Raw genomic sequence first — 288,358 nt, 5'->3', positions numbered from 1 at the left:
CTTAACAACTGACAGCAAAGAGATAAATCTTATGGTGCTCAAGCTTAGCATGCCCGGGAGAGTTCTGTCTTGTAATTACATGCTGTAATGTGTTCCGAGGTTGTATTTCTTTGGCTGTTGAGATGTGCTATAGATGGAGTGAACTTCACCTGGGTTTCACCATCCCACTGGGATCACGTGGCAGCAGTTCTCTAATCTGTAACACTAATGAAGACAGTACTTCCTCCCGGGGGCCCAAACCGGCTTTTGATTCATGTGTTTTTAGGAACTTTGCTGGTGACCATACTTCTAAATAATTTCAGTGTACTATAATTGATGATATTAGATGATAAAATTATTCCCTGTTTAAATCAATCAGCAGTAGACACTAAAACCTTTCAGTTTTTATGGTTTTGTGTATAGAGGGTGAGTTAGAAGTGAATAGAAAATATTATAACATTTCATACATACTAGAAATATTAGTTAAGGACAGTTACTGTGACTTGAGAAAATCAGTGCTGGAGGAACAATAGATGCTATGCATATGCAGGGGTGGGGCAGCTGTGACAGTGGGTAATGGCTGCAATGAAGGCTCCAATCACCTCAAAGAAAGAATGGACTATTCCATGAGGTGTTTTTAAAGAGAGTTTTATTGAGGTATGCTTTATATGGAATAAATTACATATTTAAAGTGTGCAATTTGATTAATTTTGATGAATGTATACATCTGTAAAACCATCACCATGTTCATGAAAATGAACATATCCATTCGCAAAGTTTCCTCACACTCCTTTGTAGTCCTTTCCTCCTGCTTTTTCCAAATTTATGCATGTAGAGTTGCTCATAGTATTCTCTTGATACTCTTTTACTGTCTGTGGACTGTGTGATGATATCCTTTCTTGAGTCCTGACATTGGTAATTTGAGTCTTCTCCCACGACCTTTGTCAGTCTTTCTAGAGGCTTATTAATTTTGTTGATCTTTTCCAAGAAACATCACTGACTTTTTCTATTTTCAGTTTTGGTGATTTCCTCTCTGATCGTGGTTTTCTTCCTTCTGTTTGTGTTAGGTTTGTTTTTTTTTTCTTTTCTTTAGTTGCCTGAAGTGAAAACTTAGATTATTGATTTGAGATCTCTTTCCTTTCTAATACTAAGCAGTTGATGGTACAAATTTCCCTTTAATCAAATTTTGATATGTTGTGTTTTCATCTTCATTTGTGGGTTTGAGGTGTAGCTTCGTGATAAAGCACTTGCCTAGCATGCAGGAAGCCCTGGTTCAATCTCCAATACCACAAACAAAACAAAACAACTCCAAACAACAACAAACAAACACAAAATAATTTATAATTTGAGACTTCTTTTTTGAGCTATGAATGACTTAGAGTGTAATGTTTAATTTCCAAGCATTTGGCCATTTTCCTATCTTTCTCTTAAATGAGTTCTACTTTAATTTCATTATATACGGAGACCATACCTTATATGATTTCAATTATTTCAAGTTTGTTGCTACTTGTTTTATAATTCATATGGTCTTCTTTTTTTTTAAATCAAATTTATTTTTAACTGTTTCAGGTATGTGCTCTTTCTCAGTTTTTTAAAAATTTTTTCTTTATTTTTTTTCAGTTGTAGATGGACACAGTAACTTTATTTTTATGTGGTGCTGAGGATTAAACCCAGGGCCTAACACATGCTAGGCAAGCACTCTACCCCAGCCCCTCATATGGTCTTCTTAGTGAATATTATATATGTATTTGAAAAGAATAATATTCTGTTATTGTTGCTTGAAGTGCTCTATAAATATCAATTAGGTTGGTTGATAGTGGTGCTCAGTGTTTTTGTCAGCTCTGTATCACTGCGACAAAAATACCTGAGATAAACAGTTTTTAAGGGGAAAAGATTTATTTTGGCTCATGGTTTTAGACTTTCAGTCCATGGTCACTGGCCCTGTTGCCCTGGACCTGAGCTGACATGGTATATCAAGGCTGGTGCACAAGGTGAAGAAAGCCTTCACTTTATTGTGGCCTGGAAGGAGAAAGAGAGAGAGAGAGAGAGAGAGAGAGAGAGAGAGAGAGAGAGAGAGAGAGAGAGAGAGAGAGAGAGAGAGGCAGAGACAGAGACAGAGACAGCGAGACAGACACGGAGGGAGGGAAAGAGACAGACAGAGGCAAGAAGGAGCCAGGATCCCAAATCCTCTTCACTAAAGGTTTCATCACCTCCCAATGGTATCATCAGCTGAGGACCAAGATTTTGATACATGGGCCTTTGGAGGACATTTAAAATTCAAAGCATAACACTCAGTCCTACATCCTTGATAATGTGCAGTCTACTATTATATTACAGAGAAAGGAGTGCCCAAATCTTCAACTACTAGTGTGGATTTATCTTTCTTTGAGTTCTGTCAGTTTTTGCTTCATGTATATATAGCAGTTCTGTTGTTAGGTGCATACACATTTAAGATTACTATGTCTTTTTGGTGAATTGATACTTCTATTATTATGTAATGCTTTTCTTTATCCCAGAAAATTGTCTTTGTTCTGCAGTCCACTACAATTTTAATATAGCCATTCCAGCTTTCTTTTATTAATGTTTTATGGTATATCTTTGACTTTTATCCCACTTGTAGCATTGTTGAACTGAGTTTCTTGCAGACAATGTGTAATTATTGCATTTTTCAATCAATTCTGATATCTATATCTCTAAATGGGTGTTTTTACACCATTTGCATTTATTTAACTTATGAATATGTTTGGACTTTAGATCTACTATCTTGTTTTCTGTTTGTTCCTCCTCTACCTCTATCCTGGTTTCTTTGGGATTATTTTAATATTTTCTACTATTCCATATGAATTTATTATTTATTTTGACCATATTTATGTATCATTTTATTTCTTCTTCTTTTTTAATGGAAGCTCCAGGAATTACAACTCACTTAACTTTTAGATTCACCAAGACCAGCATCTTACCATTTTGACAGGAATGTAGAAACCTACTACTACCATATATGTCTTTTGCTCTCCTCCTTCTGTTATAGTTATTTAATATATTACATATGTACATCAAAAACCTCATCAGATGATGTAATAAGTTTTGATTTCACCTGCCAAATATCTAAGAGGAGGAGAGGATTCTATTATATTTGCCATTTCTATAGCTGTTCCTTCAGTCTAGATATTTCAAATTTTCTTTTGGTATCACTTGCGGAATGATATAAATATGATACACACACAGACACAGAGTAATGTGGCTTTCAGGCAGATTTACTTTTTCATTATTTTTTAATCTTTACCTTTTCCTTATTTACCTTATTTCAGTAATTATTTCTACAGGTCAGGTTTGGTCTTGAATGAAATCTTGTTGATTTTACTTTAAATTCATGAAAAGGCATTATCATCCAGATTTGAGTCAACACAACAGCTATCAGAGTACCATTAAAAAGTCCCCACTTTTCAAGGAAATTGTACATACTTATGTAGATATGTATGAGTGTGGTGGTGCGTACCTATAATCCTAGCTACTCAGGTGGCAGAGGCAAGAGGGTTGCAAATGTAAGGCCAACCTGGACAACCTAGTAAAATCCTGTTTCAAATAAAAACTAAAAAGGGCTGGGGATGTAGCTCGGTGGTAATATGTCTCTGGCTTTAATCCCAGTAATGTTTTTTTAAAAAAAAGTGTGGTGGTGGAAATAGATAATTTGTACACTTTAACAACTGTCAATAAGAAGGCAGAATAATGAGCTTAATTTTTTATGGGTAGCTGCTGAAGACACCTTTATGTCTGTTAGTAACTTTATGAGACAAAGGGGGTCATACTCTCCTTTGTCTTCTTTCAGACCATGTGTAAAGCAGAGAGATATTTAAGGCTGTCCTTTTTTCTTTCCATCAAACAGGGTGATCTCTTAACCACAATTTCTTTAGCAGTAAAAAATTTTGGAAGCAATCGGAGTAATTTCCTTTTATTCAGAATTCAAGAAGGTGTTTTCTATTTAAATCTTAGAAAGATTTACTCTTAACAAACTCTCAAGTTAGACTCCCTTTAAAGAATCAAAGCACTCAGGATTATAAAAATGTATTCTATTATATGTTTTGTTCAAATAGGAGTGCTGGGTGCTTAAAAAAAAAAAAAAAAAAAGAGAGAGAAAAGAAAAAAGAAAAGCCCTAAAATAATTTTGAGGATTTCTTATTACTCTAGTCCAATAATTAAAATTATTTTAATGATCTTTGTTACACATGGACACATTTAATTTTTAGAATAAACATTTTGAATTAATTGACATACAATAAGATGCACCGATATAAAGTATCACCAAACTCAATATATAGAACGTGTCCATCCCCCCAAAAGCTCAGGCATCATTTCATTCTCATCCCTGGACCCCAAAACACGGTTTAACGAATAAGGTAAATGTAGTAATTTGAATATTTCTTTTTTTTCTTTTTGTTCCATCAGTCTAGCAATTTTGCTGATCAGTTTAAAAAACCGAACTTTTAATCTCATTAATTTTCTGTTTTTTAAATTCCCTATTTATTTCAGCTCTAACCTTTATTATTATAAGATAAGTAATCTTTATTATTTCCTTCCTTCTACTGTTTTAGATTTAGTTTGCCTTTTATCTGCAGTGTCTTTGGGTGCAATATTAGGTTTTTGGTTTGAGATGTTCTTTTTTAATTTTGTGTTTACACTTATAACTTTCCTTTAAGCACTGATTTAGATACTTCTTAAGAATTTTGGTAAGCTGTGTTTTCATTTTCATTAATAACAAAGCATTTTTAAATTTTTTCTTGTAATAAGTTTTTCTTCGACCCATTAGTTGAGAATGTGATGTTTTGCACATATATGTGAGAGTCCCTAATTTTTTTGCCATTGATTTCTAATTTCACTCCATCGTGGCTGTATAATATACATATATATTATAATGTATGATTTCAATTATTTTAAAATATTGGTGCTTGTTTTATAATTTAGGCAAGGTCTATCCTGGTCAATGTCCTCTGTGTACTTGATGAGAATTTCTATTCTGCTATTGTTGAGCAGAGTGTTCTGTACTGGTCTGTTGATTATACTTCATTTATAGTGTCATTGACATCTCTGTTTCCTTGTCAATATTCTGTCTAGTTAATTCAATTATTGAAAATGCAGTAGTTGGGTTTTCAACTATCATTGTTGAATTACCAGGTTCTCCTTTCAACTCTGTAAGTTTTTACTTCATGTATTTTGGGGCTCTGTTGTTGGGTATATATAATTGTTGTATCTTCCTGGTAGATGGACCCTTGTATCATTATAAAATGTTTGTGATTTTATTGGTAAATATGTTACATTTCTAAATGTTATAAGCCGAACTGTATTTTATATATGCATTGTTTATGTAATTGCTTTTAAACTAATGAAAGATAGAAAGTGTAGAAATATGTATCTATACAGCCTTTTAAAATTACATAAAAGCATGGGCTGGGGGAATAGCGCAAAGGTAGAGTATTTGCCTAGTATGTGCAAGGTCCTGGGTTTGTTATCCAGTACTGCAAAAAGAAAAAGAAGTAAAAAATAATATAATTACATAGATACATTTTCTGTTATTCATTGTTTGTTTTTATATGGATTTGAATTACTGCCTACCTCCTGGACTCAGCCTGGAAGAAGTTTCCTTAGTATTTATGGCAAGGCAGGCCTGCCAGCAATCTTTGTTGTTGTTTTGTTTTTAAATCTGGATATGTCTTTATTTGACCTTCATTCTGAAAGATAGTTTTACTGGACAGAAGGTTCATGGTTGCAATTGGTTTTCTTTCAACACTTTATAAATAGCGTATTCCACTGCCCTCTGGTCTCATTATTTCTTTTGAGATTCAGTTATTCATCTTATTGGGGCTCCCATGTAAGTGACATGCGATTTTTCTCTTGCTGTCTCCAGAGTTTGCTCCTTGTCTTGGCTATCAGCATTTTTAAAAAAATATTTTTAAAGGCTGATAGACATTTATTTTATTCATTTATTTATATGCAGTGCTGAGAGTCAAACCCAGTACCTCACACATGCTAGGCAAATGCTCTACCACTGAGCCACCACCCCAGCCCAGCATTTTTTACTACAGTGTTTTCAAATGTGAATCTCTGAATCCTTTGAGTTTCTTGGATGTGTAGATTAATGCTCTTTAAAAACATAAAGTGTGGTATGTTTTCAAGCCACCATATCATCCAATATTTTTTCTTTCCTTTTATCTTTTCCTCTACGGTGCTTCCATTACATGTATCTCATTACATGTTACCCCACATCTCTGCTAGGGTCTATCCACTATTCTTTCTTCTATTTTCTCTTTTCCTTAAATTTCATAATTTACCTGTGATGTTCACTGATTCTTTCTACAACTATCTCAAACATACTATTGAGTCTCTCTAGTGACTTATCTTCAATTTGGTGATTATAACTTTTCACACTGAATTTCCTTTTGTTCCTTTTTTAAAAAAAATAATTTCTATACCTTTATTAATATGGCATTGCCATTCACAGTTTCCTTTTCTTCTTTTTTCTGGTAGCCAACCTTATTTCTTTCATTGTGATAAAATATATATAGTGTAAGAATGACCATTTAACCATTTTTATGTGTACGATCCAGTAGCATTAAGTACATTCACAATGTTGTATGACCATCAATGCTATCCATATCCCAAACCCGTCACCATCACAAACAGAAACTCTACCTATTAATCAATAATTCTCCATTTTACCCTGTCACCCCAGCCCCTGGTAACCTCTAATTTACTTCATGTCTTTATGCATTTGCCTATTCTAGATACCTCATATAAGTAGAATTATACAGTATTTGTTCCTTTGCATTTGACATCTTTCATTTAGGTTCATCCATGTTGTAGCATATATCATAATTTCATTCCTTTTCAAGGATGAATAATATTCCATTGTAGGAATACATCACATTTTGTTTATCCATCTGTCTGTTGACAAATATTTGGGTCTTTTCCACCTCTTGGCTATTGTGAGTAATGCTACTATAATATTGTCTTTTACTTCTATAATTGTGGTTTCCTTTAGCTGCTGCTTCTTCCTTTTTTTTTTTTTTTTTTTGGTCCTGGGGATTAAACCCAGGGGTGTTTTACCGCTGAACTACATCCCCTATTTATTTTTTATTTTGAAATAGGGCCTTGCTAAGTTGCTGAGGCTAGCCTTGAACTTGTGATCCTCCTGCCTCAGCTTCTCAGGTTGCTGGGATTATAGGCTTGCACCACTGTGCCTGGCTTCTTTTAGCTTCTTAAACATATTTATAATTGCTACTTTGAATATTTGTCTGTTAAATCTAATATTAAGGTCCCTCATCAGCATTTTACATTGCCTACTTTTATTTCTCTTGTATTGGTCACACTTTCCTGTTTATCTGCATGCCTCGTTTGCTATTGAAAAGCAGACATTTTGGTCCATATTCTCGCAACTCTGGACACTGATTGCCCTGCCTTCCATGGCGCTCACTCCTGTTGTTTGTGTGTTAGTTTGGCTGGGGTCTTGACTAAAGCATTTCAGTCAAGTCCACTCCTCCCATTTGGTATCATTCTGTCTCATTTGGCAGAATTTCTTAGGCTGTCACCAATTGTTGGCCGACTGTCCTATATTTTTGTGTGTAATGCTCCAGGGTATAAATTACCCTATAGTCTGATCTAATTAAATTTGGGCAGAGGTGGTTTTGAGGCTGATCTTTGAAGTTTGTCCCGGCCTCGAAGGGCTCCTCTGGTCGGTGAGCTGGCTGGCCTTTAGCTTGTTGTAATCGTGGAGTCAGCAGCCTCCTCCTAATTGCTTACCACCAGGGGTCCATTGTTTCTGAGCATGTCCTGAGCTTGAATCTCTCCAATACTCTGTTTCAAATAAGGTACATTTTCCAATAAAGCTGTTCCGGGGAGCTCAGAGCTCTGTTTGTGTGAACGGCCTGTCAGTCTGGGCGCTATCTTGGAGTCACTGCCCCAGGCACTGGAGGTAGACTCGCCACTGGTCTTCTGGGTGTGTCTCCTACACAGAGCCTTTCCCCTACAGGCAAGCTGGGGTGAAGGAGACGGAGGTCCTACCACTCTTGTATTGTGTGTCACAGGTAAAGCATCTACCCTTAGAGTGGGGGGCTGAGTGGACAAAGATATCTGCCACGCTTTTGGCTATTCTCACCAGGAATTTAGCCTCTGTAACTCAGACTTGGAGGGGATGAGAAAGGCTGGTGGCTTACTGCTCCTACAGAAATGCTGCATCGCTTGACTGGGGATAGGGACCCCATGTTATTGCCCATATTCCTGGACGGTGCTTCCATCATGCTGAGTTGACTGGGGGTGGGGAAAGAAGGGAGGAGGCTGTGGTTCAAATGCCACAGAGTCTCCTTGTTCTTATGGAGGTACAGTAGATTTTTTTGGACAAATGTTTCTTCATTCACTGTATTTCCTTAGACAATGTCTAGAGTTATGGTTTTTGGTAGAGGTCCTCATACCATCATTCCACAAGTATTACTTGATTTATTTATTCTACTGAAGGAATACCTTTAATTACACAACATAAAAACACATGCATCTAAATAGATCCAGATGCAAATATATAAAACAGTAATGGTAATGACCACTGGATATAGAATTATGAGTGGTTTATTATTACATTTTTTCATTTTTGCTATGCTGGGGATTGAATCTAGGACCTTGCACATGCTAGGCAAGTGGTGTACCACTGAGCTACTTCCCCAGTCCTTTGGTGGTTTATATTTATTTTGGGGGGGATGGGGTCTCACTATGTTGACAAGGCTGGTCTTAAACTCACAGGCTCAAGTGATCCTCCACCCAAAGTGCTAGGATTATAGGAGTATGCCACTGTGGCAGGCTATGAGTGATCTATTTTGTTTAAAATTTATTTAGGTATAATTACTCAACATTGAATAAGCACACTCATTTCAGGTGCACATTTCAATGATTTTTGGCAAATATAAACCACACCACATTCAAGATAGAGAACATTTTCCCTCATCTCCCTTTGCCACAATACTACTCCCAGCTCTTAACAACAGGAATTACTGATTTAATTTGTGTCACTATGGATTATTTGTACATTTTTTCTAGAATTTTTAGAAATAGAATCATACCAATATACTCTCTTATGTCTGGCTTCTTTTAGCATGTCTTAGAGATTTATTGATGTTGTATGTATTAGTAAGCTTTCCTTTTTATTGCTGCGTACTATTCCATTTTTTCCTTACACTATAATTTGTTTATCCAGCTATCTGTTGGTGAACATTTGTGTTGGTTGTTTCCAGTTCTTGAAAATTAAGAAGAAAATGATAAGAACATTTATATGTAAAACTTGTATGGACATATGTTTTCATTTTCCTTATGTAACTACTGAGTGGAATTTTTTAGTTTATAAAAAACCCTGACAACTATTTTCAAAATGACCATAATATTTCACATTCCTACCGTCAATATTTCAGTTATTGATTTCCATTTAAGTTGCACTTTGTCAGACAAACTCCTGATGTGATTTCAATCCTGTTTAATTTATTGACACTAGTTCCAGGCTCAGTGTATGATGAATGTTGCAATTACTCTGAAAGTCCTCTATAATCTGCCACTACTCAGGGGAGTGTTCTGTAAAATTCCACAGAACAACTGTAGATCCAGTTAGTTAAGAGTGTTGTTTAAGTCTTCCGTGTATGTAATGATTTTCTATCTACTATTTCTATCAATTATGGAGAGAGGCAGGATGAAATATCCAACTCTAATCTGGATTTTTTCTCCATTATATTCTGTCAGGTTGCTTACTTTTGTTATGGTTTTTGAAATGCTGAGAGTTGAACATGGGGCTTTACACATGCTAGGCAAGCACTCTGCCATTCTGCACCTCCCAACCCTGTTCTACCAGTTTCTGCTTCAAGAATTCTGAAGCTCTGCGATAAGGTAGATTCACATTTAGGATTTTTATTTCTTTTTAATGATGATATTTTATCATTAAAAATGATAAATGTCCCTCTTTATCTCTGATAATAATCCTTTCTTCATGTGTACTTTATCTTTAATAAATAGTCCAACCACTTTCTTATGTCTTGTGTCTATATGGTATATATTTTTTCATCCTTTTGCTTTTATCCTTCCTTTATATGTAAGTTAGATTTAAAAAAATTTTTTTAAATTGTAGTTGGACACAATGCCTTATTTTAGTTATTTATTTTTATGTGATTGAACCCAGTGCCTCACATGTGCTAGGCAAATGCTCTACCACTGAGCTATAACTCTAGCTCCTAAGTTAGATTTCTTGTAGGCAATATACAGTTAGACCAATTGGACAATCTGAGTTTTAATTAGAATTTTTAGTCCATACTTTATTTCATTTCATCTCCTTCATTATCAGCTAGTAAAGTTGCTTTTTTTTTTTGATAGTCACTGTAAGATTTATGGTATGCATCTTCCATTTATCAGTGTGCCTCCAAATAGTATTGTGCCACTTCTCCAATAATGTAATACTTTCACAACAGTATACTTCCACGGTCTTTCTGCTCTATCTGGTTGCAACTTGAACATCCCACAGATCTCTGTACTGGATGGTGATTGCTCACTTCACAGCTCCCTTGTACATGTTCTTTGCCTGGCCTCAGGGAGTTTTCACTTGGTGGACTGCCCAGGATGCACGACAGCTCTTGTGCAGGGTTCTGACTCTTGCTTTGTCTAGCTTACTCACCTCTTGTGCCTGCCCTGCAAATTCCCACTGCCTGGGCCTCCCTCACTCTGCCCTCCTTTTCCTCATCTCAGCCAAGATTGTCACGCTTTGCTTGAGTTCCCCTCTCCCTACATCACAGTTTATACAGCAGCTCCTGGAAGAAAAAAGGGACCATCATGGGCCTCGCCTTGTTGACGTCACTGCTCTCAGGGTTTACAGTTCTGCTTTGTCTATTGTTCAATGTTAGCAAATGATTGATTCATATACCTTCCCTGGGATCCTGTTCTTCATTGCAGTAGGTCAAGTCTAGTATCAGGTATTGCTTCACTGCCAGAATTAGGGGCCTCTTTACTTTTATTTATGTTTCTTATGACTTTATTTTTGAATTTGCTTATACAATCTATTTTTCATTTATCATTACCATGTGGTTCACTGAAATCTATGTTTTTTTTTTCTACTTGATGATTACTTCTCTCAGTGAGTCAAATGTTTGCAGACATGCTGCTTATAGCATTTTTAAAGTAAACATGAAGTTTTCTTAGACTTGTATTGTAAGATCTGTTTATTCAAGCTAGTATCTTAGTATTTACCACATTAAAAATTTTTTTAGTTGTTGATGGACCTTTATTTTTTATATATTTATATGCGGTGCTGAGAATCAAACCCAGTGCCTCATACATACTAGGCAAGCACTCAACCACTGAGCTACAACCCCAGCCCCCCCCCCATTAACCACATTTTTATTATTAATTAGCAGTGCATGTAATTGTCAGTCATAAATAAATAAGAATATGACTTAAAAGAATAGAAAAAGCAGGCTGGTGTTATAGCTCAGTGGTAGAGTGCTTACCTAGCATGTGTGAGGCACTGGATTTGATCCTCGGCACCACGTAAAAATAAATAAAACAAAATTATTGTGTCTATCTACAACTAAAAACAAACAAACAAACAAACAAACAGAATAGAAAAAGCATACTCTCAGAGTGACTTGGGTATCGGAGAGAAGTTTTCCAGCCTAGATTCCTGTCATGGGAAAGAATCAGACTCATGCTATCTTTACAGTACCAGTGAGCTAAGTCTTTCTTAGGAATTTATAATAATAAAAATTATTTAGGGTGGTGCATGCCTAGAATCCCAGTTACTCAGGAGTCTGAGGCAGGAGGATCCCAAATTCAAGGCTAGCCTGAGCAACTTAGAGAGATCCCGACTCAAAATATAAAATAAAATTTAAAAAAGAGTGTAGAAGCTATTTGAGTGATAGAATACTTGTTAAGCATGTGCGAGGCTCTGGGTTCAGTTCCTAACAGGCACCCCTCCCAGGGAAAAAGAAAGAAAAAAAAGGAGCATACTTCATTGTTCTCTTCATAACCAGGAAATTCCAATATACATATCTAGCCTAAACTTGTTCCCTTGCAATTCAAGTTTATGTTTTCTTTTCCTGTCATTACTAGAAACGAAGACTAAATGGACTTGGGCATGCCAAGGTTTCAAATCATTAGTAAAGCAATGAATGGTATTTATCATACACACCAGAGAACAATGAATACCTATTTGAGGTCTAAATATTGTTTTTGTTTGCCTCATTTATTTGTTTTCAGTACTGAGGACTGAATCCGAGAGCATTCTACTACTGAGCTACATCCTCAGCCATTTTTTAATTTTTATTTTGATACAGGGTCTCACTAAGTTGCCTAGGTTGGCCTTGAACTTGCCATCCTCCTGCCTCAAACTCCTGAGTTGCTGGGATTACAGGGGTGCAAGACTGGGTCTGGTGTGCTTAATATTTTAAAAATCTTTCTCAGGTACTGCTGGGAGGAATAAGACACTATTCTTGTTGATAAAGACCAGTTATAATTCTGGGTAGTTGACTCTCAGTAGCTCCACCTTGTCTTTTGTTGCATTTGTAGCCTCAGTGAATCCCCTTATCTATGAAATTAGAAATAATTACCATTTTGCTAAGAAGTGCTAAGAGACTGCTATAACTAAATACCAAAATCTGTTATAAAGCCACTGCAATTAAAAGCAGTGTGATACTGAGGCAGGAGCTCACTGACTGATAGACTGACAGATACATTAATGGAAGACAAAAAGGCTATTGACTCTTTTATATATGGGTATTTAGCATATGAAAAAATTAGCATTTCAAATCAGTGAGGAAAGGAAGGAATTATTTAATAATTGGTATTAAGATGATTGTAGTGCCATTTAGGGGGAGAATTACAATCTTTTTAAATATTTATTTTTAAAAGATGGTGTCTCACTGTTACTCTGACTGGACCTAAACTCCTTGGCTCAAGTGATCCTTCTGTCTCAGCCTCCTTAGCAGATGGGACTACAGGTGTGTACCACTGTGCCTGGCTGAGAATTTACATTCTTATTTCATAATACATACAAATATAAAGGCCATGTATATTAGACAGTTAAGCATAAAACTAAATTCTTAAGATGAATGTGTTCAAAATTTTGAAGGAGAGAAAACCAAGGCCTGAAACCTCAAAGAAAAAGATTAGCTTGCATATATATGTGTGTGTAAATGAGCATGTGTATGTAAAGATCTATACCAAGCTCTAAATAGTGTTCATTTTTAAGGTGTAGGGTTAGAGGGGACTTTTTTTCCTTTCTTCTTTATTCATGTCCTTTTATGATGATGTTGTTCTTTACAGTTACTATAACAAATATAATGTAACAAATATAGTTAGGAAGGTTTTTCATTTTGAAAGAAAGTAGATGATACAAATGGATATAGTTCATGTATAACATAATAAAATGACCATAGCTAATGTTTGCTGAATATTGATCACATACCAATCCAATCTGAGTTTTATACAGATTAACATAGAGCTCAGCATAACCCTATGACAGGTCCCATTATTATCCCTATTTAAGTAGGAGGAAATGGTTTAGAAGTCACATAGCTAGTAAATGGCAGGAACAGGACAGACTCAGACAAGCTGGCATCAGAGCTGAGATCTTAACCATGACACTATAGTAGTTTTCAAGACAGTTGTTAGGGGAATACAGGCTTAGTGTTCTGTTTAACAGATACACAGCCATTGTGCTGAGACATGTGTTTCATGGTGAATTGTCATCATTTTGCAAATATTCTTGGCTGCACAGAGCTTTTATCCATAGAACTTCTCATTCCTTGACCACATGGGATATTTGAGGCTGACACATAAACAGTCTTCTCTTCTTTTGACCAGAAAAAAAAAAAAAGTCTTCATTGCTATCTTTCTATCAAAACAGCAAGTCAATACTTCAACATGTTAATATTTAAAAACCAAGAACAAAACTACCAACCGAAGAAAAACAATTTACAGAACCCAAGGGTATCTGGGGATGAATAACTTATGGTTGACAAATTCAATCTATATCATAGCCATTGATAATAATATTAATTTCTCAATTATCAGCAAGAGCAGAGATCATGTATGTGAAAAGACCATCAAGGCTAGGAAGAAAATTGCATTTTGATAAATGCCAATATAAAGTCTTCTTGTAAATACTGCATCCTCAGTATTCAGCATAACAAAAGGACTATTAGGAATTATAATGACAAGGAAACATGAAGAGAAAAGCCATGCAGTTTATATTGTACTCTCCATACAACAAATGCACACTGGATTTACACATGTTGTTTTCTTTCTTCCTGGGATTTTGAATCTGACCAATTGATGTTTAGTGACATAGATTTGAATACATTGATCTAAATTCCTAAGGTGTTGGTTGATTTGCACTGTTCCTCCTTTAGTCCTTGTTAGCTGTCCTACAATTCCAGGAGCAGACTCTAAGTTGAGCATGCTGAAAAAGCTCAGCATGCAGTCATCCTTCTGAGAAATATGTGTTCATTGATTGATGAATAGTTTTTCTTTGCAAATGACAAGAGTATGGTTTATATGGGGAATCATAGGAGGCAAGATTCCATTGCTTTTTTTCACCACACTGGGGCTCATCAGAATCAGAATTAGAGCTAATTAGGGAGGGAAAGACCATTCCTGAAACCTACTGGGTGACAGTCACAGTCTCATTTTCTCTGTATCCTGCATCAGTAAGTGAGCTTCTGGAGGACACTGACTTCTTGTAGTTTGTGTGTGTGTGGTACTGGGGATTGAACCTAAGACCTCATGCCTGCAAGGCAAGCACTGTACCTCTGAGCTACAGACCTTTTCATTTTTTATTTTGAGGCAGGGTAGCCCTAAATTTCCCAGACTGGCTTCATACTTGTGATTCTCCTGCCTCAGCCTGAGTCCTTGGGATTACAGGTGTGTGCCACTGCTCCTGGCTCTCTTACTCTTTTAGTATCTTTGCAGCTCTAGCACATGACGAGAATTCACCATATGTTTATTCAGTTAAAGTGCAAGGGAGCTTAGAAATAGATTGGGGAGGGTGGTGAAAGTAAAGCTCAGCAGATTGCTATTTATAATCTAGTAAATAAGGAGCCAATAAAGATACTTAAAAAGGTATTCTTTTCTTTTAATTAAAAGTAGTTTGGCTAAGTTGTTCCAGCATTTCTCAACCTTGGTACTATCAGTTTTGGTACTTGATATTTCATTGGGTGGGGTGAGAGGCAGGAGTAAGAAGGCTGTCCTGTCCATTTTGAGATGTTTAGCAAAATCCCTGACCTCACACCTATTAGATACCAGTAGCATCTGGCTAGAGGCTGTGGAGATTATTCTCCAGATCAGAAAAAAGAACCCACCCCCAAAAAAAGGTAGATGGAGGAGACATTATTTCAAACATAATTTGATCTCAGGATAGTGACTCTTATTACTGTTGTATTAAAATTACGTGCAGTATTTTAGAGCCCAACATAGAAGTGTTGTGTGGTATTGAGTTAAAAATTCAAATGACAATTCATGAGGTATTACTGTTTGTCTCCTCCTCTAGAAAAATACAGAACCTGACTGCTTGGAGAAAACTACAGTCCAAAACTTGTTAGGAAAAGGTTATGGTCAGTTACCTGAATATATTTATCCTTTATGTAACTGGAAAGACCAAAAGCAACATGCACCTTTTAATGAAAATAGTCATCTCATGTTTACGAAGGTATTGGTTTAAGGTACATCCATTTTCCTGTGTTAATGCTCAAATGCTCTCCTGCTAAGGAATGTATTGTAAAAATCCACCCTTTGAAATGTGTAGCAATGTTCCTTAATGTCTAGAGGACATTGCATCAGGTCAGTTTTCAGACAGGCTTGGGGGAACAGGTCTATGAAATATTTAACAGATGCAAAAATTTGGTTTTAGAAAAATATGCACATTTGTTGTTTATTCCAATGGCATGAGCTAATAGTGAGTTCACTGTAACCCACTGATGTTGCAGCAGCATCTGGTGGCATATAACTGCTTTTTGCCTAGTTAAATAAGGAAATGATTAGGCAAGGTTTGGACTGCCTGTGGTTTGTTGTCATGGCTTCACTTTTCTAATCCTCCTTATTATTATTTTTTTCTGCCCCTGCAAGAAATAAAGAACAGTCATACTGTCTACCTATCTTTGAATATTGATGATTGGAATTTGTGCATACTTCTAGATATCTATTTGTAGATGTTCACTTAGTACCTTTCATGCTAATGACAATATGAAAAATTCCCTGACTGGGATCTGGCTCTTTTTTTTTTTTTTTTTTTTTTTTTTAAGTTTTTGTAGTTGTAGATGGATAGAAAGCCTTTATTTTATTTGTTTCTTTTTATGTGGTGCTAAGCCCATGCTAGGCAAGGGCTATACCACTGAGCTACAACCCCAGCCCCAAAGGATATGGCTCTTGATACACAGTCAGTCCCTTGGAGGTAAGGGTAAGGTATCCTGAAACCACAGTGCCAGTCTGGCCCTTTATAACATTTCACAAATATGTCTGATATCATTTAGTCTGTGTTTTATTTCTCATTAAAATGGTTGATACACAGTGCAGGGAATCCACTCATATTTTTCAAAGTTAGTTTCTAGCATAAAATATCCTGGGTAGTTTTGCACTTCAACGTTTTATACACCATCTTGAATTTGTCATCTGGCACAGCGTAAAAGTCAGCAGAAAGTATCTTGCTTCCTTGTGCGATCTTTCAATCTTGCAGGATTGTTCCAGTTTAGGAGCGGCCTCCTTGATGGATGTTAGTTTCACTGGCCTCTGTCTTGGGTTTCCACCAGCATCTTCCCTAGCCTTCAATCCATTCCAGTGTCTCAAATCAAAACTCCACCCGTACATAGAGCACCAAGAGGAGCAAGTGCAAACTGACATGTAAATGAAGGCTCTTGGTTATTTGGAACAAGGTGCCCATCACCATGGAGGCTGTTTGAGAAGACCTGGCCCCCTGGTGTTTCCTTTTCTTTTTTTTTTTATTCTGTACATTATCCTGATTACTTCTCCCACATGCCCCTTCTCTCTCCCTTTTTCCTTTTCTTTTGTCCTTCACTTTCTACATGATAAAACAACCTTTAGTACCAAAAGCATTTGCTTAGTAGTAATCCTCAGTAGTAATCTGGTTCTTTTTTAAATGCTCTTTAAAGGAAGTTTAGTTTTCAGTGTACCAGGAGGACTACAATAGTGCTCTCTGAAATAGCCTTAACATATCTGGGAGAGCATGCTTCTGCTACAAGAGGACTTGTAGCTTTGAGAAGAAGGTCGTACCAGATAGTAAGTCAAGGAATGAGTGCCCTCATACCTACCTGAGCGTGTGCGACCCCGTGCCCTGGGAAGCAGCCAACTGTTGTACACCCAGCTGTTGAGCCAGCCTGCTAGGTCTCAGCTCTAATGCTCACTAATCTTGTGCCCTTGGGTACTAGCATCCTGGGTCTCTGTGCACCAGGATAACAATGGCAAGCACATTCATTAAGTTATTGTGAAGGTTAAATGAGTTTATACATGTAAAATGCTGTTCCATAGTCCAAACACCAAATGATGGCTACAGGAATATCATTATCCTTATCCTTAAGGTCTTTGCAAACTAGAGATGGCTCGACACACGTGAAAGAATCACAAAAAAGAGTATTGTGGAATTCAAGAAGTATGAAGTTTTTCAGTGTGTGAGTAGTCAGGCAATGTAAATAGAGGAGGGAAATGATGTTAGAAAGTATAGGTTATTAAATCAACATATATTAAACATTTATTACCCCTGTTACTCACCCAATTTTGTGTTTATCTATGACATTCATTCTCCTGGTCATGTTTTGCTAATACTAAGAGGAGTTACAATTGTGGTAGGCACTTGGGGTGTGGCATACACTGTACCATTTAGTTCTTTCAATGATCCTGTAATTAGGTGTTAAAATTTCCATTTTGTATGAGAAGAAATTGAGGTTTAGAGTGGGTAGTTTGTTTAAGGTCAATGCACTAACAAATGGAAGCTGAGAAGGGAGCACAGGCTATCAAATGGCAGAGCAGACAAAAGGAGTACATAGGGTGTTAAAGTCTGAGCAGAGAGGGAGACCCAAGGGGTGGAGAGCAGGGACTAAATGAAGCCAATATGCTAATCAGAACACAGCATTTATTGGGAGTCAGGGATAAACTGGGATTGCTATGGAGATGGGGGGTTCAGCTTAGTAAGGATGTCGGGAGGGGGGGTTCAGCTTAGTAAGGATGTCACAAGCCAAGTTAAGGTGTTTGGATTTAATCCGGTGACAATAGGAAGCTGGTACTAACTCCTGAACCTAGGAATACATAACATGATGAAACAAACTCTTACCAAATTTAGTCTGGTTGGAGGCTACTGGGGTAGTGGCAGATTGGAAGGGCAAATTTCAGCATGAAGGAACACAGCCAGGCAAAAGGAAGTAGGAGAGGGGTAGATACAGGAGAGGGGTAGATATAGGTGGATAAAGGCCCCAAATGGGGTGACAGAGAACAAAGAGAGGAAGCCATGAAATATATAGGGCTCCTTAAAGAAAATATTGACAGGTCTCTGTGACAACTTGAATGAGGACAATAAATGAGAGAGGGTCAATGAACATGATCTGATTTCAGATGAATAGCAATGTCTCTGATAGAGCATGGAAATTTCAGGAGACAAGTGGGGAAGGATTCATTTTGTTTAACATATACTGAGTTTGTGGCAACATGGATAAATTCTGTAAACATCTGGCCAAACAGAGATTGGAGTATTTGTGAGAGATCAAGGCTGCGGAAAAAGTTTTGAGAATCAACCACGCAGAGAGAAAGGATACATCTCCACAGTGATGGTAATACTCATGCTTGGGGTCCAAAATAACAGAAAGTAGGCACGAAGACAATAGGAGTGACTGGTTTGGATGGTTATAAGAAAATTGGAAACATAAGTATTTCAAGAAATAGTGTCCTTGTGACCCAGGCATGGTGGCATGTGCCTGTAATCCCAGTGATTAAGGAAGCTGAGGTAAGAGGATCACAAATTTGAGGCCAGTTTCAGTAACTTACAAAACTCCTGTTTCAAAATAAAAAATAAAAAGGGCTGGGGATGTAGCTCAGTAGTAGAGCATCCCTGGGTTCAATCTCCAGTATGGCAAAAGAAAAAAAGAATGAGAGAGAGAGAGGGAGAAGAAATGGTGGTTCTCTTGGATTAGGTCAGGAGGCTATCACTTGGGCCCTTTGAGGAAGTAGACTCAGAGATCAGTAGACCATGAGGGTGGAGGTCAGTATGAAGTAGGTGGGGAGGGATGGAGGTGATAAAGAATCTATCTGTGAGGCTTGGGGATGATAGGGGAGGAAAGGAGCTGAAGAGTCAAGTCAAAGGAGGGTTATCTTTGTTTATTTTTGGAATTAAATGAAGTGGACACATTTGAAGGGGTAATGGAATTATCTATGGAGGAGCAGAATTTCACAAATTTAAGGTTATAAAGCAATAAGTCTAACACAGGGAAAAGAAAACTTTGGGGGAAGAAATCTTTTGCAGCTTTCTATAATGTCAGTGGACAGTTCAGAACATGTCCTGCCCCAAAGAGCAATGGAAGATTTTTCATTGTAGAAGTGGTCTCCAAACATCTTTTGATTGAGTATCCCTTGTAGTATAGTATTTTTTTTGGAATGCTCAGCTTCAATAAATATTTATTTTTGTTCCATTTGTTTTGTTTGGTTGGTTTTGGTATTGGGGATTGAACCCAGGGGCACTTAACCACTGAGCAACATTCCCAATCCTTTTTTAAATTTTATTTAGAGACAGGATCTCACCAAGTTGCTAAGGGCCTTGCTAAGTTGCTGGGGTTGGCTTTGAACTCGCCATCCTCCTGCCTCAGCCTCCAGAGCCACTGGGATTACAGGCATGCACCACCATGCCCAGCTATAAAATATATATTTAGTTTTAATTTATATGGCTGTATTACTATGATTAGCTAATATCTCAAGATATACTATTTACAAGGAGGTTCACTGTTATAGAGGACATAATTATATATATATATCAAATTTTCTTATAATTTAGGATTATTTTTGGTGACTTCTTGCTAGAATTGACATAATTAGAGGATATAATTATGTATTTCAAATGTTCTTAATAATTTAGAATTATTTTTGGTGACTTCTTGTTAGAATTGATTGTACTGTCATTATGTATTGTACTTTGTGAAGGGTTTTAGTAATCCACATTAACAAGGTATTTGGAAACCCCTGTCTGCAAACTACTGCATGTGGGCCCACACCCTCTTTCTGTGGAGAGCCCAGGCCCCCAGTGCATCACATACACCATTCCTGACCCATGGCTGTATGACAGGACTGCACAAGGATACAGTGCCAGTTTACACATTAAATATTCAAAAAACCTTCTTCTACCCTTCTTGCTTTGCTACAAAATGAGCACCCACAAAAGAATTTCTGTTACCTCTTAGTAAATCATCTCATCTTGGGTATTGTGCCCCTGATCTTGGAAAATACAACTTCAGAGAATATTGAGAAAAGGAGAGTCAATGCTTAACATTATCCCAGTATAGTATTTCTATCTCCTTCAGTATCTCTCTTAATGCTTTTTCCTATAACTTCTTGACACATTTCTTTCTAGGCACTGTAGGTCACTAAAATTTCATTCAGTTAGTAATCAGGAGACTTGGTCTTAATTTTTTCTTTGCTGCCAACTTGTGTTCAGTAGTCCCTCCTTACCCTGTCTTTGGTTTTTCCTATGTATACCTACCTAAGATAAGTCTAATTTATAAACTTGGCAAGTTAAGATATTAACAACCACTAATAATGGGATAATTAAAAGTATATACTGTTCTGTGTATATAGTTTTTCAAAATATACTGTATTCATCCTTCCTCTTCTTATGATGGAGTGACAAGAGAGTTAACACAATGGATTCTCTTGGCATATCCAAATTGCCAGCCTCACTATTCTTGGACTTTGAGGCCATTACTATGTAAATAGGGTTACTTGCACTCTGATATCATGATAGTCCAGCTGATAACTGAGCGGCCTACCATGTGACTAAGGGGCAGGGACTGTATACTGCACAGATAAGTTGGAGAAAGGAATGGCACATATCGTGGGCTGGATAAGATTTCATCATGCTATTTTGAATGATGGCAATTTAAAACTTAGGAATTATTTCTGGAATTTTCCATTTAATTATTTTTGGACTGTAGTTGAGCATGGGTAACAAACTGTAGAAAGCAAAATGAAGACAAGGTGGAAGAACACTGTGTTACACCGGAGGGGAGCTCCTTTACCATCACCGTGTGACAATCTGGGGATAATAACAACTCTCATGCCTTCCTGAAATGGTTTCAGTAGGTTTGCATGGACTGTATAAAAGTGTTATTAAGAACAAGACAATGCCAAAGGCACACTTCATGATAACTAGTTTCCCGATCTCATTTCTAGGAATATACAGGTTCTCATAGTACACAAATATCTTTACATCGTAGCTAAGTCTTTGATCCTTAAGGACTTATTTTCATTATTCTAGGTCACTGAAGTATGCTCTATGCAAGTAGAGCAATGTCTTCTTAGCTGGCAATTCTTATAGATTCCTTTCTGGTCTCTGCCCACACAACTATCAGGTCCCTTCTGTTTCTGGTCTCCTGGAATGAGCACATTTTTTACAACAAAATCGATGCCTGCACTTACTGCCACTTTTGGAGACAATACCTCTAGAATTATTCACTGTACTGGAGACAGGAAGGTAGAAAGATATCACACAATTGGTTTTGCTTTAATTACTGGGATTAATCCAGGTATCTGGTGCATGCCTATAATCCCAGCAATTTGGGAGGCTGAGGCAGGAGTATAGCAAGTTCCAGTTCAGCATCAGTGACTCAGCAAAGCCTGAAGCAATTTAGCGAGATCCTGTGTCCAAAGGAAGAATAAAAAGGGCTAGGGATATAGCTTAGTGGTAAAAGCACCTTGGGTCCAATCCCCAGTACCCCTCCCTGCAAATACAGAGATTAAACTAAAATTTGGGGATTTGTGGAGAGCCTGGAATAATTTTTAAGTAATTTTTTTCCGATAATGAAACATTCATCATAGAAATTAGAAAGATAAACAGAAAAAGGAAACAAAATGGTCTGTAAACCCAATTTTTAAAATTGTTTGTTCTATTTAGTTATACATGTCAGCAGAATGCATTTTGATTCATTGTTCACAAATGGAGTACAACTTTTCATTTCTCTGGTTGTGCATGATGTAGTTACACAATTTGTGTAATCACACATGCACATAGGGTAATGATGTTTGTCTCATTCCACCATCTTTTCTTCTCCTTGGCCCCTCCCCTTCCCTCCCCACATTTCCCTCTACACAACCCAACATTCCTCCATTCTTCCCTTACCTTCCCCCTTACCCCCATTATGTATCAGCATCCACTTATCAGAGAAAACATTTGGCCTTTGGTTTTTGGAGATTGGCTTATTTCACTTAGCATGGTATTCTCCAACTCCATCCATTTACCTACAAAGGCCATAATTTTATTCTTCTTTATGGCTGAGTAATATTCCATTGTGTATATATGCCACAGTTATATGTACCAGTTTCTTTATGCCTTCATGTGTTGAAGGGCATCTAGGTTGATTCCACAACCTAGCTATTGTGAACTGAGTGGCTATAAATATTGATGTGGCTGTATCACTGTAGTATGTAGATGTTAAGTCCTTTGGGTATAAACTAAGGAGTGGAATAGCTGGGTCAAATGATGGGTCCATTCCAAGTTTTCTGAGGCATCTCCATACTGCTTTCCAGAGTGGCTGCACCAATTTGCAATCCCATCAGCAATGTATGAGTGTACCTTTTCCTCCACATCCTCACCAACACTTATTGTTGTTTGCATTCTTGATAATAGCAATTCTCAATGGAGTGAGAAGCAATCTTAGGGTACTTTTGATTTGCATTTCTCTAATTACTAGAGATGTTGAACATTTTTTCATATATTTGTTGATTGATCATATATCTTCTTCTGTGAAGTGTCTACTCAGTTCCTTAGCCCATTTATTGACTGGGTTATTTATATTTTTGGTATTAAGTTTTTTGAGTTCTTCATAAATTCTGGAGGTTAGTGCTCTATCTGAAGTATGAGTGGCAAAGATTTTCTCCCACTCTGTAGGCTCTCTCTTCACATTATTGATTGCTTCCTTTGCTGAGAAGAAGCTTTATAATTTGAGTCCATCCCATTTATTGATTCTTTATTTTATTTCTTCTGCTTTGGGAGTCTTGTTAAGGAAGTCAGGTCCTAAGCCGACATGATGAAGATTTGGGCCTACTTTTTCTTCTATTTGGTATAGGGTCTCTGGTCTCATTCCTAGATCCTTGCTCCATTTTGAGTTGAGTTTTGTGCAGGGTGAAAGATAGGGTAAACCCAATTTTTTTAAACATTATGGTATAAATGGTTTCTACTTCCTTCTGTGTTAATAGGAATAATTCACAGTGTTTAGTAACATCATTTATTTTTAAAAATATTATTTTTATCCTGGTAAAATACACATAACAAAATTTACCATATATACTTTTTTTTTTTTTAATTTTGAGGTACTGGGGATTGAATCCAAGGGTACTTTTACCATTGAGCTATATCCACAGTCTTTTTAAATTGTTTCTTTAGAGACAGGGTTTTGTTAAGTTATTGGACTAACCTCGAACTTGCAATCCTCCTGCCTCAGGTCTCTGGAGTGGCTGGGATTACAGATTTATACCACCACACCCAGTTACAATGTAATTTTCAATGGTGCATTACTTCCATTATGTGGATCACAATTCATTTAACAATCAGTTATTGTTGAAAAGTTTGGCCATATATTGTCTGCATAGCAATGAAACTGAGAAACAGAACTGGCTAGGGGTTTGGGGTCAGAAGACAGAGATATAGAGAAGTCTCTTGCTTGATGTATTTAGATGAATCTCTTCCTTTTCTTTCTTTTTTTTTTTTTTTTTTTGTACTGAGGACTGAACCTGGGGTGCTACAGTACTGAGCTATATCCTCAGCCCTTTTTATTTTTTTAAATTTTGTAATAGGGTCTCGCTAACTTGCCCAGACTTGGTCTCAAATTTGTAATCCTCTTGCCTCAACCTCCTGAGTTGCTCAGATTACAGGCATGTGCCACCACACCCAGTTCTTCCCCATGTTTTTACTCCTCTTATTGATGACAGAACTTGGCCACATGTCTACCATTGCAGTGTATAAAGCTATATTTTTGTAACCATATCCATAATTCTTTGAACTCATAGAAATATGGAATTAATAGTCTTATCACATTCTGAGGCTTTTGATGAGTGTTATAAAGTTATCATTCAGAAAGTTTGAACCAACTCACATTTCCATGAGCATTGTAAAAGAATGATTATTTTCTAGGTGCTATGACCAGCACTGTGTAAAACATATTTTAAAACATATTTTTGAGTTGGAAAATTTTAAGGTTTTTTGTTTATTGAAGTAATTTGTACCACAGATATCTTGTCCAAAAAGGTTTACTACTTCTGAGCTTCTTTTGGATGGTTGTGAAGTTATGTTAGTTTTTTGTTTGTTTTTAAGGCAATTGTGAAAGCAACAAGGCATGAAAGCAGAAAAGTAGCAAGACGGAGTACTACAATCACAACTGAATACTAGAATGTGTTAATAAAGCATTTTTTATAGGCAAGAATTTTAGATTATAAAGTGCAAGAATCAACTAGATATAGCAGTGCTGCTTGTAGTTCCAGACACTCCACAGAATGAAGAAGAATTGCTTGAGCTCAGAAGTTGGAGACGAGCCTGGGTAACATCATGAGACCATCTCAAAAAACAAAACAAAACAAACCAAAAAAACCAGACCAGGATCAACATTTAGAAGTAAGAATTTATTAAATACAAATAAAGAAAACTTGTGCTTTTAAACCTAGCCTCATTTTTGAAAATAGGGCCAATTACCTAATCCTTCTGTAAGAGATTATGGGTGAATCCTAGGTTTTAGGGAAATGGCATCTTGATATTTCAATAGGATTTAATTGCTATGTCACCTCTCTCTCCAACTATGATACTGGCTGCTAATAAAATTTGATTAACATCACAGGTCTAGCTTGCCAAGTTACTCTAGTGTTTTAAAACCTGGTAACAACTGGAACAAGGTAGGGATGCCCTCTTTCACCACTTCTATTCAACATCATCCTTGAAACTAGCCACAGCAATTAGACAGACCAAAGAAATTAGGGGGATATGAATAGAAAAAGAAGTACTCAGGCTCTCCATATTTGCCGATGACATCATTGTATGTTTAGCGGAGCCAGAAAATTCAACCAGAAAACGTCTAGAATTAATAAATGAATTCAGTAAAGTAGCAGGATACAAAATCAATGCTCATAAATCGAATGCATTTTTATTCATAAGTGATGAATCCTCAGAAAGAGAATTTAGGAAAACTACTCCATTCACAATAGCTTTAAACAAAATACTTGGGAATCAATCTAACAAGAGGTGAAAGACCTCTACAACGAGAACTACAGAACACTAAAGAAAGAAATTAAAGAAAACCTTAGAAGATGGAAAGATCTCCCATGTTCTTGGATAGGCAGAACTAATATTGTCAAAATGGCCATATTACCAAAAGTGCTACACAGATTGAATGCAATTCCAATTAAAATGCCAATGATGAGAAAGAGATAAAAAGCCTATTGGAAGAGCCGCCTCTGTGTGACTCCTCATTAGTATAGTGGTTTGGGGTATTTTCTGATATTATTTCATTGAAAAGATGTGCGATTACACATGGCTGCCACCATTTTGAGACAACAGCCAGGCCCTGGAGGACCCGCGGCCAAACTGACTGCGCCCCGTCTCCAGGATCCCTCAGCCAGACTGATCACTCCCTGCCTCTGGGGCCCTCACATCGACTTACTGCTCCCTGCTGCCAGGACCCCCAGACCTACTGACTGCGCCCTATAACTGGGACCGCAGAATGATTGCGCCCGGCCTCCAGGATCCCACAACTACACCAAACACACCTGACCTCCAGGACCCTTGCCTGACCAACCACACCTCGCCTCCAGGACCTCCAGCCAACCATGTCCACACCCCAAGCTGCAGCTCCCCATTGGTCAACACATTTGGAAGCCAGAGCGGCCATCTTGGATAATCCTGGAAGCCATAGCTCCGATCTTTAAGTGGGGCAAATCCCATCCTGAGATGCCAGCTGGAGACTTGAAGCGCATTGTCAGGGGTTATTTGGTCTAGGATTGCATAGTGTCTGAATTGGGCACTGCTAATATTGATCTCCCCTTAAAGAAAAGGTTTTGGGAACCTATAGGGCCACTATAAGCCTATAGGGGAAATCTGCAATACCCCAGATCTGCATTGCTAGAGGGGAAGATACATGAAAAACATGAAAAAACAAGGGAAGAAAATGATCCAAACAAATCTAGATTCTATATTAATAGAATCCAATGACAGTATGGTAGGAGAAATGTCAGAAAAGGACTTCAGATTATACATGATTAAGATGATTCGTGAAGCAAAGGATGAGATAAGAGAGCAAATGCGGGCAATGAATGATAATACCAATAAGCTGAAAGAGCAACTGCAGGAAGCAAAAGATCATTTCAACAAAGAGGTAGAGATTCTCAAAAAAACCAAACAAAGCCTTGAAATGAAGGAAACAATAAACCAAATAAAAAAATGGAAAGCATCACCAAAAGACTAGACCACTTGGAAGACAGAACCTCAGACAATGAAGACAAAATATGTAATCTTGAAAATAAAGTTGCCCAAACAGAGAAGATGGTAAGAAATCATAAACAGAATCTCCAAGAACTATGGGACATCATGAAAAGACCAAATTTAAGAATTATTGGGATTGAGGAAGGCACAGAGATACACACCAAGGAATGAACAACTTATTCAATGAAATAATATCAGAAAATTTCCCAAACCTGAAGAATGAAATGGAAAATCAAATACAAGAGGCTTACAGAACACCAAATGCACAAAATCACAACAGATTCACACCAAGGCACATTATAATGAAAATGCCTAACATTCAAAATAAAGATTGCATTTTGAAGGCTGTGAGAGAAAAGTATCAGATTACATATAGAGGGAAACCAATACGGATAGCAGCCGACTTCTCAACCCAGACTCTAAAAGCTAGAAGGGCCTGGAACAACATATTTCAAGCTCTGAAAGAACATGGATGCCAACCAAGAATCCTATACCCAGCAAAACTAACCTTCAGATTTGAAGATGAAATAAAATCCTTCCATGATAAACAAAAGTTAAAAGAATTTACAAATAGAAAGCCTGCATTATAGAATGTTCTCAACAAAATATTCCATTAGAAGGAAATGAAAAACAACAATGGAGGTCAGCAAAGGGAGGAACTACCTTAGAGAAAAAGCACTCAAAGGAGAAACCAAGCCAAATTAAAAACCAAAAATAAGCCCAAATGACTGGGAATACAAATCATATCTCAATAATAACCCTGAACGTTAATGGCCTAAACTCCTCAATCAAAAGACATAGACTGGCAGAATGGATTAAAAAGAAAGACCCAACAATATGCTGCCTGCAAGAGACTCATCTCAGAAAAAGACATCCACAGACTAAAGGTGAAAGGATGGGAAAAAACCTACCACGCACATGGACTCAGTAAAATAGCAGGGGTTTCCATCCTTATATCAGATAAAGTGGACTTCAAGCCAAAGTTAGAAGGGATAAAGAAGGAAATTTCAACTGCTTAAGGGAACCATAAATCAGGAAGACATAACATAACATAATGTAAGATAGTAAATATTTATGCCCCAAACAATGGTGCATCCCTGTACATCAAACAAATCCTTCTCAATTTCAGGAATCACATAGACCACAACACAATAATTCTGGGTGACTTTAATGCACCGCTGTCACCATTAGATAGATCTTCCAAACAAAAACTGAACAAAGAAACCATAGAACTCACTAACACAATCAATAACCTAGACTTAATAGACATATATAGAATATTCCATCCATCAACGAGCGGATTCACTTTCTTCTCAACAGCACATGGAACCTTCTCGAAAATAGACCATATGTTATGCCACAAAGCAGCCCTTAGGAAATGCAAAAATATAGAGATACTGCCTTGTGTCCTATCAGATCATAATGGACTGAGAGTAGAAATCAATGACAAAATAAAAAACAGAAATTACTCCAACACCTGGGGACTAAATAATATGCTATTGAATGAAACATGTATAACAGAAAACATCAGGGAGGAGATAAAAAAATTCTTAGCGGTCAATGAGAACAACGATACAACATATCAAAATTTCTGGGACACTATGAAAATGGTACTAGAGGGAAATTCATTGCATGGAGTGCATTCCAGAAAAGAATGAAAAGTCAACAACTAAATGACCTAACATTATAGCTCAAAGCCCTAGAAAAAGAAGAACAGAATAACAGCAAAAGTAGTAGAAGACAGGAAATAATTAAAATCAGAGCTGAAATCAATGAAATTGAAACAAAAGAAACAATTCAAAAAATTGACAAAACAAAAAGCTGGTTCTTTGAAAATAGACAAACCCTTAGCCACACTAACAAAGAGAAGGAGAAAGAAAACAAATTACTAAAATCCGTGATGAAAAAGGAAATATCACGACAGACACCACTGAGATACATAACATAATGAGAAGCTACTTCGACAATCTGTATTCCAACAAAATAGAAACTACCGAAGACATTGACTAATTTCTAGAGACATATGCTCCTCCCAAACTGAAGCAGGAGGACATACAAAATTTAAACAGATCAATATCAAGCAATGAAATAGAAGAAGCCATTAAAAACCTACCATCCAAGAAAAGCCCAGGACCAGACGGATTCTCAGCCGAGTTCTACAAGCCCTTCAAAGGAGAACTCATTCCCATACTTCTCAAAGTATTCTAGGAAATAGAAAAGGAGGGTATCCTACCAAACTTATTCTATGAAGCTAAAATCACCCTCATACCCAAACCAGGAAAAGACACATCAAGGAAAGAAAATTTTAGACCAATATCCTTGATGAATATAGATGCAAAGATCCTTAACAAAATATTGGCAAACCGTATCCAAAAACATATTAAGAAAATATGCACCATGATCGTGTACCATGATCAAGTGGGGTTCATCCCTGGAATGCAAGGATGGTTTAACATCCGTAAATCAATAAACGTACGTAATCCATCATGTCAATAGACTTAAGGATAAGAATCATATAGTTATTTCAATTGATGCAGAAAAAGCGTTCGACAAAATACAACACCCCTTCATGCTCAAAACACTAGAAAAAATAGGGATAGTAGGAACATACCTGAACATTGTAAAGGCTATTTATGCTAAGCCCATAGCCAACATCATTCTTAATGGAGAAAAACTGAAACCATTCCCTTTAAAAAAGGGAACAAGACAGGGATGTCCTCTTTCACCACTTCTATTCAATATTGTCCTTGAAACTCTAGCCAGAGCAATTAGACTAAAGATATTAAAGGGATACGAACAGGAAAAGAGGAACTTAAGCTGTCACTATTTGCTGATGGCATGATTCTATATTTAGAGGATCCAAAAAACTCCTCCAGAAAACTTCTAGACCTCATCACTGAATTCAGCAAAATAGCAGGCTACAAAATCAACATGCATAAATCTAAAGCATTTTTATATGCAAGTGATGAAACATCTGAAAGGGAAATGAGGAAAATTTCCTCATTTGCAATAGCCACAAAAAAATGAAATACTTGGGAATCAATCTAACCAAAGAGGTAAAAGATCTCTACAATGAAAACTACAAAACATTGAAGAAAGAAATTGAGGAAGACCTTAGAAGATGGAAAGATCTCCCATGTTCTTGGATAAGCAGAATTAATATTGTCAAAATGGCTATACTACCAAAAGTGCTATACAGATTCAATGCAATCCCAATGACGTACCTTACAGAAATAGAGCAAGCACTCATGAAATTCATCTGGAAGAATAAGAAATCCAGAATAGCTAAAGCAATCCTTAGCAAGAAGAATGAAACAGGGGGTATCGCAATACCAGAACTTCAACTATACTACAAAGCAATAGTAACAAAAACGGCATGGTATTGGCACCAAAATAGACAGGTAGATCAATGGTACAGAATAGAGGACATGGACACAACCCAAATAAATACAATTTTCTCATACTAGACAAATGTGCCAAAAGTATGCAATGGAGAAAAGATAGCCTCTTCAACAAATGGTGCTGGGAAAACTGGAAATCCACATGCAACAGAATGAAACTAAACCCCTGTCTCTCACCCTGCACAAAAATCAACTCACAATGGATCAAGGGCCTTGAAATCAGACCAGAGACCCTGCAGCTTTTAGAAGAAAAAGTAGGTCCAAATCTTCACCTTGTTGGCTTAGGATCAGACTTCCTTAACAGGACTCCAATAGCTCAAGAAATAAAAGCAATAATCAATAACTGGAACAGATTCAAACTAAATAGCTTTCCTCAGCAAAGGAAACTATCAGCAATGCAAAGAGAGAGCCTACAGAGTGGGAGAAAATCTTTGCCACTCATACTTCAGATAGAGCACTAATTTCCAGAATATATAAGGAACTCAAAAACTCTACACCAAGAATACAAATAACCCAATCAACAAATGGGCTAAGGATATGAACAGACACTTCACAGAAGAAAATCTACAAGCAATCAACAAACATATGAAAAAAATGTTCAACATCTTTAAGAGAAATGCAAATCAAAACCACCCTAAGATTCCATCTCACCCCAATTAGAATGGTGATTATCAAGAATACAAGCAACAATAGGTGTTGGAGAGGATGTGGGGAAAAAGGTACACTCACACATTGCTGGTGGGGCTGCAAATTAGTGCAGCCACTCTAGAAAGCAGTGTGGAGATTCCTTATAAAACTTGGAATGGACCCACCATTTGACCCAGCTACCCCACTCCTTGGCCTAAACCCAAAGGACTTAAAATCAGCATACTACAGAGATACAGCCACAACAATGTTCATAGCTGCTCAATTCACAACAGCCAGATTGTGTAACCAACCTAAATACCCTTCGATAGATGAATGGATAAAGAAACTGTGGTATATATACACATTTGAATATTATTCAGCCATAAAGAATAATAAAATCATGGCATTTGCAGGCAAATGGATGAAGTTGGAGAATATCATGCTAAGCGAGATAAGCCAATCCCAAAAAACCAAAGGATGAATGATGTCTTTGATAAGCAGATGATGATGCATAATGCAGGGGGAGGGAGGCAAGAATGGAGGAAGGATGGATTATATAGGGGAAAAAGAGGAGTGGGGGGAGGAAAAATAACAGAATGAGACAAACATCATTACTCTATGTAAATGTATGATTACACAAATGGTATGACTCTACTTCATGTACAACCAGAGAAACAAGTTGTACCCCATTTGTTTACAATGAATCAAAATAAAAAAATTTAAAAAATAAATGTGCCATTGCAACATCAAAAAAAGAAAAGTCAGTTGGGATTTTGTTTGGGATTGCATTTAGTTTGTAGATCAAATTTGGGATATCGTTTATAGCTAAACAATTAAATCTTCTGATTCATTGAAAAAAACAAACCTGGTAACATTAGCAAACACATATTTTATGTATAGTAGTATAATCTTTTCTCTATTGTCACATTATGGGATGAATTATACCCCCCTATTCATATGTTGAGTTTATGAGAAAATGACTGTATTAGGAAACAGGACCTTTAATGAGGCAATTAATGTTAAATAAGGTAATATTGGTAGGCCTAATCCAGTATGACTGCTGTCCTAATAAGAACAGATTAGGACACTGACAGACATAAAGGGAAGATCATGTGAAGATATCAGAAGATGATGGCCAGTCTGAAGCCAAAGAAAGGCCCTCAGAAGAAGCCAGCCCTGGTGACCTTGACCTTGAACATCTAGGTTCCAAAACTGTGAAGAAATCAATTTCTGTGGCATAAGCTACCCGGTCTTCTAGTCTTCGTTATAGCAGCACCAGCAAACTGATGTACCATATTTTGTTAATAATCTGATTCTACCCCAGAAAGCATTCTATTAATATAGCTTTTGCCCTCCTATTATGAAAGTACTTTCTTATTTTTTTTTACATATATATTTTTAGTTGCAGATGGACATAATACCTTTATTTATTTTCATGCAGTGCTGAGGATCGAACCCAGTGCCTCACAGGTACGAGGCAAGTGCTCTACCACTGAGCCACAACCCCAGCCCTGAAAGTACTTTCTATATAAGTAATTTCCTCCTTGTTTCATGAATACTTCAAATGGAATTGCTAGCTGGTATAACTGTACCTTTCTAACATGATTTGAGAGATCAATATCAATAAAGTTATGAAAAGTTTCTAAAGTCCTCAAATGATGTTTGATACTGTTATTTGTGTAATACACAGGAAGAATGTAAAATGGAATGCAGCATAAATAAAACAAAGGCTATTGGGTTATAAAAATTCAAAGAGGTGCTTGCTCAGCAGCACATATACTATAATTGGAATGATAGAGAGTCTAGCATGGCCCACTGTGCAGGGATGACCCTCAAATTTGTGAAGCCTTCCATATCTTAATGTGTGTGGAGAAGTTCTGTATGTGAGGAGGAATAAAGAAAATAAAAGTGGATATGAAAGTGAAAAAAAAAAATTCAGAGTATGAGACATCATTCTATTCAGTCAACAAACATTTTCTGTTCACATGCCATGCCCTAGGTCCAATTTCGGGAGTTGGGGACAGGGCTGCAAACTCTGCCTGAAGATGTCTAGCTTTCTGGATAAAGAAGGCAATAGCTATTTCTTTTTATTCCAGTCAACTTGTATTACCAAGCACCATGTGTTTAATCTGATTTCCTGTGGAATCTGTTGGATTTACACCTTGAATTAGACCAAGTTTTGAGTTAGGATCCAGAGAACTGTGAGCTGGTTTCTTGTGTTTGTTGAGTAGAGTCACTTTCTGTCTTCAAGTGTCCCAGACAGTGGACAGTTGAGCACTGTTTGGAGGCAGCTGCAACTCCATTGGGGCAAGACACATCTAGGGAGATTTTCTCCTTGGAAGGATGGATGACTGGATGAATATAAGGGGATTTGGCGGATGGAAATGTTTTAAATATTGATTGTGGTGATGAGGTTACATAGGGGTATTAATTTCACTAAACATAAAAATATATAGTTAAATGGATGCATTTTATTTTATGTAAAATGTGTCTCATTAAAGTTGAATTTTTAAAATAGGAGGGGAAAACAATCAAGAGTGGAAGAGAACATGTGCAGAATGGGAGAAAAATCTTTGCCACCTGTACCTCAGACAGGGTGTTTAATTTCCAGTATATTCAAAGAATGCAAAAAACTTAACAAAACAAAAAAGAAAAACACAAATAACTCAACCAATGGGCAAAGGAACTGAATAGACATTTCTCAAAATAAGAAATACTAATGGTCAACAAATACATGAAAAGATGTTCAACATCTCTAGCAATTAGAGAAATGCAAATTAAAACTACACTGAGATTTCATCTCACTCCAGTCAGAATGGCAATTACTGAGAATAGAAATAGCAATGAATGCTGGTGAGAATGTGGAGAAAATGATACACTCATACATTGTTGGTGGGACTGCAAATTGATGCCACCACTCTGGAAAGCAGTATGGAGATTCTGCAAAAAACTAGGAATGAAAGCACTGTTTGACCCAGCTATCCCACTCCTCGGTATATATCCCAAGAATTTAGAATTAGCATACTACAGCAAAGCAGACACATCAGTGTTTATAGCAACTCAATTCAAAATAGCTAAGCTATGTAGCCAACCTAGGTGCCCTTGAACAGATGAATGGATAAACAAAATGAGGTCTGTATACACAATGGAATATTACTCAGCCATAAAGAAGAATGACTTTATGAGTTTTGCTGGTAAATGAATGGAAATGGAGACTACTATCATGCTAAGTGAAATAAGTCAATCTCCAAAAAACAAAGGTTGAATGTTTTCTTGATATGTAGAAGCTTACCCACGATAGGGCTGGGGAAGAGAAGAACAGAAATTCAGTAGATTAGTCAAAGGGAAATGAAGGGAAGAGGGAGCGGGGATAGGAAAAATAGTGGAATGATTCTGACATGATTTTCCTGTGTACATATATGAATATACTACAGTGAATCCCACCATCATGTACATCCATAATAATGGGGTCCTAATTAGAATAAGATATATTCCATGCTTGTATAATTAGTTCCAAATGGATTCTACTGTCATATATAACTAAAAAGAACCAACAAAAAAGAAAGAAAAAAGAAAGAAAAAAGAAAAAGGGAAAAGAGGCATTACCAATTTAATCAAGTATAAATTTTTAGTTCAAATTAAAATTTGGTTCTGCTTCTCTGAGGCTGTGTGGTCATTCTAATGGAATTGGGATTGCCAAAAAATGTCAAATCTCCAAATAAAATTTTTGTAAACAATTTATATTATTTACAAAGCTAGTGAATTCTTTACATTTTATAGTATGCTTACATTTAGTATTCCAGTCTTCTGGGGCTGGGTATGTAGCTCAGTGGCAGACATATGCCTGGCACGTGCTAGGCCCTGGGACCAATCCCTGGAACTAAAAAAACTAAAAAAGAATTGATCTCTTTCAGTGGTATGTGAGTGGAACCCGGGTGATGTGGATATGCTCAATGGAGACTTCAGAATGCTGACTATATACAAGTGTGTGCATATGGCATTATTCAAAGAATTAGAATCATCACAAAATATTCTTTATGAAGACCACTGTTAAATATATATATATATATATATATTTATTCTGATTCACCTCACAACCTTATAGAGAAACACTTTAGGCACAAAGTCAGCATATTATAATTAACACAAAATTCCTTACTGATGTTTTGGATTTTTGTTTCTAAGTAAGCATGAATTTCCCATTTAGCCTCTTTAGACTGCTGAAGCCCAAAGTGATGCTTTCTTTTCCTGACACTTGGAGAAATTATCAGGTGTGCTACTTCTTTGGCAATGTAACTCTTCCATGCTCACAAACTCTTCAATGGGGTCTTCAGTTCCTTCAGACCACAGTGGATACCTAAGTATCTGTTGGTGTTATTTCTGTTGTATTGATTTATTGAATTCAAGGAATTTATTCAAATAGTTTGTTTACAGGCCTTTCACTGTTAATTAAAATAAGCTTTTATTTTTGGTAATTCCATAGAAATATTGTAGGTATTCAGATTAGTATTGCTTATTCATGGCATTTAATTTACAGAGCTCAGCTGCTGTAATTTTGTCAAGAGTGGATGATGTTGAGAAGGCATTAGCTGAGCAGCCAGACACCTGGATTCCAGAGTGAGCAATAACAGGACTGAATCTGGTTTTACAAAGCAGGTACTGTAAGACTCTCATCACCTCATTTAGGACAAGGCTCTGAGCTATATGTGCCAGGGTTCTTTAAGTGGAGGTTTCTTAAAGGAATTGTTCCTAGTTTGCTGGGTTTGAGATTATTCTTTTTCAACCTCCATTTGTACACCCAAAACTTAATTTTTGTTTACTTTCAAGTTTAGAGCTTTGGAAAATATTTTTCAATGGAAAACATTGTTTGCTTAGAGATGTTACCTTTTAAAATATTTTAGTAATTAAAAGGTACATACAGTTCCTTTACTTTCAACTCAAGAGAACGACTCTGGGGAGGAGGAGATGGGAAAAGGACAGTGAAGTTGGCATCACCCTCTAAAGGACAGAATCTAAGAGATGGGACAGAAGGTAGCTTAGCTTAATTGGTAGCATAGCTAATATAATTTTATGGTAAGCTAAATAAAATAGAAGATAACATGATCAGTGCACAAGGGCAAGAACTTGTACCAGTTGATGCTTTTTTTAGTGTAAGATTTAGGAATCTGCACAGAATGCCAAAATCTAGGTTGTACTTTTCCTGCATCAGAATTGTTGCTTTCATTTGTCTCTTGGTCTATAACCGTGGATGAGGTGTCCTCCAGCTTGAATTCTATTCTATCACCAGTATGGATTTTACTCTACAATCCTTTGTTTTAGCGAATTACAATTGTTTAGATGATAAAAATGGAAGCACTTAAAATAAAAGGATTTAGCTAGGCTTTTCTTTTTGGAGGGAGGAAATGCACTGTTGCTTGAGGAGAGAATACAGATTTAAAGTAAAAAAAAAATAAAAGGAAAAAAGGACAAAGGAAAACAAAATCAATTATGGATTTTGAAGATAATCATTGTCAATAGTCTATTTGGGAATATCCCTAATATCATCTGTAGTGTGTGTGTGTGTGTGTGTGTGATGGAACCCAGGGGCACTCTATTTTTGAGACAGGGTCTAGCTAAATTGCCCAGGCTGGTCTTGGACTTGCAAACCTCTTGGTTTAGCCTCCCATGTAGCTCAGATTACAGTTGTGTGCCAACTGTGTCTGGTTGCACATGCATTATTATGGAGATAGCTTTTAACAAACAGATCAAATATTGCATTCAGTTTTGTAATCTGTTTTGACTCTCAATATTTCATGGTTTTCTTTATAACAAATATGATGTACATCCTATTTTTATGACTTGAATACCATTGTATGTGGCAGAATTTACTTGACTAGTCATCATCTGTGATGATTTAGATTGCTTCAGTTTTTCATTAAAAATTGACAATTTTAAGATGCTTTGCCTATCTAATTTAACATCTATGCATATGAATATTTTTTCAAGTTTATTTTTTCCTTTAAATTAGTAATACACATTTGCGAGTGAGAACACTATTAGTAAAAGTGGAAATATTTTTACTTCATGAGAAGGCTTTTCCCTTTTCTACTCCCATTCATGGTACACATTTTAGGGTGACCCAAGTACCATTCCTCTTTTGTTTGGTACTTTATACACAGAAGCTAAGGCGTTAACTATATATTAGGCATGAGTGGTACGTTTGTTCTATGTGGATTTTACTGTTCTTACCCTGTTCCAAGGATACTTGATTGCCCCTATGTTCTCCTCAGAGTTCCCTAAACCCTCCATAGTGGCTCCTGGCATGACTCCCCTCCCAGATAGGTCTTTTGTCTCATTAGTCCTTTCTCTAGTTCCTCAAATGTTATTAGGTGAGGGAGTCAGGCTTAAAGATGCTGCCCTGTGTTCTTCCATTCCTTTAGTGCCTTGCAAGGTGAACCATCTGGCTAACCATACACTTACTGGTCCTGCATTACTACATAACTGTGACAAGTAAATGTATGCATACTCCCAGTATCACTTGTCAAACACAAGATGAGATTTTAAAGCTAGTCATATTGGCATATGTCTGTAATCTCAGCTACTCAGGAGGTTGGAGCAGTAGGATCTCAAGTTCAAGGTCAACCTGGGAAACTGAGAAAGACACTGTCTCAAAATAAAAAATAAAAAGAGCTAGGGATGTAGTTCAGTAACATAGCACCCCTGGGTTCAATCCTTAGTACCGCCAAAACAAAACAAGAATGAAATGTTAAGGCCTTAAGTCTTCTAAAGATGGTCAACTGGGAATCTGGGGCACATTGTTAGGGAGTGAGGTTGTCACCAGGCAAAAAGGGGGTCTTTGCATCCTCATGTCACACTAAGTGAGGTCTTCCTACTTAGACCAACTTCCTTCCAGTCCCAGTACCAAGCAAGAAGAGCTATTCAAATGCTAGGAACTGATCTCACTTTTAAAGGACCCCAAAGCCCTGGGGCTTATGCAAAAAGGCATAAAAGTACAGCTGGGATGAAGGTAGAAGACAGGGATCCTCAATTCTTTCTTTGTATCATCCATCATTTTTTCTGGGTGTTTATAAATGTCCAGAATGTTGACTAATCAACATTTATTAAAAGTCAGCCTTATGTACTTTGCCAAGGTAAAGTCCTTAGGAAATGGAGAAGTTTGATAAGTAAGCAATAGGAAGAAGTCCCTATGAGGTATGTAACATTGACATATCAGGCTCTAAGTGACCTGGGGTGATACTGTATCATGGTGGATATTCAGGTTATTATCAACTATAAACTCACCTAATGGATTAAACAAAAAATAGTAATGTTCGTCTGGGGATGTAGCTCAGTGATGAAGTACCTGTGTTCAGTTCCCAATAATGGGGTGGGGTGGTGGGGTAGGGAAGGAATGTTAATAGGATACTTTGAAGCAATTTGGTGCTACATGCTGAAGAATTGTGAGGATTGGCTTTAGATTAATACAGGTATCCAGCTGTATGAGGCTTCCCTGTTAGGTGTACAAAATTATCTTTAGTCCACCATAGGGAAACAGATTGAGATAATTACTGCTCCTGGAGATTGATCTGCAAAGTGCTCGATGCTGGTTACCATTGTGCTTGATGAGTGTTGCAACTGTTAGTAATGAGAAACTTCTACTTTCTATCTCACAATTTACTTAGAGAAATGCAAAAAAAATAATACATATTAATAAATGCTGTGATGCAGGCCACATAAAAATGCTGCTTAGGAACAATGTAAACTCATCCAATTACAGATGATAGGATGGTCAAAAGTTCTAAGTTTGAAATTCAATAAGAAAACAATTATTCATGTAAACAAGTATAAACATATTATGTGGCAGTAGTTATCAAGAGATTTTAAAATGTTCCTTCTGATCAGAATGACCTAGAAATTCAATTCTAGTAATTCCTTTTATGGAAATAAGATAAAGATCAGCTATAAAAATATATACCCGATATATTTTTATATAAATAGAAAATGTATTTTTTAAGATATAAAAATGCTCATCTTTCAATTTTTTTATTTTGATGAAAAAACAAGTACAAGTTCATTAATTGGGGAATGGTAAATAAATTATGGTAGATCAATATGGTATTTTTTAATCTATAGTTTTTAAAAAATGTTAATTGGCATGGAAAAATATTTATGATGCTATAGAAAAAAATGGAGGTTACCAAATGTTATACATGATGCCATTATTGTGGAAAAATATGGAAAATGATCAAATGATCAACAGAAATCTCCCTTGTCTCATAATAAAGGAAAAACAGGGTAGAGGGTGTAACTCAGTGCTAAAGCACTTGCCTAGCTAGTATGGGTGAGGCCTTGGATTCTATCCCCAGTAACACAAGCAGGGGAAAAAGGGAAAAAAAAAAAAAAAAAAAAAAAAAAAAATGCTAGCTAAATACTGAATAATGCAAAGGAAATATTATCTGACCCTAAATAGAATAAATCCAGTGTTTTCTATGCTTGCACATGATCTCAACGATATTCTTAAACTTTCTTGACTTCTAAGCTCTTAATGGATTTGTTCTCATTTAATTTAAGGAAAAAAATTCTGTTATAGGCGAGCTTATCTAAGCTAGGCAGATTTCCAGGCTCACATCCATATTTCTAGAGTGATTTCAAAACAACTGGAGCCAGAATGACTGTTTAAAAAGCTCTTCTGTAGGAAGTTAAGAAGTGTTTTGAAATTAGCAATCTTTGTTTTTTCTTTGGAAAACAAGTATTTTTCCCTTTAAACTGTTTTCGCGGGAAGCTAAATGAGAGAATGAATTCTTTGTAGAATGTAGTTTTTTTCTTTTGGGTACTATAAAAAGTATTAGAATGTGTGTTCTGATGGAAAGAATGAATGGTATATTTGAAGTGAATAACTGCCAAATTTAGTTGATCAGGGTAAATAACTCAATTTTTGCACTATCATCTTTTGGGTTGTATAGTTCTTTGTGGTACGGGTTGCCCTGTCCATTGTAGAAGGTTTCACAGCATTGCTGGCTCCTACTCACTAGATGAAAGTAGCATCCCCTCCCCAGTGGTGACATAAAAATCTTCAGACATGGGCAAATTGTCCCAGAATTGAGAACCAATGATTTAGACAAATTGAAAAAAACTGTTGAATGAATGCTGTGGCTTATTAGAATGTATGTACAGTGAAATCTTCTGGAGGATTTGTGTGCTTTCCAGTTTAATAAAACAGTTGAGGCTGTGGAATTGTGATTTCTCCTTTTAAGAAAGACAACTTGGTGAATTATACTTTTATTCTAGTGTTTTTATTCCTAACAGAAGTCAGGACCAAACTCTGAGAAGTACACCACCATTTCACCAGGACTATATCCCTGGTTAATTAAAGAGAAATCATAAAAGGCAATGAATGTATTGCTAACAGGTAACTATGAATCTCAAAAGCATCACAGTGCAAATGATTGAAAATATTTTCTCAAACATTTCATCAATAGTAAAAGGGGACTAATTACCAGAGAAAAATCTAGCTTTCTACAGCAACTAGCAACTGGCCCTTCTCTGTCCCTAATTCATCACTTGTCCTTCCTCTGCTGAGAAAAAATGAAGGAAAGAAAAGTACCAAAAGCATGGACACTGAAAGGATATAGAAAAAAAGAGCATGTCTAGGTATTTCTCTAACCTCTTATTCACTTTTTAATCCCGGGTACCTCCTAGATGCCAGAGGGACTGGAGGAGTATGTGTTCCCTTTAGAAGCTTATGGTAAGATAAAGCAATTCAATACAAACAAACAACAAAAGAAAGAAGAAAGTAACTTTTGAGAGCATCCAGTAAAGTCCATGTGAAATGGATCAAACCCAGGACCTTATGTGTTAGGAAAGTACTCTGAGCTATACCTCAAGCTCCATGAAAGTTTATGATCTTCAGTATGAGGGACAGAGAAAGAGCATTGCTAGTGTTAGACCTTGCAGATCAGGCAGAATTAAAAACATAAGCAGGTGGGGCAGGGGAGGAGGAATGACTTCAAGGGGATGGGGTTGCCTGAGTGAAGAGAGGCCAGAATGTCAGGAACAAAAGTGAGTTGTGAGCAGTTCTGATTGGCTAGAAAGTGGACTTGAGTGCCCAGTGGGCTAAAACTCTAATTCTAAAAACAATGAGAAGTTATTGACAGATTCTAAGCAGGGGAGTGATTGTACTGCCAGTCTCTAGGATCTACTTGGCTGCTCATGGAGGCCCCAAAGCTATTTTAATGTCAAATAATAGTGGCAATATATTTTGAGTTCCTTGGAGGTTCCTTGAGTTCCTCGGAGGCGAGAGAGGGGCATTAAATTAGCACGTCATCAACTATTCTTGTTTTACTTTTGAATGCTATAAGGTTTTATAGTGTTGGGAACCAGGGTCAATTAATTTAAGATATGTGGAAGTGCCTGTTGCATAGGTGGCAGGTTCTTTAAAAACAAAACAAAACAAAGCAGGTGGAGCCTCCACTTCTGGGAATATTGAAGAAGTGCGGTATTAAAGTACAGGCTGAGTATCCCTTATCTGAAATTCTTGGGACCAAAAGTGTTTCGGATTTGACTTTTAAAAAAAAAAAAAACTTTGGAATATGTGTGTAGACTATACCTGTTGAGCCTCCCTAATCTGGAAATGCAAAATCCAAAACTTTTGGGGCTCAAAATTTCAGGTTTTAGTTTAGGGATGTTCAACATTTTTTTTTTTTTTGGTACCAGGCATTGAACTCAGGGGCACTTGACCACTGAGCCATACACTGAGCCATCCCTATTCTGTATTTTATTTAGAGACAGGGTCTCACTGTGTGGCTTAGTGCCTCACTTTTGCTGAGGCTGGCTTTGAACTAGTGATCCTCTTGCCTCTGGAGTTGCTTGGGAGCAACTTCTAATAACCCAATTCTTTGTATTTCCTTGGGGATTAATCTGCCTTTTGGACAAACAACTTCTTTTGTCACCAAAATCCTACTTTAGCACCACAGCTTGCTATTGCCTGCTCCAATCCCATGCTGGACTCTGCTGTGGGGGCCAACTACATATGACTATCCCAGGTTCTTGTGAAAACTGTCAATGTGAATATATAAAACTTTTTTTTTTTCTTGGTACCTGGGATTGATCCAGGGGCACTTATCTGTTGAGTCACATCCCCAGTCCTTTTTGTGTTTTATTTAGAGACAGTCTCACTGAGTTACTTAAGGCCTCACTAAGTTGCTGAGGCTTTCAACTCACTTCAGCTTCCTGAGTTGCTGAGATTATAGATATGTGCTGACACACCCAGCTTTGAGTATATAAAACACTTACCAAAGAATAAGATGAAATCCTAGCCAGATCAGGATAAGGTTTAGCATATAACTTGGGAATTCAAAATAACAGGGTTTATACAACATTGTGTTTCTTTTCTTTTTTTTGTGGCGCTAGGGATTGAACTCGGGCCTTGTGATATGAGGCAAGCACTCTACCAACTGAGCTATATCCCTAGTCCCATAGTTTGTTTCTTATGTAAAAGCTTATAGGGACAGGTGCTGGGGTTGTGGCTCAGTGGTAAAGTGCTTGTCTAGCATGTGTGAGGCACTGGGTTTGATTCTCAGCACTGCTTATACATAAATGAGTAAAAATAAAGGTCTATCAACATCTAAAAAAATATTAAGAAAAGAAAAGCTTATAGGAACAGTATGTTAGTTAATGGCTTCACCTTCAAGGTCACCTGGTATTCCAAAGTGGATGCCAGAATTCCAGCCATTGTATTCACATTCCAAAAAGCAGAAAAGAGGAAGCCTTTTCAGAGTTTTCCTGGAACTTCCATTCACATCTCATTGGCTAGATCACACTTAAACACAGGGTTTGTAACTAAGGGAGAGGGGAGAATGAACACTAGATGGGCATGCAATAACCTCTTCCACCCTGATCTATGCCTGACCCTACCAGTGAGATGCTGGACTTCACCTTATCAAAAGTATACTAGTAGGCTAGAGTTGTAGCTCAGCAGTGGACCACTTGCCTAGTACATGTGAGGCACTGGGTTCAATCCTTAGCACCACATAAAAATAAGTAAATAAAATAAAGGTATTGTGTCCATCTACAACTAAACATATTTTTAAAAAGGATACTAGCTCTTAGGGAGCACATACTCACCATTTCCAATCTTGATGAAAACAGAAGGATGAAGGTAGATTCTGGCAAGAGAGAAACGGCCTCTTAAGGTCATTTAGCCTGGCGATAGATGGTGAATTCTCAATGGTGAGGTAGATTAACCAGTTTCAAAGTGGGCCTTCTCCCAGATATCCAGTGGTGACTTCCCTCTGCTTCATCATATATTCCATGGATAAAAAACACGTGACTTAAGTGCCATCTTCCCCACCTCCTTCATTCCTGGCAACACTCTTCCCTAGTGAGCTGGAACCACCTCAGACTTTTCAACACAATGTTCCTGTTCCTGGCAGTTACTCTGGTTCAAAAGACTTGGCACTAATACTTAAATCTATCACCCATCCTTACTGTTTTGGTGGGAATTTTCATTCTGATAGGGAATCTTAGATATTTTGTTACTTCATGGAAATAAACCACCTCATAGTGGAATTTTGGATATACCCACATGTGATAAATGTAGATATTTATAAGTAGCAGGCTGGCATTTTTCAGATTTTACCATTAACTAGTTGTTAGCACCCTCACTGCAGGATACTTTCTAACCTTGTTCCTGTGATTATTTACCTTATTGTACTGTGAGTTTCTCAAGGGCAGGGACTATATCTTATCTACTTCTATCTCCAAGGTGCCTGGCTCAGTATATGAATCGCCTTGCACTGGTCAAGGTCAAGTAGCTATCAAAGTAAATACTTCCTCTATAGCTGTTTCTCATCAAATACCAAAAGGAGTCCTCATGAGAAGAGGAGGTCACTGGAAAGTAAGAGTTACAGGAGAGCAGCAACAGTTGTACTACAAACAAAGGGTCTTAGTTATTCTACAACTGCCTTAGTAATGTTTCAGTAATTGATACAGGAAACTGGCTACAAGGTGATAAGAACAGGGCAGCTATACCTTTAGAAGTTTTTTTTTTTCCTTCCTGACTGCATTTTCCTTCTTTGTTTTCTGTGTTCTAGGGATGGCTGGAATGTCACAGAGAAAGAAGGGGATCAGTGGGACAGAAAAATCCCTGAATATCAATGGATCATCCTTTGGTAAGGGCATGTGGCTCCCCTGACCCCCAGTTACGTCTTCCCTACTTCCTGATGCCCTTCTCAGTTAATACTGCCCAACAGGGAAGCATGCAGACAGCTATGCTGGCTCTTGAGTCCCATTCTCTCCTGAAGGTCTTTAAAGTTAACATTATTACAAATATAAATTTTATGATCAAATGCACATTACTTAGTATGCCTGAATAGGTATACACTTTACACATACAGGTCAACGCTGGGCTGCTATTCTCACACCATGCCCCTGATTACAAAGTAGCACAGACAATAAAAAAACCCCTCTCCCGATTTTCAGCCATCTTACCCACCACACATTACAGTCCTGAAAATGGGAATATACATTCCCTGGGAAGCAAGTTCGGGACAGGTAAAAGTAAACATGTTATTTTGTCTTGCTGCCATCTGCACCTCTTTGGAGGGCTGCAATACTTTAGAACGTCCCTTTTACATTTGTGCTCTTATCACTACTTCAGTCATTTCTTTCTCAAGGGCATCTGCCGCTTATCCCAACAAATGGCAATACCACAGTTCAGAGAATGTGCTTTTTTTTTTTTCTTTAAATAAAGGATGAATAAATTTATAAACATTCCTGTGTGTTGGAGGTACAGGCAGATTTTTAAAAAAGAATTTTTAAAAGAGAATTAAAAAAGTCTGTAAAGTCTGACGACTTTTATTGATATACCTCGCAATTGGCCTCAGTTCAGTCCCTGTTTCCAGTGTGACAAAAACCGACCTCATTTAAAAAGTGAAACAAGGGTGAGTTGTATTAACTTGTCTACGTCTTATGAACCTCTAGGAACTCAAACATCTTGTACCTAATTCGCCATTAAAATAGCTCTTAAGTCTCCAAGATTTATTTTGGGTCTTAAAACAAGATCACTATCATGACCTCGGAAAAAGTTCTAAACAGAAGAACCTAACTTCCATTAAGGCCTAATTTCTTCAGACGCTTTTAATAATACTGGTAATAGTAAAAGCTTCCGCGGTCCCCCAGAGGCCGGGGCGGGCCCTGCGTTCCCCGGGCCGCGCCAGTGTCCCCCACGCCGACCGGTGTCCCTCTGCTGCACTCTCGCGGATTCTGACTTCTCCGCTTACTCCCCGGGGTCCGGGAACCCGCCGGCGTGGGGCCGCCAGACACACCTCTTAAACCGGCGGCCCAGGGAGGTTGAGGGAGCGAGACCAGTAGAGGAAGGATCTCCAGGGGCCGAGTCCCCCTCGCAGTAGCTGACGGCCGGGCGCCGCGTGGAGTCGGCCCGGCCCGCGGGGCGACCCCGCACCTCCCTCAGCCCCGGATCTGCTTCCAGGGCAGAGGGAAGAGGCGGCGACGGGGCGGGGCAGGGGCTGCGGCGGGGGCGGGCGCGCCGGCGGGGGCGGGCGCGAGCATCCTCCCGCCGCACCGCACAGTACCTCGCCGCGCCAGCCGAGGGCCGCGCCCACGCCCTCCCGGCTGCCCGGCGCGCACCCGCGTGTCCCCGGCCTGAACCGGAACCGCTTGCGGAGGCCGCCGCTGCCTTGGGGCACCCGGTGCCGACAGCGAAGCGCGGGGGGAGGCGGCCTGCGCGGCGCCGCCCGCCATGGCCGCGGCGGGGTGAGCTCCGCACGGCGGCCGCAGTCGCCCGGAACCGAGCGCTCCTCCGCCCCGGACAGGCCCGCCGGGCTCGGGCGGGCGCGCACGGAGCCCGAGGGGAGCTGGTGCCGCCGCCCGCTCGTTGCCACCGCCGCCCGCTCGTCGCCGCCGCCCATGGCGAGGCCCCGCCGCCGCCGCCGCTGCTGACCCGGCGGCCGGCCGCGGCTTCCGCCCCCTCCCGCGGCGGCGGCGGGCGGGCCTCCCTCCACGCCCCCGCGCCCCGCACGGGGGACCGGGAAGAAGGCTAGAGCAGCAGGAATCGGGGGGCAGCCGAAGATGGGGAACACTACCTCGTGCTGCGTGTCGTCCAGCCCCAAGCTCCGGAGGAATGCCCACTCCCGGCTGGAGTCCTACCGGCCCGACACGGACCTGAGTCGTGAGGACACGGGCTGCAACCTGCAGCACATCAGCGACCGGGAGAACATCGACGGTGAGCGCGGGCGGCGGCCCCGCAGAGCCCCCTTCCGCAGCCCCGCACCCCGCCCGCTGCGCCTGGGCGCTCAGCTGCACACCCCGCGTCGGCGCGGCCGTGCTGCTTCTGCTCTCAGCCACTTTCTGTCACCCGTGCTTATCTGGCTCTTGGTCCGCGCCACTGGGCGCCCGGTTCCCGCATCTTCTGAGCTGCCCCCAAGGTTTCCCCACAAATGAGCCGGGAAACTTTGCCAGCCGTGGCTCGGAAGCCTCGCGGGGCTGATCGTGGGGAATGGTTGTGTGCAGATCGCGAGGTGACATGAACTGGGTCCTTGTACAGACCTGAGCGGTCAGTGCGGCGACTGAGAGTCTGGGGGTTCCAGGCACTGACCGAATGTAGCCTGAGGCCAAGTTAGGCGCGACGAGGGAAAGCGTGTTTGTCCGTTCAAAAGGGAAGGAAAATAAAAAAAGTTGTGCCTTGGCATAACTGAGAAGTGAATTTCCATTTTGAAATTATGGACCTTAGTTGCCCTGAGTCGGTTTCCCGGACACTTTAAAGTTGACTCCACTGGTCTGTCCCCTACCCTTGTTGCAGTTAAAAATGAAAACATCGCAAGGAAAAAAAAAAAAAAAAAAACCAAAAAACTGTGTCTGTGTGTGTGTGTGTGTACACACACATGTATATTCTTATATCTATATTCAGGGGAAAAAATGTGACAGGAGGATGGTTGTAAGATAGGAGTCAAATACCTTTACCTGAAATGCTTTTAAGAAGATTGTCACACAGCTTTGGGTTAAGTCACCTAGTTTTTGCGTGGATTTGAGTTATAGTCCTATGAATTTGGTTCATCTGGGTAACTTTTGGTTTGGCCTAGAGTTTGTGTAAAAGAAAAAACAAAGGACTCATTACTGAACCTGGTAATATTTATCTTTTGGCTGTGCAATATCCTTGTTTTATCAGCTCTCTGGCCTATGAATAGCTACATAAAATACAGTTTACATAATTTTCAACTTTAAAAAATTTGAAATTAGAAATTTATTTTTATGAAAACTTGATTTTTCTTTTTCTTTAACACTCAAATCCTCTTACCGTTAAAATCTAATTGAATTAATATGAAAAATATTCTTGTGTGACTGAATTGACAAAACTCTCTTAATTCATTCTTGTTGAGTTTAGGATGGGGCATTCCCTTTAATATAGAAAGCCATATTTAATCGCTGAAAGAATTTTCTCATTGTTTGGCTTCTGTTAATTTTTTCAAAAGGGTAATTTCCTCTTAAGATGACAACTTTATTAAATAAGTACCATACATAGACTAATACAACATTTGGTTTATAATAGGTGCTTAGTAAATTCTAGGTCCTTATGTCTTTTCTGTTGTTGTTACTTTAGCTGTCCATTATCTTAGCCTGTTCTTTGCATGTCTTTAAACTACATTCCATTCTTTATTTTGGCATTTATATATGTTAAAGCATCTAGAAGGATATCAAGGCCAGAACTGCTATAGCCCCAAGCTTTTAATAAATGTTTGGCATTTAGTAAAGTTTTAGTATTATATTTTAAAGGAAGCAGTCAATGAATGAGTTTATTATAGGAAGCTGTTAACTAGTCCTACACAATGTGGACAGGCAACAACATTTGGAAATTTTTTTTCTTTATGTTGTATACTCATATTTGGTAGATGCTTTATGTTTTAAACAATAGATAATTTAAAAAAAGGAAAAAAAGTTTTCGCATTTCTAAGTGCCAAGCTGCATAGTATTTTTATGGATTTTAGCAATGAAGAGGCATATATATGTGTGGTGTGTGTGTGTGTGTGTGTGTGTGTGTGTGTGTGTAGTATGTAATTGTGACCAGCTATTTGGCACTAAGGCTTAGAAGGATTTTGCCAGTGGACAATGCAGTAGTATGGTGTGTTATTTCATTTGAAAGAAATCTAAGTTTCAGTGATCCAGTATTTTTGAGAGAATTTTTGGAAGATCACGACTTCTTTTTTGGTGGGGTTGCTGGGTACTGGGGATTGAAACCAGGGTGCTTTACCCCTGAGATACATCCCCAGCCCTTTTTATTTTTTATTTTGAGGGTCTCACTAAGTTGGTTAGTTGCTGAGGCTGACCTTGAATTTGGTTTCCTCATACCTTCGCCTCCTGGGATTACATATGTGTGCTACCACACCTGGTCATCAACTCTTCTTTTACAGATTTGGGATGGTTTTGAGAATGCAAAGGGCAAGTAAGATAGTTTCTAATCTCGGTTGTAGTATAATTTCACCCTGTGAGCTAATAGTATTTCATATAATGTTGCTAGTTTAAACTCAGAAATTATAAGTTACCATTTAAACACTGTTCTGTCTCTCAAAATCAGTTATTATTACTTCTAGGATTTATCTGCCTGGCAGTTCTCAGCATTGATTTCATTACTTTTTTTTTTTTTTTCAGCATTGGTTTTTAGTTTGACGGAAATTCATATGTCTTTCCTGTTCCTGGACTTTAGTATTAATGTTTATTTAAGGTTCTCCAAGAAATTCTAAGATGCAGCTGGGCTTGAAAATCATTGATTGAAAATGTTACCTGCTGTTCAGTTAATTTTAGTAGCAGTTCTTGTGATATCAGAGACTTGGAGAAGAGAACAGATTTGTTCAGTTTAAGAAATTCATATATGTATGTATACACATACATGTACACACACTGTATGTCTACATATACCTATATTTGTCTATTTGTATTGGAGATTCTGAGTTCTGTATTATTAGGTTGCATAACTGTGGATTCATCCAACTGCAGATAAAAAAAATTCTAAAAATTGTGTCTGCAGATAAAAAAAAATTCCAAAAAATTTTGTCTTTATGAATACATACAAACTTTTTTCATTATTCCCTGAACATACAGAATTACAGCTATTTGCATAGTATTTATATTCAGTATTATAGGGATGATTTGAAGTAAATGGGGGAATGTGTGTAGGTTATATGCAAATATTAAGCCATTTTATATAAGGGACTTGAGCATCTGTGAATTTTGTTTCCTGCTGGGGTCCTGGAACTAGTGTTCTGCAAATATAGAGGGATGACTGTATATTGACTGTTAGATTATGAGAACATTTTAAAACTACATCTCAAGAATTCTCCATTCCAGTATAATCAAAAACTGAAGTGGGACTAGGGATATCAATCAGGAGTGGAACAATTGCCTAGCATGCGTAATGACCTGGGTTTAATCCCCAGTAACTACAACAACAACAACAACCCCTGACCCACCCCCCACTTCCAGAAAACAAAAAAAAAAAAACCCCAAAACGCTGAAGTGCTCAAGTGTCTTATATTTTGAAAAACATCTCAGGCAACTACCAGTGTTGAAAGTTTCAGTGTTCTTGGATCTTCTATGATAGCTTAGTTTCTTTAAATCACAGAGATACAACATGTATCTGTTTTCTCCACCTCACTCCCAGACACACAAAGGGGTGATATTTGTCCCATAGAATTTAGTGACTGAGATAGGGTAGGTAGACTTCTGTGATATCTCTGGCAACTTGCTGTATCTTTGTACTCAGTATAAGTTAGTGTTAGGTTATTTGTTTTTTAAATTGTATTAGACTCATCTGTTCTCCAACTATTTCTCCAGTCATTCAGAGTTTTAAGCAAGAAGATCATTTAATGGAGATAGTAGTAACTGGAACATGCATGTATTTCTTACTCTGTCCTGAATGCTGCTCTAAGTACATGGCTTCTGTTCAAGAGTTCACAATAATCCTATGGGTACTAATATTATTGTAAGACAAAGAAATGAGGCATAGAGAGGAGAAATGACTTGCCCAAAGTCACACAGCTGAGAAATGGCAAATCTTGTTTGACCAGCTGTTACACATTGTCTAGCCTGGGGTTGCCTTTTGGGATAGGATGTTTCCTGTCATTGTATTATACCCATAATTTCTCTTTCTTTCTACCTCCCTCCCTCCCTCCCTTCCTTCCTTCCTTCTTTCCTCCCTTTTTCTTTCTTTCTTTTCTTTTCTTTTTTTCCTTTTGGTTCCAGGGATTGAACCCAGGGCTACTTTCCTGGTCCTTTTTCATTTTTATTTAGAGACAGCATCTCAGTGAGTGGCTTAGGCCTTACTAAATTGCTGAGGCTGGCTTTTAATTTGCAGTCCCACTACCCCAGCCTCCTCAGCTGCTGGGATTTGTAATCCCACCACACCTGATTTACCTATGGGTTCTTAAAGAATAAATTTTATATGTCTACAACATTTAGTCTAGACTTCCATGATTAGATGGGAGTAGATGAGGGATGAACTAAAGAGACTTTAAAATGTGATGAGGTCAAATAAATCAGAATTACTGGAACATCTGTACTGTAGTATCTTTTTGGGGTTTTGCTTCAAAGTGATTGATGGCAACTGTATCCTTTTATAACTTGCCTGCCATCCATGACAACTCAGTGCTTGCTTGCCTCATCCCAGATCCAATCTGCTAGGAAAGCATGACTCTCTGCCTTCAGAATATATCTAGAATCTGATTGCTTCTTAAAAACCTTTTCGTTGCTCTTCAGACCTAGGTTGTGGTGTGTTCTGCCAACCTCCCTAATCTCCCTGTTTCCACCCTTGCAGCCTTTGAGGTTGAGATCTAATTGAAACTCAAACATGTCACTTCTCTGTACAAAAAATTGCAGCGACTTTGTAGCTCAGTGGTTTAGCACTTGCCTTGCACGTGTGAGGGACTGGGTTTGATCCTCAGCACCATGACTCCTCATTATATATACCAAGGGTATGCCCTTTGTGATCTACTAGGCCTCTTTTCTTACCCACTTGCTGGCTCAATCCACCCACACTAGCCTCCTTTGCATGTTTTTTTTTTTTTTTTTTTTTTTTTTTTTTTTGCGTACCGGGGATTGAACCCAGAAGTGCTTAACCACTGAGGAGCCACATCCCAGCCCTTTTCATACTTTAGAGACATTGTCTCGCCTCCCAAAGTTGTTGAGGCTGGCTTTCAATTTGTGATCATCCTGCCTCAGCCTCCTGAGCCAGTAGGATTACAGTCGTTTGCCACCATGCCTGGCTCAACTATTTCTGCACTGTTCTTGAACATACCAGACACACTGCCACCCCTGGGCCTTTGCACTATTCTGACTGGAATGTTCTCCGTGTACTCTAAGCTAAAGCCCTGACTGCCTTTAGTCTTGGTTCAAGTCTTACTTTTTAACAAGGCCATCTAACATCCCTCCTGCCACTTCACAGCAATCCTAGTATGCATTTTCCATACTACTGTTTTCTGATACTGAATCAGCTTATGATATACTGTTAAGTATATGCATATATAATAACACCTATTAGAATGGAAGTTCCAATAGTACTTTAGTTGTTGTTCATTGCTGTAACCCAAATGACTACAAAATGCCTGATTACTTGAAAATACTCTAAGTGTTGAATCAACAAGTGACTTTGGAATCAGCATACCATCATATGCATTTATGAGGTGAGGGAGAAATGGGGGGTGGGAAGGTGGTAATGAACAGGACTTTAATAATGAAAGTAGGGTTGTTTCCATTTTAACCTGAGAGGTAGCAGAGAGGGTAAAGCCCTGAAAATGAAACTTTAGAAAGATTTTAATGACTTCTCCCCACCCCCAAACCAAAACTAAAACCCCAACTGAATGGAAAACATGGCTAGTGGGAATATGTTTAACAATGTGAAATGTTGGGTTTTTTTTTCCTTATCTCTTCCAGTGAATGACTTTAGCTATGGTATTTTATCTTGTAGGATCAAAATGAGACTCAAATTCTAAACCAAAAAACACCAGATGAACGTGAAATTATGAACATAGCCCCTCATGTTGATTTTCTAATATTTAATGTTGCAGAATATATAGCAAAATGGTACTTGATCTTTCAGAGAGAAACTGGAAGCCTAAGGGACTCATTCTAAGAACTGGAAAGACAGCTGGAAAAAGTACATTTGCTTTTATAAGTATAGAGCATTCAAGGAGCAATTTTAAGTATCTCTTATAGTATTAGCTTAAACATTATTCTTGGTTTCTTTGAGTATTTGCATTATCCTCATTCTTCAATGTTATTTTTGTTGAGTCTTATCTTAAAACTAGTCTTGGTGGGTAAAACCATACCTATGGACTTTAATTGGAGGCTATTTTTATTAGTCTCACTGCATGCAGGATGTGAGAGGAGACAGACTAAGCATGACTGATTGCGTACTAGCAGCATATAGAAATATGTTTTAAAAGTTTTCCTAGGGAGCTGTTCTTCGCAGAATTGGTTTCCATTTACTTATCTTATTTTTCTCTTTAATTTAGAATCAGAGGGAGTCATTTGTTCCCACACCCTTGTTCAGATAATGAAACTGAGTCTCAGAGACATGTAGTCTCTTGCTTAGGTTACACAGATCATGGGTAGTGGTAGTTGAATTTGCAGTGTGTTAATTCTGGGTCAAGAACTGTGCTAATTACTTGACCTATATTATCTTTTTTTACTCTTCACACTATTCTCCCCATTCTACAGAAGAAATGGAGCCTTAGAGATTAAGAAATTTGTTCATTGTTCTACAACTTGTTGGTAGCAGTTAATCTACCATGTTGTGTGAAAGCTCCATGCCTCAGCTGACCTGTGACAGCTAACTAGGGATGGGTCGGTGTTTAGAATTCAAACCTCCTGTTGTGTGGTCCACTCTCGCTTTAAGATGTTCCCAGTTATGACCTATTTGCTTTTGACTAGCAGTATTTTGTGGTTAGAATTTTAACTTTTCTCCCTGCTTTTTGAGAGGAGTGGTGGTTCCATAATTTTGTGGATTGGCAGATTTTCTTATCCTCTTCTACAAAACTGTCTCTATCATCTTAAATAGATGGATGCCTTTACATTTCTGGCTAGATGAAACTAACACAAAGATTAAATTCATTCCTGCCCAGGAAGGAGCAAAACCAAAAGGAAAGAATAATGAGGGGCAGGTCATGTGAGTGACTTTGGTATTCTGTTTTAGTCTCTTAGGGTCAGAGATTTAGCTCCAAGTGTGTCATGGTGGGGATACTTTAAGGAAACAGTGATGTCTTAAGAGGGCTGTTGACAATATTGTACTTGTCATACTTCAAAGTATGGATCCTTTCATTTTTCAACATTTAGGCAAGAGGGATCAGTCCACAGCATTAATAGTTGATGTAAGTCCCCCTTATACTTTCAGCATTATTCCATTATTTCAGCATGTAGCTGAAAGAAAGGGAGAGTTCACTTTCCCTGCAGCATTTCTCATTATCCTGAAATGTTGAGGATTTTGTTGCTAGGAATCTTGTTGAGGAGACCATTTCTTCTCCATGTTCTGAGACCCAACATTATTCTATTCTGTCTTTCCTGAAGAGCAAAGAAAAGACTCAAGGAGGGTAAATTCAGAGAGAACTTTCTTCAGGGGGATCATAGTGCATGCTTGCAGCTCTATAAAGTGTGGCGGCAGGCAAAGAGCAATAACCTAATAATTGGAAGACCCACATTCCAGATGTGGCTCCACTGTTAATTGTACTGAGCGTTGTCCTCCTCTTCTGCTTAAAAAAAGTGCTTAAAAATACTGCCTTACCTTACATCCTGAAGTAAGAATCAAAATGAGGCCAAAATGCTCAATAAACCAAAAACATTAGATGAATATATGTTATCATGAACATGGCACCTATACTGACTTTCTTGTATTTTGTGAAGTGTGCGCCAAGATGTACAGTTTGAACTGTTCACAGCCAGAGAAACTAGGAGCCCAAGGGACCCATCTTAACAAAGACACCAGTGTGACATTGAAGACATTATAGAAGCATATAACTCATTAGAGCTGGGAAGGGTGAGGTTATATAGAGCTTATGACCTTTGAATGAGAATCTTACTGGCTGTAGAATTTGGAATAAAAATACTTTGCTTTCTACTACTTATTCCTCAGAATTCTAAGTTGTATCTTTCCAAAGTCACATGTGATACCATGCAGTGATGAGTATGTGAAAAAACTTTTTCCTGGCTCTTGAGGATGAGGAAGCTTACCCAGGCAGTTTACTGTCATAAGAGCCACATTCCTAGGAATGTCAGCATGCACCCTTAGATGGAAGGTGAAGCTAGGGCTTGCTTTTTTTCCCTTTATTTCCCAGTGCTGGGAGTTGAACCCAGGGCCTTTTGCATGCTAGGCAAGCACTCCACCACTGAGACACATCCCCAGTCCTGGGACTTTTTTTTTAAAGAAAATTCTTCAAAGAATGAGATTTGGAGCTGTGCATAAATGTACTTTATGTGTGTAATATTTAATTATGTACACATAATAATATAATAGTAATAAGATATCACACAATAATCATAATATTGTACATGATTTTTAATGTGTAATATTTTGTTAAACTATTATTTTCAGCCATTCACGGTGATACACACCTGTAATCCCAGTGGCTCAGAAGGCTGAGGCAGGAGGATCATGGATTCAAAGCCAGCTTCAGCAAAAGCGAGGCGTTAAGCAACTCAGCGAGACCCTGTCTCTAAATAAAATACAAAAAATAGGACTGGGGATGTGGATCAGTGGTCTAGTGCCCTGAGTTCAATCCCCAATGCCCCTCATAAAAAATTAAAATATTACTTTCAATAAAGGGGAACTGATGAACTAAAGAAAAATAAGCTCAACCGTGAGCAGGTTATGAGGGCTGTCTGTGTTAATTTCTTTTAGGAAACAGTCTTTTTGTCTTAGATACACAGTTGAAGAGACCTCAGAAGACATCTAACTCTTCTTTCCCTTTCTCAGCTACTTAAGCCATTTGTAGCTGTCGCTGTGGTTCTCTTACTTTTTCTAGGGACTTCTTTTGCTGTCTGCTGTCTTGGAGAAAGAGGGTCTGCTAAACTAAAATTGAGTATTGTCAGTCTGACAGTGCTCAGATTGGTAGAACCCTGCATTCAGCAAGATTGTGCCTGGAAAGTCTTAGCCACTGACAAGACAGGTCATTTCAGGGCTTGAACAACTCCAAGCTGTTATACTCTTGACAGCTCTGTTGCCTTGCCAGGAAGGTTGCTTTTTAAATACAAAAATGGAAAACCTTGAAATCTTTTTTTTTTTTAACTTCACTTTTCACAGAGTATTGACATGCTATACATTTGTTTTGACTTTGTAAAGAATTACAGTTTTTTTAAAAAGATGGTTAAAAATTGGGCTGAAAGACAATTCTATAAAGGGAGTTCTAAAATGTTTGGACAATGTTAACATCTCTAGGCTAAGTGTCTGGTCTTCCAATAATATACTACTGTGGTTAAAAATGTTTTTTGCTAGCTGCACATGGTGGCACATGCCTGTAAATCCCAGCAGCTTGGGAGGCTGAGGTAGAAGGATTTTGAGTTTGGGGCCAGCCTCAGCAATTTAGTGAGGCCCTGAGCAACTCATTGAGACTTTGTCTTTAAATAAAATACAAAAAAGGACTGGGTATGTGACTCAGTGGTTAAATGCCTCTGGGTTCAAGCCTCGGTACCAAAAAAAAAAAAAAAAAAAAAGATTTTTGCTCTGATGATGTAGTTCAGAGGTAGAACACTTGACTAATGTGTGAGCTTCTGGCTTTGATTCCCATCCCTGAGAAGAAAAATATTTCAACCTGGATTTCATTGTTTTTAGACATGTTACCTAGAATATGTAATTTTAATTCCTGGGTAATTATTTTGTGATCTTTGTCCCTTTGTCAGGATGTGTAGTGGGACTTCATTGGGTGTGATAGATGTGAGTGTCCTGCTCAGCAGAGATGTACCAGCATCTGTAGACATGACAGCTGGCTCCTGGTACTGAGAGAAATACAGCTGGGGTACACTAAAGATAATTGTTAGCAACTACAATTACATCTGTGCCAGTTTGCTTTGTGAGCCTTGTAGCAGTCTTAATTGGGTGGTGAAATGCAAGTCACTTCTATTTTAGACATCTGATTATAGACCTTCTGACTCTGAAGGATGAATAGAAATACTCTGCATGGGAGTTCATGTGTGTTATAGACATAAGTTGCAAAACTGTGACTGTAGTTCTTAAAACATTTAAAAGCAAGTTTTTTACTCTGGATGAATGGTTCTGTTCTTGGTATGCAAAAAGGGAAAAGAAAAGTCATTAAAAATATTTGTTGATATTTGTTTAACTCCTTTACAAATTCAACACTAATCTAGAATCAGTGCATGATTGGGTAGGGTAAGAGATCTGTTTTTTGCCTCTCAAGAAAAGATTACACTCCAAATTTAGAATTCTGCCCATTAATCATTATAGGATTTCAGGATTTTAATTGACTTTTAGGATTATGCTATTTCAGTAAGCATAATCACAGTTATCCTTTAAATTATCTGTGGTAGTGGTTATCATTGTTTTTTCTTTTTTCTTTTTCTTTCTTTCCCTTATGTTACTGGGGATTGAACCTAGGAGCATTCTGCCTCAAAGCTACATCTGCAGTCCTTTTTAAATTTTATTTTGAGATAGGATCTCACTAAATTGCCCAACCTGGCTCGAAACTTGCCATTCTCCTGCTTTAGCTTTGCAAGTTGCTGGGATTACAGGAGTGTGCCACTATGCCTGACTATGGTTCTTATAATAGGTTTTTAGATGTGAATATAGACTTTGTGTGATTCTTAAAGATGCAGGTTTTTTTGTTGCCAGTCTGTGTACCTTGCCAGAGTTCAGGATGAGAAAGAAGTTATGATGCTGTCTGTGGTTTAATACAGTTTCAAAAACTTTAAATTCACAAATCCATCAAGAATTATACTTTCATTTACATTACTTTTGTCAATTTATATTTGTGGGAAAATCTTATTTTTTCACAGCAGTTTTTTTCTCTCAAGGCATGTAAAGGATAACCATTTTTTAAATGTGTAGTCCTTGTTGCTCTTTTATTTGAGGAGTGTTGGTAAATGATTTTTGTAATATCAGAGTTTGCCTTGAGTGTTCTGAAAGCCAGTTTTATTATCAAAGAGATACAAGTTGCTTACTCACTTTAATTTTAGCATATGTTTGACTCTTTCATTTTTCTGTGAGATTAGTCTGATATCTGATTTTCCATTTTTTTGTGGGAGGAAGTCTAGAGGAAGCCTTCCGCTCATTTCCCTCTACACAATCCAGAGTTCCTCCATTCTTCCCTTACCCACACCCCTGCCCTGTGCTTTTATTCTTGGTGATGTTTGTTTGCCAAGAATGACTTGAGCTGCCCAGCAAGCATGATGACTGTTTTCAGAGTCAGTTGGATGGTCTTGCAGAGAAAAGTTCCTGAGAACCTCTGACATGAAATGACAAAATGGGATATTGAAACAAAATTTTCTTATCTTTACTAAATTTTCTGAGAGGAACGTTTGTTGGAGTGTGAACTGTTTTGAGAATGAAACTTATTCTTGTGTCCAGGATACTGTAGGACAGCATAATGACAGGAATAAAAGAAAAGAATGGAGGGACTTGCAAAAAGGAGAGATGGCCAAAATAAGAATCAGAGAAAAGAGTATGTGTAGGTGAATAAGGTTGGAAAGTAGCTTCTAGAAGACAGTCTTTGGTCTGTTTATTGTTGCAGATGGCTTGATGCAACCTTATTCTTCCACCCAGTCTTCTGTGTCTTCGTACTGTATCTGTGTCTTCACTTTGGACATGGAAGGTTGACAGTCAAGGCACTGAATACGTGCTTTGCCCCATGCCATTTATTTCTGGCTTTAACTTTAATTTTAGTGTGTTTGTAATGTATTAAACTGCAATATGGATGTCCACTGGAGAAGGACACTCTGTAAATTGACTATACACATTTTTGTGTTCTATTCCTGAAACTAATTTTTGTAAACTGATTTCTGTCTTGATTAGTCATATTCACATGAGAAAGTGTATTTGCTGAGTCTAGTTTCTTTATGTGAAATTTAGGATCACTTTCAGTAAAGCAGGAGTAAGATGAAGCTATAGCAGTTTCTCAACCTCAGCTCTACTGATATATATACATGTTATTTTTTTTTTTTTTTTTTGGTGAGTTCTTTGTTTTGTTGTTTGGGGCTGTCTTGTCCACTAGAGGATATTTAGCAACATCCCACTTACAGCCCCCAACTCCAGTCATGACAATAAAAAATTTCCCTGGAGGGGACAACTCCTCTAATCCCTTTGAGAATGAGTGAGTGATAGACTCTAGATTCAAGGTGAAAGAAACTCAGTAGAGTGACTTCTGAATGGTTCTTCTTTGTGTTTGTCATATTCAAGGTCTCAGGGAGGACTTCACAGACTCTGGGTTGCACTTCTCCAAGGCACGAGTAACTTCTGATTTTGATGGGAATGATGCCCTACTCCAGTTCTATAAAGAACCAACACCATATTCAAAGAGGGTGCTCCTAGCTATGATTGACAGAAAAGACAGTGCCTGTAGTTCTGACAGTGAATAATGGGATAGCATTCTTTGTGCATGTGAATTATGAATTTCTTTACTCAGATTCACAATTTACTTAAGTTCTTCCCTTATACCTTCTTTCCCCCCACTTTCGTTGCAGTGTATCATATTGAAAGTATGGTACATTTTTCTTCTTTAAGCCTGCAGTTTTACTATTCATTTCAGTTTTAAAATCAGTCTTTTTTTTTTTTTTTTTTTTGTATTTTAGTACTTGGCAGTGGATTTTTTTTTTTTTTTATGATAATTTTTCTGATGAGGAACATAGAAAAAGAATGACTGAGGAGTCTGTGAAGCTCTGATCTAACTAAATTTTCTGTTAGTAGCTTTGGCTTGATTCAAGGGCTCAGGGTAATTTTACATTTTTGTGGACCTTTCAAAGTCTACAGTGTTGTGACCTGGCCTCCTGAGACTGGTGGTGAATAGAACGGATGTTTGATTCAGAGATCTGGTATTTAAGGACATCCTTAGTAGAAAACTTTGTAGGAGGGGCTGGACAATTCTTGTGTTGTTTTCTGTCGCATCATTGCATTCTTAAGGAAAAAAATAGAGATGAGTCTAAACAATTTCATTTCAAGAGTCATTTTCTTTAAGTACACTACTGCTGGGTTGAGGAAATGTAAATGTGGATTTCTTGAGATTGAGACATAGAATTCAAGTCTGGATTTGCAGCTTGCCTAGGTAAGGGAAACTCCAAAGAATGTGGTGGTATAGTATTCCTGACAGTTATGCACAAGAATATTCAAACCAAAAATGTCAGTTCCTTAAAAGTAAATGTTTTATAAATTATACAACTGGAAATGATTTTTGAAGTTGGAGATGTTTTCCAAAAGCCTGAGTTTTGAAAGTGTGTCATCAATTCATGCTTTGTCTATGTAGCACATAACATTTGTTAGGGAAGTTATCATTCTGGAAGCGCACCTAGTCATTAAAGAGGAGATTTTCAACACGACTTTACTGAACACAGAGGGAACTGGGTGGCCTGGCCATTAAGCACCTGGAATAAAAACACACGTGGAAGAAAGAGGGGATAACCAGGTAATTGGAACTGTGACTGCTGGGGCTGTCTTTCTGTGTGTGTAAAACTAGTTAGTAGCTTTATTTGGAGTCATGAGAATGAACATCTTCTTGTTCATATGGAACAACTGTAAGTGACATGGAAGATGAACTCTTCAGAGGGAGTTACTCATGCAGAAGCAGCCATACCTTGGTTATTTTGTCTTCTTTTTGTATTCCAAAGTGACCTGGAATGTTGTTTTTAGAGTGGATCTGATGTTTAAATAAACTCAGTACAAGCCTGATTCCATGAAATATGAGCTCTCTTAGGGCAGGTCTTTCAAGTTTAAAAATGTTTTTTAGTTCTTTGAACTATTTTTTCAAATGCAAAAAATCTGGAAAGTGCACAAAATGGAAATACAGCAGAACATTATATAGTACTAAAACAGTGAGTGCTTAGCAGTTTGTGGGGGGACCAGAGCTATTATCCTGAAAACAGGGAAAATTATGATTATGGAACATTGAAAAAATTGCAAGTTGTATAAAGCCATTGGAACACCATTAACAATAGTTGAACAGATAACTAGCTATTCATTAGGTTATTATGTATAAGGGAGTATGAAATCATATTTTCTTAGTAAAGGTCAGTGCTCCTCTTGAATGTCTTCAACCTAATTATCTAATTCTTGTATACCATGTGATGATTCTCTTTATCCATTGTATGCAGAGAGTAATCACTGAGATCTAAGTTAGCCAAGTTGTTTTGTTTATTTTTGAGTGTATTTTCAGGTATATTTTAAGATGATTGACGTATGATGTTTTGGCCTTCAGTTCACTTGTTTTAGTCCATTTAAATCTTTGTCCAGCCTACATGTCTCTTGTTACTCTTTTTTTTTTTTAATTTGAAAATGAGGTTAATGTTCATGTTGAGATCTTTGTGTGGGCTGGCTCTGATTGAAAAACTCATTGCAAAGCTGTATTTAAAATTTTTTTTATCAGTTCAAAACAGTGATAGTTCTTTAGTTTGAATGTCTTCTATAAAGAAGTTACATAAGCAGAATGTTTTTGTTTTGCAATCAATTATTATTTAATGATATAACCATTAAGAATATTTGTTGGAGAGGTGATTTCATGATGATAGGTGCATGTTGCATTTTCTTTTAATTTCTCATATATTCTGGATTCTGGAAAATGATCAAAGTTGTAGTGTGGAACATAGAATTGATATCTTTAGAATTGTAAAAAATGTTATTTTTGTGAGTATAAGAAGAGAGTTTTCTTAAAATCATAGAATGGTCATACCTCAAGGAACATAGAAATCCTCATTTTACAGTTAAGACAACTGAGCTGCTAACGAGTTGCTCTTCAGCATCACCCAGCTAATTCATAGCAGCTCTAATCTGAGAACAAGTCTCCTGACATTGGGGTCAGAGCTCTTTACTGCTATATGCTATGCCTCTTTTTAAGCTGGTTTCCACAGCATGGTTAACTATCTTCAAGAAGAAATTGGCTCATCTTAATGTTATATGTGATGTTAATCAAGTAAGAATTGTGTCTTAGAGAATTACATTAGTTATAGGCTGTGTAACAGATCACCCCAACATTTAGTAGCCTAAAACAATGTTTATTATTATTCATTTCTGTGTGTCAGGACTCCAGGCATAGCTTAACTGGGAGCCTCTGGCTGAGGGTATCTCTTGAGAATGCAGTTAGTTGTCACCTGGGGCTGTAGTTATAAGACTCAACCAGGGTAGATTCTGCTTACTTTCAAGCTTACTTAAATGGCTGTTGTAGATATCAGGTGCTCAGTGACTGTTGATTGGAGACATCAGTTTTTTTTCCCCCCTCATTGGGCTTTCCTAGAGCAGCAAACAACAAGGCTTCAGCCAGGCCATGTGATTCAAGGAAGAACAAGACACCCACCTCCCTGCCGCAGTCGTGGAAGTTATATATAGTTTTATAACATAAACTCAGAATTGATATTCCATCACTGCTCTTTGTTAGAATCAAGTCACTTAAGGTACAGGCCACACTCAAGGGGATGGTATTATATAGAGAGTGTGAATACCAGGAGATATCTTGGAGGCCATCTTGGAGACTTTATATGACAAGCACTAATTAAGAGTCTGTTGGTCAAATCTGACTTGAGCATACAGGTGGGGAGTAGGAAGAGAAGAGTTGTTATATATGAGAAATTTCTATGGAGATCAAAAGCAAGAAGCTTGAATCTCATAAGAATTTGGAGAAGGGAGTCGGACAGCCTGTAGAAACTGAAGCATGTCTCCTTTAGTATCTTAATTTTAAACTCTCTTATCAGTTTTAGTTGGTCTTATCTTTCTCTGTGTCTCAATTTTACCTTTTTGTAATTCTTTATCAAGTAGTTTTCTTTCTTTGTCTATACATGGTGGAAAATGGGCTCCCAACATAGTTGGTTTTAGGACCTCAAAAATTGACTGGAATCCCTGTGACCCTGTAGAGAGAATTGAGTTGATGGCCTAGTTAATGGGATGGCTCCTCTATGAAAGTTGTCCAGTGGATGTGAACAGGGTCCAAGTTGAAGTTAGGGGTGTACCTATGATTATAGGAATTTTACTTTTGTTTGCTGTGGAGTATGGATAGAGGGGAGGAGTGAATTATCCGTAGGAGCAAATTTCAGAGAAGAGCATTGCAAATAATTTTCTCATGTATATATTTTTTTAAATCCATATTTTATTTCTTCTAAGGAATTAATTGCAAAGTATAGTAGAGATAAGATGAATTAATTTGGGTAAAATTAAAGTGGAGAATGGGTTAATGCTTTTAAAAAAGAAAAAACCTTAGTGGAAAAGCAAGGTTATCTGTATTAAGAAATTAAGAAAAAAAAAAAATGTCTGTGAGGGATGGGGATGTAGCTTAGTGCTCGAGTGCTTTCCTACATGCATGAATGAGGTCCTGGATTCAATCCCCAGTATAGGGGCGGATGAAGGGGAATCTCTGAGACTTTTGTTAACTTGAAAGCTGGAAATTATATTTTTTATTAAAGTTACTGTTTTCCTCTCAAGTTGTCCTGTATAAATACCATCTTTATTCACATTTAAAAAATGTTTTTTATGTTGTGAACATCTGTCAGCTTTCCCATCTTAGAATTTTTTTAAGCAGCTTATGTAACTTGAAATAAAATAAGCGTTTCTGTTCTAAAACTGCCCATTTTGTGTCTTCATGGAGTTTCCTTTTGGTTTTGTTTTCAATACATTTATTAATTTTTAATTTAATTTAATTTTATTTCTTATTGATTGTTCTGTTTAGTTATACATGACAGCAGAATGCATTTTGATTCATTGTTCACAAATGGAATATAACTTTTCATTTCTCTGGTTGTATATGCTGTAGAGAAACACCATTCATGTACATAGGGTAATGATGTTTGTTTCATTCCACCGTCTTTCCTACCCCTCTGCCCCTCCCCTTTTCCCTCTACACAATCCAATCATGATACCATTACCACCCCCCCCCCCCCCCCTTATGTATCATCATCCACTTATCAGAGAAAACATTTGGTTTTTGGTTTTGGGGGATTGGCTTATCTTGCTTAGCATATTCTCCAACTCCATCCATTTACCTGCAAATGCCATATTTTTATTCTTTATGACTGAGTAATATTCCACTGTATATGAATATTCCACAGTTTCTTTATCTGTTCATCTTTTGAAGGTCATCTAGGTTGGTTCCACAATCTAGCTATTGTGAATTGAGCTATTATGAACATTGATGTGGCTGTGTATCACTGTAGTATACAGATTTTAAGTCCCCTGGGCCAAATGGTGGGTCCATTTCAAGTTTTCTGAGGAATCTCCATACTGTTTTACAGAGTGGCTGCACCAATTGATAATCCCACCAGCAACGTATGAGTGTACCTTTTCCCCACATCCTTGCCAACACCTATTATTGCTTGTGTTCTTGGTAATAGCAATTCTAATTGGGGTGAGAAGAAATCTTAGAGTAGTTTTGATTTGCATTTCTCTAATTACTAGAGATGTTGAACATTTTTCATATATCTGTTGATTGTATATCTTCTGTGAAGTATCTGCTCAGTTCCTTAACCCATTTATTGATTGGGTTATTTGTATTTTTGGTACTAAGTTTTTTGAGTTCTAGAGATAAGTGCTCTATATGAAGTGCATATGGTAAAGATTTTCTCCCACTCTGTAGGCTTTTTCTTCACATTGTTGTTTCCTTTGCTGAGAAAAAGCTTTTGAGTTTGAATCCATTTCATTTATTGATTTTTGATTTTATTTCTTGTGCTCTGGGAAACACAAGGAAGTCTAGTCCTACACTGATAAGATGAGGATTTGGGCCTATTTTTTCTTCTATTTGGTGCAGGGTTTCTGGTCTCATTCCTAGGTCCTTGATCCATTTTGAGTTGAGTTTTGTGCAGAGTGAGAGATGGTGGTTTAATTTAATTTTGCTGCATATGGATTTCCAGTTTTTCCAGCACCTTTTGTTTGAAGAGGCTATCTTTTCTCTATTGTATGTTTTTGTCACTTTTGTCTGGTAGGAGATAACTGTTATGTGGGTTTGTCTCTGAGTCTTCTATTTTGTACCATTGGTTTACCTGTCTGTTTTGGTGTCAGTACCATGTTGTTTTTGTTACTTTTGTTCTGTAATATAGTTTAAGGTCTGGTATTGTGATACCTCCTGCTTCACTCTTCCTGCTAAGGATTGCTTTGGCTCTTCTGGGCCTCTTATTTTTCAAAATGAATTTCATGATTGCTTTCTCTATTTCTATGAGGTACATCATTGGGATTTTAATTGGAATTGCTTTGAATGTGTATAGTGCTTTTGGTAGTGTGGCCATTTTTTTATTTTTTTATATTTATTTTAGGTTTTTTTTTTCCATTTTTTTATTAAAAATCATAAATTTACATAGGGCAATGTTGTTTGATTCATTCTGTTGTTTTTTTCCCTTCCCCCAACCCCAGTGTGGCCATTTTGACAATATTAATTCCGTCTATCCAAGAACATGGGAGATCTTTCCAGCTTCTAAGGTTTTCTTTAATTTCTTTCTTTAGTGTCTGTAGTTTTCATTGTAGAGGTCTTTCACCTCTTTTGTTAGATTGATTCCCAAGGTTTTTTTTTTTTTTTTGAAGGTATTGTGAATGGGGTAGTTTTCCTAATTTCTCTTTCAGTGGATTCATCACTTATGAATAGAAATGCATTAGATTTTATATCCTGCTACTTTGCTGAATTAATTTATTAGTTCTAGAAGTTTTCTGGTGGAATTTTTTGAATCCTCTAAATGTAGAATCATGTCATCAGCAAATAGCGATAGTTTGAGTTCTTCATTTCCTATTCATGTTCCTTTAATTTCTTTGGTCTGTCTAATTGCTGTGGCTAGAGTTTCAAGGACATTGTTGAGTGGAAGTGGTGAAAGAGGGCGTTCCTGTCTTGTTGCGGCTTTTAGAGGGAATGCTTTCGGTTTTTCTCCATTTAGAATGATGTTGGCCTTGGGCTTAACATAGATAACCTTTACAGTGTTGAGGTATGTTCCTACTATGCCCAGTTTTTGTAGTGTTTTGAGCAGGAAGGGGTGCTGTATTTTGTCAAATGCTTTTTTTTCTCCATCCGTTGAGATGATCATATGATTCTCATCTTTAAGTCTATTGATGTGATGAATTACATTCATTGATTTCCAGATATTGAACCAACCTTGCATCCCTGGAATGAACCTCCCTGGATCATGGTGTGCTGTCTCTTTAATATGTTTTTGTATACTGTTGGTCAGAATTTTATTGAGAATTTTGCATCTATGTTCATCAGGGATATTGGTCTGAAGTTTTCTTTCCTTGATGTTTCTTTGTCTGGTTTTGGTATCAGGGTGATAATAGCCTCGTAGAATGATTTTGGAAGGGTTCCCTCCTTTTCTATTTCATGGGATAATTTGAGGAGTATTGGTGTTAATTCTTCTTTGATGGTCATGAAGAACTTGGCTGAGAATCCATTTAGTTCTGGGCTTTTCTTGGTTGGTAGACTTTTGATGGTGTCTTCTATTTCATTTCTAGAAACTGATCTGTTTAAATTGTGTATGTCCTCTTGATTCAGTTTGGGTAGATCGTATGTCTCTAGAAATTTGTTGATATCTCCGAGGTCTTCAGTTTTGTTGGAATATAGATTTTTAAATAGCTTCTAATTATGTTTTGTATTTCAATATAGTGTCCATTGTGATAATTCTTTTTTCATCATGGATCTTAGTAATTTGAGTTTTCTCTCTCCTTGTGTCCATTAGTGTGGCTAAGGGGTTGTCAATTTTGTTAATTTTTTCAAAGAACTAATTTTCTGTTTTATCAGTTTTTTGAATTGTTTTTTTTTCTTTCAGTTTCATTGATTTTAGCCCTGATTTTAGTTATTTCCTGTTTTCTCCTACTTTTGATGTTGATCTGTTCTTTTTCTAGGGCTTTGAATATGGAATGTTAGTTAATTTATTTGTTGACTTTCTATTCTTTTATTGAATGAGCTCAATGCAATGAACTTTCCTCTTAGTACTACTTTCACAGTGTCCCAGAGATTTTGATATGTTATGGTATTCTCCTTTATCTCTAAGAATTTTTTTTTATCTCCTCCTTCTGTTATCCATGCATCATTCAGTAGTGCATTATTTAGTCTCCAGGTGTTTGAGTAGTTTGTTTTTTATTTTATTGATTTCTAATTTCCATTATGATCTGATAGAATACAAGGTAATATCTCTTTTTGTTTATTTGCTAAGAGTTGCTTTGTGGCATAACATGTGGTCTATTTTAGAGTAGGATCCATGTGCTGCAGAGAAGAAAGTGTGTTCTCTCATTATGAATGGAGTGTTCTACATATGTCTGTTAAGTCTAAGTTATTGATTGTATTCTTGAGTTTTGTGGTTTCTTAGTACAGTTTTTGTTTGGAAGATCTATCCAGTGGTGATGGAGATGTGTTAAAATTACCCAATATTATTGTGGTCTATTTGACTTCTGAAATTGAGAAGTGTTTGTTTGATGTGTATAGATGCTCCATTGTTTGGGGCATAACTTTTATGATTATCATCTCTTATTGCAGTATGAAATGTCCTTCCTTATCCCTTCTGAATAATTTGACAGTGAAGTCCTCTTTATTTGATAGGAGGATAGAAATCTCTGTTTTTTAATGAAGTTCGTGTGTGTGTGGTATGTTTTTTCCTATTCTTTTGCCTTTAGTCTCTGTATGTCTTTTCCTAAGGGAGTAGTCTCTTCAAGGCAGCATAGTTTTGGCTTTTTTTTTTTTTAATCCAATCTGGCAGTCTGTGTCTTTTGATCAATGAGTTTAGGCCATTAACATTCAGGGTTGTTATTATTATTTTTTTTTCATTCAGGGTTATTATTGAGATATGAATTGAATTGCCATTTTGGCTTGTTTTGGTTATTAACCTGACTTGGTTTCTTCTTTGACTTTTCCTTTAGTGTAGTTCCTGCCTTTGCTAATTTCCTTGTTTTTTTTTTTTTTTTTCCCCATTTCCTCCTCATTAAATATTTTGCTGAGAGTGTTCTGTAGTACAGGCTTTTTATTTGTAAATCTTTTAACTTTTGTTTATCTTGGAGGATCTTATTTTGTCAACAAATCTGAAGGTTAGTTTTGCTGGATATAAGATTCTTGGTTGGCATCCATTTTCTTCAGATCTTGGTATATATTGTTCTAGGACTTCCTAGCTTTTAGAGTCTGGGTTGAGAAATCTGCTGATATCTGTATTGGTTTCCTCCTATATATAATCTGATACTTTTCTCTTATGGCCTTTCAGATTCTATCTTTATTTTGTATGCTGGACATTTTCATTATAATGTGCCTTTGTGTAGATCTGTTGTAATTTTGTACATTTGGTATCCTGTAAGCCTCTTGTATTTGATTTTCCATTTCATTCTTCATGTTTGGGAAATTTTCTGATATTATTTCATTGAATAGATTGTTCATTCCTTTGGTTTGTAACTCTGTGCCTTCCTCAATCCCAGTAATTCTTAAATTTGGTTTTTTTCATGTTGTCTCATAATTCTTAGAGATTCTGTTCATGATTTCTTACCATCTTGTCATTGTGGTCAACTTTATTTTCAAAATTAAGTATTTTGTCTTCATTGTCTGAAGTTCTGTCATCTAAGTGATCTAGTCTATTGGTGATACTTTCTATTGCGTTTTTAATTTGGTTTATTGTCTCCTTCATTTCAAGGATTTCTGTCCCCCCCCCAACCCCCGCCCCCCCGGAATCTGTTTATTGAAGTAATCTTTTGCAAACCTCCCAGTCTTCACTAGCCTGATGCATGAAAGGCACTTGATTTTTAAAGATGATGAGGATGTGAGAGCAGGAAATGAGAAAAGAAAAAAAATATATGGGGAAAACAAAAGCATCTTGAAGGAAAATTGAACATTTGTTTCTGTTGGAGTTCAGTATCTTCTCTGCTTCCCTTCTCTTCTGATAGGTGGGGTTGTCTGGAGTTTGCTGGTAACTCCACCCTCAGAATGATGAAAGTTACTAAGATGAGAGGATTAGACTTGGCGGCAGGACTCCTGGAGGCAGGGTATAGCAATTGCCAGTCACTCTGAAAGACTGTACCCCAAGTCTCTTCTTTGGGTTCCACTCGTGTGACACGGGAGCCTGGTCTTAGCCCCTTTCCTCACTTGTGGACCCCACAATTCCTGGTCTATAATTTAGTCTCTAAATTGTATCTCTCCTGCCCCTGCCCTTTGACTTCCAATCAGGGACCTGAGGACTTGAGTGCTGGAACCTGTGTGCCTGTCTTGGAAAGCTGGCCTATACTGTGCAAATAAAGACTAGGTGTTGAAAATTGTGGGCCACGTAGCTTCAGACACTGGGCTGGTTTTGGTGTGTAGGGGATGATTTTGAGTTTGAGGGTTGAGGAGTTGGAGGGTGCTGTTGATTGCCAACCTGGCAGGACCAGCCGATGGGTGGACCAGGCTGACGTTGGGTCTCAGCAAGTGCTGAGTTGTCTCTGGGATTCTGGTGGGTACTGGGCTGGTTGGCTTGATATGCGAGGATCAAAATGCCCTCACACCCTTTTCCCACTTACTGACCCCTTGCAAGGCTATTTTCTGCCTTTGCAGCAAAATGGTGGCTCTTAGCACACCTAGCATGGATACCTCAGATGCAACCAAACTTGTATAGGGCCCTTTGTGATGATCTTTCAGGACCTGGCTGTTATCCCTGGATGTAAGTGGCCAAGTCCCAAGTTGGTATTGGCAGCAGCCACTAACCTACAGGTACCTTGATAATAAGCTTCTAGACCCTGCTGGTATCCCACAATGACTGCTCCAACTAAAAATGGCTGTGACAGTGAATGGGGATAATCCAAGATGGTGGTAGAGGTGTCCCAATGTGTTGGTAGATGGGGAGCTGCTGTACAGGGTTCAATCTGCATGGGTATGCAGTGTTCAATCCATGGGCTTATTTATTTATTTTGGGTATTGGGGATTGAACTCAGGGGCACTCAGCCACTGAGCCACATCCCCAGCCCTATTTTTCGTGTTTTATTTAGAGACAGGGTCTCACTGAGTTGCTTAGCACCTTGCTGTTGTCTTTGAACTCGTCATCCTCCTGCCTCAGCCTCCTGAGCCACTGGAATTACAGGCTTGCACTACCGTGTCTGGCTTCCATTTCATTTAAAAATGATGCATACTCTGATTTAGCTGCAAGAAATTTTTTATTTAATAAATATAGAAACCAAGACCCTTTCCTTAGAGGTATATTTCTTTCTGCTTTGTAGATAAGTCAGATTAATTTTGGGAAAACCTTATAGCAGTTCACAGATTGCATTGTTTGGCTAGTTTTAGGTTTTGTTCTTTGGAATTTTATTTGAGCAGTCCACTAATACCATTGATGAACATGGGTTAATATGTGGTAAATACTAAGCTTGTACATCTTTTTTTTTTTCAGTGCTGGGGATAGAAACCACCTGAATACTAGGCAAGTGCAGTACCACTGAGCTATATCCCCAGTTCAGAGTTGTACATTTTTAATATGTTGTTTTGTTAAAATCTGGTTTTAAAAAGAGAAACTGGCATAATGGTCTCTGGGAATTACCAAGCATTGGAAAGCTCTTTTGGACAACCTGCAGGCTCCTGTGTTGGGAAAGCTGGGTAGTATATATTGTTGGAGAAAGCAAGGCAGGTGGCATTAGGGAAGGTTGATGTGGAGACCAGAAGAGTGGCGTCAGCAAATTTTGCTGGGCAGTATTTTTTGGGGAAAAAAAATCCACTCCCACTATTTAACCTAGTCACATATTTTTTACCTTGTATTCCACTATTGTGGGTTGTGGTTTGGTAGTAATGCTACTGTTTACTGTTAGAACCAGGTAGGGCAAAAAAGACTGTGTATGTTGAAGTGACAGGAAACTTTGTAAAGATGTAGCAGATTTCCTTGGCTTCTTGTTAATTGCTTCTTGATTCATTCTTTTTAATCTGTTTTTAGAATTCTATCAATTTCCCCTTAAGAAACATGGAGATGATCATATCACTGCCCTGCTTATAATTCCCACTTGATTCCTGTTGTGGTTAGAGCAATGCACAAACACTTTCCCAGGGCTCCCATTCACAATCATTGGTATTTGCCTGCTGCTGCCTGCCAAGTAAACCTCTTTTTCATATAGCCACAAGGGCCTTCTTGAGGTCCTTTCTCAAGATATCACGCCTGACCTTTTCTCTGAGTGTGTACATGTTATTCCTTCTACTCTATGCTTTCTTCTGAGAGATCATTACCTGACTGACTCCTTGGCATCCTATGTCATCTCCTTAGGGGTCTTTCCCTAAAAAATATGGTCCAGAGGCTATTGCTCCAGCCTCATCACTTTCTTCTTACTTTTTCTTTATTATGTAGTATTTACCATAGTCTGACATTATCTTATTATTACTTTTGCCTATTTCTTGTGTGTTCCTTGGCTACCCCACCCTGATTATAAACTCAGTTACAATAGGGACTATGCTTGTCTTGCCCATTGATACTCGCATTACCTAGAATTGTACTTGACTAATAGTAGGTATTCAGTAAAAGTTGGATGAATAGAAGTACTGCATTCACTTATCATCTAACTTTTCTTTGTATTTCTTGACCTTGGCATTTTCACAGAGCACAGGCCAGTTATTTTGTAAATATCCCTCATTTTGACTTTGTCTAATGTTTCCTCTTGATTAGATCCTAATTAAGCATTTTTTCAGAAATATTACAATAGAGATGCATCGTATCAAGAGATGCATGCCCTCTGTTTAATCCTGCACTGGTGATGTTTACTTGAATGACGTGGTTAAGATGTGATATCTGCTGACTTCTTCTATGTGGTTTTGTTATTTTTTCCTTTGCAGTTAAAAAGTAATTTATGGGGAGTTTGAGACTGTGTAATTATTCCTCCTTCTTATCAAACTTGTTAGTTTTAGTGTAATTATTCCTCCTTCTTATCAAACTTGTTAGTTTTAGTATCCATTGATGAACCTTTTTAGCCCTTTCTGTATTTTTTAGTAGGCATTTGATAGTAAGGAAGAGCTGTTTCTTCTCATAGCTTATATATTTATTAGTATGGATTCATGGATTCTTACTGTCTTTAACAAGTTGTAATCTGTTCTTTCTATTTTATTGTTGCTCAGATTGTCCCAAATTTGACTGGCAAGAGCCTCTTCATACTATTTCCTCTTCAAGCTGTTCCTTTGATATGTCCCTGTCTTTTCCTTGAGTACTTCTTTAATTCCTGGCAGGATATTTGCTCTTTAGAAATTATTTTTCTCTTGGTTTAGAAAAGGAATGCTTCCCCCCCTCTTAGGACATATGGATGCAATATTTTCCTTTTATACAACATCACAGTAACATCAAGTCAGTGTTGATGCCTGAAAGCAAGGCTATTTATTTATTTATTTTTTGCAGTACTGAGGATTGACTACATAAGTGCTTTATCACATTCCCAGCCCTTTCCTATTTTGAGATAGGGTCATGTTAAATTGCCTAGAAGGGCTTTGAGAGCCTTCTGTCTCAGCTTCCTGAGTTTCTGGGATCATAGGTTTGTGTCACTATACCTGGCTCATGTATTTATTTTTTAAAACCTATATGATTTTGCTTATTGTTTCTGTGAAGTAAAAAAGCACCTGCATATCTATTTGCAGCCCGGGGACAAAAATCATGTGAGAGATGGTCAACATTATTTATTAAGTACTGCAAAGGCATAAACCATTCTTCTGTAACTAGAAAAAATTACAAAGGAAAAGTAGAACACTTCTTTGCTCAAAGGAATGGTGGGATTTAATGGAGGAAGATGAGACTTCACCGCACAAAGAACAAATGAAGTTGAAAGGTTAATTTTGGCAACTTAACAGTCTTCTTTATCCTGCTCACATGTAAAGATCACCTTTTAAAGCTGGGCATGGTGAGACATGTCCATAATTTCAGCTACTTTTGAGTCGGAGGCAGGAGGTTTATTAGTTCAAGGCCAGCCTGGCCTGGGCAATAGCAAGACCCTAAGTGGGTCTTGATAAAAGAAAAAATGGAAGGAGAGTAGATGGGTGCTAGGAATGTAGTTCATTAGTAGAGGAATTGCCTGGCATGTACTAGACCTGTCTGTAATCTCTAGTACCACACATATTCGCACACACACATACAAGATTAGCATTTAATTAGTAGCAATAGTCACTCTTGAGAATTTGGTACAGTTTTGAACTATTACTTCTCAGGTTCATACCAAAGACAAGTCAAAGGAAGGCCTGAAGTCAGACACAGTGAACCACTTTCAGATTTGAATGGGTACATACACAGAAGAATAGAGCAAAGATACCAGCTTCCTGTAATTGCTGTTGAGCACATCAGATAGGGTATTACTGAAACGTGAGGTCAATGACTGCATGAGTTGTGGGATACCCTGCTGCTGAGGAGCTTCAACTAGACTGTAGCAAGTGGGTTTATCTTTTGGAATTTGATTTGACACTTTGTGAGTAGGGACCAGAGTCTGTCCTTTTCCAGAGCCTAGGAAACAATGAGGACCCACCTCCTGACAGCCATCAGGGTGGTGGGGAGGTGATGGGACACGACCTTCTAGAAGTTTCTTGCCTCTTGTGTTTCAGGGGCAACACACAAAACAGAAAACTCTGGTTCATGCCTTGGCTGTATGTCTTATTTAGGTAAGTGCATGTTACAGGACACTGGCAGAGCTGTTCCCCCGCACTTCTCTGGATTTGCAGTGTAACTAATGTCTTCACACGAAAAGTGTCCTATTACTTTTGACTGCTATTCACCTTTCTGTTATGCTCTCCACTGCCCTGTTGCACCAGGCTGTAGGTCTGTTCTGTAATTAGCTGTTGTTGAATCTGGTTCTTGGAACTTTTTTTTTTCTGTCCACCTTCATTAATTTATTTGTTTCCCTTGGCTGGGGATTGAACTCAGGGTGTTGAGCTTGCCAGGCAAATGTTCTACCATTGAGCTAGATTCCACGTCCCTTCCCATCTTTTAAAAAATTTTGAGAGGGTATTGCTAAATTGCCCAAGCTGGCTTCAAACATAGTATCCTTGTGCCTCAGTCTCCCCAATAACTGGGATTATAAGTGCCTCTACTCCTAGTCCTGTTATTTATATCTACCCTAAACTCAGATTCTCAAGCAAATTTGAGAGTCTAGGTCAGTCTTCCTTGTGTATATCCAGAGCTGTTAGATTTCTGCAAACATTGTCCCAGTGTTTGCAAATGGCTGATTTTTGTTTGCTTTTGTTTTTAAAAACAAGTTTTGTGGCAAAATATACGTAAAATAAAATTTATCATTTTAGTCATTTTTAAGAGTACAGTTCAGTGATGGTATTAATTACATGCACATTGTTGTGCAACCATCACCACCATCTATCTCTAGAATCTTCATTTTCCCAGACTACCATACTAAATTATGAAACAATAAATCCTTATTCCTCTATCTTCCCTAACCCCTGGCAACCACCATTATGTTTTTGTCTCTGAATTTGACTATTCTACATACCTTATATAAACAGAATCTTAAAATATTTGTGTTTTTTGCAGTTAGCTAGTTTCACTCAGCATAATGTCTTTAAGGTTCATCCATGTTTTAGTATGTATCAGAATTTCCTACCTTTTTAAGACTGAAGAATATTCCATTTTATCTGTATGCTATATTTTGTTTATCCATTCATCTCTTGATGAACATTTAGGTTGCTTCCACCATTTAGCTATTGTAAATAATTTCGCTCTGAACAAAGGTGTGGAGTTCTTACATTTGATTCTTTTGGGTCTATACCAAGCAGCGGAATTGCTAGAAAGGACTGCTATGCTTTGAAATCTTGATTTTTGGTGAATCTGTGTTGTCACTTAAATTAAATATAATGTGAATAAAAGTGATTGAGAAGCTGGATTACTATATCATACATGCCTTATGAAGCCAAATATTTTTAAGTTAGGATTTTTTTAAGGTAATATTTATTGTTTATCTTTTGGATTATGGAAACACTGTATTAAATTGTGGCAACAGTAGAAAGGTAAATAGAAAAAAAAATCACCTTTATTCTCACAAGCATGCAGAATGATGCTGTTCTTAACATTTTAAACTAGTATTGTGATAGAACACTCTAATGGAATATATATGATTATATTCAATGTATAGCTTCAAAAGTTAAAAAACTCTGACCCATGTTTATGGGTCAGAAAGAGAACTTATATGCTTTTTACCCTGTGAATTTACCAGAATAAAGATATTTATTCATTCATTGATTCATCAATTTATTTTCTTTCTGATATATGTATTTTATTTTATTATATTTTTTTGTTACTGGGAATTGAACCAGGGGGCATGCTAACACTGAGGTATATCCTAGCCCTTTTTACTTTTTATTTTGAGACAGGGTCTCACCAAGTTTCCCAAACTGGTCTTGAACTTGTGGTTCTCCTGCCTTAGTCTCCTGAATAGCTGGGATTACAGGTGTGTGCCATTGTGACCTACTTCATATATGTATTTATGTTTATATAATCGGGATTGTGTTGTAAATATAGTCCCAGTAATAATTTTCTTTTTTCCTCTTATTATATAAGGAATAATTCTAAGTAATTTTCTAAAACATGAGTATTGATTACTATTTGTGATATTTAAAAGGGCTATCAATTCCATAATTTATTTAATCACAATAGCATTAATTATACTAGAATTTAAGTCCTTGGATTTAGATTTTGGTCCTTTAGGATTCGTTTGTAACTCTCATATTATTTTGTTTGCATGTCTTTGAGGGCATTTCCCTAGGATATATTTCTGAAAATCAGTTTTTTGCCTTTCGAGGAGGCAAGAATTTGAAATATATTGAATACTAATTTTGTGGTTTATGTGAATAACTTATACATTTGAGAATTGGCATTCTGCTCAGTGGAATCCTCATTAATTAAAAAAAAAATGTATTGACCATCTATTGAAGACCATGGCATTTTATTTAAGTATATATGTATTACAAAGATATATACAAGACATGACCTTTGCTTTCTAGGTCTTTAAATTCTAATTATAAAGATAAAAAGCATATATGTTATTATTTAAGGCAGTGTGTGGTAAGTGATATATTGGTTGTCAAAAGTAAGTGTTAACACACCAAAAAAAGAATGTGTGATAAGTTGTCAAAATGGAAGGACAACTTTTAGCCTGGATGATGTGGAACAGTTTCATGGAAGAGTTGGAACGTAGAGAACATTTCTGGCAGGGGTAAGTCAGTAGGAAAACTCTAGATGTGAAAAAATACAATATTTATTTGGGTCATGGTGAGTGTGAACATTTTGCTCAAGAAGATTGGGGAGACTTGTCCAGACAGTTTTTTGGGCCTGTTACATTCTAGTGAGTCCTTGAGGTGTAGGTCTCTGAATGCCAGGCGAGGGAGTACCAGGTTTGGGGTAGTAGGCTTATCTGATCAAAGTGGCTCCAGGAAGATTATATTGGAAATAGGAAAACCAGATAGGGATAGGAAAAGACTAGAATCTATGAGATCATTTGTATTGGTTCAGTGAGAAATTTTGAGTGCAAGATAGTTGGGTGGGAAAAGAAGTTTTAGAAGCAACCCTGATGCTGCCTCCCCATTCCTGCATACTCTGAATGTGCCAGAACTGTGTCAGAAGAGAAACTTTTCAGAGATCTTTGTATTCCCTGCCTGCCTGACACTGAGTAGGTATGAAATCATTGTTGAAAGAATGAGTGAAGCAGCAGTATAATTTTCTGTCTAAAGGTATAGAGAAAGGGTTCAGGTTTGGCTAAGTTTTTGGAGGCTGGGTAATTGGTTGATGAATGCTGTTTCAGTAGATAGAAATTGGAGGAGTAAGGGGGAAGGATTGGCTTTGAGGAGGAAAAGGGTAAACATTGGGTTTGAACAAGTTTGTATTATCTTTCTCAATGTTATGGGATAATTGGTGTTTCCAAAATTCACTTTCACATATTACCGTTAAAAATGTAATTTTCTCTTCTAATTCCAGTAATGTAAAAAGATCTGAATGTTCTGTTCTCTGAATTGTCAAAGAGATGACAGAAGGACGCAAATTTATAGTCCACTTTGCTTGATGAAAATCTGTGTTTATAACAACTCTTGTTGGTTTGGAATCCTTTAATTCTTATATGAGTCTGTTTTTTAGCAGGTATAATACTCAAGTACTCAGAGTTAACTGACGTTTTATTTGGATTATTTCTAAGGCTTTCCAAACTAGCACCACTAACAGAAAGTTAACTGAATTTTACATGCTGTTTGTCTCACATATCAGATATATTAGAATGTTGCTCTCTGATCCACAGACATGTTTTTAAATTAGTTAAAAATAACATTATGTATTTAATTTACAAAGAGAGTTGTAGTAAGGTCATATGTACCATTAGGATGCTTTTTGAGTTCATACAGCAGTGTAAAATCTAAAGAGTTCGAATTCTTATGTGAAGAATAGGAACATTACCTTCATTAGTATGCTTATTAGGCATTTCATTTCTGTGAATTGTGTTTTTGTACTTTTTTTCCAGCTACCGTTATAGTGTTTGCTCAATAATTTGATTTCTTTATAAGTTAGTCAAGTAACTGTTTCTTATCATAATACAATTTACCTTGTATAAATTAGACCTTCACCAGAGCAAAGATGGTATAAATTAAATTTGGGGAGTGGTTCTAAGTGAGAATTGGCCCCTTGCTGAAATATGGAAATTGTCATCTTGAGTTTTCCAAGTGTGGATGTAAGACCAAGACTACCATGTATATACTTTTGAAGTAGCCAGTTAGACTGATTTAATTATCAGTAGACTTAAACAATTGTGTTTTGCATCATTGTTGCACTTTGGACACTAGGACTTTGGAAGGTGGAAAATTCCAAATGCAAATGAGAGATTTTTGTCACTGGGCTTTATGTGTAATAATCAATCCTGTCTCAAATGTACCTGGTCATGTTTCTTGAGCTGGTGAGTTTTCTGGGGTATAAATAAGATAGGTTATCTCTCCTTGAGGACATTAGTTATCTGCACTGCAGAACTTTTGAAATTGAGAGAAAGCAAGAGTAACATAAATTTGATACTCAGCTAGAAAAGAAAAAATATATGTAATATTTGTGTTTTAACTTGTCCTTATGGTATAAAGACTTTCTTTTAGTCTTTTTAAAGTGGTGATTTTTTTTAACTGAAACCTTAATGTCCTACAGATAGAACCTAGATTCATTTCTTCTCTGATTTATTTTCCAAATGCAAAATGAGAGGACATATCTGTGCTTCCTACTGCAAAATAAAAAGAACTCTGAACTATTTTTATAATTCTCCTGTAATCTGAAAATTATTTCAAAATAAGAATAATAATTAGGCTGATTTATCAGCTGCAAAAATACTAGTGTATTATAAAACTCAAAAGGAGTAATTTCTGAATTGAGAGGAGCAGCTAGAGATTCTTTTCGGTTTTTATGGTTGAATTCCTTCTTCATTTTCATTTACCTTAACAATTGAGAGTTTTGATGCTCTGTCTCATGAGGATGAAGATACTGTTATTAGAGTGTGTTTAGTAGCTTGGACCTGTTCTTTCTTTTTCCATGTTATGTATCATTATATACATAAATGCATGAGCAGTATTATTTTGCATGAATTTCTAAAATGAGGTTACTGACTTTCTAAAATTTTTGTAGAATTTAATTTTAGCTTGTGTTTTAGTTAGTTTTTTTGCTGCTGTGACCAAAAGACCTGACAAGAACAATTTTAGAGGAGGAAAAGTTTATGTGGGGCTCAGTGTCAGAGATCTCAGTCCATTGATGGCCAGCTCCATTGCTCTGGGCCTAAGGTGAGGCAGCACATCATGGTGGAAAATTTTGGTGGAGGAAAGCAGCTCTGGATATGGCCACCAAGAAGCAGAGAGAGAGAGAGAGAGAGAGAGAGAGAGAGAGAGAGAGAGAGAGAGAGAGAGACTGACTCTGATTGAGACTTCCCCTCACTGTGGACCAAATATAAAATCCAAAGGCATGTCCCCACTGACCCACCTCTTCTAGCTATACTTTACTTGCCTGTAATCACTACCTAGTTAATTCCTACCAGAGAATTAATGCATTGATTAAGTTAAGGTTCTCATAATCCAATCATCTAAACTTTTGTGCAATGTCTCACACATGAGCTTTTGAGGGACACCTAATATCGAAACCATAACAGCTTGTTACACATTTTTTTCTTTTCTTTTCTTTTCTTTTTTAAAATATTTTTAGTTGTAGGTGGACACAGTACCTTTATTTTATGTATTTATATGTGGTACCAAGGATCAAACCCAGTGTCTCACACATTCTAGGCTCTACTACTGAGCTACAACCCCAGCCCACTACATTTGTTTTCTTGATGAGATGGTGGTAATCATTTGCCTTTTTTTTTTAAATTTATTTTTGTTGTAAACAAATGGGATACATGTTGTTTCTGTTTGTACATGGAGTAACAGCATACCATTTGCATATTCATAAATTTACATAGAGTAATGATGTTTGATTCATTCCATTATTTTTTTCTCCCCCCCACCCCTCCCACCTCTCTTTTCCCTCTATACAGTCCCTTCTTCCTCCATTCTTGTCCCACTCCCACCCCCCCATTAAGAGTCATCATCTGCTTATCAGTGAGATCATTCCTCTTTTGGATTTTTGAGATTGGCTTATCTCACTTAACATGATATTCTCCAATTTCATCCATTTGCCTGCAAATGCCATAATTTTATTATTCTTTATAGCTGAGTAATATTCCATTGTATATATATACCACAGTTTCTTTATCCACTCATCAATTGAAGGGCATCTAGGTTGGTTCCACAGTCTGGCTATTGTGAATTGAGCAGCTATGAACATTGATGTGGCTGTGTCTCTGTAGTATGCTGATTTTAAGTCCTTTGGGTATAGGCCAAGGAGTGGGATAGCTGGGTCAAATGGAGGGTCCATTCCAAGTTTTCTAAGGAATCTCCACACTGCTTTCCAGAGTGGCTGCACTAATTTGCAGCCCCACCAGCAGTGTATGAGTGTACCTTTCTCCCCACATCCTCGCCAACACCTGTTGTTGCTCGTATTCTTGATAATCGCCATTCTAATTGGGGTGAGATGGAATCTTAGGGTGGTTTTGATTTGCATTTCTCTTATTACTAGAGATGTTGAACATTTTTCCATATGTTTGTTGATTGCTTGTAGATCTTCTTCTGTGAAGATCTACAAATGGTAGGTCCATTCCAAGTTTTCTAAGATCATTTGCCTTTTGAGAATAAGATTATTTTATTTTGAAAATGTCAGCATAGATTGAGGATATCACATAAAAGTTGAGTAATCAGACTTTTTAATACTGATTTGTCTCTAAACTTAAGAAATGAGATTTAAAAAAATAAGTTGGCTCAATTTCTTTTCTCTCTTTTCTTTTTTTTTTTTTTTTTGGTACTGAGAATTGATCCCCAGGGTACTTTACTACTGACCTATATCCCCAACCCTTTTTAGTCAATTCTTTTGAGACAGAGGTCCATTAAGTTGCTGAGATTGAACTTGTATATGTGATTCTTCTGCCTCAGCCTCCTGAATTCTTGGGATTATAGGTGTGTGTCACTGTGCCCTTTGGCTTAGTTCATTTCTAAGGAGTAGTACACATCTTTATGTAGTGGCCTCATCTTTGGACTAAGTCTAACATTTATGCATTTCAACCTCAAAGGATATCACTTAGATGCATACTTAATCCTTTATTATGATTGTTGTATTTTATTAACAGAGAGATGAGAGTCCAAGGTTTTTCAGCAGTTGCTCTACTCAGGCCCCTGTTAAAGCTTAGTGTGGACCCTAACCTGGAAACTTGGACTGTACTTCCATACTTTGTTACCTTTGCTCTTACTTTTTCCATTTGTTCTAAGGTAGAAAGCTCTACTAGAGCTTTCTGTGTAGTTGGAAATGTTCTCTATCTGCACTGTCCAATGTGATAGTGTCTTGTGTTCCACATGTGGTTGTTAAGTACTTGAAATGTAGCTGGTGCGATTGAAGATCAAAATTTTATATTAAAAAAATTTTTTTGAAGGTTCTGAGGATTGAACCCAGGGGTGTTCTACCACTGAGTCACATCCCTAGCCCTGTTTATTTATTTATTTATTTATTTATTTATTTATTTACTTATTTATTTATTTTTAAGACAGGGTTTCATTAAGTTGTCCAGGCTGGCCTTGAACTTGATCCTCCTGCCTCAGCCTCCTGAGTCATTGGGATTATAGGTATGTGTCACCACACCTGACAAATTTTATTTAATTATAAGGAATAGATTTACATAGTTACATGTGATACTGGCTACTGTATTAGCACAGATCAGGGGCTACTATTTATTGCTCGCTTTTTCATTGGTCTTCCTTGAATGCCAGGGTTTGTGTGGAGAAAGGATTGAATAGACATTTATAGGGCAACTGAATTGCCTTTTGTTCTAACATAAAATTTCTATTAGGACTAGGAATGTAGCTCAGTGATAGAGTGCTTGCCTGGTATGCTTGAGGCCCTGAGTTTGATCCCCAATATTGCAAAACAAAAACAAGAAACAACAACAAAGAAATCCATTAAAAGAGTTTTAATAGACTTGTAGAAATATTCCATGTTGACTTCTTGTATTTGGGGTACATTTTGTGAGACATACTTTTTGAGTGCCATTTTAAAATTTAACTGTTTTTTATAAATCTTTCCATGGCAGTAAATATACTATCTCCTGTCAAGGATCCAACCCAGAGCTTTCTGCATGTTGGATGAGCACTCTACTACTCAGCTACACCTAGCCCTATCTCATCATTTTTAATGACTATTGATAGTAGTTTATTTTTGAGTGTCTCATTGTTTATCTAAGCTCTTGTTTCAGAGTTTTTATATTAAATAAATTTCTGAGAAGATTGATTATGCACATACCTACTGGGGTTGCATTTCATGTTTGTCATTTTGCTCAGGAAAAATTAGGATTGTCAAGAGCTAGGCATGTATTTAGTGTTTTTATTGTTTAATATATGATGCCATTGTGCCCCCCACACCCCTGGCGTGCATGGGGTACTCGCGCTTGCCCCACTGTCTATCCCACCCCAGGTTGTACCAGTTCACTCTCTAATTTGGTGTTTGCAGAACAGGTAGCTATAAGGTAGTATCTGTATACTCATACAGCTTTTGCTTGGTCTATTTCTGCTGTGCTCAGGGCAAAAATAAGTGCTCCTCAATATATGATGTATTTGATCCTTAGCTTTTTTGGGTTGACTAGGGTTGAGACTTATGTGGTAGGACTTTTGGAGTTCTTACCATTATTCTGTCTGCCTGTGTTTTGTGTTGTGCTGCCTGTTGTGTTGCTCAGTAGAGTAACTCAGTTCCCAGGACTGCAAGTCCAGAGGCCTGTAGCTATCCCTTTACCCACTATGAACAGGTTCTCTGCCTTGGTGTCAGCATGACTGCCTCTATGATCTGAAGGCCCCTTTGTAGCATAGTAGTGTTTTTGAAGGGAGACTGGGTGGATCTGCTGAATTTAGCCAATTGTCAGTGGTCCATGCTTCCAGTTTGGCACTGAAAATAGGTGCTTAAATTTTGGACTAAAGAAGACCCATTTTTCTTTCACACACTTGTTAGAATTATATCTTATTTTTATCAGAAAGAGGTGATCAGTGTTTGAGGACCTAGACACGTTTAACCTGATTTAAACATTGTATAATGTATATCTGTATTAAAATAATGTTGTTATCCCATTAATGTATTTTTTTTTAATGTAACCAACTAAAATAAAAAAAAAAATGGTGTCTTAGTTTTAAGGAAGGTCTCAAGTTCTTGAAAGAAAGTGGCCTGCACTTTTTCAACAGTCATTTTAAAATTGTTATGGAATGGGCATGTACTAAATGTTAATCATTGCTTTAGAGACAGTGGTGAGAAGATTTTTCTCTCAGCAAGTACTGGACATGTGCAGGATAGCATAAGGATAGAAATAACAATACTTACCAAGGAATAGAAAGTTTATGTGATAAATAAGACATACAATGAAAAGTCATGAAACAAGTAATCTTTATTATATAAGAGGTCCAAGAGACAAGTGAATTAGTATTTATTGAGCACTGTTGAGTGCCTGGCACTCTGGTGGTGTATTAGCCTACCAGCGCTACAGGCTACAGGACCCACATCAGAGGAGGAGGAAGAGCCTGAGTGGAACTGGCACGAGGCACAGGGCTTGAGCAAGCTTGGAGCCTAGTGGCATTTTGATGAAAAGGAGAGGATGAGTGTTCCAGGCATAGAGAGGGTTACAAAAAAAGGGTTATCTAAGTTCTGTGAAGGCGGAGGCCAGATCAGTCACATTTACCACATAGCCCAGTGCTGGTGCTAGTGGACATTCAGTGAACAGTAATGGAATAAATGGCAAGCAGTAGGTGCTCAGTTATTATTTCTTAAATAACCTGAGTTGGAAATGAGTGTTTCAGACAATAATTGTGGTCACTATAAAGGTTCATGTAGAGGTGAAAAGAGAAGAATGCAGAAATTGGTTGAAGCACCATGGAAGGCACGGGAATTTGAGCTGTATTCTCAAGGCAGTAAGGAAGATTTTTCAGTAGGGCAGTGATGTGATTAAGTTGGAGTTTTAAGGTGATTCATTAGGAACTAATGAGTAGGGTATATTGGAGGGAAAGGTTAAAAGTAGGACTCCAGAACTCCTGTCTGTAAACAGGAATACTTCCCAGTGCCATTGGCTGTCCTTACTCTTTGAAGTTACTACTGAAAGGCAGGAAAATTTAGGGGCCCTGGAAAACTCAAGGGTCTAAATTTCAGTCTGATCAGGTTTGAATCCCTGCTTTACTAGATGCCAGTCATTTGAACCTGGGCCTGTTAATTAATTCCCTTCTTATAAAATGGGGATAATAAAAACATCTAATTCATAAAATTAGGGATAAAATGAAACACTAAGATAAAGTGATTGTTACAAAGTTAAGTGCTCAGTAAATATTAGTTATGAATAATATTGCTAGGTAAAGAACATTTCTTGTGAGATTATATGAGTGCAGATGTCGTGGATTTTATGTAATGAAACATTAAAATTAGGATCCATTTAGACATCTCTGGAATGCAGTTCTGAAAGAAACTGGCCTCGCAGAGGTGGCCTTCTCGATATCATCAGAGCATGTGTCCCCTTTCCCACCTTGAACCAAGGCATGTGGACATGGAAGGGCTGTCAGTTGCTTTGGGGTCAGTGTGCCCCTTCCCTGAAGAGCTTCACATGTCTGCAGTTGGACAATAGTTTTTCTAAACCAGAAAAAAGATGTGTCTGAGTTAACAAAAGTCACAGATTTACCCAAACCTGCTCTCAAGGGACCTCAAATTCTGCACATTCTCCTAAGTAACAAGGTACTAAAAAACAGTCACACACTTACTGTTCTACTTCCATATCCTTAAAAAAATTTTGGAGTGATTACGCTGGTTTGAAGGACTGTCTTATACTTGGAAGGCTATTGGAAACAGGTTAAAATGATAAAGAGAATGATGATGCGCAAGCTACTTGCTTACTTTGAGAGTAAGCAAGGCTGGAATCTGGAATTGATTGCTGATGATGGTGTGGAGTCCTCTTGCCTGGAGGTTATAACAATAAAGATGAAAAATGCTTATTTGGGGAGTCACATGACTGGAAATCTTTGTTACAATGTTTACTCAGTCTTAGTCTGTGTGACCTTGGGTGAGTCTTGTACATTTCCTAGGCTTCAAGTTCCATCTTCATCTCTAGCATTTATTTATAAAATACTCTTTCAGTATTTCTTTTTTCAGAAACTGTCCTGCCACTGAAATGGAATAATCAATCTTCTCCTTTAGTTTAAGGAAGAAAACTTTTTCAATTAAATTGATAAGCTTTTCTGTATTTTCACTTTTTATTGTATACAATTATCTTAGACTTTTTTTTTTTGCCACTTTTTACTTGCTATCAAGTATTTATGTATATGTGTTACTTTTCATAGACATGGTAGGTAGTGGTCATCATTTTATACTCTGTTCAGATGTCATGGGTACATCTCTGCTAGTTGAACTGATTCTAGTTTGTGGTAGAACTGTCTGTATCCCCCTTTCATGGTATTTTTAGAGTGCTCTCCAGAGATCATGACTCATGGGATAGTAGGACATGAATGTTCTCTTGGGCGTTGGCTGCTTCACTGCTGGACCCTGAGGGCCAGTCCAGGCCTTCTGCATCTGAGCAGTGTGGAGTAGGAATGCCTTGTAATTTGGGATTAAAGTAGGAGCTTTTTGATTAAAGAGTCAGATCCTCCAAGGGACCTCAGGTCATCCTCCTTTGTTTGACTCTCCTTCATCAAGACTCAAATTATTTGAGGTCAGAAGTGGGCAGGAGACTCAGTGGGGCTGAGTGAGGAGGGCTGTAGGCTCCAGGTTGGTGTACTTCCAATTTCATCTGAATTCTGAGTTCTTATCACCACTGCTCTTAAGAAATTGCTCAGCTTTCTTCACTTTTTTGGTGAACAGGAAGGAGCAGCGGTGACTTGCCTGTTACTGAGAGGAACTTCCTGCTGATGTGACACCTTGGAAATCTGCCTACCTTGCTTTGTGGAAGTAGTTCAATGACAGAATATAAAAAGCAGTCTGGATTAACAAATATTTAGGCAGAAATAGCCTTGCAGAGCACTGTGGACAAGATTATCCATTTAAGAGTATATGAGGTTCTGACTGTGTCAGTATTGATTTCCACACATGAGTATCAGGAAGTCTGAGGGATAGAGGAGGACATGTGAGACTTGAGACTTTGCCTGTGACCTTGGACTCAGTAGCCAGAGGTATCAGCTGAACTACTAAGGGTATGAGCAGTTTGAAGTCATCAAATTCACTGAAGCTAAGAATAAAAGGTTTGGCACAACTTAGGGAAGTTAGTCTCATAAGGGAGTCTTGTGGACAAGATTTAAACAGAATTGTTCGTCTCTGAAAACTTTCAGAAAAGAAGAAATTCTAAAAATTGAATAAACTTTTTATATGGAAGAATCATGAAAATAGAAATTAAAAAAAATTAGTTCTTGGCTTAATACACCTTTTTGTGAAAATGACTCCATTGGGGTTTTCCCCAATTAAGTTTATCTTGCCTGAGATTTTTATAGGATTTAACTGCTGAACCAACCACTTAAGTGAGCTAAAGATACGTAAAAATCTGCTACTGAAATGTGTTTCTGAGATTTGGCCTACTAATATGTAATTGTTTTTGTCCTTCTGTGCATTATCTAAATATATGTGTGTGTGTTTGCGCATGTGTGTACATAATATAAATGTATGTGAAACCAATACACTGGACCTCATAAAAACTAATTTCTAATCCATATTCTTTTATATTAGAGGTGACCAAGTGCCTTAATAAGTACATTTGAATGCAGACCTGTGGAACTCTAAAAATTTCAGACCTCTCAAGAACATTAATAAATGTGACCTGTACACTTAATTGTATCAGAATTTCCCAGGTAGGTATTAGAAAACAGATTTCTAAATCAGAATTTGCAGGGATAGGATTGGAGAACATACATTTTTAGTAAGTTGCCCAGATGATTTACTCAAAAGTTTGAGAATCACTGACTGTGGTAGTTCATAGAGACTTTACAACAACCATAGTTTTGCTAGTGAGGTCATGTGCTCAGAGTGTTAAGTAAATTGTTATATTGATTGATGCTTCTCTTACCCATACAGTGTTTACGTATACTTATGGCATGCATGGAAACAGGTTAGATAGAAAGCCTAAGTTAAATATCAGCTAATTATAGATGTAGGATGATAATGATTTGGAATCTTTTTTGGCTCTGTTTGTATTGCTGTGCAATTAATACTCCAGAGACTTAGCCAGGTAATATTAAATGCCTTATATTTTCTCTATTACTACTTTTCTTTGTTGCATCAACTGTCTGATCTCAGATAGAAACTCTTAAACCTTGTATATTGTTGATTGCCTATTAGGTTGCTTGTTTTACTTGCTGTTCTATAAGGATTAAAAAAAAAATGCTGGATTTCTTTGTCTGTCACCGCCCTCACTTAGCCTGTGTACTTCCAAAGCAGGGACTGTATGTGGATCATGATGGTAATACCCAGATCTGTTCAGCCCGGTGCTTGCACATGGGAGAAATGTGACACTTAAACATGATGACTGATGGATGAGATGTGACCTGAACTTTTATATTAGCAATGCTTCTTTGTTCCTCTAACTTGGACTTTCACAAAACCTCCTTTTCTTTCCTTTTTCCATGGATGCCATACTAGTTCCTGTCTTTATTTACTAAATGTGTACATAGTGATCTTCTTGCTTTAGTTTTTTTCATTCAGATTCATCCTTCATAATCTTGCTGGGCTCATCTTCTTTTTAATTTGAGGATTATTATTAATATATTCATGCTTCCTAAAGTAATCTACATATAGTTTACATAATGCCTACAAAAATTCCCATGATGTTGTCTTACAAAAAATAGAAGAATAATACTAAAATTCATGTAGAACCACAAAAGACCCTAAATAGCCTGAGCAATTTTGAGCAAGAAGAACAAAGTTGCAGGTCCCACATTTCTGGTCTTCAAAATGTCTTACAAAGTAAAGCAAGCAAAACTGTATGGTACAACCATAAAACAAAAATGTAGATCAATGGAATAGAATGTAGAAGCCAGAAATAAAATTTTGCATCTATAATCAAGAGATTTTCAACTAAGATGCCAATAATATACAATGGTCATTGAATACTCTCTTCGACTAATGATATTGGAAAGTTGAGTATCCACACTCAGAAGAGGAAATTGGCTCCTTACCATACACTATATACAAATATCAATCAAAACAGAATGAAAACACAGATATAAAAACCAAAACAATAAAAGTATTAGAAGAGAACTGGGAAAATCTTTTTTTAATTTGTTCTAATTAGTTATACATGATAGCAGAATGCATGTCAACACAGTGTACACAGATGGAGCACTTATTCTCATTTCTCTGACTGTACATGATGCATTCATGCAAGTACATAGGGTAACATTCCACTGTCCTTCCCACTTGCACACCCCTCTCCTCTGCCCAATCCAAGGTTCCTCCATTTTTCCCTAGATCTACCCCACTCCTGTTTGCATATCAGAGAAAACTTTTGATCTTTAGTTTTTTGGGATTGGCTTATCTCACTTAGCACAACATTCTCCAACTTCATCCATTTATGGGCAAATGCCATAATTTCAATCTTAAGACTGAATAATAATCCATTGTGTATATATACCACATTTTCTTTATCCATTCATCTGTTGAAGGTCATCTAGGTTGGTTCCAGTTTAAGTGTTGTGAATTGAGCTGCTATAAAATTGATGTGGCTGCATCACTATGGTATGCTGATTTTAAATCCTTTGGGTATAAACTGAGGAGTGAGATAGCTAGCTCAAATTGCAGTTCCATTCTGAGTTTTCTAAGGAATCTCCATACTGCTTTCCAAAGTGGTTGCACCACTTTGCAGTTCCACCAGCAATGTATGAGTGTATCCTTTTCCCCACATCTTTGCAAACACTGTTGCTTGTATTCTTTTTTTTTTTTTTTGGGTGCTGGGGATCGAACCCAGGGCCTTGTGCTTACCGACTGAGCTATCTCCCCAGCCCCTTGTATTCTTGATAATTGCCCTTGTGACTGGAGTGAGATGAAATCTTAGAATAGTTTTAATTTATGGTTCTCTAATTGCTAGAGATGTTGAACATTTTTTAATATATTTGTTGATCGATTGTATATCTTGTGTGAAATGCCTTTTCAGTTCCATTTCAGCTCATTTATTGATTGTATTTTTGGTGTTTTTTTTAAATTCTTTATAAATTCTGGAGATTAGTGTTCTATCTGATGTGCGAGTGGTAAAGTTTTCTCCCATTCTCTAAGCTGTCTGCACAATATTGTTTCCTTTGATGAGAAAAAACTTTTTAGTTTGAATCCATCTCTTTTATTGATTCTTGATTTTCTTGTGCTCTGGGAGTCTTGTTAAGGAAGTCATGTCTTAAGCCAACATGATGAAGATTTGGTCCTACCTTTTCTTATATTAGGCAGAGGGTCTCTGGTCTAATTCCTAGGTCCTTGATCCATTTTGAGTTGAGTTTTGTGCAGGGTGAGAGATAGGGTTTAATTCCATTTTGCTACATATGGATTTCCCGTTTTCCCAGCACCATTTCTTGAAGAGGCTGTCTTTTCTCCAGTGAATGTTAATGGTGCCTTTATCTAGTATGAGATAATTGTATTTATGTGCATTTGTCTCTGTGTCTTCTGTTTTCTACCATTGGTTTACCTGTCTATTTTGGTGCCAGTAGTATGCTGTTTTTGTTACTGTGTCTCTGTAGTATAGTTCAAGATCTGGTATTGTGGTGCTCCTACTTCACTCTTCCTGCTAAGGATTGCTTTGGCTCTTCTGGGCCTCTTATTTTTCCAAATGTATTTCATGATTGCTTTTTGTGTTTCTATGAAGAATGACATTGGGATTTTAATTGGAATTGCTTTGAATGTGTATAGTGCTTTTGGTAGTGTGGCCAATTTGACAATATTAATTCTGTCTATCCAAGAACATGGGAGATCTTTCCAGCTTCTAAGGTTTTCTTTAATTTCTTTCTTTAGTGTCTGTAGTTTTCATTGTAGAGGTCTTTCACCTCTTTTGTTAGATTGATTTCCCAAGTTTTTTTTTTTTTGAAGGTATTGTGAATGGGGTAGTTTTCCTAATTTCTCTTTCAGTGGATTCATCACTTACGAATAGAAATGCATTAGATTTATGGGTGTTGATTTTATATCCTGCTACTTTGCTGAATTAATTTATTAGTTCTAGAAGTTTCTGGTGGAATTTTTGAATCCTCTAAATGTAGAATCATGTCATCAGCAAATAGCGATAGTTTGAGTTCTTCATTTCCTATTCATATTCCTTTAATTTCTTTGGTCTGTCTAATTGCTGTGGCTAGAGTTTCAAGGACATTGTTGAGTGGAAGTGGTGAAAGAGGGCGTTCCTGTCTTGTTGCGGCTTTTAGAGGGAATGCTTTCGGTTTTTCTCCATTTAGAATGATGTTGGCCTTGGGCTTAACATAGATAACCTTTACAGTGTTGAGGTATGTTCCTACTATGCCCAGTTTTTGTAGTGTTTTGAGCAGGAAGGGGTGCTGTATTTTGTCAAATGCTTTTTTTTCTCCATCCGTTGAGATGATCATATGATTCTCATCTTTAAGTCTATTGATGTGATGAATTACATTCATTGATTTCCAGATATTGAACCAACCTTGCATCCCTGGAATGAACCTCCCTGGATCATGGTGTGCTGTCTCTTTAATATGTTTTTGTATACTGTTGGTCAGAATTTTATTGAGAATTTTGCATCTATGTTCATCAGGGATATTGGTCTGAAGTTTTCTTTCCTTGATGTTTCTTTGTCTGGTTGTGGTATCAGGGTGATAATAGCCTCGTAGAATGATTTTGGAAGGGTTCCCTCCTTTTCTATTTCATGGGATAATTTGAGGAGTATTGGTGTTAATTCTTCTTTGATGGTCATGAAGAACTTGGCTGAGAATCCATTTAGTTCTGGGCTTTTCTTGGTTGGTAGACTTTTGATGGTGTCTTCTATTTCATTTCTAGAAACTGATCTGTTTAAATTGTGTATGTCCTCTTGATTCAGTTTGGGTAGATCGTATGTCTCTAGAAATTTGTTGATATCTCCGAGGTCTTCAGTTTTGTTGGAATATAGATTTTTAAATAGCTTCTAATTATGTTTTGTATTTCAATATAGTGTCCATTGTGATAATTCTTTTTTCATCATGGATCTTAGTAATTTGAGTTTTCTCTCTCCTTGTGTCCATTAGTGTGGCTAAGGGGTTGTCAATTTTGTTAATTTTTTCAAAGAACTAATTTTTTGTTTTATCAGTTTTTTGTTTTTTTTTTTCTTTCTGTTTCATTGATTTTAGCTCTAATTTTAGTTATTTCCTGTTTTCTCCTACTTTTGATGTTGATCTGTTCTTTTTCTGGGGCTTTGAATATGTAATGTTAGTTAATTTATTTGTTGACTTTCTATTCTTTTATTGAATGAGCTCAATGCAATGAACTTTCCTCTTAGTACTGCTTTCACAGAGTCCCAGAGATTTTTTTTTTTTTTTATTGTAAACAAATGGGATACATGTTGTTTCTCTGTTTGTACATGGCGTAAGGCATACCATTTGTGTAATCATAAATTTACATAGAGTAATGTTGTTTGATTCATTCTGTTATTTTTTCCCTTCCCCCCACCCCTCTTTACCCTCTATACAGTACTTCCTTCCTCCATACTTGCCCCCCTCCCTAACCCTAACTTTAACCCTAACACTAACCCTTCCCTCCCCCCCATTATGTGTCATCCTCCACTTATTAGCGATATCATTCGTCCTTTGGCTTTTTGAGATTGTCTTATCTCACTTAGCATGATATTCTCCAATTTCATCCATTTGCCTGCAAATGCCATAATTTTATCATTCTTTATGGCTGAGTAATATTCCATTGTATATATATACCACAGTTTCTTTATCCACTCATCAATTGAAGGGCATCTAGGTTGGTTCCACAGTCTGGCTATTGTGAATTGAGCAGCTATGAACATTGATGTGGCTGTGTCTCTGTAGTATGCTGATTTTAAGTCCTTTGGGTATAGGCCAAGGAGTGGGATAGCTGGGTCAAATGGAGGGTCCATTCCAAGTTTTCTAAGGAATCTCCACACTGCTTTCCAGAGTGGCTGCACTAATTTGCAGCCCCACCAGCAATGTATGAGTGTACCTTTCTCCCCACATCCTCACCAACACCTGTTGTTGCTCGTGTTCTTGATAATCGCCATTCTAATTGGGGTGAGATGGAATCTTAGGGTGGTTTTGATTTGTATTTCTCTTATTACTAGAGATGTTGAACATTTTTCCATATGTTTGTTGATTGCTTGTAGATCTTCTTCTGTGAAGTGTCTATTCATTTCCTTAGCCCATTTGTCGACTGGATTATTTGAATTCTTGGAGTAAAGTTTTTTGAGTTCTTTATAGATTCTGGTGCTCTATCTGAAGTATGATTGGCAAAGATATTCTCCCATTCTGTAGGCTCTTTCTTCGCATTGCTGATAGTTTCCTTTGCTGAGAGAAAGCTTTTAAGTTTGAATCTATCCCAGTGGTTGATTCTAGCTTTTATTTCTTGTGCTATGGGAGTCCTGTTAAGGAAGTCTGATCCTAGACCAACAAGGTGAAGATTTGGACCTACTTTTTCTTCTATAATCTGCAGGGTCTCTGGTCTGATTCCGAGGTCCTTAATCCATTTTGAGTTTAGTTTCGTGCATGGTGAGAGATATGGGTTTAGTTTCATTCTGTTGCATATGGATTTCCAATTCTCCCAGCACCATTTGTTGAAGAGGCTATCTTTTCTCCATTGCATATTTTTGGCACCTTTGTCTAGTATGAGAAAATTGTATTTATTTGGGTTTGTGTCCGTGTCCTCTATTCTATACCATTGATCTACCTTTCTATTTTGGTACCAATACCATGCCGTTTTTGTTACTATTGCTTTGTAGTAGAGTTGAAGATCTGGTATTGCAATACCCCCTGTTTCACTCTTCCTGCTAAGGATTGCTTTAGCTATTCTGGGTTTCTTATTCTTCCAGATAAATTTCATAATTGCCTGCTCTATTTCTGTAAGGTACGTCATTGGGATTTTAATTGGAATTGCATTGAATTTGTATAGCACTTTAGGTAGTATGGCCATTTTGACAATATTAATTCTTCCTATCCAAGAACATGGAAGATCTTTCCATCTTCTAAGGTGTTCTTTAATTTCTTTCTTTAGTGTTGTATAGTTCTCATTGTAGAGGTCTTTCACCTCTTTTGTGAGATTGATTCCCAAGTATTTTATTTTTTTCGAGGCTATTGTGAATGGGGTAGTTTTTCTAATTTCTCTTTCTGAAGATTCATCACTTATGTATAAAAATGCATTGGATTTATGGGCATTGATCTTGTAACCTGCTACTTTACTGAATTCACTTATGAGTTCTAAGAGTTTTCTGGTGGAATTTCCAGGTTCCTCTAAATATATAATCATGTCATCAGCGAACAGGGATAGTTTGAGTTCTTCTTTCCCAATTCGTATCCCTTTAATTTCTTTGGTTTGTCTAATTGCTCTGGCCAGAGTCTCAAGAATGATGTTGAATAGAAGTGGTGAAAGAGGGCATCCCTGCCTTGTTTCAGTTTTTCACCATTTAGAATGATATTGGCCATGGGCTTAGCATAAATGGCCTTTACAATGTTAGGGAATGTTCCCACTATCCCTATTTTTTCTAGTGTTTTGAGCATGAAGGGGTGCTGTATTTTATCAAATGCTTTTTCTGCATCTATTGAAATAATCATGTGATTCTTGACTTTAAGTCTATTAATGTGGTGAATTACGTTTATTGATTTCCTGATGTTGAACCAACCTTGCATCCCTGGGATGAAACCAACTTGATCATGGTGCACTATCTTTTTAATATGTTTTTCTATGCGATTTGCTAAAATTTTGTTGAGAATTTTTGCATCGATGTTCATTAAGGATATTGGTCTGAAATTTTCTTTCCTTGATGAGTCTCTGTCTGGTTTAGGTATCAGTGTGATATTGGCTTCATAGAATGAGTTTGGGAGGGTTCCCTCCTCTTCTATTTTATGGAATACTTTGAGAAGTATTGGAATGAGCTCTTCTTTAAAGGTTTTGTAGAACTCGGCTGAGAACCCATCTGGTCCTGGACTTTTCTTTGTTGGTAGGCTTTTGATGACTTCTTCTATTTCAGTACTTGAAATTGGTCTATTTAAATTGTTTATGTCCTCCTCGTTCAGTTTAGGCAATTCATATGTCTCTAGAAACCTGTTGATGCCTTCAAAATTTTCTATTTTGTTGGAGTATAGATTTTCAAAATAGCTTCTAATTATGTTTTGTATTTCAATCCTGTCTGTTGTGATATTTCCTTGTTCATTCCGAATTTTAGTGATTTGGGTTTTCTCTCGTCTTCTCTTTGTTAGTGTGGCTAAAGGTTTATCAATTTTGTTTATTTTTTCGAAGATCCAACTATTTATTTTGTCAATTTTTTGTATTGTTTCTTTTGTTTCAGTTTCATTGATTTCAGCTCTGAGTTTAACTATTTCCTGTCTTCTACTACTTTTGGTGCTGTTCTGTTCTTCTTTTTCTAGGGCTTTGAGCTGTAGTGTTAGGTCGTTTATTTGTTGAGTTTTACTTCTTTTATTAAATGCGCTCCATGAAATAAATTTCCCTCTAAGTACTGCTTTCATAGTGTCCCAGAGATTTTGATATGATGTTTCTTTGTTCTCATTTACCTCTAAGAATTTTTTAATTTCCTTCCTAATATCTTCTGTTATCCATTCATCATATAATAGCATATTGTTTAATCTCCAGATGTTGGAATAGTTTCTGTGTTTTACTCTTTATTTCTAACTTCAATCCATTATGATCTGATAGAATACAAGGTAGTGTCTCTATCTTCTTGTATTTGCTAACATTAGCTTTGTGGCATAATATATGGTCTATTTTAGAGAAGGATCCATGTGCTGCTGAGAAGAAAGTGTATTCGCTCTTGGTTGGATGGTATATTCTATAAATGTCCGTTAAGTCTAAATTATTGATTGTGTTATTGAGATCTATGGTTTCTTTGTTCAATTTTTGTCTGGAAGATCTGTCCAGTGGTGAGAGAGGCGTGTTAAAATCACCTAGTATTATTGTGTTATGGTCTATTTGGTTTCTGAAATTGAGAAGGATTTGTTTGACATACATGGATGAGCCACTGTTTGGGGTATAGATGTTTATGATTGTTATATCTTGCTGATTTATGCTTCCCTTAAGCAGTATGAAATGACTTTCTTTATCCCTTCTGACTAACTTTGGCTTGAAGTCCACATTATCTGAAATGAGGATGGATACTCCAGCTTTTTTGCTGAGTCCATGTGCATGGTATGTTTTTCCCCATCCTTTCACCTTTAGTCTATGGGTATCTTTTTCTATGAGGTGAGTCTCTTGCAGGCAACATATTGTTGGATCTTTCTTTTTAATCCAATCTGCCAGTCTATGTCTTTTTATTGATGAATTCAGGCCATTAACATTCAGGGTTATTATAGAGATATGATTTGGTTTCCCGGTCATTTGGTTTATTTTTTAAATTTTATTTATTTATTTGTTTGACACAACTTGTTTCCTCCTTTATTTGACAATTCCTTTAGGATAATTCCTCCCTTTGCTGATTTGCTTCTTTGTTTTTCATCTCTTCCTCATGGAATATTTTGTTGAGAATGTTCTGTAATGCTGGCTTTCTTTTTGTAAATTCTTTTAGCTTTTGTTTATCATGGAAGGATTTTATTTCATCATCAAATTTGAAGGTAAGTTTTGCTGGGTATAAGATTCTTGGTTGGCATCCATTTTCTTTCAGGGCTTGAAAAATGTTGTTCCAGGCCCTTCTAGCTTTTAGGGTCTGGATTGAAAAATCTGCTGATATCCGTATTGGTTTCCCCCTGAATGTAATTTGGTTCTTTTCTCTCACAGCCTTTAAAATTCTGTTTTTATTTTGTATGTTCGGTATTTTCATTATAATGTGCCTTGGTGTGGGTCTGTTGTAATTTTGTGTATTTGGAGTCCTATAAGCCTCTTGAACTTGATTTTCCATTTCATTCTTCAGATTTGGGAAATTTTCTGATATTATTTCATTGAATAAATTGTTCATTCCTTTGGCTTGTTTCTCTAGGCCTTCCTCAATCCCAATAATTCTTAAATTTGGCCTTTTCATGATATCCCATAGTTCTTGTAGATTCTGTTCATGATTTCTTACCATCTTCTCTGTTTGTTCAGCTTTGTTTTCAAGGTTAAATATTTTGTCTTCAATGTCTGAGGTTCTGTCTTCCAGGTGTTCTATCCTATTGGATATGCTTTCTATGGAGTTCTTAATTTGGTTTATTGTTTCCTTCATGTCAAGGATTTCTGTTTGGTTTTTTTCCAATATCTCTAACTCTTTATTGAAATGATCTTTTGCTTCCTGCATTTGCTCTTTTAACTGTCGATTGGTGCGATCAATCAATGCTTGCATTTGCTCTTTCATCTCATCATTCAGTGCGTGAATTTGCTCTTTCATCTCATCGTTTGCTTCTCTGATCATTTTAATTATGTGCATTCTGAACTCCTTTTCTGTCATTTCTTCTGCCATGCTGTCACTGGGTTTTATTGATGTAACATCTAGATTTGTTTGCAGCATTTTCTTTCCTTGTTTTCTCATATTGTTCAGGTATCAGAGGACCGCTGAGATATTGCAGATTTCCTCTATTGACTTACAATGTCCCTGAAGATTTCTATATACATCCCCCCTTAGCCTTCAGTAGGCTGAAGTCTTGGAGGAAGTCGATAATGCGGTGCTCCACAAGGAAGCTGCCTCTCTAGGAGTGGTGGCCTTCAGGTGGGGTATAATCCCTGCTAGTGGGCAGAGGTGCCTCCACTTGTTGACCAATGGTCATCCAAAGGGGACCTAGGCTGTGGGCTGAGGCAAGGCCTGTTTGGGCCTGAGTCTCTGGTTTTACCGTCCTTGTGGGGAAACCTCACCCAGCAGGGAAGACTCACTCGGTGGGGAGGTCTCGCTGGTCAGTTCCCTCCTAGAGGTTCCCCTCAATTTACAGCTACCGCCTGGGCTGGGCTGCCTTCCTCTGCAAAGTTCCCAGGGGCCCGGCCCTACCTCCTGGGCCTGGGAGCCTCACCCTTTGCAGATGACTCTCCTTAGGCTGCCCTTCCTCAGAGAATCTGCCCGCAGGCCTGGAACCTTCGCTCCGCCCTAAGCCTGTCTCTGTGCGGCTCTTCCACCCTGAAGCCTCCTAGATCCTGGGACCCTGCTCTGCACCTAATCGCCTGGCTATGCGACCCCTCTGAGCAGCCACCTGGGGCCCTGTACAGTCGCTCTGAATCCCAGAGACCCGCCACACGCCTCTTCCTCCAGACAGCCGCCCAGTATTCCGGTGCGGTCACTAGGAGTCCAAGAAACTCACTGCGTGCCTCCACCTCCACCAACCACCCGTAGCCCTGGGCAATCAATCACTCCGAGTGGAAGTGACCCTCCCCGTTCCTCCTCCTTCTCCAGATAACCCTCGGGGTGTTCAGGAGCGGTCGCTCTGAGTGGCTCTGAGTCCACGTGACCCGCAGCATAGGTCCTCTGGGCAACCGTCCGGAGCTCTGGTGCGGCCACTCAAGACCAAGCGTCCCACCACGCTTCTCCTCTAGGCAGCCCCCCTGTGTTCAGGAGCTGTCACTTTAAGTCCAAACAACTCACCACTCGCCTTCTCCTCTGAGCAGCCGCCTGGAGCGCTAATGCAGTCACTGCGAGTCCAAAGGACCCGCCGCACTCCTCCTCCTCCTACTCCTACTCCTACTCCTCTGGGCAGGCCCCGGGGTTCAGAAGTGGTCTGAGTCCAAACAGCTCGCCATGCAGCCCCTTCTCTGGCAACCGCCTGTAGCTCTGGTGTAGTCACCCCGAATCCAAGCGGCCGCGCTCCTCTTCCTCCTCCTCGTCCTCAGGGCAGGCCCCGGTGTTCAGAAGCGTCCTTCTGAGTCCAAACAGCTCGCCGCGCAGCTTCTCCTCTGGGAACCGCCTGTAGCTCTGGTGCAGTCACTCCGAATCCAAGTGGCCACGTTCCTCCTCCTCCTCCTCAGGGCAGGTCCCGGTGTCCTGAGTCCACACAGGTCTCCTCGCCACTCTTTCCCTGGGCAGCCGCCGGAGCCCCAGTGGTTGCTCCGAGTCCCAGCGCTGTGCCGAGCGGCCTCCTTTACGGCGCTCCCAGCTGTCCGAGTTCACTGCTCCAGCGGGGGGAGGGGCGTCTCGCCGGCAGTTCTACTTCACAAAGTTTCCTGCGTTCCGGGACCACAGTCCCATCCGGGATGCCTCCCCAGGGGGTGAGAGTCACCCGGCTGCTTTGAGTTGGTCCCAAGCGTCTCAATATCTCCTCTTTTGAATCCTGAGTCCTGGAGCAACATGAAATGCAGCCACCCTCTAGGCCGCCATCTTGAAACCTCCAGAGATTTTGATATGTTGTATTGGTTTTCTCATTTACCTCTTAAGTATTTTTTTATTTCATCCTTGATTTTCTTCTGCTGTCCATTTGTTATTCAGTAGCATATTTTTGGGCTGGAGTTGTAGCTTAGTGGTAGAGTGCTTGCTTAGCACGTATGAGGCACTGGGTTTGATTCTCAGCACCACATAAAAATAAAGGCATTGTGTCCATATACAACTAAAAAAATAGTTTAAAAAAGTGTACTATTAGTCTGCAGATGGTGGTGGTGTGAGTAGCTTTTATTTTTTATTTATTGTTGATTTCTGATTTCATGCAGGATGGGAACAGGGCAGGGATGCTGTGTTTCTAAGGTGTTGACAATTGAGCAGGGATGGAGGCTCTAGGACAGGACTGGCAATCTCATGCTTCAAGGCAAATAAAAAGGTAGAACCCAGAAAGAGTGGTCAGAGAGGACAGGAATCTGGACAGGCAATCAAAAAGTGAAAGAAGGAAAGAACTTCAAGATGAAGAAGGATGGTCAGTAGTGTTGAGTAGTTAGGCAGTTGATGAAGATTGAGAAAAGTCCATTTGCATTTTAGGAGTTAATGATGGCAATTTGGTGTGTTGCTTAAAAATTCCAATGTGGGCAGAAACTAAATTGCTGATAATTCAAGATGACAAGGGGTGCAACAATGAGGGTGGGCCACTCAATTGTGAGATTTGAATGTGAGAAGGTCAGTGAAGTGATATATGTTCATTTCACCCTGCAAAATGGCAAATGCTTATCTGTTTTGATGCCTCTTGAGGATGGAACCTAGGATAGAGGGAAAGGTTACAATTATTAAAAGAGCCAACCTGGAGGAGGAGGGAAGGATGGACTCCTCCAGGGATTCCATTAAGATTGATCTTAGGAAAGCAAGAAGGAACCACTGTCTTCAGAGGGCTTCATCCCTCCCCGTTGGGTAGAAAAGGAATTTCATTTTTTAGTTTGAATTGATTCTATGAAAATTAATTTTCCAAACGTGTCTTGTATTGTTATTCCTCTCTTCATAAATCCTAGAGAATTCCCAGTGAGTCTTGAACATAGGCCTTGGCATAGGCCATAGGCCCCAGCTTGTGCCCTACGTCATTTCTCCTCTTGTTAGCCTTTGCAGACTTCTTTTCTTTTTCTTATACTCTGAACATTTCCTGGCTCCTTTGCTGGTGAGCCTTTACTTGCTGTGACTCAGGCTTTTGCTGGGAATTAACCTTCCCTACTCCATTTGACTCTTGTGTTTCTTATTATATTTGTTAATTCTGAGTCTTATAGAGAATTGAAACAAAACTTAAAATTATGTTTTTTCCCCCTGTGCTAGATTGGGAACAGAAAGGATTTTAGAAGCTAGGAATAAATTAAATTGTAATAAGCAAACTTTTAAGTGTCATAACTCAAGCCTAAGACATACTTGAGCTTGAATTTTGTCCCTGCTTCATTCTGGGTGTGGTTTTGGATGATTACATCCTGCCACATTATTCCCTTAATTTATCATGTGGGAATAATGAAACCCACTTCTTAGGGATATTAGAAGATGAGACAAGACATGCAAAGCATAGTGCATATAGACTCCACTATAGTTGTCACTATTGGATTCCTTGCTTCCTAGCAGTGTTTGGTTGAACATCTGGATAAATCCTGAATGTAGAAGAGAGAGGATCAGTGTATTTCCTCCTCCTCCCTAGGTATGCTGAGGGCAAGGTTGGTGTATTCCACTTTGAATTTCAGGTCTATGTATAAAGTAAAGAGGAACTGAGTGCCTTTTTATGACTATATTAATTTGTTTTCCAAAGTGTCCTGTGCAAATAACTTTAACAAATGGTTGCATAGAAGGAAGTATTTATTCTGGGAAAGGTTTATAAATGGATGGGAGTGTTATTTTTTTGTATAGTTTTTTTTTTAAAATTATAACTAATTGGAAATAGCACATAATTAAACATTTACATAGCATTTATAGAAAGGGGTACAGCTTATAAAATTTCAAGGTAAAGTCCCTTTGTTTTTGTCCACAGAACTCTGGGCATTATTGGATGATTTGTTTTTGGTCCTTTCCTTTTCAAAACAAATGGTGAGGTTCAGAACTTTAGTAGGACGTTTATATGAAGTGTACATATTATATGGCTTATGAAACCATAGATGGAATATTACCATGGGGTTAAATTTTTTCTTAATAAGTTTTAAGGTATTAGACATTGTTCCTGGTTAGCTCATCCTTCTGTTTCCTCAGAAGGAACACAAGTATCTCCTAACAGCAACAGGAAGAATAGCTGACTGTGGGAGAACTTGACAAACCAATATAAATGTTTTAACAGAGGCCAGTCACAAGGGTTTTATCTCTCACCTATTTTTGTGATAAATGAGTGCATTTTAATTTTTAGTGTTGTTAATCACAAATGGCATTTTCATCTAACAGGTGGTACTGAGATATTTCATAATTGTAGGTGGTGCTATTTCCTAATTGAGTCAGTTGAAAGTATTCCATTGAATGGTGTTCTGTATTTCTTGTTCTCTCAGGTATGTAGTCTTATGTTTGTAGCATACTATAAGTTCTAAGGCACGTGTCTCTGAAAGATAGGTGAATTTGCCAAAGGTAGTGATGAAAAAGATTTGCCCATGGGAGAGATTTTGGATTGTTAAAACAAGGATACAGAAAAGATAGGAGCATACTGTCCACACTTGTTACAAGCAAGTACCCTGATGTTTGTCATTTAACAGAACAAAAGAGCTCAAGAATAATGGTTCAGACTGTAAGAAGGGAAGTTGAAAAGCTGAAGACGACTATGGGTAGGTCAGCGCCTCTGTCCTATGAAAATGGGTAAGGGAGTGTGTCCTATGAAAATGGGTAAGGGAGTGAGGGAAGGAAGAAGCGGAGGTCAGAATTCTTAAAACTCTAATTTCTTAAAAAAAAAAAAAAAAGATTAGACTCTTCCATTGCTGACATAACAGATTACCACAAGTTAGTCACTTAAAACAACACACACTTAAAAATTTTATAATACACTAGGTTGGGAACCTGAAACAGGTCTCACGGGGTAAGAATCAAGCTGTCAGTGGGCTGTGCTCCTTTTTGTAGACTCTAGGGGACAGTCTGTTTCCATGCTTTTCTTCTAGAAGTTACTCATTTCAGACCCCTTTCTCTATCTGTAAAACCAGCAGTGGTCAAGTGCTTCTCACATCTTATTCCTTTGGCTTCAATTTCATCTGCAACTTGAATTGTCCTTTATTATTTAAGGTAACATTCATAGATTCTGGGGATTAGAACATGGACATCTTTGGGGTTCATTTTTCTGCTACCACATAAGCTATATATTTTATATTTTTATTCTAGTTAGAATCCATGTAACGAAAGTTTGCTTTTGATTTGAACTACTATAAAAGCACATCATTTCCCACCCCATACCTGAACATAGAAAATGTACTTTCTTAATTCTGCAGTTATATGCCCAAAGATTGTTATTTTTTATTGTTTAAGGTATTAAGGAATCTTGTTTGAATTTCATACTATAATGAAATTCAGGGAAACTTTTCTAGTCAGGTTTTAGTTTTTGCTGCTTCACAAATATTATAAATATCGTAAAATCTTGCTTATAGAAAGTGTATCCTTAGACTTCTGGAACAGCACTGAAACTCATAAATAATTGAGAGAAATTGTGTTTGTAACTAGTTATAGGTGAAGCAGGTTTTAAGAATCAGAAGCGGAGAAAAGGTGAAGATGTGAAGACTGTGTAACATGCATTGAATGGAGCCTAATAAGTGCAGAAAGTGAAGTGCTCAGTTTGCCTGTTTATGCTTGTGAGAGGTAGTTTGGTGGGCAGTTAAGAAGCGTAGTGAGCAACAGGAGAAAAAGAGATAGTAAGGAAAAAAATAAAAGAGGGATGAGAAGTGGGAGTGGGGGAAGGGGACAGCACTGGCTCCAGAGCCCTATAGGCACTAGTGTCAGAGCAGAAGTTGAAAGAACTTTTGAATAATTGCATAGGGACAGGAAAGCTATTCTTGTACTGTATCTCAGAAACTCTTAGGGGTAGGTTTTAAATCTGAGTCTGAGCTCCTGTAGTACATTCTGATCTCAGTGAGGAAAGGGACTATCTTTTATCTCAGTATCCCTTCAACTAGATAGCAGTTCTCAAACTTTTTGTTCTCAGGACCTCATTTATAGTGTTGAAAATTATTGAAACACTCATATGTTGTAGGAATGTAAAGTGCTACTCAGCACTATGGAAAATAGTTTGATGAGCTTCTCAAAAATTCAGACATAGTTATAGGACTCAACAATTGTATTCCCAGGTATATGCTGCAGAGAATTGAGAATGTGTTCATAGCAGCATTATTCATAATAGTCAAAAGGTAGAACAGCCCAGATGTCTAACAGTGGATGAGTGGACAAACAAAATGCATACCTGTGCATGGAATATTTTGTCATAGAAAGAAGGGAAGAACTGATACCTTCTACAACATGGGTGAACCCTGAAAACTTCATGCCAACTGAAAAAAGTCAGCCGCAAAAGGCCACATATAGTATGAATCCATTTATATGAAGTGTTCAGGGTAGAAAAATTCATAGAGTCAAAGTAGGTTAGTGGTTGCCAGGGTCTAGGGGGAGGGGAGCTTAGAAGTGATCAAGGATGGGATTAGGTTTCTGTTTAAAGTAATGAAATAGGTCTGGGATGCTCAGTGGTAGCACACTTGCCTAGCATGTGTGAGGGCATTGGGTTTGACCCTCAGCACCATATAAATATAAATAAATAATAAAGATATTAAAAAATCAATACTGTTAAAAAAATAAAGTGATGAAATGTTCTGGAATTAGTGGTGATGATTGTATAGCCTCGTGAATGTACTGAAAACCATTAAATTGTTCACTTTTAAAAAAATTAGCTGTGGGTGGACATTGTACCTTTATTTTATTTATTTATTTTTATATGGTGCTGAGGATCTAACCCAGTGCCTCATATGTGCAGGGCAAGTACTCCACCACTGAGCTACAACCCTGGCCCTAAATTGTTCACTTTTTTTTGGGAGGGGGGTGTACCAGGGATTGAACTGAGGGCACTTAACCACTGAGCCACATCCTCAGCCCTAGTTTGTATTTTATTTAGAGACAGGGTCTCACTGAGGTGCTTAGTGCCTTGCTTTTGCTGAGGCTGGTTTTGAACTCGTGATCCTCCTGCCTTAGCCTCCTGAGTCACTGGGATTATAGGTGTGTGCCACCATCGTGGCTTCAATTGTTCACTTTTAACTGGTGAATTTTGTGGTGTGTGTGAATTATATCTCAATTAAAAATTCTTGACACAATGGAGCTTTACTCAGTCACAAAGAATAAACTTATTTGCTGGTAAGTGGGTGGAACTGGAGAACATCTTTTTGAGTCACATCAGACACAGAAAGAGTTGCCTGTTTTCTTTTATACTTAGAATCTAGTGAGAATTAAGGAATTTTTAAAAAAAGGGTTTCTCATAAAAATAGAAGGGAGAATAGTGGAATAGAGGAAAGGGAATGGTGGGGGTGGGGAGATGGATGGGAAAGGGGAGGAACAGCAGAAAGAAATGAACATGTCCTGTGCATGAATGAACATATCACAATGAATTCTACTTTCCTGTGTAACAATAATGCACCAATTAAAAATTCTTCAGTTTTTATGTCTAGATATTTATCATATTAGAAATTAAAATTGATAAAAATATTTAAAAATAGCACCAGTATATATTAATATGGCATTTTAAAAATAAAAATAACTTGAAATTGCCAAAATTAAAAATATAATGAGAAGAATTTTTTATGTCTTTAGTATCTGGTTAATAAAAGACAGTGAAAATCTCATTTGTGTTTCAGTAGTGAGTCTTTTGTGATACATTGCTTTGGTTAAAGTATAAGACAAATTCAGCTTAATACAGATGTGGTTAGAAAAAGAAGGAATATTGTTTTGTAGCCTTTTAAGATAATGTGGATATTCTTTGATACTACATCAAAAGTTCACAAATGGTAGTTTATTAAAGGTTAGTTGCAGTTTGGACAAAGTCACTTAAAAATGTATTGATCTAGCTTGTACTTTGAATGATCTTTTACTCCCCTGTAAGATTTGATAATATCATGATTCCTCATTTGGAAAAGTACTGGTTCTCTGAGTTATGCAGATATTTCACATATTGACACATTTCATAAGTTGTCTAGCTACCTAAAAATCACATTTGTTAATATCATCACAGATTCCATCAGAAAGCTCATAATTTTGGGGAAACTTTCAGTGAGCTCATGGTGGTAGACTAGAGTTTTCAGTTGTTTTATGTGATAAATGTTTGTGGTTGTTTTTCGTGGATGTGATCCTAAATGTTTTATAGTATAACTGAAGATAAGGGATTTTGGGGGCAAAATTTTGTCTGTTATTAATCTGTTTATATAGGTAACTTTCTAGAAGGGGTTGACCTTGTCTTCTGTGGTTGCTCCTTTATGCCAGGGTGTAGGGTATATGTTTATTGAGAAAAGTGAGGTGAGTGGGGTTGTTTTTGTTTTAGTGAACTAGTAACTTTAGGGCAGAGACGGAAGGGAAGGGAGTTAGCAGGAGAATAGAAGAGCAAGCTGAGTGTTAGGGAAGGGAGATGGGCCTCTTGCCCCAGGGAATTATATGTCTAGGTACTCATAATTTATTGAGTGCTATTCCAGATCTTGCCCATTTTGATTCTTACCTTGATCCTACCAGTTAGACCCGGAGAGTATATTGATTATTACTCTTGTTTTATAGATGAAAAAAATAAGACTCAGAAATGTCAATTGAATTGTTTAAAGTTCTATGGTTGGCTAGTTAGAATGTGAACAGTCCTTAGACTTGTCTCCTGATGTGGCTTGTAACCATAAAGGGCTTGTTTTATTAGAAGACAAAATGGAGGTTTCTCATGGATAGAGTCAAGGGGATCTTTGGGGAAGTTGATGCACCATATGAATACCCTGGATCAGATGAACGTCTAATGGGGTATGCAGGATCTTTCACTTGGGGAATGTCGTAGTCACTGGACAGAGGTGGAATGGACTCTGCCCAAAGTTTGGTTCATATGTGATGAGATTACACAGTGCACCAGGAGATCTGGAAAGGCTTATTCCATGTAATGGAAGCTTTCTGTGGGAGAGCAAGGCAGGCTCTAGAGTATGTCTAAAAGTGTCTTGAGAGTGAAGAAACTATCTTGACTCTATTACAATGGGGTGGTGGTGGTAGGATGCAACCGCTGAAGGCTTCCTCCAGAGCTTCCTGTCTGAACCTAGGTGTTTTGAACTTTCTCCATGTGCCAGAGGAAGGGGTCCCAGGTATTTTTATCACCTTTCCCAGAGGGAGAAGATAGGGAGTGGTAGGATTTGAAAGCTGTCAACTTCAGACTTTAGAAATAGAGCCAAACTCTGTCTTACAGCGAGAGATGTCTATTCTCTGGGGACCTAGTAAGTGGAAGTTCAAGATTAGTGCTTAGATAGAGGAGCAAGGGGACTGATGAAGTGGGTTTCTGGCAGGACTTGTTGACAGCTACAGTTATAATTCTGCATGATTTCAACCCTGCACATGCTGTGACTCCACCTTTCCTCCTCCATAATAGAGGTATGCATTTTAGCTGAGTGATTGTTAAGTGTTGGGAAAAACGTGAAGCATGTGGGGAAAGAAGGTGAAGTGTTGCAGAAAAGCCCACAAATTTGGTGATATTTCTTCTTTTGATGAGAAATCTCTTGCCTATTGCTGTCCTCTAGCTCCTCAGCTATGTTTACCCTGAGAATTAGTAGGAAGAAAGTTAACCCTGCTTGTCAGTTGATTAATTTGAATCCTGTCCACTACAGAGGGGGGGGAATCATAACCATCCTCTTTAGGAATTTAGCAGTCATCAACCCCAAACTGTCCTTGAAAGGAGTTCACATAGCCTGGTGAAGAAAGGTGAACGAATCAATGGATTGTATGGAAGATTGCTTTGTGATAGAGGAGTGTTTTAAGCATGGAAAATCGTCTAAGTTATTCGTTAGGTTATACTTGGAAGATGATTTTTGGAAGCTAGAAGGACATGAATTCTAACAGATTACTGTGCTGCTTTGTTTCTTCTTGTTTTCTTTTGTGGGAGTTCCAACCCAGAGGCTCACACTTCTAGCCAAGTGCTCTACCACTGAGCTATACTCCTACATTACTTATGTGTTTTTAGTATTAGGGCCATTGGCCAGGTAGGCACCAGTGCCAGGTCATTGAAAACTTAGAACTGGAAGTGTGGGTCTCGTTTTGGTTTTGATTTTGTAATGAATACCTGGAATCAGTCTGACTTCCAATCATTGAAGCTTTTATGTGCAGGGCATTGAGTATTCAATACTCTAGGAGATGAATGAAATGTTCTTCCCTTATTCTCCCACTCCTTATTACACCTGGGAATTGAGCCCTCTTTCTAGTCCTGGATATATAATAGGGTTTTAGAAAAGTTTAAGGAGATCTTAGTGATAATTATTTCTCCTGTGTCTTATGTGTAAGGAACCTGAAAAACTAACTTCAGACATTTATTTTGGAAATTTCAAAACTATGAGAAATTAAAGAGAATAGTACAGTGAAACCCTATATATTCATCACCCAGATTTTATAATTTAAGATATTCCCAGCTATAATTGTTATGTGTAGAGCACTCAACTGTGCCTTACTTTTCCTATCTCACAACAGCCCCATGTGGTCCCTATCTCATCTTGAAGATGAGAAGACTGAAAGGCCCAGAGAAGTTAAGAAACCTGCAAGTCACACCATCAGCATCAGCCACCATTCAAAACCTGTGTCCTTAGGCTCTCCACTGCACTGCTTGCAAGTTTTGAAGCTTGTTGAATGTATACGATAAGCTGAGGTTGGATCAGGAGCTATGATGATTTCATTGTATGAAGATTTCCTCCATGACTTTTCTGTTATTCTTTTGTACCCAATTCTCTGGGCTCGATTCCTGAGTGACATTTTTAACCCTGATGGGCAGACTGTGGTATAAGAATGGTGTGTGTGTGTGGTGGTGGGAATCTGTTCCAGTGGAGATGACAGAGGTTCATTGTTTGTAGAAAGTTTAGTAATATAAAACTACCCAAAAGCCTTGTGCATTTCCTAATAGGTCAGCAATGAAATATGCCTCTCCCAAATCTGTTTTTTTTTTTTTTTTTTGATTTTTTTGGCTATCTAAATAATTGCTGTGGTGACTTGAGTTTTAATAACGCATGTGTAAGCCTCGAATGAAGACTTTTTGATTACTTATGTTTTTTAAAATATTTTTTAGTTGTCACTGGATATTTATTTATTTATTTGTTTATGGTGCTGAGAATCGAACCCAGTGCCTCACACCTGCTAGGCAACCGCTGAGCTATAAGCCCCGCCCTGATTACTTATGTTTTGATTGATGCCTTATATACTACTTGGAAATTCTATCAGATAGTCCTGATTACTCAGTTGGCTTCCAGCACTGGGGAACTCACCTGCATGCACTCATTTTTTTTTGTTTTTGTTTTTAGCATACATATAAATGGCTTTAATTTAAAAACTTTTTAAAAATTTTTTATTATTTTATCTGTTCTTTATAGTTATACATGACAGTAGAGTGTATTTTTACATATTATACATACATGGAGTATAACTTATTCTAATAAGATCCCATTCTTGTGGTTGAACATGATATGGAGTTACACTGGTAGTGTTTCCATATATGACCATAGGAAAGTTATGTCCAATTCACTCTAGTGTCTTTCCTATTCCCACCCTCTCTTCCTTCCCTTCATTCCCCTTTGTCTAATCCAATGAACTGCTGTTCTTCCCTCACCCTTTTATGGACTCATTTTGAAAGTGAGATTTTAAGAGTTTTAAATTATTCCAGCTTGTTTAGGTTATTCATTTTTTATGCATTTGACCTCTGTAGTACTAGATTTCTGCATTTAAGCAGTAGATTTGAACAGTGATAGTATTATTGATGATTATTATAATTCTTTAATTCTGTGAAGCCATTTGGAGTTTTTGTCCATGCTTCAAAATTAAAACAGTAAAAATGGAGTGTGAACCTTGAGGTATATTTTTGTTTGGGTAAATGCAAATTTTAGTCCATAATGAAATGTTTTCCTGACTTTACATAATATCTATAAAATTGAAATTTATCATTTAAAATTGTCAATGGATTGTTTTAAGACGAAAGAACAAGTCAAGAAGATAATAGTTATTTTAAAAATGTTTTGATACTAGGGATTGAATCCAGTAACATTCTGCCTCTGAACTACATTCCCAACCCTTTCTTAAAGTTTCTTTTAGACAATGTCTCCCTAAGTAGCCTTAGCTGGCCTCAGAATTGTGATCTTCCTGCCTCTGTCTCTGAGTAGTTAGGATTATAGGCATACATCATGCTTAACAGTTATTGATTTTTATATAACCATTTTTTGAAAATAATTTTTTTCTCAATACCAGAAGGCTATATTAAGGATCCTTCCTAGGTGTTGATTATACAAGGTATCCCAGTGAAGGTAGAATGCTTTTTCTATGATTTATTTCTAAGTGAACAGGTTAAACTCTTTCATATGTGCAACTGGAACCTTTAACAGGATAGGGAGAAAGTTATACACAGGCATTACTTATATTGAAGGATTATTCTGTGTCAGAAATTACTAGTACTTTGATGTACCTTTATCTCACTTTGTTATTTGATAGGCTACTTTCCGACCTCTCTGCAGTGTTGACAGACTATGAGACAGAGTGGTGAGGGCACCAATAGGGTTGCCAGGGTGGCTTCATGCCTTCTCCTGGGGGCGGGGGGGCTGGTGGAGACCTAGGGGTGGCAAGACCTCAGTTGGAGTTCTGGCTCCTCTGCTGTTTTTCTACTGTCCCTTAGGGTAGTGGTGTCCAATGGATTTTGCCTCCTTTGGGACGTTTTGGCAAGATCTTAATTAAAACTGGAGGGGGTTTGCTATTGACATCTGGTGAGTAGAGAGAGGGCTGCTGTTGAACCTCATATGGTACATAGGATGTCTTCCTACCCCACAACAAAGATTTAGTGGCCCCAAATGTCAATGGTATTGAGCTGAGAAACTCTGACTTAGGACACTGTAACTTGCTTAGTGTGCTTTCTTATTTCCTCAAAATGAAAAAAATAGTAGTACTTTCTCATAGGATTGTTATGAAAACTGTGGGAGATAATAGATTTAAAAGCTCAGTAATATTATTACCTAATGATTTAACTTGTTGAAAATAAAATGCAATAGGATGAAAAATCTGCTCTGATATATTCAAGACCAATAGATTCAACATAATGTGTATTATTTATATCTTTATTACTGGAAATGAATAATAATGCCTAGAATAATGATCTTGAATCAATATGTAATTCTCAGTGTTTGAGAATTACTATAAAGTAGGAAATTGAACTGGATACCTTTTAGAAATATTTTCAGTAGAAAAAAGTGTTTATGGTCAAATATTTGTCAGTGTTTCTAAACTTTGTCTGCTCACAAGTCCCTGGTGTTCTTATTAAAGCATATGATCCCTTGAAGATTTTGACCAGGTCAGGGAATCCTCAATTTTAACAGTAGTCTAGGTGATTCTTAAGACCAAGCAAGTATGGGCAATAGTCCTTTTAGGTACAAAAAGTATCCTTCCTTCCACCCCCGAGATGGCATCTCTCTACATTTCTCAGACTGGCCTTGAACTCCTGGACTCAAGTGATTCTCTCACCTCAGCTTTATGAAAAGCTAGAACTCTACAGGGCTGTACCACTTTTCTCTGCTTAAAAGATTCCTTCTTGTTAAATAACTTTGGGAAACCTTAGCTTAGAGTAAAGCTTTCTTTGACACTTTGATGAGACTTTAATGTGGTAAGTTACATCATACATTATGGGGAGTTGGAGTGAAAATGTATTAAGTGCTGTTTCCCAAACTTATTTTACTATCCTCTTTCATTAAACAATAGCAATTTGTTCAGTAGATAAGGTACTCTGAAACAATCAATTATAACAATTCCCTTCCTACAAATTCTAGTTAAAGGATGGGACAGTTTCCTGATAGTATTTTTGCAGAATAGCTGCTCAACTTTGCACTGCTCCAGAAGATAAGCAGATGGAAGTAACCCTACCCTGGTGGGGTGGGGTTGGTGTGTGTCATGACTTACGGTGGAGTTGAACATGTATTGATTCCATTTGGGTCTATACTCATGCACGAGAGGGCTCCAGGCCAGTCCTGTGCATATGGCTTGTTCTCATCCCCAGGGAGCACATAAGCTGGGCACTTTCAAGTTAATGAGGAGAGCTTTCTTTAGAAAGCCCTTCTCTGGGCTTGAAGCAGCAGTACTGTACTCTGTGGATTCTATTGGCTCCTCAAGTAGATGTACTGGGAGGGCCTTCTAATTTCTCCACTAAATCCACATCCATGTTTGTCTCAGGAAGTTCCTGCCATTGCTCAGATGACTTATTAAATCCTTTTGGGCACTACTTCAGCTAAGAGCATAATATCTAAGAACTCACATGAATGCACAAAGGTCCATGGGCCTTTGTTCCCCACTATATGGATTGAGCTCATCTCTACAGTGATTGTGGCAACAAGGTAGAGCAGAGACCCAGGTATATAATAGTTGTAGGCCTACTGAGGATTGATAGTCACTGGTTATTTTTATCTTTTACTCTTGTAATTTGATGCTATTAAATCTGAAGAATAAAAATATTTAAATTTTGAAATATTAACAATAAAACCTGTACCTGTAGTTTATTTCCTTTTAATTGGTATATAGTAGTCGATCGTATCCTTCTACCCTATTTTACCTATTCTCATTTTTTCCTAATTTCTCATTAATGCAAATATTGTTGCCATGAACACTTTACAACATATCTCTGAAAGTATTGAATAATAAGGGGGATTTCAAACATTTATAAAATATGTGTAAACTTGGAACACTTTCATTTCTTCTCCTTTTTAATGTTAATTGGCAGTCATAAACCATGTTTAGGAAATGAGAATGGTGGGCCTCTCCCCTCTTTGCTGGCAAACAACAACAATAACAAAACATTGTCTTTAGAAAGTCTTCAAGCAATTTAGAAAGCTGACTGGAAGTCAGTCCACTTTTTCTTTTTTTATTACCTATGCATGTTATATTGAAAAGTGCCAGTTTGGGACCCCCCCCCCCCCCCCCCCCCCCGCAAACTTTTATTGGCTGTGTTCCAAATAATTGCTGTGGAAACTGTTGAGGCTTTTGTTTTACTTAAGTAAACATTGTTTTACATGGAAGTTAAATATTGTATAGTTTGTACCATGTATGTGTATGAAGCTATTCACATTAGTCAGGAAAGTAAGTCCATAAATGATTTGTGACCTTGAGCTCCCTTTATGTGTAGTGTGCATCTCCCAGTCCTGTGGTATGCTTGTGGTACTGCTGTGCTAAACAACTGATTCAAACATACAACCTTAGCTCAGCATTCCTAATTCTGTCTCTGAGACTTCTGGAATTTTCATTTGTGTTTAAAATTTAAAACGGTGAAACAACTTGAGTTGTAATTTTGTTGTTTGGTGCTTGCAAATTTTGTTTCTATGTGAAATAATTTTGTACTAATATGAAATAGTTTTGTATTAATATATACTCCCAGGAAGAAAATTTGAAAATTAAGGTTACTCTACATTTTTACCACCACCTAGTTCGTTCATTCGTTCTCTCTTCTTTCTTTTCTCCTTCCTTCCTTCCTTCCTTCCTTCCTTCCTTCCTTCCTTCCTTCCTTCCTTCCTTCCTTCCTTCCTTCCTTCCTTCCTTCCTTCCTTCCTTCCTTCCTTCCTTCCTTCCTTCCTTCCTTCCTTCCTTCCTTCCTTCCTTCCTTCCTTCCTTCCTTCCTTCCTTCCTCTCTCTCTCTTTATTTATTCCTCTCTCTCTCTCTCTCTCTTTCTTTCTCTCTCTCCCTTCCTTCCTTTCTTTCTTTGATCTTACCCAGGTCTACTGAACTAAATCTCCATCCCCTGATATTTATGTTTAAGCAAGTAAAATGTACTTTTACTGTCATATTCCTAAAAGATAAGAATGTTTTAGAATCCAGTTGTGCTTTGTAAAGTGCGTTATCAAAAACATTTAGTGTTGGGATATTGGTAAATGAGAAATTGTTGTCTTTCTTTCTGAGAATGAGATTTTTAGTTACTTGGCTTGAGACTGTCAATGGCCTTTTTTTGAGCACTTGAAAGAGAAAAGGTCAGCATTATGTTGTCAAAGACATTATTTATTGGAAATATATGTGAATTCAAACATCATCACATTTGTGTCTTGGTGTTTCTTGTGATTTAAGTGTCTTGTTTCTTTCTCAGCAATCTGAAGTGAGAAATATAGGGGTAGATATTGGTTGTGCTTTAGGGCCTCCAGATGTTTAGTTCCAGTTAGATTTAGGTGAAAATTTGTGTCATGTTCCTGTGAAAGAAGAGAGCTGGTGACCTGGAATGCTTAACTTCTTATAGGCTGGTTGAGAAGTCATCCCTGTGAATTTTTCCTTTTTTAAATCTTTGTATTATGTCAGAATCTGGAGCCTATTATCCTTAGTTGCTGTTAACCTTGATGTGGGAAAAAAGGCAGAGTGGAAAGGTAGCACTAGTAAAAGCATGATAGTATTTTTGTCTTGTAGGTCTCCCCCAGGAGAGCTAAGAGTATCGTGGTTCTTAGAAAATGACAGGAAAACTGTGTGCCTCTGGTGCTCAAGTTAGACTTGATAGTTCTTTGATAGTGACAGTCTAGGTAGTATTTGTATTTTGGAGCTTTAAAAGTTAATTGTATATTGTAGGTGGGCACAGTGGTGCATGTTTGTAATCCTAGCAACTTGGAAGGCTGAAGCAGGAGGATCATGAGTTCAAAGCCAGCCTCAGCAAAAGGTAGGTGCTTAACAACTCAGTGAGACCCTGTCTCTAAATAAAATACAAAATAGGGCTGGGGATGTGACTCAGTGGTTGAGTGCCCTTGAGTTCAATCCCTGGTACCCTGTCCGCCCCCCAAAAGTTAATTATATATGACAGTATCCCATTATGCCAGGTTCCTTCATGAATATAATACTTTATTTTTGGCTTTTATAGTATAGGATTGCAGGTTTAGCTAACCAGATGGCTGGAGAGTGCACATAATGATGACTTTGGTGAGTGCTTGCTGCATTGTGTGCCCTTCCAGTATTGTCATATTTGAAGGGAATTATAGTAGTTTCCTGGGAACTCATCTTAAATATCATATGGTTACTGTTTTAGTCAGCTATTTGGCTGCTGTGACTAAATGATTTGACTAGAACAATTTTAAAGGAGGAAAAGTTTGAAGGCTCTCGGTTTCAGAGGTCTCAGTTCATAGACACCAAGCTCCGTTCCTTGGGGCTTGAGGGTGAGGCAGGACATTATGGCAGAAGAGTGTGGCAGAGGGAAGCAGAGTGAGTCTCCACTGGCCAGATACAAATATATACCCAGAAGTCACGCTCTAGCCACACCCTACCACTTAAGTTACAACTCAGTTAATCCCTATCAGGGGATTAAATCACTGATTAGATTAAGACTCTCGGAACCCAGTCATTTCTCCTCTGAAACTTCTTGCATTGTCTCACAAGTGAGCTTTTGTGGGACACCTCATATCCAAACCATAAGAGTTACTTCAATAGGATTGATTCTGTATGGACAACTCATTCTGTAGATAATAGCAAAATCCTTTCATTGATGTTTTAATAATAAATATTTTTAGGCTAGTGAAACCAGTGTTTTTGTTTTTGTGCATGGGGTTAGGGTATGGATAGTTCTCTGAAAGCATTGAGAATGAAGAACTGGCAGTTACCTAAAATGCAGTATTGCTTTTGTTTATGTTCATGTTTCCTAAATAAAAGTCTGTGGCCCTTTAGTTGTTTCTTGCTATTGATTTAGATACATACCCAAGAGGGGGATTGCTGGATCTATTTTTAATTTTTTGAAGAACCTCCATACCATTTTCTTTTCTTTTCTTTTTTTTTTTTTTATTGTAAACAAATGGGATACATGTTGTTTCTCTGTTTGTACATGGTGTAAAGGCATACCATTTGTGTAATCATAAATTTACATAGAGCAATGTTGTTTGATTCATTCTGTTATTTTTTCCCTTCCCCCCACCCCTCCCACCCCTCTTTACCCTCTATACAGTAGTTCCTTCCTCCATACTTGCCCCCCTCCCTAACCCTAACTCTAACCCTAGCACTAACCCTTTCCTCCCCCCCATTATGTGTCATCCTCCACTTATTAGCGATATCATTCGTCCTTTGGCTTTTTGAGATTGGCTTATCTCACTTAGCATGATATTCTCCAATTTCATCCATTTGCCTGCAAATGCCATAATTTTATCATTCTTTATGGCTGAGTAATATTCCATTGTGTATATATACCACAGTTTCTTTATCCACTCATCAATTGAAGGGCATCTAGGTTGGTTCCACAGTCTGGCTATTGTGAATTGAGCAGCTATGAACATTGATGTGGCTGTATCTCTGTAGTATGCTGATTTTAAGTCCTTTGGGTATAGGCCAAGGAGTGGGATAGCTGGGTCAAATGGAGGGTCCATTCCAAGTTTTCCAAGGAATCTCCACACTGCTTTCCAGAGTGGCTGCACTAATTTGCAGCCCCACCAGCAATGTATGAGTGTACCTTTCTCCCCACATCCTCGCCAACACCTGTTGTTGCTCGTATTCTTGATAATCGCCATTCTAATTGGGGTGAGATGGAATCTTAGGGTGGTTTTGATTTGCATTTCTCTTATTACTAGAGATGTTGAACATTTTTCCATATGTTTGTTGATTGCTTGTAGATCTTCTTCTGTGAAGTGTCTATTCATTTCCTTAGCCCATTTGTTGACTGGACTATTTGAATTCTTGGAGTAGAGTTTTTTGAGTTCTTTATAGATTCTGGAGATTAGTGCTCTATCTGAAGTATGATTGGCAAAGATATTCTCCCACTCTGTAGGCTCTTTCTTCGCATTGCTGATAGTTTCCTTTGCTGAGAGAAAGCTTTTTAGTTTGAATCTATCCCAGTGGTTGATTCTAGCTTTTATTTCTTGTGCTATGGGAGTCCTGTTAAGGAACTCCATACCATTTTCCATAAAGACTATATTAATTTACATTCCTACCAGCAGTACAAGGGTTCCCTCTTCTCTGCATCTTCCCCAGTATTTGTTATTATTTGTCTTTTTGATAGTAGTTATTCTAAAATGAGTAAGGTGATTTCTCATTGTAGTTTTAACTTACATTTCCCTGATGATTAGTGATGTTAAGCATTTTTTTTTTCATATGCCTTTTGGCAATTTGTATATATTCTCTCGAGAAATGCATATTCAACTTCTTTGCCCATTTTTAAATTGGTTTGTTTTCTTGCTTTTTGATTACATTTAAGAAATTACAACTCCACCAGAAAACTGGAGACTGTTATTCTTAGTGAAATGAGCCAGTCCCCAAAATCAAGGGTTCAGTGTTCTCTCTGATATGTTGTTGCTATAGCACAATAAGGTGGGGGGTAGGGTAAGGAAGAATAGAAGTACTTTGGATGAGACAAAGGGGAATGAAGGGAAGGGGGGATGGGAATAGGAAAAACAGTAGAAGAATTGGACATATCTCTCCTGGGTACATTTATGTATTCATCACCAGTGTAACTCCACATCAGGTACAACCACAAGAATGGGAAGTTATACTGCATATATGTGTAATGTGTCAGAATAATTCTACTGTTATGTTTAACTAATAAGAACATATTTAAAAAAAAAAACAAGTTAGTACAGTAAGTGATGTATTTGTTTTCCTTCTTAGGATGTTGACTTCTTTCCCCCTTTATTGTCCTGATGAGTTGAGGAGCTCTGAAAAGAAAGCATAAAATTAGAATGATAGTTTTTAGGGCAATGGAGGACAGAAATGAAGAGGTTACTCTACAGTTAAGATAACCAAGAAACCCAAGAAACCCTAGGCTGGAACAAGACTTTTTATTCAGTATTCTGTTTGGTGCAGAGGTAGGATAAGAATGGTGGGAGAAGGCTTTCACAGAGTCCATTGATTTGGCAGGAAAAATAGGCTCTCAGATGATAATTCTAAGAAAGGGTAAGTAAAGAAATTAAGAAGAGGGAGGAGGGAAGTATTCATGCACATGTTTTCTTAAAAGTGATTATATAGGGCTGGGGTTGTGGCTCAGTGGTACAGCGCTTGCCTAGCATGTGTGAGGCATGGGTTTGATTCTCAGCACATATAAATGAATAAAAAAATAAAGGCTTATCAGCATCTAAAAAATAGTGATTATATACATAGTTTTCTTGTTAGTTAAAACTTACATGGCCAGCTTTTCTAAGTTTTTCAAAACAAGAATAAATCTTTGGAATTTTATATAAATTAATTTAGTAGTTAATGCATAGCATGTAGAATTAAGCATTTTCCTCCTGATTATATTGGCTGCCAGGCTCCACAAGAAAGTATTTAAAAGCCACAGATGGTTGATGGATTCTGAACATACCTGTAAAATTCCACACTGGAGTGCAGCTTTCATGAAACCAGCCAAATTAGTTGTGGCCCTTTCCCATTTGTCCTCAGACCTGCCCAGGTTTGATCCTCAGTCATCTCAAGTAAGCAAACAAATACAGGGTTTGTACTCTGGGGAGAGCATCCCCATTGTGCTCTAATGTTTTAGAATGTGGTCTCACCAGTAACTGTGGGTCTATTTTTGACTCCTCATGAGAACAATTCCAGCGGATCACACTCTGGCCCCAGAGCAGGATTTGGAAGACGATTCTGCATTATTTCCTGGTAGCACATTGTAATATTGCTCCATCTGTACTTATAGAGTATCTTCGAGTAGACATTTTAGAAGGCCTGCAGAAGCATTTGCACTTAAGTCAGCAGAGTGGTAGTATTGGCAGTTGTAGTATGAATAGTCATGACCTTGTATTGGTGAGTAGTTTGTCTTTCAAATCATAGCTTTTTGGCTGGTCAGTATGAGAAGGATGTTCTAGAAGCAGGCATTGGAGATTTAATCTAACATGGTGAATGTGTATAATTTAGCATGCTTATGTATCAAACTGTAGGTTAATGTCCTTGAGCTCTTTGCTGAGTTTGGCTGATGGTAGGATTGGTAAGAATGAGTGTTCTCTTTTGACATACAAATAATAGCATTTGCCAGCAAAAGGACTGTGTATTTTGTATTGCTGCTATAACAAATTACTGCAGACTTAGTGGCTTAAAACAATACAGATATTTTATCTTTCAGTTCTGTAGTTTAAAAATGTGACGTGGGCTAAAATCAAGGGATGAACAGTACTGCTTTCTTCTATGGAAGCTCTAGGGGAAAATCTATCTTCCCCAGCTGCTAGTCTGCCCGCATTCCTTGGCAGCTGACCCCCTCCTATCTTCAAAGCCAGTAACCTAGCATCTCTTTAGTCTGTTTCTGTCTTTACATCTCCTTTTTCTTTTGCTTCCTGCTTCCATTTTTAAGTAGATTTCATTGGACCCACCTAGATTTTCCAGGAGAATTTATTTTGAAGTCAGTTTATTAGAAATTTCAATGCTGTCTGAATTCTTAATCCCCTTTTGCCACGTAAGGCAACATAGAGTTTCCAGGGATTAGGGCATGGTCATCTTTGGAGCCATTATTTTGCTTTCTGTAAGCATTTTTGTTTTTTCATAATACCCTGGTGTGTACCAAGTTATATAGAAGTGGCCTGTTTATATGTATTTCACTACTACTAGATTTCATAAACTCTAGGGCATCACTATGTCTGTTTGATGTTTGAATTCCCATAATGACCACAGCACCTGTTGCTCAGTAAGTGTTTGCCAAGCTAAATTGGAATTTCAACCCAATCTTAAGAGCTAAGAGCTAGAGAATTGTAACTTTTATAGCAAAGTAGTAGTGAGAACTCAAAAATCCTTTTTTCTCTTGACTTTGTAAAACCATTAAATGCCAGATTCAGCTCTTCTGTGCTTGGAAGAAAACCTGTGTGTACAATAAGAATACATTATTTTGCCTGCTTTCATAAAGGCAACATTTGATATTGGTCATGAGTGCAAAATAAAATAAACAATGAATTTATGCTTGTGTATCTGAAAACTATTCTCTTCTAAAGAGACTATCACTTATAATAAATCAGCTCAGCATTCAGTAAATGGAAAATGAGGAAAATCTTATAGCAAACATTTATTGCTTTTAAGGATTATAATTTCAGAATGTGAGAACTGTTATGTTAGTACAAAATATAGCATATAAATTAGCACAGAAGCATAACTAACTTAATCTTGCTTTTATCATATGTACTTGTGGCTGAATATAGATAAGTTCTCATCAATTAGTTTTGACTTTTTATACTCAATTATTTTTGACTTTTTATACATGCCCTTTTTGCTGGTTTCAAGGATTAATAAGTAAGAGGCAAACCTAGGCTGAGAAACACCCCCAAATAGTTGCCCAGTATAACTGCAGCACCGGCAGACAGTATCCCCACCCCAGGAACAGGATTATTAAGAAAACCACATTATTCAAGATTGGCACACTTTGAGGTGATTTTAAAACAGAGTTGCATTTTTGTTGTATTAGTTTTGATATTTGAAATTTATTATATCAAAGCTAGCTGTAAAGAAAATAATAGACTTTCTCAGGTTTTAATTTGAATGCTGGCTGCTTTGAAGGATATATCTGCAGATTTGGTTTTGGTGTGAGCCAGCAACAGGCAGTAATCAACAAGTAGGAGGGCTCCTATACCTTAGAGCCTCTGGAACTTTCTGAGCTCTGCATATTTCAGTCTCATTGCTCTTTGCTTCCCAGCAGTTGCTCAGGGCAGGACTCTACTTCCTTCGGTATTCTGCAGTTCAGCATACCTACCAAATATATCTGAGCCCTCCAGGTCTTTGTGGTTGATTTTCAAATTGTTCAATTTTGGAAGTACTAGAACTCTTGTATTTTTAAAAAGTGTCTTAAATGCGAATACTCAAAATATATTAAATGGATTAAAAGTCGGACTGCTCAAATTGAAGCTAAGTGGGAGCCCAGAGCCTTCCCTGCTCAGAGATGGAACCTGAGGCCAAGCATCTACTAAGTGTCCCTCTTAGGAATACAGAACCGAGCCAAAAATTTTCTCACAGAGTAAAGAGTGAAATATCTCTACAATGAAAACTACAGAACATTAAAGAAATTGAAGAAGACCTCAGAAGATGGAAAGATCTCCCATGTTCTTTGATAGGCAGAATTAATATTATCAAAATGGCCATACTTCCAAAGGTGTTATGCAGATTTTACACAATTCCAATTAAAATCCCAATGACATTTCTCATAGACATAGAAAAAGCAATCATGAAATTCGTCTGGAAGAACAAAAAACCCAGAATAACCAAAGTAATCCTGGGCAGGAAGAGTGATGCAGGAGGTATCACAATATAGACCTTAAACTTTACTATAGAGCAATAGTAACAAAAACGGCATGGTATTGGCATCAAAATAGACAGGTTGATCAATGGTATAGGATAGAAGACACGGAGACATACCCACATAAGTACAGTTATCTCATACTAGACAAAGGTGCCAAAAACTTATAATGGAGAAAAGACAGCCTGTTCAACAGGTGCTGGGAAAACTGGAAATCCATATGCAGTAAAATAAAATTAAACCCTTATCGCTCACCCTGTACAAAACTCAACTCAAAATAGATCAAGGACTTAGGAATTAGGCCCCAGACCCTGCACCAAATAGAAGAATGAGTAGGCCCGAATCTCCATCACATTGGCTTTGGACCAGACTTCCTTAACAAGACCCCCATAGCGCAAGAAGTAAATGCAAGAATCAATAAATGGGATAGATTGAAACTAAAAAGTTTTTTCTCAGTGCAGGAAACAATCAATAATGTGAAAAGAGAGTCTACCGAGTGGCAGAAAATCTTTTCCACACACACTTCAGACAGAGCACTCATCTCCAAAGTTTATAAAGAACTTAAGAAACTTTACACCCAAAATACAAAGAACCCAACCAATAAATTGGCTAAGGAAATGGGCAGACACTTCCCAGAAGAAGATATACAGTTAATCAACAAATATATGAAAAAGTGCTCATCATCCCTAGTAATTAGAGAAATGCAAATTAAAACCACCCTAAGATTTCATCTAACTCCAATTAGAATGGCTATTATCAAGAACACAAGCAATAATAAGTGTTGACATGGATGTGGGGAAAAAGGCACACTCATACATTGCTGGTGGAGTTGCAAATTGGTGCAACCACTGTAGAAAGCAGCATGGAGCTTTCTCAGAAAACTTGGAATGGACCCACCACTTGACCCAGCTATCTCACTCCTCAGTTTATACCCAAAGTTTAAAATCAGCATACTACCGTGATGCAGCCACATCAATGTTCACAGCAGCTCAATTCACAATAGCTGGATTGTGGAACCAACCGAGATGCCCTTCAGTTGACGAATGGATAAAGAAAATTTGGTATATATACACAATGAAATATTACTCAGCCATAAAGAAGAATAAAATTATGACATTTGCTGGTAAATGTACGAAGTTGGAAAATATCATGCTAAGTGAAATAGGCAAGCCCAAAAAACCAAAGGCCAAATGTTTTCTGATAAGTGGATAACAATATATAATGAGGCTGGGTGGCAGGGGGACGAGAAAAATGAAGGAACTTTCAGTGGTGTAGAGGAAGATGGAGTGGGAGGGGGTGGGGGACAGAAAGATAGTAGAATGAAACAGACAGTATTACCCTATGTATATTTATGATTACATGAATGGTGTGAATTTACATTGTATACAACCATAGAAATGAAAAGTTGTACTCCATTTGTGTACAATGAATCAAAATGCAGTCTGTAAAAATAAAAAATAAAAAAAAAATACCGCTTACTAGATGGGTGGCATATATGATTTTGGGCAAGTTACTCTAGTTTTCAGTTTTCTCATCTTTAAAATGGGAATTATAGGGCTGGGGAGATAGCTCAGCTGGTAGAGTGCTTGCCTTGCAAGCACAAGGCCCTGAGTTCGATCCCCAGTACTGCCAAAAAACAAAAAACTCCATTTAAAATGGGAATTATATACCTCACTGAGTAGTTGAGAAGGTAGATAAGATGATGCTTATAGAGAGTTTGGGGTCTGGCAAGTTCTCAATAAATGGTAGCTGCAGTTATTGATTTTTGAGTCTCCTCTCTACCCCTTCCTTTCTCATCCTGCTATTTTACTTCTCTTCCATTTTCCCTTTTTTCCCCTCCTGTTTTTATTTGCCTAACTAATATTGGCTACTTCTCCTATGACTACCTCATTGCTTGATTCTCAGTCTTTTCTAAATTTCTATAATACTTATTATTTGTTTCATGAAAATGTCCTCAGAATGGCATTTTCTGTATTATAAAAGAAATGTGTTTATTGCAGAAAAATACATAAACCTGTGTGTTAGCTTTATATTCCTGTGGCAGAATACCTGAGAAAAACCAAGGGAAGATTTATTTTAGCTCATGGTTTCAGAGATTTTAATCCACTGTCAGGTGGTTTCATTGTTTTCTGGACTTGTGGTAAGAAAGTACATCATGGTGGAGCAAAGTTGCCCACTTCATGATAGCTGGGAAACGGGCGGTCGGGGATGGAGGAGGAAGGGACTTGGAAACAAAATGTAGTTTTCAAGGGTATGTCCTCAAGGACACTCCCTTCAACTATGTCCCACCTCCCGCAGTTTCCAGCACTTCATTTCCAGTAGTTCATTTAGCTGTGAATCCATCAGTGGATTAACCCATGGATAAGGATCATTTCCCAAAGGCCTCATCTCTGAATGTTGCACATTGGGAACCAAGCCTTTCACACATGAGCCTTTGGGAGTCATTACATCCAAATCATAACAGCCTAAAAGTAACTACAGGATCTTTGAAGGTAAGATCTCTCTCATTCACTTTGTTATAAATCTTGATTGACTTTCATTTGTAATTTAATTTAGTTTATGATCTAATTGGCTTTCATTTGTGATTTTACAATGGGGTAACACCTCATTTCTGTAAAATAGAATGAGTGTTTCCAGAAACTCTCTTTTTATTGATTTTTCCTTTCATCACTGTATATGGTAGGAATCACCTATTTCATGCTTAATGATGTTTATCATAGAGAAAAACTTATTCATTCTAAGTGCATATTAAAAAATAAGCTAATTTGAAAGAAATTTTGATTTTTATGGCAAACAAGGTAAAAGGTTCTCCCATGAAGTTATGGATACAAAGACCAGGGAAAAGCACTGCCTAGGTATTGTGAGAGATACAAGCAGCCCTGGAAAGGATTCCTTTCTTCAAGGAGTTTATAGTTCAGATGTGTCTGAATGCTTTGAAAACTAATGTAGTTGGTGGAATAGGTAGAATACCTTGTAGAGTTTTCTGAATGAGGAGGTAGGTTCAGTAGGGGATGTGAGAAGGCTTTGAAGGCATTGGGATTAAAACCTGTTCTCAAAGTGAATAAGGATTTTTCTGTAGATGTCACAAGGGCATAGAGAACATTCTGGTGGTGGGGAGATGGGAAGGGGAAAGGTGAGGGTGTAGGAAAGGTTCAAGGCATGTTTGGGTAACCCTTTTTTTTTTTTTCTTTCTCAGGGGCACTCAACCACTGAGCCACATCCCCAGCCCTATTTTGTATTTTATTTAGAGATAGGGTCTCACTGAGTTGCTTCGTGCCTTGCTTTTGCTGAGATTGGCTTTGAACTCTTGATCCTTCTGCTTTAGCCTCCAGAGCCACTGGGATTACAGGCACGTGCCACCATGCCCAGCTGGGCAACCCTTTTTTACTGAAAGGAAGGGAGCATCCTGGTCCTTGGTGGAAGAGCCAGGGGAGCAGGAGAGAAAGGCAGGGGAGACCTACCTGGAGTCTCAGGCTAATCCTGCAGAATGAGAGTGGAGAAATGAGATGACCAGGTAATAGGGTAGCCAGGGATGCTTGGGACAGAGAAACCAAGAAGACTTTGTTTGGCCATTGTAGAACTTACCACAGGTCATACTCTTTCCCTGACCAAACTTTAGTCAGGCTCCTCTGAGCCCTCTTTTTGACTAGGCCTCTTTCTTGGGCCTGTCTAGCCTACCGAGTTTTATTAGGAATACTGCTAAGTCAATTTAGGGAGATTCCACACCTCATCTGAACACATTGACCCGCATTCAGTACATTTAGTAAGATTTTTTTTCCCCCTTGCTAGGGATTGAACTGATCAGGACCTCATGCATGCTAGACAGGAGCTATACCACTCTCAACTCTGAGTAAGAATCTTGTTAAATCATTTAACAAAAATTCTCCTACTCTTGATGTCTGCCTCCTCTTATTAATTTTCCATCCATTGGTCCCCCATTCTACTAACTGGTTATAAATCCCCAGCTGTCTTTCTATGTTCTTAATTGATCTGGATCTCTCTTATGTATTAATGGTAGTCTTGATACCTACTACAGTCTGCTTAGTTATCTTTACCATTTTAATGAGTATCGGAATAATTTTTTTAACAGATCTAGTAGAGGGATGCCCTAATAAATAAATGATAGAGTTGACTTGTGTTAGGAAGAGGAAGTGACCAAATAGCAGTGTTTTCTTCCTGTTGTCCTAGGCTTTTTATTGACATTGTCCTTAGTGGTGTCTTGTGCTTTTATTGATTCAGAGAGAAATTTTGGCCTACTTGCTTATCTATGAGTCAAGTGTGAATTGTGCTATTTAGTACCTCTCTTCTCTTTACTTTTATCCTTTGTCTTTCCACCTTCTACTTTGTACCCAGGCCTTAGGAACACCCGTCTTACTCATAAGTTATTTTCTGGAGAATTTATGTAAAGGCTGGTGTTGGTCTGTAGGCCCCAAGCAGCTAGTTTTCAACTCCCTGATTTTTCCTCACATTTTCTCAATGTCAAGAGGCTGCTGACCAGGTGAGCTGTAGCTTTGCAACCAGAGACAGGAACTTCTGATCCCATGACAATAGAAATGAAATCTGGTTAAGGAGTACCAACACACAGGCAAGGCTTTATTGGGTAGAGAAAAGAAGGGGAGTGGACTCACCTCAAGGAGAAGGGGAACAGCTGGCCTCCAGACAAAGGAAGGGGCTAGCCTTTTATTGAGTAGTAAGGTAGGGTCTCACAGCACAGGCTGGCTGGGAAATAAAAGCTGTGAAATTTATTTATCAGAAATAACAATAGAAGGCAGAATTATCTTAAGAGCAGGGGCATGACCGATTGAGCTGTCCAGAAAGAGTTTGGCTGTAACAAAGGAAGGAGCCTGTGCTTGCTTTATTTATATCAGTACAGATCAAAGGGACTGGTAGGCCCCTGCATAGTGAAAAATAGGATGGAGGGGTGGAGGTAAGCAAGCCATTTGATTCTAGGGGGACACTCCCACATCCAGTCCTTGTATTTGAACTCCATTGGTCAGCCAAGGCAGGATAATAACATGACTTAGGCATTCTCAAACAGTTATCGATAACTGTGTTCCTGAGGCCAGATTCTCCTGTTTGGTTCTTATACAAGCCATGGATAGTTCCTTACAGTAGGGAAAAATCCTTGGAGGTATCTTGGTGCCGTCCTGTACCTGGTCTCCGGGAAAAGGCATAATCCATACATTACTGGAAGAGTGGGGAGGGGAAGGAAGGAAAGATATTAGTGGGTAACAAACAATTTATGGATTAGACCTGAGAACCTATCTGCCCTTTTGTCCATGGCTGTCTCAGCTTTAGCTCCTGTTTGCATTTATTAAGCTTTCAGGCCATTCTCCTAAGCCTTTTTGTGGTGGTGAAGCCTTCATTTGGTAAGTAGTCAGGAGGAAAAGGCATTGGGGATGTCTGCTGACATTTAAGAAAACAATTCTCTTGTGGCAGGGGTATGACTCTGGGTGACTGGGGTGAATTGACCATTTTTTGAAAGTCTTTGGTTCAGTGAACCTGTTCTTTGTTCTTGGGTGCTCATTGTAACTTGTGTGCCATTCTTTTAATCAGTGCTGGGAAATGAACTCTTTATAGCAGAGTGCCTCTCCTCCTACCTTTTCCAGACATTTGAGTCTGTGGCTTTTTAGTACTGTGATCCTCCCCACTCCTCCTCTGAGAGGCCCATCTGGGTGTTTTCTGATTTCTGCACTACTAAAGTTCCTCCACTTTTAGAAGCCTAATGGGGGCAATTTATAGGAATGGGTTAATGGTGAGAATGCTGAAAGAAACTGCCCAAACTGCCCTGATTAAGTTAACATTTGCATTTTGGGCTGTCTTTAAAAGAATTTCTCAGGGTCATTTGCATTTTCAGCTGTCTTTAAGAATTTCAGACCATGAAAAGCCTAATAATTGTGATTTAAATTGTTTGACAAAAGCATTCATTTGAATGCAGACTTGAAGAGTTGCAATTGTTAAAAAAGAAAAGAAAAGAAAAGAAACCCTAGGGAAGGGGGCAATAGGTTGATGGCTAAGATTCAAATTTTTAATTGAAATATGTGGGTCACATTGCAGTGTGTTTGGGCCAGTCAGGGGTGCAGGGTATGTCTCTGGAATGCCCACACTGCAGCTGGTTCTCAGCCAGACTAGTCTTTTTGGTGTGTTCTCATGCAGACCCTTGTTAATATTTAAAGTATCTGTGATGGCTTGCACCTTTTAGTCCAGGAATTTTGTTTTATTTTTAGAACAAGTTTCTCATTTCTGACTTAGCCCTACTTTGTGATCACTATGGTATCTAGAAAATAACATGACCTGTATATCCAGTAGAATATATTCTACTGGAGCACTCTGTACTTTTAAAAAATTCTGACTTTGACTTGGGAAGCTGAAACAGGAGGAGGATTGCAGGTTTGGGGCCAGCCTCAGCAACTTAGTGAGGCTCTGTCTCAAAATCAAAAAGGATGAGGGATGTTGCTCAGTGGTTAAAGCACCCCTGAGTTCAATTCCTCACTATCTCTGCCCCCACCCCCACCCCCCAAAAAAAGAAAGAAAAGAAAAACCAAGCTGGACAGTAGTTAAATGGTAGAAACAGATTTTATTTAGGAAAATGATTTCAATAAGGAAAAAGACATCTCCATGTATTAGAACAGGGCTCAATTCTGAATGTAGCATAGGCAAGTGGGAATATATAGCCAAGGAGGAGGTGCAGGGGTGTGGGTGTGGTCAGGTCAGGTCAGCAGGTCAGGTCAGTAGATAAAATATCACTAAGAGAAAACAGCAGGGTAAGGGGAATTCTGACTAAACTGACCTAATAGGATTCTTGCTAAAGACAGGATGAGGTGATCAGACATCATTTGGGGGATGGTGGAGAATGAGGAACCTTACCAGGTATGGAGGGTGAAATATCAAGAATGGGGAATTCTGGTTACACTTCCTTAGCAGGATTCTTGTGAAAGCTGGATGGTGCGTAGGACACAGAAGTCCAGAAGTCAAAACTTAGCTGGGAAGAGGATTCAGAGGAGCCTGACTAGAGTTTGGTCAGGGAGAGACTCTGTCAGTGTCTGACTGTGTGTTATTTTTAGTTCCTGTGGGCTCTTTATTTTTTGTCTTTGAAAGCCTTATCTTCAGCTGTCCCGTGTGCTTCTTGAAGGCTTGGTTTAGGTTTGGGGAGTTGGTGACTGCTTCTCCATGGGGCAAGAGAACTCATTTTCTGCAGAGGAAGGTTTAAAGCTGCCCTCAGCTGGTCCAGTGCGTGGGTATGTCAGTGGGTCTTTGGGGCCAGAGAGGCACCCAAGAAAGAATTTTGGTCTCAGCATGTAAATTGGGTCGCATCACATTTGTCTTTTCCGGTATTTCCTTTCTGCAAGCTGTTCTCCAGAGGGCTAGGATCTTGGTAAGATCTTTTACATATCTTTTCTTTTTTTAAAAAAAAATTTAGCTGTAGATGGATACAACACCTTTAATTGATTGATTTATTTTTATGTGGTGCTGAAGATTGAACCCAGTGCCTCACATATGCCAGACAAGCACTCCACCACTGAACCCCAGCTCCAGCCCTATATCTCTTAAATATGGTGGTCTGCACATAAAAGTAACCCAATAAATACTGTCTTAGCATTTTGTCACCACAACAAAATAACTGAGACAGCTAACTTCAGAAAGAAAAAGTTTTATTTAGTTCACAGTTTTGCAGGCTGACAGTCCAGTGTATTACAGACCCTAGTGAAGGCCTCCTGGCATAAGGTGAAAAGTGCAGGAAGAAGGGAACACATAGCAAGACAGGAACCAAAGAGCCTAGGTGGGACCAGGCTTATGCTTTTATAACAACTTCTTTTAAGAACTCAGGTGTCCCATTAGAACTACCTTAATACCCAGTGACCTGAACCTCTCAGTAGCACCACCCTGGGGCAAAACCTCTAATCATATGAATCTTGGTGAGACAGTTAAACCACATCCAAACTATAGTAGTGCATGAAGCAATGACTGCTAGTTTTTGGAAATTAGACCTGTCTCTTTATAATTCATGGTAATGAGATCAGGGATCATGGAATACAGAAACCCAGCAGATAGAGCCTAATATACAGAAAAGACTTTCTTTATTGACAAATTATTTCTCACTCCTTCCCCAACCACTTACCAGCTGGTTTTTCACCTGCCTCATTTGTGCTAATCTTTCCTACTTGAAGAATGAGAAAGGGCTGGCCACCAAGAGGAGGGGGAATTTGAGGCCTGGATAATCCTTGGATTGTATAATTAGCCCCCCCCATCCCTAAACTGTTGAATGATAATGCAGCCAGCCTTCTGTGGTACCATCAGTGGACCAGGGTGCTTTGGTGTTTTCACCAGGTCCCAAAGAAATTATTTCCTTCTTTCTGGGTTCTCTATTCTCTCCCATTGGGTGCGAGAAAGAACTCCAGCTTTGCTCTGTGTGGTTGGTGAGAGGCTCAAGGCAGTTTCACATGGGCTGCAGGGACATTTAGAATGAGAAAGGATTCCTGTCTGGCAGGGGATGGGCACATGCAGCTCTGGGAGATATCCAGTGTTGCCAGGGATGGTGTGGCATCACCCTCTGCTCTCGCCCTTGAAGCTCAAAGCTCTCCAGGTAATATTCACATCCTTTGCTCCAGAATGTACACATGGAGCATTCTTTTTCTTGTGAGCAAATGACCTTTTGCAAGTTTCCTCTAATCTCTGTGATTCTTATGCTCTCCAGTCATAAAGAGTTGTTATCCCATTGCCACTTGGGTGGGGAAATTTGAAGCTCTTGAGTCAGATCACTTTTTCAGTTTACTGCATTTGTGGTGTCAGGTGCAGGTTTGAAGTAATGCATTTGTGGAAGCTCCAGGTACCCACATGGCCCCCATACTTTATAACAGCCCTTTCTTTTCCTTCCCAAGACTAGAGTTCCTTTATCAGTGCTATGTGGACTCTTGTACAGAACACAAAAGATAAACTTGGAACCAGTAGGAAATCTTTGTATTTTGAGGAACAAAAGCTGTGACAAAACTTGGACGTTCAGAGGAGTTTTGGGGCTAGGCCTGTGTGCAGGCAGCAGTGATGTCTTTCCTCACTTCACATTTTCCTACAGACATAAATATCTTAAGCTTCATTGTCTGAAGTCCTGCCAACTAAGTACAGTAGGTTTTGTGATTATTTGGAAGCAAATATTGGCCCTTGAGAATCCTAAGGAGCTTTCATTTGTTTCCTTTCTGCCATTATTCAGGGATGTTGCTTTGAACTGACTGCCTATATGAGACTGACCAAACTAAGGAAAGAAAAATTTTGATTATGTATGAGATACCAGATGCCCAGGGTACACAGGAACTGTGTTCTTTCCATCTGGCCTCACACTTTCCTTCAGCTCCCCCTGCTGTTTTGGTGGTACTGATGATTGAACCCAGGGATGCTGTATCACTGAGCCTCATCCACGCTCCCAGCCCTTTTTATTTTTTATTTTGAGACAGGATCTTGCTAAGGTGCTGAGGCTGGCCTTGAACTTGGCAGTCCTGCTTTAGCCTCCTGAGTTGCTGGGGTTATGGGCTTGAGACACCTTGCCCCTCTGGCATCTCATTTTGACTCCTATGTGGATTGAAGAGAGGATTTTAAAATGCCAATTTTCACTTTGGGTTAAGATTCTCAGAGGGAATGATGACCTAAAATATAAGGAGTCACTCCCTGTGGTTGCATGCTTGCTTTCAGAGCAGGAAGGAAAGGGAAAAGTGTGAGACTATATTCTGTTCTTGGAGTAGTGGGGAAGGAGAAACACCTGTATCACACATGGAGTGGGGTGTTATTGGTGGTAGCCAGGCCATCAACAAGAGTAATATTTGGGCTTTCCTGGGTGCTGTGGAACTAAGTGAAGTCAGGTGGTCAAGGAGTGTGACCGTAGGACAGTAGGAGGTCTCCCTCTGCCATGTGCTACTGTGGAGTTTGGGCACTTGTTGGGAACTGATGTGACTGGTTTTGTAGTGAGTGAGGAGACTGCTGTGATCCTCCTACCCGGCCTCTGCCACCTGCCACCTTTCTTTTCTTTTTTTGAGATGGGGTCTCACTATATTGCTCAAGCTGACCTTGAACTTCTGGGCTCAAGTGATCCTTCTGCCTCAATCTCTTGAGTAACTGGGACTACTGACATGCCCTGCTGCATCCAGCTTTGAGCCTGATACTCTAAATTGCAAGATTGAACACACGTCAGAGACAGAAGTGGCTCAACGGTCAACAGGGTCCTTAGTAGACATCATCTAGATACAAGTTGCATTCCTCAGAAATTACCAACTTTTGTTTCCTTATATAATGTACATTAAGAATTTCTGCCCTTTTCCTCTAAGCAGGTAATTTTGTGATGGTCATGGAGCCCTGTTCAATTAAGTTCTTGTGTTCTAGCAGCTGGGACCAACAGTTTTGGTTAAAAATCACTTGCCATCCAGCTCTGTATATGTCAATCTGTAATTCATACTCCTATGACCATAATTTTGCTAACTGCTCTTGGCAGTGGATCTCTTTGTATTTTATAAAATGCGCATAGATTTTTGTCTCTGAACCTTCTTGGAGTAGTTAATTTGCAGGTGAAATTTGTTCAGTTTCTTTCTTTAAAACCACTAAAAAGTACTTAATTTCCATTTTATAATTTAAGCAAAGCTTATGTGTAAAGTATCACCAAACTGTTCTGGGAGGGTGTTTAACCTGTGAATCATGGCAAGTGTGGCCTGCACAATTAGGAGGGCCTGGTTGGCCTGAGAGAGGCGCCTTACATGGAAGTAGACACACGAAATACTGGGGTCCTGTGGTCCTTTATTTCTGTCTATAGGTCCATCATAGGAGCTAAGCTTATAGCAGACTTGCTGCAACAGTGCTTTTTGAGTTCCAAACAGATATTGCATAAATGGACCTTCAGAACCTGACTTATCTGAAATTGAGGAGTGAATGGATCACTCATTTTCACTTGCTACATTTTATAAAGCGTCTGCTTCACATGTACAATTGTATGTGCTTGATGGTAAGGCTGTTGAAGACATCTTGAAGTGAGGGTTGCATCTCTAATAGTCCCCTAGTGTTGTGAGAGTCATTGCTTGATGTGCTGTGAAGGTTAAGAACTGCTTGTTTGCTGACTGGGTCAACTGCCCATTGTTCTTTTCCCTGTGCAGGATGCTTGCCACTTTCTTCAACCCTCTTCTGGAAGCCTTCTGCCCCACCACTGAGTTTGAGATAGGATGGCACGTGACCTCAGATCATGAGCTTACCTGTTGTTTAGCTGACATGGAAAATATATTTTTAAAATTCAAGGGCAAACTTGGTTCTGTGAAGGAAAATGTAGGCTAACCCATTTTCTTCCATTGAAAAGGGAATAATATATCTTCCACATTAGATCCTTCATTTTTATGTACATGGTATTGACAGGGAAATATGAAACTGGATTTCCTCTTAAGAGATCCTAGCAATACCTTCATTACATCATGGGGAAGAAAATTCTACTACTATTAATTTGGGAATCCTGAGAAAGCTTTCTCCTATAGACTAGGAACATTCTGGACAGTACTGACCTCCAGACTGGTGTATTTGCTTTTGTTTTCAGGATAAAAGGTACATGACTATGAAAGGTATATATAAAATTAAATTGAAATGAAAGGACAGGCATATTGTTTTCTGGTTAATATGGGAACACAGAAAATATGTGGAGTTGGAGTCTCAGTGAAACTTCTAGGACATGCCATATATACCCTTTGACAACTGTCCCCTTCCCATCCCAAATTCTTCTTGCCTGATTTAAGCCAGATAGATAGCTTTTCTTTGTATTCAGTTCTCTTCTAGCACTATGTGACATGGGCAGTTTTATAGAGGAAGCCCGTTGGAATTTGTGGAACACTGAAAAACTCATTCTTGTATTTTGATGGAAAGGCTTTTTGTTCAGAATCTCCCTGGGACAGTGCTGGGTGTTCTGTTCCCCTTCTTGTAGGGAGCTTCCCTTTTCAGTCTTCCCCCACCTTAGGAGTAAATGTTAGGGCATTTAAGTTGGTCTCTTTGAATTAGTTCACAGAGGGAGGAGATAGACCAGCATAGTCTGTAATTGCCTACTGGATTGGATTCCTTGAAATAACCTCATGTACTTGCTTAAGAGTATGCTTTGTTGGAAAAGCATATTTCTGTTCCAGAAAACTATGAGATTTTCCTCATCAACTTCTCCGCCCACCTCCAACTGAAAGAACAACCAGAAGATATTTCTAGAGTTCAGAGTTTAGTCTATGTTAATGGTGCAATATGGACCAAAGCAATATTTTTGATAGGGAGAGTTCAAGTACATAAAAATAAGGGAACTTCATTGTCTTCCCCAGGACTGTAACTTGATTTTCTCTCTCTTCTGGGAGTTTTAAAGCATTTTGGACGGGATGGTTGATGATAACAATTTCGACCAAGGGTCAGTTGCTGTGGAAACCCTAGTGTAAATTTCCAGACTGTCTTGTTTTTCTTATTTTCATAGTAGGAATATTGAGGTATTGGTTTATTATTTTACTGTGCACTTTCTTTGCTTCCTTTGAGGGAAGGAGAAGGTGGTAGACAAGAAAAAAAGACTTTAGAATATGTATTTTTTGGAACTCTGAAATAAACTGTTGTCTGAGGGACATGCAAAGTCATCCAGAATGAAGGCATAGTGGCTCACAGAAACCCCTGCCCAGGAAGCAGTTGAGTTTTAGCTGTGTTGGGCAGCATGGTTTCTGTTTTTTGAATTTTATAGCAAGTGCCATGTGGAAGAGTGGAGGATGGGAGCTAAGACTGGAAGATGGGAGATGAGGGCAGAGGTAGGTGCAAAGGTCTGTGTAAAAGTTTGCTCACCCGGAGAGAAGGCTACAGTTTTTGTTTTTGTTTTTGTTTTTTAATTTAATTTAATTTTTTTTTGTGACAGTGTTTATCTGTCTAGTTAAGTCATCATTGCTTGGGGGATGACATTGAAACCCTGGAATCTGTCAGAGGATCATAAGACACTTTGGCCTTCTACCTGTTATTCCCAAATTAAATGATTACCTTCCATTTTCTGTGAACAGCTATAACAAAAATTTGTTTTGCTAGGAGCAGGATAAATTCTGAATTTTCCCAAGTATTTAAAAAAAAATTTTTTTTTTAGTTGTAGATGGACAGCAGGCCTGTTTATTTTTATGTGATGCTAAGGATTGAACCCAGTGCCTCCCACTTACATGGTAGGTAAGCACTCTGTCACTGAGCTATAGCCCCAGCCCTCAAATTATTTTTTTCAGAAGGGGAGAGAGGAAATGGCTAATTTAAAGCAAAAGCAGCTTTCATTTCTCCTTCTGGAATTTTTGATTTTTTATTTTTTTTGCCCCAAATTAATAGGAGGCTGGGGCTGTAGCTCAGTGGAAGAGTGCTTGCCTAGCACATGCAAGGCACTGAGTTTGATCCTTGACACTGTGAAAAAATAAACAAAATAAAGGTATTGTGTTCATCTACAACTACAAAAAAAAAAAAATAATAATAGGAGTAATATAGTGTAATAATGGGTTTAGGAAAATTTGTTGTCTAGAGAGAAGAAATAAAAAACTCTCTAGCTTTACTGGAGACTATAGAAGGCAGGGTAAACAAGGACTTAGATTAGTAGTTGATTGAAATGAACAGACCAGATTGTTTCACCATTAATGGCTCCATATATATTCTTTTTTTCTATTACCTGCTTAATTTTTGTTTTTGTTTTCTGGATATGAAGACGACGAAGAAGAAGAACAACAACAAAACAGAACTGTCTTTTGCCTGAACCCAAACACAGAGATGAAAGAAGTCAAATTTATCTTATGTAATAGCCCATTATTAGGCAAAGAAAGAAACATATATTAAAGAGTCGGTTTCTTCCTATAAGGATTGTTAGGCTGTGCTTTGCAACCAGGAGTTATCAAGCTTCTGACGCCAGTCCATCTGTGAGCTGTGGTGCACTGTAGCCAGCTGCTTGATGGGGTAGGGCCCACATCTGCTGTGCTGATCCCACTTGAGCTCTGGCGCAATTCCCTCCTCACCAGCTGCATGCTGATGAACTGGCTGTGGTGGGCCCAGGTCAGAACAACGAAGTCTTGAAAGCCTTTGCTGCCTTTTTTTCCAGATCCTCTGCCTGAGAGAGTGTACCACGCTCAGTTGGGTGTGGGCGTTGACCAAGGGGGACAGCATGTTGCCATCCCAGCTGCTGTCTGGGTGTCTGAGGCAAGGCAGCTGCGTGTGCCAAGAAGTTTGAGTCAGTGTGAAAGTGACTGTAGGCAGCTGGGAAATAACAGCTGTGAACAAAAAATGCCTGGTGTCCTCTTTTCTGGAGACCTTGGCAGATTGACAGGAGATTGAGGAATAGTACTGGGAACAGAAAAATGTAATTCTAAAATTAAAAAAAAATACTACCCTAATCACCCTGATTTTCAGGTGATTCCCAGATAAGAAAAAAACAGCATAGGAAACAGGTCAAAGAGCTCACATTAAATTAAAATAAGGTTAAAAAATATTATACATGTGTATATGTATCAGTACAGATATTCCTCCCCTTTGTGAAAAAGTAATTCATGATTCTTACATATAGTCACAAGAGAAAGCAAATCATGTACTCATTTTCCTAAAGGGACAGATAGCTTCTGTGCCCTGTGGACTTACCAGTGTGATTTTGCTTCCAGGCAGAAAACTAAAAAGTTGTATTTAGCAGTTAATTTTGGGTGTTTAGGAGACCGAATTTGATATTATGCATACCTAGAGCATGCATAATATCAAATAGAAGAAATCAGCACAGGTTCATTATATTCAGTTTTGAGAGGATTGCTGGACATGACAACCAATGGAATGCTCAGGACCTCTGGTTCTTGACTTGGAGCTGTGTCAGAATCATTTGAAGGATTGTTTCTGAGCTAGAGGTCCAGAGTAGGGCAAGAATTTACATTTCTAATGAGTTCTGCTTGACACTGACTTTGCTAGTCTCATGAACTTCTGCTAGTTTATTTAATGTTGCTGGATTTTGGGAAGACAACTGTTGGAGAAATAGTGTAGTTGGTTGTGTTAAATAATCAGGAACTAAGATGATAGGTATATTTCTTAATTCTGAAGCACCACAAAATTAGGATTGATAGCTAATGATGTGGAATGGTTGAATGAGGGTTTAAATGACCTTGGTGTGTAGGAAAGATTTAGCAAATATAACATGTCCGCGGTTAGTTACATACAAGAGACTTGAAAATAATCTTGTGGAGTAAAGTCTTAGGGATTGAGTTGACCACAGTATTATTTGAAATTAAATTATAATAGACATCTCTCTCTCTCTCCCATCTGACAGCCTATCTCCCTCTCTACCCTAACCTGAGAAAGAAAAGAAAAGCCAATAAAAATTTTATGTTCTTCTAAGGGATTTCTGCCTTGGTCAGGCCATTTCTAGAGTGTTTTGTACAACTCTAGTACCAAAATGTAACATTTTGACAAAATCGAGAGTATATTGAGGGAAGAGACCAAAATGTTTAAAGGCTGCTTATATAGTGAAGGGACATGGCGTGTTTAAGAGATTACTTATGTTCACACGTATTAGGAATTTAGGTGTGCTTTATGTAACAGTGGGTAAAAGAAGGTCCAAGGCTGAAAAATAATGGAATGTAAGTTTTGCATAAATACTAAGAAACATTTTATAATGATGCAGTGTAATTCCATAAAAAGCAGTGAATATGGTGCTAGATGTGGCATATTCAAACTGAGACTTACTGTTTGTAATGATCTGGAAAATCTGAGAAGGTTTTGTGTGGTAACATCACCAGTATCTCAGAGGCTTACAAGAACAAACCATTGCTTGTTCACGTCACACATATGATCATGACAGGTGTGCCATGAGTCTGCAGGGCTGCAGTTGACTCCAGGTGTCTTCTTTCAGGACTTTGAGGAAGGAGGAGCTCCAGTAGGGTCTGAGACATGCTTCCATGAATGAGGGGAGGAGTGCAGGAGAGTCTGAGTCAAAAACCAGGCGGTTTTATTTATAGATTCTGCAAAGATGCAGAAAACATCATGTTTCTTCTATCCCATTGGCTAAGGGTGCCACATGGCCAAAGTCAGTGGTGGAGCAGTGACTTCCCCTGGGTATAAGGGCAGATAGCCTGTGACGGGGGTGGGGGCTAGTACCATATTATTATAGGGAGAGAACAAATAGTTGGAAGCAATAATCCAACTTACCATAGATGAAGATTCAGTTAACCTTAATATTTGTTGATTACTTAGAAGAAATAGGGCATTTTCCTAAGGTGTGACATTCAGAAGTCAATAGAAACAGTTCCTTGAGCTCAGTCTAGAAGGGCAAAAGGAATTATAATTGAATGTTACTATACAATGATAGATCTGAAAACAGCAGTATTCCCGAGTGCAGAAGCAAAGAGGGAAGGAAGGACTGAGGTATAAGGGGAGTATTAAAGGAGGGAACATCTAGTTTTGGTTTTGGAGATGGAGTTTAGAATTGCTGCTGGTAAGAGATGGGAGTTGGTTGTGGATTGTAGATTAGGGACAGCATTAAACAGAGTAAGAGGCCATAACATAGTGGACTGCTTCATGGAGCCCACTGTTCATGACTGTTTTGTTCTCTTTTGTTTCTCCCCTGTGTGAAGCAGTGCCTATTAAATGAGAGTGATGTGTTGAGTCTTTTGGTGTTGTGTTGGAGATTTAAGAAGGTAAGTCCAAGAAAGGCCAAGAAGTGATTTTTATGACACTTCTAATATGATTGTTGGGGGTTAGGTTGGAGAAGGCCAAGACTAGAATGAGAAGTGTTGTAGGAGGGAAGTGGTGGAGGTCAGAAGGAAGGTAGGTGGTTGGGGCAGATTCAAGAGACATTTAGGGGTTACTGGCTGTGGGGAGGTTAAAGGATAGGAATCTGGGGTGAATCCATTGGCAAGTCAGTAGACCTTGATGCTGGAAATCATCAAGGATGGGCATATAAGAGAAAGTAGAGCACATGTAAGCTGAGTAAGAGGAAAGGTGATGCATTTTTTGTTTAGAGTTTGAGGTGACTGTGAGGTGTTGCAGTGAGGATGTCCAGTAAGCCATTGGAAATGTGTGATTGCACCCTAAAAATGCACATCTGAGCTTTATCAGCACATAAATGGTAGTTTTACTCTACGAATTATCAGCAGATAAATGGTGGTTTTCTGTAAGAATGAATGAGATTGCCCAGTGAAACTATGTAAACTCTGAAAAGTGACCAGGACAGAAGCTTGGGGACACATAGTATGTGATGAGTAGCATGGAGGTTGTTTGAAGGAGATTGGAGGGAATGTTCTCAGGGTGATTAGGAGAAACAAGGAAGGTGATGGTATGTGTGGAGGAGGGTGTTAGGCAAAGAGGGAGTGACTGTCATGCTGCCACAACAAGGCAGATAAGCTAAGGCTAAGCATATGGCTTGCCTTAGGAGTTCAGAAGGTTAAAAAAAAAAAAAAAAAAAAAAAACTTCTAGTGGGACTTGAATAGGAAATAAGATAGAGATGGGGAGGACCCACTTGTCAGGACTAGATGGAAAAGTGAATGATAGAAAGGCACATCTCTTTCTCCCCCACTTCATAAAGGGGAGAAGCAGTGTCAGCAGAGATTGAACTTAACTCCCCATTTCCCTGTGCTATTGAGCCTCTGTCAGAGGTAGAGTTACAAATGTTGATCTTTTAGCCCAAGGATTTCTAGTCTTTTAAACACATTCCTTCTGTGTTCATTTTCTGTTGCTATGTAGTACACTAACATAGATTTCACAGCTTAAAATCACATTTATTAATCTCAGTTTCTGTGGGTCAGATATGGCTCAGCTGTGCCCCAGGCTTCACAGCCTGTCAAGATGACACTGTGTGTCATATGAAGACTTGACTGGGGAAAGATAACTCTCCAAACTCACTCAAGGATCTTGGGGGTTGGAAAGATGCAGTTTCTTGCAGGTTATGGGACCCAGGGCCACAGCTCTTTGTTGGCTGGAGGTTGCCCTCAGTTTCTTGGTTAATTTCATCAAAACCAACAAGAGACTCCTCTGGCAAGATAGAAGTCATTGCCCTGTGTAAACTTACCACAGAAGTAGTATCACCTCTGCCATATGCTGTTGAGAGAAGCAAGTCTCATCCCCTGTCCCCCAAATCAGGAAAGGGAATTACCTATAAGTGCATGAATGCCAGGGAGCACAATCTTAGAAGCAGTCTTCTTCCAAATAGAACTCCATGGTACATCTCATAATCTTGACTTTTGCAAAATGCTTTTAAGCAAGTTGAGGTCCTTGGTAGTAGGTCTGCTCACTGCCAGAAGAGATCTTCATATAGTGAAGGTGAGATGTGAACTGAATTTTGAAGTGTTTGCTCCAGAATTTCCATGGTTTCAAGGGGACTATAAATAAGGTGACAATCTGATTAGAAGTGGGTGCTTGACAAAATATAACTTGTTTGGAGTAGCTTGGACAGTAGTGTCAGAGCCTTAAACCATGCCTTGAGACTGACACTTCTCTGATGAATACAGAGATTTTGTCCAGTACATTGAGGAACTAGGATTCAGCCAGAGAAAGCAGCAGGAGCAGAGATACAGGATATCATTCTTGCCAGGGAAAGCAGCAGGAGCAGAGATACAGGAGTTGGACAAAACATGGTGTATTTTGTGGGGAAGGTTACCAGTTTCATGAGGCTGAATCTTAAGCTGTGTTAGAAGGTCAGGAGGTCAGGAGGGAGAATGAAGCTATAGGGGAAGGTGCCATTTCAAAGGAAATATAGGACTTTAAAAAAATATTCTTTTTAGTTACACATGACGGTAGAATGTACTTAGACATAGCATACATGGAGTATAACTTCCCAGGAAATAGAGGAGTTTTAACCAGGAAAATAATAGGACTAGATTGGTGCTTCTAATCAAGGTATCTCAGGCTGCCATGCGGGGGATGACAGAGAGACAGGTATGTTTTTGTCATTTAGAACTGCCTCATTTGCTGTTTGCAGGAGACAAAGCCCCATATAGGAATCAGTACTGCCGACTTCCAAATAACATTGTAGGCCAGCTCCCTCCTGTCATACCTTTCTAATACTGGGACTCAGTAATTCTGTGGGCCACATGAGTGGCAATGCTACCTGTTACTGAATAGTTTATGACACATAATTTTAAATATAAAAACTCAGTGATTTTTTTTTTAATGTAACATTCTTTTTTTTTATTGTAAACAAATGGGATACATGCTGTTTCTCTGTTTGTACATGGCGTAAAGGCATACCATTTGTGTAATCATAAATTTACATAGGGTAATGTTGTTTGATTCATTGTTATTTTATCCCTTCCCCCCACCCCCCCCACTCCTCTTTTCCCTCTATACAGTCCTTCCTTCCTCCATTCTTGCCCCCCTCCCTAACCCTAACTCTAATCCTAACACTAACCCCTCCCTTCCCCCATTATGTGTCATCATCCACTTATTAGCGATATCATTCGTCCTTTGGTTTTTTGAGATTGGCTTATCTCACTTAGCATGATATTCTCCAATTTCATCCATTTGCCTGCAAATGTCATAATTTTATCATTCTTTAAGCTGGGTAATATTCCATTGTATATATGTACCATAGTTTCTTTATCCATTCATCAATTGAAGGACATCTAGGTTGGTTCCACAATCTGGCTATTGTGAATTGAGCAGGTATGAACACTGATGTGGCTGTATCTCTGTAGTATGCTGATTTTAAGTCGTTTGGGTATAGGCCAAGGAGTGGGATAGCTGGGTCAAATGGTGGGTCCATTCCAAGTTTTATAAGGAATTTCCACACTGCTTTCCAGAGTGGCTGCACTAATTTGCAGCCCCACCAGCAGTGTATGAGTGTACCTTTCTCCCCACATCCTCGCCAACACCTGTTGTTGCTTGTATTCTTGATAATCGCCATTCTAATTGGGGTGAGATGGAATCTTAAGGTGGTTTTTATTTGCATTTCTCTTATTACTACAGATGATAAACATCTTTCCATGTTTGTTGATTGCTTGTAGATCTTCTTCTGTGAAGTGTCTATTCATTTCCTTAGCCCATTTGTCGATTGGATTATTTGAATTCTTGGTGTAAAGTTTTTTGAGTTCTTTATAGATTCTGGAGATTAGTGCTCTATCTGAAGTATGATTGGCAAAGATTTTCTCCCACTCTGTAGGCTCTCTCTTCGCATTGCTGATAGTTTCCTTTGATGAGAGAAAGCTATTTAGTTTGAATCTATCCCAGTTATTGATTCTTGCTTTTATTTCTTGTGCTATGGGAGTCCTGTTAAGAAAGTCTGATCCTAGACCAACAAGGTGAAGATTTGGACCTACTTTTTCTTCTATAAGATGCAGGGTCTGGTCTGATTTCAAGGTCCTTGATCCATTGTGAGTTGAGTTTTGTGCAGGGTGAGAGATAGGGGTTTAGTTTCATTCTGTTGCATGTGGATTTCCAGTTTTCCCAGCACCATTTGTTGAAGAGGCTATCTTTTCTCCATTGCATATTTTTGGCACCTTTGTCTAGTATGAGAAAATTGTATTTATTTGAATTTGTGTCCGTGTCCTCTATTCTGTACCATTGATCTACCTGTCTATTTTGGTACCAATACCATGCCGTTTTTGTTACTATTGCTTTGTAGTAGAGTTGAAGTTCTGGTATTTCGATACCCCCTGTTTCATTCTTCCTGCTAAGGATTGCTTTAGCTATTCTGGGTTTCTTATTCTTCCAGATGAATTTCATAATTGCTCTATTTCTGTAAGGTACGTCATTGGGATTTTAATTGGAATTGCATTGAATCTATATAGCACTTTAGGTAGTATGGCCATTTTGACAATATTAATTCTTCCTATCCAAGAACATGGGAGATCTTTCCATCTTCTAAGGTTTTCTTCGATTTCTTTCTGTAGTGTTCTGTAGTTCTCATTGTAGAGGTCTTTCACCTCTTTTGTGAGATTGATTCCCAAGTATTTTATTTTTTTTGAGGCTATTGTGAATGGGGTAGTTTTCCTAATTATTCTTTCCAAAGATTCATCACTTATGTATAAAAATGCATTAGATTTATGTGCATTGATCTTATATCCCGCTACTTTACTGAATTCACTTATGAGTTCTAAAAGTTTTCTGGTGGAATTTCTCAGTTCCTCTAAGTATATAATCATATCATCAGCAAATAGGGATAGTTTGAGTTCTTCTTTTCCTATTCGTATCCCTTTAATTTCTTTGGTCTGTCTAATTGCTCTGGCTAGAATTTCAAGGACAATATTGAATAGAAGTGGTGAAAGAGGGCATCCCTGCCTTGTTCCAGTTTTTAGGGGGAATGCTTTCAGTTTTTCACCATTTAGAATGACATTAGCCATGAGCTTAGCATAAATGGCCTTTACAATGTTAAGGAATGTTCCCACTATCCCTATTTTTTCTAGTGTTTTGAGCATGAAGGGGTGCTGTATTTTATCAAATGCTTTTTCTGCATCTATTGAAATAATCATGTGATTTTTGACTTGAAGTCTGTTGATATGGTGAATGACATTTATTGATTTCCTGATGTTGAACCAACCTTGCATCCCTGGGATGAAACCCACTTGATCATGGTGCACTATCTTTTTAATATGTTTTTGTATGCGATTTGCTAAAATTTTGTTGAGAAGTTTTGCGTCGATGTTCATTAAGGATATTGTTCTGAAATTTTCTTTCCCCGAAGTGTCTCTGTCTGGTTTAGGTATCAGTGTGATACTGGCTTCATAGAACGAGTTTGGGAGGGTTCCCTCCTCTTCTATTTTATGGAATACTTTGAGAAGTATTGGAATGAGCTCTTCTTTAAAGGTTTTGTAGAACTCGGCTGAGAACCCATCTGGTCCCGGACTTTTCTTTGTTGGTAGGCTTTTGATGACTTCTTCTATTTCATTACTTGAAATTGGTCTATTTAAATTGTGTATGTCCTCCTCATTCAGTTTAGGCAGTTCATATGTCTCTAGAAACCTGTTGATGTCTTCAAAATTTTCTATTTTGTTAGGGTATAGATTTTCAAAATAGCTTCTAATTATGTTTTGTATTTCCATCCTGTCTGTTGTGATATTTCCTTGTTCATTCCGAATTTTAGTGATTTGGGTTTTCTCTCGTCTTCTCTTTGTTAGTGTGGCTAAAGGTTTATCGATTTTGTTTATTTTTCGAAGAACCAACTATTTATTTTGTCAATTTTTGTATTGTTTCTTTTGTTTCAATTTCGTTGATTTCAGCTCTGAGTTTAACTATTTCCTGTCTTCTACTACTTTTGGTGCTGGTCCGTTCTTCTTTTTCTAGGGCTTTGAGTTGTAGTGTTAGGTCTTTTATTTGTTGAGTGTTTTACTTCTTTTATTAAATGCACTCCATGAAATAAATTTTCCTCTAAGTACCGTTCTCATAGTGTCCCAGAGATTTTGATATGATGTTTCTTTGTTCTCATTTAGCTCTAAGAATTTTTTAATTTCCTTCCTAATATCTTCTGTTATCCATTCATCATATAATAGTATATTGTTTAATCTCCAGGTGTTGGAGTAGCATCTGTTTTTTACTCTTTCATTTATTTCTAACTTCAATCCATTATGATCTGATAGAATACAAGGTAGTGTCTCTATCTTCTTGTATTTGCTAACATTAGCTTTGTGGCATAATATATGGTCTATTTTAGAGAAGGATCCATGTGCTGCTGAGAAGAAAGTGTATTCGCTCTTGGTTGGATGGTATACTCTATAAATGTCCGTTAAGTCTAAATTATTGATTGTGTTATTGAAATCTATGGTTTCTTTGTTCAATTTTTGTTTGGAAGATCTGTCCAGTGGTGAGAGAGGCGTGTTAAAATCACCTAGTATTATTGTGTTATGGTCTATTTGGTTTCTGAAATTGAGAAGGATTTGTTTGACATACATGGATGAACCACTGTTTGGGGCATAGATGTTCATGATTGTTATATCTTGCTGATTTATGCTTCCCTTAAGCAGTATGAAATGTCCTTCTTTATCCCTTCTGACTAACTTTGGCTTGAAGTCCACATTATCTGAAATGAGGATGGATACTCCAGCTTTTTTGCTGAGTCCATGTGCATGGTATGTTTTTCCCCATCCTTTCACCTTTAGTCTATGGGTATCTTTTTCTATGAGGTGAATCTCTTGCAGGCAACATATTGTTGGATCTTTCTTTTTAATCCAATCTGCCAGTCTGTGTCTTTAGATTGATGAATTCAGGCCGTTAACATTCAGGGTTATTATTGAGATATGATTTGTATTCCCGGTCATTTGGTTCATTTATTTTATTTTATTTATTTATTTGACAGGACTTGGTTCCTCCTTTATTTGACAATTCCTTTAGGATAATTCCTCCCTTTGCTGATTTGCTTCTTTGTTTTTCATCTCTTCTTCATGGAATATTTTGCTGAGAATGTTGTGTAATGCTGGCTTTCTTTTTGTAAATTCTTTTAGCTTTTGTTTATCATGGAAGGATTTTATTTCATCGACAAATTTGAAGGTAAGTTTTGCTGGGTATAAGATTCTTGGATGGCGTCCATTTTCTTTCAGGGCTTGAAAAATGTTGTTCCAGGCCCTTCTAGCTTTTAGAGTCTGGATTGAAAAATCTGCTGATATCCATATTGGTTTCCCCCTGAATGTAATTTGGTTCTTTTCTCTCACAGCCTTTAAAATTCTGTCTTTATTTTGTATGTGATGTATTTTCATTATAATGTGCCTTGGTGTGGGTCTGTTGTAATTTTGTGTATTTGGAGTCCTATAATCCTCTTGAACTTGATTTTCCATTTCATTCTTCAGATTTGGGAAATTTTCTGATATTATTTCATTGAATAAATTGTTCATTCCTTTGGCTTGTTTCTCTAGGCCTTCCTCAATCCCAATAATTCTTAAATTTGGCCTTTTCATGATATCCCATAATTTTTGTAGATTCTGTTCATGATTTCTTATCATCTTCTCTGTTTGTTCAACTTTGTTTTCAAGGTTAAATATTTTGTCTTCAATGTCTGAGGTTCTATCTTCCAGGTGTTCTATCCTATTGGATATGCTTTCTATGGAGTTCTTAATTTGGTTTATTGTTTCCTTCATTTCAAGAATTTCTGTTTCGCTTTTTTTCAATATCTCTAACTCTTTATTGAAATGATCTTTTGCTTCCTGTATTTGCTCTTTTAACTGTTGATTGGTGCGATCATTCAATGCCTGCATTTGCTCTTTCATCTCATCATTCAATGCCTGCATTTGTTCTTTCATCTCATCGTTTGCTTCCCTGATCATTTTAATTATGTACATTCTGAACTCCCTTTCTGTCTTTTCTTCTGCCATGCTGTCATTGGGTTTTATTGATGTAACATGTAGATTTGTTTGGGGCATTTTCTTCCCTTGTTTTCTTATATTGTTCAGGTATCAGTGGACCGCTGAGATATTGCAGATTTCCTCTATTGACTTATAATGTCCCTGAAGATTTCTAGCATATCTCCTCTTAGCCTTCAGTAGGCTGAAGTCTTGGAGGAAGTTGATAATGCGGTGCTCCACAAGGAAGCTGCCTCTCTAGGGGTGGTGGCTTTCAGGTGGGGTATATTCCCTGCTAGTGGAAAAGAGGTGCCTCCACGTGTTGACCAATGGTCATCCAAAGGGGAACTAGGCTGCGGGCTGAGGCAAGGCCTGTTTGGGCCTGTGTCTCTGGTTTTACCGTTCTTGTGGGCAAACCTCACCTGGCAGGGAAGAGTCACCCGGTGGGGAGGTCTCGCTGTTCAGTTCCCCTCCTAGAGGTTCCCCTCAATCCACAACTACCGCCTGGGCTGGACTGCCTTCCTCTGCAATGTTCCCGGGGCCCGGTCCTACCTCCTGGGCCTGGGAGCCTCGCCCTTCGCAGACGAGTCTCCTTAGGCTTCCTCTCCTCAGAGAATCTGCCTGCAGTCCTGGAACCTTCGCTCTGCCCCTAAGCGTGTCTGTGCAGCTCTTCCACCAAGAAGCCTCCTATGTCCTGGGATCCTGCTCTGCACCTAATCGCCTGGCCATGCGGCCCCTCCTCTGAGCAGCCACCTGGAGCCCCGTACAATTGCTCTGAGTCCCAGCGACCCACCACACGCCTCTTCCTCCAGACAGCCGCCCGGTGTTCCGGAGCGATCACTTGGAGTCCAAGCAACTCACTGCTCGCCTCCTCCTCCCGGCTACTGCCCGTAGTCCTGGGCAGTCACTCCGATTCCAAGTGACCCGCCCTGTTCCTCCTCCTCCTCCAGGTAGCCCCCCGGGTGTTCAGGAGTGGTCACTCTGAGTCGTTCTGAGTCCACGTGACCCGCTGCATGCCTCCTCCGGGCAGTCGCCCGGAGCTCTGGTGCAGCCACTCAAGACCAAGCGACCCACCGCGCTCCTCCTCCAGGCAGCCCCCCGGTGTTCAGGAGCGGTCGCTTTGAGTCCAAACAACTCACCACTCGCCTCCTCCTCTGAGCAGCCGCCTGGAGCTCCAACGGAGACACTGCGAGTCCAAGCGACCCGCTGTGCTCCTCCTCCTCCTCCTCCTCCGGGCAGGCCCCGGTGTTCAGGAACGGTCGCTTTGAGTCTAAACAGCTTGCCAAGCAGCTCCTCCTCTGGCAACCGCCCGTAACTCTGGTATAGTCACTCCGAATCCAAGTGGCTACGCTCTGCCTCCTCCTCCGGGCAGGCCCCGGCGTTCAGGAGTGGTTGCTCTGAGTCCAAACAGCTTGCCGAGCAGCCCCTCCTCTGGGCCACCGCCTGGAGCCCCATTGGTTGCTCCGAGTCCAAGCGCTGTGCTGAGCGGCCTCCTCTACGATGCTCCCAGTTGTCCCAGTGATTTTTTTTAAAAAGATATCTTTTCTTGGTGTGGGTTGGCATATTGGATATGAAAAAGAAATGGTTGTTTATTTTTCCCATCATATTTTTATATATATATATATATTTTTTTTTTTTTTCTAGTTGTTGGTGCACACAATACCTTTACTTTTTTTTTATTTGGTGTTAAGGATAAAACCCAGGCCCTTATACATGCTAGGCGGGCACTGTACCACTGAGCCACAACCCTAGCCCCTTTTCCATCCTTCTTTAAAGAGCAGTTGTGAACAACCTTTTTAGCAGCTGATTTTCAAGAGGAGAAAAAAAGTCATTATTTGTGACTGATTATGACACTTGTGAATAGAGTATACAGATCAGTGTCTGGTAACACGCCTTGGGGGCTTATGATACTTGTGTGTATTTGTGTGAGGTATTGTGTAGGTGTTACTTCTGTCTTTGGCTACCCACCACTTTGAAGCTGACGTTTGTGGGATGTACAGTGTGAGACTCAGTAAGGTACATAGCACTCTTATTTAAAATAGGGAGTCCTTTAGATTGGGAAGAAACTGGAATCTCATTTTTGGGAGGGGTGGTAAAACAAGTCAAGAACTGGGAAGAGCATGAAACCATATAGTTACCCAGTTATCTAACTTTCTAGGTTTAGACTGTGGTAGATTTGCCTGTGCTGGGTATGGTGGTGCATGACTGTAATAGCAACTCTAGAGGCTGAGGCAGGAGGGTCACAAATTTGAGGTGAACCTCTGCAAAGAGAGACTGGGATATAGCTCAGTGGTAAAGTGCTTCTGGGTTCAATCCCCAGTTCAAAAAAAGACTTGTCTGAGAAAATGTCAGTGAATATACCACAGACCAAGAGCAAGATTCCTTTTTGCCTCCTGGGCTTGTTTGTTCATCTATCTATCTATCTATCTATCTATCTATCTATCTATCTATCTATCATCATCGTCATCAAAACTGTGTGGCAGTGGTTTATTTAATTGTTATTGTCTTGTTTTAAACATGAACAGTTTTTGACAGATGGATTGGAATGGGGCACAGTTGGAAGAAAGACCCTGAACTACCTGCTTACATGGCCTTGTGTCCTGGAGATCACTGCAGCTGTGACTTGGTCTTGTGTCCTAGAGATCACTCCAACTGTGACTTGGTGTGACCTCTGGGAGCAAAATAAGTTCTGTACAGAGGTGGTAGTGGAACCAAACTCTAGTAAACTGAGGTAGAAAAAGTCCCACCTGAGTCTAGCTAGCTGGAAGGAAATTCAAGCCCAGCCTCATGTTTCCATGCCTCTTACATTAGTCAGGGTCATTAGTCCTAGCTTTTATAATTCACCAACATTCAGTCTTAGGATTAATGCAGCATGAGTTTATTTCTTGCTTAAGCAAAGTCCTGTGTAGGTTAGATGGGCTCTCCATCCTCTGGCCACCTTTTCTATGGTCACTTCATCAGGAGAAGAGAGATGGAAGAGACATACTTAACTGTCTTACTTTAGAAGTGAGTCACATGTTAAGTTCCATTGATTTGAATCAGTGCCGTGGCCCCAGCTTATTGCAGGGGTGATGAGGAAATGTATGAAAACACCTAGAACCCTAGTCTTTGTGGTACACACTGTGCTGCTTTGACCTCTAATAACAACTTTTCTGTTAAGGAAGTGTGGTAGAACCAGTCATCTTTGTGAATTGTGATAGAAGGGACTCCACCACTTACTATGTGATTTAACCTGTCTGCCTTGATTTTTTTCATCAGTAACATGTGGTCACTAATAGGATTGTTGAAAACATAAAATTTTGTCTATACTATAGTTTTCTTCAGTGGTGGTCAGGGAAGAAAAATTGATTATGGCCAATTTCAGTTAAGCATTTTTTTTTTTCATTTTATGAAGGGAAAAATTAAAATCAGTTTGTATTAACACTGTATGCTTTGTAAGAGCTTTTTGGTTGTGCTATTCTAACTCATTCGTGTTTGCCATTAGTGATTTAAGTGAGGGAATCAAATCTGCATCTTTTAACTGTGTTAATTTATTTTTAACTCACATGCTCCAGTAATGAAGGTATCAGAGCTGACTCTGCTATGCTCCAGAGAATTTTAAGATATGTCACTGCATGTTTTAAGGGCCTCTTATGTCTCTGGGTTGACAAAGCTAAGAAAATGAAGAAGGGACTAGGAATAGTTTATCTCTTCAGTAGTCTGTTCCCTTTGCTCATCAGCTATTTCCAAAAAGCCTTCAGCAAGATGCTGTGTGACATTCAGCTAATACCATTTTCAGTCAGTCTGAAAAAGCTGTATACCTGTGGCCTTTTTTGGAGTGTGTCTCCTTTAGGGGAAACCATCAGTAAAGCTTGAGGCTGAGGTTGTTAGGTGTAAAATGGGATTTGTGTTGCAAGTAGAAATCAAATCACTTAGCTTCAATTTTAGTGAAGGGCTGAAAGTTGATGCTAAATGCTGTATTGTATATCAGGGGTTTTGAACACTAATGACCCAGAGCACAAAAATAAGAAACTTACCTTTGTTGCCAGGAGTAATAGTTTATAAGCATGGTCTTACCCAGTGTGTACTTGTATGCTTGTATTTGCCTATGATTTGGGGATGGAGGGATGCTAGCCAGAAAGGCTTGCTCACTCTGACTAGGAATGAGAAACTAGAGAGAACAAGACAAAAGAAGAGAAATTATTCTACCAGTTTCATATATTAAACACTGAGAGTCCTATGCTTGCCAGCAGACTTAGATAACTTTTTTTTTTTTTCTTCTTTGGTGGTGCTGGGGATTGAATATGCAAGGCAAGCATTCTACCAACTGGGCTGTATCACCAACCCTAGATAACTCTTTATCTGTAAAGTGTTTACTATGCATTCAGAGCTAGTGTGGCAAATGTTCCTACGTAAAAATGATAACAAATGGAATGAGTAATAACTGAGACTGTGCAATTGGAACTCAGAGAGTAGAGAGCCCAAGTTGTGTATGTAGACTGTGGAGGATGGTTCTGATAGTGGTTCTGAGTGTGGCTCTGGAATCTGAGGTTCTAGTCTGACCCCATTGTTTGCTTGTGATAGCAAGCGTGGTCAGTTTCCTTTTCTATAGAATTGGGATAATAATAATACTAACATTAATAGAATTATAATAGAATTGGGGTAATAATGCTAATAATAATGCACTTGAGAATTAATATGTAAAGTATTTAGGATAATGTTTTGACATGCTGTGAGTACTCAATTGTATTATCACTATTTTGAGAATTCTTGAAGAAAAGTTAATAAAAAGTAGGTTGAATCTTGCTCTAAAAGTATTAAAATGTTTAGACAAAGAAATGATGATTTATAGAGAACACTAATCACTTTAGAACACTAATGTACTGGTTCAGAATGGATCCAGGGTACAAGGAGAATCGTGGCAGAAGACTAACTGAGAACCTGCTAGATAAATTAATACAAGTGTGATTCAGGGTATGTAGCAGATGGTAGCAATGGGAACACAAAAGAAGGAGTGAATTTCATCAGACTTTCTTCTTTTTATGAAGTGTGAGTGTTTTTAAGGTGCTAAATTGTAAATTTGAGGAAATGATTAAATAGATAATTTAGACTTTATCCAAACAAAACTCCCATTTTAGTTTTGTCCTTAGTCATGTAGATTGGTATTGACTATCATTAAATTTCTTGCTCTTTGTTCATAAACATGTAAACGTGTGTGTGTGTGTGTGTGTGTGTGTGTGTATACTTTCAGGTCATTGATAAAACGTTGTGACTGTCTTTGGATGAAATTAGAAAATAGGCTGACAGACAACTAACTCATTGGTAAATTTCTAATTAAAATATGGCTGTAGTGTTTTATTTAGCACAGTTCAAAATAAAATATTGTTTTGTGGTCCCACAATTGGTTTATTCCTTATCTAATTTTGTTTTTCTCTGTGTGAGCAAAGTCTTGGTGATCCTGTTAGTAAATTTTTTTATTGTTCCTAATTTGTGTCCTATGCATATGTTTGCTTGATTTCATCCTGTGTCTGTTTTCTTTTCTAAATACAGTAGTAGAAACGTCATCATACACAGGTTAAACACTTCAAATCTGAAAATCCAAAATCGAAATGCTCCAAAATCTGAGCAAGAAGTGCATTTCATAGTTTTGGTTTTCAGATTAGGGACACCATCAGCCGGGAAAGCCTATACAAATATTCCACAATTAAAAAAAAAAAAAAAAACCCTGATATATGAAATACTTTTAGTTGTAACTATTTTGGTCAAGGATACTGAACTATATATAAAATCCCAGAAGTTTTCACTTAAATCACTTCATTTCCTAAAGAAACCTACATCATGCCGCATCTTCTGTTTGTGAGTAAGAGTATATAGAAATGCTGAATGATTCATGTATTGCTTTATGACCAGAAGAATGTAGAGTTTTGGTATTGTGTGCCTTAGTATTTAGTGGAGACAGGGTTGTGGAATCTGACTCTGGTGGCCCTCATGAAGATAGCTCTAGAAACGAGGTCCTTCTGGATATTTTCAGTTTTTCTGAAAGGTCCCCTCTTGCTTCTTGTGAAGGTGTGAAACTGCTGTGGTGTTTTTATGCCCCTGAGTTGACTTCAGTAGCTTTTTGATGACTTTACAACTACTCTTCTGGCAAATCTTTGATTTGAGGTGCAAAAATAGATGAAAATGTCTGGGGTGTGTTATGAATGATCTAAACCTGTTGGGGATTCTGGTAAGTGGAGTACAGACTCCAGGATCACCTTCTTCAGGCTCTGATGGTCAGTTCATGGGAAAAAAATCACTAACTTTAGAATCTCATTTGAAATGAAAGAAAAAGTCTCATCTAAAAAATAGTGAAGTAAACTTTAAAATTTTTAGTAGACTTTTAAACTGCAAAAACAGATGCTTTCTTTTGGCAGTTTTGCCTGTCAAACCTAGGCTGAATGTGAATAGAGACCAATTTTTAACTCTTAATTTTGAGTCTAAATAGAAATGAGTCTCAATTCTAATTTAAAAATCTTATTTGAACTCTTTTAGGTTGACTGAGGTGAAAAATGTAGCATGGTTTACTAAATAAGAATCATAACCTGTAGCATTTTAAGCCAAATTTGAGTGAGTCATGACCAAATATAAATTTGCATATTTCCATTTATTTTTTTAATATCACAACCAGCATAATTGATAGGCTGTCATCTGAAGTCAGGCTTTCTGCCCTCCTGCCAGTGCTGCTCTGCTTTGAGGTTGGTCCTTAGGTACAAGATGAGGACCTGAGTGAGGTCAGGGAACACAGCACATTGCTCAGATGCTATTCTTGAGTTCCATTCCTAAGACAAAGTATAAAAGGAGAGAAATTTCTGTAGGACAGCATTCCTAGTTTTATGGTTCTCTTACTTCCTCTTCTCCAGAAGTTATCATTTCCATACGGTAGGATTGTTCAGAGGCATCATTAATCTTTAACAAAACGTGGATGTTTTGCACTTCTAATTACAGAGAATCCCAACTCTTGTCTTCAGTTGCTTAACTTGATACAGTTTTTCTGCACTAGTATCTTCCTGGTGCCCCTTTCTGTGTTGCTCTAGAACCTCTGATACAAAGCTTGCTGATCTGCCTTATCTCTAGTCCAAGGTGAAGTAATTTTCTTTCTGATATTTAGAAGAGTCATGTTTTTTGTCAGAGGCTCAGTTTAGTAACCTTTGCTATTTTTTTTTTTTTAAACCACCATGGTAGTCCTTAGTTGCCCGACATTCTCCTACCTAGACTCCACTAACTTGGAGTCTATAATGAACTCCCATTTTCCTGAGCTGAGCCACTTATCCTCACTGGGGATGACATTCTGTACCTCTCATTCTTTATGTTTTTCATTACTTTTCTGTTTTCTGTCCTTGTACATATAACCAGGCCCTTTGGTCCTTATGAGGTCATTCTGCATTTCTTCAGATGTTTTCCTTTTCTTTTTCATAGTGGGGATTGAAGCCAGGGGTGGTGGTGTTGTAGTTGTAGTTGTTATTATTATTATTATTATTATTATTATTTTTTTTTTACTTTCTTGTTCCAGATACCCTTTTACCACAAGTAAAGATACAGAAAGTTTAAGTAACTGTCCTAGGTATCAAGTTGCAAAGTGGGGGAGTTAAGATTTAAACTCAGAAAACCTGGCTCCAGAATGTGTTCTCTTGGACATGATGCTTATATTTGCTACTTTGTGGTATTTCTGCTCTCAGGAATCTTCCTTCCATCTGGCCCAGTTGCTGCCAGGATGAGTTAGCCCTTCATGATATCAGCTACAATTTTACATACACAATCATGGTTTGGTCTTTCTCCTTGTCCCTGTCCCCTCCCTCTCTCCCTCCTTCCCTCCTTCCCTGTACTGGGATTGAACCCAGGGGTGCTTTACCACTGAGCTACATCCCCCAGTTTTTAAATTTTTTAAAAAAATTTGATATAAGTCTCACTAAATGACTGAGGAGGGCTACTTTAGCCTCTCAAGTCATTGGGATTAAAGTTGTGTGCTACCACATATAGCAGTTGTGGTATTTCAAAAAAAAGTATTGGGCTTAGATTAGATGTTGGGTCTTGGCTTCAAAACATGACTGTGTGATCTTGAACAAACTCCATAGTCTCTCTGACCTTAGTTTTCTTGTTTTATGATATGGCCAAAATGATAGGCATTTGGCAGGACTAAATCTTAGTAATTTAGCACATAAATTTAATCAGATAATGACAGCTATTATTGTAAAACTTGAGAACTGTTATTAACTTTGAAAATATATTATGTATGTTTATAATTAGTTCTACTTTATAATTGATGGGGCCTATAAGACAGGTTTCTTGTAATCATTCAGTTAGGGAACAAGTAAAAATTTTATTTACTTTTATTTTTAAATTATTTTTATTTAAAAACTAAATGACAGGAGAGAACTTTGCCATTTAAGAAAAAAATACTTTCGGAACTGGGGATATAGCTCAGAGGTAGATGTGAACTTGCTTGAAGTCTTTGGACTCTGTTGCCAACAAAAGGAGGGAGAAAGGGAAGGAAGGAAGGAGAAAAGGGCAATACTTTTAACTTCCAGTTAAGTGTTAATTTTTTGCCTTTTGTTTTTCTATTTATTTTCTCGCTTAAAAATATGAGAATTTGGATTGGATCCCTTGCACCACAAACAAACAGAAAAAAATTGACATATTTTATCTATTGTCTGGCTAGAGTAAGGACACTTATAGACCTTTTCTTTAAACGCACATTAAAATAATATTTGTTTTCATTTAATTGTATTGTTTTTGAAACTGACTTCAAATTTTGTACTAAATCAACCACATTTACTGCCTTAAAAGAAATGAAAAAAAAAAAAAAAAAACCACTGGATTTGTGTGTTTTACATAATATATGTTTATATGATGAACTCTCTACCTCCTTTAGTCTCCTAAAATGAGATAACTGATCCTACTTGGATGGTGTTTAGTCTTTAAATTCAGCTCAGATTTCTATAGATAGTCTTCTTTCATTTATGTAGTAATTTTTTTACTGAAAGAAGCTTTTAGATATATGCATTGAAGTTGTTGGTTATAAGCAGAAGGTTATTTTGGTACATTGTAAATTAATGTTTTATTGAGGACCTTCCCCCTGACCCACATCCTGGGATTTGTTGAATGGTAGCAAATGTCAGCAAAAGTCTGTTTAGTTTCAGTGATTGAATCCTTTTGGAGAATCTTGTAAGAAACCTTTTGTCTAAGAAGAACTTTGGTCTGCCTTAATTCCTGGAATACTGACCATTACCAAATTAGATAAATGATTAAAAATAACAGAACTCTTTTTGTTTGACACAGGCCTTTGATAATTCTCAAATTTTCTTTTTCTGCACCCCAGTGAGGTTTCAGTAAGTTATCTAAAGCTCACTTTTTCTTCATCTGATAGAAATCATACAGTAGACCATCAGCATTAGAGTCCTTTAGATAGCATCTGAGATGACTTCCTCAATGTGTAAATGAGAAAACTGAGGCTGGGGTGAGGTAACTCCCATGCCAGTAATAAGGTAGTCAAGCAAAAAGTGTAATAAAGACTCTGTCTATGTAGTCATTGCTTGAGCTTTGCTAAGGAAGAACCTGGCAGTGTAATCATACTGCCTGAACTTCGGTTGCATTTTGACCCAGCTGCTTGAAGGCTACAGGGACTTGGGTAAATTGCTTAAACTCCCAGGGTATCCTTTCCTGATTTTCCAGAAGGTGTTAGTAATTATACCTATTTCTTCAGAGTAGGTGTGAAGATTGAATGAGTTAATACATGAAGAGCATTAGGAACAGCACCCAGCCCATTGTAAGTTTTCAAGTATTACTTTACAAAAATGATAGTAAATAGTGCCTCATTTCCACAGTGCCTCATGATTTACAGAGTATATTTTCTCATTCGTCTAATTCAATGCTCAAAGAAACATTTCAGAGAGGTATGCATTATTGTTTGCTCAGGGTCTCTAGTGGCATGACCAAAACTCAGTCTTGTAACATTTTTTTTTTTTTTCATGGGGTCTCACTAGTTACCTAGCCTGTCTTGAACTCTTAGATGCAAATGATCCGTCTGCCTAAGCCTCCTGAATAACTGGGACTACAGGCTTGTGCCACTTAAAACTCTTTAAGAGTCCATGTGAGAATCAAGGTATTCTAAAATTCATTCTTTAAAACTGGTGTATTGCATATTTTTAGAAAGTCCTTGAGCCTTTACTGAGAAACTTTTTGCTTTCAGGTACAATTTTAGAGAAATATCTAATTGACATTGTCCTCCAGCCATACCAACTTGGGAAATAGAAGTAAAAAATGTAAGTTAGAGCATTGGTTATAAAAACAAATAAAACAGAACCATGCCACTTATAACTTCCTCCCACTCCAGTGAACTGCCTTTGACCTCAGTCTTTAGGATTTCCTTCTGTCTCTGAAGAAGCCATGAAAAGTTTCTTTTCCACTCTGAACACGTGCAGTCATGTCTACTGGACGCACAGGAAGACACACACTTGTTCCTGTACTATATAAGCTGCCAGGCTGATGTGGGAGCTACCACTCTCCAAAGAGGATTGACTTTGGCCTTATAGTTTCCATAGCACTTAATGATAGCCCATTCATTTGACTGAATTTTTGTTATGTATATTCCTGTTTTGATCAGAAACTTTGGATAGCTCTGATGATGATGGCATTGGTATAATGGTAGATTAAAAAATCAGTTCTCCCAGACTGAATATATTTAAACAGTTGCCAATCTGTTTAAATATATTCATGTCTTTTGACCTAGGTATTTCTGCTTCAAGGAATTTATCCTAGAAATACTTGTACGTGTTTGTAGAAATCTAGGAATTTCATCAAAACATTGTTTACAGTAACTCTTTAATAGGAGATTGGTTGAATTATTGTATAATCATAGATTGAGGTGTTATATATGGTTTAAAATAAATTATAAGTACTAATATGGAAAGATACCCAAAGTAAGCATGAAAGCTTTACTGAAGAACAGTAAGATAAGAATGATCCAATGCTTGTTTATGATGTACATAGCAAGAAGGCAGTGATAGTATACTGGGGGGAAAATGAATAATAGGGTTTGGAAAAATTCATAGTTAAGAATTAAGAGCATTCCTGGGTATAGGGAATGTAACATTACAATGGAGGACTTTCTCCTTTATAACTTTTATGTTTCTGTATTGTATAAATGTTTAAATAGTTACATCTATTGCTTTTGCAGTCTGTTTTTACAATCTAAAAGCTAAAAATTATTGTTCCTGTTGGTGACTTAGCCAGTGCCCTCAGCCTCTAGGTCTGACCCTGTTTCTCCTCTGGGGAACCATCTTGATGTTGCTGTGAGGTTGTAGAAGGGCCTTGCAACTTTCTGCTGACCCTTGGGGAGACTTCTTAGTCTTGGTGTTGGCCAGCAGCACCAAGAAGCAAAACAATCTTATGCCATCTGTCCCTTGTTCATATATAATCCTGAGTCTTCCTCCTCTTCATACCCCAACACACATTTGCCTGTTCTCATACACTCATCCAAACCCACTCACAGGATCATTCTCACACTCATACAAACCTACTCACACACACACACATACACAGGCCCATTCTCATACTCACACCCAAGCCTACTCACATGTATCCAGGCCCATTCTCTCACACTTTCACATACAAAATACATACATAACTCATACATGCATAACCCTTTTCACCCCCCCCCCCCAACACGCGCACACACACACACACACACAATGAGTAACAGGCCTTTGCTCAGAAAGCCTCTCTACAGACATGCTGTGTTGTTCATTTTCCTAGCCAGCGATGGGTTATTAAGAAGACCTGATAGTGAAGGAGACAGAAGAACTACAGGGAACTATAATCTGAGACCTCAACAAAATACCACAGTTGAAACTCCATGTAGTGTTGATGCAAATAGCCCATCATATCTCAGTAACTACCTCATAAAATTAATACACAGTCACTGAGGTTTATGACTTGGACAGGCATCAAAAACAGGCAGAATGCTATATAAAGTGCTCTCTTTAGGAAGGCAGAATTGCATGTAATATATTTTTAAAAATGCTATTAAAATATCTTAAGCAGTATGGCATATGGAAGCTTTAGTTATCTAGAAATTCTCTGGTGCTGAGGCAATGGTTTCACTGACTTTTAAGCCAATATCTATCTATTACTGAAACCCTTTGTCTAGAAAATAAAATGTTAAGTTGAGGCCAGAAATTTTTTGGAAACCCTTGCATTCTGGCACTGTATTTTGAATTAGCGTATCTGCATAGGCAAACACTGACAGAAAAGATTTCTCCCTTCTGAGGAAGGAGCCAAATTTCCACTTGCACCTACCCATATTTCACAGTAAACTTTGTGATTCATTCATTATTATTACATTGAATTATAATGAGGAGACACCTTTTGTGCCTCTGGGGCTTCCTGTCTTGGCCCCATGGGGATGGAACCACACTCATAAAAATAATTTCTAAGATACATTGTTGCACTCTTCAATAGTGTATTCATGTCTTATGCAGAATAGAAATAAGATCCTTTTACAATTTGTACGCCTTAGATTAGTAATTAAATGTAACAGACCCTATCACAAATTTATTAAACATCATTAAAAAATCAGCTGCTTAAGCCACAGCATGATCTGTTCCAGGGCATGCTAGATGGAATGAATTTTGACAGAACATAGTTAATGCCTGGATAGACGGAGGCTCTAAAATGTTGGAATGAAGCATTTGATGGTTGGACATGGTGACCTCAGTGTATCTTTCACAGTAGCGTGGCCAAGTGTTGTGCCCTGCCAGAGGCTAACCCAGCAGTACTTCTTAACTCTGGCTGCCCTGTGAATTCCCCAGAGTGGCTTTACAAACTACTGCGACTAAGTCCATTCTAGTACTGTTGGTGCTGAAGCTTTTGGGGTGGCACCAGGTTGCAATGTATTTTAAAATTTCCCAGGTGAGTATAATGTTCAGTTAGGTTGAGTGCTGGCTGTACCCTTACCAGCTTGTGATCTTAGGCAAGTTGCGTATCCCTGCATATGGAAACCTTCAGTTTCCTCATTGAGAAATGGAAATCATAAGCCAGGTGCAGTGGTGCACACCTGTAATCCCAGTGGCTTGGGCAGTTGAGGCAAGAGGATCACAAGTTCAAAGCCAGCCTCAGCAACTTAGTGAGGACCTACGCAACTTAGCAAGACCCTGTTGTTGCAAAATAAAAAACAAAAAAGACTGAATGAAAGGTTATGAAAATAATATTCCTAAAAGACAGCTCCCCCCAAAAAATGGAAGGACAGTGTGGCTCCAGAGAAGGGAGGGGAAATTGGCCAAACATTAAACCTCTCTCAGTGCACCCTTTCCCAACAATGGGCCCTAACTTCCTCCATTGCAAATTAGCCTTAAATGGAGGCACAGCAAATGCTGAAACTCTGGGAAACAATAGATCCCAGAATAAGAACAGTGAGTTTCAACCTTTTTACAACCACCCTCCTAAAAGTTTTAACCTGTACGACTAGCCCCTGATGGTCAAAACTGCACGTACCCAGCTTCCAATGATTACATCATTGTACTCTGTAAAACCAAAATCCCCTCTGGTAACGGAGGATCATTTTTCGCATCTGGAAAATGGACCCTAACGGTGACCGAGTCTGCAAAGGAATAAAGGCTTCTCAGAGGTCTGCTTCCCATCCTTTTCTGCTTACTTTTTGGTTCCTAAGGATGTGGCTCAGTAGTTAAGCACCTCTGGGTTCAATTCCTGGTTATCTTCCCCACCCCAAAAAAGTATCGTAGTAGAATTTTCCTAAAAACCTGAGTCAAGAATGAATTGAAATAACATATATAAAACCTTTAGTATTATGCCAGGTACATGAATGCCCCATAAAAGTTAGTGAACATGTATATATAAATAAAATATTTTAGGCTACATACATACGAACACACGTTTATATTACATATAGATAGAAGAGAAACTTCTGATCCACATACACACACACCACATACATGTGTGTGTGCGCGTGTGTATAATTATATATGCACACACATATATATAAATAACTAATGTAGGCCTCAAGGAAGTTGAAATCAACTTCTAAATTTTACCAAAAAATAAGGTACAGTATCAGCAGGAGCCCGTTACATACAAATCTTGGTAAGATGGGAGACAATCAAACCTCAGATTACTCCTTTGAGATTTAAGGAAGAATAGCAAACCAAGTGTTGACTGTTGCCATCTGTTGAGAGGAACCTAGCCCCAAAGCTGTATCTTAAACTGTAGCCCTCTCCTGGGCCTGGCTGCAGTTATTGGTGGGAGCCTCTTAGCCAGTACAAGATGATGGAAATAAAAGAGAAGTGAATGTGTTTGAGATTTAGGTGGTAATATTGGTTTGGGGATACGTTGAGTAGCTGATGTAAGGTAGTCATGTTCTGATTCGTACAGTGGCATGATGGTTCCATGTACTTGAGTACACAGTGGAGGAAATGTCAAGTTTGATGGACAGAGATATATATGATTGTGTGTTGCCTTTGAGACATCCAAATGTACATGTATAATAAATACTTGGATAAGATTGGTTCTTGAGCATAGAGGATAGGTTTGAGATGGAGGCATAATTCTGAGTCTTCTCCTAGATAGGTGACCCTACCAGAGGAGAAGGAGAAGAATGAGCCAGGAAGGGGTCCATAGGCATGTGCCTTTGGCCTCTCTCATATTTAGTGGCAGGGCAGTGTAGGACTGAGTTTGAGGGATACTGAGAAGAGGGGCTAGATAGGCAGGATGAAAACCTGGAGATATGGAGTCATATCAGGGGAAGAAGAGTACAAGGTGAGCAAACAGATGAGGCTAGCAAGTCAGGAGGAGAGTTCAGCAAAGCCCTTTGCTCTTGGCCACAGGATAATCAGTGGTAACCAATGGGAGGCATGTTTTGGTAGCATGATAAGAAAGTGGAGTGGGTTAAGAAGGGTGTAGGAGTCAAGAAAATGAAGATAGCATATATAGAGACTGTAAAACCTCTGGGAAAGAGATTATGGTAGCTGTAGGTGGGGTTAGGGTGGAGATACTGGATTAAAGGTAAGTTTCTCCTTACTTTAAAAACTGAGAGACTCAAACATTTAAATATGGGTGAGGAGACATTAAAATGTCAATGCAAGAGACAAAAGGCATTATTTCTGCCTTTTCTGCAAGAAATAGTGACTGCACACCTCTAATACCAGGGACTTGGGAGACTGAGGCAGGAGGACAGCAAGAAAGGTCAGCCTGGGCAACTTAGCAAGACCCTGTCTCAAACTAAAAACTAAAAAAAAAAAAAAAAAGTGAAAGTGGAGGTGCTGTGTCTTTTGATTCCAGTACTTTTGGAAGAGATTTTTAGGATTTTTATCTTCCTCAGTACTTAGACCAAAACATACTAACACTAAACTGTTCACATGGCTGGGATAATGTACTAAGATAATTATGTAGGATTTTGCTCCCCTTAGACATAGGTAGAGTTTTGTAAAGATTGATGTAATGTTTCTTTGCCAAGAAAGTTAGCTGGTTTATGTTAAATTTATATGAAAGAACATCATTAAGTGTTTTAGATTTATACAATAAAACAAAACCCAGAGGCACACATTTTTTCAGGAGGTACTTTTTTCTATTATTATCCAACTAGCATTTAGGAAAGTTCCGTGTTAAATGTGCTTAAAGTTAATTATCTTTTGGGCACAGTGGCTCATGTCTGTAGTCCAGCTACGCAGGAGGCTGAGGCAAGAGGATCACTTGAGCCCAGGAATTGGAGACCAGCCTCTGGGACATGGCAAAACCTTGCCTCCCCACTCTCCCCAAAGAGTTCTCTTTCATGTGAGTACAACTTTGTGTTAATAAAAAGAATGGGAGAAAATACTACAAACATTGAAGAAATGGAGGCTTAGGGGATCATTTTATCTTTTCTGCATGTTTTGAATATTGTCCAGTGAGCATATGATACTGTTAAAATTAAGAAAATACGCAATAGAAGTCAGTATATAAAATGTTCTTTTGTCTATATACTGTTTATTTAAGATGCACAATAAAGGCACTGGAATAAAACTTACCGAAATATTCATAGGATTTTTTTTTCTAATTTGTAGTATGATGAATGATGAAGTATTGCTCTAGATTTTCATTTTCTTTCTTTTTTTTTGGCACAAGATTTATTTTTGTAACAGATAATATGACGTTTCATAAAAACAAAGATTTAGAAAAACGAACGTTTCAGAGATAATGAACATTTCTAAGACTCATTTATCTTTAAACCTGTGCATTTTACTGTATTTGGTAGAGAAAAATGTCATAGTTGATTTAATTTTACAGTTTCCTTCAGTATTCTGATTATGTATGCTTGCTTTATAACAGAACTTAAAAAAAAAAAAAGAAAAAAAAAAAAACCCTTCAAATTTTGTACCAGTGACTCTGGCAATAGATTACAAATGACTGACTGTTTCATTTGTACATAATGGTTTTCCTAAAAAGGATCTAAAAGTCAAACCAGTAGACAAGACTTAAATATAAGTGAAGTCTTATTCCCAGAATACAAATTCATAGAATTTCTTCTCTGACCCTAACATCTTTAAAACTTAGGTCCTTACAGTTATGTGCTAGCTAAAACATCAAGTTGATCATTTCCCACCATAACTAATTATTTCATCTCACATTGATTTCTTTATTTGAAAATTACTAAGCATTTACTGATGACAAATGATACTGAATATCATTTACTTAAAATGGCATGTCTATGCAGTGAAAGTGAAAATGTGCATTGTAGCTGTTTTGGAGCATGAATGAATTAGTTTTGTAGTCATAATTGCTTGGCCATGGTGATGGGTCTTCAACAGACTTGAACTGTTCAAGTGTGTCTGGGTAGGTTTTTAGAGATATAATGTTGGACCCTGTTTTCATTTTTTAAAGTTTTCATCTGATTTTAATTTAAAAAGACAGTAAGCCTACATTTTTGTTCATATAACAGTGCATATTACATGTAAATTTTACAAAAAGATTACACATTTTGGAAATTTTAGTTTTACTTCTAAATGTGTGCAGTCATTTATACATTGCATGAACTGTTTTTGGTCAGTGACAGACTGCATATAGGATGGTAATAGGACAGATGCATATAATCCCATAAGATTATAATAGAGATGAAAAATTCTGTTGTCTAATGATACTGTAGCCATCCTAACATTATAGCAGGCTACTACTCCTGTGTTTTTGGTGGTGATGATGTAAACAAATCACTGTATTGCCAGTTATTGAAAAGTGTAGCAATATAGTTATGTATGGTACATAATACTTGATAATAAACTGTTACTGGCTTAAATATTTACTTTTATTCTTATATCATTATTTTATTGTGTACTCCTACTTAAAGTTTATTGTAAAACAGCATGCTATATTATGCTGGCAGCAGCCTCTTACATCTTGTGTTTATCATGTTTGTTTGCATCAAGAGGTTACTTTATCATGCTTAGCATGTGTGAGGCCCTGGGTTGGATCCCTGGCACTCATGCACATGCAGTTGTACATGCATGCACACACACACATACGCAGAAGAAGCCTTGTCAAGTAATTGACAACATACCTAGGATTGTATAAGGTATACTCTGTGATGTTTGTGCAATGATGTAATCCCCTACTAATGCATTTCTGAGAGTGTATTTCTGTCCTTAAGCAATGTGTGATGTATTTTGTATTTTATCAGCTCTTCTGTTTTTGATATCTGTGAGTGGTAGCACAGATGGCAAAAAATACCCACCTATCATTTATCTGTCCTGCCTGACTTCAACTCTCCACAGCTCACCTAGATGTATGTCAAGTTTCTGACATGTAAGAATTGACACCCACATAAATCAAGTCCTTTCAGAAACTAACTACAACTTTAATTGAAGCTATTTCTTGATTTCTGTGTTTTAAGTGCCATATCTGCCCCTGCCTCCCACCTTCCTCCCCCTCTCTCTTTTTTCTGGTGCTGGGGATGGAGCTAGGGCTTCTTCTTGATGGGCAAGTGCTCTACCTTGAGCTGCATCCCCAGCTTACATCTCTTTTTATTGACAGTTTTCATGAGGAATAAGTTTCTCATGTTCCTGTTTATAAACCAATCTTTAGGTGAAATTTTCTCCAGAACCCACTCCAGGACAGTAACATTCTTGGGCCCCTAACTCAGGATGAGGCAGAGGTGCTTTCTTTTTTAACCTAAACAACTTGAGGAGTAGCCACATTATATCTAATTATAATAATTTTTCCTCTTATGTTTGATTTGGTTTGGGATTTTTTTTTTCCCATATACTTTGACTTCATAAATAACATGTTTCTAGTTACCTTCTACCAGAATCCCCAGTTGGCAGTTTTAACAGTTTGGGTAATGGAGTGGATTCTTTGATTTTTGAGATTTTCCTTATAAATTTCAACCAAAGCAACGTATTGAAGCAGATTAAATGCAGAAGCAGATAGGAGAGCCTAGTTGTCTTTTGACCAGATGTTAGAAAGATTTGCAAAGATGGCAGACAGTATCATTCTCAATTTTTGTTTTGAGAAATAGTCATTTTTGTAGAAATAGGTTTTTATTAAAACATAAAGGAACTTATTTTTATTATTTAAAATGGATAAAGAAATATTATTTAAATTTCTCAGTTTTAATTTCCAGTATGATAAATTTTGAAAGATAAAACCCACATAGGTACAGACCTTTGGGGTCTTCAATAAGTGAGTTATAAAGGGTCCTGTGGCCAAAGAGTTTGAAAATAATTGATGTATTGCAAACTCTCTTAGATATGTGACTGTGTGTTACGAGAGACATATAGATTTTGTGTTATTGCTAGAGCATTTGTTTAATCAATGCCTGTTAAACAGATAGCTGGAAAATTCCTAGAGTGTAGTTTGAAATAATGTTTGCTTATTCAGCAGCTAATCTTGGGTATTTGTCTTACAGTTTGGTAATGACAGGCTCTGTTGCAGTTTTAGCCTAAAATTAAAGAACAGCTTTGGAACATAGAAGACATTGCATATTTTTCTACTCCTGTTCCTGAGTCTTCCACATATGAACTCTTGTTACCTTAGATGTCTCCACTTTATCTTTTGTTTGTTTATTTGTTTGTTTTAGTTCTGGGGATTAATCCCAGGGCTACTTCCACAGAGCTACATCCCCAGTCCTTTTTATTTTTCATTTTGATATGGGGTTTTGCTAATTTACCTAGACTGGCCTTGAACCTGAGTTCCTCCTGCCTCAGCCTCCCAAGTTGCTGGAATTGTAGGCATGTGCCACTGTGTCTGGCTCATTTTATTGTTAAAAAAAAATACAAAAACCAAGAACAAAATACAAAAAACCAAGAATATGATGAGATGCTGAAATCTTGCCTTAGTGTTTCATATGCAGCCTTAGTAAATTTCACGATAATTTCTTTTTTCAAAACAACACAGGCAAAAAGAAGGGGTGGGAGGAAAAGAGAAGGTGGATCATCTTGGAACTGAAGTTATCAAATAGATGAGTTGGGAGATAATCATTTAAATCGTATAGGAATTTTTCACTGTAAAAATAGATTGGCCACATGATAGCAACTTAAGTGCTGAGTATTAACTACTTAACAGAGAAGAACTGAGGGGTGAAAATCAGTTTAAAGTTTAACTCTTATCAGAATATTCATTGGAATTAAGGATAATGATTATTTGAAGTTTGATACAATATAAAAAGAAAAAGAATTTTCTTGTTCATGTTTGTATCACTAGCATAACTATAGGTGAAAATAATTTATGCAGTGAGGATATTTCAAAAAATTATGTGATTGGAATTATTGAATATTTAATGGGTTAATTTTTGATCATTGGATAAACCTTTCTGGGGAATATGTTTATAAACTAAACCTCCTAATTGTAGAGAAGCATAATTTAAATTGCCCATGACTGTCCTTTAAAATATTTTAAATTCTACCTGTCATTGATCTTGTAAGTGAAATTGCTCATAGTCTTCCTCCCCTGTTCTCCAGCTTTTCACCCCCTCTGCCTTACTCTGTGGGGTGTGTGTGTGTGTGTGTGTGTGTGTGTGTGTGTGTGTTAGAGAGTCCTTGATATAGCTACAGTATATCACTTCTCTAACCTTTAAATTCTTTCCATTCTGGCTGAATACTTTAGAAACTACTCTATTTTTTTTTTTTTTTTTTTAATTTTGTTGGCTGAACCTATAATTCTTTTGAGATTTGACATGTGTTATCAGAATCCAATAGAGCTGTACTCATTTTGGAGAAAGGAGAAGCATCTTGATATGAGGTATCCTGGGCTTAGGCCAAACAGCCCCATAGACTGGGTTAGACTTGAATATACCACTTTCAAGTGTGGCCTTGTGTGGGTACTTTAGCCTTGTATTTTCCTGTTTTTGCATCTATGAAATAGAGACAGTAATATCTTTATCATGGATTTGTTGGGATTGAGATGTGTAAAAGTATTTAGCATAGTGTCTGGGAAAAAGTATGGTGCATTTTTTTTTTTTTTCCTGTTGAGGAAAGGAACCAACACAGATAAGGAGGTCATATTGTTCTGAGAATGTCAGTGTGAGAATCTTCTTGGTGTGTCAATAATTGAATATGAGAGTCATGGGCACATTTTTGTTAGTATAAACTAATACTGATTGTCTGAGAGTAGGGGAAAGAGTGTTAATTTTAGTCAGAAGAGCTGTGTTAGACTCTTGGCTCTATTACTTGCTATTTTACTTTGGAAAAATATTTAAATTTTTCTCAGCTTCAGTTTCCTGATACATAAAATGAGAATAATAATAGTTTCCTCAAAAGACTGTTGGGAATGGTACTGGCCAGATTATATTGCTATATCATGTATGTATGTATGTATGAATAGGTAACAATGAATCCCACCATTATGTTTAATTATTATATACTAACAAAAAAGGAAAAGGAAAAAAGCATGAGTATTAAAAAGAAAAAGTGTTGGGATGATTAAATGAGATTGTGTGAAAGAACCTAAGCTTTCCTAATGCACATTAAGCCATGAAATGGGAATTCTCCAGATATTGTTAGTAAAAGACCAATATTTCTAACTGCTTACTTTGATGGAAACTTTGAACTTTAATTAGACCTTGGTATAAATTTCATAGCACTCAACTTAAGGGTAACTGAACAGATACATTGTGCTTTTAGACATAAGATTATGATATTTTTGTTTCAGTGTTTTTAACATTTATTTTAAGTACTTCTTCCTCTTCTGGTTTTCCTACTTAGATATACATAGAGAGGCTATGTGTTGATCAGTCATTTGTTGAAAGAAATAATCTGTTCTTTCCAGTGAAACTTCAGGATCACAAAATGAAAATCTCTCTAATATGAAAGCAAAAATAAGTTTTTGGGCTTTATAAATTTAATTATGCTTAAGTTTAAAAATTAAAATATTTTCTGATAAGTAACTTCAGTTCTAAGGAAAATCCAGTATTGAAATGTGAAGGACAAAACGGATCTTTTAACTGTAGAGTGTAAGAAAGGGCAAGAATCCCCCCAAATTTTCTTTTGTTTTTCTTTAGCAGTTTATTCACTAGGTATAATGTTAAAAAAGAAAGGTAACCTTAAAAGAGTATCCAGTTTAATCTTCTAATTTCATAGCTGAGGTAACTGTGCTCAGAGAGGGTCTTTGAGTGGCCTTCCCATTAGGCACTGTTCTGTAGGATTCCCTGTGGTCATTTGCTTGTCATCATCATCATCCTCTGAATGCTTGGACTCAAGTGCTCCTACCACCTAAGCTTCCCTGGTAGCTAGGACCACAGGTGCATGCCATCACACCTGGAAACTTGCCTTTTTTGTCAGTACCTTTTCATCTGATCCTTAATGTACTGAAACATGTTTAAATATTTTGAGTGTGACTAACATGTGACTACTGGGTATGTATTATCCACTGGTTTTTATCAGCTGGGTGAGAGAATTCAGTCTAGCGCATGGGTTAACAGCTCTTTAAGATGATATGTAGGGCTGTGGTTGTGGCTGAGTGGTAGAGTGCTTGCCTAGCATGTGTAAGGCACCAGGTTTGATCCTCAGCACCACATAAAAAAAAAAAAATTAATTAAATAAAGGTATTATGTTCATCTACAACTAAAAAAAATAGTAAGAAAAAAAGATAATATGTAGGGGAGTTTTCCTCTAAGTCTTTTGAATAAAATAAAATTATTTTTTTTCTTTGTACTCTTTCCTTAACTTTTTAGTTAACTTTTTTTGACATCTAGAACTTCCTTTCCCTGTTTTATTTAATGAAACCACATTAGAAATTTTTCGAACAGTACCAGTGGGGAGAACTCACATCAGTATAATTATTTGACAAGTTTTTGTCAAATAGCAATCTATCTCTCTTGCCAAAGAAAAGATATGAAAAATAATGTTCAGTGTTCCAAAATAGGAAAATAATTAAGCAGATATGTTAACTGTTATGTATAAAAAGAAACACAGATTTTCCAATGTATGTATGTTTGTTTATATATATATGTGTGTGTGTGTGTGTGTGTGTGCATCATCTGTGCTTTTGGAAAATGATGCTTTTTACTGTAAGAATTTGACCAGGATTGGCAGTATTTTCCTGAACATGAATTAGAGTGCTGCAAGTCTTGTCAATCATATTCACACTCTTGTGTTTGACAGAGAAGGAAGCGGGAGCAGAGGCTGAGGCTGCTGTGGATTTTCTTTGCTGGAAAATAAACTTCGGTTAATTCATTCCCTTTAGGCTGTTAAAAAAAAAAAGTGACACGTAACGAAGTAGGATCAACCCAAGTTGCTAATGTGATTCTGACGTGAGCGCTCATTATAGGTTTGAGTTTTTTCCCCACAAAGGCTTTAAGTCTAGAAAAGACTGGCCCAATGCCATGAGTTATTATGTTGTCTCCCTCTGTCTGAAGTGGGGATTTGGGCTTAACAGGTTCAGGGAAAAGTGATGGCTGTGTAATTTTTCTATCCTCATGAATTAGTTATAACCCCCAGGGCCCTCAAGGAAGGCCAAGCTGTGCAGACTGTTGAGTAGCTTATCCTTAGTATGGAAGGAGACTGGCTGTTGACTGGGGCATTTTGTCCTGTTCTTATTTATGGTACCAAAACTCCTTACTTCTAGATGATTTTTATAATTTTATTATAAAATATAATAATATTTGACATATGGTATCTTTGAAAAGGGGAAGTGGTTAGTTTTGAACTTTATTTTCTATTAGTATATTTATACTTTGCCCTTATGTGACCCTTTCTTAGACACCTCCTCTCCTTCCTTAAAATTTAAAAAGAAGAATCACTTTTCTGCTTATGAAGTATTACTCTCTATTCTGCTTTGAGGAAAATTGATAGGTGTCTTCAGAATTACTTTTCCTGTTTTCCTTCTTCATATCATAGTTCTGAGAACGATTGTATTTTTTATCCAAGTATAGGCAATTTTGCAGTTCTGAATTGTGGCTGCTAGTGGATATAAACTGTTTTCTGTTACTTTGGTTAGTTACTGGTTCTACTTTTCTCTCTTAATACTCCTTACTCTTCTGCCTTCTAATGTGTTATCTTCTGCTTCCTGAGCAACTCCCTTCCCCTTTTAACTTGAGTTTGGAATGTAAATGAACAGAATTATCCATGCTAAGCCCTGCAGGATGATGGACTGTGAGGGAGAGCCAGCGGGGAGGGACGTCTTGGGAAGGAACTTTTCAGCTTCTGCCTCACAGAGATTGTGGTGTGGGTAGGAAATTAGATGTCAGTATGTGGATGTTCATCAGTCTAAGAGATGGTAGAGGACAGTGTCCACTGAAGGCTATAATCACAGATGGATAGTTAGAAGTGGTATGAAATGAGAAGTCACAAATTCTAGGGCCCTATTCCTGCCAGGCCTAGGTCTTTTAGTAGTTGCAGATAGTGACTTCTCTGGTATTTAATTTCCTCATCTGTAAAGTAATGGGAATAACTATGCATTCTGCCTATTCACAGACTTATTGGGAAGGTGGACTAAGATAGAATGCACTTAAAAGGCCCTAGTAAAGGATCAGACCCAACTTCTGAATTAATCTGTCTTTCCCTGGGGAGTAATTTGGCTTAGCAACTATTAGACTAGGCTATGTTATGGGACCATGCATCCATCTGCGTGGACAACTGGTTTACCTGAGGATAAGTGATGTGAAAGATTGCTTTTGTGCTAAAATAGTCATACTCTATTTTTTGGGGGGGAGGGAGATCAAGGCAATTTCTCTCTTTCTTTGTGTTGTCGAGATTGGGTAATTTGTTCTTTTAGTTTACTGATTCTTCTTTTCCTTCTGTTTTGCTGTTGAGCTCTTCTAATGAGCTTTTTTCAATTTTAATATTTGATACTTCTTTATATCTTTTATTTCTTTGCTGAGATTATGCTGCAGCTGTCTGCTTTTCCAGTGATTTCAAGCGTGCTTGTATTGCTCATTGAGTTTTATCATGGTTGCTTTAAAATCTGTCAGATAATTTTAACATCTCTGTCATCTTTGTGTTGGCATATATTATCTTTATTCAGTTTGAGATTTTCCAGCTTCTTGGTATGATGAGTGAATTTTTTTTTATTGAAAGCTGCATTTGACCTCTTCTCTTCTCTTCTCTTCTCTTCTCTTCTCTTCTCTTCTCTTCTCTTCTCTTCTCTTCTCTTCTCTTCTCTTCTCTGCTCTGCTCTGCTCTTCTATTTCTTCTCTTCTCACTGTGCTGGAGATGGAACTCAGGGCCTCATACATGCTAGGCAAGCATTGTACCACTGAGCCAAACCCCCAGCCTAGAACATTTTCTTATTACACAAGAGACCCTGGTTATTATTTTAACTTTCTGTTTTAGTTGACTTATGTCATTGCCCTGGCAGGGTGTGGATGAGCACTGCCTTGTTACTGCCAGGTGAGACTTAAGTTCAGGTTCCCCACTTGTCTCATTTAGACAGCTGACACTCAGGGGTGGCGTGGAGCTCTTTGTTATGGTTGTTGGGAGTCCTTTCTCCCCACCTTGTTTTTAAGGATGTGGGATGGTAGTCCTTACTGGCCAATGGAGGATGAAAGTGCGACCCCCTACTTAGCTTTCTCTGACTCTTTCTGGAAGGGGTGTTGGGGCCTACCTCACTAGGGTCAAAATTTGGAATCCTCATTTAGCCTTTCTTGATGTGGGGATGGGGGCTACTGAGGCCATAGTCCTCTCTGGTACCTGTCTGGAATAGAGTGGTTGTTGTCTGAAAGTCCTCTGACTTGCTGGAGGGGCCCCTTTCTGTTCCATTGGCTAGAAAGAGGTGTTTTTTTGTTGTCTTCTGTTTCAGCTCTGGGTCTGAGATTTTTGAGGCATACCTGCTGGTCCTGGTATTGGTAGCCAGCCTGTTTTATCTTTTCACGTTTAGTTTGTTTTATATATAATGTCCAGATTTAGTTTGTTTCATATATAATGTCCAGAGAGTTTAAATTTGGGGGGGGGGGGGACTTAAAATAGAGAAAAATACTCAGCTCTGTCTTCCTGTAGGTAGGAGTGGTATATGCATTTAAAATTTTGTTAACTATTTCCAAATTGCCTGTTATAGAGTTTACATTTCCCACCAGGAATATACTAGAGTGCCTGGATCACTTTGGGAATTTACAAAAGCAGAAAGTTCTCAGGTATTCAAAGGCCCCATGACCTATCTGGTTTTAATGCCCTGGTGGGAGAGCCAGAGAAGCTTTCTGAGCAATGTCTCCATGGCCAGTAAAGGCTCAGTCACTTTCAGTATGCCCTTATTCGACTCTTCATGAATTTGAAATTCCTACATTTCCATTCCCCTTTTCTCAACCAGAAACAGAAAGAAGAAATGCTCCAAGGATAGACACAGGTGTTACTGTGCACCTATGTGAGTAGCATGCCACTTTCTACCTCCCCATCAGGGAAGGGATTCCCCCACCCTGCTCTCTTGTCCCTTTGGCAGCTGGATTTCTGGACTCTTAAGGCTGTGTAACATGAAACGGTGCTGGGCTTGGAGTTTAGGCACCTTGTACCCTAGTCTGGCAATATCACTAGTGGGTTGGTGTCAGCGGCCTTCTGCTGGTAGAAGGAATAAACTAGATGATCTTCGAAGATTCATACTTGCTCTAAAACTAGTTTTGTGATTCTGATTTCAGATTCTTTTTTTTTTTTTTTTTTTTTTTTTTTTTTTTTTAAGAGCGTATTTTTGTTGTTCTTTTAGTTACGCATGACAGTAGGGTCAACTTTGACATATTTATGCAAACATGAAGTATATCTTATTCTAATTAGTATCCCAATCTTGTGGATGTACATGATGTTGAGAGTCATCATGGTATATGTATGTAGAAAAGTTATGTCAGGTCCATTCTACTGTCTTTCCTTTTCCTATCCCCCATCCTTCCCTTCATTCTTTGTCTAATCTACTGTTCTCCTCCCCCACCCCCTTATTGTATGTTGGCATTCATCTATCACATATTGTTCAACATCCACATATTGTTGACATTGGGCAACTTGTTCTTTTAGTTTACTGATTCTTCTTTCCCTTCTATTCTGATCTTGAGCCCATCTACTGAGCTTTTTTCAATTTTAATATTTATTGATATTTCTTTATATCTTTTATTTCTCTGCTGAGACTGCTGCAGCTGTTTTCTTTTTCCGATTCTTAAAGGTTGCTTTGAAAGCATAGTTTGGTGAGTTTCTTTTGTCAGGGATCATTTCTAGCCAACTTTAAAGTCTCCAAAGAAGGACTCAGGATTTTATAATCATTCATTATGAAGTATTATTGTCTGAAGTTCTTGAGAGAACTGTTCAAAATCCTCATGAAATTTCTTGTTTCTCCTTAGATAGATGCTTAGAGTCTAGAGTGTTGAGGACAACAAAGACTTCCCTTGCGTCTCTGCAGAGGTGATGGTCTATTGCTTAACCTTTGCCAAGTATGTCCACTGTAACTGAACTATGACCTCAAACTGAGCTCTGTATGTTAATACACATGCACCAGCAACAGGAAAAGTATCTGTTTGGAGGGGGAGAGTGAGAGGAAACCAATGCTGACTCTCTCTCCTTGCCACTAAGAGCTGTAAACAGAATTATAAAATCCAGATCTATTAGTATTCACAGATCCAATTTTGCCAAGAAAGGAAAAGGAGAAGCAAGCTGGCATTGAAACAGATGATTATCTGTCTCTGTCTAGCTTGGAGAAGGGTGCTGGGGAAAGCACAGATGCTATTCTCAGCTCCAGCAACAAATATAGAAAATAAACAGGCAGTCTGACCAAAGGAGAGTAAGAGCTAGTAAAATTATAAAGGCGGGGAGGAAATGGCAGTTACTTTCATTTATTTTTATAACTACTCAGAAATAATGAGAAGTGTCTTATTTATTGGTCTAATTAGGGAGTGACGTGAACTGTCTACATATGACTTTAAGAATTAAAGTTTACTATTTGAAATTCTTGAACCTTTTCATTTTGACTCTATTTGATGGAAATCATTCTAGTATGATGTAGTTCAAAATAAAGTAGTTAGTTGGTAAGTCCTTGGGAAATCCTTTAAGTTTTTGGGCTTAGTTTGTTCATCTGAAAAGGGGACTGATAAATCTCTAAGGTCCATTCCAGTTCTGAAAGTAAGCTAGTAGATGGCATGAATGAAGAGCTGTCTTGTTTTCTAGTATAGAATCTTTTATTTAAGACTCAACTTCTTGATGATTCATCAGATATTTTATTGTACTAAAATATAGAGCAGTCTGTAGCCTCAATTGAGATGTATGGGACAATTTGCTCTGACCTTCATTTGACTTAAAAGCCTATACCTCTAAAACTATGGCTTGCAAAAATTGTTTGTTTTTGTTTATAGCAATGATAAGTGGTCACCAAAAGAATTTGAAAAATTGAATATAAATACGAAGAAGAAACAAGTACTTATTTTGAATTTTATCCCTGAGATAATTACTGTGAACATTGTATTTCCTTTGTTCCTTTAGTATATTAGTCTTGACGGTTGAAATTTTCTTAAGTTTATGGATTTTTCTATCTTCTTCACTTAATATCTTCTTAATATGCAATCATATTCAAATTTGTTTTTGCTTCATTATAACTTAGCAGACTTCAGTTCAAATCCAGGTTCCCTACCATTTTAGCTGGTAACCTTACACATTACTCCTCTTTTAAACCTAAGCTTCCATTTGCAAAATGGAGATGAAAATACTCTGTAGGGTTTCTTTAACTTCATTAGGATTTTATTAAATTTATCAAACACAAAACAGATCAACACACACCCTGTTATTAAAATTGTGTGCAGAGGAAAGGTAAAATGGTAGCAAGTGAGAACAGAAAAGGTCCTCGTGAGCGAAGTACGTAAGATCTTTTTAAAACAGTGTTTGGAATATAAAATGCCTACTTTAATTTTTGTATGTGAAAATTTGGAGAATAGCATTATAGAGTAAGAGACTTAAATAAATGATTGTCTCTTTATTTTTTCCACATATGAATAAAAAGATTGAACTATGATTTTTTTTTTTTTTTAACCACTGTTTTGAGAAAGCTAAATGCAGTTATTTTCTGTTTCTCATGATATTCCTTACTAGGAGCTTATGAGAACTAATGTACTTACTTTTTGCTTAGAAGAGGGTAGTTTTGTAGGTTGGTATTTGGGAGATGGAAGTGAGCAAAAAGCGTGGGATTGTTCTGAAAGCAATCTGGTATGGCCTCTGCTTCCCTTTTCCTACACACCTTATACCTAAGACATTCTGTTTTTCTCAGAGAATGACATCATTCCTTGTATCCAGGTAGTTCCCAAACATACATGTCCAGTCTTGACTTTTTCTTTAGCTCTAGACCAGAGGTCAGCAAACGTTTTCTGAAAAGGGTCATATGATCTTTGTTTCAGCTTCTCAGCTCTGCCATTATTGTTCATAAGCAACCATAGAAAAGATGTAAACAAAAGCCCTGGGTGTGCTCCAAGTAAACATCATTGTTATAAAAAGGGACTGGGCTGGGCTGCCAGCATGTCTTCTCCTTATTTCGCATGTTTCCTGGAGATGTTTTCAGAATAAGTTGTAGGGTTTCTTGAGTGCAACTTATACCACTTATGTAGATGCCTGTCCATGGCATCCAGTTTTGAACTTTTGAATTTTGAACCAGTTCTATTAGTGGCAATTGCCTATGGAAAGAATAGGGATTTCAAAACATCTAGGTAATGGGAAGCAGAATGATAGAGCCTGAAACAGATTCCAAAGAAAAATGTCACATAATGGAACATACTGGAATTTCAACTTCTGGTTATCTGTAAGCATCTTAAGTTATCTTTCTGATAAGCATCACGTCCATTTATGAATAATGCTTATAATTATGCCACAGAGAGATAGTATCTTATAAATTAAGCTGAAATGTCTAGATTTTCATGTTGTATTGCTATTTTAAGACCTCTCTTTTCTCACATCGTTTGTTTTAATAGTGTTCCCATGAATGTGTTTAAGGGTGAGTGCTCTTATTCCTATTGTATTGCTGTGGGATTGGACATTGAAAAATCCCCAGCTGTGAGTATTGCCATTGCGATTTAGAGGTCATTCTATGTTGTTAACATCATTTCCCCAATAAGACTCATTTTAGTTTGACTGAAATATAAACCAGAGACCTTTAAGGAACTAAAATGGAGCCTGACGTGGTTTGAGGGAGATGCTAAGCACTGGCTTTTTCCTTCTGAATGCAGTCTTGTTTTACCATTTTGGCGAATGGAGCCATTGTAAGCCAAGAACAAGCTGGCTTTTAAGCTATTGTTAGTGAAGAAGCAGGAGCAGTCTTCTTTGAAATTTCTTTCACATTGGGAGGAACAGTGACAAGACAAGTGAGAGCTTTCCCAGATGGTGAGTGTTTATGGCCTTAGAGGATGGCACAGAGTTTTTCCTGTGTGTGTTTGCACTCTTTGAAACAGTTCTTGTTTTCTTAATGTTAGTTTTACTAATATGACTTTAGCTTAGGAATTGGGCATTTAAATGAAATAGCAGTAGTTTATTAGCATAAACCTGATAGAGTTAATCCTAGTGTATCTCATTTTAGGGTGTAGATGTCTTTTAATAAAAAAATTCTTTTCAGTTAATGACACTGTTTACCGTTTTACTCCTAAAATAAAATGTGTTTTCATGGAAAACAAACTTGGCTTTGTGATTGAAGATGGTTTTTCCTTAAGAGAATGTCCAGTGTGACAAAAGAATATATGAAAGGAAAGTTTTCCATTTATAGTTTTAGAGAAGATGATGAAATAATTTTAACAAGCTGTGTTTAGTGTTAATTTTAAGTAGTAGTTTAGAAGTCTGAGCAAAGGTGTGGAGCAAGTGTACCAAGGAATAGAAATGTCACTAAGCCTGTGGTATTAGCAGGGAGAGTTGACATCACTCCTGATGTGCAGGGTGTCATGCTTGGATTGGAACTGTGCAGATTTCCATGTCAAGGTTCCCTGCCCTTCAAGGGCTTGCAGTAGAAATTTGGTGAAATAACTCTTACGCTCAGAGATATTTAACAAGTTTAGGTGTCGGGTTAAATGACAAATGAGCTATTTAGATAAGCACTGGAACCAGAAAGGAAGAGCACCATACAAACTTCTTTGAATAAAGGCACTCAATGGAAGTGAGTGGAAGCTGAATGGAACTCAGGCAAGCAGAGAGGAGGAGGCAAGGCTTTCCAGACTTAGAGGACTTGTGGCAACAAACGTCTAAGGTAAAAGTTGATTTAGGGCAGGCAAACTATGGTGCTGGATGCCTGCTTTTATAAATAGTTTTATTGGAACAAAGCCACACCATTATGTGTAAGTGTAGTCTGTGGCTGCTTTTGTTCTGCAACACAGAATTGATTGAATAGTTGCTGTGGAGATTGGTGACCCACAAAACCTAAAATACTGGTCCTTCATGGAGAAATTTTGCTGATCACCTAGGGAGAGTGGTTCATGAATAAGTACATCAATTAGGCAGATGTGGCGATATGGATAAATTAAAGCATAAAGTAAGTATAAATTAAAGTTGGGGAGTTAAATAAGGGATCAATTAAATAGTCTTGAAAGTTAAGCCCAGAACTTTGAAGCACAAGCAATGTGAGAAATTAAAGGGACATTATATTCAAGTTTATTAGCAATCATAAGCACACATCTGTTGCATATTAGCCTCATAGCCCTATATGAATTAGGTTCCTTGTGTAGTAGGGGAGATGACTTTGTAATTAAAAGGTGGTGAAATAATGAGACCAGAAAATAGATAAATTGCATGGAAGTGGGAATTAGGGAGGTCTACTGATAGGACAAGTGGGAGTTTGCCTGTAGGAAAAGGACTTTTTTTTTTGTCAGTGGAGAACCCTTTGAAATACAGAGGTGTGCAACAACATGGTGTGTTTGGAGAGCAGAGACATTGTCATGTTTGGAACATACAGGGTATGAATAATGAAATAGGGATTATCAAAGAGGAATGTCATCCCCTACTCCTCATGATGGATGGTAGAAAACTATCAGGGAAGGGATCATGGTCTTGATTTGCATCATATATTTGCCTTACATTTTTTTAAGAAACAAATTATTGCTGGGTGCAGTGTCACATGCCTGTCATCCCAGTGACTTAGGAGGCTGAGGCAGAAGGGTTGAAATTCAAAGCCAACCTCAGCAACTTAATGAGGCCCTGAGCAACTTAGGGAGACCCTGTCTCAAAATAAAAAAGGGTTTGGGATGTGTCTTAGTGGTTAAGCATCCCTGGGTTCAATCCCTGGCAACCCCCCATCCCCAACCAAAATGTTTAAAGATTTATTTATTTATTTATTTATTTATTTATTTATTTATTTATTTATTTATTTATGAATGAGATGGTGTCTTCATATGTTTCCCAGGCTAGTTGCAAACTTGTGAGTTCAAATGATCCTCCTGCCTTAGCCTCCCACATAGCTGGATCCACAGGTGTATGCTAAGATGCCCTGCTTTTGATTTGCATTTTAAAGAGGTAATTCTAATAAACAGTATGAAGAATGGATTTGGGGAGCGGTAGGGCAAGATGGAAAGTAGAGAGATAAATTAGGATATTAAATAATCCAGGTGGCAGATGATGAGAACTTGAATTTAGGTGGTAGAAGTAGGGAAAGAGGAGCTTTCAAGTACAGCTAAATAGGAGGGATACCAGATTTGGATATGAGGGAGAGATCAGAGAAAATTTTAGAATTTTTGGTTTGGCACCAAGGAGACCAGTGGTGCCTTTAACTCAGTTTGGGATTATGGAAAGAAGAGTGTGTTTTGGGCATGGTTGAATTCATGCCATGCCTGTGGCATGGTCAGTGGAGTGGCCTACTGGTGGTTGGCGTTGTAGGTCCCAAAGTCAGTGAAGAAAGTGCGCCTTAAAAGATGGATTTTAACAGGTACTGGAAATAAACAGTTGGAATTACAGGAGGAAATGAGTTTAAGGAAGGAGAACTTTTAGAGCAGGAAGTCAAATTCCAGGTAGAGCAGGAAGGAGTATCAAATTCCAGGAGGCATACTGCTGCTCCTTCCCTCCTGTTTCCCATCTGCACCCATGGCAGATGTCACTGAATGATGACCACCGTTTTTCTCTCTGAGTCTTTGGAATCCTCAGGACTCTTCTTCTTCAAGACAGTGTACCAGAAATTGACAGGAGTTAGGGCAAAATGTGCAATAGCAAAAAAAAAAAAAAAAAAAAAAGGGTTTGGAGGAAGATTGTTGCATAGAGAGACTGAGCAGAGAAGTAGGAGCGGAATCCACATCCCTGCCAGAAGAGTTGGGTGCTGTTAGAGCTGAAATATGTTGGCGGGTTTGTGAACCAGGGAGTCCTTGATGACTTTGGTGAGAAAGTTTCAATTGAGAGAAGGACACCAAACCCATGTTTTGAGGCTATTTGAAGCAGGGAGTGGGAAGTGAGAGACTACTTTCCTAGAAGCTTGACTAGGAAAGAAGGTAGGTAGGGCGGAAACCCAAAGGAAGGAAGGATGGGCTGTGTAGTTTGTAAATTAATTAACACTTCTTTTGTGTGATAATCTTGTTTATACATTTTCTTGTTTATACAATTTTAGACCTAAAGAAAAATAGGAATAAAAAGGGGGAACATCAACTATAGTCACCAGTTGTTACCATTTGCCACATCTGCTTTACTATTCCTTTCCTTTCTTATATACTACTTTTTTCCTGAACCATTTGAGAATGAGTTGTAGACAGTAGATGTTTTTCCTTTAAATCTTTTATTTTTTATGAGCTTTATTTAACACTCTTAACTCTCATAAGAAAAGACTGGGGATAAGCTCAGTTGGTAGAATGCTTGTCTAGCATGCACAAGGCCCTGGGTTCAGTCCCCAGCACACACAGACACACAAAAAGTTCGCTGGGAAGTCCTATTAAAAATAACTAGAACATCCCCCTCCACCCCTAAAAAAAATGGTGTTTTTTTTTTCTATTTCGTGGGAAGCTTAAATAGGAAATTTGGAACAAGGACTCTACTGGAGACTTCTGAAGTACAAATTGTTCTTTGAAGTCTTATTTGGTTGCTGATTGACAGAAAAGGTGGAAGGAAATGAGGGCTATTTGAGCCTTTTTCAAGTAATAGCAAATGTCCAATTCCACAGAACAATACTTTATTTATTTATCATCTAAAACATGAAATAACAAATCAGTGAGGTTCAGAAGTTGTCTCTTCAAAATGCTTATGTCAGATAAATATCATATGTTGTTCCCAGTTGAGACACTAAATAAATGTGGGTTCTTTTTCCTCTAAACATAGAATATTTTAAGTCATTTAAGTAATGACAATGAACTTAATTGCCCTAAATTGTTACCTTCAGGACATGTGTGTACAAGAAGTCAACCCTTGGTGGTTCTTTAAAGGAAAGTGTAGTAGTGTATATTTGCCATGCATATTTTAAATATAGAACTCATGAACAGGAATATAAGCTATCATATCATGTTGCATTTCAGTAGAATCTTTTCCTTCTTCGCTGGGCTAATTGTGGATTGTCATGGTCCTTTTGTGCCTGCCTATCTTTGGCACTGGTTCATTGGAACTAGGAGAGGCAGACTGACAGACTGGGTTGTTCCTTCTGCTCTCACTCATTGTGAGGCATGTAAGGCCCATAGCCGCTCCAGATATTATCCCAGGGCTGTTCATTTCCATGAACAGATGAAGATTGGTGGTTAGGTGTAAGCAGTCTATTCACTTCTTGACAGCTTCAGAATTGCCTGTTAACTAAGTTCTAGATTTATAACTCACTGTCTCTTAATTTTTTTCTACGATTCTTACATAAATTTGATTATACAGATTTTGAAAAGCTGATACAGGTTACCACCTAAGTTGAAGAAAAACAATGGAATATGTGCCACACCTGAAAATTATATTAATTAAATCTTAATTTCCAAGATTTCAGGTGGTTTAAGGTATTACTTGGTAGCAGTATTATCTTAGCAGATTGAAATATTTACAAATAATAATTAAAATGCATCATTTTTGCTTTGTAATGGCAGAAATAATAAGCACCTCTAACACTTTCAGGAGTTTTTGGGCTTCATGTGATTTCTGTTTTTCATTTGGCTCAATCTGTTTAGCAAAGATTGGATATTGTCCAATCAGTAATTTGATTGGAAAATGTGGCTGTGACCTCTGACAGTTTGATAATGGGGAAGGAAGCAAAAGATTATGCTTTAAACCATAATGTATAGGTTTCTCTCTGATATTTTCTGTGATAGAGGTGCTCGTGGGCTGCGTTGAGCTGCTTATGATGAACCTGCTTCTTCCCCTTTCCCTCCTGGAAAGGTCACTTATTCCTGGTGGGTACTTCTTGGTGCCAGGTCATTCTCTAGCCACAGTGGGGATTTAACCCAGGGGCACTGTACCCCACTGACCTACATCCCCAGTCTTTTTATTTTTTATTTTAAGTCAGGGTCTCATTTCACTAAGATGCTTAGGACACTGCTAAGTTGCTGAGACTGGCCTCAAACTTGTGATCCTCCTGCCTCTGCCTCCCAAGTTAGTGGAATTACAGACTGTGACACTGAGCAGAACTCAGTGAAACACATTCTAATTGCAGTTTGTTATTAAACAAGTTAATGTACATAAGGTTCTTAGAACAGTGCCAGACTTGTAACCACTTTGTGTTAGGTATTATTATGATAATATTATGTAAAGTGACTTTCTTTATTGTCTTTTTTGTATGTAAGGCTGCATTTGAGGAGAATCCTGATAGGTGTGAAGTAATAAGCTTGTAGATATATGGGGGAAGATCCAGGCAGAGCTTTCATGTGCCTGGTGGGTTTGAGAAGCCACCAGGCATCCCAACTGGGGGAACCAGGGTTGAGGGGCACGTGTGGTAGATTAGGTTGTGAAGGCAGCAGGGCAGATGGTGACCAGCCTTGTAGACATTGTGAGGACTTCACACTCTGGAACAGGCACCATTGCAAAGTTTGAATAGACAGGATCCACGTTCAGTTTTGAGAGAATTTCTCTGACTGCTATGGAGAGAATGGACAACAGAAGAGTCAAGAACAGAAGCATGAGACCAGGGCTCCATCCAGGGTGGTGAGGAGTGGTTAGATGGTTGGGTAATGTGCTAAAGGGGGAACTGATGGGGTATGGTCCTGGATTGGATTTGTGGCTGTGGGAAGAAGCTAGGAATGAAGGAGAGATACAGGCCAAGAAGTATGGTGTTGCCATTTGATAAACTGATATAGGCTGGAAGGAGCAGGTATTGAATCTGTTGATTTTGATTTATGTTTTAGGTAGTTAGTGGCGAGGTTGAAGGGTCAGCATGGGAGTTCAGGGAGTAGGTCAGTGCTGGATCTGACAGTGTGGAACTTAACACATTGAGGCTATTTATAGTCTTTTGCTGAGGTCACTAAGGAAGCAACTGTAGGTGGAGAGGGAAGAGCTTGGGGACACTGAAGCAGCCAGGGAGCATGGAAAGGATCTGGTAGGAGGCACTGAGACAGATGCAGAGATAGACAGGGAGAGAGACATACCAAGGGTTCAGCCAAGACCTACTAGCCAGATGAGGGAAATATTTCAAGGAGGGGGCAACCATCTTGTAGTAAGACAGGACTGAAATTTGGCTATTAGCAATAATCTTGATGAAAGCCAGTTTACTGTTGCGGTCAGGGGGAAAAGCCTGATTGGACAGGGCTGGAGAAAGACTGGGGAAGAGGAATGGAGCATTAAGGAACCTTGTTGAAAAGGGAAGCAGAGAAATAGGAAGCTGGAGAAGGGAGGCTGGTTTGAGGTCTATGGTTTTTTATGTGGTTGTTTTGTTCTTTTTGTTTTGGGGATTGGGCCTGGGATATCTCCAGTTTTTTTTAGGTTTTTTTTCCAAGTGGGAGACACTGGAGATTGAATCCAGAGGTGCTTAACCACTGAGCCACATTCCCAGCCCTTTTTATATTTTATTCGGAGACAGGGTCTCACTAAGTTGCTTAGATCTTCTCTAAGTTGTTGAGGCTAGCTTTAAACTTGTAGTCTTCCTGCCTCAGCCTCTTAAACCACTGGTATCATAGGCATGCACCATTATGCCCAAGTGTTTTTTCTTTTTTTTTTTTTTTTTTAATTAGAGCTTTATAATTATACATAGTAGTTGGGTTCATCTTTTTTTTTTTAAATATTGGACACAATTCCTTTATTTTACTTATTTATTTTTTTATGTGGTGCTGAGGATCGAACTCAGTGCCTCACATGTGCTAGGCAGCCAGCTCTACCACTGAACCATAACTCCAGCCCCAAATTGGGTTCTTCTTGTTAAACTCGTACATATATGGAATTTGGCTTCAGATTATGACCACTCCCCATTCTCCTTCCTTTCCTCTACTAGACTTCCTTTCACTCATCTATTTATTTATATTTGATTGGTTCCTTTTACTTATACATAGAGGTGAAATTCTCTGGTATATTTATGTATGCATATAACATGATTTTTTAAAAAAATATTTTATTAGTTGTTGATGAATCCTTATTTATTAATTTGTATGTGGTGCTGAGAATCGAACTTAGTGCCTCACACATGCTAGGCAAGTGCTCTACCACTGAGCCATAATCCCAGCCCCACATAACATGATTTTTAAAGAATTCTTTCTACGTTGCCTCTCTTTTCTGTCCACTCTGCCTCTTGATCTCTTTCTATATTACTGATCTTTCCTTTATCTTTATGATATTGTCCTTCCTTCCCCCTTTCCTATATTTTACTCTAGCTTCCACCTATAAACATTTGACCATTGACTTTATGAGTTTGTCTCATTTCACTTAGCATAATATTCTCCATGTCTATCCATTTACCAGCAAATGCCATAATTTTATTCTTCTTTATGGCCAAGTAGAACTGCATTTTATATATACACACACACCACAGTTTCTTAATCCATTCATCTGTTGATGGGTACCTGGGTTGATTCCATAATTTAGCTGTTGTGAATTGTGCTGCTGTAAATATTTTGGTGGCTATATCACGATAGTATGCTGGTTTTAGATTTTTTTTGGGAAAATACCAACAAGTGGGGATAGCTGGGTCATATGGTGGTTCTATCTCTTGTTTTCTAATGACTCTCTGCACTGCTTTCCAGAGTGAGTATATGGGTCTGCAGTCCCACCAACAATTAATAAGAATAGATTTTCCTCCCATAACTATTGTTTGTATTCTTGATCATTGCCATTCTGACTAGAGTAAGATGAAATCTTAGTTTTGATTTGCATTTCCCTGGTTGCTGCAGATATTGAACATTTTTTTCATATATTTGTTGGCCATTTAGGGGTGTGTGTATGTGTGTGTGTGTGTGTGTGTGTGTGTGTATGTTTGAGAAATTTTTGTTTAGTTCTGTTGCCCATTTATTGATTGGGTTATTTGTTCTATCAGTGTTAAGTTTTTTTGAGTTCTTTGTATATTTTGGATATTAATCCCTTATTGGAGGAGTAGCAGGCCAAGATTTTCTCCTATTCTGAAGGCTATCTCTTCACATTCTTAATTGTTCTTTTTGCTGTACAAAAGCTTTTTGAGTTTGATAGCATCCCACTTGATTCTTGGTTTTATTTCTTGTGCTTTGGGGATCTTGCTAAGGAAAATTGGTGCTAGCACCTGTATGATGGAATGTTGACCCTATGTTTACATCTAGCAGTTGCAGGATTTCTGGTTTCAGGGTTTCCAAATTCTTTGATCCATTTTTATGTAGAATTTTGTGCAGGGTGAGAAGGATCTAGTTTAATTTTCCTATATATAGCTGTCCAGTTTTCCTGTCTTTTCTCCTTTTTTTTCTCCTTTGTCAAGTATCAGATGGCTATAGGTATGTGGATTTGTCTTTGTGTCTTCTGTTCTTTTCGTCTTCAGGTCTATTTTGATGCCAATACCATGCTATTTTTGTAACTATAACTCTGTAGTATAATTTCAGATTAGGTATTGTGATGCCTCCTCACTTTTTTTGCTTAATATGGTTTGACTATTTTTGGGTATCTTATTCTTTCAAATGAAAAATTGTTTTTTTCTAATTCTGTGAAGAATGTCATTGTTATTTTGATGGGGATTATGTTGAATCTGTATATTTCTTCTGGTAGTTTGGTCATTTTGACAATATTAATTCTGCCTATTCATGAACATGGGAGGGATGTCTTTCCACCTTCTAAGGTCTTCTTCAGTTTCTTCAGTGTTCTGTAATTTTCATTGTAGTGTTTTTTACCTCCTTGGTTAAATTAACTCCCAAGTGTTTTATTTTATTTATTTATTTATTTTAGAGGTTATTGGGAATAGGATGGTTTTACTGATTTCTTCCTCAGCTGATTCACTTTTAGAATATATAAAACTATTAATTTTGGGGTGTTGATCTTGTATTTTGATACTTTGTTCAATTCATTTTTAATTCCAAAAATCTTCTGGTGGAGGTTTTTGGGTCTTCTAGATATAGGATCATGTCATCAGCAAACAGAGATGTTTTGACTTATTCTTTTCCTATTTGTTTTCTTTGGGTTTCTTCTTGCCTCATCACTCTGGCTAATATTTTGAGAACTGTATATTGAATAGGAGGGGTGAGAGTGGACAATCTTGTCTTGGTCCTGATTTTAGAGAAAATAATTTTCAGTTTTTTTCTGTTCAGTATGATGTCCCCAGCCTTTTTTATTTTTCATTTTGAAACAGAGTCTCTCTAGGTTGTCCAGGCTGTCTTTGAACTTGTGATACTCCTGCCTCAATCCCATCAAGTTGCTGGGATTACAGGCATGTGCCATCACACTTGGCTGTAGTTTTGTTTTGAAATGGGAGCAATTACTGTGTTTGCCTGTGCTAATGGGAAGGAAGACGTATGATGCAGGGGAGAGAGAGAGAGATGAGATGGCCAAGGGTTCATTGCAGATCGGACAGGGGGCCTTGGGATAAACCCCAGAACTCTTCTTGGAAACCACTGGAGTGAATGCCACAGTTCTCCTGGCTTCCATCTCCTCAGTTTGATTGGCAGCAAGTTTAGAGTGAGAGAGTGTATTAGAGGATTGAGGAGAGAGGGCTTTGTGAACTGTGCAGATGTGGAAGAGCTATTTGATATTATCAGGGACCCAACTGAGGGGGAATTTAAAGTGGCACCAGTCAGCAGCTCTTCCATCTGTGTCAAACTGCTGGAGGCAGATGTAGGAGAGATGGTGAGTTAGATTTAACCTGCTTTGGAGTTTGCAGGAAAGTTCTTTAGAAACAGAGGAGCATGATGGCAAGTCAGTATACCAGGAACCTTTTATAATGTTGAGTCATCAACTCTGTGTTGGATAAAGAGGGAAGTGAAGACACAGTGAGGGACAGTAAAGAGATAGTAAGATCAAGGTGTACAGGCTGAATATCTTTAGCTGAAATGCTTGGAATGAGAAGTATATCTGATTTGGGATTTCTTTTTAGAAATATTTACTTAGGCTTTGCTGGTTGAGCATCCATAATCCCTAAAATCCAATATCCAAAATGCTCCAAAATCTAAAACCCTTTGAACACCAACACTCAAAAAATTTCAGGTTTTGAAGCATTTTGGATTTTCAAATTAAGGATATTCAACCTGGATACGGTCTTAATGGGTTGAAGAATTGCTGGGTTTGAAATACTGGAGACAGTGAGCTCAGAAGAGTTGGTAGTTGGAGAGAGAATATTCGGCTCTCGGAGAGTCACTATTGGTGACTGCAAGGTTTGGGATGTGTGACTTGGGGGATGGGAAATGGGTAGAGTGAGGACAGGGTCACAAGAAGAGGCCAAGGAAGCAGCAGGAACACTTATCTAGATCTTTAAGAAATCAAGTAGAATAGGTGGTGAGGGGCAGGAGGGAGGAGTTGTGATATGAATGTGGCAGTGAGGTTCAGGAGGAAACACTAGACATTGCTGGGAAGTGTCAACCTTGGATGAAGGAAAGGGATTTTGGGAATAGAGGATGAAGCACATGAGTTGCAGAAGACTCTGGGGAATGATTTTTGGTGTTGAAAGATGACTTTAGAATTTATGTGGAGTCTTATTGGTGCTGAAAGTTGGCATGATAGTGGACAGCTTGGGAGTTGCAGGCTTCTTGAATGAGGTAAATAGGACAAAGGGATCAGAACTGAAAGATCTTAGTGTTAAGACTTTTGGTACTGAGAAGGATATCTTGGCAGGATTATATATTTGTAGAGCTCCCTCTTTTCAGAATATCAAAGGTAGAATACTTGGGGGGAGGGGCAGTAGTACTAGGATTTTTCCCCCTTCCTACATTTTGTATCCATATTTACTTTTTAAGAGATACCTCTTTAAATCAGTGAGAGATGTTTTTTTGACTATTAATGTATTGGAGAAAGATACTATGATACAGCAGTGGGCTGGGAGCCAGGTATCTATGTTCTGGTCACCTCTGCCTGTGATTTTGGAAAGATGGCATCCTCTGAGACTATTTTTGAAAAAGTTGTGTGTTGGGGAGAGGAGTGTTTAGTTGTATAATCCTAAGCCCTATTCTGTTAGTTTATTAAAACTAACTTTGCTGTCATGATCGGCAGTTTCTTTAGTTTTTAAAATTTTACCAATTTATTTCACATTTAATTCAAATAAATTCTAAACTTCATGCAAATCAGAATTTTTTTTTCAAGAATATTATGCAGAATAAACACATTTTCTGGCATAAAACGGACTATTGCTAAAAGTTTACAGAACATCCAGAATTAGTATGTTGTTTATATAAATTGCAGAAACGTCATTTGCTTTTTCCCCTTCTTTTTTACAAAAATGAATTAGAAGTCATGAGGAGAGAAGAAAAATGATTTTTACTATCTTGGATTGTTTAGCTGCCTAGATATAGGTGTTTGCTTGGTGGACTTGGACCTTGCTGTATTATTCTTAGCTTTTTGTGCATCTATTTCTTGTTTGTTTGTTTGTTTTTGGTTTTTGCTTGGCTGTGCTGGCTATTAAATCCTAGTCCTTGGTGCTTTCCAGGTGAGCACTTTCCTACTAAGCTATACTCCCAGCCCCTTGTGCATTTATCTGGAAAGTTGTAAATGTTACCAAGTGCCTCAGATCAGAATGAATGGAAAATTACCCAGTCAGTGAAAATCAGTGATTAACAAGATGTTTTTGATATCAGGGTACAGCCAGACTGTACCAAACAAATGAAACCAGAGTACTTTTCCAAGCAAGTTTTGATTGATTTTGTTACTCTTTTGTTGATTATCTCATGAGGTTCAATTCTTTATAGCACTCAGCAGAGGTGGTTAGATTTGGGAAGTAAAATGTCATTGAACACTGACTCATCTAGGATTTTCGTGAGTTTAGTTCCTCATGGACTTTGAGCCAGTCTGAGGCTGATCACGCTCTTAGGTCTTGTCTTTCACCCCCCAAAACAGTGCAGTTTTCTGTAGGTAGTTACTGTCTAACCCCAAAGAATGGCCTGGGTAGGGAGAAGTGGGTAATGCATGCTTTGTCCTGTCCCTCACCCCAGGCTGTGGGCATTAATTACCCTCTGAAACACCTGCGTTACTTTCCACAGTGGTTAGATTGGCAGTGTCCTCTGCTGATCTTGGTCATTCAGAATTTTATTTCAGTTTTGTATCCTGGGGAAGGATTTGATAAGAAACTATCATGTCTTTATTTTCTTTTTTTGTTGTTCAGTGATTTATTTTTAGTAGCCAATGTTTAATATTTATTAAATATCAAATTATTTTAGCTAATATTTAATATTTAAATTACTGGTTCAATGATTTTCTTCTTGTTCCTACATGAATTAATTTACTTAGGGAGCAAGTGAAGGGGTAGTGTAGCATTTGTCCTGTTGAGTACCAGATATGAGATGGTAAATAGTGAGGTCACATATTGCAGATGCAGCTGTTGACTGTGTTGTTGAAAATATCGTCCTGTAACAGTCTGTGCTGCATTCCATATTTGAGTCTCAGGGTGATTGGAATGATTACTGTAATATTTAGTTTGCTCTATGACTGAGAATATTTGTTGGTCTATACATATAGTTTAATTCATTAAATGCTGCAGAAATGCGAAATGAAATACAGACATTTCCCTTTTACTCAGATATCAAGCCAGCTTTTTCCTTCATATTAGGTTAGTAATAATACTGGGTTTGGTCCCCCATCCCATATCCCTATACTGGGGATTGAATCCAGAAGTACTCCACCACTGATCTAGGTCCCCAGCCTTTTTAATTTTTTTATTATGAGACAGGAACTCACTACATTGCTGAGGCTGGCCTGGAATTTATAAACCTCCTGCCTCAGCTGGGATTACAGGCATGTGCTACCTACTGCCTCAGCTGGGATTGTAAGCATGTGCCATTGCATTCAGCTGGATTTGGTCTTTTTTTTTTTTTTAAGATCTTTTTTAAGTTGTTGAAGGACCTTTATTTTATTTATATATGTGTGTTACTGAGACTCAAACACAGTGCCTCACACATGCTAGGCAAATACTCTACCACTGGGCTATAATCCCAGTCCCAGGTTTGGTCTTTTTTAAACCAAGTATAACCCATCTTATCTTAGAGTGAAATAGTATTCAGAGGTAAATAAATTTAACTTTTTTTTTTGAAGGTGGGGTACTGGGGAATTGAACTCAGGGACACTCAAGCGCTGAGTCACATCCCTAGCCTATTTTGTATTTTATTTAGAGACAGGGCCTTACTGAGTTGCCTAGCACCTCACCATTGCTGAGGATGGCTTTGAATTCATGATCTTCCTGCCTCAGTCTCCTGAGCCACTGGGGTTATAGGTGTGCACCAATGTACCTGGCAGATTTATCTTTTATTTGTTTAATTTTTAATGTTTATTTCCCTGTTTCATGGTATGAGATTCCTATCAGCCCCTTTTCCTTTCCAAGTGGCTGCTGAAGTTTCCATCATTTTAGAACAAATTTCTTGTCCACTGAGGTTTGAAATTTAATGTTAACATTTAAAAACTCTATTGAATTGGTACACTTCAAAAGAAAAGGTTGTTATAGCATTCTTTCCGTTTTGAATCTTTATTTACAATACATACATAGCAGTACCCCCCAGGGGATACCCAAATTACAAATGGTACCAGACTCGATCCATACCATCATGCATAACTATGATGAAATTTAACTTATAAGTGAGGTACTATAAGAAATTAACCACAATAAAATAAAACAGTTATCGTAGTATAATGTAATGAAAGTTATGTGAATATGATCTGTCTTTCTCAAAATTTCTTTTTGTACACTTACTGTGATTATAGGTAAATGAAAGTGTGTAATGTGAAACTTCAGATGAAGAGGGGTTTACTCTCTGTTAGAGGAAAAACTGGAAAATACAGAAAAGTAAAGAAAAAGGAAAAAAACTCCTGTGGTTTTATATGAAGAGAACTATTGTGAACATTTTTTTGGTAATTTTAAAAATTCTTTTTAGATATACATGACAGGAGAATGTATTTTGACATATTATACGTAAAATATAACTTCCTATTGTGGTTATATGTGATGTGGAATTACACTGTTCATGTATTCATATATGAACATAGGAAATTTATGACTGATTAATTCTACTGTCTTTCTTATTCCACTGTGAACATGTATGTATAATTTCTTCTAGTACTTTCAGAAGCTGGATTGTTTAATATAAAACCATGACTACCAAAACAATAAAATCCAAACTTCCAATGTCATTGTGGTGACACTGCATATAAAATTTTTCCTTTTCACTTCGCATGGTAAACAGAAATGTTTCCCCCAACATGTAACTATATCTAAAAATTATTTTTTTAACAATTACATAATTTCCATATAATAAAACCATCATCTACCTACCTATTTAGTCCTTTATCACTAGACAGGCCTTTTTTATCATTTTCTTTTTCCTATTATAAATAACACACTAACAAATATCTTTGTACCTAAAATCTTGTCTGCACTGCACGTCAGATCATCTCTGTAGGATAGTCCCAGGAGTAGAATTCAGATGCAGTCTGAAATTACTGTATGACAAAGTACTTGATACTAATATTGGAATTATCAAAGTTACTTATTGACTATCTAAATTGTACAGCATTTGGCAGGCTTATTTTTATTCTTTTAAATTATTTTCTTCTCAAGTGATTCGATAAAGAATTTTAATCAGTAAGTCAAAGAAAATCTTGCATATTTATGACTTTTTGTATATTTGGGCAATATCTTTAGTAACCATATTGGTGTTTCACTCTTCTAATTGTGGCCTTCCAATTTTTTGTTTGAGAACTAGAGTAAGCAAATATATTCTACTTGAATTCAAATCTGTTTTTCATTTTGGTAGCAAGCATAAAATCATATTTATGCATTCCATATTGTTCATTATGTCCCAAACTTTTCTATTTTGTCTTATTTCATTTTTTAAAAGAATGAGGCACAGTCTTCTAAATCAATTTTATATCTTCTGAGGGGGTTCAGTTTGCAATTTGAAAAACAATGTATTATTCTGTGTAACAGATAGTAAATTTGATGAAACCTGTTTTATCTCCTCCCTCACTACCTTTACTTTTTCTGTGGGTGGTAGGAATCTTTCAGTCTTTCATCTAAGTGGTACCTGAGACCTGTGGATGTTAACTACCTTGTCCAAGGGCATGCAGCTATTGGTGGTCAAGCTCAGATATGGCAGGTTCCTAGGTCCAGTGTCTTAGCACCGTGTTTCATAGTCCAGCAGTTTGAAGCTTTTACACTTGGCAGCATAGAAGACATGTCAGCTTATGGGGTCCCAGATTGCTCAGAGGCATCCAAAAGAGAACCACATGGTCTGCAGGAAAGATTTGTCGACACTGGTTAAGTTTGAATTTACTAAAGGATAAATGGTCTTTGCCTTAAGTGGGCTGTGAAACTCACCTAGGTATTGTGGTACAATAAGTGGAGGTAATTCAGGGAAAAACATGGCTTTTGCTCCTTAAAGTGATACCTGATCCTGAATTATAGGAAAGAGTTAGAAGTGGAAAACAAGTGGTTGGTCAGTGGAGGGGCATCTTCTACAACTGCTTGGAGGATCATTTAATGTAAATCTTTGGTTGGACCTTCCTGACCTGAGTGACTTCCCCTTGCTCTTTGCCTTCAACTGCTGGTAGGGCTCTGTAGGGGAGAAGTTGTTGTGTGCCCAATGCAGGGGGCAGCAGAGACCTCAGTACCTGTCACTTCATGAAGCGTCCCTAGTAAGCCTAAAGGTGGGGTGTGTTCTCTGGTGATAATCCTGGCAATAGGTAGCTTTCCTTCTGGCCTTTTTTGTTATTATTGAATTGTCCTCCTTATCTAAATGGTTCTGTTAGGATACAAGAACACTGAGCATGTGTCTGGGGGAAACTGGCGGTCACAGTGAATCCTTGCTTCACTTTAACTTCTCAGAAGGAGAATGGGAGTGATATTAGTATATGGAAAGACATATTTTGCTTAGGAAATTTTCAAGAGAGCCTCATGTAACTGAAAATGTTTCCTGGAATAGAATGTAATTAACTGTTCTGGACATTCCAAATTAAGGAAGAAAATACTTCTTTCCTTCACCAAGTAAAACTATGTCACTGAAATTGAAGCCCATTGTTAATAACATTTTCTGTTCTTAAAGGGCAAGTATATATTTCCTATTTTCAATATAGTCACATCCATTGATTGGAATTTAAACATAGAAAGTGGGGTACATTGTTGATCTTGGATTTCCTGGAATGCTGAGAAAACTCCTGCCTTAAAAATTAAATGTTACCAAACTTGGCAGATTGCAGTAGGAAAAACAACAACAGTGTATTTTCCTCTCCTGTTCTCTAGCACAGGAATTTCCCAGAGGGCTGTTACTACTTCCTCTCAAAAAAAAAAAAAGGAAAAGGAAAATGCTCATACAGTAAGGCTCAGCTAGTGAGCTTGCCCAGGTTGCCTCTGAATCTCAGTTCCTACTAGTGACCTTTGACCTGGGGCAAGTGACCCCCCTGCATCGCTATTTCTTCAAGTGTACACTCGAGGACCCTGGGCGTGATCTCACTTGCAGGAGGTTCAGTAGTGGTCAGTTTCCTGCTCTTCCTCTCCTCCTTTAAGAGACCAGCCAGGACCATAGTGTTGTGCCTGTGGTGCTTGGCATTTTTTATTTGTTTACTAGATTAACAAACCAGGAAATCTCAGTGATCCTCTGAAGGTGTCAGTAAAATCTATCTTGGCAAAATTTGGCTTTATTTTTCTTTTATAGTTATGGTGATTTAAAATGGCAAACTTTTAAGTACTTGGCTACAACATCACAGCCCAGTGTTTTCCCCTCTCAGCGTTTCCCCCCTTATCTCGATGACTTAGATTTTGCAGGCGAGTAAGAGTTGTATGCACTGATACGTGTGCAGGTACACTTACACGGTAACTTTACGGTTGTAAAGTTGCATTCACCCTTTACCAGAGAATTCTGAAAAGAGAATGCATGTCATCTTGTCTACTCTGAGGGCCTCTGTCTTGTAGTGCAGCCTGGATCAGGCCCTGATGTGGCCACATTATATTTCCTGGGCACTCAGATGGAACAAAAAAGAATTAGAAGCTGGGCGAATTGCCGTATTATTGATTCAGCTTCACTAACAAAATGGATTGTTTAAACACTGTTGGTTTTGTGATTGTTTTAATTTGCATTTTATTAAACTGGGGAGCTTATCTTTGATGGCAGGATTCTGAAGCACATGTATATGGATCTTCTGGTGTAGCTTTTCTGAAAGCAAATCTTGTCCATCTGGCTGCCTATTATCCATCCCTCCGAAGCCTGACAGACTTGATTAAATTCAGAATAGCACTGCCTTGCTTAGCTGCATCTCGAGTTTTATTATTAGTTATGCCTCACATTTTCTTCTGTCTGAGGTGACAGAGGCCATGATATTCCTTTTCTCTCTACTTTCCCCAGAATCAGAATGTTTGGAAGGCAGGTTTATAGTATAGAATGAGGTAGGAAGAAAACTCTGTATTTAAATTTTTCTTTAAATTCATTACATATGAGGTTGAAAAGTGAGTAAAATACTGATCTGTGATTACCTCACTTGCAAATGTAACAAATTTGTCAGAATTAAGAAGTAATCTACAATGGCATATGCTAATTGAAAAGTAATGTTCAGATTCTGTGGTCTGTAAATGACTATAAAAAGTGGGTGGAGTGTTTTGCTTTCTTCACCCTATTAATATGCCATCTTATTCAAATAGTGAACCAATTCTTTGTTCTTTTCTGACGATGCCGGGAAGAAATAAACTTAATATTCACAATTTGGTTTGGCTGTCCCACCAATAGTTTCTTTTCTTACCGGTCAGTTCTACTCTGTTTGTCCTATATTACATGTTTTTTTTTTTTTCTTCACCTTTTTTGATGTGATAGCTGTTGATAGTCTTATTCGGTTTCTTTATTTGCCTTGTTCTTTTCATTCTTTTTAAGATAACTTCTGATTATATATCCGTGATTTCAGTTTTAAGGTGTTTCTCCATCTGCTTTGGCTGTTGCCCTTTGTTATGGTTTGTACATGAAGTGTCGAACCACAAGCTGATGTGTGAGACAATGCAAGAATGTTCAGAGATGAGTTAATCAGATTATGAAAGCTGTAACCTGATTGGTGGATTAGTCCACTTGAATGGATTAACAGACTGCAAGTAGAAGGGCACTGGGGGCATGCGTTAGAGTGTATTTTGTCCCTGGTTTGGAACTCTCTGCTTCCTGGCTGTCATGAATTGAGCAGCTTTCCTCCACCATACCCTCATCTTAGGCCCAAAGCTATAGATCTGGCCATCTATGAACTTAGACCTCTGAAACGGCAAGATGAAATAAACTTTTCCTCCTCTAAGTTGTTGTTGTCAGATTTTTTTTTATCACAGTGCTGTAAAACTGACTAAAACATGGCTCATTAAAATCTCTAATGATGGCTGTTTCACTTTAATCCACTATGTCATCAGTGTTTCCTTCCTCATTTTTTGGCCTTGAGACTCTCATGTTCTCCCCTTCCTCTGTCTTTCTCTACCTCCCTTTCTGAAATAGTGGGGACTGAATCTAGAGCCTCACATGCTAGGCAAGCACTCTACCACTGAGCTATATCCCAGCCAGTTTTTTTAAAAAAATTTATTTGTTCATTTTAGTTATATATGACAGTAGAATCTGTTTTGATTTTGAGCCATAGTCTTGCTAAGTTGCCCAGGCTGTCTGCAAGCTTGAGGTCCTTCTGCCTCAGATCCTCTAAGGTCAGGCATGCACCACTTTGCTGGGCTTTTTCTTGGTCATTTTATCCACAGGTCTCCACTAGGTATACTGCCACTGTCCTTGCTAGATGAGCAGATCTCGACCCAAGGAGGCCTTGCTTTCAGTTTTTTCTGACCAGTGATGTGCCTTGCTAGAATTCAGTTTTATAACTGGTCATAAAACAGATCTGTATTTCATCTCCATAGTGAATCTTCACATTTATTTTACTATAGTTCAAATTCAGACTTTTGTTTTTAAATTCTCTTACAAGTTTATCATAAATGCAGAAGTATGAGTTAGATTCTGAAATTCTTTCCTAATGTTATTTTAACTACTTATTTCTTTCTTTTCTTTTTTTGGTACCAGGGTTTGAACCTAGGGGTGCTTAACCACTAAGCCTTAAAAAGGGTTGGAGAACCCTTTTTATTTTTTTATTTTGAGATGGGGTCTCACCAAGTTGCTTAGGGCCTTGCTAAGTTGCTGAGGCTGGCTTTGAGCTTGTGATCCTCCTGAGCCACTGGAATTCTAGGCATGTGCCACCCCTATCTTTTTTTTTTGAGAGGGTTTTTCCCCCTCTCTTATTTGGGTTGGGGATGATAGAGAGTAGGACACATTATGTACATATTCATTATTTAAAAGAAAATTGGATGGCATACCTTCCTCTTCTCCTACAAGGGTAAAAGTAGTGTTTTATGTATACTTGTGCTATATAAGTGGGCTTCTTTGGGGATAGCAGTGTCTGGAAGGATCCAGGCAGCACCCCCCAGAGTTGTTGATTTGAAGGCTGTACCATGCTACTTTCATGACATTTCTAGCTGTCTTTAAAGAGTGAAAGGAATTCAACTCTCTCCTGTTGCTGGTTTGTTAGAATTCTCTTCTGTGTTTATTTGGTCTAGCCCATATAGAACTTGTCAAAGATTGTGTCATGGATGTTATTTACGAAAGAGGATAGACAATTAGATACATTACTCATTTATTTTTTATTCAACAAATACTTATTGAGAATGGGACGGCCCCCTAATATTTACATTGTGGATCAACTGCCTAAGGTTTTCTGTTGGGCATTGTTCTAGGCTCTGAGGATTCAGCAATGAACAAGACAGAGATTACATCCTAGCAGGAGACAGGGGAAAAGGGCTGAAGACCAGCAAAATGAGTATGGTAGCCTCAGCTGTCTACCATGCAGAATATGTGGAGAGTGTGACCAAAGGCCACCCTAAAGTGTTTGCCCTGAAATATTAAACCACTGCTCCCAGGCTTGATTGTATTAAAGAAAAAATTATTCAGTGACACTTGTCAAATTTTAGCATAGTAAGTCAGACTTTATTCAGGACCATCTCAATTGGTGGAGGGATCACCACAATGGGATTTTGCAGTGGGAGAAAGAGATTGAGTTCAACTCTGAATACAGCATGGGCAAGTGGGAATTTATAGCCAGGGAGCAAGTTGAGGGTCAGTGAGTGAAAAACTACCAAGAGAAATCTTTAGGGGTAAGGGGGATTCTGGCTAAACCTAACAGGATTCTTGCTGAAAACAGAGATCACTCAGTGGTTGGTGGAGGATGAGAAACAGATCAATATGAAAGGTGATTATATACCAGGGGAATGGGTCTTCTTAATAAATCAACTTAGTAGGGTTCTTTGTAAAGTTGGATTTTACAAGGAAGTATACAAGAGGGGCTTAAGAGAAGGTTCAGAAGCCTGACCAAAATTTGGTCAAGCAAAGTCTGTCAGTTGCTGTCTCATGATCATGTACCATGCATCTCTCTTAGGGGTCATTCCTCAGCATCATGGAGATCTTTTTGGCAATAGTCTGGACTACTTCATGAAAATTTGATCCTAAGGTCTCTTTTCCTCTCCCTTTTCTGTGGTTTATTTCTTGTGGCAAGTATGGGCTTTTAAAGTTCTGCTTAGCAGTGTTGTGTTTTAATGTGAAAATGTGTGATTTATTATTGAGATATCCCAGTGTTAGTAACTACATCTGTCCCTGATGTTAGTCAGTCAGGCTGAATAAGTAAATGCATTAGAAAATCTTTCTGTGGATTGAAATTTCTTTGTGTTTTTATCCTTGGCACACCCCCAATCCTTGCTCCTCACCTTAGACCCAGTATAAATTACTTCATAGTGTCCCCCATCCTCAAGGCATTTTCTTTAAGGGTTAGCTTCCAAGGAACTGCATTTGGTAACTTACTCCAGAAAATCAAGTCTTTATATCTTAACCATAAACCTCTCTGAAAGTGGACTGAATAGAAATTTTAATAATGGAATATATTACCATAATGTAATAAAATGGCACACAAACTCTCTTTCTACTAAAATAACAGATGACACTTTTGCATCCAGAGAAACAATGTTTTTTTAAAACTGTCATGTTAAGTGGAACTTGTTTGGATGCCTCTATTTGGAGTGGCATTAGATTTGGCTTGCCAGAAGAGGAATCCTGGTCTCATGTCTAGATAGTTTTGTTCACTGCTTTGTTCCCATATTTTCACTCCTTGAGATTCCTTCCATTCAGCATCTCCCCATTTCCACCATCACCCCTTTGCTTTGTCATTGTGATCCAATCTCTATAAAGGAATTTTTGTGAGAATCCTGAAGAACAAAAGACTATGATATTACTGGATTTTGGGGCCACTGAGTTCAGGTACCAAGATGAACCTTGTTCTAAACATAACAGCAATCCAGCTAATTTTCAGAAATGCTCTCATTGCAGCTTCACAAGGTATGCGATTTGAGGGCTCTTTTCAGAATAGAGAGGGTAGTGGTGGCTTGAAAGGCCATTCTCCCTGGCCCTCACTTCCCAGCAGACTGTGCAAGTCACATCCAAGACTGCAGTGTAGTTTGTATGACCTTGTAAGGAGGGGCTTCTTTTATTATGTGCCCCCCCATTGCCCAGCTGCTTTGCCAGGAAAAAGCTAGAGAGGAGTTGCATTTTTTGCATTTCCGGAATCATATTGGGTATCTGCTACATTATGCCTTAATTAGAGATGTTTGGGGGAATTAAGTAAAAAAAAAAAAGTCAATTTGCAAAGATACTCTTGGAATTCTTAACCACTGGTAAGCCAGAGATTTCTGAATGTTGAATGTTGTGATTTTACTTCTTAGCACGGACTTTTGCCAGATGAAGATTCCTGATCTCCAGTGGCTTCTAAGTGACTTCTTTCACCAGAGGCCTTCAAAGTAGTATTTTTGTATTCAGACATGCTAGATGCATTCTGCATGCCAGATGTAGAACCATAGTTCTTTCTGACTATAGTTTATTACCTTTTCAGGTCCTGTGATTATTATCTTAAAAAACAGGGTTGATAATGTTTATCAAAGGGTGTCTGTGAGATTAAATATATCATCTGGTACATGGTAGATGTTTAGTAAACATTAGTTTCTTTCCTTTGCTCTTGGGTAACCATAGAGTTAACTTTTTAAAAGCACCTATTATATTTCAATAAAAAGACGTAGAATATGCTAACTCAGGTGGTCCAAAACAGACTGCAGAATATATGTCTATGTGTATGAACTATTGAATCTTACACAAGGAGGAATCAATGACTTTTGGCAATAAGATTCTAAATAAATATATTAAGGGAGAGTAATAAATGCTGTAATGGAACACTGGCAGCACCAAGTTTGGAAGGCAATAAGAATCAGTGATGCTAGAATAGTAACATTTGATAACAAATGACATCATCTACCAACAGCTCAGAAAGTATATTTCAAGTAGAACTGTAAGAAAGTTTTATTAGTGTACTTTTTTTTAAAAAAAACATGATTATTAAAGGATGTATTGACAACACATCCTCAACCTGGAGAGAAAAGGTAAAAAATAAATGAATAAAAAGTACCTTTAGTATTTGAAATATAAACAAATGATGAATGCTTCAGAGTTTAAAGTTGACATTTTCTTTTGATTGGACAGCAGCAGCTGTGAACCTTTTTTGGGAAGAAAATTCATGACATTGACCTCTACTCCCTGATAACACAGAAATGAGGTTATGGAAGGTCATGACTTACAGTGGGCACAGAAGGTGCAGGTAACTTCTGCCCTGGCTGGGTATGTCTCCAGTATTGGAGCCAGTAACAGGCCTTCTTGTTTAGAAAAGGTTCTAGGAAATGGGAAAGATGGACTGTTGAGGATATTTAGCATAGCTGTAAGTATATGGTGTTTAATTGGAGTAACAGGCCACAGGCAAGTTAAACACAGTCAGCAGTATATCTACTCCTAAACCGAAACTGGGTCTTTAGTGCCTCCTCTTCTATGCCTTATCTCAGTGCGTAGTCCCATTGTCAACCACTGGTTGCCATCCTTCTCTGCTTCTTAGTCCTGTGTTCCCCATCTCATCACCCACCAGGGGCATCCTGTCCCTTCTGCAGCATCTTCAAATTCATGTACTTCCTTCATCCTCCTTCCCACCTGCTGACGTCTGCTGTCCAGTCTTATCATCCTTTGGTTTATTTTCCCCCCTACTGTGCAGCCATAACATGTCCCCCCAAGTATGTGTTTGGTCATATTACTCAGTGAGTCCCTGGTACCCTTGCGATAAAATCTACACTCCTTCGTGAAGTCTTTTATATTACTTCTCCTCTTATAGTGTGTCTTAAAGGCCTTGTATTAATCAGGGTTCTCTAGAGGAACAGAATCAACAGGAAATGTGATTATAAAATGGGAATTTATTAGATTGGCTTACATGACCAGAAACTGGATAGTCCACAATGATCGTGTGTACCTGGAGAGCTGGAATAACCAGCATCTGCGCAGTCCAAGACGCAGAAGCCCCAGAACAAGATCAATCATGCTACCCTAGTCTGAGACCAAGGCTTCCGGAAGCTACTTGGAGAATAACTGGCAGTCTGCTTTGGAAGAGTGAAGAAGCCAGAGTCCAATATCCTCAGATGATCAAAGCAGCAATCAAGAACCTATTCAAGAAGAGTTCAGCTTGCATCTGCATCTGCTTTCTTGTTCTTCCAACTTTTATTCCATCCTATTGGGTGGTGCTGCCCCTGCTTAGGGAGGGGCTCCTCTTCAGTTCACTGTCCCACATTCCAGACATTCCTAGACACACCCTCATTTACACACACAGAAGCCTCTTAATCTCAGCATCTCTTAATCCAATCAAATTCACAGCTCAAATTAACCATTACAGGCCTGTATACTTTTTTAAAAAATGTTAAAATAAGCCTTTTTGTGTTTGATGTTTTGGTTCCTCTCCTCTCCTCCCCTCCTCTGTGGGAGGAACAAATCTCATTTTTTCCCTTGGTTCTCCCATAGCATGATCCCTCGCAAAATACTTGTCACTGCCAGGTGCCTTGCTGCCTCACACCTCACCACAGACTTCAAACTCTGGAGGCCTTCAGGGTCTTTCACCATTATGTTTCTTGTATATAGTGCCTACAGGAGGTTAATTCCAAATGTTTGTTGACTATTGAATTAAGTAATGATAGGGGACTAAACATTCTTTTTATTAACTTTGATTGTCATTTCAGACTCTTTTAGTTGTCTAGAATAGGATATTTCATCAATATTGCTGCATAGTTGAAAGACTAGTTATTTGTCTGGTATTAAAATTTCAGTGATCCAAGTGGTATTTTTCCTGTTTCAATGATAGTGCTAATTCATGCCTCTCAGGAGAGAATGGTTGCTAGGAGATTCTTTGTCTTTGAGTTCATCTACATTTGAGATAATGGTTGATCCTTGCCAATTTTCCTTTTCTTCATCTTTTTTTTTTTTCTTTTTTCCACTGTTTTACCTGATCATTCTTTTTACGTTATTTCTATTATTTGTCTTATTTGTTAATTATTATTATTGAACATTTGGATTTTAAACATGAGGCTGTCATGTATATTTTTCTGATGTGTAATTTTTCCCCCCTTTTTCTAAATTTAAATTAATCACTTCACTTTCAAGTTTTTCTTTCAATTGGTGACTTTTTAAACATAAACACTAGCAGTCAGACTTGAATTGTTGAATATCATCAGTGGCTTGTCCCTCTTTGTCTACAGGAAAAATACAACTTCTTGTCAAGCACTCAAGGCTTTGCACAATCTGGCCCAAATCTACCTTTCCCTTTTTCCTTTCCGGTGGCTTTGCTTCTATTCATCATTAAATGTTTACTGACTGTCCCTTAATAAGCTTTTCTTTATCCATCGTGTTCCTGGGCCTGTCCTCATTATGGCCAAAATGCACCTCCTCTGAGCATATTCCTCCCAATAAAAATCTAACTCTTCCTTAGGCCTCTTGAAATCTCATCCACTCCACACAGTCGTCTTTCCTCCACCTGTAAAGCCTGGAACATGTCTTGTCAATGCTGTACTTGTGATCCTTGTGGTATTCTGCCTTGCTTAACGATTTGTGTGTGCGTGTGTGTGTGTGAAAGAGAGAGAGAGAGACAGAGAGAGAGAGAGAGAGATATTGAGATCGTGTAAGTTTGCTGGTGGATAGTTGTTTCTTGAGAACAGGACTGTATGAAATACCCGTGTCAGCTCACAGGTCTGGTGGCATATGTCCCTTAGTGGCATATAGAAGACATTTGAACTCACTCACTCACTCTTTTCTGCACTCAGTACCCATTTTGAAGAACTGAGGCATATGCTATTGGGGATATCAGAAATTCGGTATAACACAGGTACCTACTAGGCTGGTGCAAGAAGGGGAGACAGGAAAGTAAGCTTGGGTGAGTTGAAGGTTTCAGGTGCAAGAGTTGACCTGGGACTTGAGTGGGAGCTGGAGTGAACCAGATGGCCCCAGCCTCGAGAGTGTGGTTTTCTAAACCTCTGCAAGTTAAAAGGAATGGCAGTGCTCCTTTAGTTGATCACTGTTGCTAAAATAAAGGAATGAAATTGATTTCTGTGTAAATTTGTATTACATTTAGCACCAATAGATTTTTTAAGTCCCTGATATTTTCTGTATAGAAGATGATAAGTGAATAACAATTGTTTATTTCCAATCCAATAAATTGTTTTTTATTGTCCTATTGCACTAAGTAGGACCTCTTAAACAATGTTGTAGTAAGAATAAGCAAGGGATTGAACATTATACAATGTTGAATTGAAGTTAGCTGGATCCCAATTTCATTCCTGACTTAAGGAGGGTGCATTTGATACTTCATTATTAAATATGAGGATTGCTATAGGTTTGGGCAAGTAGCCTTTATCAGATTAAAGAAGTTTGTTGAGAGTCTTTAATGCTGAATGATTATGGAATGTAGGGCCACTATTAGTTGAGTTTTTTCATTCTGTACAATGTAATTTTTTCTGTGTTTCATTCTAAGTAATTTCCTGAGATCTGTGTTTTAGGGGGACTAGTTCAGTGTTCAGGTGTGTCTCATTTGCAATTTAGCTCACTCGCGTTTTAGACTTCAGTGTGACTTTTTTAATTTCCAGAATATGTGTGTGTGTGTGTGTGTGTGTGTGTGTGTGTGTGTCTGTCTGTCTGTCTGTCTGTCTGTCTTAGTCATTTGGGCATCTATAACATAGTACCATAGATTCTAAACAACAGAAATTTATTTTTTGAAATTCTTGGAGGCTAGGATCTTGGAGGCTAAGATCAAGGTGCTAGCAGATTTGATATTTGTTGAGGGTCTACTTCCTTGTTCATAGATAGCCATATTCTTTTTCTAAAAAATTTCTTTTTTCCCTTTTCCTTTTCCTTTCTTTCCTTCTCTCCTCCCACCCCCCTTCCTTCCTTCCTTTGAATCCAGGGGTACTTTATCATGAAATCATATCCCCAGTCCTTTTACTTTTAATTTTGAGATAGGGCTTCACTAAGTTACCCAGGTTGACCTTGAACTTGCAATCTTTGTGCTTCTGGCTTATTTTGCTATTAGCCTCATGTGCCAAAGGGTCAGGGGAGTGCTCTGGGTCCTCTTTTATGAGGGTACCAATCTCATTCTTTACTAATCAACTCCCAGAGATCCCTCCTCCCTCATATTGGGGGTTAGGATTAAACTTAAATTTGGGGGAAGAGCACAAATTTAGTGTTTAGCAATATGTGTTTGTATGTGTATTTATACATATCTGCATATGTATATATTAGCACAAATATGGACGTAGCTCTTTTTTAAAAACTCCCTTTTCTTTTTTTAGGGTATCTTATGTTTTTAATTCTTTTGTGTTTAATCATTGTGCACATATTTTTGTGTGTGGTATTTATTCACTTATTCTATTACTTCAACTTCTTAAGGACCTAATCTTGGTGTTGGTTGAGTCTTTTGATTCTTGCTGGTTACAGATTTTCTCCTCCTTTGTCTTCCGATTTTGGATGGTGAAACTTTCTTTAAGGGCCTAATCTAGTGGAGTTGGAGGTAGGCTTCTCCAGAGTGGTTTATAGTTACTTCTGTCAGGCACCTGGCAAATGACCAGATTGGAGTAAATTGTTTGTTCAGGGGTTTCCTGACTATATATGTAGAGTAGAGTTAGTGTTTTGGCAAACACAAAATAGGAATACAAACAGACCAATGGTTATCATTTACTGGGGCATAGGAAGATCTCCAGATCCCAGGTCCAGCCTCCTCCTCTTCCTCTGAGATCATAGTCCCCCCACCAAGTTTAGTTTTTTTCTCTGAGACCCCCTTGGGTTCAGAGGGAATAGAAGAGGTGGTTTCACAATTAGCCAGAATTGCAGTAACAGCAGTGTGCTGCCACAGCAATGGTGGTTATAAATAGGGATGCTGATGCAGGTTGCTTGGGTTGGGTCTTGCCAACCAACTGGTTGGGTTCTTGATTTAGTCTCGTTGACACTGGTGAATGGAGGTAATTACTGATTTTCAGTCAGTGGAACAATAATGACTTTTGTGTTTTTCTAAGGCACCAATGTGTTTTCAAATTAACAAGCTTTGTTTGTAGATTTTATCATTGCCTTACAGATTAGATTTGGAAATGTGATCACTTAAAATTGAAATTAAAAGTTGGAGATTTTGACTGTGTCAAATATTTGTCAAAAGACAGGAAATAGACCTAGTGTTACCTCATTTGAGGTTATTGTTGGGATTTTCAGCTGGTCACAGTTGACATCCAATTCAAAGTTGATTTTTTTGCCGTGAAATTCCAAAAACTATCATGGATCCACAAATAGAATCCTTTGGACTCATTTTCTAGACCTAAATGGATAGGTCATCTTTTTATGATGACTTATGGAAATAGTGATTAGCTTGGGACCTAGCAGTACAGAAGTTTTTACTTTTGTTTTTTTGCATGCGTGAAGATTATCTTTTGAGTCTCCTCTTTTGTCCAGTGCTCTTTAGGCCCTGCTGCACTTTTCTGTTTTCATTTTACTAATGATCTTAACCATCAGTGATAGGTAATGATTGCCACTTTTCCTAGTCATTTATTACCTAGATTTTTTGTAAGACTGTAAGTAAACTTGGTTCTGGTTTAAAATCTGAGATGAGCAACCGTGAATCACTATTATTGTGACATGTGTGGAAAGGACAGAAAAAAATTAGGTTGTCTGGTATAGGAGAATACTGCTAAATTACTGTTTTAATAAGCATGTTGTTCATTTTCAGATTTTGAATACAGGGATAGTGTCATACTTCGAACTCAGCAGAAATATGGACTGCAAGCAATGACCACAAACACTCAGTTATATTAAAGCCTGGCAGTAGACCCTTAGAATACTCATCCTGTTAATATTTTAATTTGATTGTATCTTAAAATAGGTATCATAATAATTAAGAAGCAGTGGTTCAGAGCTCTGCTTCTTAAGATTTCAACTCAAGAGATTCCATGACATTCCTCAAAATTGCTTCTCTCTAAAGCAGTGGCTGCTTCAGAGCCTGGTTTGTGGATCATCTATGAAGAGGTGGGAAAATCTCCATCAGGAGTAGGAAAAACCAAAATTTTAAATATTAAGTTCAAGCTAGTATTTGTTAGAGAACAAAAATTGTATAATGAAGATTGAAATGGATTTTAAGTTTAACGTGCGTTTTATTCCTCTAGTACTGAACTAGGTACTGTGGCATAATGTTTTTTAAAATTTTATTCTCGTGATTTTATTAATAATGCATAAATGGTTAATGGACAGGCATCACCAACTTTACTGACCTAAATTAACTATCCTGTGGAAAAAGTATTTTCTGTATTATCCAACTTACCAATGATTGTAAGCTTGGGTCATCTTGGACCCAAGTTTACACAATAAATAAATCTAACTTTTACAATCAGCCATTATATCTTTAAAAAACAAGCAAACAATATCACATTTCTTCAACTTTCAAAACACTTGCCCAAGTTGCTTGCTGGGAGTAGAAGCACAGGGCTGATAAAGCAATGAGATAAAAATTTCTGTGAGACTGTCCATCAATGCTTTTCTGATGGGCAGGACTTAAGCTGAAGTATCAAAATACATTTTGAAGAATAATGGAAAAAATACCCTTGTTTATTTCTTCAATTTCTTACCCCTTAAATGTCCACATTATTGAATCTTAGTCCATGTGAAGCATTGTAATACATGAGTTACACAATGTTCATCATGGTGAAGGGCATATCAAGAGCCAAGGGCCTGGCAAACTGGGAAATGCCATGCTCTGCAGTCCTCTCTTTCTGTTTTACAGACCTGGACACAATCTCATATGCCTGGAAACAAAAGACAGAAAACTTGCAGTATTTCCACAATGATAATAATTAACTTCTCCCACAAATAAAAATAGCCATGCAGCCTAAGTCCAGTCACACAGAAAAATTTGGGTAGGCAGTTCCTAGAATGCCAGCAGCAGTCTCTGGCTCTGTCTCTCATTGTGGCAGAGGTGGTCATCTCCACCGTTGTGCTGCCCAGGGGTTGGCAGTGGACACTGTCACACAGAAGGCAGACTGGTGGCTTCTGTCTCTATAACACAGTTTGTTCCAGTATTTACAGTGCATTTCAGTGAGTCATCTGTTCCACTGCACATTCCTGCCGGATAACATGCAGGGCATCAGTAGATCATCACTCTGACTGTGTGTGAGCAAAAGGCTCAGCCTGGCATGAACTCCAGACAGTGGATCAGCCAAAAGAAGTCAGTCTGTGGCACACTTCTGGGAGGAGGGCCTGAGATGGGCCATTTTTTCTGGTTCTGTCTTTTTCCTCATTTTCTCATCCACAACTTCTACTTCTATACTGTCCTTCAGGGCCTCTAAAATGAGACTAAGGTTTATGGTGAGAGCCTGAATGTGAAATATAGCAATCAGGGAAATAGGCAAGAAACCTTGCTCATCCATTTTTCTCCAAAGAAAGAAGTTATGTTCCAAGTTTTCTGTACTGAAGATTGATGCTTAATATACTCTTTAAGCATTGCTTCTTCCACAGGATATACCTGCACATCTATACCGTTGTCATAGTAATACATCATACTGGTGTTCATTTCTGTTTAAAATGACTTACCCATCCTTTCACCATGTTCTTGGTAACCACATGAATAATCAAAGTTCACTCGACGGTTTCCTCTGCCTTGTCCTCTTCCTCTGCCTCTGAAGGAACCTCAGATATTACCTCCCTCACTCCCTCACATTGGACACTTCATCCTGATCATCTCTTCTTTTCTGTCTCACCTCCAACTTCATGTGTTATTTCTCCTGTTATTATGGGATGACTTATTTGCTTCAGGTTGACACCAGAGCGATCCCGGGATCCAGGTCTCTCCTGACTCTCTGGTCTTACATCATCTAAATGCAGTGGTACCTGTTTGTGTTTATTAGCTCTCTTCCATTGTCTGCCTCATCCTCACTGACATTTTCAATAGGACTGTCTAATTTTATGTCCTAATGTTCTTTGCTCTCAAGGTTACTCCTCTTCAACCTTCTCTTCTTTTTCTTCTCTAATTTGTGACTTATTTCCTTGGCTGATGATACTCTGAGACTGCAAAAAGGTTTTTCCAATGCTAACTCTCCTGGTGTTGGCCAGTTTGCCATATCACTGAAATCACTGGCCTTACTGGGTTTCTTTGTCTGGAGTTTTCCTGCTTTTATAATTTTGGGGGAGCTGAACTCTGCTGCTGCCTCACTTGCCAGGGAGCGGAGGAGGCTGCCAACTGAGGAGCCCACCTGGTGCTGCCCCTGCTGCTGCCAGGAGGGGGCGAGGGTGCAGCCCCACTGGCCACCAGGGCCATGGGCACAGGGTGGGGCATGCTTGCCTCCATAATGTTTTTTCAATACCCATTTTAATAGCTGTTAATTATCGGGCATTTATTGCATAGCAGACACCCTACATATTGTTTTATATAAGTGACTTCCAATCTTTGCAGCAATTTTCTGTTAGTGTTACAAGGCCACTTTGTAGATAAGGAAATTGAGAACCAGAGGAATATCACTTAAACCATAGAACCAGCAGAGATCAATTCAAATCTAGGTCTTTTACACTATAATAATGTGATGTTTCTACTTAGCATTTGAGCTTCTCTTTGGGGGAACTCCAGTACAGACTACTCTCAGCTTTCTGAATGTGGGTTATAGAGTTTATAGAGTTCTTCACAGGGCTTTCATCCCCTTTATTTTCTTCACTGGTACCCCATACCTTCATTTTATTATTTATTTATTTATTCATTCGTTCATTTATGTTCTTATTAGTTATGCATGATAATAGAATGTATTTTGACAAATGATACATATGTGGAGTATAACTTCTCATTCTTTTAGTTGTACATGATGTAGAATTACATTGGTCATGTAATCATACATGTACATAGGAAAGTAATGTCTGATTCATTCTACTATCTTTCCTATTCCCATCTCCTCTTCCCTTCATTCCCCTTTGTCTAATCAAATGAACTTCTATTCTCTGACCTCTCCCCCAACTCCCACGGTGTGTTATCATCCACATATCAGAGAAACCATTAAGCCTTTGCTTTTTTGGGATTGGCTTATTTCACTTAGCATGATAGTCTCCATCCATTTACTGGCAAATGCCATCATTTCGTTATTCTCTGTGGCCGAGTAACATTCCATTGTGTATATATACCACATTTTCTTTATGCATTCATCTGTTGAAGGGCGCCTAGCTTGGTTCCATTGCTTAACTATTGTGAACTGAACTGTTATAAACATGGATGTGGTGCATCACTGTAGTTTGCTGATTTTAAGTCCTTTGGGTATATAATGAGGAGTGGATAGTTGGGTCAATGATGGCTCCATTCCAAGTTTTCTGAGGACTCTCCAAACTGCTTTCCAGAGTGGTTGCACCAATTTGCAGTTCCATCAGCAATGTATGAGTGTACCTTTTCCTCCACATCCTCACCAACATTTATTGTTGCTTGAATTCTTTTTTTTTTTTTTCTCAATCAATTGATTTAATACCACAATTCAATATAAATTAATGTAATTCATAATAGGAATTCTTTTCAACCATGAAAACTATTTTTATATAAAATACTATAACATAATTGTTTACTTTATCCTTCTCATTTTTAGGGACAAGATCTATATTCATCTTCTTTATCATTATATTAACACTGTCCCAATATTCCCCTCTAACAGGGGTCCCATTTTCTTTTTCTTTTTCTTTTTTTTTTTTTTTATTGTAAACAAATGGGATACATGTTGTTTCTCTGTTTGTACATGGCATAAAGGCATATCATTTGTGTAATCATAAATTTACATAGAGCAATGTTGTTTGATTCATTCTGTTATTTTTTCCCTTCCCCCCTTGAATTCTTGATCATTGCCATTCTGACTAGAGGGAGATGGAATCTTCACCTGTAGCTTTCATTTGCAGTTTTCTACTTGCTAGAGATGTTGAACATTTTTTCATATATTTGTTGACCAATCATATTTCTTTTTCTGGGAAGTGTGTGTTCAGTTCCTTTCCCGTTTATTGATTAGGTTATTTGTTTTTTTAATACACCTTCATTTTAGAAGAATGCTATAATAGGGCAGGAACTTGACCTAGTTTGTTCACTTTTATATTCTCAGTATCTGAAACTCAGCAGTTCCTGTCACTTAACAGATGCTCAGTGACTGTTTATTGAATGAACGAATAAGTGAATAAAAATCATGGCAGGTTGGACTGGCCTTGACAGTGTTCATACTCATGTTATCTAATCAAACGCTAATTTATGCCATCACAATGTAATTGCAAAGGTAAATATGTGGTAGAAATATGATGCATTTTGAAGTTATTGAAAATTGCGTATTATTGATATTAGCCCTTTGAAAATAAAAAATGTGTTCTTAAGATCATGAATAGGAAAGAATTATGAATAAGAAAAAGGGGATTAGTACCCTGAAATAGTCTTTTAGTAGCAACAGGATTGAACACAATATTTACCATATAGCACGGACTCTTGACACATATTTATTCTATTTAACTGAATTCACCGGAATAGCCTTGACAGGAAATTTTTTTTTAAAAAAAAGAAGTATTTATTTTTGATCCTTTCTGTGTCCATTGTTTTGTTTCAGTTCTTTGATTTTAAGCACACTGTTTTCTGTCTCATAGGATTTGGGCAGATATTTCATTCTTTGTGGTCCTGTGCTATAATGTGTCACGTACTTTATCTTGTTTGACCAAATTATGAGTTCATGTAGGATAAACCATGTCTCACACTTTTCTTCTTTTGATAAGTTAGCGTGTGAGGTCCTTGAAGAGCTTGGCAGGAGCAGGTAGGAAAGTCACAGCTATCTGTGTTCCGGGGAGACAGGTCTAGGGTTAGGACTGGGGCAGTGTGAAGTTCCTGGTGAGGGGCTGTTGCAAGGAAGAGGAGTATTTGGTTTGGTGTTGAATTGAGGGAGGATTATGTGAACTTTAGTGTTCAAATTTTTACTTTAAAAATATATAGTATACCATTAGAACTGAGTTTAGCAAAGTGGTTAGTGTCCTTTAGCTGTGAAGTTCATTTCATACAATATGGAAAGTCAATATTCCATGAATTTCTTCCTTTTAATTCTTGTCATTTGGGAACATCATCTGACTGAGCTGACAATACCATGCTCTTCCAAGTGTGTTGCAACCCATACATGTTTTGGGTACCATTTTTTCTGGACTCTGCAGTCGGGGGGGATCTTTTTCTTTATGACTTAACTAGCAGATTTGTCTTGCTTGACTTGAGAGTATTGAGTGATACAACAGGTTTATTTCGCTTTGCTTGTGAGGATGCTGTTTTCTCCCATTTTTAGTTTCCTGAAAAGTTGGAATTCCTATGCCAAAGAATATATTATAATAACTGTATATCTTTTCAAGATCTGAGTTTGCTCTCTTAAACTTGAATCCTAGGAATGACCTGGCGGTTCTGCATACAAGTACTTTGCCTTTTTAGATATTTAGATCTATGCTTGATAAGCCAGATTATATGGTTGAACTCCTGTATTCATCTGCTGTTTTTATTACTATAAAGGAAATACTTAAGACAGGCCACTTTATAAAGAAAAGAGGTTTATTTTGGCCCATAGTTCTGGTTCAGTGTGAAGTGTCACATCTGATAATGACTTTTCTTGGCCGAGACAGAAAACATACATGTGTATGTATGTCTTTCTGGTTTCTCTCCCTCTTGCTGCCAGGATTCAGTCATGGGGCCCCCTCCTAATGACTTTATCTAATATTTTTTTTACCTCCTAAAGGCCCTACCTTTGAACATGTAGTTGGATTAAGTTTTTACCTTCTTGATATATCACAATAATGACTAAATTTAAGCAGGAAGCCTTAGGGGACACACACAAACCACATACAGTCCATAGCACCTACCTTCACATTACAGGTACTGAGATAAGTCAGTTCCTCAGACTTCTGTGCAAAGGTAGCCCATTGGCTTGTACTCATCAGGTGTGTCATTACTTTGCTCTTTGTTATGGAAAATAAATCTAGGTTAGGACTAGAGAAAATGCAAACTAGTATTATGGTGTAGATCTGAAATGTCCCTCCAAGAGCTCATGTGTTAGGTAATACAGGAGTGTTTAGAAGTGAAATGATTGGATTTGAGGGCTGAAACTTTATCAGTTCATAAAGTGGATTAATCCTGTGATAAATGCATGTACTACTGGGAGGTGGGACGCAGCTGGAAGAAATAGGTCACTGAGGGTGTGCCCTGGAAGAGTCTGTCTTCTCCTTGACCCCTTCTCACTCCCTGATTCCTAGCTGCTATGAGCTGAACAGCTTTCCTCTGCCATGATGTTTTTCCTCATCTTAGCCCAAGAGCAATGGAGTTGATTGGCTATGGACAGAGAGGCCTCTATAACCCATGAGCCAAAATAAACTTTTCCTCTTCTAAGTTATTTTTGTCAGGTATTTTGGTCATAAAGACAAAAAACTGACACATTAGCATTAATGTTTTTTTCTAAGTAATATACAGGAAGTTATGAAAATGTTGTCCCCTAATGTGTACAAAAACATCTGAACATGCTTTGAAGTATTAAACTAGTGATGACCTCAGAAGCTCCCCTCAGTAGCGTTGTGTGCCCTGGTGTTCAAAACAGAGAATTCCTAGAGTTTTCTTTGTGGAAAAACCTCCTGGCTATCTCATATGGTATATAGATTCCGAAATTTAAATTTCAGGGAGATCTTGAGGAATATTGTGTGTTATGAATTCAGCTTTAGGGGCCTCTGTTATTCCCTCTGCATCAATCTTTGCCTCACCCCTAATGCAGGCTTCAGTCCTTATATGGCAGCCAGGATCCCAGGTAAGGTGTGGTGTAGTAGGGATGGCAGGAGAACCAAGTTCTTTCACTACTCAGGTGGACACTTCATCCTTCTCAGCCTCACTGCGCTCATCACAGTAGATGCTGATCTCATTTTCTCTAAAGTTAGCTTGAGTTGCTCCTCATTAGAGTACAGAGTTAAGGTGATGCTTGTCCTCATCAGGAAACAACTTGTGACACAGTGAGCATTAAAGTTCAGACCTAGAAGTATGACATGGCCATAAAGGAAACACAAGATAGCATTTTCCTTGATATCAATTGGTACTATAGCTCTCATGGGGAAAGTGTGAAGTGACATTCTTGCTGCATGGTTTGCCTGTAGGAGAGAAAGCAGAAAGAATGAAGATACACAGTGGCAGTTGCTAGAGAATGAGGTTACCTACCTCAGAGGTCCCTCTGAGCTGTTGTGAGTTCCAGTAGCAAGTGGTCAGTGCTGTGAGCAAAACTTAACCCTAGTGGCTATGCATGTCTCCTCTAATTTCAGGAAAGGTCCCACGGCCACAGCCAGGAGAGTTCTGGGCATGTCCCGTGAATACTAGCATGAGCTAGAGAAGTAGATCACCATCTAAGAGGGTAGTAGAGGTTTAATCAGTTTTTACAAGTTGTCTTAAAGTAAATTTTTCAAATTACAGAAGTTTAAAAATCATACCAACAAAAGTGTGCTTAATGTAGAAACTTTAAAAAACACCGATAAGCCAAGACAAAAAACAAATTAAAAACCTCAGTTGCATTGTTCAAAGAATATTGGTGTATATGCTTTTGAATATGTTTTCTGTGCCTATGCGTATGCCTATGCGTATGCCCCAGAGTGTTATCATACTGCTTTTCCTCACCTAATGACATGTGGCTTTCCATGTCAATAAAATATTCTTTGTATGATTTTTAAATGGTAGATTAACATTTCACTATGTAGATTGTTTTAGCGTTTTCACTGATTTCACCAAGACTGGACAAGAACAAATTTAGAGGGGGAAAAGTTTATTTGGTTTCAATTTCAGAGGTTTCAGTCCATACATGACAGACTCCATTCTTCAGGGCCTGAGGTGAGGCAAGATATCATGGTGGAAGAGTGGTGTGGAGAAGAGCAGCTGGAAGCATGGCCCCAAGAAGTAGAGAGAGAGAAAATTCTGCTCAATAAGGACAAAATGTATAACTCACAGGTACTTCTCCAAAGATCCACTTCCTCCAGCCATGTCCTACCTGCCTGCAGTTACCACTGAGTTAAACCCCTATCTAGATTAAGCTTTCTTGCATTGTTAAGCTTTCTTGCATTGTCTCACATGAGCTTTAGGGGAACACTTTAAACCATGGTCTAAACCATAACATTGATATATTATTATTAACTATAACAAATGTCTATTGTTGGAAGCTCTCTCTTAGAACCTGTGACGTCCCTATTCTTAGCAATTTTGAGGACTTGTGTGCATTATGGCAAAGAATTCTAATCTCTAGGACATTCTGGGATTTAGGAGCAGGATCTCATGCTTAAAGAATTGGCGGTATTTTGTAGTTTTGCCTCCAAATAGGAAAGCTTTACATACTTTGTGGTGTTCAAAAAACCACATCTGATAGCTTTTAATAATAACACCTGGTTTTAAAAAAAAAACTGTCGGATCAATGAGTAGACACTGGGTGTTGAGGAACAAAGTAAGGCTTTCCAATGAAATTGAAGATGCCATCAAAAGCCTACCTACAAAGAAAAGCCCAGGATCAGACTGATTTTCAGCTGAGTTCTACCAGACCTTCAAAGAAGAACTAACACCAGTCCTCCTTAAGTTATTCCATGAAATAGAAAAGGAGAGACCCTTTCCAAACTCATTCTATGAAGGCTAGTTTCACTTTGATACCAAAACCAGACAAAGAAAATAAAACTTCAAACCAGTATTCCTGATGAACATAGATGCCAAAATTCTTAATAAAATTACTGGCAAATTGTATACAAAAACTTACCGAAAAGATAGTGCACCATGATCAAGTGGGGTTCATCCCAGGGAAGCAAGGTTGGTTCTACATATGTAAATCAGTTAACATAATACATCACATCAGTAGACTTAAAGACAAGAATCAGAAAGTGCAGTAAAAACATTTGACAAAAACAGCATCCATTCATGTTCAAAACACTAGAAAAACTAGGGATAGTAGGAACATACCTCAACCTAGTAAAAGTTATATATGTTCAAGCCAAGTCCAACATCATTCTAAATGGAGAAGTATTGAAAGCATTCCTTCTAAAAACTGGAGCAAGACAAAGATCCCCCTTTTCTCCATTTCTATTCAACATAGCCCTTGAAATCCTAGCCAGAGCAATTAGGCAAAAGAAAGAAATTAAAGGGATAGGAATAGGAAAAGAAGAGGCCTGCTTTCTGATGACATGATCTATATTTAAAAGTCCCAAAAATCTCCACCAGAAAACTTCTAGAACTCATAAATGAATTCAGCAAAGTAGCAGAATATAAAATTAATACCCATAAATCAGTTGCATTCCTATACACTAATGATGAATCAACTGAAAATGAAATCAGGAAAACTATCCCATTCACAATAGCCTCAGAAAAATAATTTTGTTGGGGAATCAATCTAACAAAAGAGGTGAGAGACCTCTATAGTGAAAACTATAGGACACTAAAGAAAGAAATTAATGGAAAAAACCTCCCACATTCTGGGATAAGCAGAATTAATATTGTCAAAATGGCCATACTACCAAAAATGCTATACAGATTTAATACAATTCCTACTAAAATTTCAGTGATGTTTTTCATAGAAAGAGCAGTCATGAAATTCATTTGGAAAAACAAGAGTCCCAGAATAGCCAAAATAATCCTTAGCAAGAAAAGTGTAGCAGATCTTAAATTATACTACAGAGCTGTAGTACAAAAACAGCATGATATTGGAACCAAAACAGACATGAAGACCAATGAAACAGAGTAGAAGATACAGAGAAAAACCATATAAATAGTTACCTTACACTAAACAGAAGTACCAAAGAATTCATTGGAGAAAAGATAGCCTCTTCAAGAAATGGTGCTGGGAAAACTGGAAATCCATATGTAGCAGAATAAAATTGAACCTTATTGCTTACCCTACAAAAAACTCAACTGAAAGTGGATCAAGGACCTAGACCTTAGATCAGAGACTCTGTGCCTATGAGAAGAAAATGTAGGCCCAACTTTCCATCATGTAGGCTTAGGAACCAACTTCCTCAACAAGACTCCTAAGGAAATAAAATCAGGAATCAATAAATGAGACTGTATCAAGCTAAGAAGCTTTTTCGTATTAAAGGAAACAATCAAGAATGTAAAAAAAAAAAAAAAAAAGAGCCTATAGAATGGAAGAAAATCTTTCCCACCTGAACCTCTGATAGAGCATAAAAATTCAGGATATATAAAGAACTCAAAAAACTTCACACCAAGAAAACAACCCAGTCAATAAATGGCAAAGGAGCAGAAGAGACACTTCACAGAAGAAGAAATATGATCAGTCAACAAATATATGAAAAAATGTTCAACATCTCTAGCAAGATTCCATCTCACTCCAGTTAGAATGGCAGTTATCAAGAATACAAGTAACAGTAAATGTTGGTGAGGATGTGGAGGAAAAGGTACACTCATGCATTGCTGATGGAACTGCAAATTGGTGCAACCACTCTGGAAAGCAGTATGGAGATGCCTCAGAAAACTTGAAATGGAGCCATCATTGACCCAACTATCCACTCCTCATTATATACCCAAAGGACTTAAAATCAGCAAACTACAGTGATGCAGCCACATCCATGTTCATAACAGTTCAGTTCACAATAGTTAAGCAATGGAACCAAGCTAGGCACCCTTCAACAGATGAATGCATAAAGAAAATATGGTATATATACATGATGGAATGTTACTCGGCCCACAGAGAAGAATGGAGTGATGGCATCTGCTGGTAAATGGATGGAATAGGAGACTGTCATTCTAGGCGAAATAAGCCAGTCCCCAAAAAACAAGGCCAAATGTTATCTCTGATATGTAGATGCTAACACACAGTAGAGGTGGGGTGAGGCAAGAATAGAAGTACTTTGGGTTAGACAAAGGTGAACAAAGGGAAGTGAGAGGGGAATGGGAATAGAAAAGACAGTAGAATGAACTGGACATAACTTTTCTGTGTTCATATATAAATACATCACCAGTAAAACTCCACATCATGTACAATCACAAGAATGGGATCCTAATTTGAATAACTTATACTTCATGTATGTATAATATGTCAATATACACTCTACAGTCATTACATATCTAAAAAGAACAAATAAAAAAAGTGAAAAAAAAAAAAAATAAGGATTTGTGGTGCTGACCCGGTTTGAAGCCAGGGCATTGGGATGTTGTTATTGCTCCAGGAACATGTAGGCACCACACGCTCATCACTTTTAGTTGATGCTTTTCCACAGGGATTATGTTAAGGTTTCCGAAAGTTTAACAGTTTCCATAGTGGTTAGGATTACATATTGCCCTCATTTTTATATGTAGAGATCCTCAAAAAATTAGCACCTTTGTTATTTAACCCCCCATTTAAAAAAAAAAAAAATCATGATCCTAGTTGAGCAGGAAACCTTCCACAGTCATTTTCACCAGGAATTTTCTGGCCTAACTTCATCAAATTCAAATTGAAGTGTTTGAAAAATTGTTTATCTTTACCATCTTTCTCCTTCCATCAACATCCATCAATGCCTTTCGCTGTGAAACACTGGTGTAACTTTAATACAAGTTATGTGATACCAAAAGAACCCCAGATAATTGATGTAGCATGTGTTTTAAGATTCAGTAGAGCCACATTCAGTGGCATAGCCTGTAATCCTAGCAGCTCAGGAGGCTGAGTCAAGAGGATTGCAAGTTCAAAGCCAGTCTCAGCAAAAGGGAGGCACTAAGCAACTCAGTGAGACCCTGTCTCTAAATAAAATACAAAATAGGGCTGGGAATGTGGCTCAGTGGTTTAGTGCCCTGAGTTCAACCCCAAGTGCCCTTCCCCCATAAAACAAAGATTCAGTAGGTGTTTTTTAAATCAAGTTTCAGTGAGAAATTAGGAAGTACAGTTCAGGAAGTGATCCGCTGATGTGGGAACACACTATGTCATGTCAGAGGTTTGCTGAGGATAAGTGATTTGGTGTTGCCTTCGGTGTTCATGTGACCATCCTTGTTTTTCCTTTCTTTTATCTTTGACTTCATTAGCTATTTAAATTAAGGTCATGTACTATTTGTTTTTATTGGTATTGATTAGTTTTTTAAACATTCATTGGAATAATTGAATCTCATATAGTTTTCATTTTGATGATATAAGCTGATTTGAAGACCATTCCGACATTCCAGTGTTTTTTTTTTGTTTTGTTTTATTTATTTATTTTTTTTTGTTTTTCTTTGTCCTCCCTAACTTAATTCTCTTGGCTTGCTTAACCAGTCTTTTCGTAGAATGAGATTGAGCTTCTTGTTGCTATTACTTTCATTTTCTTTATTTTTTTGTGTTTAACTGAAAAATTCTTCTGTAGTGTGATTCTGAGTCGACAAGGCCCTAACCTTTGAAGATTGTTCTAATTCAGGGACTGCTGCAAAACCAAGTGCCTGGGAGTGGGAAAGAAGGGAAAGTAAGGGGTGCTATGGAGTGTCAAGAAATGGGAGAGGACTGGGGCCTGAGGATTTGGAGTCCAGTGTACCATCTGAAGGGTGTGACCTCACCAAGTGATCTGATTTCTTCAGAGAAGGTGGAAATAGGGATTTTTTTCCCCTTGTGGTGTGTTTGATGTCTCTTGATTTTTATATGTTCACCTGAATTGTTTTTTTCCAAGGTATGGATCAAAGAGAATACATGTGTGGCCAGATTAGGCCTACAAATGGCCAATAGGCAGTGTTTATCCTAAGGGATAAGTTTTGCTTTCCAAAATAATTTTAACTAAGCAGGGTGTGTGGATGCTGACTGAACCTACCCAGTTGAGATATCCTATTTTAATCACCTTTGACAAGGAAATACCTCTTAACAGTGGACTTCAGATGGACTTCAGATAGAGTTCAGACAATCCTGTTGCAGTGCAACTCACCATAATTGCAGATGATAATTGGTCCTTCTGTTTTGTGGTCTCTTGGGTGTAGAACATACTCTTAAAAATAAAATGGAGTTTGAGACATACAGCCTGGATATCTAATTTTTATGTAGGACCTTTTCACATTTCTAAAGAATAGTGTTTTCAGTTGAACCAAAGGAATCTATTAACAATAACGAGGTTCCAAGAATCATTGAAATGCATTAGCAATTAAGGTTGAAAAAAATTGAAAATTAATCTTGGCCGTCCTTAGTTATCAGATGGTTATTCATATATATTTTTTTCTTTTTTTCTTTAAAGATTTGAACATGGAATTCAATCCTTCAGATCATCCTCGGGCCAGCACAATATTCCTCAGTAAATCTCAGACAGACGGTAGGTTACTAATTTATTTTTTAAACAAAAAGGCTCATGTTTATAGTTAGCCTACATCTTGATTTTCCATTTTCAATGTGAAATAATATGCCTTTTACTGACCCTGAAGTATGTGTTTAATGGTGATTCCTTTTGTGTTTCTGCTTTTGTAATGAGTTGTTTTTAGAATTTACCATTTGAAATAACTAACTTGATTTTTGCCAGTTAGCTTGATTATCTCTATACACATTCTGTAGCAGGAGTTTTTACTCTGAGTCAGAAATTTACCTTTAAAAACTGATAACTTGTATCAGTTCTCAAAAGATCATACAGGTTTGTTACATTGGACAGTATATAAAAGAGAGCAAGATGTAAACCTTAAGTAAAAGCACCCCTCTCTTGTTTTGCTACATGGCTGAATTGAACCTCTCTACACTTGTAGCAAATGTTTTCTTTTTTTGCCAGGTTTTTTTTTTTTTTTTAATATTTTTAGTTGTAGATGAACATAGTACCTTTAATTTATTTATATGTGGTGCCGTGGACCGAACCCAGTGCCTCATACCTCCTAGGCAAGTGCTCTACCATTGAGCCACAACCCAAGCCCTTTTGCCAAGCTTTTAATCAGCTTGTTCTTACAGAGCTTAGGATCTTTGTGGTTTATCCTAGATGTGTATAGGATTCCTCCTAGGGGCTATTCTTTTTTTTTAGTCTCTGGCTTATCTCTCACTGTTCCCTGGCCCTTGGTTACAAAGAGGAAATAAGATAAAATTTATACGGTACAGTGGTCATAAATCTTGGTAGGATGCCTATAGAAAAGAATGGCATATAATTATATAATGACCAGGATATTATTTTATGATATGGAAGTCCAGTAGATTCTGTTCTCGACTTTTTTGGCAAGTTGCTAAGCTCTAGTTTAGAAAAGATCCTGAAGTGATTGGAAGATAGCCAAACATGTTTAAAATAGTAAGTTCATAACAAATTGATAACTTCTTAATAATGATTAGGTTAACAATTTTGGCAAGATATAATACTGATGTGATACTGGTTATCTTTAATTAAGCAGGCCACTGAGTTGACTTGAAAGACTTTGGTGTGGTTACAAAAAAATAAATGTTTTCAAGAGTAAGAGTAAATTAATATAGGCATCAAATACTTGCGAAGGCAGTTTTGAATGTATTGGATACATAAAACCCACATTTTCCCCCCGGTTAAATGGGAGGCCATTGGGAGGGGTAGAATATTACAAGGGAAGGAGAATAACAGTGAGGATTAGAGTTTGGGACAATGAAAAGTGAATGTCAGAAGAACTGAATGTACTTACCTACATCATTCAAAAAATATTCTAACAGGATTGCATGAAATTATATCAGGGCCTCTAGGTGGAAGGAAATGACCTAGCAGAAGGATTGCTCCAGAAATAGCGTAGGGACATACTCCTTCCTCTGTCCTCTAGATGTCATTCCTCTTCCTCTTCTGGAACACTGGGCATCGATTACTCTAACCCCTTATTTTATTGCTTTAATATCTAAAATGCTGGATCTTTCCACTCAATGTGTAAATACACTGTGAACATACATGTTAGAAATGAAAAGAAAAATCACAAATGCTCTTTCCCCTTATGTGTTTTCCTTTACTCCTGTGTTTAGTGACAGCTTCTGTACCATGCCTGCTTTTCCTTTTCATTCACTTTTCCTACTGAGGTTTTCCACCCCATCACAGTTCTGTGGAGTGTGGGTAGTAAGGTTACTGGAGGACATTTTCCCTTCCATATATTGACCACTCTGGTGGCACTCACCACCACTCACGTCAAGCTTTTTAAAACTTCTCTTTTTTTTTTTTTTTTGATGGTACTGGGGATTGAACCTAGGGGTCTTCTGCCACTAAGCTATATTATATTATCAATGCTTTTTACTTTTTATTTTGAGATAGGATTTCACTAAGTTGCTTAGGGTCTCACTAAGTTGTTGAGGTTGGCCTCAAACTCACTCTCCTCCTCTCGTAGCCTCCCGAGTTGCTGGGATTATAGGTGTGCACCACCATGGCCCACTTGACTTCCTGTCTTCAACCAGGCCAATTTGCTGAGAATAAGTCTATCTAATAAACAATTGCTTTATTCATAGTTAAAAGAAATAGATGGGGGCTGGGAATGTGGCTCAGTGGTCGAATATGCCTGATATGTGCAAGGCCCTGGGTTTGATCTCTAACATTGGGCGGGGGTAGGGGGGTTGGGGGGGGGGAGGGAGAGAGGAAGGAAGGAGGAAGGGAGGGAGGGAAGGAAGAGAGGAAGTGGGGAAAGAAAATAAAATAAAGTAATAGGTCTTTAAAATATGTAACTTTGGTAATTGAATTTTTTTGACGAATTGACTCTTTGGTGAATTGGCTTTTGGCAAATTGGTTCCAAGAAATCTTCCCTTTCTGTAAGTTCCTTCTCAGGCACCCTTCTGAGAAATAAGCTTCTTTTCCTCCATTTATCCCTTTAATTTAGTGTTTCCCAGGATTCTTCCACCCTCATATTGTTTTGGTCTTTACACAGTTCATTGTGACTTTCATTTCAGCTATAATGTCCCACCAGATGTTTCTCTGCAGAGTTTAAAACCAGTGCATCCAGTTTCCTGCTGGACATCTTTACAATGAAGGTCACAGGTTCCTCTAACTCAATATGTCCCAAAGGGAACTTAGGAACTCAGTTAACTTCCTACATTTCCTACCCTGCCTGGGTCCCTAAGCCAGGGAAGGCATTGTATTTTTCTAGACTCTGCCTGATTCTTAGTTCTCTCATGTAGGCACCTGTGCTGGAGCTGACTTTGCACTGCACACACATCTTCCTAGCTCCACTTTCAGTGATACCATGCTGGGTTTACTTATACCACAGAAATTGTAAATGCTGCAAATAAGAGCATTCTTTTTTTGAACATTTTCCAGCATACTATGGCATGTAGGTTATCTAAGGTATATTGAGTTTTATCTTTTACATAGCCATTGAATCTTATTGACTTTCCCATTCTCATTGCTGTTCCTTTAGGTTGGGCTCAAAATTTCTCCCTTGGATTACTGTAGCAGCCCCCTAGGTTGGTCTCTCCAACTTTGACCTTATGCTTTCCAGACCTAGATCTGTGTTGCTACTAGGTGAAGGGACTTTGTATAAATCAGATATGATTTTGTCACTTTTTACTTAGTTTTTTAGTTCCCAGTTGCCTTAGAACTAAGTTGCAAATACTTCAGTCTAGAATATAAGGCCCTTCATAGTCCAACCTCTGCCTTCCTTCCCAGTCCACTTCTTCTCTTCGTTTTATGCTTCTGTGCTCTTGCAGTTCTTCAAATATGGCCATTGCTTTCTGCTTCTTTGCATCTGCCTGGATTTCCCTTCTGTCTTTCACATGGCTCATTTCTGTCTTCAGGACTCATTTCTGCCATCACTTCCTTGGTGAAGGTTTCCTTGACCCCTCAGGTTAAGTAGGCCTTTGGTGAGCTCCTACAGCAGCCTGTGAATGCTTGCTTTGTAGTCAGAACCAAATTGGGGTATTTCCTTGTCTCTGCCACCCACTAGCTCCTAGAGGGAAAGGGACAGTGTTCCCTGTGCTTCCCTCAGTGCTTGTGGATGTGCCAGCCCAACTGGTTGAAAGAAGGAAAAATTACAGAGCCAGGAAACATTCTTGGTTTGATTGTTATAGTTCTTCACTTGGATAAATTTTCATTTCCATTGCATGACCCCATATTCTAACAGTACTGGAGCAGTTCACAGTTGTGAGACCCACTCACCCACCCACCCATGCTAGTTTTGTTATAATTGGAAGAAATGTTATAATCCAAGTCAGCAAGACCCACAGCACCTGTTAGATTTCTTTTCTTTGAATCTGGTGACTTCTCTTTCCTTCAGGTTCAAGTGGTTTAGTCTTGAGTGTGGGGTGATGACAGTTATGTTAGGGCAGCTACTTCTTAGGTCCACAGCCTTGTAGCTCTCTAGATTTTGCAGCTTGTTTTCCTCTGCAGTCCCCTCCACCTCTTTCCTTCTCCATGCTTGATGGGCAGACAAGCTCTGTGGGCCATGTGTTCCACCTACCACCTGTTCATTAGTCTGATTTAGATGTTACCTGCAATAAGTAGAGTTTCTTGATTGCTAATTTCCCTTTCCATCTGGATATCAAAGAGGTTTAGGCTGGACTTGGTAACTTTTTCTCATTCTTTAAAAAGATACTGGAAACTCCAGCAAAACTGAATGATAATAGAGTGCTTGCTAATTAGACCCTTCCAGCTGGCTGAAGTTAGGGGTATTCTATCCAAAGCCAGAGTGACTGCCCTTTCTGTCATATCTTTGCACAAATAAGATGTCATTGCAGACTTCTTTTGTAAAAGAGCCGTTCAACAAAGAAGCGACCAAGGGTTCCTCACAGGGTGGAGAAAATTGCCAGAGGGGAGAGAAATTAATTCGCTTGACCTGCCTTGGCTTTTTATGTGATCACTTTTGCCTGTAGGGAAGAATTGCATGCAGTTCCTGATGTCTGCATCTTTTCTATACCTATTTTAATTTATTATGTTCATAAGATATGAGAGCTTGTGCTTAAGTACTAGGAGAAAACAGCCAATTTACATCATTTTTTTCATTAGTATCGTTTTTAGAAGCCCTTTGTCTTGAAAAAGAAATTGGACAAAAATTAAATCATGTGCTTGTACAGGCATGCCTGGGTATATGACAGAATTCTGTGTTTCTCAAGAATCCTTAGAAATAATTAAGGAATAAAAACTGATCTTTGAGTGGCTTAAAGCCAAAGTAGAAAGAAAAAACTCAGAAATAAAAATATGAGCTGGGTTTAGTGGCACACTCCTGTAATCCCAGCAGGAGACTGAGGCAGGAGGATTGAGAGTTCAAAGCCAGCCTCAGCAAAAGTGAGGCACTAAGCAACTCAGTGAGACCCTGTCTCTAAATAAAACACACACTAGGGCTGAGTGCCTATCAGTTCAATTCCTGGTAAACTGTCCCCTGCCCCGCAACTTGCCAAAAAAAAAAAAAAAAAAAAAGCCATGAATTTCTTTGCACATTCTTTCAGAAATACTACAATTGAAATAATGTTTTATGGCCATTTCTGTGTAGAATGTGTCTGATCCTGGGCATAGTTGAACTTTAGCATAGGAAGAGGACCAACCTTCTTGTGTTCCTTTTATCTGGCATTTAGGAGCATGTGTTGTGCCAGAGATCTCTTTCCTTGGTCCAGTCCAATGAGCTTCTTACCCTTCCCTCACCCACAATTTCCCAGCTGTCTTTATCATCTTCATGCACACTGAGTTTTGGGATGCCCTTTTCTAGTTCCTGGTCTGTCCCTCTGTGTGTCTCCTCTGGAGCTTGTCAGGCTCTGTAGGGAAGACCTCTGTAGGGAAGTCAGATGTTGAAGCATTCATAGGAACCAAAGCTCTTAAATATCAGTGATTTTCATTCTTTTTTCCCTTTGCTTACATACCATTGAAAATAATTTTGAGAAACTATGAACTTCCTCAAACATTTTTGTTTTAATGTTAAAAATTTTCATCCTATCAAAGGATATACTTTCTGATGTATTATAAACAATATTTTAAAATAAAACTATCCTTTAAAAATGTTTCAAAAGAACTTTAATTACTGTAGTCTTTTGATATCCACCAAGTCATTTCAAAATATTATGAACATGTTCTTCTTTAGTCATGGGAAATTTCATATCATTCCATTTTCATCTTGAACTTTGTATTTTCATTCTTTTTCCACAGAATTTTATTGTAATGTAATATGTTTTGATTTCTGAAAATCATTTCTCATAATTTATTTCTCATAAAAATATGGAGTTAAATTCAATCATTTTTAAAATTTTTGACAGTTATAAGGCTCAAAATGTTAAAATATATTATTATACTTACCACTACTCAGTTGAGCAGAATACAAATATTCAAATTTTAATGAGTATTAAAACTAATTTTTTTTTAGAAAAAACATTTTTTTTTTTTTTTTAGAAAAAACATTTCTTATTAAGATGCTTCTGTGGTTGAATATTACTTAGTTCTGGGATGAGGGCAGTATTCACTATCAAAGCCTTTGTTTTTTTATTGCTGAGGAACTTCATGCACCTACATAAACAGGAATAGAGGGACTTTTGTTATAGTAATATCACTGAATTATTTTACTCCATGTGGTTTATATGTCAGAAATCTCTAAAATAATATCTAATAATCAGCTACAATTCAGTCTTGTTCTCCTTCAATTTTATTGAAAGTAAAGAATTGGAATCCACTTGATCTGTGAAAGTTACAGGAGCTACTTACTTTTGCAGTTTCTATAGTACAAAAAAAAAAAAAAAAAAGTTACCAGATGTAACAAACAACTTTAAATTTTTCCTACTACTCTTTTCATTTAGTTGCACTTGGCATAACCTGAATACACTAAGAAACTCTGAGAAAATAAATATGATTCATTTTAGAAGTTAGCCCTCAGTCCTCTGCCCCCATTGAGTCTGCATACTTCTCTGTTGCAGTAGTGATGTGCATCGTATTGCTTGACTTTTTCCCTTACACCTTTATGTTATGTGGGGGAAGTATTATAATACATGATACAAAGAATTAGTACATTTATGTTTTAAAGAAATAATATATAAGCAGTGAAAGTGCTAACACACTAATAGAAGAATGGGCATATTTCTTGGTGTGTTTACATATGATTGCATCCATTTACACTAGTGCATATAATACATCTGATAAGTATACATCAGGAAAAGACTTGAAAGATACATAACAAAATTTGACTAGTGAACCTCTGGATTGTTGGATTAATTTTTTTTTTCTTTATGTGTCTGTGTATTTTCCAAGTTTTTATTTCATTTGTAGTTGTATTTTCTTCCTTTTACTGCTCAGTTTGTTCCAAATTTTCTATATAAGCATGCATTTCTTTTATAATCAAATAGTTTTAAAAGAATCCCACTTAACTGAAGTTTTTATGCTTCTGAAGAAATCCCTTGGCCCTAGCTATTTCTATGGGAAACAGAAAACATCCTAAGGTTGATTGGCAGCTTAGACAGACACTTGTTCTGTGAGTAGCTTCTCCTATGTCCAGCATCTGCCTCCAGTTCCCTTCCCTGGAGTTTTTTCCTTTTTGTGACTGGATCTGCCCTAGACATTAAATTTTTTCCTTTTGTTTTCCTTGTCTCATCTGCCCTACTATTTAGATTTCCATTTGAATGCACAGAATGTCCTGTTCTTCAGTGCTGAGTTTAGAAATAAACATGTCCTTTTGGCAGTCCTGAGATCACTTCCTGAATTGAAGGAGGTATGCCTCATGGGAATGACCTCACCAGGATGCCTTGCTCAGGGAAGTGTGGGGTGCTGTCCTCCCATAGTGCACTTTGTGTCCTGCTCATTGTGTTCATGACCTCCCTGTCAGGTTATGAGCTCAGGGAGGCAGGAACTTTGGTATCTAAACTAGGGCTCATTTGTTGTGTTTTGAATTAGGTGAAAAAATCCACTGCAATATTGAAACCTGCAGGAATTGTGTGGTAATCTCAAACTTATTGTGAGAAAAATTTTATTGATCTGGCATCCACAGGAAAAAAAAGGGGAGTAAGAACCTTTCTTTTGAACCAGCTTTTTGTAATCTACGTTGCCATTTCAGCACCCAGTTTCACATCTCCAAACTGAATGCCATAATTCTTTACATCAGAGTTGAAGCCTCTGGCTTGTGTGACTTCCAGTTCTTCACATCCAGAGTAATTCATAAGCTAAGTAATTTTTCTTTGTAGCATAGCTTAGCTCTGTTTATATTGGATCCTAAGTATCATTCTGTTTTTAAAGAAGAACTAATTTCATGCAGATTCTAGGGACCTCCACCATCACTGATGCTTCTAAAAGAAGAGTAGTGCAGAGGATAGAGCCCCAGGAGGAGCCTAGCAAACCCTCCTTGTTTCTCTCCTACCCCTTCTAGTCACTTCTTGTCTGCACCTGTGTGGGTGGCTTCCTCATCTCTAAGAGAAAGATGTTGGATTAGGTAGTATATCAAGACCTCTTTAGTCCTAATGTCCTGTGGCTGACACTTAACCACTGGAAAGGTCTATTTTAGAAAAGGAAGATAGGAAACCAAAGCAATTTTTAAAGTCCTATGCGTAAAAGAGGTTAGCTGAAATTGCATTTAGAATGTTAACAAATCCTTATTAATAATTAAGAACTAGATTTTTCCAAAAATTTGTATTTTTAAGACTAAAGAAATTTTACTGCTGTGATATTGTGGCAAGGTAGTGTTTCCTAGCAACTTAAGTGAAATTTTGTTTGTCCCTCAGATTGCAAACACTTCCACTTACTTCTAGCTTACTATTTTATCTGGAGAAGACTAATGCCATTGGTAGTGTTTTGTACTAGTGCAATGTACTAGTAGCCATTAAAAGTGACTTTTAAAGCCACTAGTACATTTTTTGTTTAAATTATTATGTATTATTGCTATAGCCAATTAAAATCCTCTTAACAAACTATTATAGATTGGATCAAAGGGTATCACAGTCTTCTCCCAAGAAAAATAAGATTTAATGAGCCACGATTTATTGCTTGTTTTTTTCTAACAAAGCAAAATATGACTTATTAGTGTACTCAATTATGTGGGAACTTTGAAAACTCCAGAGATTTTGATGAATATGTTTTTAGAAACCAGAAATACTGAAGTCTTCAAAATGATTAAAGCCAAATTCTTAATAATGAGAGAGAATTAGCTCAGCTACAGTAATCTTATCCTGAAGTGCTTCATGATGGTCTGATGCAGGTAGTAAGTAAGAGAAATGGGCCACCTAGTCAGAACATGGAGAGTAGGAGTTATTCTTCTTTGTGTAGAGACTGGTGATTCTTTTGAGGCTTGGAAGACTCAAAAAGGAAACCAACCAATCAAAGGATGCATGTATAGAAAGATCTCTCAGACTCTGCAGACTTGCAAAGGCCCTCTAGGAGGGACTACAAAGTAACAGGAAAGTACAGACCTGATTTGTTCTGTGAGCCCTAGGTTTCAGATCAGATTCAGCAAGCCCAATTGCTTTCAGGTAAATAGGATAGCATGTAGAAATTCATATGGTTGAAAGCAGTCAGTGCCTAAAAGATTCTGTAACAGATTTGGATACCTTAACCTTAAGTGTTTTTATAATAGTCTTTGTGTACTTCAATTTTTTTTACCATTCTGGAACCAGTTAGAATTCATGGAAATGGTCTGATTCATCCCTGAGATTGATCCTTGTAGGTAATGTACCAAGGATAGCATACACTTTTATAATATTTCTATTTGTCTACTATGGTTTTATTTTAGTGTGTTGTAAAGCTTTTTAGGTATAACTTTCTGTCCGAACTGTTTCAGTCTGTACTATTTTCCATCCTTTTCACTGGTGTTTGAATAATGTTTAATCTTCTCAATAGTACCCTTATAAGAAACTCTAGTATTTCTTAAAGGAAATTGTTCCTTGAGGCATTGTTTACTGGAGGGCAGGAAATAGTGTAGAAGGTTGAGGTGACCTAAAGGTGGGTCCTGTAATTGGAAGACATAAAGTCTGTTGCTGGGATCCTCTGAGAAAGGCTAGATGTCATCTACAAAATTTTCTGGAAACTCTTTCAGAATTGTGGCCCATGTGGAGCGTTTCCATATCCCTTTAGTAAATGGGAAATCACCGCAGCAATGTCATTATACCTCTATTTCTGGCTACATGTCTAGTAGGATAGTAATGAATTAGTTTAAGGAAAACATGTATGTTTGTACACATGCACATACATTCACACATGTGTACCTGTGTACCCAGCTTTTATAGCCACACCTCATTTTTCTTTTGTTAGGGTTCATGTGTGGGTATTTACATGGAGTTAGGTAGAAAGTAGTCATGCAACCTCATTAAGAGACACATTCCTCTATCACTGTGGTCTGTGTGTGTTGGTCTGACCTTAGATGTGGCCTGTGCACCCAGCACTCTGGTACTTATCTTCCTATCCTGTGACAGGAGTAAGCTAATCGCCTGATCACCTGCAGATAATCCTTCTGACACCTAGGTGTAGACACCTTCTATCCCTTAGTCTCTCTCTTCAATGAAACCAACTGTATCCTCAGACCAGCTTTGGCTTCTGTATCTCAGATATCTTTGAGATAGGAAAGCAATGGCAGTCATTCCAGAGAGTATGGGATTTTTTCCCCCCAGTGCTGAAGCATGCTTAGGTAAGTGCTCTAACACTGAGTTTACACCCTCAGCTCCTGAGAATAGGGTTCCTAAGGAAAAGACAGGTGTTTCCTTGTGAATCTGAGAATTGCATATGAAGGATTGGAAAACAATTCCTAGGCTCCTCTGACAGATTAGCCAGAGAACTTCTGAAAACTAAAGGTTATCTGCTTTTAGAATATGGACTGCAGATACAAAGATACAAAGAAACAAAATAAACCTTCCTCAGAGGATAAGCTAGATTTGCACCCTATGGTTTTAGATATCCTGAGGTAGCCACCTAAAATGTCATCCCCCTTGCAGGAAGCCTGTTCTTTATATCCTTTACAGTGAACTACTCATAAAGTGGACTAGTATGTACCCCAAAAGCTTGCTTGAAGAAAGAAAATGCAAAAATTCAATGACATTAGCTTTACTATAATCTCTTTTGAGTTCCTGGGAACCGTTCTGCATCCCTGGGTTTGAAGGCCTGTTTAACAAACACTGAGGCTTGGGGGTGCTGGCAGCTGAGCCACTTAGTATAAGCCAGGCTGTGCAGACAGCAGGGTGAGAAGCAATCTTGTTAGACAGAGCAGTGTTTTATTACTGTTGAGTTTTTTTTATCTGCCTCCCTGGGAAGAGGGGGTGCTGCAAGATGCTCCAGAAGACCTGCTAGATGAAAGCCCAATCCTGTTCATCAGCACACAGCATGGAGAGCAGTCAGTTTCCATGATAAAGGACACTTCTGTGATATACATCAGCTGTCATGTACATTAATGCTGTTATGGATATTGTTGTTATTTTTAGTCCACTAATATAATATGGATCTTTATGGGTCCAATGGTTAGAAATAAGTAGTCCTGTTATTTGTTAATCATCTTAAACTATTGGGTGCATATAAGTTTTATGTGATTTACTAATTAATAAATACTTTATTTATTGAATGGAAATCATTTACCCTTTATTTGATTTTATAATTGGTTATTTTGTTAGGGTGCTGTTTAATTGGATTTATATTTCTTTCTGTTAGCCAAGTTCAGGTCTGCATTCATGCAGGTCTCTTATTCTTACATTTGTTGAGTAAGCAACTGGGTATATTGGTTGGTGGAAGAATGGGTCCACGACATAATGGCCCAGTCCTCAGCAACCCGCCAGGCCTTGGCACACAGGCATGTAACATTTCTGTTGCATCTTTTGTTTTCACAGTGAGAGAAAAACGCAAGAGTCTCTTCATTAACCATGTAAGTGAAGCTGTCTTCCTGTGTTTTTCATGATTGTATGGTATAAAGAGTTTAAATAACTGTATCTTTGATGGGTAAAAATGCTTCTTGTATTGTGTTCATACTTAGAAAAATGTGGAAAATGTTACAGTGCTCAGTTTGGTGTGTAATTATACGGAGCTTCACTTGGCATTTATACACTGCCCCAAATGTTTTTCCAGAGCCCCTAAACTATGTTACTAATGGAAAGAGATGGGTGAATGATGCCATAGCAAACACCACACAGGTTCAAGTGAAAGGACTTCTTTTTAATTTCTAATTCTTAATTTCCTTTACATTCCCAAGTTACTATTTCTCTGTAGCTCAATTCCAATTAAATGAACATATAATTGTTTTCCATAAGCTATCTGCCTGCTCTGCACAATCACTATCACACTTTTTGGGAGTCCAAAGAAAGGAGAAACTTAACACTTTAATTTTAGAAGTTTTTCAAAAATTTACCTCTGATCCCTTGGTCATTCTAAGCAGTACACCCCTCCCTTGGTGGCCAGGTGGAAGGTGTTCCATTGAGATACTTTGTCACTGCCTTGAGCAGCAGGTGCAGCTGGCTGTCTCTAGCCCCCAACCCCCACCCCATGCCTCATGGCAAGCTCTGTTACCAGGAAAGTTATAGCCACTCCTCCTCTCCTTCTTAGTAAGTGCCTCTTCCTTTAGTAAAGAAAACTATCATGAGGTATGGAATGATGAAGTAGGTAAATTATCAAAATAAATATGCCATCAGTCCTCGTAATGAAAATAAGAGTGATGTATTTGACCTCACAGAGATCTTTCCTAGGATTCTTAGAATGTCTGCCTTTAAGTGTTTGCAGATCTTGAAATACTTGACAGTAAAGCTGTGTATTCATAAGACTTAGAGCCATAATATTGTATATTTTGCCCCTTGAAAATCTGGACAAAATGCAGTGAGAAAGATGTTCATAGGCTGGGCTTATGCCCCCAGAGGTACCACACAGGGACCTTAGGAGATACATAGTTTTGTAGGGATCAGAGGGCCTATAGCTTTTATCAGATTCTTAAAGCAGTTCATGACCTCTTTGCCTGCCCCCTCAAATTTTGAAGCATCAATATAAAGCATCTGGGAAGTCATAATATGTCACAAAGAAAAGATAACGAAATTGCCATGCCTTTTCTTTTGAAAGCAGGGTATACATGAATATAGAAATGTGAGTGATTGAAACTAATCCTCCAAATTCTTGCATCCAGTTTTTTACCTGCTGGGTGCACTTGACTTCTTTCCCCTCCATTAGCATGTTTGCCAAGGAGTTTGCAGGGGAAGGAAGAGCAGAAAAAGCAGCCAGGCCATCTTTGCAGTTCACTGCAGCTCCATTAAGGGTGTAGTAAGGAAAGAGGAGAGCAGGAATTTGTTCATGCCTCTCTGCTGTGATTGTGGCTAATGAAACAGAGTTATGCTCATATAGTTCTGACTTGCACATTTACTTCATGCTCTCTCACTTAACCTCACACTTTATGTGCTGCACAGTCCTGGCACCTGCCACACACTGAGTCAATTTCCATGAACCAGGATATGGCTTAGGGTGGGGTGGGCTATGCATTCTAACTCGAGGTATCCTCTGCAACTCAGCCCACTCTTCAAACTCTGTAAAACCTCTCATCTAGTAATACAAAGAGTGAAATCACACAGGTGCCGAGATCTCTCACATGAACTTGTTCCTGTACAGAAGAAAGCGCTGTGCTGAGTGTCTTATGTAACATATGACCCTGGAACAGCGTGACCCTCCAATCCATGAACAGACCTAGCTGCAAATGAGTGCATCTGCCCTGCCACTGCTGGAAAACGCCACTGGAGTGTGCTATTCCAACCCATTGAAATACAGTTTGAGTGAAATTACCTGCAGATTCAATTAGTCTAATAAACGGTGCTTTTCAGGCTTTGTGACTTGGGTCTAATAAGTTAGAACAGTAGGGAAAAGATAAGGGATAGCAGTAATTAGTACTTTACTGTTTGGGTGCCATGATCTGTTCTGATTTGGTTTAATGCACTCACTCATTTAGTTAGCATAGTTAACCAGGCTAGGTTTCTGTATGTATCCTTCCCATTTTACTGATACATAAACAGAGCTACAAAGAAGTTAGCCAGATAAACAGTGGAACCAGGATTGGGACTTAGCACTTATCCTATGTTTCTCAGATAGTAAGACCAATTCCCATTGGGACAGGGATTAATTTGCTTATCTGAAATTAGATGTAACATTCATAATTAAATTTTTATAGCACAATCTGTAGGATTTATTTCTGAATACAGATCCTAAGTAAAATTTATAATTTTAATTTGTTGTTGAACTCTGGAATAACATATTCTTTCTTTTTGACCATATTTTATTTTCTTTAATGTGAGGGATTTTGTTTGATTTCTCCTTCACATTTCTGAAGAAACTTCGATTCTACTTGCTTTATTTTGAGGGATATTCTTTAGTTTCATCTTTAAGTTTCTGAAGAGCCTACTTAGTACCTGTTGCTTAGGTAATCTATAAGAAGCTATTATTGAAGAAAAGTGAAAGAAAAATGGATATATATATATATATATATATATATATATATATATATATATATGCCAAGTAAGAGAAGTGGGGTGCTTTTGCTCTACTCCTAGGATAAATGGTAACTACAGGGGAAATAACCTCCTCCAGATGGAGAAAAATCAAGTTTTTCTGGCTCTCAGCAAACAACACATATTAGCAAGTGAAAAGAGTAAACTTTGACCCAGAACCTTCTTGGGGGTGGGCGGGGACTAGAGAATAGAACCCCCAGGCAGGCTGGTTAAGAGGGTAGGCCTTTAACTGACTCAGAAAAAAAGAGACTTTAAGGGATCAAGTAAAAGGTGGCAGCTTCTGAAAGAACTTATTACAGGTTTTAAAGCCTGAAACCATTTGAGAATAAACTGCTCTGGGAGTTTTGACAGCAAGTTAAATCAGGGTGAATTATAAAGATTAATAGAATAATCAGCACCTATGTTTCAGATGTAATTAGAATGAACAGTTATAGGAAAATTTAGTACATTGTGAGAGGCATTTTTTAAAAAGACTTGTATAACAGACTTTATTTAAAGTTTGTGCTTTAATTTTGCTGACATTTTGGGTTTGCTCTTTTTTTTTTAATGGTTACTTATCTTAATAAGTCTTAAAATGTGAAAATCTCTGATTATAAGTTGTGGGTGACTTTGTAAGTAGCTGTAGTCTGAAATCATTCCCGAAACTTAGGGGGAAACTCATGCCTTTTACCATAGCCTAGTTTTTCTATTACATTTTCCTGCCACATGGGACAGCGTACCTAAAGTCAAATGATCAAAGACGTTTAAGGAAAAAGAAAAAAAAGAAAAAAAAAAGATATTCAAATAAAATGAACCAGGAGTTCAATGGCTAACTTCCCTTATGTCTCCTTTGCTTTGCTGCAGATGCATTTTGATACGAGAAAGCCCAGTTGGGTGTGCTACTTAATGTCACCCATACTTACGCAAAAACTTCAAAACTTGTGTCTCAGCATTGAGACAGGTGACTGTTCTAGAAACTTGGTGAGGAAATAAAGCAATTCATTATGCTAGAGTCACATTTTTAGTTGGACATGGAGTCCAAGGAATTTTTCTTAGACTCTAATTCTGCCTCCTGATAACTGGGTGACCTTGGAAATGTCTTCAAGTATCTGTTCTCTTTCAGGTGGGTCACAACTCTTTGGCCTTCTTGACTCAGATGAAGGGTGGGTAATTTGTAAACTGATTGTAGCACCATATAAATATGTTGATGTTATTATCCATTGGAGGTTAGGTAAATTTATTTTAATTTTCCATGGTCACTTTCAAAACCAATGAAGTCTTTCTTGTATTTTGAGTATAGTTGTAGGCCCCACACATATACTTACTAAGACCAGGACTCCCAAGAGAAATATATTCTGTTCAGTTTCTTTTGGGAATACTGACTTAGTTTTTACACCTCTTAAATAGTTCAGTTCTGAATTTCTGCCTTTCAGTTTTTAGTGATATTAGAAATCCTTATAAAATAGTGTCTATTCTGGTTATACTCTTCATTTGTAAGTTAATAGAAGTTAAGGAATGAAGTGAGAAATGGAGATAGAGCAAGTGAGCTGTCTGTCTGTCTGTTGAACACTGGGGATTAAGTATCCCCAGTGCTCAGAGGGACATTATCACTGAGTTAAATCCCCAGCCCTTTTCATTTTTTTATTTTGAGATAGGGTCTTGCTAAATTGCTGAGGCTTACCTTGAACCTGCTATCTTCCTGTCTCAGCCTCCCAAGTCACTGGGATTACAGGCATGTGCCATTGCATCTGACCAGAAACTGACATTTTAAAAATTTTGAACCTTGTTTTTGTCTCTGGAAGATGTGCCCTTTTTGTTGGCAGGGGACAGGAGGCACAGAAGGATACTAGGAATTGAAGCCAGGGGTGCTCTATCACTTAGCTTCATCCCCAGCCCTTTTTATTTTGAGATAGTGTCTCACTAAATTGCTGATGCTGGCCTTAAACTTGTGATTCTTCTGCCGCAGCCTCTTAAATAGCTGTTTACAGGCGTGCACCATCAGAGTTGTGCTCTTAATAGAATGAAAGTTTATTAAGCAGTTACTATGCTACATCAATATACTTGGAGGATATGAAAAAAGACTAAGTAAGATTTAAATTTCATTAAAATTTTTAAAATCCATTAAGATAAGGAAATTCAACTTTTATCTTGAAATAATTTCAAATCAATAGAAAAATTGCATTAATAATGTTAAGTACAAAATTTTCACATGTTGCTACAGGAACCTTAGATACTGAGTCTCAGGTCACACTGCTTCAGGTATTGAAAGGGGATAGATGTTTTGTTCTTTTTTTCTTTTATTTCTCCTCCTTTCACATATTTTCTAAAAATGAAAATGCTATACACTTGAAAGTGCTGGGGCAGATGAGAAGAAGTTCATGTAGGATGTCAGTCCCTTGAGTGTATTGGTTATGTCTGTAGAAGATTCTCTTTTTTCTTGCCTTTTTTATTTTCTTCCCTGCGATAGAACCTTGGGCCTCACACCTGCCAGGAAAACACTCTACCATTGGGCTACATCTTCTGTCCTTTTTGTATTGTTTTTGAGACATTCTAAGTTGTCCACGCTGTTCTTGAACTTGCTGTTCTCCTTCCTCTGCCTCCCCAGTGGCTGGGATTCCAGGCCCATGCCGGCCCGCCCTGCTAGAGCTGTCCAACTTTTACCATAGTTTGTGGCCTTGGGTTCCATGGCTGGCATTTTCTGAGGGTGGAGGGGAGCCCAGCTATTCCTCAAGCTAGCTGGACAGGCACTCAAGGCCTTGCGTGGTGCTTCACTATGCCATGCTGTGCCATTTTTTTCTTCACTTCACTCTTCTCTGAACCTTAATTTTCAGCTTTGTCAGCTTGCTCAGGGACTACAGGAATAGAGAGGAAAGGAAAAAAAGTGAAGTCTGAGAAGGTACAAACTTTCTATTTGAAGTGGGGTCTTAGTCAGAAAAGCCCTTTAAGAAGCAGTCTTTCCCTGAGCCTTGGAACAGAGTGCCCACCCCCAGCATCTGTGTTATTATCTGTGCTTCGACTTTTTATAGGTATGTTTTTTTGCACTGATTTTGAAAAATTTAAAACTTATAGAACAGCTATAATAATAATACAGAAAACTCATATATTCTTTGCTCAGATTCACCAGATGTAAACCAGTGTTTCATCCCATTCTATTCAGTTTCTAATCATTATCAAACATTTTTTCTGATTTTTGGGGGGAGTAGATTGCCTACATCATACCTTTTACCCTGTACCTCTAATACTCTGCTGTATATTTCCTAAGACTAATACTATTCTATGTATAACCACAATATTATTATCAATGTTAAGACTTTAATTTTTATACAATTCTTTTTAATTAAATATCTATGTTATAGTTGTATTAAATGGCTCTGGTACCAGATTTAGTCCAGGATCACGTGTGACATTTAGTGGGCATCCCTTGGAGCCTTTCTGTGTCTCTGATTCAGATGAATATTTACAACCAGAGTTCTACATGGAAAGCTCTCTTTTAGGGCATCAGATCAGGAGACATAAAATTTCCACTTGGCTCCCATTAATATAATGTTGATTTTGATTACCAGGCAAGGTGCTGTCTGGATTCTCCATTGTATGTCTACTGTTTTTTACCTTGAACCTACTAAGTGTGCAACAAGCTTCCCTTTATCCTGCTCCCAGATTCAGCATTTATAGATCATGCTTGCCCGAATCAATTTTTATTATTTTGGTTGCTAAATGGTGATTTTCCAGCCTCACCACTCCTTCTGTATATGTCACACTGCATTCTTCTCCAAGGTAGAACCTCCTCTTCCCAGCTATCCACCCATCAGTTCATTCATCTTTAGTATGGACTCATAGATTTCTGCCTTTTCAGTAATGCATAGTTAATTCCTGTCCTTAATTATTTTGACGTTCATATAGTCCTAGAATTGGCTAATGGCAGTCTTTTCAAACCAGTTCTGTGTTTTCCTGACAGATTCCCCTCTTATGCTCCTTTGCTCTTTTGACATAGTAAGAGATTCTAGGTTTACCTTATACCTCCTTTGCTTCAACCCAAATGAGCCATTTCTCCAAGGAACCCAGATCCCTTCTGGTCTCAAAAGACCTGGATACCACAAACTCATTGCTACTGGTGTGTCATTGCTTGATGACATAGTTAGGAAAGAGATATTTCAAAAGTCATAGATTCATACTGGTACTTTAAATTTCTTTTTAAAAATTTTTTATATTTATTCTAATTAGTTATACATGGCAGTGGAATGCATTTTGACACATCATACATAAATGGAGTATAACTTCTCATTCTTCTGGTTGTACATGATGCAGAGTTACACAGGTTGTATAATCATATATGCACATAGGGTAATAATGTCTGGCTCATTCTGTAATCATTCCTGCATCCATACCCCTTTCCCTTCTTTTACCCGCCTCTGTCTAATCCAGAGCACCACTATAATCACCCCCACTTTGTGAATTAGCATCCATGTATCAGAGAAAACATTTGACCTTTGGTTCTTTGGGATTGGCTTATTTCGCTTAGCATGATAGTCTCCAGTTCCATCCATTTACCAGCAAATGCCATCATTTCATTTCTTTTTTAAGGCTGAGTAATATTCCATTGTGTATGTATACTGCAATTTCTTTATCCATTCATCTGTTGAAGGGCCACCTAGGTTGATTCCGTAGTTCAGTTATTGTGGATTAGCTGCTATAAACATGGACGTGGCTGTGTCACTGTAGTATGCCGATTTTATGTCCTTTGGATATAAACCTAGGAGTGGGATAAATAGGTCAAATGGTGGTTCCATTCCAAGTTTTCTGAGGACTCTTCATACTGCTTTCCAGAGTGGTTGCACCACTTTGCAATCCCACCAGCAAAGTATGAGTGTACCTTTTACTCCACATCCTTGCTAACATTTATTGTTGCTTGAATTCTTGATAATTGCTATTCTGACTAGAGTGAGATGGAATCTCAATGTAGTTTTGATTTGCATTTCTCTAATTGCTAGAGATGTTGAGCATGTTTTCATATATTTGTTGGTTGATTATATTTCTTCTTTTATGAAGTGTCTGTTCGGTTCCTTAGCCTATTTATTGATTGGATTATTTGTATTTTTGGTGTTAAGTTTTTTGAGTTCTTTATATATCCTGGAGATTAAGGTGGTACTTTAAATTTCTAATTCCAGGATCCCATAAGGTTTTTTCCTTATCTTTGGTCTTTTGACTAATTTCTTTTAAGTTTGTTTTTAAAAGACAGTTAATTATATATACTTTATATATAAAAAATTCACCCTTTTAAAGTATACAAGTCAGTGTTTATAGTATCATCACAGTCATCACCACTTCCAATTTTAGAAATATTATCACCCGAAAAAGAAACCTTGTAACCATTAGCAGCCACTCCCTTCTCCTCCCCTTTTTTAGGCTCTGGTGACCACTTTCTGTCTGTGGCTATTTCATGTAATTATAATCATATAAGCATATAATTTAAATATAATGTATTTATATATAATATATAAATGTAATCATAATGTGTAGCCTTTTGTGATTGCCTTCCTTCACACATAATGTCTTTAAAGTTGTAGAATGTGTCAAAACTTAAATTATTTTCATGGCCAAATAATATCCCACTTATGGATATATGACATTTTTCTTCCCTTTTACCTTGGACATTTGGGTTGTTTCCAGCTTTTGGTTATTATGAATAATGAGCCTATGAACATTTTTATACAAATTTTTGTATGGACACATGTTTTCATTTTTCTTGGGCATATACCTAAGAGTAGAATTACTGAATCATATGGTTACTCTATGTTTAGTGTTTTGGGTAATTGTCAAACTGTTTTCTAAATATGTTGCTCTTTGGCTTTTAATATTTTGCTTGCTATTCTATAAACTTGATTTTTAACTGATCAACAATAAGATCCTTGCTTCTTCAAAACATAAATCTTTTCCTGTTTTGATTTTTTTATTTTAAAAACTTTTCCCAAGAAAAATGACTTTGGAACCAGTGAAGTTTTGACTAATATAAATGCATTCAGAGAGAAATGTGAAGCTATATTACTTAAGAATCTTTGGTGTAGCAACAAGTGTACTTTATTAGGAGTCATGTGGAATTCTGATTCTCTGAATACTTCTGTTCTTTGCAATACCAGGTTACTGTGTCACTTGGCAAAGTGCTGTAATTAAGTCACCTGTAAAGAGGAATGACACCACTTGTCTCTGTCTCCTGGGATAGCAAGGATTATAATAGAAGTGGGATGTGTGAAGGTCCTTAAAAGTTTGAGTTGTGCAAATAGTTGGTATATTTGAATTTGTATGACAGTTTACTGTTTGTGTGGAAGAGAAAACACTTTAAAAATACCGAAATAGGAAAGAACTTGTATTTCTTACATCTAACTTAGTTTTGAGTCTTTCTATGAGTAAAGTTTAAGACCAGTGACTTTTTTAAGACCTCGATTTGATAAAAATCCATCCTCCCTTACCCCAGCATTCAGGATTAAGCTTATTTCTCACCCAACTTTGGCCTGAAAACCATAACTTAAAATACACATGACCACTGCATTCAGAAACTGATGAGATATAGTAGAAAATATTATTTTGGAAAATGAATCTCTTCCATGACTGCAGAAAGCACTGAGACCACAATAGACTGTAAGGGAAAACTTCCTGAGGGAGTGTGTAGCCAGGAGTCCTTGCCTGTAGCCTTGGTGCCATCATGAACACCTCTGCCTCCTAACATGCCAGTCCTTGAGGATTATATTTCTGGATTCTACCTTGTAGCCAAAACTATAATGGGAAGAATTACTTCTCATTCTAGAAGTAATGCATGCTATGCTTGGAGCCATAATGAAGTGAAGACTTGACTTGGATTGAAGTAAATCATGAGTGTCATTACTCTGTAGTTACATCATGCGTGACTCACAAGAACAGAGTTTGGTCTCAAGATGGCATTTTCCCGATTTTTAGTTTAGTTTTCCTCTTTCCTTAGCTCCATGACCCAGTGCCTCCCCTTCCCCCCCGCCTCCGCCGCCTTTTCTTGCTGTTAAAAACTGATCTTGCTAAAAACTGCTTGTTCCTTCTCTTTCTTTCCATAGAATATCAGTTTACTAATACCTTGAGGTCAGGATGTGTTTCTTTTTCTATTTTATTTTCCTTCTTTGTGTCTGCATGGCATCTGGTGGTATAGGAGAGTGATGAGGAGCCTTCCTCTGCTCTCCCAGAGGCTTTCATGCTCATGAGTGTTTCTGCCCTTTCTGAAAAGTGCTATGTCTTTGCATAGGCTTCACAACGCAAGACTCCTCGAGTTCAGTTCTACCCCACAATAGCTGTGTGAATGGGGAAGAGAGACTTTTGTAAAATGAGGGAAAGACACCCCTCTTTTGTGGCTCCATGGAGACTATACAGGCAGCCTCTTCTTCCACTTCTCCTGTACTCTTTCCCGTGCTGTTCTGCACCTTTGGCCCTTAAGTTCTAAATAAAAGAACACTAGTGCAGATTTCATTTATGCTTCAAAGAAGCTGCAGACAGAATTCTGTATCTCCTATCAAGCTCATAATTTGCTTCCTTAGAATTATGATTAAACAAAAAAGTTATGGAACTTTCACTATTAGAGATTTCACTAAAAGCACTTAAAAAAAATAACAACAAATTTTACCTCTTTTCTTTTTTCCTTGTGGCATTACTTGGGATAGAACTCAGCACCTTGCACATGCTAGGCAAGTGCTCGACCAATGAGCTATATCCCCAACCCTTCCCATTGTTTTCCTCTAGTATTACCTCATTTTTTAATGCTTAATTTTTATTTGATCTTCTCAAGCCCTAAGAAGTGAGGTCATTTTTCATTCGGTTACTGAAACTCGGATGTTAAAGCACAGAGACTCTTGAGTGTTACTGAGTGACCTAACCTTGCTAATTGAGTACCCTGTGTACTGAGCATTTTACAGGTACCATCCTGTGTAGTCTTCACAGCACCACAGTAAGAGAGTAAGTTCTGCTTTCTGTATTTCACAGATGAGGATACTGACAAGGGCTAAGCCTAAGGGGATCTTGTAATCTGTTACCCAAGCCCCAGGACACTTGAATGTGAAAGGGTGTGCTATGATTGCTTTTTACTCTAGGAAGACGGGGTAAACTAGGATGATCCCCAGCAAGCCAGAACATGAGTCCCACTTGAGTAACCTGCCCAAGTTCACATGGCTAATCCGTGACAGAGCTAAACCTAGGTACCAGGCCCTCTGACTCCAACTCTACGCTTGCCCAACCTGTACATAGGGTCTTGTCACATTACCTTTGGCTCCTTGGTTCTGCCAGCCACTTCTAACTCTAGAGTGCCTGAGCATGTCAGTATTTCACAGCCCAGTGGCTTAGGCCTTTGCCGTGAGCTCCTGCGCGCCAGCTGTTTGACCCACTCACATTTTGTCCTGTGCTGTGGCTGCTGTCATCACCACCTCACAGAGGACCTTGCTGCCATCATGGAAGCAAATTTCCTGTGGTTGGTGGCAGGAGTATGAGCATATTAGTCCCATCTTTTCCTCAATTGCTGATTTAAGGATGCCGTCTACGCTGTACCTCAAGACTCTTAGAATCTAGGCCCTAGACAGAATGTACGTGAGCAAGCAGAAAATGATGGTGGAGTGTGATAAGTGCTGTGGAGTGCCAGCCCAGGGCACACAGAACACACAAGAGGAATCCACAGCCCAGATGGGTCCTGTGCCTGGAATACATCCTGAGGAAGGTCTCTCAGCAGAGTTCTGACGGATGAGTGGGGTCAGGGAAGGAAAAAGACATTTGGGGTATGGTATGGAAAGTTTTGGAGAGCATGGACATGTGAAGAATCACAGAAAGGAGTGACTTTGAACTCTGGTGTTTTAGATTGACCTTGGAAAAGTTACCTCATTACTTTGATCTCCTTTGCCTGTAGAATGGGAATTCTACCTGCTATGCAGGGTTTGTTTGTGTGCTTTGTAAATGAATTCATGTAAGGCAACCCAGATCACTGCTGGCTTATATTTTTGTCATTTTATTTGGGCAACTAAAATATATCGTTCAACAGTTTTTATGTATTAGTGGATCTTGATGTAAATAATAAATTATTTTGTGCTAGAGACATTATGTAAATAAGTAGGCTAAATGATCTTGTTTTAGTATAGCTAAAATTCCATTATTCAACACATTCATAATTTAAGTTGTAAAATACACATTGTTTCAAATTGTAAACCTTAATTTCTTTAGAAATGGTCCATATGGGGTCTTCTCACTAACGGACTGTTTCCTGTTCCCCTTCTAGGCAGTTTTTATGGTTGGCCCTGTGATATGTGTTCTCTTACCAAGATGATTGTCATTCTTAGGGAAATTTTTGTATCTATAGATATCTTGTGTCTAGAGGCCCATTCATTTCCAATAAAACATTGTCTTGGGAATTTTTTTATATTCTAAAACATTATGTACAATTAGGCATAAAAATATTCCCATCATTTTTTTTGACATGGCTAATGCATTTTTTTCTTCTAAGTACAGATGTTATAACTTATGTGACAATCCTTCTCTGAGTACTTACAAATATTAGCTCAGGTGCTCCCCGTAATGATCCCTCATGATAATAGCAGGGGCTATTTATTTTCATTTCTCTTCTACAGGTAAGGAATCTGAGGTGCAGAGAGGGGAGGCTAAGGAACTTGCCCAAGTCACACAGGTAGTTACAGTGGGTCAGATTCACACCCAAGTTGTAGCTTTAATGCTTTCTTACCTTAGTGCCCCCCCTTTAAAAAAAAAAAAAAAGATTGGAACCTAAGTGGGAGAGTCTTGGTGTGTCTCACATATACGTACAAGCATACCGATTTTTTGGCATCACGAGGCAACAAAGTTAATAAAATATTTTGACTAAAACTAGAACTAGCCAGCACACCTGTGTTAATTTAAAAAGTTTAACAACTACAGCCCACCTGTTGAACATATATAATAATGCTGCTTTGATGTATTGTAGAGTTTGAAAGCTGTGTGCATGATGAGGCATCCTGAAACCAGAAATCTTAATACTTAGGGTTTTTATTAAATTTAGAAACTGTTAAATAGTTTGAAAACTGAATTGGTGTCCCCTTGGAAAATACAGGCTTTGTTGTGTCAGCCCTTTGTTCTGGAATGCAGACTTAACAGCCGGGGTGATCCTGAGGGCAGGACTGGGCCCCCTGTTGTGACTAGTCTGAGTTACCCCTCTGACCCTTAGGACTGTGCATGTAGAGGGGTGTTTCTGCCTCTTAACTCACAAAGGTGATTTCTTAGATTATAAGGTCGCAGACTCTATTCGTCCAGTGATCACTTATTTCCTCTCCCTGACTTCCTGACTTGTTTTCTTAGGGAAGTCAGTTGTTCTTTGAAACTCCCATCACATTTTAATCTTGAAGAAATTTGTAACATAGGAAATAGTTGAATCCTCACTAGAAATGAAAATGTGAAATGCTGTCTTAAAACTTCATGGTTGGGATTATTAAAATTATCTCATTTCTAAAAATTTATTAACAAATACATCAATTAATAACTGGATTTTGTGTCAAATATTGTATCTACTGGGATTATTGTTTGTAGTAAACTTTGTTTCTCTGGGGAAATTTTCATAAGGATTTTTAAAGCTTGCCACCCATTTTAACAACTTTTGTTAGATTTTGATTTTTTTCTTATGTGATTTCAGTGTGGTTACAACAAGAAATTAAAGCAAGAAGGAGAATTGTCTTTAATTCTTTTGAATTATATTAATGAGAATGTTGCGATTAATTTGATAGTGAAAAATACCATGTAAAAATTGACATTTAAGTCGTAACTTGAACTGTCCATGTTCTCTTCATGCCCTTTCCTTATGCATAAAAGTGCGAGCTTAAGAGGGAAGCTGAGAAACAAGCCTGATCTTTCAGATTTCCTGACTGGTTATTTCCTTCTGATCTGTATTATTTATATAGAACCAGTGCTCAGGGGTCATGATGCATCAGTGGTGCAGTGCCCTCTAGCTGTATTTTAAGGAACTGGATATACAAAATAGTAACTAGCATTTATAATTTAGTTTATGTATTTTTCAGGCTGCTGCAGATTTTCATAATTCTATTACAGAGGAAAGCTATTAAATAGGAAGTAAATGGCAAGGTACTTTGGCACTTGGAACAGAGCATTTGATCTTTAATTGGTCTTAAGTTTTTCTTTACTAAATTCATGAACTGAGGGTTTTGCTGGAGGTGAACAAGCCAGGCAGGTGATTTTATGATTCCTAAGGTATTAAGTTTTTGGTTGATGCAAAGGATACTTGACACCATCAACATAGAATCAGGCAAGAGGATATTTGTTTGCATGATTTGACTTTTTTCTCATCAAATTGTCCACATTGTTGTCCAAAGTCCACTTAGAATTTTAAGTAGATACTATCAATGAATAGTTTAAATTATTTTCTTTACAATTACTATTCAGAGGTAGTTCCCCATTCAAAAGTTCTTTGCAAAACTCAAAACTTAAACATTTGTGAAAGAACCACTCATCAGAGTGCGTAACTTACTACCTACAGATTAAAAGCTGGTTGTATTTCCAAAGTTTCAGATAATTTTTCCTTCAAAATGCATTTGTTCCTATCAAAGAAATACATTCCTTTGTAACCTGCTGAAATTTAAGCAGATTAACCAGGAGATTCTAAATCTACCTTGACTGCATTTGCATGGCCCATAAGTCAACTATACCCCAACAGTAGATTCTCATCTTGATCTTAGTACATAAAACTAAGATGCCACTCAGTTATGGGCTTTCATTAACATAGGGAGCAGTGTATTCCATATTTTACCCAGGCCCCAAGGCAGATAGTTTTTATGGACTCTGAAAGGTATTCTTTGATTGAAAAGGTTACTGTTCTCCCATGAAGAAGATTTGGGACTAGGAATGGTGGTGGAGACTTCTATGTGGAAGAAAAGGAGGTTCATTTTATAATCAAATGTTTTGGCCTGTTTGTGGTGGTAACATTTCTCACTAAGACATTTTTCCTCTGTGGTCTGATCTCAAATAAGGGGATGATGTTCCTTGGAAGAATTTATAGCTCCATGTAATTCTGTCTTCTTGCCATTGTTTTCTAGCATCCTCCTGGACAAATAGCAAGGAAATACAGCTCCTGCTCCACTATTTTCCTAGATGATAGCACAGTCAGTCAACCAAACCTCAAGTATACAATTAAATGGTGGGTATACAGATTTTTGCTTAACTGAATGCCTTTTCTGTTTCTTAAACTGATGGCTAAACTGGTTGGTTAAGGGATCTGGAGTAATAAGATTGGTGGGGAGAGGGAGCTATAGGTGGAATACTGACAATTCAGAAATTCTTTTTAAAAAGTGACTTTTGCAGTTAAGGTGTGGGGTTGTTAAATATTTGTGCATATTACTTACTATTTACATAAAACACCAACATTTTAAATTATTTTAAATATACATGACCTAAAATATATTTTTTATTTCTGTGTATATTTTTTACCCTTTCATTTTGATTGAAACCATCCTGCCATATCTTTGATATTTTACCTTCCTACTAAAACAAGACTCCGTTAGTACCAATTTAAGTTCAGGGCTATAGTAGGAGGCCCACCTGGCACAGTGAGAATGTTCTTGGTCAGAGCTGGGAGATCTGACTTTACTTTCCCTAACAAAAAGGATTTGAGTAGAATCTTTCTGTGGGTTTTTCTAGCTCATTATTTTGAAGTAGAGTTTAAAAGGGAGAAAGTAGAATCTTTGGGTCATATCCTTTCCCTTTGAAAATTTTGGTCTTCTCATTAAGAACCAGGAGAATGCTGGTTTTCCCTATAAAGTTTCCACCTTATTGAGCATTGTGAGAATAGTCACCTTTGGTAGGGATCACAGGATAACTTGATGTGCTGGGGTCTGCAGCCAGCAACCCAACTGTGAAAAATCTGGGATATTTTCTCTCTCTACTTGTTTAAGAAAGTACACATTTAACAACAATACATGTTAGCATATGGAATAAGTGTTGAAATTTCTAAATATGAAGGATGCTATTTCCATGACCACATTTTCAGATTTAGAAGCCCTATTCTGAATGGGACCACATGTGATAATCATGGATTCCATTAGACAGTGAAGACTGCAAGCATCTTCTGTGGACAGAGTCCAGTCCGGGTGGGAGGTGGAAGACAAGACCACTGGGTGAAGTTGCCTGATTAAGTAGTTCCCTTCTCTCCTATAGGGTTGCATGCTTCCAAGATATAAACGGAAATGTAGCCTCTTCCCTCATTGCCCCAGCATTTAGAAGCATGGCAAATGTTTTTTACTCTTTAGCACTTTGGTCATAACCCAAACAAGTGGGAGATGGTGATTTTGCCAGAAGGATTCTGGGCATAAACCCAAACAGTCAGCAGTTGCAGCTGGGAACAGACACATTCTAGCTATGCAGTGCAGCTGTCTCTATGACCTTGCACAAGCCCTTACTACCCTTGGGCAGAAACTTACTGCTGGTATAATACCTCTTGGAAGTATTTTCTAGATTAAGTCCTCAGGATTTGTGGGAGAAAAGTGAGAAGTCCTGAAAATCTGTGTACCATGTGGCTCTTGGCACCTGCTTATGCTCTGAAGAGCCCAGAATTGAAGCTGCCCATTTTGCTGTAATACTGAGATCCTCTCCCCAGGCAGTAAGGCAGACTAGAGGAGAAGGATGATCAGTGGGAGCTCTTGAGATTCATAAGTAGATCTGATTCAGTTCTCAACCTGGACACTTGGGAGCCTTGTGGGAAAACTTGGTGACAATTTATAGTTCGTTCCTCAAGTATGGAAATTGCAAGCACCTAAGTTACAAATGTGTGTCTATGTAAATGATCACTATTCCAGCTTTAGTAGCACCAAAGAATCAACTGGGAGCTTAAAAAGCACACTGACATTTGATGTCCTTTGATATCTCCTGGAGTGTGGCCTGGGTGTCTAGAGTTTTCAACCACCCTCAAAGATTAGGCAGCCAAGGTTGAGGACTCCTGATGTAAGGGATAAGTTGCCCTCACCCACCAACACTAACTGCAGTTTAATGAGTAGAGGGAAAAGAAGCTGAAAGCAAGAACAGTTTAGGATTAACTGACTAAGAGACGAGTGCTCTTCAGAAACAGAAAATACATCTCTGCACCTCCCAAACTTGAAATTGCTTTAGTCAGTAGTTCAGTTTCTTTAAAAAGCACCCTTAAAATGTTTGGGATCGGAATAGGTTAGCCCTGACTGAAGTGGTGCCATTAGAATTCTTCTGGTGAAATCACTATCTCTCTCACTTGTTTTGTTTATGGCCAAGAAGTAAAGAAACATACACAGGTGTTAGCAGGTCTGGCTGAGTCAAGGGCCTTTGATACTATAAGAGGTAGGGGATACACTAAAGGAAGAGGATCTCTATGCCAACCCAGTCTACAGTTTTGCATAAAACTTACCCTATACCTCTTAAAACAGAAATTCCTGTTATCCTTTTTGTTTTTGTTTTTGTTTTTTTTTTTTTTTTTGCTTTCTTTGCCTCCCTAAATCCAAAACACTCTTACCCCCAGTCCTTGACATTAAAATTGAAAACAACATTAAATGACATTAAAATTAAGTCATTAATACTGTAGTTCATCCTGGTTGTGGTCATGTGAGCATCCATGGACTGAACTTGCATCCCACACCCATTATAACCTGGTTTCTGTGAGCAAATGCTCTGAGTTCCAAACCTCTGATTCGTTCACTGATTTTTTTTGGGAGACAAACCATTTATAAATTGGGGATTAGAAAAATTAACAACTTACACATTCTAATAAGGCTCAGGGTAGAGGGTTAAGGGTAGTCAAACAGTAAAAAAGTATAAAAATTTTGGACACTCAAACAATGCTCATTCTTTTTGTAGGCATAATTTCTTATTTTGAGAACTTGATTTGCCTGTCTTTCCCCTAAATGCCAACAGCTGTGGTGTGAATTTAAAGTTTGCCAACTATACTCCATGCTCCACAGCCAACTCTTCCCCACCAAATTCTGTAACAGTTATAAGAATTATGATCAAAGAAGAGTGGAGTGTGATAGAGTCTGTGGTCCTTTGCCTCTGAGGGTTAAGGAATAGATAATTGCCTGCCACCTTCATCTCTGTGGTCATCCCTTCTGTGCTACTAGAACTACTACTGCTTGATTTAAAGAGGTCTTGGGAGTGCCATATTGTTTGCTAATAACTTAACTCTAGGAAAGAAGTAAGTCAGGTGCAATGCCAACAATCACAAATCTCTTATATTTTCTTGGGACTAAAATAGCATTTCTTTCTTCCTATAATATATGGCAAAAGCAGCTAAGCAGACTTGTTAGTCCAAATGTACTTCTGTTTCCCAGATTGACTCCAGACCATCCTTAGTGAAATCTCACCATTTTCTGAGGATGTGGCCAAACTGACCAGGCTATTGAAGCTGGTCATTTGGAGTGAATCCTATAGTCTTGGACTAACCAGGTTGTCCACTGACTACCCTTTCCCCAGTAAGTGCTCCATTTAGAAAGACCAGCTAAACTGGACTGTGCTTGAATCCTTTGTACAGGGTTCTCACTTTCCAGGATATAACAGAAATTGGCCTGCAGAACAACTCTTTCCTCTGGATGTATTAGGCCATAATGCCCAGTCTTATCTTTGCAGATGACTTAAGGAGTTTCTTTGGAACCCTGAAGATTTTCACCCATTCTGCACACACGAGAATATCTTTTGATAGAGGAACAATGATAATAATAAAAATTTTCACTTTAGAAATTTATATTTGAGATAATGCTTTTAATGTATTTTATTTCATTTGATTCTAATAACAACTCTGTGATGTGGGTTGTATCATCCTAATTTTATAGGTAAGGAAATTGAGAGGTAAATTAGTACTAGTAAGTGGAGCTGGGTTTTGAACCCAAGTTTGTCTGACATCAGTCCAGGGACATTTCTCCTGTGTCATGTTCCCTTGCAGGCAAGAGCAAAAAATATTTTCTTCCTAATCAATCAACTAATCACTACAATAAACCCAGTCATATGAAACATTCCATTTAAATCTGACATTAGATTAGAAAAGCAGTTCTCCCAGTTTGAATATTAAATGAATAAAGCAGTAATCCCCCCCATCCCAAGAGGCAACATGGTAGAACAAAAGAGCACAAAACCATTTAAGATAGAAATCTTTGCATCTATTTTCTGAAACTGAGTTTTTTCATTAAAAAAAAAAAAAAAAAAGGATCAGTAGCATCCACTATTTTCAGTAACAGGACTGGGCTATTAGTGTATGTGAAAACATTTTATAAACCTAATAATAATCATTTTTTTTAAGCTTCTGAAGCCCTTTCACACCAATTAGAATTTCCTCATCAACTTAGATGCTTTGGAGATGTTATAAGAAAGAGAATCTATTACCATTTTCTCATAAGTACTCTTAATACTTACTCAAAGCATTTGAATGCATAGATCTAGAAAGAGATTTGGAAAAATATAAGCTTCATGTTAGAGCAAGATTAGCTGTCATCATGTTGGGCTGTAGGTAAACGGCTAAGCTCTTTGGAATCCAAGATGCATGTTTAAATCTCTGAACTGGTGGCTCTCCAGTCATCTGTCTCCATGTTGGTTTCCTGCTTGGGAGTTTCATGCTTTGAGAGAACTAGATCTTTGAGAGAACTACATTATCTGATATAGCCAATTAGCTCTTCTTAGAAGCTTAAAAATTAAAAAAAAAAAAAAAAAATTTTTGTTATCAACTTTGTACATTTTAAAGTAAAGCAGAAAGAGTGGAAGAAACTTGACAGTTTATAAAAAAGGGAATTAGAAAAGATTGGCCAGGGCTGGGGTATACTTCAGTGCTGGAGCACTTGCTTGGCATGTGCATGGCCCTGGGTTCAATCCTTTGTACCACACACATATGAATAATTCTGCCAACTTGAATATGTAATCAAAACACTGCTTTCCTATCCAGTTGGAGAACATTTATTTTCCCCAAAATATTCAAAGTGTCAACAAGAGTGAGATGAAACATACATTTGTGGGGAGGTGTGTTGATAAAGGCTTTCTGCAAAAATATTTGGTAGTATGTTGGGAGTCCTACAATTATTAATGACTGTAGACCAAAAAATTCCAATTATGGGATGTTTTCTTGTGGAAATAATGTAGTCATGGATTGCATAAATTTATGTTTGAGAATGTTCACTATGGTTTTAATTGTAATTGATGAACATGAGAAACAAATGTTCAATGGTAGGGGGCTTGGTTAAGTACATTATTCAACAACCAGGTAATGAAATATGATCAGCCATTTGAAATCATGTTTTTGAAAAATATTTTAATGGTCAGAAAAAATTTTAACATGAAAAGACTAGAAGTGGGACATAAATCTTTTGTTTATATATATAAATAGACTATAACTACATTTCTCAAGCTACTAGCCATTCCTTTGGGCAAAGGGATTATTTTTCCTTATAGTTTCTATATTTTCCAAAATGTATATGCTGAATATAATTTATATGATGAATATATTTCATCATCAGAAAACATTTTATAAAAGAAAAATTCAGGGAAAGAGAACACAATTATTTATTAAATTGAATTTTTAAATTTTAAAATACAATATTAAGATGGTGCTAAAAATAAGTTACAGTGTCATTTTAGCAAGTGAATGAATAAAATGTGTAATTTGCCAAGAGGTTATTGATTTAAGAGAAAAAAATAGCAAACCACTGTAGGTAATACATTTTTCTGGTAGTTATAAAGAAACTAATGATTTTCTAAATCTTGGGCAATGAGTTGGAGATTTCTAAAGATGTTTAATTTGTACCACCTGCCTTTTACATAATTCCTGTATTTTAAAATGAGTAAAGCTTAAAATTTCTTATAGAGCAATTTGTTTCTAAATGTCACTTGAAGTTCTGTTGTTTCTAGAAAAGATTTAACAATTCCTAGGAAGAGTACCAGCCTGATTTAATTTGAAGAGTGGATTCTCTTGAGCAGCATTGTGAATGAAATGGCATTATTCAGATGGGTTGTTTGACTTTTATTTAAAATTTAAATATTGATGTTCAGACTGATAGCAGGTAACACCTGAAAGCTTGAATATGCTGGGGAAATGTTGAATTCCTGTGTTTTATTTTACAGTGTAGCTCTTGCAATATATTACCACATCAAAAACAGGTACGTGTACAATTAACTTTGTACTAAAAGCATCACACATCTATTATGCTTTTTCTATTGCTTCCTATTGTGTTCTAATTGCCTCAATATCTGAATTTTATATTTTTATATTTTCATGGAATTTCTAAAAGTAGTATACTTTACCAAAACTTTCCAGGTAAGTACTGAACTATTTCTGAATCAGAGGAAGCCAAATGGGTGTTTAAGATTGAAACCAGCAAAATGGAACAAAACTGCTTGATAATGTTCAATTTCCTCTTCATTCTTTATTTTCTACATAATGTTTAAACATTCTTCTATAAAATGTTATTTTAAAACTTTATTATCAGCAACGTTAACATAAAAAAACTAAATTTACAATTTGAATTTTGGTGTACACTTAGGCATACATTGTTGGAGTCCTCTCTGATACAAGTGTATGGCAGTGGTTCAGTTAATTTAAAAAGCCATTTCAAATAGGGAATAAAACAAAAATGTACCTTAAACATTTTATTCCAACATAAAACATGTAAGAATACATATATTTGCGAATTTTTAAAAATTAAATGTCAAAATTGTTGCTTCAGGCTTGGGACATTTAGCCATGTACATAATTCATCTTTTCCAAAAATGTTTTTCCTTGAAAGTGAGAAATTTAAAAGACATAAAACATTCTGAGTGTAGACTCTTTTAGGTTTCGACCACATCTAATCTACAGCAAATTTATTTTTAGCGATTTTTCTTTTATTGAATTTCAGAGTCACTCTTCCTGTAGTCATATTTCATTAAGGAATAGTTATGTATACAATATAGCAAGTACAATTGGTGTGCCCTAGTTTGGGAACAAGCAGAACGGCCATATATGGTAGGAATGGATCTCAGCTGGTGGGTCCAGATCACCTTCAGCCTGTTCCATGGGGAGAGACAGTTGTGGGAAGTTGGTGAGAAGTGCATGGTGGGTGGGAAAGCTTCCATTGAACTGTGTTCTGGGAAGACAGATACCTGAAACAAACATCTGGGGACATGTTCTCTAGAGTGACTTATTTTCTAGGTTGTAATTATGATCATGGTTTTATATGGTCTTGAGAATTTTGGATGTAAGAACTTAACAAATGGTATAGTCTTGGAACTCTTGAAGTAGAATAACTGGAAGTATAAATTTTACATTGTTACTTCTATGATAAAAGTTCAAAATTTTTAAACATTTAAGCATTCAATAACAATGTAATATCATTAGTGAAACCAAGATGTGCTTTCAAACCAAATTTTCAGTAGCATCTCTAAGAGATTTCCCAGTTCTTGATTTATATTCCCGTTCTGGGGATTGAACTCAGGGATGGGCACACACTGTGTCACTGAGCTGTACCCATAGTTCATATTTATTGGTTTTTAGACTTTTATGATAATCCCAAAGTAAGTTAGCCATAATTGATAATAGTAAGCAATTTTATGAAGTGTTTACTCAAACTATTTTCTTTTTTACTTGTATTATGTCATTTAGTTTTACTAACAACTCCAAGAGGTAATATTGGATATAAAATATCCAATTTTGACAAATGGATATAAAATATCCATTTTATAGATAAGGAAGTTGAGGCACAGAGAAATTAAATAATTGGTTTAAGATGATACAATTGAGCAATTGAGAATTGAACCCAAATAGTCTACCACCCAGAACTGTAATCATTTTGTTCTCCTCGATCAATGGTGATTGCATTGGGCCAAAAGTGAGTGGACACATAGAAAGGTCACTTGAATAAAAAGCATTTGTGAACAAGCAGGATTAATCTGCAACATGGAACCTGCAGTCTCTGTGGAAGTGGAGGCACAACTGTATAGACCTCCTCAGTAAATCATTTTGGGCACTTGTGGTGCTGGTGGTGATAGATCCATTAGCTTGAGATACATGAAAGTGAAAGGAAACAGTCCACTTCTCAAGAGGGTACAGTTTTCTCCCCAGAGTCAGTTTAGCTCATGTTCTTCACCTTCATTTGTATTTCAAATCTCTGTTTTCATCTTAACAATTTCTTAAATTTTATTTAAAATTACTTCTGGGGAATGTATCTCTAGAGTGCTAGATGACTTTTCAGAAACTCTCATTTATCAGGAAAATTGAACAGGGACCTCAACTGCCTGAGGAAATTGGCATAGGGTGGTTAAACCAGGCTTTGTCTCTCACAAGACTGTAAGGAAGGCATGGAACGCTGCTGGTTCTTCATAGCTGAAAGTGTATGAAGCTGGTGCTGCACTCAGAAAGAGCTGTCTCTGTGCTTTCAGACTCTACCATCAGGTTGAACCCTTCTTTCACTTAGGTCTATCTCAGTCTCTGCTGCCCATGTTCATGTTTTCAGGTATAGGTGGATACAGGCGTTCATGCCCAGTGTTTAATACAGTCCCTACTGTGCAAGTGCAGGAATGAAATTGGGCCATTTTGTTAGCCCTTTCTTTTTTATTTTTACACAGATGGTAAATTTATAAAGCAGAAATTGTCATGTTTGACATGCTGGATGTGTGTTAGGGCCAGGTCTGTAAACCTTCTGATGTTCATAAGCCTAACTGACATTGAGAGCACAGAATATGGTAATTCTATGCTGTTACCCATAAGCCCTGGTTTCCAAATTTTGTTTTTAAAGAAAAAATTTTAGGCAGAACAGATGAAGTGAGCTATCACTGGTGAGGTGCAGATAGTTCCTGCAGAGGCCAACAGCCTGAGGCACTCTATAGACAGTGAAACCACCACTTTAAATGGTCTTATGCATTTACCAGCCTGGTAACAACCAGCCACTCTTTCATAGGCTTATAGATTATTGAGTGAATGAATAATCACTTGATATATTTTTCAACATAAAATTATGAAACTTAATGCAGTTGCCAAACTGCATGTTGTGAATGTTGCATGCTGATCTGTAGGACCCATTGAATATTTGTTGTTACTCTTGGACTCCTTTCCGTCAATTGTGATGTGGTAATGGTTTAGCTAATCTGTTAGCCTTTGCTCAGAAATAAAATGTTTAAGAAATTTAAGTCTTTTGGTTATATTTGGTTGATTTGAAAACTCAGAAAATTAAAATCTAAATATTTGCTTCATTTACCTAAATGTTTCAGTTCATTACCTTTATGTCCATGTAGTCTTTAAACAAAAATACTTAAATATTGAATCCAAGAAAAACAACTCATTATTCACAAATAACCAAGAGCGTCTCTTAAATTTAGCACTGTTTCTGTCTCTTGAAATACAGTTGAATCAAAATATGTGTTTGTTTTATTTTGAATGGTATTCATTCTTACATAAAGTAAACTCGGTTTTTCTACTTTTTTTCCCACCAGGGACCCAGATGGAAGGATGCTCTTAGATATTTTTGATGAAAACCTTCATCCTCTTTCGGTAATCTCCAGTGTTTCATGAGATTGTTTATTTTTTGTTTGCTCCTGTTGAGTGACCAATCATCTGAAAATATTTCCTTTCTCAGAAATCCGAAGTGCCACCAGATTATGACAAACACAACCCAGAGCAGAAGCAGATCTACCGGTTTGTTCGAACACTGTTTAGTGCTGCTCAGCTGACGGCTGAATGTGCCATTGTCACCCTGGTGAGTGCATTTGGGATGACTACAACCACCTTCACACTGGCTGGGCCTGAGCCTGTAGCTGTAGTTCAACAAAGTGGCAGTGAGTTAGGGAATCTTTACAAGGTTACCCTGGGAAAACTATGGTAAAACTTTCAGTGGTATCTTTTCTGGGAGATTAGAATGTGGATCTCCCAAAGAGGGTGTTAAGTCTGTTGCATAGTTCCCACCTAAAGTCATTTGTGGAATCACATTCAGGATCAGTAAATGCTGAAGTGTTAAGTGCAGATAAATAGAACATTTGACTGAGGGAGAGTAAGGACCAAGGTCACTGCCTATTAACATCTCGTTTCCTCTTGTTCATTCCCTACATTGATTTTAATGACCTTAATAAGGTCTAATGATGCATATATGCACCCTAAGATGTATGGTATATGAATGATGTATTTTGTGATGAATATATTCATCCTACATGAACACCTGTGTGGGAAGGAGTATATATATATATATATATTGCTAGCCTCTGATTTGTCAATTTTGTGTAATTGCATCTATATGGACAATTATATGAAAGTAATCTGCATTTTAAGAGGAAAAACTAAAAATTTATTCTTAGATTCTTAGAACTTTATAGTCTATTTAGATCAAATCTCATTTGGGAAATAGATTTAAAAGTGAAATTCATTGTCCCTTACCTTTTACATTGTGTGAAACTCGATAAGAAATAAAACTTTTTCTGATTTGCTCTCCTATAGATCAGAATATCATTCCCTGTAGTTTCTGAGATTATTGTCTAACAGAAATTTTACAGGCATCTAGGGACTCTTAAATATTGAGTCCAAGAAAAACAGCTCATTATTCACAAATAACCAAGAACATGTCTTAAATTTAGCACTGTTTCTGTCTCTTGAAATACACTAAGAGCCACACTAAGAGCTTTGTGCCCTTGGATTAATTCAAGAGTAAACCAGTTTGCCTATTCATTCATCTGCTCATCCAATTGTTGGTTTATTACCTCTCATTGAACTTGCAGACTAAATGGTAAAACAGACATTCAAGTAATCATTATGTGATTTGGAATGATTATAGTTTCTAAGATTATAATTGAGAATTGTATTTATTTTTTCCCCCAACAGGGTTTCAGGTTCTTACAAAAATACACAACCCAGCAATAGGGTTGTGACTTTTTTATGTAGGGAAATTGGGTTGAATGGCTGAAAAATCAGATGAAACCATCAATGAAATTAGACTAAAATTCATGCCATAAAGAAAGATTTATTTTGCAGCTGTGAAAAGTGGTGGGAATTTTTCTTTTCAATCTTTAATTCCTGTGGAAAATTTAAGGCCTATGACCTGATATTTCCGTTGTTATATTTATTATTTAGAGCAAAGAAGAGGGTGAGTGACCTGTGGAATACAGGGCTAACATTTAAATCCCTGCAGCTCACTCAGTTTCTGCAGATGTCTGGAGAGAACATCTAAAGTACATCCTCCATTGCCCTCTGATGTCACTGAAGGTGACAGAAGGGTTGACTGGTTCATGTCTTTGGAGTACGTGGGAGTGGCACATTTTTGTGAATAATTGTAACTACTGAAATCTTCACTTGCTATATGAGGTAAACTAGTGGCTTAGGTAGGATACTGGTTTGTATTGGGGTTTTGTGATGACCACCTGGAGAAGAGCAGTTTTGGAGTTCTCTATGGTGACTCAGCACTGCAGCCATTCTCTGGCTGTTGCTTGCCTTGATCAGGATGCAGTCTGAATGCTGTGGGCAGAAGGTAGGCAGATGCATACTCTGATCAGAGACCCTTGTATCCCTACGAGTTAGAAGCAGTCATTCAGGGTAGATGTGGTCTAGAGTTAACCAAGATAGCATTCATCCTTGCTTTGTTCTTGGACATATGTTTGGCAGATTACTGGCATTCTGCCAGGAGGAGGCAGGGGAAAGGACAGCAGTTAGCTGTAACCCTCCTGTCCATAAGGAACAGGACTACAGTCTGCTTGTGGTAAGAGAGCCTGTGTCCCTTCAGAGCCTTATTAACCCAAAGCCAGGTATTTCACAGTTTAACAGACTTCATTTGAAAACAGAAAATATAGGGTTGTAGGTGTAGCTCAGTGGTGCATTTCTTGCCTAGCATATGTGAGACTCTGGGTTTAATCCCCAGCACCACAAAAAAAAGGAAGAAAAAAAAAAAAAAAAAGGAACAATAACTTAGCATCACAAGTGTATAATTTTTAGCTTTTTAGAATATGCTAAAAGCTCTCTTAATGACATTGACACATGAGGAAACTAAAATAGAAGTGAGATAATTGAATTGCACCTTGCTGAGCTAGGTTAGTATTATTATTATTATTTTACATGAGGACACTTTATATAATGTTCTGAGCAACAGCCGAGGGGAACTGGAGCCATTGTGGGAGGTAGGTAGAAGGCCATAGCATCTATGTGGTTACCCCTCTGGGTGGCTCAGTTTTTCTTACAGGAGTTACTCAATCTGGGTGGTTCTTAGAACCATTGACAGATGCCCATTTTAGTCCATTATGTAGTACTTGAATGACAAAAGAAAGCTCACCCCCTATCTGAACCAGGCATCTTTGGTTGTAAGGATAAGAAACCCACACAGAGAACACAGAGAGGCCAAAGCAGGAGACTTACTGGAAGTTACAGAAGTATCCCATATATCTCTTGTCCTTGAGAGTCATAAATACATCAGATCATATAATGAGACCAACAACTAACAACAGGTTTCTCTCTTTCTCTCCCTCTCCCTTCACTTTGCCTCTGTTCCTCCCTGTGGGTCTGTGACATTAATTTGCAGGTTGCCTTTAACTGTTTCATATTGGACATGGCAGGAAAGCAACTGTCCCAATCCTACCATATGCCACTTTCCCATTTAAGGCCCCACACCAGCCAAATCAGTTGTTTAGTTCAGCTTTTAGAGAGGGGGTGAGTAATGATTGGTTCATTCCCTTTGGGGTCAGTTGTTTACATGTAGATTAGTAATTGGTCCTGACTCTAAGGTGCCAGGAGTCATGACCATTGTTTTTGTCATGGTATTCAAAACTTGCTGTGGTTCCCTGTCTTCCTCCCAAGAGAACACAAAGGCCACAGCAGGAGTAGGCTTCCTCTTCACCTTACCTGAGCTGCCTCCACTCTCTAGCTACTGCCTCCAACCCCTTGCTGTTCCCTAAACATGCTGGGTACATGCTTGCCTCAGAACTTTGGCATTTGCCTCGCTTCCCCAGCTGTGTATGTGGTACTTCAGTGGGGCTTTTGCTTGACCACATATTTTCAGTTGAAATCTCCTTCCTCCCTCCATGTTCCCCTCTCATCATTTACTGCTTTGTTTTTCTCCACGGTACTTATTAACATTCTTTAGGGTTCATTCATTTTGTTGTTTTGTCTATCAGCTCCATCAATAAGCCTTTTTGTCTTTTTGTCTGTTTCACTACAATATGACCAGTATACCCTGGCACATAGTGAATGCTCAATAAATATTTATTGAACATGTAAAGCAAGCATGATAATAACTGCCTACTTGCTGAAGTAGCATAAATGGTCTCAAACCTTTCGTTTTGCCTAAAACACAAAAAACATTCACTTAACTCTTTGTTATCATCTTCCCCTCCCGCATATTTTTATAACACTAAACATATTCTGCCACTTCATTGCCTAAGTTATTAATGAGCTTTCTGAAGGGAGGGTAGCAACTTTGAGGACATAGCTTAGCCTAGTCCCTGATTGTTACATATAAGATTGGTTCTCTCAATAAAGCAGCAGTTGATGAATGATGGAAGAGAAAGTTAGTAATTGATAGAAAGGAGTCTGGCAAGAAGTAAAGGGAAATCAAGAAGAAATGCAGGTTGCAAAGTGAGAACTGATCAGACAAGACAGATAGTATTTCTTCTTTTTATCCCTTAATTTTTATGACTCTATCAATATATATTTCACATGTCGTAATGCTCATCCATTTAAAGTGAGCACTTCAGCAGTGTTTAGGATATTGTACAGCTATAACTGCAGCCTAATTCCAGAATATTTTCATCATCTCGGGAAGAAACCCTTTACCCTTGGGCAACCACTCCTCATTCCTAATCCCTATCCCAAACCTAGAGAACTGCTAACCCACTTTCTCTATGGAGTTGCTTATTCTGGATATTTATTGTAAATGGAATCATTAATGATTGTTTGTAACTAGCTCTTTTCATTTAATATGCTTCCAAGGTTCATCTACGTTGCAGAATAGTGTTTCATCCTTCTTTACTGCCAAACAATATTCTAGTGTTTATCCATCTATCAGTTGATAGACATTTAATTTATTTACAAAAAACATTTAACTCCTATGAATAATGCTTCTTTGGATATCTCTGTTTAGTATGGGATTAGTATGGTTTTTGTGCATATCTAGTAGCAGGATTGCTGGGTCATCTGGTAATGCTATGTTTAACTTTTTGAGAGACAGGCTATTTTCCAAAGTTCCATTATATGTTCCAATTAGCAATGTTATGAGATTTCCAATTTCTCAACATTATATCACATCACTGATGTCGACACTTTGTTATTATCTGTTCTTTTTATTTTCAGCATTCTAATGGGTATGAAGTGTTACCTCATTGTAGTTTTGATTTGTGTTTCCTTGATGATTAAAGATGCTGACCATCTTCTCGTGTGCTTATTGACCATTTGCATATTTTCTTTGGGAAAAAAGTATTCAAATTCTTTGCCCATTTTCAAATTGGGTTCTTTTTATTATTGAATTATAAGCATTCTTTATATGTTCTGGACACAAGTTATTTAATATTTTCTTCTTTGTGGTTGTCATTTCACTGTTTTTTGTTTTTTGTGTTTTTTTTTTGTTTTTTTTTTTTTTTTTTGGTGGTGCTGGGGATTGAACCCAGGGCTTTGTGCTTGCAAGGCAAGTGCTCTACCAACTGAGCCCCCATTTCACTTTCTTAATGGTAGTATATGCATCATAGCTTTTCTTTTTCAGAAACCAACTAATTTTTTCTTTTGTTACTTCTGCTTTGGTGTTTTATCTAAGAACCCATTGCACATTGTGAAACTGATGATCTTAATGGTTTACCCCTATATTTTCCTTTAGGAGTTTTGTAACTGTAGCTTTTACATTTAAGGCTCATCATCTATTTTGAGCTAACTTTTGTGAGGTAGAGTCTAAATTTATTATTTTATATCTAAATATATATACATTTGTCTTGGGACCATTCATTGATGTGACTGACCTTTCAGTTGAGATTTTTGATACAGATTTCGTTGAATATATGTAGTTTGGGGAGTATTGCCAGTCTTAATAATAATAAGTCTTCCAACTCATAACCATGGGTGTCTTTCCATTTATTTAGATGGGGTGTCTTTCCATTTATTTAGATTTTCTTTAATTCTTCTGACAGTGTTCTGTAGTTTTCAATGTACACTGCTTATACCTCTTTTGTTGAATTTCTTTCTACATATTTAATTCATTTTTATGCTGTTGTAAATAGAATTTTCTTAATTTCATTTTCAGTAGTTTATGGGCTAGTGTGTAGTAGGAATGTAGTTGATATGTGTCTATTGATCTTTTATCCTGCCACATTGGTTGAACTCCTTTATTAGTCTGAATTGTTTTTTAAGTCGATTCTTTTAAATATTTATAAACAAGATTGTGTCATCTGCAAATAGAGATAGGTTTACTCTTTCCTTTCCTATCTGGATGTCTTTATTTATTTTTCTTAGTTGTCCTAAAGTTAGTACCTCTATTACATTGTTGATAAGAAGTACCTAGAGTGTACATTCTTGTCTTACTGATTTTAGAGGGAAAGTCTTCACTCTTCAGTTAATGACGTTAGCTGAAGGTTTTTTTATAGATGCCCTTTATCAATTCCCTTATGTTCCTTGTTTCTGGGGTGTTTTTATTTTGAAAGGGCATTAGATCCTGTCAAATATTTTTTTCTGAATCTATTGAGATTGATAGCATGAGTTTTGTCCTTTATTTAATTAGTATGCTAAATCAACCTTGCATTCCTTGAATGGATCACGCTTGGCTGTGGGGTATAATTCTCCCCTTGTCCCTGGAGGTATATAATTCTTATTACATGTTGCTGGACTCAATTTACTGGTATTTTGTTGGATTTTTATGTATATATTTGTAATTAGCATTATAGTTCTGTGGTTTTCTTGTGATAGCGTTTGTTTTTGATATCAGGATAATACTGGGAGTAGTGGATACTCCTGTAATCTCAGCTACTTCAGAGGCAGAGCCAGAAGGATCCCGGATTCAAAGCCAGCCTGGACAACTTAGCGAGACCCTGTCTTGAAATAAAAGATAAAAAGGGCTGGAGATGTAGCTCAGTGGTAAAGTGCCCCTGGGTTCAGTCCCTGCTACTGTGGGGTGGGAAGGTGGGGAGGATAATATTGAATTGAATTGAGAAGTGTTCCTCCCACTTTCTTTGCAGGGGTTGGGGGGTGCTGGGATCAGGGGAGGATTTATGAAAGGTTGGTGTTAATTCTTATTTAAATCTTTGCTAGAATTCACCAGTGAAGCTATCTTGGATAGAGTTTTTGGAAATTTTTACGTGACCAATTCAATCTTTTTACCTGTTTGTTATAGGTCTACAGGTTATTATCTCTTGAGTTTGTTTAGGTAGTTTATATCTTTCTAAGAATTTGTGTATTTCATCTGCCTTATCCATTTGTTGGCATACAGTTGGTCCCAGTATTCTTTCATGATTCTTTCTATTTCTGTAGTCTTTTTTGTTTGTTTGTTTCTCATTTCACTCACTTGAACTTTTTTCCTTTTTTCTTGAATGATTAAGAGGAGTCCAAGGCAATGATTTTTTTTTTCAACTCAGCTCTAAGTACAAAGTACAAATTACATCCATCTTAGTGCATACTCCCCTTCCAGGATTTCACAAATACTTCAACTTGCCAAACTTACTCTTTTCTGTGTCATTTTTTAAATGCTTCTTATTATCTTGTATATTTTTTAAAAAGAATATACTAATAGGTTACAACTCACAGTTTAAAAAATACTGTGTATTGAGAGTCCCACGACCACCCCCAGTTAATGAATCACAAGGACGCACACCACTCAGCATGTGTGTATAACCATGCTACAATAGTGAAAGGACACAAACCAAAATCAGCACAGGGAGGATGCTAGGGGTGGGGTCTGGTGGGAATCAAGTGTATGCTTCCAAGTATCCTCACTCGTGGAGTTGTAGGGCACACTTAACCCTTCAGCAGTGATTTGTGATGATAATGGTAAAACATTGCCTACTTGGAAGCCCCCTTAGAAAATTAGCACCCAAGGCTTTTATTGAGGATTGGTCACATAGACATCCTCTGCTTAAATTCCCAACTCTCAGGAAGAAATCACTTCAGCATAAATTGTGTTGTTTGTACAAATGGTTTAGGCACAGTGAACTACTCTTAATACATTCTGGGAATGGTGGGAACCCTTCTGAAATTAAGTCCCCGCATCCTCATGGAGGACCAGCCTTGGAAGCAGGCCTTTTCTAAAGATAGCGATATCAGGCCTGTTGTGTTCACTCTGGTCTACTCATGCGGCTCTTCTTTCTCTTCTGCTGATACCTCTTTAGATAGATGATTGGTACCATTTCCTGGCCTGCTAAGATCTACTGTTATGGGGCAAAGGACAAAGAGGGTTGCTCCTCATGGCAAATGTGTAAGTGTGTGTTCATGTGTCTGTGTCCAGATATAAATCTACCCTACCCTTAATAATTTTGGATTTGCTTAGTGACTAGACCTTGCCCTTTGAAAATATGGGGCTGTGATCTTCCAGTGTTTGAAAAGAAACTGGAAGTCTGGACTTACGAGAGTTCTAAGTTAACATTAGTTCAGATTTTTTAACAGAGTCTCCAAGCCAAATAAATGCTGTGAGCTGCCAATTTTACTCTAGGCAGTAGGGAGTCATCAGAAGTTTTAGACATGCTTTTATAACAAAGTACCACAAACGGGGTGGCTTAAAAAGTAGAAACTTAATTGGGTGCAGTGATACACTCCTATAGTTAACAGCTACTTAAGAGACCCAGCCAGGAGAATCACTTGAGCTCAGGAGTTTGAGGCCTGAGCTTATCCCTGTCCCAAACAAGGGATGGAAGAAAGAAAGGAAGTTTCCTCTTTGGCTTCTAGATACCCACCTTCTTACTTCTGTGGTGTTCTGCCTGTGTGCATGTGTGTCCTCCTTCATAGAAGGACTCTAGTCATACTGGATTTGGGTACACTAAAATGACCTAATTATCTTGATTGCCTCTGTAAAGCCCCTCTGGCCAAATTAGGTCACATTCGGAGGTTCTAGAGGCTAGAACTGCAGCCTGTGAATTCCTAGGGACACAATTCAGCCCATAACAACAGGGCATTTATACAATCATGCATGTGTTTTGTGAAGACTTTTCCACATGCACCACTGAAGAGACTATTATTGTATTAATTTGTTAATATTCATGATGTAAACGTGTAGTTCAGGCTTTTGGAAAACCCTATAGCATCAAGTATTAAAAATGTACAAATGTGAAAGTTATAGAAATTTTATAAACAGGAAATTATAAAATATTTTTATATTTTTAAAATATTAAATTTTTTTTTTATTTTTACCCAAGAAAGTGATAATTCATAGAGCATTTTTTTTATTGTAAACAAATGGGATACATGTTGTTTCTCTGTTTGTACATGGCATAAAGGCATACCATTTGTGTAATCATAAATTTACATAGAGCAATGTTGTTTGATTCATTGTTATTTTTTCCCTTCCCCCCACCCCTCCCACCCCTCTTTTCCCTCTATACAGTGCTTCCTTCCTCCATACTTGCCCCCCTCCCTAACCCTAACTCTAACCCTAACACTAACCCTTCCCTCCCCCCCATTATGTGTCATCCTCCACTTATTAGCGATATCATTCGTCCTTTGGCTTTTTGAGATTGGCTTATCTCACTTAGCATGATATTCTCCAATTTCATCCATTTGCCTGCAAATGCCATAATTTTATCATTCTTTATGGCTGAGTAATATTCCATTGTATATATATATACCACAGTTTCTTTATCCACTCATCAATTGAAGGGCATCTAGGTTGGTTCCACAGTCTGGCTATTATGAATTGAGCAGCTATGAACATTGATGTGGCTGTATCTCTGTAGTATGCTGATTTTAAGTCCTTTGGGTATAGGCCAAGGAGTGGGATAGCTGGGTCAAATGGAGGGTCCATTCCAAGTTTTCTAAGGAATCTCCACACTGCTTTCCAGAGTGGCTGCACTAATTTGCAGCCCCACCAGCAATGTATGAGTGTACCTTTCTCCCTACATCCTCGCCAACACCTGTTGTTGCTCGTATTCTTGATAATCGCCATTCTAATTGGGGTGAGATGGAATCTTAGGGTGGTTTTGATTTGCATTTCTCTTACTACTAGAGATGTTGAACATTTTTCCATATGTTTGTTGATTGCTTGTAGATCTTCTTCTGTGAAGTGTCTATTCATTTCCTTAGCCCATTTGTTGACTGGATTATTTGTATTCTTGGAGTAGAGTTTTTTGAGTTCTTTATAGATTCTGGAGATTAGTGCTCTGTCAGAAGTATGATTGGCAAAGATATTCTCCCACTCTGTAGGCTCTTTCTTCGCATTGCTGATAGTTTCCTTTGCTGAGAGAAAGCTTTTTAGTTTGAATCTATCCCAGTTATTGATTCTTGCTTTTATTTCTTGTGCTATGGGAGTCCTGTTAAGGAAGTCTGCTCCTAAGCCGACATGTTGAAGATCTGGACTTTTTTCTTCTATAATCTGCAGGGTCTCTGGTCTGATTCCGAGGTCCTTAATCCATTTTGAGTTTAGTTTCGTGCATGGTGAGAGATATGGGTTTAGTTTCATTCTGTTGCATATGGATTTCCAATTCTCCCAGCACCATTTGTTGAAGAGGCTATCTTTTCTCCATTGCATATTTTTGGCCCCTTTGTCTAGTATGAGAAAATTGTATTTATTTGGGTTTGTGTCCGTGTCCTCTATTCTGTACCATTGATCTACCTTTCTATTTTGGTACCAATACCATGCCGTTTTTGTTACTATTGCTTTGTAGTAGAGTTGAAGATCTGGTATTGCAATACCCCCTGTTTCACTCTTCCTGCTAAGGATTGCTTTAGCTATTCTGGGTTTCTTATTCTTCCAGATGAATTTCATAATTGCTTGCTCTATTTCTGTAAGGTACGTCATTGGGATTTTAATTGGAATTGCATTGAATTTGTATAGCACTTTAGGTAGTATGGCCATTTTGACAATATTAATTCATCCTATCCAAGAACATGGAAGATCTTTCCATCTTCTAAGGTGTTCTTTAATTTCTTTCTTTAGTGTTGTATAGTTCTCATTGTAGAGGCCTTTCACCTCTTTTGTGAGATTGATTCCCAAGTATTTTATTTTTTTTCGAAGCTATTGTGAATGGGGTAGTTTTCCTAATTTCTCTTTCTGAAGATTCATCACTTATGTATAAAAATGTGTTGGATTTATGAGCATTGATCTTGTAACCTGCTACTTTACTGAATTCGCTTATGAGTTCTAAGAGTTTTCTGGTGGAATTTCCAGGTTCCTCTAAATATATAATCATGTCATCAGCGAACAGGGATAGTTTGAGTTCCTCTTTTCCAATTCGTATCCCTTTAATTTCTTTGGTTTGTCTAATTGCTCTGGCTAGAGTCTCAAGAACGATGTTGAATAGAAGTGGTGAAAGAGGGCATCCCTGCCTTGTTCCAGTTTTTAGGGGGAATGCTTTCAGTTTTTCACCATTTAGAATGATATTGGCCATGGGCTTAGCATAAATGGCCTTTACAATGTTAAGGAATGTTCCCACTATCCCTATTTTTTCTAGTGTTTTGAGCATGAAGGGGTGCTGTATTTTATCAAATGCTTTTTCTGCATCTATTGAAATAATCATGTGATTCTTGACTTTAAGTCTATTGATATGGTGAATTACGTTTATTGATTTCCTGATGTTGAACCAACCTTGCATCCCTGCATAGAGCATTTTTAAATGCTAAGAGTTTGTGTAATTATTCTCAGACCCCAAAACAGTAAGCTTATGAGATAGCTGTCTGGAATTAGGTTATAATTGAGAATAGAGTGAAGCTACCAACTCTTCTTACAAAGTCTTGACCCATGCTCTTGACCAGGCCCTATTACAACATGCTGTATTTGGCTAAATCAAACAGCTGTAAGGCAGCAGAATGAAGGAAATTGTACTCTATAGATTCAGACTATTAACTGACCTAGCATAATTCTTTAAAATCAGATTGAAATAGTTTTAGCATCATTGGGATTTTATTATATATCCCTGATTCCATGAGTTTGCATTTTGTCCCCTACCCCCAAAGGCCTTGGAACAGTTTTGTTATGTGCAATCAACTGAGTACTCTTCGTAGTTCTAAGATTGCTTATTAACCTGTGTTTTCTATAGAGATTCCTTAGGACATCTTTCTCATGAATTTAAATGTGCAAATTTAATTGAGAGTGTCCCACTAGCAATGTCTAAGGATATTGTTTACGAAAATCAATTGTATGTTATTTTTCTTGGCAGAGAATTAAAATACCCACGTGGGAGTTTATTAAAGAAATTGCAGCTGACCCTTGGATATAGCTTTACTGGTTGTGCTAAATTGCATACTATCAAGTAGAGCTTGTTATAAATGTCTTATCTCACAATAAAACTGCTTTCCCTCAGATATGGTGATCTGCATTGTAATGTCTCATTCCTTCAGTTGGCCCTAATGGGACATCACATGTGTAGATGACTGGGTTTTTATGAACATTAAATATTATCTAGGGTGTTTATTAATATCTATCAATTAAGGAAATTCAAGTAAGTCAGAAGAAAATTGAGTAGCCACCTTTTTGTTCTGAGCCAGTGAGACTCTATTTCATTGGAGAGATTTGTATAATTTATGTACATAGGGACTAAAGTCTTCAGAATCAGGGAAGATGTTGTTTCACAGCCTCCTTTTTCCATTGATTGAAAGGTTCAGAGACTTAGTTAGGTCCAGTCAGTTTTCTGCTGTCAGTTCAGTTTTACTGTACATATTCTGATTCTTTCTTGGTGGAGAATAAAAAGAGTTTGTCATCAATCTTTGTAAATATGCACTCTGGTTTCCCTAGGTCAGGGCCCAGCTGAAATTCCAGTGGGCCCCACCTAGATCTTTATCTGAAGAATTGTGTTTTGTCACACAAATAAAAATCATGATCTAAAACATTAGTTCGGAAAAAAAAAAAAAAAAAACATGAAAAAGGGTTGGAGATATAGTTCAGTTGGTAGAGTGCTTGCCTCACATGCACAAGGCCCTGGGTTCAATCCCCAGCACCACCAAATAAATAAATAAAAATAAAACATTAGTTCAAGCTGACATGGTGGTGCACACCTGTAATTCTAGCTGCTCTGGAAGCTGAAGCAAGAAGGATCATGAGTTCAAGGCCAACCTCCACAATTTAGCAAGACCCTCTCAAAAAAAAAAAAAAAAAAAAATGAAGTGGACTGGGGATATATAGCTCAGTGGTAGAGTACTTTCCTAGCTTGTACAGGGCCCTAGTTTCAATTTCCAGTACAACACACCCCCCAAAAATAAAATCTCCAAAAATTAATAAGGTTATTGTATGCTTTTGAGTGATCCACTTGTTTGCTAGTAGTTGCCACAGCCAACTGCTCCTGCAGTTCAGAGGAAGATATTTAGAGCCTCCCACAATGATACTTAAAGTGCAGTTAGAATGCAGTGCTTCATGAATTCCTGGGCCTTATTTGAAGGCCCCTCATTTGTGCTAATTATTAGCACAGCAGAGTGCACCCTGTCTACCTGATGCTGCTACATCTGAACTTCCTTGCTCTCCACTGTACGTGTCTTATTAGCCAAATATGATTCTGCCTTTGACTTACTCTGTCTTTGTTAGTGCAGCTCTCCTGGATGCTTTTAATGTGGTCATTTTCCTAGCCAAATCCCTGTTACAGTCACGATGAACTTCCCTGTGCTAGAAATCTGCCTTCTTGTAACCATATTCCAAGAGCCCGCTAGTGGCTCCTGGGTGGTTGTGGTCCTTTGTTCATTCCTGCAGGATCATGTGTGCACTAAGCAGGCACTTGAGGGAGCAGCACTCTGCTCTAGCAGTGTCCTGCACATGGCGGGGATAACGTGTGGTCTTTATCAGGAAACTTAGCATTTACTAGGGGGAAAAACAGGTAAGAAGGTAATTAAATTATTCTGAGACACTTGGAGCAATGAAGGCATGTAGGAAGGCACCTGAACTGATTTGGAAGAAGTCAAGGTAGACTTTCCTTCTGATGGCTTCCTATTTCATTAAACTTGGACCTCTTTACCACATTGGCTATTTTAGATTTAGGATTTGAAATACGTTAGTTCTTTTTTTCTGTCTATAATACAGTGCCTTTGATTCATGCTGGGAAACATATGATATCAGAGAATTAGCCTTAAGAATCTGTGCTTTTTTGCCAGAAACAGTGGTGCATGCCTATAATCCCAGCAGCTTGGGAGTCTGAGGCAGGAGGATCACAAGTTCAAAGTCAGCTTCAGCAATTTGTTCTTCTTTTTTTTTATTTTCTTTTTCAGACTGCATTTTGATTCATTGTACACAAATGGAGTGCATCATTTCGTTTCTATGGTTGTACACGATGTAGATTCATACCATTCGTGTAATAAAGCAATTTAGTGAGACCCTAAGCAACTTAGCAAGACCCTGTCTCAGAATAAAAAATAACAAGGGCTGGGGATGTGGCTCAGTGGTTAAGTACCCTTGGATTCAATCCCCATCACCGCCACCCCCCCCCCCCAAAAAAAAGAACCTGTGCTTTTAAGATTTGAAAAATTGCCAGGTGCAGTGGCACATACCTGTAATCCCAGCGACTCAGGAGGCTGAGGCAGGAAGGTTGAAAGTTTGAGGCCAGCTTTGGCAATTTAGTGAGACCCTTTCTCAAAATAAAAAGAAATGGGGTTGTAGCTCAGTGGTAAAGCACTCCTGGATTCAATTCCCAATACAAAAAAAAAAAAATTCCAAAATTCCTTTTTCATCAATAAAGCACAGAATAATAATGCTCTGAGCAAAAGAAATATTATATTATCCATATATTTATTCATTCAGCAAACAATTGAGTGCCAACCCTGCATCTTGGAAGAGCCTGTTTCAATGGAAAGAGCAGACAAAGTTCTAAACTCCTGTGTCCCCTGCAAAATCTCTGGGTGTTGCTTACTCTTGGATCCAAAATAATACATAAGGAAGTTTTTGGCTGCATTAGAAGGAGCATTCCACTGTCCATGGTTTAGGGATGGGGGAGGTTCTGCAGAGGAGTCAGAACCAGGCAACCCTGTGCTCACTGATCATGTAACCTTTCTGAATCTGCTCAGAATTTAGCTTCCATTAAGGATGTGTCTCCTTCCCCCTGCCCCTTGTCCTTCCCCATTTCTTTCTTTCTTCTTTCTCCTCCTTTACCCTCCATATACCACTCCTGCTACCTCACCTGTCCCTCTTCACCCACATGGTCACTACCTGAAGTGGTCTTATTTTAATTTTATTTATATTGTGAAACAGATCACTTCTTTCCTTCTCAACTATACAATGTGGTAAACCTAATTGAGACACTCTCAAGCATGTAGTTTTGCCTTCTAAGTACTCCAAACTATGACAAGCCTAACAAAAGTGGAACATGCCAGATTTTATTCTTCCCTCTTTTTTATTGCCCCTTCATATAATCTCCAGCCCTTCAAATGGGAGGGTCCTAGAAGGCTCAGAGCTGGCTTTTCTTTTCTCAGTCTTTTAACCCTTCTCCCAGCTACTGGATTTGGGACTCTGTTAGAGTCCCAAATTTATATTTTTGTGCTCTTTCTTTAGACCTTGTTCACTATCTATATGGTATCTTCAGAACATCTCTTAGACATAAAATGTTTAGAATGAGACCTGTGATCATTTTTCACCACCTCTCTTCCTGGTGCTCCCAGTTGCAGAAGATAGAATTTACCAGTGGCATAAGCCAAAAGCCTGGAGTCTCCCAGAGCAGCCTGCCTTTACCTCCTATAGATGTCTGATGTATGCCCATGAGTCTCCACTGTCTTATCTCTAGTTCAAAGGTTCTTATCTTTGTCAGGACAGCTTCATAATTTTCCAGTGGCCTCTTCTCATCATCTGTGCTCCTTTCCAGCCCTTTCATCACTTTGCAGCCAGAGACTAGCCCTGCCCCTCCCATGTCTGCAGCAGTTAACACAGTGCTTGCCACATAGTGATGCATACTATGTAGACAGTAAGAGGTGAATTAAGTTCACTGTATGCATGCACCTCTCACTTTATCTGTTCTCATCCTGTGTTTTTTTTTTTTTTTTTTTTTTTTTTGTGGTATAATTGTTATTCTACTTCTGGCATTATCCTGTGCTTCTATTTTTGCTTTCACATCACTTAAGAAATCTTTCCCAGTGTTAATTACCCTCTTTCTCAAGAACTTCCTGAAGTTTAGCTTCCTCCCCAAGAGCCCCCAGTGAGGTAACTGAACATTATGAAAATAATCTTTATTTTATGTATCTAACATTTTCCTTTTCACACATAACTGTCCCGACCCGCAGGACTTCAACGGAAACCTGGAAAGGGGAGCGGGGATTGGGAGAGACAAGAGACAAGGGGAAATGGAGACAAGACAAAAGCCTGATCAAGTCTCGTTTATTAGGGGAATAAACACAGTTAATATAAAGTACAAAAACCAATCAGAGGAAAGCGCGCAAGGCAAGACTAGTCTCGCGCCAGAACTCGAATAAGGAAGTGTAGTTGGCCAATCATGAAGCACCACGCAATCTAGTCCGATGCACCTGGTATAGTCTGACAGGTGTGTAAACGTAGAGGCACGCCCCGCCAGCATCCGGCAGGCGCCATCTTAGCTCAGCATGAGGCGAGGCAGGGGGCATGACCATGAAGCAAGGCAGGGCGCATGACCATGAGGCAAGGCAGGGCGCATGACCTGCCGGCTCCGGACACATAACAATTTTTGCATTTTGTAATATTTGACGTCATGGATATTATATACTATGAATAATTATAGAATTACATAGATTTCATCTGTTTTAGAAAGCAGATTTTTTATTGTAAACAAATGGGATACATGTTGTTTCTCTGTTTGTTCATGGAGTAAAGGCATACCATTTGTATAATCATAAATTTACTAGGGTAATGTTGTTTGATTCATTCTGTTATTTTTTTCCTCCCCCCCACCCCTCTTTTTCCTCTATACAATCCTTTCTTCCTCCATTCTTGCCACCCTCCTTAACCCTAACCCTAAACCTAACCCTAACCCTAACCCTAATGCTAACCCCATTATATGTCATCATCTGCTTATCAGTGAGATCATTCGTCCTTTGGTTTTTTGAGATTGGCTTATCTCACTTAGCATGATATTCTCCAATTTCATCCATTTGCCTGCAAATGTCATAATTTTATCATTCTTTATGGCTGAGTAATATTCCATTTTATATATATATATATATATATATATATATATATATATATATATATATATATGCCACAGTTTCTTTATCCATTCGTCAATTGAAGGACATCTAGGTTGGTTCCACAATTTGGCTATGGTGAATTGAGCAGCAATGAACATTGATGTGGCTGTATCTCTGTAGTATGCTGATTTTAAGTGCTTTGGGTATAGGCCAAAGAGTGGGATAGCTGGGTCAAATGGTGGTTCCATTCCAAGCTTTCTGAGGAATCTCCATACTGCTTTCCAGAGTGGCTGCACTAATTTGCAACCCCACCAGCAATGTATCAGTGTACCTTTTCCCCCCACATCCTCGCCAACACCTGTTGTTGCTTGTGTTCTTGATAATCACCATTCTAATTGGGGTGAGATGGAATCTTAGGGTAGTTTTGATTTGCATTTCTCTTCTTAATAGAGATGTTGAACATTTTTTTCATATATCTGTTGATTGCTTGCACATTTTTTCTGTGAAGTGTCTTCATTTCCTTAGCCCATTTGTTGATTGGATTATTTGTATTCTTGGTGTAGAGTTTTTTGAGTTCTTTATATATTCTGGAAATTAGCGCTCTATCTGAAGTATGAGTGGCAAAGATTTTTTTTCCCACTCTGTAGGCTCTCTCTTCACATTACTGATAGTTTCCTTTGCTGAGAGAAAGCTTTTTAGTTTGAATCTATCCCAGTTGTTGATTCTTGCTTTTTTGTGCTAAAGCAGATTTTTAAAACAGTGTGGATGATGTTTGTTGAGTTTCATTTCTTTCTGATACAGAATTCCAGCTTGCAAATGTATTTGATAAAAACTATAGAAATAATAATTTTCTGATTTAAAGAAGAGTAGAACGTTCTAATAAACAGATTTTTAGTTGGGCAAACAAAAAGGCAGTCTTACCTCTGATGCATCTTAAGCAATGTACTTTGTGGTTATTTCTGGTGTCTTGTCTTCAAATTAAATTCTGCCAATTAAAAAATTTATTTATTTCATTTTCTAAATTCAGCTGAAATGATCTCATTTTAATTATTTAAAAATAGATTTATTGAATCAATCACAATGAGATGCTACTTCATACCCATTAGGATGACTTTTTATCCCCTCCCCCCAAAAAACATAAAATAACAAGTTTTAAGGAGTATCTGGAGAAACTGGAACCCTTACGTATTGCTGGAAATAAAAGACAGTGTGAATGATGTGGAAGAAAATACAGTGACTCCTCAAAAACATTAAACGGAATTGCCATATGACACAGCAGTTCCACTTCTGGGTGTATATTCAAAAGAATCAAAAACACAGACTTGATCAAATATTTGTACACCAATATTCCTAACAGCATTATTCACAAAAGCTACCGACAACCGCTGCTTGCCCCAGGGCTGCTTTAAGAGGCTCCGGTTACGGAGGAAAACCGCGGCTTCTTTGCTCTTTTTGCTTACCTATAACCGCCGCTTCTCACGCTTATGGCCCGACCAGCAGGACAGAAGACACGTACACTTCAAAGGTTCATCAAGCAGCTTCCCCTTTATTCAAATAACACCCTCAATATATAAGCAGTCTCATGCATAAGCAATTGTAACCAGATATGTCCATCCAATCCTGTTAAAGGTCAAGCAATCACTCGCTCGAGCATACATGTAAAGTATATCTGTCCACGCGCTGGGCAGCTGAACTGATTATAATACAGCCAATTGTAAACGCATTCTGCCTTTCTCCATGCATAATCAGAACGCCGTTTGCTCTCCAGTCGCCATCTTTGGATGCATGTGGCGTAACCCTGGGCCCTGGGTTCTGCCCGCCACAAAAAGCCAAAAGGAAGAAGCAACTCAGTTGACAAATGAATGGATAAACAAAATGGGGTACTTGCATAAAGTAGATGGAATATTATTCAGCATTGAGAAGAAAGGAATTCTTACTTGTGATACAATATAAATGAATCTCAAATGTATTAAGCTAAATGAAGTAAGCCAGTCATGAAAAAACAAATATTATAGGATTCTACCTGTGTGAAATACCTAGAATAGACAAATTTGTAGGGACAAAAAGTATGATAGTGGTTTTCAGGGACTGGGACAAGGGAGGACTAGGAAGGTATTGCTTAATGGGTAGAATTTGTTTGGGATGATAAAAAGTTCTGCAAATGGATGGTGGGAATGGTTCTAGAACAAGTGTGAATATATTTAATGCCACAAATTGGGCAGTTGAAATATTTAAATTGCAAATGTTCAGTATATTTTACCATAGTAATAAAATAGGTTTGTCAATAACCACATGCAGATCTATGGTTATCTCTACAATTTTTAAAACTATAGATGAAAAAATATGGATTTGTTTCCTTTATATTCTTTGTTCTCTTTGTTGCAGCATTTGTTGAATTTGTATTGCTATCATAGTTGCTGGAGTGAGAAATTAACCTGTGCCTCCTGGGATTTGTTCCTGCCTTATAATCTTCTTAAGATCCAGCTAAATGTACACTGTTTAGAGTGTAACCTCCAACCCATCATCAGACTCATTGAGCCCTTTGGCCTTTTAGCAATAAATATGTCCAGGTGGTCCCTGTTTTAAGGATGATGAAGTTGAATTTAGCAATTTTAGAGTTTCCTTAAGTATACTGGTATGTAGGAGAAAACTGAAGGCATTTAGCTCTGGTATTGTCATGTCTCCCCAGGTATACCTTGAAAGACTTTTAACGTATGCAGAAATAGATATCTGTCCAGCCAACTGGAAGCGAATCGTTCTAGGTGCGATCCTGCTGGCCTCCAAGGTGTGGGATGATCAGGCCGTGTGGAATGTGGATTACTGCCAGATCCTGAAAGACATCACAGTGGAGGACATGTGAGTGGGGAGTGTCATTCGTGTCTCAAGAGTGTTTGGGAAGGAAATCACACCCTTTTTGGATGCTTTGTATTGTCTAGAATGAATGGATTTGGCTAAATGTCTGTTGCGAGCTGGCACAATAGGGACACAGTTGCGGAAATACAGAAAACTTAACATTTCCTTTCAGATCACAAATAGGTACTGGTAATGCTTTATGATTTTATGAAACTGGTTTATTAAAAATAATAGACCAACATTCTTCTACTTTAATTAGGAAGGTGTAGACAGTGCTCTGATGGCTTATGTTTGGGCTCCCTATCTCACAGCAGACTGATAACAAAACTCTAATGCCCCCGCACATCCTCTGTGGACAACAAGAACAGCCCAAAAAACAAGAGCTAAAATATTATCTGATTCTATTCAAAGAAACCATTTTCACTGCTTTTTCATGTTTTGCAAGTTCAGTTGCTGAAAATCAGCCTTTGAACCCCTGGGACCTATCCTGGGCTACACATTCTCCCCACAGCCCAGTGAGAGTGCCACTACCCTGAACAAGGACTGTCTATCCCCAGCCCTTGAGGCAGTTGTTAGTGCTTCTCAGATGGGTCAGTCCTCATATTCTGATAAGGATTATTAATAGAGAGCTTGAGACCTCTGAGGCCAAGGAATGCAGGAAATGGGATCAGAGTCTCAAGAAGAAGGAGTTATAGAAACACTCCATCACTATGAACTACTTAGATGCCTTGTGGCTATAGTCACTTCTGATACTATTCTTGCTAAAATGTTTCTCGTACTTTTCATTGGCTTAGTCCTTCCAGAAACCTCCTGGATGAAGCCTTAGACAGGAGGAGGTTACTATCTGCCTCCCACTTTACACCACTGGCACATTCTTGGACCCCAGCAACCTGGGGATATAGGATCATCATAAAACCTGACTACCACCAGTGTAAGGGTGTCCCCAGGCTCCTCACCAGCCTGTAGCCCCACTGCTTCTGGGTTCACTGGGAACCCACCTTGGGTGGTGCCTTTGGGAGCATATCTGCTTGTGTTTTGGATCTCATTGCAGAGCTATTCCTGCTACAGACCTATAACTCTTATCTTAAATGGTAAGAAGAACGTGAAGCAGGTTTTTACCAGAACAGTATAATAAGGAAAATGAAATTATTGACCATGTTTCAAGGTGAAAACAGATACAAAATAATTCTCATTTAGACTATAAAGGAGATGGACCTTTGGGTGCAAGGTGGTAAGAAATTCTGACTGTGTCCTTTCCTCAGGGGTTATTTGTTGTTGAACCACATGCCATGGAATTACTTACTGTTTGTCCTTTCCTGCTTGTGTAAATTACATAATGCAAATGGTGACTTGGCATGGGTTTTGATGTTCAAGTTTTATAAGAGCACTGTGAGTAGTTGTGTCCATTTAAAATCAAAAGAAAGTAACTGCTGAAGTCAGACTTAGGCCTTAAATATTTTTATCATTTATATTCCAGCTGTTTCCCAAAGAAAATTAGATATAAATGCAAATTGCAGATACCACAGAAGCATTAAAATAGTAGAACAGAGAAAAATTAAGAGTGAGATATATTAGAGGTGGGAACGAGACTCCTTTTGTGTTCTTATCGTTAATCCACTAGGTTTAACTTGTCAAAGTGCTAGCAAAACTGAACTGTTATATAATCTTAGCATCAATGGAAAATCCTGTCAGTTTATTTAAAACTTTGAGAAAGGTTGGATTGTAGCTCAGTGGTAGAACACTTGCATTGGACATGTGAGGCCCTGTATTTCATTCCCAGCCCTGCAAAACAACAAAACAAACTTTATGGAAATGTTTGTAAAATATTTATGAGTAGTCACACTTTGTTAATTTATGCATATCTCAATTTGGTCCTCTCATCAACCTTATACATATATATTTAGTATTTCCGCTTCCCAGATCTGGACACTGGGACCTGGAGAGGTTAAATGATGATCCAACCAAATAACCAAGTAAGGAAGTTTCCCCAAGTGGAGAACCATATTAAACCCAGTGACCATTCATTGTACAGTGGCCAGATGACAAAATAATGGAAATGATGTGTACCAGCCCCCAGACTATCCATGAAGATGTTTTAATTAAATGCTTTTAATGAGATGTATTAATTTGTCATTCTCTACCTAAATGAAAGAATGAGAGGGTTAAAAAAAAAAAAAGTGGGAAGAAAAGAAACAGAATTCTTGCAGGGTGAGAGGGGATCTGATAGCAGGTTGCCACTTGCATGTATTAGTTTAGGGGTTTATAATCACTGTTGGGTCAAAAATAGTGGTCCAAATTTATGCTGATCAGGTTTTGGAAAAGTATCAATGCTGTTGGTTAGCCCTGCAGTCTTCATTCAGTCTGCCCCACTTGGATTCTCTTACTGCTCATTGGCCAGGCTGCCTGGGGCGGGTGATAGGTCAGCACACCTGGCTCACCTTGTCTCAGGCTTGCACTGACATGGTGGGCTCCACTGACTGCAGCCACTGCTGACTGCCCACACTTCAACCTACCTGGGCTACTGTTCCACTGCTGCTTCTCTGGAACAAGAGCTTGGATTCATTACTACTATTATTCCCATTTTATAAATGAAAATTAGGCTGTGGGAAGCTAAGTAGGATGTCTAGACTACTTGTCTACTGAGTAACAAAGTCAGAATTTATATTTCTTTTCTTCTAAGCAGTTGAGGTTAAAATCATTTCATTTATCTAACAATAAATTAAAAATGATAACTATTTATTGAAAGTTGTTTCAGTGAGATTTTTCATTGCCATTACGAAAAGATCTGACAAGAACAACATAAAGGAGGAATAATTTATTTTGTCTTCTGGTTTCAGAGGTTCAGTCTGTTGCTCTGGGCCTCAGGTAAGGCAGAAAGAACATCATGGTAGAAGGACATGGAGGAGGAAAGCACCTCAAAATGACAGTTAGGAGGCAGAGGGGGCTCTGCCTACAAAGGACAAAATATAAACTCTGAAGGCACACTCAACTTCCTTCCATTTACCCTCTAGTTAATCCATATCCATGAATTAATTCACTGATTAGGTCAGACCTATCATAACCTAATCATTTCACCTCTGAAAATTCTTGCATTGTCTCACACCTCATATATAAATCATAACAAAAGTCAAATCCTTTTCTACACAGAGAAGTTGGAAAATTAGGCCAAAGTTTGTTCAGCTGAAATTAAAATTATATCAAGAATTATTGGGGGGTGGGGACTGTTGTTCAGTGATAGAGCACTTGCTTGCCTGCAACATGATCCTGAGTTTGATCCCCAACATCACCCCATCACCACCACCACTACCACACAGACTGAGTTGTTTTTATGAGGATATTTTACAGTATTTGTTATTCATTGGATAGTCAGTATTTGAGGCAATTAATACATTATAGTGAAGTTGAATTACTTCATTATAGTGAAGTGCAAAATAGTAACAAAATGTTTTATTGAATCAAGCTGCTTCATTATTCAGTATTTTGAATAAACTGGCACTGCGGGCAAATATAATAATAGTATTCATGCAAAAGTTCTTTTTCATATTTTGTCCAGAGAGGATTGATAATTTTTTTAGCCTGACTTTTGTCCTTTCCTGGAAACCTGTTGGTGACTAGATTGCTGCATCATAATGCAAGCCACTGGCTGAATCTCATCAAGTCATATATTTGAGCATGAATGATTCAAAGGCCTGAAGTTGAGCAGAGGAAGAACGCATACAGGGAATGCTTTGTTCTTTAAAGACCAGATTGTAAAGTCTTCCTGAAGAAACTGGGGTGATGCCCTCTTCCATGGTGCTCCATTTTTGATATTGTGTTTAATCAGTGGTATATGTGTTAACATACTGTAAAAGACTATATATTCTTCTAAGGAAGAATTGAGCAATTATGTATATGGAATTTGGGAATTTATAAGTGTCTTTCCTGCCAAAAGATAGAAGGAAGCACGAGGTATTTTTTAGTAGGGGTATTAGCCAAAAGCATGCTTTTGTACCATGTTTACAATTCCTGATTATACAGAGGTATTCTGAGTAGTTGTATCTCCATACCTGTTTGAAAGAACAAGCCATGACATCAAAGGTCTTCACATATTTTGGCTTATCCATCACAAGAAGAATATAGAAAAATTTCTCCACCCATTTCATTTTTATGGTGATATTGAAATTTTTTCACCATAAGTTTTGGTAATTGTGAAGGGTATCATTTGCAGTATGTTATCATATTATTTTAAAGTTAAAACTATGCATTGAAGACTGAACACCATAGCAGTGTGATTTCTACCATGACCCATTTTTTTTGGAGTTGAGCATTTCATATTGTTCCTTTTTCTTTTTAAAATCATTATTTCCTTTCTGGTTTTCTCCCACATGAATTTATTCCTCAAAATTCTCCATAACAAAAATGTACATAAAGTTTACAATTGCAGTGTTATTTTCTGGACTGTAATGCTCTAACTTATAAAGAATATTCAGGTCTGAGTTTTTAGCACTCAATTGATCAAAACAATATAAATATATCACATTTTAATAAAAATTATTGAATATAAGAAGTAAAATGTTATGGGAAATCAGTCTCTTAATGAGATCAGTATACCTGTTTTTCTCCCATTTATTCATATTTTCATGTATGATTATTACTTATTGATAGGATGAAACAAAAACTTAGCATAAGTTTCCCATTTTTCTTTTCTTTCTCCTGTATCATAAGTGCTGAGAGGAATATATTCATGTAAGTGGTTGAAATTGCAAGATGTTTTGTTATAGTAGCACCATTCAAGTCTTTTCAAATTATATGCTAAAATTATATAGTCACATATTAGTAAAAGTTATTTAAATAAGTTGCCAGCCACTTCTTCAGATTTTTGGAAGCAGAATCAGGATTCCATTCAGTTATTACCTGTCAGTAGTCATTTGTTTTCATATCAAATGATGGTATACCTCTTTGCTTAGCTCCTCAGGGATATTTCTTCTTGGGACAATGAATCTTAATAAGTATGGATGAGTGGCCTCTTTCCTCCCAGAGCAGGAGAAGAATGACTGGGAAAGAAGAAGCTGAGAGAAAATCCTACTCCCTTGGATATGTTCTCTGACAAAGTTACAGATCTAGAAATCTCTTTCCTAATGTTATGTTTCCCAACATGCTTGGAGCGTTATTTTTACCATAAGTGAGTGCATGTCCCATCATGAGGACCATGATCTACTGAACCCTGTGTTTTAGTCAGCTCTTTTGCTGCTGTGACTAAAGAACTTAACCAGAACAATTGTAGGGGAGGAAAAATTTATTTGAGAGCTCACGGTTTCAGAGATCTTAGTCCATAGAAGTCCAGTCCATTACTCTGGACCTAAGGTGAGGCAGCACATCATGGCAGAAGAGTGCAGCAGAGGGAAACAGTTCACATGGTGATCAGGAAGCAGAGAGCGATCTCCACTTGCCAGATACAAATATATACCCCAAAGTCATGCCCAATTCCCACGTTCTCCAGCCACACCCTACCATTTCAGTTACCACTCAGATGAATTCCTATCCAGAATTAATTCACTGTTTGGGTTAAGGCTCTTATAACCTAATTATTTCCCCTCTGATTCTTCTTGCATTGTCTCACATGTGAGCTTTTTGGGAACCCCACATCTAAACCATAACACCCTGTAACAGATACCAGATGTTATGAGCTGAATTTGTGTTCTCTCAATTCATGTGTTGCAGGCCTAACTCTCAGTACCTCAGAATGTAACTGTATTTAGTGAATCTTTAAAGAAGACATTAAGTTAATATGGACCTGTAGGGTTGACCCTAATCAAATATGGTGATCCTCCTAAGAAGAGATAATTAGAACCCCAGACAACACAGAGGCATGACCTTGTAAGGACACAGAGAAGGCAGTCATCTGTAAGCCTAAATGAGAGTACTCAGAAGAAACCAGCCCTCTTGACATCTTGATCTTGGACAATAGACTACAGAATTGTGAGAGAAAATTTCTGTTGTTGAGTCTACTCAGTGTCTACTCATATGAGTCTACTCATATTTTGTTATGGCAGCCCTAACAAATTAATATAGATTATTGTACTGGGAAATGGAATACAGTTATAACAAATACCTAAAAATGTGGCTTTGGAACTGAGTAATAGGGTAGAGGGTGGAAGAGTTTTAGGGAATGTTCAAAACAAAATACCTTGAATTGCCCTGAAGAGATTGTTGTAGAAAAATGAACAATAAAGGCAATTCTGGTGAACGCTCAGAAAATAAAGAGGGAAGCTGTAGAGAAACCTTCTGGCATCTTGGAGGCATAAGAGCAGATCTTCATCATGAATAGACTGTCTCAAGACATGTGAATTTAGCAGTATTTCTGGTGCTGTCTCAGGCAGAAATGAACATACCACTGGAAACTGGAGGAAAGGTGATCCTTGTTACGAAGTGGCAAACAGCTTGACCAAATTTGTGTTCTAGCATTTTGTGGAAAACAGTTGAGTAATGAACTTGGATATTTAACTGGGATTTCTGAGCAGTGTTGAAGGCATTGCCTGGTTTCTCTTTGCTGCTTATAGTAAAATGTGTAACGAGATAAATTAAGGAATTGTTAAGAAGAATCAAACCTTCAAGTTGAAGATTTTGAAAATCTCAATTTTCCAACCTCAACCTATCCATATTGCAAAGAAGAGAGAGAGACACACACACAGAGAGAAATGTACTGTGGAGACGGTTCTAAGGACATGTATGGATAGGGTTTGCTAAAGAGATTATAGATGTGACTCAGGGATCCAGTCATGCATCTCAGCAGAAGTGAGTTGGAACTGAAGGACACAGCAGTGGGACAAAATGAAGTAAGTCCATCATGCTCTGCAGGCTGAGTAGAGCTGTTTAGCTGTGATATACATTATCCTTACATTAAATGAGCAGTTGGTTCCATCCACAAATCCCGTGGGTTTGTTTCCAGAATGGGGAAGGCACTTGTCATGTGAAAGTGGCTTCTGGCATGCTGTAGAAATGCTCAGAGTCCTAGAATCCTAGAACCTTACTTTGCCTCCCAAATGTAAAAAACTAATGGTTTGTGCCCAAGAACAAGGAGGGAGACCTGGAAGGACAAGTCTCAGATCTACTGAGATCTGCTGCATCCTGTCAGAATATGATCTGCTGTGTTTTCCTAATAATTCCCTTACCCAGAAGGAATAACTGCTAGCATTCTGATATATAACTTTCTGGTGTATATATGACTTTGTTTTTGTAAAACTAGGTTCATATTATGCATTTTATTTATATACTTTTTGCCATTTAGCAATGTGTTGATTCCACATCATTCCACTAGTTACTAGTCTTTACTTCTTAGCAAATAGCCTGAGCTTTTTCTTACATCTCCTTTACATGGAAAAGGGCATATAAGTTTCAGGTGAGGGCTGGGGAGATAGCTTAGTTGGTAGAGTGCTTGTCTTGCAAGCACAAGGCCCTGGGTTTGATACCCAGCACCGCCAAAAAAAAAAAAAAAAAAAAAAGTTTCAGGTGAAAAACTTCTAAAAATGTGCTTTCTGGTTCTGTTTGGCCTATGAGGCATCTCCTGACCCTGTTCTGCATCCTTCTTTCTGGGCTCAGCTGTGCACTAACATCCTGGAGTCACTTCCCTGGTATTTCTGACCCCAGGTTAATTTTCATCTCAAGAATCACTCAATAGTGAGCAACTTAAGTTAGAGACCCCATTCGAACAGTGGGGTTCTGGCTGAGAAGGCAACTGATCCTGTGAGCACATGACTGTTGGGTCAGGTTGAAGAATGCATGGAGCATCAGGCCATGTCCACAGTCATTTTTCACTAGTTCCAGTCAGACCTTAGGTACAGGCTGACTTTTTGTGGAAGAAGGGCCCACAGGGCTTCTCTCCTCACTCTCACCAGCAATTAAATGGTCACACTGTCACAGGTTGACTTTGAGGAGCAAATGGTAATTACTGTGGATGGTGAAGAAGATACTGAAGTTTGGTTGTGCTGAGTTTTGTAGGCAAAAAAATCGCTTAAAAATGATACTTTGAGGTTTCATTTTTTAATTGTTGTCTGCAGTAATCTTGTTAGAGTTATTTTTATTTATAGACAAAGGAATTCCAAATGAGGAAAAGCCAAGTGACTTGTCTAAGTAATGGATGGCAGATGAGGACTCAGTGAGCACCTGTCTATCCCTAGATGTCTAGTATCTGGTTTTGTTGTTTTTCTTTTATTTGTGGTAAAATAAACATAGCATAAAATTTATCTTTTTAACCATTTTTAAGTGTGCAGTTTAGTGGCTTTAAGTATACTGATATTATTGTAGAACTATCACTACTATCTTATCTCCAGGACTTTTTTATTTGCCCAAACTGAAATTCTATACTGAAGTCCTTTCCTCTTCCCCAGCCTCTGGCAACCACTATTCTACTTTCTATAAATTTGACTAGTCAGACTAATTTGACTACCTCACATTAATTAGAATTATATGATTATTTATCTTTTTGTGACTGCCTTATTTCACTTAGCAAAATGTCCTTTTTAAGGCTGAATATTATTTAGCCTTATGTACTTGTCCCATTTTATTTATCCATCCATCAGTGGACACTTAATATTGCTTGCACATGGGACTGGTGTGGGTAGTGCTGCTGTGAACATGGTACAGATATCAAGACCCTGGTTTAATTGCTTCTGTGTACACCTGGAAGGAGAATTACTGAATTAGTGCCTGTTTTGAAGTGAGCCCATTTTTCTAGATAGGCAGGGTATTAGATAATGAAAACAACTCTCTGTTTAGAGTCTTATTTTCAAGTCACTGAATTGCACCAATTTGATTAGGTTTCTGTGTGCTGCTGAGCTAATTCAAGTAACAATTATTTTTGAAATGTGTTTTTTTATGAATAGAATATATTTATTATAAATGTTTACACCAAAACTGTTTCCTCATCTTTATCCCAAAAGAGGACACTAAACCTACCATACTTGGTCTCTCTGTTCATTGTTACTTTTCTGTTATCACACAGCAAGCTATCAATATTCCTTTAAGATGTGTTGTGGTTTGGAAATCAGTTTTTGAAATTATTTTTATTTTATAAATTTTGCCTTAATCTGAAAATGTTACAGCTCTAAAATCCCTTTTTCTGCCAAGTTAAACCAGAACATTCAAGAAATACAAGACAACAGAAAGGTTGTTCTTTTTTTCCAGGGAACCTTGAGAAAATGTCACCCTGTTCAAAAAACAGCATCCTGAATTTGCCCACGGTGTGTACCTCCACCTGGAGTGATTGTTGTCCGTTTACCATTTTAGATAGACTCATCAGACTAGTTCTCTTAAAATATAAAATCATGATTTTCTGCCTTAGCATTGGGAGAATAGTGACACTTCTTAGCCACCAGACGGCGATCTTTCTTCAGGCAGCTTGCATATTCACCCCAGGGTTGCTCCTTCTAACCCATTCATTCTTTTTGGTACTTCTGGCCTTGGCAGTATTTTTGACACTCTTGTTTTATGGAAATCTTTCCTGGATTCCAGTATTTCACAGGATGATCTCTTATTAAATTTAATTTAAATGAAACAATAAAATAAAAGTAAATTAAAATTAAAAAAGTCATTCCAAATAAAAGTAAGCTTCTTAAAAATAAAAAAAAATTAGCACAGTATGTACAATTTGGAGCTGGTTGCTCCTTTTACTTGGTTGTATAGAAACAGCAAGAAAGATATGCTGTTTATCTCATTGAAAGACGCTCATTCATGTGACTTCACTTAGGCTTTCATCAGCAACTCACTCAATGTCATGATCCTTATATGCCTAATAATTTCTGTCATATCAAAGCTATCTCTCAGATTCCAGCCTCCCTCTTCTTAAGACTTCATTTATCTGTCACTGCCTTTCCGGCTACCCAACATTTCATCAAAATGTAAATGAACTGGCAAGGCATATCATAACACCACCTCTGCTCACCAGTCTCTTTAGTTTGACTAGTTCTCAAAGTGGACAGGGCCCAACAACCTCAGCATCACTGTCACGTGGGAACTTGCTATCATTTTGATTTCTCAGGCCCACCCCAGGCCTACTAAGCCCGGGTCTGAGGATAGAGCCCAACAACACGCTTTCACAGCCCCCCAGGTGACCAGCATGCATACGGACGGAAGCTGGGGAACTGCTACTTTGATTCTTCAGGGTCTGTGAGCTCCCTTTAAGAACTGGGGCTGGGATGGAACATTCCCCCCAAACCCTTGCCCTAGTCTTTCCCCTCTGGAAGTCCCTAACAGTTCTTACTCTTTTCTCACAAAGGGTAGGAAAGAGCCATTGAGAAATTCCAGTTCTCTAGGTCTATAGAGGCCATTTTTTTCTTGTGTGTAACTGTCCTGAGGCCCTCACTAGACTCCACCTGACAGCTCTTGACTGCTTCATCTGGCCTGCCATGTGAGCAAGGTGCAGGCCTTGCTGTGCGAGCAGACCGTTCGTGCTGAGATTTGCAGCCAGGCCTGCTGTGTATGTGTTAGGTCTCCATGAAAAGAATCACCCTGAAGCACTTCCTGGTAATCATCCCAATTAATCAGGCTTCATCCTTCTGGGCACTGGATCAAGCGGATTTGGTTTTTAATACCAATTTGGTGGTTAAACTGCATCTCTGGTGTCCAACCAGGCAATTAATTAGATCATTTTTCTCCCCAGAGGATACAGTTTTCTGGAGTCTGGTCTCCAGCAGCTTGGCAGGCCACATAGCCTGGTGGGCAGCTAAGTATGTGTTATTTTTGCTTTTGCTTTGCAGGAATGAGCTAGAGCGACAGTTTCTTGAATTGCTCCAGTTTAACATCAACGTCCCTTCCAGTGTATATGCCAAGTATTATTTTGATCTTCGTTCTTTGGCAGAAGCAAATAACCTGAGCTTTCCTTTGGAGCCGCTGAGCAGGGAAAGGGCCCACAAGCTTGAGGTAAGATGGTTTAAGACATTGTCCTCCAGTGCACTGTTGCAGATGCACCTTCTCATTACTAAAGAAATGTGTGACCACAACAATTTTTCCCACTAGCTGTTGTAAAATAAGGACAAAGTCCTTGGAGTTATTGCTGGCTCAGTTAATTTAGTTGAATATAATTTGTGCAGCTTCATATTTTTAATAACCTTCTTAATGTCAGTTTTTACCTGACATGTATTGATTCTATTTTGAAATTAAAGATTTTGTAAAACCCTTGTCCTTATAGATAGTGTTTTTTAAAAAAATTATAAGCCCCCCCCCATGAAAAAGGTATTTCCTAGCATGCACTTACATAGGCAAATGGTAACAGATGACCTTAACAATCAGCTATCCAAAAAGGTTTGATTTACTTTTTCTTTTAAATATTTGTCCTATAGTTCAATTAGAGCTGGAGCCAGCCTCCTTGGTCTTGGTCTGGGTTAGAGCCATCATTATTAACCTTAATGACGTTTGTGTCTCATCACAGTGTATGGAGCTCACCTTCTTATATTCACCAAGATTTTATTATGCAAAGTGATGTTAGCTTTATTGACATCTCCTACATGTGCTTCCCATCTGACTTTTAGACATGAGGAAATGGCAGAGTAGTAAGAAGGATCACTGGTGAGACACCCTTCTCCAGAGAAGGTGTGCTAAGGCCCTGGTCTCTGGCATTTACCACTGGCAACATTTTGGTCTCATTCTAGAGAGCCTTGGACTTCTTGGTGAGACCCTAGAGGTCCTTGTGTTGCCCACTGCACGATCCATGTGAAGTGAATTGCTGTCCCTTTTCAGTATGGGGTCAGGTGGGCAGTATGGTGATCTAACAGGACTAAAAACGGAATGAAACAAAACTGAGAGGTGAAAGAGAGTTGTTATGGATTATAGATTTAGGAAAGCAAAACATTAAATAATATATTAGTCTCAAGAAGAAAACTTGGTAAAATATTAGAAAAGACTGGCTGCTAGTGCTGGGTTTAAATGAAAATCCAGAAATTCAAGTCATTTTGCTGTGATCCTATACCAGCCATTGCTATGAAAATGCTCATTTGGTCTGTTTTTCACCTATTCAGATGGAAACACCTCCCTCTGAATTATTTGTTCCAAGGTACATATTCAAATCTTTGCAAACACATGAAATAGAATTAGGGTTTCCTGGTGAGCACGACCCTGTCTCAGTCCACATGGCAGGCCCTGGTCTACTGCCATGGGCTCCACTTGTTCCTTCAGTACTGGGAAGAGGAGGTTTTGTCTTTGAAATAAATTAGAATCTCAGTGCACATATGGGAGATGTAAATAAAGCTAATATCACTTTGCATAATAAAATCTAGAATAAGGTAGAACAGCATTAATCTGTTACTATATTACATTCAGACTTAATGTTTGTAAGCTGGAAAACAACATATAGTAATCTTAGGAAATTTAAATAAATGGAAAGAATTTTCTCTAAAAAAAAGATAGCTGATTTTTTCTTCTTCAAATATGCCATCTATATTATGTCTATGATGTATGTTTTAGATGAGGAAGTCTCAATCTGTTATAGTTTGTCTGCTTCCTTAATTCGTTGCTCATTCAGACCAAAGACATCCTTGATTCCTGTAGCTCTCCTTCAGTCCATCTTTCATGCAGTCACTGGAATTGTTTTTCTAAAATGCAGTTTGGAGTTTTAGAATGTTCTTTTAAAATCATGGGCAGTTTTGTGCTGCCTAAAGAATAAAGCCTGAGCCAGCCAGTATGTTAGATGGCCTTTTCACTCTAGTTCTGACTTGCTTGCTGTCCTCTGGTAGCCCTGAGCTCTGGTAGCACCACTCACCATGCCAGCACCATGTGGCTGGAACCTTCTGCCCTTGCTAAGGATATCCTAACCTTCTTGGTAGCTTCCTCCTCCTCTTCCTCCTCCTCAGGCGAATCCATGGAAGCCTGGTTCTAATGCCATCTTTGGTCATGAATATCTCCTCAAAATAGTCAGTTGCTCATTCCCTCTGCTTCCAGGTGCTTTGAACACACCCCTGTTGTGTTCATGCTCTGTTGTGTCATGTCTCAGTTGGAACTCATGCATCCAGTCCGTACACCGATACCAGGGTACCACTGTACCACTGTGAACAAAGCTGTACTCTGGGAGTTTACATTCTTCTGGAAGGAGAGAGCAAACAATAAGCACAATAAATAAATTGGCTAGTATGTTAGAAGGTGAGTGAGAAAGAAAAGTGCAGTAGGGGCCAGGGGATTGCTATGCTCCATAACTTTGTTGAGTGTATAATGTTCATGGAAAGACAAAAGCAAGGGAGAAGTTGGACTTGCAGATCCCTCCTGGCTCAGGGAAGAACTGCTTCAAGGCCAAGTGGGAGTTCATCTCTGACGTGCTTTGTCTCTGTTGCCCCTCAGGCCATTTCTCGCCTCTGTGAGGACAAGTACAAGGACCTAAGAAGATCCACGAGGAAGCGGTCAGCAAGTGCTGACAATCTGACTCTGCCGAGGTGGTCCCCAGCCATCATCTCCTAACCATGGATGTCTCCACTGGAGGCCATACCATCCCTCAGTTTCTCCTTTAGTTTGAGAAAAGACAAACTTGGGGTGGTTTTGTTTTTGTTTTTCCCTTTCCTTTTCTTTTTTAACTCATAGCTCCATCAGGCTGCCTTCACGACCTCCTCCACGCTGTGTGAACTGCACGCAGCAAGGCTTTGAGGAAGCAAGATCAGTATTGTGGAAATCCTCTTTCACGCCTTTCCCCATCATCAACAGCACTTCCTTCATGGAGGAAACAGACTCTAATCCTGGAGGTGGAAATAAAGGGAAAGGGAAGTCGTATAGAGGCAGGGAAAATGGTTGAATGGCTTGGCCATTTCTTAAGTCCCCCATCTGGTCAGTAGATGAATATGACAAAACACACAGTAGGTAGCAGACTTGGATGTGCATTAAAGACAGGAGTGCCACGTTTATCACCCCCATTTGGATCAGTATGTTCTGTAAGACTTCTTGCATTCCTTCTTGCTGCTTTTTTGGGATTTGGGGGATTTTCGTTTGTTCATTTCTATTCTGTTTTCATTTTGGTCCCACAGAGCAGAGAATATAGTTTGTACCCACCATGGCACAGACATCCAAATAAATAGTACTGGTTGTTTCTCTCTGCACTACTTTTGCGAGCTGTCTTCTGAGCTTTCTTCCTCACAGTGGGCTGTGCTTGTTATATTTCTGTACATCTTTATTTTATACAGTTTTTCTTCAACCATGGCAAAATTCACTTGACTGTAGTGCTGAACCAAAAGTATCCCTTTTCCTCCTTACCCCTCACCCCAAGAAAATTCTAGATCATATGGGTGCTTGTGCCTTCCAATTTTCTTGCAGTTGCTGTTTTTTCCCCTCTGACCTGAAGTTTTAGTTACAAAAATCAGTCAGACTTTGTGGACTGAAAGAAACAATATGCAGCCAAGGGCATCCTCTGGTTGAGAACTTTCCCAGGGAGCTCAGTGATTGCCTGACGTCATTGTGTAGGAGCCATTTCTTTGTACTCCCTGCCTAGTTCATTCTTCTACTTCCATGTCCATTGTTGCAAGCAATATTCTTCTCAATTTTTATATGTTTACTTTAAATCAAAGTTAGTCTATTTGTATAAAATTTTTTAAAAATCTAAAATTAAAAAAAATGGGGTGGGTGGGTATTCCAGTGGGTGGATCACCGAAGGGAAAATGTTACTATTTACTGAGGTATTTTTCACAGAATGATGAATTCTCAACTTGCATTTTCATTGTGGGTGCTTAGAGAAGTTATACAAAATTCAAACTGTGAAGGCTTATGCTTCATTAATTATGACCATACTTTGTCATTTTCTGACTATCCCTGATTTCCTTATGGGCTAGATAAGAATCTTTTTTATCAAATAAAATAAAAAGGTTAAAGATAGATTATCAAATAGTAAATTTGATATGAAGCCTGAGAATCTGAGTCATTTACACTTTGGATTTTGCTTATTTTCTTAGGTAATAGTGACTGAGGTTTCTGAGTGTTTTCCTTTTTCAAGTCTCTGAGGCAAATGGCAGCAGTGGGTCTGTTTCACCTCCCCTTCTATGTGAGCTTGGAAAACTTTGAACTCTTATGTTAGTCTTGAGTACCTTAAAATTGTAACCCTAATCTCCAACATGTCTACTCTCAATGAAACAAGCTTTGGAAGGGACTCAGAAAGTCAAAATCTCAAGAACACCAAGCCAAAAGTGCTAGTCAGGTTTCAATGGAGTATGTTTTATGTATGATCATAATTGTTCAGGCCAGAAATATGATCAGGTTTTCCCTGGACTGAACTTTCAAAAGCAAACAGGCAGAAAATGAAGAGTTAATTATCTTCCCATGTAATTGTGTTGACTTACTCTGAATGAGTACCAAAATCAGCTTCTCTCTTCAAGTAAGAGTTGAATTTAGAACTTTAAAAGGAGGTCTAAAAATGTAGAAAGTGTCATTTTATATTCCCTAATCTCTATATAGCTTCAAAAGGGACATATTTTCTTAGCTGAATATGAATACCTCTTAGACATAAATTCGTTTCTCTCATGTAAAATACCTTATTTTACCAATCCATTTCAGGAAAGAGGTTCTGCTGACTTTATAGCAGAAATCTTATTTTTATCCCTTTTATTTGAATGAGAGATTTGAAAATTGAATTATGTAAATATTTCGATGCATCTGCTATAATTTTGTGGAGTTTATTAAACTACTTTAAAAAATTGTATAGTCTATTTATTGTATGTATGTACATACAGTCTGATACCTGAAACTTAAAGTGAATTCCGTAAAACCTGGCTCAGTCTTGTTTAGACTATTGAATATTGTTTTAGCCTTGTGCACTGGACTCTACCTCTGTATAGGATAATTTTCCATATTCATTAATTGGTATTGATCTGTATTAACCGGTTATGTTTCTTGCACTAAGGACTTTTAAAACTCTGCTGTAAGTGTAGCTTTTAGTTTTACCTTCGCAGTATGAATCACTTGACACATAGGTAGATAACTTAGGTTTGGTTTTATTTTTCTACATGATGATAAGACATAAAGTTTGTTCTCTGGTTTGTTCTAAGTTTGCCAAAAGAAAAAAACAACAAAACAAAACCCCAAATCAGTATAGTACCTGTTGGTAAGTTGTAGGGACTGTAATTTGTTTGCAAGGTAATTCAATGCCCTACATTTAAAGCCAGACGACTATTGAGAACACAATGTCTTAATGTAATTTTTGAATGGAGAGATTTTTGTCATTAATGAAGGGCAAAGAAAACCACATAATTTTTTGACTCTAATTTTAGCTTTGATTTAAACAACAGTCATTGGGACAATAAAAATACATCCCAATGAATTTTGTTTTACTTTTCTTTCACTAGGGAAGGAAAGGAAGTCAAGGGTCTAAAACCAAGTTGGCGGGCAAGGTGGGAGATCTGCAAGCCCTGTGAGCTGCTCTGGTGCCTTAATGCACTAGGTGAGACCAGGGGCGCAGCCTCATCTTGTCGCCTCTCTGCTCTTCCAGGCTGGCTCTCCTGTGCTCCTTCTCTTGGTCTTTGGCAGGGTTGTCTCCATCTTGGGATTTCTCTTGGTTCTTGGGGGTTTTGCTCCTTAGCTGAACTGTAAGGGAGTGAGTGATTTTGACTTTTCCTGCTGCTTTTGGGTAACCTCTCACCTGGAGCCACATTTTATGGCTTTGAATTTTTTAAAAAAATAAAATATGATTCCTGGTTCATTGTAGGTGTTTAATAAGTGTTAAATAAATAAATACATACATAGAACAAATGGTGCCTGCCTTCCTGCTGCATTTTTTTGAGTTACAATGTTGAGATAAAAATCAACAGATTTTGTGGATGCTGAGAAAATGAATTCTTTTTAGAACAGTGGGAGAAAGTATATTAGTCCTGTGAGTCCTGAGTGATTCAGAACAGGATGAAACTTCCTTAGAATCCTCCCATCAATGGGAATGGTTGCGTGATGGAGGCCTAATAGATGCCCTGTTTTATCTTAAGTCACTGTCTCCCTAAACTTCCTGGAGTCAGCATCTCAAGACTTAGACTGGGTGGATCTGAATCATAGAGAGCCATCCTTGTTGAAAAAAGAGAAGGAAATAAGAAACATGCCCCCTGGGTTGGGATGAGGAAAATCTGCTCCACAGACTGCGAGGAAAGCCCTAAAGACAACTTCATTAAGATAATGATTTGCTGTTACTGAATGCTGAGCCTTACTAAAAAACCTGCATCTGAAAACAGATTGCCCCACAGGTACCAAACAAGCTCCCGTGGAGATTAGCGATGCCTTGGAGTCCTTGCTGCCACAAAATTGGTGTTGGGCATTTGAACCTGACCAAGTCAGCAGACTTCCTCTTCAGTTTTTCCTGTTAGGTTTTCTTAGAGTCTGTATATGTGAAGGAACTTCAGGTCCTCGTGGCACTTCTCATGAAAAATTTTCTTCAGGAGTTAGTCATCATTACCAAAATGATCTACTTTTATTAATTGTTCAAGCAAAAGAGTCATTGGTGATTGCTGTATTATGTGCATTGCTATAAGTCTGAGCTGTGCATAAGCACCCAAGCAAAGATTTGTCCTAGAAACTCTATCTGTCCCTTGTAGATCTTTGGAGACAGTTCTGTAAGAACCTGTTTACAGTGAGAAATGGACTCAAACCTGGTGTCTGAATGGCATTTGGATTTATAGGTCTCAATAAATGGTCTTTAGTGATTTGGTAGGGGGATTCATTCCTTTTAAGTACTTTTGTTTATATAAATAAGTTATTTAAAATGTGGGATAAAAGAATGTTATTCCAAAATAAATACAGTTTTGGACAAAAATATTAAATGGAACTTGAACTTACACATAACATTTTGTTAACATTCATATTGATCTGTGAGGTAGTGAAACCTTGTGTTTTGATCTCAGTCTAGAATTAACTTAGAGTGTAATCTTGAACAAATTGCTTCACCTCTGGATCTTTCAGTGAACTGGACTGTCAGTCTTGCTGGTTGTTTTTGCCACCTTGCTCTGTTTCTGAACACACCCTGCCCAGTTATTCTTGCATCATGACTATTAGATACATGTAGGAAGACTGGGTCTAGTAAAAGCCAAGTACAAGCCCTGGGGGAAATCAATCATCTTTCCAATGTCCCCTCCCAGAGAAGGGTGGCCATTGGTAGATGCAGCAGATTGTAAATAAATGGGAAGGGTATGCAAATTTCAGCTACTGTTCATTTTCCCCTGGGTCTCTCTTGATGCAGCTCGACATTCAGCTTATCTTTAAATTTGACTTGAGCTGGTATGTGATTTCTTATCCACATTGGCAGATACTGAAAATCTCAAAACAGGAAAGTTGAATGTGTGGATCCATCCCAAAGTGAATCTGCCCTGAAAGGGGTGCCGCATCATGGTTAACCTCTGATTGATGCTTATTGCAGGCCAGTAGGCCAGTGCTTAGGAAGCCCAACCTTGGAAGGAAAGGATTTTGCTCCTTCCTTATGGCATCTCCCATTCATCCAGAAAGATGGGAAGCTGGCACTTGCAGGTTTCCTACATCTGCCTCTGCTCATCAGCTCTTGGGGTCTATGTGAAATGACTTACATTGGGGATACTGAAAATTCATGTCCACTCCAAGGACAAGACCAGTATTTGAGGTCTGATGATAAATGATGATTGTACAAGTTCAGAACACTCAAGTACAAGGCCTATGACATGAAAGACATATGGTTTGGTGACTCACCATCTTTACAACAGTAAAGTGTGTCACTAGATTATCTTAAGATCCTTCCAACACCTAACACTCAATTATTCTATGAACAGCCTAGTTATGCTGGAATTGCCTGGACATTTTGAGACCGATAACCACAGGCTCACTGTAATCAATGCCTGTTACCTCCCTTCAGTCATTCTCTATAACATCCTGCAGAGCAGTGGCCTCTTAAGTGTAAGCTAAAGTGGAAACTGTTTCTAGAGTGTTATCGAGAAAATGTATATAATGAGTAATTTTATTGAAAGCTTTACCTGGCAATTAACCATTCAAAAAACATTGACCATGGACTGTGCTAGACACCGTGTCTCCTAGGTGTTGGGGACCAATACATTAAGAAGAGATGAGGTCTTTGCTTTTCTTGTGGACATTCAGGTGGGGCAATTACTCACTAAACACCATACAAATAGCATACTTAGAATTGTGATACATGTCATGAACAAAATTAGGTGGTGTGATAGTAATGTACAGGGATAACTTGGTGGAAGTGACCTTGTGAATAGTGGTCACCATGGAAGAATTGAAAGAGGAAGAGCTGGAAGGAAAGGAAGATAGTTGGAGATGGGGATGGAGAAGAATTGGGCCTTGTAGGCCCTGGCAAAGAACACAGATTTTGAGACCAATAGGATGCCACTAAAACATTTAATTGGATTGTACCATTTATTATATTTGACTCTGCCAAATATGGTTCTGTTGTGCAGGGACATAGGAAGCATAGATCTTACCTTCATAGATTACACACAGGAAAAGAACAAAGCAAATTCATAAGATGGGTTTCATCACACAATCAGGAAGAATCGCCCATTCCTTTATCAATCATTTTGTTATATACCATATATTCAT

The 288,358-nt window shown here is 38.0% G+C and overlaps 1 protein-coding gene, 1 long non-coding RNA gene and 1 pseudogene across 4 annotated transcripts; 1 reads left to right on the top strand and 2 right to left on the bottom strand.

Moving 5' to 3' along the window:
* The first annotated feature begins 45,645 nt into the window (after positions 1 to 45,645).
* Positions 45,646 to 285,491, top strand: CCNY (cyclin Y). Of its 2 annotated transcripts, none has more exons than XM_079107713.1 (10): positions 45,646 to 45,958; positions 213,803 to 213,877; positions 225,226 to 225,260; positions 239,928 to 240,028; positions 245,947 to 245,982; positions 249,289 to 249,346; positions 249,432 to 249,551; positions 268,695 to 268,861; positions 279,592 to 279,754; positions 282,161 to 285,491. In XM_079107713.1, the coding sequence occupies exons 1-10, from the start codon at positions 45,805 to 45,807 to the stop codon at positions 282,275 to 282,277; spliced, it is 1,026 nt and encodes a 341-aa protein (XP_078963839.1). In that variant the 5' UTR covers positions 45,646 to 45,804; the 3' UTR covers positions 282,278 to 285,491. The 2 variants fall into 2 exon arrangements, with proteins under 2 accessions (XP_078963839.1, XP_078963840.1); XM_079107714.1 differs by lacking the exon at positions 45,646 to 45,958 and adding an exon at positions 212,888 to 213,166.
* Positions 71,174 to 79,842, bottom strand: LOC306642161. Its single transcript, XR_013758407.1, has 2 exons — positions 78,998 to 79,842; positions 71,174 to 78,132 (listed from the first exon to the last, which is right to left on the bottom strand). It is a non-coding gene; the product is annotated as an uncharacterized lncRNA (long non-coding RNA).
* On the bottom strand, positions 199,411 to 204,069 carry LOC306642158 (la-related protein 1B-like; annotated as a pseudogene). The gene has a single exon. The product of its transcript is annotated as a la-related protein 1B-like (transcript).
* Positions 285,492 to 288,358: the final 2,867 nt, after the last annotated feature.

Source organism: Sciurus vulgaris (genome assembly GCF_902686455.1).
Source record: "Sciurus vulgaris genome assembly, chromosome: 12".
NCBI classification, from domain to species: Eukaryota; Metazoa; Chordata; class Mammalia; order Rodentia; family Sciuridae; genus Sciurus; species Sciurus vulgaris.
Note: the sequence above shows the minus strand (reverse complement) of the source record. Positions and strands in the feature narration are given on the sequence as shown.

Coding starts and splice junctions, on each gene's coding strand:
- CCNY (XM_079107713.1), top strand. CDS start 45,805: ATGGGGAACACTACCTCGTGCTGCGTGTCGTCCAGCCCCAAGCTCCGG. Junction 45,959..213,802: donor CGACCGGGAGAACATCGACG/GTGAGCGCGGGC, acceptor TTTTCTTTAAAG/ATTTGAACATGGAATTCAAT. Junction 268,862..279,591: donor GACATCACAGTGGAGGACAT/GTGAGTGGGGAG, acceptor TTTGCTTTGCAG/GAATGAGCTAGAGCGACAGT.